Raw genomic sequence first — 288330 nt, 5'->3', positions numbered from 1 at the left:
GGCCTGTCATTGCAGCAGTGTTGCAAATTTGCCAAGAAGAGATAGCAGACAATAAACTACCTACTTGAGATGCATCCCCAAGATGGTATTTGTAAGAAAATCAGAGAGATGCAGCACAGTCCCCTCAAAGTAAGGCTCTGTCAGCCTCTCAAGCACTGCCAGATGTGGCAGCTGTCTCCAGAGAACTGGGGACCTCGTGACACAGGTCAGCTGGGGATGAGCAGAGAACTGGCCAGTGAGCCTGACCAGTGACTTCCCCTCGAGCTGGTATGAGACAATTGCAGAGCTGCTCCACATTGCTCTATGTGGACCTGGATTTAGCTATACATCAGAAGTTTCCTTGCCAGCCCTGACTCCTGCCCTGGTTTAGGACTCTTGACAGGTCTTCCCAGACAACACACTGAACAGCAAGACTGGCTTTCGCATAAAAAGACTACTGGGCAGGCAAATGGTGTCTACCTACAGTCAGAAAGAGGAGGCTGCAGACAATGCAGCTGGAGTTCAGTGGAGATATGCCAGCATATACCACTAAGCATCTAACCTATAAACCCCATTAGTAAGTTTAAGTAACTCTAAGAGGAAATGATGGGAGATTTACCATAGACCTCATCCTTTTTGGAGTTCTGTCAATATTCCTACTGGGCTGAGTCCGTCGCCCATGGCTGACACCACTGGCTGTACATCTTGGAAGCTTGTACCAGTAACAGCCACTAGCAAAAATTACTTTTCCATGATTATGTCTTTAACATTATGTGTCTTCGTAAGGTTCTCTTCTCTTTTCCCTCTTTCTCTTTGTATTTTTATTTTTTTTCTCCTTTGATTCTTTTCCAAATTTTCCCTGTTAGTTATTAACTAAGTGCCAACACACTGTGTATTTTGTAATCAGATTATCTGCTAATACCTGCCTAAAGCAGTCAACATTGATTAAAAGAAAGGATGGCCATTATGTTATTCTTAATACAAATGATTTAGGTCCTGAGGCTGAGATTGAATTAAGGGAGAAAGCAAATTAATGAGGGATTGAATTAAATTAGAAACATTTCATTGCAGTATTTCTTACATCTCCAAACTGCCAAAAGAAGACAGTGATATGGCTGCAAATTTATGTTATCCCATGAAAAGGTACGAAGAAGAGCTTGCTTTAACTGCATTTGGGAAGTGGGCCTGATCATGGATATAGTTAGATAAGTGCTCAAAACCTGCAGCTATTGTGAAAGGAGCTATAATGTAATCTCAAAATATTCTGAGTATTAGCCAGAAGGTCACTGCGAATTTCTCATTTCATACAATATAGGCGAGATTTCTGAAGCACTACCTGTCCCCCCACACTCTCCCACACACACATGTACAGGATGGCTACAGAGAATTGGAGACGTGGCTGCACCCAACCCCTGAACGCAAAGCTGCATGCCACAGTTTGGATACAGGCAAATTTAATACAGTCATCCAGTTATTAAGATTGGTTTTTTTAGTAATTTTATCTTTCTGTGCTTCCCAGAGCGTCTTAATGAGGGGTATGACATGAAAACACTTCACTGGTTTCTAATTTAGATGCATTTATTAGTTTTAAATAGCACAGGCAATGAAGATTTCAAGCTTGCTCTTTAGAGGGAGCAATCACTGGGCTCAGGACATTGCCTGGACTGAACTGAGTGCCTCGGTTTTAAAAGCGGTCTTTTGAATCCTACTTCTTATCCTACTAATCATCAGCAATCCCATTGCTATTCCTGCCCTGAATCTGCTTTCAGCACAGAAGTGTTTGTGCTGCACTGTGTTTCACTCATTTTAGTGAGATTCTAAACTGTTTTGGAGAACTGCTTTAACTGACTTCGATTGATTGTTTATTATCCCCCAATCATAAATGCTAAGTACACGGCTGAGATGGGGTTGTCTTTATTGCCATACTTTCACATAGAAATGTAGAAAATTAATTTTTTTATGATTTCAATCAATTTCCTTTGTACTTTGATGCAGTGATTGCAGAGAAAAGATTATTCCTTCCAGTGCGGTTAAATGTGAGAGCCTGCTTTACAAAAGCAAGCAAATCAAGAGCAAAATCTTGGCATCCTGAAGTTGTGACCTAATTCTATCCTTCACTGCATTGCCTCCTCTCTCCAAAACATCGTAAGTTCAAAACAGCTGCCCTTCTATAGAACAGTTCTCTCTACTCAAATAGGTCACTTAAAGAATAAAGGCCAGAACTGCACATAACCCTCTGAAACACAAACCAGCCACAGCCCTTACCCGAGCAGTGCGTGGCTGGGCTCTGGAATGCTTTACATGTCTGGCAAAGGCCTTCCTTGTGGTAAATGCAGCTGTGTTTTACATCAAAGATTGACTTTTCCCTGTTGATTTGAAAAATGAATTGCAATTAGTCAGGAAAAAGGCCCAAGTTCAGTGTGCAACTCACTGGACTGCAGCCTCAGAGAATCCCCCTGCATATGGCAGATCTCTGGTGTGGCAGTTTGCACGCACAAGGAGGCTTCATTTTGGGTGGAGACGGGCATTTTACAAAGGTGCATCTTCTGTCTGTGGAGGTCTGAATGTAGATTTTTTACATGTGGAGGTCTGAATGTAGAAATTAAGATAGCTCCGCTGAAGACCACAGAGCTATGCTGATTCAAGCCATCTCAGAGCCCTGTTTATGGCACGCAGATGAAAGATAGGACAGCAGCAGCTGTAACATGAGCTGAGTATGTCAGATAGTAAAACAGCATGGCCATGAACACAGGAACCCCTGGACAGTTTAGTGATTTAACTATAAAACCTCAGAAATTAGAAGCCCTTAAGAAAAAGGCAGCAGATCCCAGTAAAGCTATCCAATAGTGGGACCCACAGCTGGAGGTACCAAGGTTCAGCGGCTGGCCATCCTGCAGCCAGTTGCCTCAGCAACTATATCACACAAACTGAGGTGAGCAAAGGATCTGTGAACAGAAGGCTTCACATGCCGCACATCAGTATTGCATTGTCCCAGTATTCTGAACTGGGGCAGAATGGGAAAGGATAAGAAATGCAAGCTGAGCAGGCTGGCACTGCCTTCCTCACAGGGTCAGTAAACTGCATCTGTCCTCAACGCTCATCTGCCGCTTCCCATTAGGTGTGGGTAAAAGCAGATGCTTGTTACCCTCAAGAAAACAGAAACGGGATTCCTGTCCCTTTGTACCACTCAGGTTATTGGGAACATTAGTACTCCAACTGTCAACAAGAGAAAAAGAGAACAAAGATTTATTGGGCAAATCCAGCACGGTCAGGACTGTCCTTGTAAGTATGTTTCAAAGGGACTGTTTTATTACAGTTGGGAATGTCTAAATTCGATCTTTTGCCTCTGTCTTCACTGGGTTTTATTGTTGTTTTTTTAGCAAAATTAACCAATAACAGTAGCATAGCACGTTCTCCCTATTCCTTATTATAATGTATTTCAAAAGCCTATTCTAATGTACACTGTGTCTTTCACTACAGAGAAGTTCCCAAGGGACTAAACGAATAAAAAATGAAGGTGAAAACATGAGCTTTCAAATCATGAAATATAGATTTCATCAATGGCTAACACAGCTACTGACTTTGGTGTTTACAATGGGGTTCACCCCTTATTCAATTAAATCTTAGTATAAAGCTATATTTTAACATGCAGCAAGTTCTCTACCCTTCCAAAATATCCTCACAGCCGCCTTGCAGGCTTCACAGCCATGCAAGTTGACAACATGCCAGGCTGCTTCATCAGAAAGCAAAGGACTTTGGACACTGTGGGAAGGAGATTTTATACAATGCAGCAGCACTGGCAAATGTGCGAGCTCTGATCCTCATCCCTCCCTTACTGCTAAAACAGATACACCTGCCTGTTTCAGCAGAACAGGTCATCAGATAAGATGCTGACACTCAACTGTTTCTCACCTACAATATTGACTGATTTTGTAGCCAGCTCAGTCCACGGTGCCAAATTAAAAGACACTGTTCTCTAACGAATTAAGAAAACTGCTCCATGAAACAAATTAAATGAGCCTCAGTAACAGCATTTCATTTCTGCAGCATTTGTGTGACTACTGCTGGAGGAAGAACTTCATATGCTGTATTGAGACATAGACACACGATGTTTTTGCTAAGCCCATGGGCTGTTCTTCTGAAACAAAGGAGATCTGTTTTCTTCAGTGGTAAGGAAACTCATGTAAGTGATTCAGAGATCCACAGCTGCTGAGGTAATTGCCTGAGATGTGTGGGATATAGAGGATTTATGAGTTAAAAACATGATGTTCCAGTCAATTACCTTGGGTTTAAGATGAAATAGAACTGTACTGCAATCAATGGTACTATGGTGTAACACACTGGAGAATTAAGCTCTGAATCTTTTTACCTGCTCTTTGCTTACAGGAAAACTAAAACTTCTTGGAGTCTGTTTCTGTGACAAGATTGCTCAAAATCCATGTATCCACAAATAGTTAAGACACCCAAGGATGATGCATACAAATGGATAATCCAGTTCATTGATGGAAGTAAACACCAACCACCACTGCCCTACACCATCCACACCCTCCAGCAAAGTGGCCATCTAGACAGATTTCTCCTGTGTTTGTTCTGTAGCACAGTGAATGTGACATTATGTGCAACAGCTGCAGAACAGGGGACAGCCTGGGCCAGTGGGCAGCAGCAGTGAAAGGCACAGGCTGAATTGCTGTCACAGCCAGGCAGGAAGGCGGGCAGCCAAGAAAGGCAAGGTGCCAGATAATGATCTGTGTGCTTGCTGACTACTACCAAGACTGAGACTTCGCCTGGGGAGCCCTTCCCAGATAAAAGGAAAGCATGACTACATGGTAAGACATGAGGAGGAGGCCACAAGCAGCAACAAATCTTCCTGCTCCTCTGCACAAATAATGACAACAGCCAAAGCCTGGAAAATAGGAGTGAAAGCATATTTCTGTGTTTGTGAGGAAGTTGTGAGAACATAAGGAGCAGGTCTGCTGGGGCATATCAACTGATTCACTGTGGCAAGGTACATAAATCCCTGCTTTGGGATCCTGCTGTGCATAAGTCACCAGATGGTGCTGTACATACAGACTTGAATGTTCTTTATCTTAATGTGGGAACACGTATGGCCTTTGAGGAAATACATTGTTCTTGTTATTTTTGTGAAGCCTTTCCTTTAAAGTTTAATTTGCATCTTACTCTTTCCATCTCATGTTTTGATTGAGCTGTTTACTCAGAACAGTCTTGGGGTTGGGGTTTTTGAAAAGGAATTTACAAGCATGATGTTTGCAGCCAGGTCTGCAGAAAGTATGAGACAAATGCATAAGCTGCACTAAGAAAGCATTTTGTCATGTAATTTTTATACCATGTACTTTTTCTGCAATGGGAAATGCATATGTAAAGCCTGCAAATCTTCTGCCTCGCAGTGGATAAGTGACATCATCCATAAAACTGGTACCATGTAATAAACTGGTACCATGATGAGGACTAAATAATACTAATAAGGTAGTAGGCTTTTCAGGTTAAAATAACTACAGCATAGCAAGGCATTCTTATCTATTATTAATATAATGCCAACTGTATCCATCTCCTACTCATCTTCCCTCTGAAATGCTATAACCACCCTGCTTCAACTAAGCAATAATTTTAAGACACTCAGCAGAAATATTCAGAATATGGATTCCTCTTTTTCTCCTTCGCCACCCTTTCAAAAAGGATTAATCTCATTAAAATGTATATTAGAAGTCACGAGCACTACGGCTTTGAATATCAGGACAACAAATGCCTTGGCGCACGGATTGGACGGTCCCGTGAAGCGTTGGGAATGTCCGGTAGATGGCAGCAAACAGCACTCCAGGGAGCAGGAGCCCGCCGAGGCGAGCGGCTGCGGGCGGCTCCAGCAGCCCCAGTGCTGGCGATGACATGGGGTTTATCTGCTCCCCAGTATGAACCAAGCTCATTTATTTGATTCTTTGCAGGGAGGCAGCGAGAACAAAGCCACAGGAGACTTTCACAATGCTGCACTCAACCGATGGTAAAAATACAGAAGCACTTTGAACTAACTCGCCGTTTTCATTAAATTTGTAACGATCTGAATCATTTATTTCCCCAAATGAAGGCTATCACTATAGGTCCCGTTGCATAAATCAGGCAGGCCATTAAAAATAGTTTCAGGAGGAGAGCAATTTGGTATGAAATGAAGGTCAATCTCATTAGATCACTGTAGCAGGTATCCTAATAACATCCTGGCAGAAACGAGCTATCTCATTACAGAAGTTGTATTTTGTTTGAAATATTACATTGTCATTAAGTGAGCACTAAAACAGACATAATATTGGGTGACATAAATTATTCCCCTGAAAAATTGGCTGACACAGAGGTGCTAAGTCAATAATGAGGGTACAAAACAAAGCTTAACAACTTCTGTTTTCTCTAGCTGAATTCACCTACTTGATACCAGTTTGCTTTGTTCCTACTTCTGGATACTGAGCCACACTTGGCTTGCCAGAATTATGCAGAGGGATGATTCCAGACTGCAACTCAGCAAACTACAACTGGTAAGGAAGATGTTTCATTTTCTTTGTAACAGTTGAGGAGGGAGGACTAAGTCGCTGTTAGCTGGGAAACACAAAAATTTAGAAGGGAAAAGGGACATTTACAGAGTACAGAATTGAACATTGCTTTTAGAAATACAAAAGAAGGAGTTACTTTCCCTTTAATTATCCGCACTCATGTGGAAAGTACCAAGTGTGGTTTTACAGATACACTACTGGAACCACAGCTGAATATATGGATGTGTTTAAACACTGCCCTGGAGCTATGTCATGGCACTTAACACCTGGCAGGATTACGCTGAGCATCTACTCCAAGCTAATCGATGGTAACCATAAAGGTATCACCTGATCACTCCAAATGGGATAGGCAGAATAGCCAGGGAGATTGCTCAACAGGTACAAGAGTCCTGCTTTCCAGAAATTCCAGACCTCCTAGGTATCAACTAAAGACTCAAAATATACCTGTGAGGTACACCAACAGCCTCAGGAAATTGTGCAGAAACCAGAAGAGGAGGTTACATGAATTTCCCAGTACCAAGAAGTGAATCCAGGCAAGTTTCTCCATGCGTGGAGTATGTGCTTTAACTGCAATACCCCTCTTTCCTCCCAGTGTAATAGGATTGACCATTAGTAAACTGCGAAGATTGTTGTTAAATGGTGTGTGTACAAACACAGATGCTAAATCTTAGAGCAGCCCACAGTGGCTACAGATGGCACCAAGAGAACAGTTTGGTAGTGCTGTTTTGCAGCAGTAAAGGCAGCCCTGCTAACTAGTTTGTGCCTAGAGCTTGGGTTTTTTAGGGAGTTTGGGGGTGGGGTTTAAGAGTTATCAATTTCCCAAACAAGATAGAGAAATACCAGTTACAAGAATCACATATTTTAATGATATTTTCTTTAAAAGCACTTCACTGCAGGTTCTGCAATGACCTCTGACAACAGTACCTAGTGTCTGAGGCAGGGAGGCTGCACAACACCTTACAGAGACACCCAAGTCCCTCTGTTCCCCAAGCCATGCCCCCAGGGTGTACCACCACATAACCAAAATGAAGTCATCATACCCATCATGTAATGGGGAAACAGGGACATGCATGCTGCATGATGTGCCCATGCACTTCTACAAGCCAAAGTGTGAGGAAGCCTATTTATTTGATTTGGTTTTCTGCCTGTCACTGACTTACTTATCTCACTTATCTTACTTATCTTACTGATAAGACTTACTATCTTATCTTTACATCAGCTTTAAAATCTTCTGTTTTCTTTGTGAAACACTTTCTTAGTAGGTAAAAAACTTAAATAGCTAGGGTGAGAGAGTCATGAGTTGGATTGAAGTGAATGCTGTAAAAGAGAAAAGGCAAAACAGAGTATGTGCAAGGAACAGGCATGGCACAGTACAAAGAGCACAAAAGCTTACAGAAGATGACCTTAAGAGCTGAATTTTGAACAAAAATCAAGCAGCACATGACGATGGTTTATACAGTATCTGTTTACAGCATGTTAAATTCATAAAAGTGGAAATGATTTGACAGACTGTATGTATTTCATCATTCTTGAGAGACATGTGGCTTTAGTTAATAGCAATAACTGCACTGGAAATCTGTAAGAAATCATGTGCACCTTTGGCTGAGAGTTGCAGGGAACAGAAACAGTTTAGATTCAGGAGAGCTCATCTGGCCAAACCCCTAAGCTGCTCATTCAGGGTCCTCTATGCTTAATGGATTGAGAGGTATCCCTTAAGGATGTGGTCCATTTCATCTTAAATACGTTCTTTAGGATGGGATGAACCATCCTTTCATTTTCCACTGATTACAGAAGCAACCTGGGGAGGTAGCTTACATAGCCGGTCAAGGCTAGACAGAAACTGAGTATCAGGTAAGGTGAAACGCATTCCAGGTTCTTGGAAGGTGAAGTCTGAGAAGCATTTCTGCTGCCCACTGTTCATTTCTGCCTATGCATGCTGGGTTGTTGCACATTCTCTTGGGGAACGTTCAGTGAACAGACTGGGGAAAAATCCAGGTTAAAAATACAACTTTTTATTCCCCCGAGGTTTTTTTTTACCATAATCTGCTCCCGCCTCTTGGTCTCCATGGTTACTCAAATACTTATACTGGTAACTTTGTTATTGCCATGGGAAGAAGGGTTAGGGAGAAGGAAGAAGCTAGCAGAAGGCTGCTGAGGCTGACAGTGCTGCAGAAAGGGAAATCCCATCAAACTATGCTCTGAGATTTCACAAACCTTTCCTTTACAGCAGGTCTGATTTAAGAAGTTCCCATCCCCCAGTCACTGCAGCAGTGCCCAGCTGTTTGTGAGTAAAAAAGCATCACCCTCTCTTCAAATAGGTGCACTGGCCCAACCGGAAAGGGAGTGGGGCAGTGCGGGGCCAGGAGTGTACGCCCGCAGGTGTGGAGACAGAAGGGCTTTGTTGGTAGGCTCTGCTGCCAAAGGACAAGTCATGTTACACTGAAGCCATTTTCCAGGATATAGATCCTGAAAAATGCGTCAACTGGAGCTGGCAGAGAGCTCACACAGAAGATGTAATGATGGGGGAGTGTGGAGGGAGAAAGTGCTATTTGCGGTTTGGTGTAGAAGACTCCGAAGAACAGAATGGACAGTGCTGTGATTTCTCCCTTTTCCACATGAAATGGATGAACTACACAGATTCAGTTGCTCTCCAGCATCAGAGTGGACTTTCAGGCAAACCTACACCTACTTCTTAATAAAAACAACATTAATGTGCCTCTGGGAAGCTGCCAATAGCAGTGACACGTTTTCAAATGGAATTTTTTCATATCTTGCCTTTTCACTGTATTACTCCTTTGGATCTGTATGCAGAATCATTTCAGATCCTCACATCAGGCCTTTAGCTTCAAACTGTTTTCATGTGGTACTTCTTGAACCTGCAAGGTCTCCCTCCAGCATGCCAACACTTACCAGGACACCACAATGCCTGCTATCAAATGCATGTTAGAATACACCATGTTAGAGCACACAAACATCCTGCATGCTATCCAGTGTATTAGAGCAAGGATATATTATTACACAATTAGTTCATGAAAATTATATTTAAATGCAGTATATGTGTGTGTGTATGTCTTTATTATTGAAAATTATACTTCATGTAGGTCAAGTCAAATGATAGATGGTATAAAGAAAATATGCTAATCTCAACCTTCCTTTCCCCTCAGTTATGAACGGTGCTCCTAGTTCCTTCTATATCCCTTCTACATCCCTTCTACGGCAATAAAATGGACGTTGCTTCCAACACTTGATCCCTACCTGATGATCAATGATCATTTGATCATTACCATTGTACTCTCAGCGTACAAGTCCATCAGAAAGTGAAGAAATGCATGATGTGACTTCCATGAGATCATTTACTACCAGTGAAGGGCAGTTAATGGATTGCAAGTCATGACTGGCACTCCTGGGAGCTACAAAATCAGATGGATGGGAATCAAAGTGGTAAGAGACCTCTCCTGCTCCAGAACACTACAGACTCAATTTAACAATAGCTGCCCTCCCTACTTAACTGACAGTCCCAGTTTCCACCTATACTCACTGGTTTACAATACCAATGCAGGCTCTCATTTGCTAACTGTACTTCCAAATGATGAATGAAAAGATTGATCAGAAAAATGGTTGTCAAGTCACTTTACTATGCATCCTTCAATGTTCATGGACCTTTCCAATCTATTACACACTTCAAAGTATTGAAGAAGCTTATGATTACCTCCTCAGGAGCTGCTGAAAAGCATGAGATTCCTCTTTACTACCCAATTCATTGAAATGGAGTTAACTCATTTCTATTACATTTACTATTGTTTGTCCCAAGAGCAAGCACACAGTTTTACTTTCCTAATGCATGCCTGCAAATGGAAATTATCACTGCTGTGCTATTGTCTACAGCCCTGCCTAGATAAGTCATTTATAACAGTCTAGACTCAAACGCACCAACGCAAAATGCACTGTGCCCACAGAATTTAATTCCCAGTGTTTATGGAAAAAAAACAGAGAGTTGAATCAGGCATAATTAAACTGAAGGGCAAACTACATCATAATTGTATCTGCTGGCACACTTGCCTCTGCACTTCCAAGTCTGCAAAACAACTTCTCAAGCCACTTACCTTAACCAGCCATTCAGTGCAGTCTGTGCCATGATGGTGTCTTAGATTAAACACTAAAGATTGAGCCTCTGAGTCCACAAATGATGCAGCCAGTCTCTTGCTAGCACACTTGCATTCTGTATTTGAGAACTTGGAGCCACTCTTGCCCCACACCTGTCATTAGTGTTCTGATCCTCTCACTATCTCACAAGTGGAAGTGCAGGATATCCTTGCACACATTTCTGGTACACGCTTCTGAAAATACTGCTATGATGATACAAGCTGAATGTTGTGAAATGCTGGATAAACACTCTTTGAAGAATTTCAAAGAGGCTTAAACTGTATTAAAGACAAAAGCACATCTCAGCAGTCAAGCTACCTGTCCACATCAAGCAAAGCGGAGAAGATCTAAGCAGCAAAGCTTTGCTGGAGACAGTTTAGTCCAATTCAGTCAAGCCAGCTATTGAAATTGCAGCCAGTTTTCAAACTACTTGTTACAACCTGCTTCTAGCATGCCTTGCTCACCGCTCTCCTGGGAACTGCATTGCCTATCCTCAGTTCAGCAAGCCGTCCCTCCTCCTCTACCTGTGCAGGCAGAGAGCTAGAATTTCCTGCCTGCGTTCCCATGGAGGGAGGAGGGACAGTTTCTGACGGCATCTTACTGCTTGCCCCATCTTTTCCCTAAATGTCACTTGCTTGGTATGAGATGACAGCACAGGCTAGCACCTTGTTCCAGAGAGAGTGTGGATTTGAAGTTACAGGGATTGATAATACTCCAAACTTTTGCATGTGTTCTCCAAAGGACCAAGAGTATTTCACTGCACAAAAGCCTGACAAAAACCCCGATGAAAACCTCACACTGGCATCCAGTATCAGCCAGCTTTCTGTGCATGACAGCAGCAAGACAGCACTGCGAAGAAGAATGCCAAGCACTGTTATATTTACTTTTCTCCAGGAGCCATGCTGAGAGGAACACTTGGCATGTATCTTTTTCTTGGTGCTTGATGTTACTACCATGTGAGTCCAGACCACACAATCCTTCTGCCCACTCAAAAGACTGGCTGCAGTCTCTCCATTCCTCCTCTCTCCCTGACACCCTTTGCCACCCTCCCCATGAGCCCCTTTTGTTCCCAGCACATATAAACCTCCAACCCCACCACAGCCCCACACATAACAGCACATTTCTCCTCCCCAAGCATAAAGTCCTAGCCCTTTATTGCATCCTTTTCATCATTCTCAGTTATCAAAGCTAGATACAAAAAAGAAACCAAAGATTGTTTAGTGAACACCCATTGCTATGAATCTGCAACAAAATATGTGTTGTGGAAGTAGAGAAAATTAATACAGAAAATCAGAGCAGGCTGTTATGTTTGCTAAGTTCAATACTGAAATTGCATAACAGCGTTGTTGTACTAAAATCTTTCTTAGAGTTTTTAAATATCATCATTAACCCTTTTTTCTATCAAACTCCTCTTAGAAAGCCTTTTTTTCTATCAACTCATAGTGGCATTTTTGATAGTATAATCTATATACACTTAAAAATACCATATGTCACAGAATTGTAATATGTAAAGCACAAACAGCACATTAGAAAGCAGAAATTACAAGACATAATCACACCCTAAATGCCATAAATTGAATGGAAAACCACATTAATAGTGCAGACAACTTTGAACATATTTTCTGGGTACATAAATCCATTTTTGTGACAGAAAATGGCCTGATAACACTTTGAAGATTGGGAAGTTTCATCCATGAGCATATAAGGACTTGAAAGCTGAAAAAAAGACTTAGTATCTCCATGGCATCTAGGAACTGGGTCTGGATATAACTTCCCAAAACTGTAGGAGGGGAAAAAAAAACCCAACTTTGCTACCATGGAAACAGAGCAGGGGAATATAAGTGATTACTTGTCTGCCTTCACCAGACTGATTCCTAAAATGTTAAGACCCTCAATAACATGGGTAGTTTTATTTCTGCCCAACACATAAATCTGCTAGAAAAAAGGACAAGCTATTGAGCGAGCTCACCAAGCAGGGTAGAGCAGCTCAGGAATGACAGGTATTTCTAGGAAAAGCGGAGGATTAGAATGGAGAAAGAGAATAAAAGAAAGATCAAGAAGGAAGATACCATGATGCCAGGAGAAACAGGGAGGAGGGGTTTGGTTTGCTAGCAAGATAGCAAACAAGGCCTTCACAATGAAGGGCTGGATGCTGGCTGTGCTTAAAGAGAACCTTATGAATAGACAGGGCAGTGGATGGGTGTCACCTTGCCCTCGCTCCCAGAGCGCACATGCAGCCTCAGCAAAAGCACAGCTTGTGGAAACCATGCACATCTTCTGGTAATTCCTTCAGTTACTTTTCCTTTGCTCTTCACTGTCAAATCCCACCCTCTTTGGATGCATCTAAAGCGTTCTAACAATTACCAGCGCTTGTACTTTCCTCACTGTTTGCTGGGTTGTGCAACCAGAGCCATGCTCTTTTGCGTCACTGGAAGTGTTCCTTCTTCCTGCCAAATGTCCTGATTGTCAAATGCATGTCGTTCTCATTGCACATTTGCTCTCGCTGCCTGCCATGCCTGGTGCACAAATAAAACAGGTTCATTTTCTCCTTTCAAATCCATCAGCACACCCAGAGATCTCCTGACAGCCCAACACCTTCACACCCTCTGTGGGTAGCAGATCAGGCAGCTCGGCCAGTGAGATCCTCACTGCTGTCATTTCGGATGAGATGTCTTGTAGGCGGCTGCTCTTTCACAGGCTCACCTCAGCTTTCTCCCCCAGCATTTGTGCCCAACACCACCCTTCAGCCTCCTGAACTGCCATCAAGCCACTCAGTTGAGCAGGGTTTCTTTTTCGCCTCATGATCTCAATGTCTACCGGGGCTGCCATTAGCCGTGGTTCGGGAAGCTCTGAGGGCAGCAGGAGCGCTGACCACCACAGGCTAAGCTCAATGTGTACCGGGGCTGCCACTAGCCGTGGCTCGGGAAGCTCTGAGGGCAGCAGGAGCGTCGACCAGCCCGGGCTAAGCGGCCACGGAGGCTGAGGAACCCTCTCCTGAGGCAAGCTCCCGACACCGCTCGCGGCCCTCCCCTCAGCGCCTCACGCAAGGCCCGCGCAGCGGTCCCTTTAAGAGGGAGCGGTTCGCCATCTTAGGTTCCTCCGCCCCCCTCCCGCCACGTGACGCGAGCGGCCGCCATCTTAGGCTGCCCGCGCCGCCGCCTGGGCTCGGCTGGGTCACGTGGGGCGGGGCCGGTGGCGGAGCGGAGCGGCGGGGAGCGGCGCGGCGCGGCCGGAGGCTGAGGGGCGGCGGGCGCCATGGGGCAGTGCGGCATCACCTCCTCCAAAACCGTCCTGGTCTTCCTCAACCTTATCTTCTGGGTGAGCCCGCGGGGCGGCTGGGGAGGGTCAGGGGCTCCGGGCGCGGGGTTTGTCTCTTCCTCAGCCGTGGGGGGGGGGGGCCCGGGCCGGCCGTGGCGTCAGACCCGGCCCTGAGGGCGCTGTGGGCCTGGGCCGCGCCGCTTCGCTGCTGTCCGGTTCTCGTTCACGTACGGCACAAGCTGGGAGCCCCCCCCTCTCCACCTCGCCATTTCCCTTCTTATTTAGAAGCTTTGTGTTTAACAAGCGTCCTGTGCCCCTTTGCGGGGCCCCCCGTTTCAGCGGTGGGCGCACTGCCTTCCCTCGCAGTCCACACATCCCCCCTCCCCCCCCCGCCGAGTTCGGAGGTGGATGGGGCTGAATCTGTTGTCTCAGTCGTCTGGCAATAAAGGTTTAACGGGCATTAGAGATCTTGAGGCAGAGACGCTTGTGTACTTGAATACAGATTGAGTTACGTTATTGAGATTTTCAGGTCTCTGAAAGTTTAATTTTTGTAGTGTTGTTGTGGCCATCTAGGTTTTGGCCACCAACTTCAAGGACGTCTGTCCCAGATATGTAGCAGTAAGTGTGGATCGCTGTTTTCTTCCTCATATTTTTAACACAAAGTAAGGAGATGATGCAGTATTCAAGGCCAGGTTGGACAGAGCCTTGGGCAACATGGTCTAGTGTGAGGTGTCCCTGCCTTTGGCAGGAGGTTGAAACTAGATGATCTTAAGGTCCTTTCCAACCCTAACCGTTCTGTGATTCTATGATGTATAACTTAATAGCCCAAAACCGAGTCTTACATTCCACTTCTTCCAGTAATCGCAGCTGCACTGGAGTATTTATGGGTCGCTTAAACCTCCCACAACAACAGTCATGCTGACAGTAAGACAGAAGCTTACCTGGGTTGGTGGATCAGGAGGTTGCTGTAAATGACCTTTCTCAGGATGGTCACACAGGCTGTAGCTTGGCGTTATATTCACTGTAATAATTGGGCTGTCAGAAGGACATAACTCTAAATAAATTAAATAATATTCAGTAGACTTTGAGAATTCATTTTCTTCATTTAGCTACTGCATTTCTCATCGTCTGATCCTAGCTCCAGGAACAGAAGGTCTCTTGTCCCAGCTGTTCAAAGATTTCAGCTTTGAAAAAGTAATAGTGGGTGACAAGATATTAGAACATAAGAACGTAGCTATATATAGCTACTTCATTTAGTACTGAAAGCCACATGAAATCTAACAAGTGTTACAGGATGAAAGTTCTTGTCTAAATTTTTACGAAGGAATATCTCTCATGGGTGCTTAACAATTAATTGTGGTCAGGGAAAACGCATATCTGCGTAGTCTCACCAGCATTTGTCTATACAGCTGTTCAGAGATGAGCAGTAAATGTGAGGCATATTCGACTCTAAGTGGTGTATTATTAGGAGGCTGTAATTTTGACTGAGCTGTACAGGCTCCATGCTTTATCTTTGAAGTATGAGGTAGTTACATCAACCTTTTAGTACAGCTTCTCGTTTGGAATCTGCTTTGTTGGGTGTGGCTTTTTGTTACATGCAAAGCTGCAAATGCCATTAAAAAAGCTGTTTAATAGTTGCTACGTCATGCTTAAAGTTTTTGACTAGACAAATAGTTGTTTTGAGTTGCATTATTAATGGCATCTTGAAGTAGGTTTTTCTTTAGTTGCTGATAGAAACTAGGCTCTGTTCTGAATAAATGAACACAAATTCTGTATGCACTTTCTCCCCCACTCCAAAAGCTTAGTGGTAGTTTTCATAATTTATATGTTTGAAAGGTATTTTTTGCTGTTTGCTGCATTAGTAATTTAGTAGCATGTTGAAGTTTACAGCTATTCAGCTTAAGCAGTGGTGGGTACAAAGTTATTTTGTGTAATGCTGAATTCACTTCACAATTTTTGAAGACTTTTCTTGAGACAAACTTGACTGAATTTAAAATGGACAGATTATATTTAGATAGAATGTACTTTGTGTTAAATTAAAATGTCTCCAATTTTGTATTCTGTCAACCATTCTCCAGCCTGAGAAGTCAACTTGTGCTGATAGCTTTTTGGCAGGGAGGTAAGTGGGTTGCTTGTGCTGGAACAACCTCACGGCTCATCAGCTGCATGTGGAATGAGGCAGCTTTCTGAAAGTGAGAATTGCAAAAATCAGCATTTTTCTTCTCTTTAGCAAGCTGTAGCATAAAATAGGAAATCTACATACTTTCATCAAAAGTAGTACATCTTCATTTTTAGATGGCAAGAGACAGAAGAATTTCAACTCTTGATCTAGCACATTTCATTTGCTGGCTGAGTTGACTGTGTATTTAATAATTTGGTGCCTATCTACTTGAAGATGTAATTGCTTCTGTGGTGTTACAGGAATCTTTTGGTTGTGATTCGTATGAACTTCCAGCTTTGAAACTTCCAGATTTCCACCAAGACTTAGCAATAGATAAGTGCCTATAATTGGTCAAGTAAATATGAAACCTCCTTTAATTGTTTTTATAAATGAAATGTCTCTATTTGGTATCATACGTAAGTATCAGGTATTATGATCATTGGATCTTCATGGTCAACTGTAGTAATAGCAGGTTGCTTCTGCATAGTTTGCTATTGAAAGCTCTGCAAGAGTGGCTGGTCAGAGTGATTTATAACTTTTGTGACACTCCCACTTCTTCCCATGGATCTCATATTTGTAGGAGGATGTGGATGTTCAGAGTGCTTTGGTAGCTGTCTTATGCAAGATGTTCAGAAAATTGTTGCTTCGACTGCTGAAGAAAGGCAGATGTTTTTGTTATGCTCTGTAATCTAGGATGTCACTTCTTTATTTCTTTCAAGCCTTCTGAAAAAGGCAGATCAGCTGAGGCTTGCTCACAGGTCATACACAGCCATACCCACTCATTTATCATCTGTGACTGCTGACTTTAACAACCTATACTCCATTCAGTTTGTCAGTGACTCTACAAGTCCATCTCCTTTTGAGAAGTCCCATGCTACTTAATATATATTCTAGTTGACACTATAAAAAAGTCATCTTGTTTCTTTTCACAAATCTGCATAGTTTTGTGAAAACTTTTTTCACATCTGGTTCAATTCTTGTACATTCCTAAATATTAATTACTACTACAGGACTTTATCTTTTTTTAACTAAGAAGATGGGCTGTGGAAACCACCTTCCCCTTGCAGCAGGACAGGTGCTGGCTTATCAGATGGAAAGCTGGATGGGCTTTACTCACCTTTCCAAGATTTTGTTGTTGTACTCTGACAGTTCAGCTAAGTTGTGTTTGCAGGGGTGTCAGGCATCAAGTATGTCTATTGTAGACACATGTATTGCCTTAAAAACAAAGTTCTACAGGAGAACAGCATCATGAGTTGTAGTCATCAAGAGCAGCATAACATAGCTCTTGCATGAAACATGCATTTGAATGTTGGATAATTTGGCAGAGAGTCCTTAAGCTCTAAGGTACTGCACAGAAACGCATTGACGAGAAGCATCAGTTAAAACTTGCCCTTTGAAAGATGAGAGGAATACAGATCAGGTTAATACATTTCTTAGTGTTTTGTTATGAATTAATTTTGGAGCAGGTATGATAAATGGCAAAGAAAAAGCAAACCTTCAGTTGACCTTTACCTGGTCTTAAGTTTGCACAAGATCTATCTGGTCAACTAGTGACTTCATTTTCATTTAGATGGACCTAAGTCCCTTTCTTTAAGGAAGGGTATTGCACAGGAGGTAATTGTGATGTGAAAGACAATACAACTTTAAGAAAATTAAATTATTAAATTGAATTATGAAACTTCTAGTACATATATTCTCTGAAATATTTTTGGTTGTGTGGAAATCCCAACATTGATCGATCTGTCAGAAGATCTAGGATGTGGTATGGGTTTTCTTCAGTGGGGAAATATAAGAATTATTGGTCTGACAGCAGAACATTAAACTATAGTCTTTTTAGAAAAAAGTCAGAATAGTTGACAATAAGAAACACTTTTGATATCTTGAGAATGAAATGCTGAATATGAGCAATTACAAATAATTCAGTTGAAAGCAGTTTTGAAGAAATGAGATGACAGAAATGCTAGGGAAATGTTTTCAGGCTTATGGTTAGGATATAAGATAGAGGATAAAATATTCAGAGATGCTTGTAGTCTTGCTTCAGAAAAGGGAGTCTGTATTTTGCATTCCTGAAGAATGTGTCCTGACAGCCTGCTTGGCTAAAGCAGTACCTAATACCCTGTGCTTGCTGTGAGGTTTTTTCTTCACCTCTGTGTCCTTATCCTTGAGGAAATGAATGAACTCTGCTTCCATAATACTTTCAACTCAGTAGTTGCAAACTAATTTTTTAAGTTGCTCTTGCAATTATTTAACTGACTTGGAATTATTAATTTTACAATTCATTTGACTAAGCTATTCTAAAACCTTTGGTATGGTGGTTGAGAGAAATCTTAAGGCTACAGTTGTGTAAAGCAGGAATCCTTTCTACAATCCTGTGCTCGCTTTACAATTTATGCATGCTCACCGCAGTACAGCAATCCGTAGTGGGGGAAATTAGTACTATCTGTGCTATCCTTAAAATGGGCTGTTGCTATCAACGTGCGTGTAGTGTGGTTTGGGTTTTTGGTAGAAAAGAAGAGAGAAAATGCAACAATGGGAAAATTAATTAAAATTGAACGGTAGAAAGTAAAAGTAGAGCTGACTACTTCCCCTTACATACAGGAATAAGCCAGGCAATTTTTCTGTTTTACTGGGAGCTTGAGAATTGTTTCAGATCTGACCTTTAAAAAATGGGATAATGAAGAAACTTTCTGAGAGTTTTTTAGTCATCAAAGACTCTAATTGACAAATGATCCCAGAGGCTACCTGTCAGGAGTAGCCTTTTATGTCTTGAAGGACAGTTACTTCTCTGTGAAAATTGAATGTTTTGTGCTTCGGTAGTGAAGTGAGCGTATTGGCAGGATTGTGTTATGGTTTGGAATCCTTGCATTGTAGAAACTATTTTCCATAAAGAAATAAGGATTTAAAACTCAATGTTGTGCCTCTGAGCATTTTGGGTTTATTTTTTTTGCACTATTTGGACATGAACTTTCAAGTAGCAAACACAGGCCAGGCCCAGATTTTTATGAGGTCTTTGATTTGCTCTTAAGTAACATGCTACTGTCATTTATGTTTCTTTACAGGATGAGTTTCAAGTCTCTGCCTGGGCTTTTACAGGATTTTCTGCATCTGGTCTTGTGATTAAAAGTAGAGCTAATGCCTAATAGAAGCAAAACCAACTTGGAAAGCTAAATGTGATATCTTTGAGTAGTGTATGGAAATTGAAATGCAGCTTTACCTGGTGAAACTTCCTAGCATGGATTAATCATTTGTGTCCTTGTGCAGGCCTCTACAGTCTGGAAACAGTGGAGCACCAGGCCAAGTTTACAGCCCTGGTGACTAAGTAGGTGTAAAAGACAATCTGGTGCACTGCCTTTTGCAATTAGTGATACTTAAAATATGTAATGTCAAATGCAAATGAAGCCTAGCTCAGCCTTTTGGTTTAGCTGCAAAAACATTTGAATTTGAGGGGTTTATGCGTAGGGTTACAGGATTGAATTTGCCTAGTATAGGCAAATCAGTCTGGCTTATTTGAATTTTACATGGCTTTGTTTTATAAGCCTTTAAACTATTTCTCACTATGTTACAACATTGAATGGAATAGCTACTTTTCTTCTCCCAAAGGATTTTTTTAAGACAGTTAATAGCTCAGTATTCCAGCTGAGTTATTATCGATGAGAACAAAGTAGAAGAGTGTCAGGAAACCATTGGGTTCTCAGGTGGATGGGCATTAATTTAAGCAAGTAGAGAAAATAATGTGTGTGTGTATTTGTTTCAGAGGGAAGTAGAGAGTGAGAGACAAGAGTAGCAAAGTGCTGAAAAGAATGTAAAATAAGCAGCAGAGATGGGGCCTTTGAAGTTAAAACTGAGGAACTAGATTTTTAAGGACAGAAAGCTAAAAGAAAAACTTGAGGTAGCAGATCAGGAAATCTCTTCATCTGACGGTAATTAGGCTATGAATACTCTAGTGTTGGAGAGAACTGAAACTGTCAAAGAAATAGAGTAGAAGTCAAATAATGAAGAAGTAGTGTGAAAAAACCCACTTTTTAGGATACTGTTTGAGGAAGGCCAAAAACTGGGTGGCAAACCACTATACCTTCTTATAGGTAGGAAACATTCAAGCATGGGTATGAGTGGAGAAAAGTAACTGTTAAGAAGAATGAAACTGATCTAACTGTAGACCCCCAAAAATCTCTCCTGGAATGTTTTTGGTTGGTTGGGGTGGTTTTTTTAATAAAAAAGCTTGCAGCAGGCTAGAAAGGCAGTGAAAACGAAGATACGCTGGTGTTTAACACAAGGAAAGCAATACACAGATTGGGAAGAATATCCTAGGACAGAATCCAAGCAGAAAAGGTGAGGGACTGTTAGCCAAAATTTTAGCTTTCAAACTGCTGCGATGTGTTAGCATTACAGAAAACAGGAAGAGAGTTTTTGGTGTGTGTTTCAGCCACTTGGGTTAAAAAAAACCAAATGGAAAAAACCCAAGCAAACAAAAAACCCCCACAACAACAACAAAAACCAAAACAGTTTCAAGGTGCATCTAAACAGTGTGTAGCCTTGCCTGCCTCAGTGCGTTTGAAAGCTGAAAGCTGTCATTGTGAAATAGGCATGGGTTTAAGAGGCTGTGTTATACCAGCTCAAAGATGGGGGGGGGTTGAATTTTACTTGTAAAAAAATACCATTTCCTATAGCGCATTGAGTGATGTTTATCACTGCAGGTATCATTGTGGCATTAGAGCTTTCATCTTTCCCTTCAGTTCTTTGCATACTTTTTTGGCTTTTAATAACTCCTAGAGGCCTATGCCACAGCAGTAATACCAAGCTGTTCCTGAACTACAAGAGATCTGTGCATTTTTTAAATTCTCCCCTGATGAGAAGGATGTCTGATTGTTCAAGCCTTTTGCAACAAACTGTCTTCATTGACTGTACTTGTCTTGTCATCTTTTTAAAGGTTAATTTAATCTAAAACAAGAATGTGCCACTTCAGGTTCACTACTACAAGTTGCATGCAGACAACTCTAAAAAGGATGTGTGAATGCTGAATAACCAGTCATCTCCCTGGAGCACACATGTGACCTGGCACAGGTTCAGGAGCTGCTGCCGACTCTATTCAGAGCCTTGAGCAGATTAAGTTTGAGAATTCTTCCTTCAAGCCTTGTTTGTCAAAGACTTACTTAAACTGTGCGCAGTTCATATATTTAGCTTCCATTCAATGTTAGGAAATGCATGACTGCAAATGTGGTAGCTTTTTATTCAAATGTCTTTGACTTGAGTGAGTTCAGACTTCTGCAGATTCCCTGTTCACTCTGCAGGATAATAACATTGAGGGGGTTTTTTTATCATTATTTTTTAATTATCCTTGTGGTACAGATTTCAGTTTCTCCAGCTGATTGCCCTTTTGGGAAGGAGATTGTTTAAGCACATGGTATTGTTTTGGGGGTTTTGTTTTTCTTCTTGTGGGTTTGGTTTGTTTGGGTTTTTTTAAAGCACACATTCATTTTGTTCTTGGGTTGCAACAGATAATGTGCATAACGGACTGCAGGCTACTCTGGTCCCATCAGATGAACACGTATTAGCTGTTAGCACAGTAAATGGCCTCATCTTCTGGTTTAGTTTCTTCCTAAGTGAATCCTGATACACTCCTAAGAGTATTCAGTCCTGCAAACCAGAAGGTAGTAAGTGAAATTTATCAGATGCGCAAAAAGGATTCCTTCAAAATCACTTTCCTAATCCCAGCTGAAATGCTGATTTAGAGACCTCCTCCCTTCCTGGTTTAAAGTAGGCTGAAGAAAATATTAAGCATCTTGCAGTTGCAATGTGAAAGGAAAAGGGAAGGCATTTGAAACTTGTTTTCTTGTAAACAAACAGGGTAGTGTTGCTGTTTTCATTGTTCTGTAATAGACTAGGTAATGTGCCTGGTCAAAAATAGTGCTAGACTGTGATACTCAGGAAAGGAGTTTTAATCTTCACAGCTTTTAGACCTTCTGAAAGCTCCAGCAGGTACCTCTGCTTTCAAGACCTTGTTGAAGAGATTCCAAGGAAGAGTAATTTTTGAGGGTATGATAACCTCAAGTAGAGGCAATCTTCAACTTCCTCATGATTCTAGTGCAAGGTTTATAGACATAGGAATGCACACTGCTGTTCCCAGGATTCTGTAGCCTCTTCCATAGAGCCACCAGTTCCACAGTTCATTCTTCAGAAGCAAAACCGAAGGCCAAATGCTGTCATGGCTGGTTAGTCATTCTAGTACCGTGTGTGGAGAGGATTTAGTGAAGTCTTCAGAATAGGCTGCTTTAATCTGGGAAGTCTAAAGAAAAATCTGCCTTTCCAGCTAATTCTTTTAACAGGCACAGAGCGTGGCTTTTCTTAGTTTCTGAGATGATACTTAATCTCTGTACTTGTCAGACTCTGCTCTTCCGGTATTATGCCAGACAAGCCAAGTTCTGTAAAATGTATATGCTGCTTAAAGTAGGGAAGGAAAGCTAACACCTGTAGACAGGGGGTTTTTTTTAAAGGTTAAACTTTTTATGTTTCAAATAGATTCTTTAAATATAATGTGCTCATGCAGTTTATGGACCAGATTTTGCTTAGAGAAAAAGGGAGCCACTTAATTTTCACACAGCAGAGGAGGACAAAAGGGTTCACAAATGGTTCTGATTTCACTTTTGTGGTATATTTTCTAAAGTGCCTAGTGCCAGCCACAGCTGTGGGGTTTTTTATCTGCCACCTTGCAGTATAGCATGCTTCTGACAGGCATGAGAGCTCTTAGAAATGAGAGATTACATCACTGTCCTGTCATTCACGCGGTTCATTGCTAGGCAACAGTTAATGTAATTCCATTGTTCAGTGACACTACTTTGAATCTTTGCTTTGTGTACAGACATTGTATGTCTGCATTTTGCCATGTTGTACCTAACGTGGCAGGATTTCTGTAGTTGGATTAGCATTTCAACATCTTTTGTGCAAAGGGCCGATTTTGTAATAGCTTGTTCACTTCAGATAATCTTGTCTGGGGAAGATGTCTTGCTGTTGGTCTTTGACTGTTACTGAATTTTCAGCGTCTCTACTGTTGTATCTACATAGCACCTTTTATTGGATGAATGCGAGCTTCCTGGATGCTTTTAAGATTCCTGCAGAGTACACACTTACCTTCACTGCACAAAGAGAGGTGAAATAACATTGCTCAAATCCATGCAGAACTGATGATGCTTTTGAGCTGGCTCTTAATACCTTTGTCTTTGACATAGTGGTTCTGTAACAGAGTGTTGTGGGAAATACTCCATATATAAAGTATTATTCTAGTAGTGTTTATGCAGTATTGTTTTATGGGAAGTAGTTGCAGTAATACTGCAGTATATCTAGTACATAGTAGCAAGCAATGCTGAAATAGTAGGTACCAGTCATCTTACAGCTTGTCTTGTTCTGTGCCACACTGAACAGGATGCCCAGGGCTGAGGAAACTCCATCCTTAGATTTTTGGAGACTTTAGACAAAGCCTAGAGAAACCTGGTCTGAATTCATTGTAGACCCTGCTTTGAGCAGGAGATTGAACTATATCATCCCCGGAAGTCCCTCCTGGGCCTTAATTACTCATTGGTTTTTTGATTCTACAATAGCATAAGCCGGTCTTGTGGTATTGTAGCAATTGGAACCAGCTATGTGCATGTCTGCCTGCCCTCTTCTTTGCAACACAAGAATAGGATGTTTGTAAAGCAAAAATTGAGAAGGCCCTTTGAAATAAATATCTGTTAGCTGGCTCCTCAAACAACAACTGCCTGTCCTTTGCTAGGTGTGCTCAGCTTAAAGTTCATCAAGGTATCGATGTGTTGGGATAGCTCGGGGGGGGGGGGGGGGGGCGGATAAGGTCACATTGGATTGATGAGTGCTTTGTCTTAATGTTCTAAATCTATATAGTGGCTGCTCCATCCTAAAGGTCTTATTTGCAGTAACTTTAAGTGGGGGTTTTTGGTATCTTTGTTTAATAAAGACCATTTTGTACAACGATTCTTCTGAAAACATGTCTTTTAAAAGTTCTGTGGTATGTGTGTCTGGGTATTTGGTTCTGTCTTTTAATAACTAGTGTTTCATATTTGTTCTGACCTGCTTTGTTGATTAGAATTAATTTCTACAGTGCTGTGAACGCCTCAGAAAAGCTGTTGTTCCTAGCAGTTTATCTTTCTTTAGCAGAGGTTGAAGTTTGCAATGTGTGTGCTGTTCTAACATTACTACATAGGTAGTAATTAGCGAAATGGAAGAATAAGTGCAGGTAAATAATAGCAGGTAAAATTAACTGCATACATGTACTGAAAGGCTGTGGAATAGCAAATGACTTGCTGCTTGGGTGGATTGGAGTCCTGTTCTCAAAAGTATGAGACAGTTTGTGAATGTTAGACTATGTAGAAAGCTTAGTTCACGGCATGGGAAGGAAGTATTTGAGAGTAGGAGGCAAGATTTTGGTGTTCATAGCATGCTTACCCTCATTTCTTGATGATGTGCCTCAACAGACTTCCATAGCATAGTCAAAACTAAATCTGCCCAGATAAAATGTAGTTTGAAAACTACTGGTTGGCCTTTGTTTGAGATGTTCCTAGTAAGCATATGCTATAACTTAGCAAAGATGTCTAAACTTAAAAAATAAAAGTAATAAATTCTGAGGAAGACTGCTTTATGGAGTTTGATAAAACACTTGTACACCAGCCTTGCTGAAAGGAGGGTTTGGTATTCAAAGGAACTTAGTGTATTATTGTCTGTTGTAGGCAGCAGCAGGCATACTGTGCTACGTGGGAGCCTATGTGTTCATCACATACGATGACTATGATCACTTCTTTGAAGATGTCTACACACTGATTCCAGCAGTTATCATCATAGCTGTGGGAACACTTCTTTTTATTATTGGACTTATTGGCTGCTGTGCCACAATTCGAGAAAGTCGCTGTGGACTTGCTACGGTAAGCTGCAGAGGTTTTGCGTGATGGTCTTCGCTTGTATATTTTGCTGCCTTTCCTTTTAATGGGCTTCTAAAATACGGGTTTCTTAAGCTTGTTCTAATTTTATGGCCTTAAATGTATGCTCTTTATATTTTATGAACATCTTATTTTGATTTTCTGTTCCAAATAATGGTGTGAAATTAGCCAGTCCTGGCAGGAGAAGGCTCCTCGGTTGTACCTTTTTTAGAACTGTGGTTATCTCATTAAAAAACAAGCATGTAAAGCTGTATAATTAAGTCGTAATAGTTTTTAAATCTCATCTTTATCTGTTCTGGTTGAAAAGCTGAACTTGGACAGAGAGAAAGGTGATCCAGGAGCCTTCTTGTTTTCAGTATTTTGTCAAGGTTAACTAAGGGTTGTTATGATGCCTAAATATTTTCCTTTATGGCTCAATATGGACATTTTATTTGTGGTATTTGATGCTATGTGTTTCCAAGAATTTTAACTGTAATCTCAGCTTGAGAATTAGGTAGAAGAGAGGCCAGTATTTAAACTGTCCCCACGTTTTGTTTGGTTTTATCTTTGTTGGATGCTGTGTGGACTTCTTTAACAGTTTATTTTAAAGATGTTCTTAAATATGCCAAGAGAAATGTATAGCTTGCTGGCTCTGCCTGTTGTTACAGGGCTTTATGTCAAGAAACAGTCCCTTAGTCCATCTACCACTCTTAGTAACAGCCTGGGGAGCTGCTTTGTTGTGGCATTCATATTTATCTTACAGAAAGAAGATTGAAAAGAAACACTTGATTAAAGCACTCCAATATGGTGTTTTCAGTCCTAATGATCAGCACTTGCCTGGCTGGGCAGCTTATTATTCCTTGGTGAAGCTATGAACGCTAGAGTTCCTTGATGCAGATAGTTCTGGGCTCATTTGGTCAAATTAATTGCCTGCTTTGTTATCTGTTAAATCAAAACCTTACCTGAAAAATTACTTTAAGTAGCAAAATCTATACTGAGACTTTCAGAGAGTAAATGGGTAAAATTATTTGCACACTCTTGATTGTATTTTGCAGTTTGTGATCATCCTGCTCTTGGTGTTTATCACTGAAGTGGTGGTTGTGGTCCTTGGATACATTTACAGAGCAAAGGTAATAACTTCCCAATTTCAGCAAGTGTTTTGTTGTGAAACTGTGACCAAAATACAGAGGTGTTGACTTTACTGTATTTGGGTCTGTAGAACTGTTAATAGGTATTTGTTAAGGGAATAAAACCAAATCTCTACGTGGGTTAATTTGAGATGTCAGTATCTTAAAATTTAGAACATCAATATTCTTCAAAGTAAAGCAGAACGTTTTCCTGTAGGCAAAAAACCACCTGGAATGTATCATTAACAGTTGAACAGTAGAGGAGGGTCATGGTGACTTGGTTGAGTACATTTTCATTTTCCAGATAGTCTTCTAATTTATTTATGCTTTGACTTTGTGAATGATTTAGGTTACACAATATTTGAACATAGAGCATGTTGTTTTGATATGCAATAACTTAAATGTTGTCTTATGTTTTGGTATACAAACTAACACTGCATAATAATAAAATCAAATAGATTGAATGTGTTAATGTATACTGTCTAGCTTTATACAGGTTGTTGACAGGAGTTATGGCTAAAGAAATGATTACTGCTCTGCTGTTTGTTCAACGGAAGTTAATAAACAGAGCCAGAAAAATGATACTAATTGTGTTTCTACCAGCACAGTATGGGGCAGAAATATACCATGAGGTATTAGAGATACCACAATGTAGCTTGTCAAACTTTCTAACTTGCACAGTTTCACTGGCTTTTGTTATATCTACATCTAAATTTTGCTCAAAAAATAGGAGAAAAGGCATTTTTAGCAGTGACATATAGTATGATCGCAGTATAGAACACTGCACTGATAGCTTAATAGCAAGCTGGACTACAACACCATTAACCTTTCTTTGGCCTTTTGCATTTATATAAACCACACAGGTCTTACTAGTTCAGTATTCTGTCCTCCTTGCTTTCTCCTGCTATTGTGGAAGAACCGGTGAGACAAACATGAAGTAAAAATCTAGAGTGTTTGCTTGGTTTACAAAGGAAGGCTGCCTTGAGTAAGCAGCGCGTAAGAGGACCTTGAGCTAAGCATTGTAGTTCTAGCTTAGTAGCAGGTAGAATGGGCTGTTTCAACAGAAATGCTCTATTGGAGGTGCTTAAATTCAGGATATGTTTTTGTCATGGTCTGCATCTGGTTTCTGGAATCTTGTGCAGTGCACTGAGAAGATCGTTTGGGACTCCAAAGCTTGTGGTGGAAGTAGTCCTTAGAAGCAACTGAGGAAAGCAGTAAAATTCCTGGAGAATGGGAAATATGTCAAGTTCTTACACATTAACTTGAATGGTTGCCCTGTGCTCCAGTCCTTGCAGAGGTGGACTGTATTACACTATAGTTGTTGCTCAGGAATTTCCATGGATCTGATTTGGATTAAGCTGTGGTCATCTTACACTCTTCTGTGTTTGGTCTTTAAGTGGCTTGCTCTTTTCAGTGAACAGCATTCAAAGCAGATAGAAGCAGATGCATTAGATCTTTCTTTCCTAGCCCGTCTGAAATTGCATGCTTGAAACACTTGAAACTTGGATTGGTCCCAGCTTACATGTTCCTGTTGCCTCTCACTTTTGTTTTGCTACCATCCAGTTTCACAGCTGTAGATCAGAGCTTGGGGGAAGAGAGGTTATAGTCTCTTTTTGGTGGCAGCATGGTATTATATTAAGTCATTTTGTGGGAGTCAGTATTTGAAAACCAAATCTTAAATCTTTTGAAAGTTCAGGCAGGTTTTGTTAGTAAAAAGGCAGTGTTCTATTACCCTGCAGTACTTAGCATCTTAAACTGTTGTTTCAGAGTGCAACAGGAGTGTGAGAAATAACCTAAATTTATTACCAGTGAACTGGGAAGTGAAATTTGCATATATTTCTGATTATTTTTGGTAGGATAAATAAGGCAGCTCTGTGCTTTGCTAATTTTGTTCTGTTGGTTTTACATGTGTGGCTTTTGTTGTTGGCTTCCTTGGTTGTTGGTTTCATTATTTTAAAGGCACCTGAATCATGTTGGGATTACTTCAGTGTTAACTGTACAAATTTCCCGACAATGCTTTACGAACAAAAGGAAACATCAAGTCAGAGCAGTTGCTCATGAAAACTGTTGGTACTGAGTGGGACTGAATATAATGTCTCAAGAAAGCGGCATTGTGCCCTTGAAAATCAATGACTGATCTTGAAATCGCTTGGTTTTTCAACATGCCTCTGTAAACCTGTACACGTGGATGCCATTCAGACTCCTGTTCCTTCAGAACACTGTGGAGCATGCCCAGGTCATATTGTGATAAACTGACCTGTTGCAGAATCTGCTAACATTGACCCTTATTGGTAAAAGTAAGGCTTTTTGTAAGTGGCAGTAGGGATTAAACAGGCTGTCATTTGGTTGAGGTTTAATGGCTTTTTGTCCCCTGCATGGAGTAGTTGACTCCTCATTTTTCATCAGACCTGCCAGGTAGCTCAAGCTAGTGGCTTCTGTTTGCATTGTATGTAATTTGCATGAGTTTCAGGCGTAAGGTTGCCCTAATTGAACCATAAGCCAAATGATATACAAGGAAGCACGGAAATAAATGATTTAAAAACCTATATGACAAATTGAACAGCTGTTTTGTTGTATAAATTGGAGTTGTAAATCACATTAGTTAAATCATCCAACAATTGATTTTAAGCTGGTCTGAAACAAGTTGCCTGTGCAGGCTAAATTGACTCTTATTCCTATCTATCTTGATACAGATTTACTTGTAAAGATAACCAGCATTTTTGGGTGGTGGGGAATGAAGCTTGTGCTATTGCTGTAGAAAATTCTTCCAGTAAAGCATTTAAGGGAATGATGTGTTGGCAAGACCCTCCTGCTGTAACTTGCAAATCTAAAGAATCTGCATGCTTAGTTAATGCTCAGCCTCAAGATTACATTCCTTGCACATAATTCCTGTTGAATGTGATAGGAAAAAAAAATCAATTCAGAGGCTGTCTTACTATTGCACAAATGTTTCACTACACCAAACTTCCTGTGCATTTAAATAAGTTTACAGTGAAACATATTATTAAATGGTTCTAGTCAGATTTCCTCCAAAATGGGCATCGTAAAGACACCTTTTGGGGGGATAAGTGATGATTCTTGGGTGGCATCCATTTCTAACACATGTACTTGACAGCATCTTTAGCAACTTGACTCATCTGCAGTAGCTTTAGGAGCTATTCCAGTAACTGTTGCTATGAACGACACAGCCATCAACGTTTCTCAGGAGGTGCGGGGGGACTGGGACTGAGCAGAGAGCTTGGTAGAATAGTCAGCCAGAAGACCTCATCTTTGGGAATTTACTTGTGCTTCAGTCAGACTGGTATGACTTAGGTGTATCCTTGTGGTTCCAAAGGGAATGAGATAGCACTGGTTGTTATACTGGGTTTGGTTTGGAACTTTGGAGGAGTAGGAGGAAGTGGAAGGGTGAATGAATGCATGCTGTGGTGGAGAACCCTTACGTTCATGGAATGTCTGCCACAGTGTCCTAACAAAAGCAGTTTCTGTTGAGGTATGTGGCAAAGCTGCTTTGTCTGAAGTCTTGTGGCAGATAGCTGCTTGGGTGGTTGTCTTACTCATTTGCTGCAAACAAACAACATCTTGGCAAAAGTCAAGTTAGGATTTTAGGAAGCTCTACCACCCACATATGCTGATTTCAGGTGATAGGGAGTTACCTCGGTTTCCTGCATTGCCATAATTAGCAGTGAAATGACTTTAGCCTACTTCTTCAGTACTACTTCTGTTGGTGTGCTAATGCAGATGCTTTCCTCCTACTTCACAGGTAGAGGATGAAGTTGATCACAGCATTCGGAAAGTATACAATGGATACAATGGGACGAACCCTGATGCAGCCAGTCGTGCTATTGACTATGTACAGAGGCAGGTGAGATGGCAAGACTCATGGCAACCTTGTAATCTTTCTTGTCCTTAAAACACAAATGCTGTGGTGCTGTGGTACTTGGATAGCAGTTATTCTGACAAGTCTAGGAAACAGCTCATTGGTCAATAAATAGCTGAACTTGGTTAAAATTAGTAGAATTCTGACACTGTTGATGCAGAGCTCCATTTTGTGTGATTGGCTGTGAGTCAGTGTTTGGATTAAAATATTTAGTACTTGCATATTTTTCTGCAGTGGGACATGATCTTAATAGACTTGTATATTCTTAATATTGAATTATTGTATATGCTTGGATAATCTGAATATTCTTGGTGTTGCAATTGGAATTGCTGTCTCATCCCACTTCTTGACTGATAAACCCATTGGCTCTTTCCCTGTGTGATCTTCCAGTTGCGCTGCTGTGGGATCCACAACTACTCAGACTGGGAGAATACTGTCTGGTTCAAGCAAACAAAAAATAACAGCGTGCCGCTTAGCTGCTGCAAAGCAGCCCTCAGCAATTGCACTGGCAGCTTGACCCGCCCGATGGACCTTTATTCTGAGGTAAGACACTCAACGTATGAACTTATTAGCCACATGCTTTTGCTGACAGTCAATTTTCTTTTCAGTGGGAGCATGAAGTTTTGGGACTATTTGCTTTAACAGGAAATAAACATGGTTTCTAGGGGAAAAATAAAACCTCCTTTTCTTCATCATCCTTAGTGATACGTGAATTAATGACTTGGTTTAGTGTGTGGGTTATCTTTCTGCCCTGTTTGATGCTTTGGGAGCCTTTTTGGGGGGGGGGGGGGGGGGTCTATATGTGGTTACCACATGGATATATAAGAATTCTACTTATTTCAGGGGTGTGAGGCTCTGGTTGTAAAGAAGCTTCAGGAGATCATGATGTATGTCATCTGGGCAGCGCTAGCATTTGCTGCTATTCAGGTAAGAGAATATTCTTTATCTGTAAACTTTTTCTCTACTGCTGTCCAGGTTATTACAGGTATGCACAGGATGATGGCAGCTCTAGTCCCTGCTGGGTTTGGGGGGTAAATGGACATCAGTCAACAGGATCTAAGCATTTTAACAGAGCTTTTCAACCATGCATGGTCGAAAACTACTGCTATGTGGATGTATATTCTGTTAGATTTTGTGGTAGCTGAACAGTCAATGGTATGTGCAGTTATCTACTAGAGAGTAAGTGGTAAGTTATTTCTTAAAAACTAATTATCTAAGTATTAAGTATAACGAATGTGCTCTCATGATATTTAACACTTGAACAATTTGCATACTGTTGAATTTCTAACTTTAACACAGTTCAGACTTCATGCCATTTTAGAAGTACATCAGCTTAACTGTGCTTCATGGCATACAGATAGTGTCAAGACCACCCAGGAGATACACCAGGGCTTTTGATAGCATGTTCAACAGAGCTTTGCCTTGCATCTTAAAGATTTCTTGGGTTCTGGACTTCAGCAAAAAAGGGTGTTCAGAACTGGAGATGCTGCCTGCTTAAAATTGAGCAGCGGCTGTCTCCCAGGTAAACCTTGTTACAGTTACCTGGTTGTAAAAAACCAAGGCAATAGACTAATGTGTATGTCAGTATTTATTTAGATTATTTAAACCAAACCAAAACAAAAAACCAAACCTAGGGCTGTCTTCTAAACACATCTGTAAAACTGGAATTTTGAATGCTACTTGATTTGGCAGGCTTAGTGCATTATTTATATGATTTTCAGCCTGTGCCAGTGTTACGGCCTTTGAGAAATGTAGCACATATGCTGAATCCCAGAGACTTCAAAACTAATTCCAAAGTTACTTTTGTGCCCTTCACAGTATTTGAATTCAGCAAACATTGTACCTGTTGAGTCAAGGGGTTTAGGCACTTCTGTTTTCAAAAGCAGCTTTTGAGCTGGGTTGTGTGTTTGAAGGTAAAGAATCTTTTGCAAACAGTCATGTGAAAATATGGTTGAATTTCTGTTTCAAGATATACTCATAGGTAACACCATGTACAGCTGAACTGTGCAGAACCAGATTACTTTAGGTATGGAACTTTAAATTTGGTGCTCAGGCTTCTGAAGGAATGAAGGAAGGTGTTTTCTCTTTAATTACCATTCTTAAAACTTTGACTGTTAAAACAGTATTTAGTCGTCTTGAACACTGAAATGTATTTGTGTAATGTAAATAAAAGTATTTACCACAACCATGGCTACTGTGGCAGATTTTTATGTAGGAAATAAGTGTATGTTATGAGGTTGGGTAAGCTGAATCCCAAGAGGAGGCATTATTCCTAGTTTTGGAGTTTGCAGATTGATTAGCAGGTACATCCCAAAATGCAGCACAGTCACAATCCTCCACTGGCAATTTGTGGGATTGGGCCACAAATGCTGTGGCTGCTTGTATCTGTCTGTTATTCCTGGCTCATCCATTCTAGGCAAGTATCTTAGTTGTATCCCTTCTGCTGTGAGTGCTCTTTGTCTCCATGTGTCAACAATCAAGCTATTGGCAGAACATACATAATTTCTAAATAGTCCATCAAGAAAATCAAGAGCATCAGAGAAATGTCTTTGCTAGTGCTGCAGTACAGCATTTTGCAATGTTTTTGCTTAAAGGTAGAACAAGCTACATGATACCTGTTTAGAAAATGAATTCAGGTAAGTATAGAATACAGGGTGTTGGGAATACCCTTGAAGTTCCTGTCTAGTAATACTCACTGAGTAGTAATCACATTTAAGTCTTCCAGAAATCTTTGCTCCACATTTCAAATGGTTGTAAATTCACGTGTTTTTAAAACATTGGTTTCAGTCAAGGTGGTACTAAACAGTATTCCAATTCTTCTGTTATTCATCTCCTGAAATGTAAGACCTAAGTTGTGACACCCACTTGTTTGTAATACAAGATTTAAGTATGTTCTTAGCCTGATTCTTAGCAAAACAGCTTGTGTGCTAATTGAACTGGAGGTGAGAATGGACACTTCAGCAAATGGCCTGTAACCTACATGGTCATGGCTTGTAAACTTGAAGGAATAATGATGTTTTTCTTACCTTTTGGTGAGTTTTACTACTTTTCCTAGACTCATTGCATAGAGTCTGCTCTGAACTGATGGTTATTTCATGTTATGCAAGAAGGCTATCCAAAGTTCATCACTTCTCATAGCTTACAGTCAACAAATTCAGCCTTCAGTATGTTCTTTCCAATGGAAAGACTGAGAAGAGCAGAATTTTTGCAAGGCTTGGGATTTGTGACAACTTCGTCTTTTCTGCACAGAAGTGATTTTTTTATATATGCTCATGGCTCAGTTACCATGGGAATCTTCCAGCATCCAATAATTCCCTGGTCTCAACCACAGTGGCAGCACGGAACTATTAATAAATAGGAGGCAAACTAAAGGGAGTAAAGGCATTGCAGTGCAGTGGAGGTGCTGCTGGATTATCTTCAGAGTTCATTCTTAAAGATAGTGTTTGTAGTTAGTCATCATTTCCAAGATCCTGACCCTGCCCAATGTATATCCAGCAAGTGAGGGTTGGTTTTGTACCAAAACCAGCAGATTGGTTTTGTAAGAGATTGGATCTAGTTACTGCTAGCAGGCAAATTGTATAAAATAGTAACACTTTTAATTAAAAAAACCCTCAACAAGCCTGACTGTGGGAGATGTCTGAACTCTTCAAGTTGAAGGTAGGGTTGTGCATGGATCCTTCCTCAGCACAGACTTCTAAAATACTTTCGTTCACAATATTAAATAGCAACTGAAGAGAAACAGAATCAAATGCCTTAGAAAAGGTTTTAGAGGTGTGAGCATGTTTTTGAAGATTATTTCTACAGAGAAAGTTGAAATATGGGAGTTATTTCTGTGACACTTTGAATTCTAGGAATATGCTCAGTGGCCTCCTAAAGGATACAAATGGTTTAAATAGTAACTGAAAAGTTGATCACATGAGCTTTTGTTATAGTACCTGATGGTTTCAGATCTTACACAACTGTATAAATTGAACGTCTTGAGTCATTGAACAGGATTATCTTGTGTGGATAATTGTAAATGTGAACAAATGAATTGGGTAGAATGGATTATAGCAAAAGACTTAATGATGTTTCTTTCCAGCACACTCTTCATTTTGTCCTTGTTTTGAACGGGGAAAAAGCTGTGTTCTTGTACTTGCAGGCCATGAGCCTTCTTCAGAGTTCTGTAGCCACTGGCAACTACCAAAACCTCTCCCTTTCATAAGTCTAACTTAAGTTTGGGGGTTTTCTAATTGTGGATGTTGCCTCCTCACTTAGAAGGGCTGAATCCATGAAGAGGACATGTAATTCTGTGTTCTCTCTTCCTCCAACATGACTATAATAACCTGAGCTAGTTGAAGATGTCCCTGCTCATTGCAGGAGGGTTGAACTAGATGACCTTTAAAGGCTCTTTCCAACCCAAACCTTTCTGTGATAACATCTTTGGGAGTTAGTCTGAGCTGGAACCACCCCAGTACCGATGGAAAGTGAAGAAAGGTACGGATGTTTGCCAGCAGGCCAAAGTGCCACACTCTAGGTTACCCTCCATACACTTCTTTGAATTTGAGCTGGTTTCTGCTATAGATCCAAAGCAGATAATGCATTCCAGACAAAGAATTTTATTAATCTTTACAGCTTGTTCCTTTCCAGGAAATTAAAAGCTCGTATGAGAATTTCATCATGCCTCTTTTTAATTGCTGCTTATTTAGACTCAGAGTTCTGAAATTGTTCAGTCTTTCAGCAGACTTAGCTACTGTGTTGCATGTACCATCATTTAGTTTTAAAGCATGTTACACATGTGATGTTTGCATCAGACTTGATTTTAAAAAGTAATTCTCCTTGTGTGTCCCAGTGCTGTTTTTTCACTGGGTTTTTGCTGTTTCAGTGAAGAAGCTTTTACACTTGGTTGTCTGCTCAGCCATTTCATTTTTATTTGCTTTCTGTTCAGGGGGGGTTTGGGGTGAGTTTTTTGGGGGGTGCTTTTAGAAACTTACCTGCTGGGTGATGCTATATAATCCAGAGCTATGACAGAAGCCTCTTGAAGTATTTGCATCTGTGAATAAACTTCTATCCATATAACCAAATCAGGACAATCTCTTACTTTACTAGAAGTAGTTACAGTCTTATTCTACCTTCAGTAAATATGCAACTTCTGAAGAATATCATGCCCTACATCCCTGCTTACATTCATTTGATTTAAGCCTTGTAAATATGTACAGGCTGATCATACCCTAAATTCCTGACAAACTTGTCAGCAGAATCACGGTACTGTGAATTTTAACAGCAAGAATATGTCTTCAAAGTGAATAATTCACATTGGACTTAAGCTTTCTAATCTGACATTAAGAGGCTGAGCATTTGAAAGATTTCAGTCATGAAATAGATTCATAAAGCTAAAGTTCTGCTCTTTCTCGTCGTAGCAATTAGAGGCTAATGCCTTTGAATTTCACTTTGATTTTTTTTAGACCAAATAGAGTATCTAAAAATCTGTAGCTTTCATTAAAAAAAAAGTCATTTCTTCTGAGTTATGGAGGCAGAATGCAAATGGCTGACCAAAAAAACTTTGTTAAAGACTTCAAGACAATCTTGCAAGAAAACCAGGCTGGAGTTTGTGGCCCTCGCTTTTCACAGCAGGGTGTGAAGCTCGCTCAGAACAACGCATTTGTTGCCATTTACCTTCTGGATGTTTACAGTCTCGCAGTGCATGCTCACAGTTTCTGTGCTGAGGTTAAATCTCTTGAAGTACCTTCTTTGCACTCAGCTTGTTTTCTTTTTTCTGTTTTTCTCCATAGCTTCTGGGCATGTTGTGTGCCTGTATAGTACTATGTAGGAGGAGTCGGGATCCTGCCTACGAGCTTCTCATCACTGGCGGAACCTATGCCTAGAAGAGAATGCGAACACGCAGTTCAATCTTATCTCACTCATGTGGAAGGTGAACGGGCCAGTCTACTGCAATAGCTTTCTTGCCCTAAGCTTAGTCAGAGCACACCTTTCACAGATGAGACAGCTGTACTGTACACTGGTGATGGGCAAAACAACTCAGCTTTACACACCCATATAATTACCTGTGACTTTCACTGTTTTAGCCAGCTATTCATGTATCTAAATGTTTTAGTATACTAGTAAACTTTCTAATTTCAGAACCATTTGCAAGTTTGGTGTAATTTGGTTGATATGAAAGTCAAAGGATGTGTGCCTACTTTGGTAGATTACCTCTAAGCATTGACTGGCTGATTCTTGCATATAGAGAGGGTGTCTTAAAACCTTTGCTACATGGAACTTTTTCAGCCAAAGTTGTACAAAGGAAGCCAGCTGTATTTAATTGGAAAAAAAAAAAGGTTTGAATCTTGCCCCTCACCAGTGTCACTTTTTAAAAAACACTCAAGTCCAGTACACTTTTATATAAATAAAAAGAAAAAAAAAAAAGACTAATCAAACCCCAGAACTTTAGGATCATGTGACTGCAGTTTTGACCTTCTGAGAACAAATCTTTCAGACATTAGTGGTTTAAAATACAAGCTGGCTTTTCAGGAGTATAATGTATGCACTACTGTTCTATAATGAAATATTTCCTTTTTCTATGAAGAGCGGTTTTATGTGTTGAGTGAACTGTTAGACTGTAGATCTTAAACTGGTTTGGAAACAATGTAGCCATGTAGAGTAGAAAGTAGTATGTGAAAGTGATCTCAACTGTAAATAGTAAACCTGATTAAATAAATCTCTGTATATCCTCCCTATAAACATGTCTTGTTTTTCTGTTTAAGATTCCAGTGTATCTGTTCAAATGGAGTCCTGGTGTGCTAGAAGCATAAGCTTTTGTGCAAAAGCACCAGATTTGAGGTGCTTCATTTAAATAGGACTGTATTTAAGGTTTGGTGGAAGCTTGATTGTATCATATTTGTTCTTTTTATTTGAAACAGTACCAGAGAAACACAGCACAACAAACTTGGTTGAACTTGGTGGAAAGTTAACATCTTGAGAATACAATTAAGAAAGAATCTGTTGCCTCTCAACAGTGGGGAATGAGTAGACCTACTATAACTGCTGTCAATTGTGCATTAATGTGTCTTACGTTATTCAGATGCTTAGTCACTGCTCTGCTTTCCATGGCTTCAGTTGCCTCAGTCTCTGTAGATGCCAGGAATGTTCAGCATTTCTACCAGTAGTTTATGTGCTTTATCATGCAAAATAGACATGCTCAGCCAAACGGATACCAACATAATGTTCTCAAATACCCAAAGCAGCATTGCTCAGGAAAAGAGAATTCTCTAATGTGTATATTCTGTTGTTAAGGCAGACGTATCTTGGGTGGAATTTAAGTTTCTCAGAGTCGTTACACTGCTGTAGAAGTATACTTTTGGAATTCTGCATTAATTTGTAAAGGTGAGTTTCAAATGATAGGCTTTTGAGGCTTAGGTTTTCATTCTTACCATGGTATGTGGCTTAATAATCTGAAAGGCCTGCAGGCCTCTAGTTTAAATTTCCCAGATGTGGTAGCAAGCCTGCTAACAGAATCTACTGTAAGAAGCATTCACAAATTTAAGGATTATCTTGATCATGTTGTATTGCAGATTGTAGATATGCTTGGTAGGATCCCTAATTAGATGAAGCTGATCAGGGCAGGTTTTAAACAGACTTCTATGCTGCACAAAACAAAGCTAAGGATGCTTCAAAAAGTTGTCAGCTCTCACTATGAGGCAGAAAGCAGCTTCACAGTCACCAGCCTGAACATACCTCTTTGAAGTGAGGATAGTTGTGGAAAGATTACACTGCATGTACTTGTTAATGTCACCAGAAGCCATGGATCTGAAGTAGAGATGGCTTGATGGGGTAGCACCAAGTACTTGCATGTAGATCAGGGAAATCTCTGCTTTAGAAAATGCAGATAATTCATGCTGCAATTTGGAAACTTCTGAATCTACTTAATGTTTTACAGCGCTTTTGCATAAAACACAATCTGAACAAAGCCCAGTCGAACTTCTAACTGTTGTGAATTACTGTTTCTAGGAACAAGTGGCCTTCTGGCATTGGATGATGTCAGCTGGGTCTTGGGTGTGTGAATAGTTATGGTCATGTGCTTTTAAAACTAAAAAAGGCAACAGAAAAAACTTGCAAGTGTCTAATACAATGCATTTGGTATGGTGCACTGAAGTTGGGAACAAGTGGAATAGTAGTCAGACATGAATACTGCTGTAGTATGAGCTGACTGGTTTTACTTCTTATGGTCTTTGAATCATAGAATCGCAGAATCAACTGGATTGGAAAAGACCTTTAAGATCATCCAGTCCAACCGTTGCCCAGCACTGCCAAGGCCACCACTAACGCATGGCACTGAGGCCTCGGCTACACGATGTGTGAACACTTGCAGGGCTGGTGACTCCAGCACTGCCCTGGGCAGCCTGTTCCAATGCCTGAGCACCCTTTGGGGAAGGAATTGTTCCTCATCTCCATCTAAACCTGCCCTGGTGCAGTTTGAGGCCGTTTCCTCTTGTCCTGTCCCTTGTTCCTTGGGAGCAGAGACCAGCCCCCTCCTGGCTCCATCCTCCTGTCAGGCAGTTGCAGAGAGCGATGAGGTCCCCCCTGAGCCTTCTCTTCTCCAGACTAAACCCCCCAGGTCCCTCAGCCATTCCTCATCACACTTGTGCTCCAGGCCCTGCACCAGCACCTCAATGTCTCTCTTGTAGTGAGGGGCCCAGAACTGACACAGGATTCGAGTGATGCTGTACTGTAAATGTGTTTGGGCTGTTGTGTGCTAATTACTTCAGACAGTGGGATTCATACTCAAATAAGGAGGCATGCTGAAGTTCTCGTGTAGGGATTGAGGTAATGCTGCCACTGCACCTTCTGTCTACTTCCAGTTATGTAGACTAACTGAATTTTGAAGGTGTGTAGAAGCCAGCCAGCTTTAAATATTTGTTACTTGGTTCTGTATACTTGAGCTTGGTCAATACTGAATATTACCCTAGTACTAAAAGCCTTGGACAGGCTATAAGTCCATCTTGCTTAGAATTCCAGAACTGCAAACTGATCTGGCAGGCTTCTGAAATTCAGTCTTTGGTTCTAACGTTGTCCTGGGTTCAGCTGTAGCAGTCATTTTTCTCCTTCTTAGTAGCTGGTGCAGTGCTGTGGTTTTGACTTTCAGCCTGGGAACAACACTGATAACACCAATGTTTGTACAAATGTGTGTAACTCTGGAGAAGAATTCCTTAATCTTGAGTCCTGTGGAAAAGGAGACAGTTTAATTAAAGGCAAATGACAAATGTGAGGCTTATCTATCTGTAGTTCACGTATCTGTGTCCTGTTGAAAGCTTTAAACAATGAAAGCAAACCAGGTTGTTCTGTTTGTCAGGGGGGTGCTGTTACCGTGCATTATAGATTGTAAAGATGTGGGTGTAGTGTGTTGCACCCATTCAAGGCAGTGCTGTTCAGTATACCTGCTTCAAGGGAACGTTGTGGCTTATTTGGCTTTTAACTTTGCCTGTAATAGAACAGCACTGTATTTGGATGAATATGCAGAACTTACTCCATTTTAAGTATATTAAAATACTAGTATTAAGATGAGTCGTCTTATGCTGAGTTTCTTGCTGCCCATGTGAGGACTATTTCTTGGTTTTAGCTAAAGATCCTCATTTCTCCTAGAACTAAAGTTTATGCATTTCCAAAAAACCTGTTCTGTGTCTGAGAAGAGCTTCTTGACTCGTTTTCTGGCTGAATTCCCATGTATTCTGGATCCAGGCTGCCCACTGCTGTTAATAAACTCTGCTCTTAGCAAACTATTCATGTGCTAAATCAAATGAGAGCAGAAGACTAGATTTCTGTCCTGTGGGTGAAAGTGAGTGCTCTTACAAACGGCTTCTCTTTTTTGAGCTGGTGAAGCCATATGCCCTTCTGCTTCACTCCTTGCTGAACAGTCTGAGCAAGGTTTGTGCCCCAGCTTTTCCTTCACCTGAGTCAGAAGGTCTGCCTCACTGTGAGATTTGGGGTTTCAAGTCTAGAGGGGTTTTCGCTGTTGAGCAAGCAATCATGTTAGTATTAAAGAACAGTGAAAAAGTCTGAACAGTGTGGGCCTGTCTGTCAGGTAATACTCTGATAATCAGGTTTTCTGTTTTACGTTGGGTTTCCTTCCTCTTAGAGAAGTTATACCACAATGAAAACCAGGTTCCTGTGAACATTCAAAGCAATGTTTTCCAGTATGGGCTTCATTGACAACACAAAAAAAGAAGAAAAAGCTAAGAACTTGGGTGCGAGCAAGATGGAGTTTTCCTTTCCTCTAGTACAGTTGCAGTTGCTAGCTGTTTTCTGGCTGTTACTGTTGAACCCTATTCAGCATACGAGTTTAATCTGCACTGTCGTATAGAGTTACCTCCACTAGCTAGTTTGAGATCAGCTCAAGCAGCAAAGGTAATTGAGCCGTGGCAGCATGCAGGTTACTAGGAGCTACTTAATACTGCTGAGAAAAAGAAGGATAAATTAGCCTGTGCTAGATTAAAGCTGGGAGTACCACAGGCTCATTGCTTCCAGTACCAGCTAGCTTGGTTTGCTTAGTGGTGCTGGAGTTTGCAGTGTAGGCTCTATCCAAGCTGTGTGTTAATTTGACTTGCTCCATATCTGGTCTGCACTATGATCCTTTGCCTTTCTCACTGCCCCTCTTCCTGTGTTTCCTAGCTAGTTCATGCACTTGAAACTTAGCTTTGAACATGATTCTTATTAACACTTTCAACATGAATTCTTAATATTCTCCAGCTTTAGCATCTTTAACTGCCTTTTTCTTCTGTCACAGAATCCACATGTATTAACTGTTTAGAGGGTCAGCATTCTAGCACAGGGATTATTAAGTTTCTTCCCTTCCTCTTTGTGGAAATCTTCCACGTATTTGAAGAACATACATTCTGTGACTGAAAAAAATGGTGGATTTCCATTGCAGCAAGTGAAATAAAGTTGATACGTCAGGAAATGCTTTTTCTTACTGAAAGAATGAATAAGCTTTTGATTGCATTAGACAGGAATGTTTGTGTCACTGTAGTTTGGCCTTTCTGTATGTTCCTATCTCCCAGTGCTTTTTAGGGGACAGGGAATGACTTACTTTCATTCTAGCTCTTTTTTTTCCCTTGTCTCCTCTGTCTGTTATTTTTAGTTCCTGTTGGATTTCCTCCTGTCTGCCTTGTAGCTGGGCATAAGGCAATCCTTGGAAACAAAATGTCACATTTTTCATTTTCAGATGTAACTGATTGCACCCAAGAGGTTTCTTTTGTGTATTTAACTTTTTTCAGCATGCAATATGTAGGATGTTCTTATTCCCCTACTTAATCTGATGCAGCTTGTGTTCTGTCATGCAAAGTCTACCAAAATTCAGCTCTATTACAGTAGGAACTTACAGCATAAGAAATGCAGAACCAATAAATAATCTGTTGATAGGCTTGATAGGAGCTCTGTAGGACTGATTATGCTGTAGTGTATTGATTACATCTTCATGTTTCACTATGCTGTTGAGTGCTGATAATGCTATCTATGAAGTCTAGCCGCCACTTCTCAGCAGTTACTATTTTCACTGTTACTTCAGTCACTGAAGTTAGTACCAGTAACACCAGGAGGGAGAAAGGTTTGTGTTTTTATTTAAGGGGGTGGCTGGATCCGTTCTGTGTTGCTTGACAGTACTTTGATTTCCAACTTCAAACAGCTAGCAGTACGTGTGCTCTGCCCTAGCTGCACAGCTGAAGTGGCTGCTCATCCAAACCACCTGGGTCTGCTGCCTTCTGCTGAAGAGGTAAAGCAGGTCTCAGTACAGACTGTGCAGGAAATTACTCAAAGAGTGATTGAACATTGCGTATGCTACGTGGAGCACACAAGCATGTAGCTTGCCTGCAGCAGTAGGCCTGGCGTGATCCAGAGCTTTTTAACACATGGGATTAGAATTGCCTTAAGGGTGTTTTTTAATTGAGCTTTGTTTCTTCTTGCTACTATTAAAATGACTTTAAAATGCATTGCAGTGCAAGTCTGGTGCTTTACTGACTTTCAGCAACCTAATAGGAGGCTCATGAGAATTCAGGAATCTCACTCAGACTGCAGTCTGGGAAGGTATGATCAGGTGTGTGTTTGTCATGCTAAACACAGGGAAAATGGTCCTACAAGCTCAATGTAATGAAGTTAGTTTAAAAAAATCTGTCTTGATAGCAAGAAGAGGACAGCTCATGAGATTTTTCAGTAGTTGGAAGAGACAAGATTTGAGATAAGCACTTGTCATAATAGTGGTGGTGATAGCCTTCACAATAAGGTGTTAGTGGATCTTGTAACTGACTTAATCTTAGGCTTGAGATAAATCCCACTGAAATGCAATAGAAGTCTAAGTGCAGTGGATCCTAGGTTTTCTTGTGCACTGTATCCTGTAGCATAAGCACACACTTGGATGAATGCAGTGTTTAGCAGACTGCCACCTGAGCCGCTACGTTGTCAATTTTTCGCTTTTTGGTGTCACCTTCACTGATTGGAGCAGCTGCCCATTCTACAGACAAGAAACCTAATTCCACATCCTTTTTCAAAGCTCATTTTGCTAATCTTTTGCTTGCTGATACCTGCACCTTCTCATAGCTGATATGTTTCCTCTGGAGCTGAATTGAGTAGAAGGAATGGTCTTAGGGGGTCAGCATCTCTTAAACATGATGTATGCTTGGCTTGTTGCTAAAAGGGAAGAGAATGAACTGACATCTACACTACATCTAAACTGGTGCTAGCACAAAGCTTCCACTGTCTGCCAAACTGCTAAACTGGCTGCAGTGACCTATAAAGTTGCAGCAATATTTGTGGTTGCTCTAGGCCATGCATGGCTGTTTTGGTGATAAGCTGCTGGCGCTCTTATCCTGTCTTGCATATCATTCTCATAGTGCTGAAGCACACTAGAAATGATGTTTCACTTCTGTTGTAGGGCTGTCTTTCTTGGATTTGCTGTTTGTCCGTCTTAGGTTTGGTGATAGTATTCAGTAGTGGGACGGATTAGAGAGCAAAATAAGTAGCAGTTACCAGGATTGTTGCTGCTGCTGCTTTGTTGGAAGTCTTGATAGGATCTGTGTCAGTTCTGCCTATAAAAAAAAAAGTACCAAGGTAGCCCTGCAACAAGTCACGTTTCCTTCTCTATAGCATATCACAAGGATTAGTGCTCAAAACTCATACTGAATCACAGGCTACTTGTTAATAGATGGAGGAGGAAGTGCTAAGAAAGCACATCTGTACAGCTGCTCCTCAGCCATGTGTTACACCCCAGGCAGGTCTAAGGGCTGGCTGGGGTAGAGGTAAGCATCAGATGTAGATTTTGCCCACCTCTCAATGGCAGTTGCCTTCATGATACAGGTTTTGTTTTCATGATACATATTTAGCCCAGACACACACCTTTGACTTAGTCCTTGCTGTGGCTGCAATAGTCTTGCTGGATCTATGCCTGGCAGCAGCTGTTGCTTCCCTCCACCTCCAAGACTCCAGGGTTGTTGTTCAGCTGTATTTTGTGTGGTGTATTTACACTGCAGATGAACATCGAATACAGTTTACCCATAACCTGAAAGCATGGACAGATTTTGTAGACCAAACTTGGACATGAACTTTAACTACACAAATGAGAGATTATCAGAGCTCAAGGCTGGAGACCTAACTGAGACTCATTTAGTTATCACTTCTTGGTGCTATGCAATACTTTTTGCTCTCACCTGCTTCTCTCGCCCCTGAATGAGCATGCTTCACCTCAGAACTTCAGAGTTAAAACATCTGACCTCTTTGCCAGAGGGAAGCCTGTAAACATGGGTTACTACTGGTAACTGGTGAGCCACAGCAGTGTGGGACTGTGGAGCTGATCCTGCTGACACTTCAGAGGGCAGACAGCTTTGCTTTCATCTTGGATGTGTGGTGCTTCAGGCAGCAGCTCCTTTCACCAAATGGCTCCTGCCCCCTTTCAAATAACTTTAGCTTTTTCCAGCATAACAGTGGTGGCAGACCTTCGCTAGCATCAGGCTGTGACTGAAGAACTGGAGTTCATTTTCTTCATGGTTAAATAAAATGCTTGAACAAGCACTGGGGGGCTTGGGAGCACCTAGAATGCTTTGCATGCAAAAGCAGTCTGTTTTGCAGGCCAAAGTAGGAATCTGTCTAGAAAACTGCTTATGAACAGAGTTGTGAAATTTTTCTCCCACCTGGACAGAGGAAGCAGTGAGATATGAAATGAAGTCATGCTTGGCACTGAATGAGGCTGCCAGCAAATGAAGCCAACAGAGGTGGTGTTCATACATTCTCAACTAAGAGGAGGGAAGGTCCTCTTTGGCAAAGACTGCAGTGTGTAGTTCTGTGCCGGGCCTCTACCAAACACCTCAGAGGCAACAGGCAAGACTTTATTTCCTTGTACATAGTGTAGAAGAGCCAGACACTCTTGGCATTTCCAAGACTTGGAGAATGCCCTGTGCTTGTAAGCATGCCTGTTGCTAATAGTCTGCAAAATGCTCTTGTGCTATGAATGCAATGTCCATTTAAAAGCAGAAAACCACATTTTAGCCTAGCAGTGTTACTATACATGGGTGGGAAACAAAGATGTCAGCATGGAGAAATGGTGCAGACTCTGCAAACATAAGTTAACTTTAGGGCCTACGCTGATAAAAGCTGTGGTTAAAAAGGTGGCAAAGGACACTGCAGAGCAGGGAGGATATATTTCCCCAGATCCCTTCTATCCCTAGAATAAGGGCTTCTCTTTAGTTTTGAATCCCTCCGTGGCTGCTGAACTGAGCAGTGACCGTAGTAAAACCTTCAGCTGCCACTTAGCAGAACAAAGTCACTGTCGCTCATGTCTCCCTTCCCCACAAGGGGTTCAGAAACAAGAAGGGCTGTGCAGCCCTTCTCTAAGGACAAAGCATTTCTCACGTCTATCAGTGCATTGAAAGCTTTCCCATTCATACCGATGTTAACATTCTTATCCTGGGAAGGTTAAAGTTCACCAGTTTCCCAAGAAGCTCCTCCATGGACTGCTTTTGGCTTATAATTTCAGAACAATCCTTCTCTGGATGCAGCTGTTGAGCATTTGTGCCCTTGAGAAGTGGAAGGGAATGTACTCAACTGCCCCACACGCTAGCTGCATTGAGTGTGAGTGTTCTCTCATGTCAAAGTCCCCTCCCCGAGAGCCATCCTGTTCTAGTACAAAACAAGCAACCGTACTGTGTACACAATGCAATTTGTCCTTTTGTACAAGATCTTCCATTCCAAATATTGATCCGACCACCACCCAATGCTGCCGTGATTAGACTGAGTCTGGAACTGAAGAATCACAGAGAGCCAGAAGGATTTTTCAGCTGATGATGCCAAAGTGCTTTACAAATTCCCCATGATGAATGGGGAAGTATGAGGTGTGACTTCTCCAAAGTCATACCTTTGGTTCATGAAGCCAGTCACTGTTTCATTAAAGGGTTTATCCTGGGCTCCTTGAACAATCTAAGCATGGAATCCCACACTCAGGACATTTCATTCAAATTTAGGCTGGAATTTCTTTAGCTGTACTGTGTGGCTATTTTCCCTGGGGCAGGGGTGCCTCAAATGCCAGGATTTCAGTCAAAGAGGATTTCAGTCAAAGCACTGCTGATGCAGTTCTAGTTCATTCAGTATTGCACCAGTTAACACACTGGTTACTTCTCTGTATGTCTGCCCTTGATTTGGGGGATTAGTTGAATTACGGTAAAGGCAGCAAAGCTCGGATTATATGTCCTGGTTTATGTAATCTGTACTACAGTGGCTCTTTTAGATCTGCTGAGTAAAATTCCTTCTGATTTCAGAGAACCTCTTAGTGTAGCTGTTTCCCCTTCACCACCACACACACACATTCTTCCCCAGTTGTTTTTGTACCCTCCTTACCCTCAAGATGATATGGGGACACACCTGGCTATGAACTAGTAAGTCCAATTCTGTTCGCCTGGTGCTTTTGGACGATTTTGTCTTTCCTCTTAGAAATATCATGAACGTTGAGTCTGATTTCTCCTGATTTTGCTGGGAGGTCTCATTTCTATTAGAGCTTTGCATCTAAAAGCAAGATTTAGTCTGTGCTTTCAGTCAGAATACACCACCACAGTTAAATCTGCCTTTTGGGCCCTTGTGTCAGACAGCAGTGCTGCAGCCACGCGGCACACAGCAGTGATAGGCTGTAAATGTGCTCTTAATGTTGCACCAAGCAGCTTTGTGTCAGATCAGGTGTCAGCTGCCCTTTAGCAGCTGGTAGAAGTACCCTGTACCATGTGCACTGGCTAATTTGATGGAAATACTATCTGGCCATTCTAGAAACAGATCAAATTAGTACTGTGAATGGGCCAGGAGTGCACAAATCTGGAGATAACTGTGGCTCTGAGCTTCCCTCACCCAAAATGTAAGCTACCCACTGAAATTAGGGAATTGCTAACGAATAATAAGTAATGACTAACAGTTTGACTAAAACTTCTTTGCCCTCTCTGCTTTCTCGCAGTAGATGGGGTGTTGTCATGTTGTTAATAACCCAGCCACAGGCAGAATGCTAATTCCTGTTCCTCTTCCAAAATCTAATTACTCCACACAAGTATCATTTACAAAAAACAATCCATCAGCCCCTGCAGGCCCCTGGCAGCTGTTTGCTTTCCAGAAGCCCAATGTGACCTAGCATCAGCCCTTGATCTCCTTCCTCTTCCTGGGGAGCAAAACCCCAGCTATTCTCTCTCCTTTAACCTCAACTACAGAGAGCATGCCCAGCACATCACAGCTGCACTATAGAAACACCTGTGATGGATACTGTCATTAATTTAGGAAGCTGGTGAATGGTAGTGACTGATCCTAATCCAGGTTTTTAGGTTTATTTTTTAACAGCCAACTCTGCTTTACTTCATGGGCTTGAGCACTTGATTGTGCCCATAACCCTGTGGCACCAAGGAAACATGAAGCCCAAGCTAAGGGCACCTTCCTGTTCTATTTGCTCACTAGTAATTGAGGATGCATAAAGTATTGGTAGCTGTGTGGCTGGTAACTGCCCTTGCTTTCAGTGCCCCAGCCCTTGCAAGTCAGAGAACAGAGCAAGGGAAAAGAGATGGTATTGAGCAGCAGAGGCTGCTCTTCAGGCCTTTGCAGTTTGTCCTGTACTGTGCAGGGTTGTTGCTAGTTCACATTGAAGGTTAACGGTGACCATTCTGTGCAGTAGGGGACTGATGTAGAGTCCCCTGGGTTCTCTGAGCCTGCACAGTTAAGCCAGCTAGCAATGGTACAGCCAAGAGGTTACATAGTTCCAGAGAAAAAGGTGTATTTGTTATCCACCAGTGTTTGGGTTAAATGTTTCTTAATGCCCAACCAGGCTCCAAACTGATGTTGGCTTGTAATGAATGTCCTCTTGGCATCCATGTGCTTCCACTTAACTGCATTCAGTAATCAGTAAGGTCTGAGCTGCAACTGGGAACCTTTGCCTAGAAAATTACCTCTGGAAAGGATACTCGGACCTCAAATGCACCTCTTGAAGAAAGAAGATGCAAAGGAATCCCAGGTAAGACTTGCTATTGTTTATGTCTTGTGTATATGATCTGTCAACACTTTGGCTGAAGTATGTCCGGGTTGTTTGTAATGCAGAGTTCAAGCCAGGGTCCTCAAGGAGGTGGCAAGCACTTCAAACCTTGAACAGCCACCATGCTCCTGCTGTTGCTGACTGCTCAGCTGTAAAGGGGTTGATTTCTTCCTTTTAGGTGACTGGTTGTAACAAATGCTAGAAGGGAGCTTGCTGTCTGTAGCAATGGACCTGTGAGCTTGGCAGGAGGTCTGTTCTTTGTGGTAAAGCACTGTTTGCGTTGGCTGTACTCTAGCTGGGTCTCCTGGATCTTGCTGTTTCTGGTCTGATACTACCTTGACCAAGTTTTACTACTGGCTCACAGGCTTTTAATGCCATATACAGCAGCTGAAATGTGTTCTGGGCCTCATGCTGCTCTTGTAGACATTTCCTAATTACATATGGTTGTCCTTGGTTAAATGTTGTTTTTAAAAAGGTTTTCCTGTTCTGCTTAATATGGTAAAAGAGAATAATACACGTATCTGAGTCTGGTTTAAGGGTAGTGTTGGGCAGGATTGCCTACTTCCAGCCTTTGAATTCTTGTTGCGGTTAAAGAAATAATAGAACAGATTACCACTACACTTTTCCATATCAGTCTCATGGTCATGTTCCTCCAATCCAAAATCCATCTCAAAGAACAGCAGGTGTCAACCCCAGTCCCTTTCTATTCTGTTATCGTTCATGAGGGAAATGAGTCCAAATCTTTCTTGCCACTCGTGTTTAATAGAGAGATGATGCCTGGTCTGGGAAGAGCTTCTTGTGTGTGATCCCACCCAGAGGCAGAGCACTGGCAGTGTCAGTTAAAAGGTAATTTGCTTGTTGTGAATGTGCTCTGAAATAAGAGTTAACTTGACAAACACACAACTTTGTTTACTGCTGTTGTTTTCTTCTTGCATATTGACCGGCACCACCTTGCCAAAAGATGGTCGTCACAATCAAAGTGGAGGCTCACCAGAAATGTTATCCAAAAAGAATTTCAACCAAAAATGTTAGACTTTAGCTTAAGAATGCCTCCCATTCCCATTTCAGATTTCCATCTTAGCTGAAAATTAAATGATTACTTGAAGGGATCAGTTTTGTTGCCCAAGGGTTACCAAGCTGGAGAAGAAACATTGAAGGCAACATTATTAGGGCAGTAACCTATATTTGACCTTCCTGCTTTTCCTACTGACGGGGAGGGTGGGTGACACCTAAAATGTGGGTGTGCTCGGTGGGTGTGGGTATTTCTTGGTATCTCTGTTCTATTTCTGACAAGTGCTGCCACACTGATAGGGCAAACTGCCTAGATATGGCTTGGTAATTACTTATCAGCCAAATTCTGCAGTGTAAGGCAGAGGAATAATGAGAAAATATTGCTGCTGCTCTTCCTGAACAGTGTAGAGTTAGCATGTGGGACCCAAATGCTATGATACTGGGTAGATTTTGAAGAATCTATAGCCTTTTGCACTTAGGACAGTATTTACTTGACAGGAGAGATGGGTAGAAAGGAAACCAGTTTCCTGAGTTTAACAGCAAAAAAAAAAAGAAAGGATTTGATGGGGTAGAAGCAGCAGGCACCATTCCACTAAATGTCTGTTGGGGATGCAGACCATATGGTGCATGTTAGCAAAGATGATCTGTAACAGGATTTCAGGGTAACCAGAACTGGGCATTGCAGTGGCTTGTGTGAGGCTGTCAGGGCCCCCAGAGTCTTAGCAAAACCTGTGTGTCATACATAAATTAGAGGAGATGCATCTCATCACCTGCAAAATATCTACCTAAATTTATTTCAGAATTCATTGGTTTATTATAGTTCTCTTTGTGGAAGGCCGAGTGTTGAAGAAACCCATGTATTAAATCTCTTGTGCTTTAAGTTTCCTCTCATGCTGTACATAAGGAGCGATGTTGTAGCTCTCTCTGACAGCAGCATTTACGCTGCGGTGGCCTGGTTGCAGGTTATTGTGGTCCATCTTTTCATCACTGTTCAATTCAGACGTGGTCACAGAAATCTGTCATTAACATCTTCAGCCTGAAAGGAGCACTACTGTTCATATATCCTAGTGCCTTAAATGCCATTCAAATTCCTGCAGTTCCTCTGAGCCTCTGCTAATGTGAGGTACTAAGAGCCCTTCAGCACTGATGCCTGATGACTTGGGGAAGTGTGGGAAGGACAAGTGTGCCTGTGCAAAGGACTGCAGGGAACTAAAGAAAATGGGCCTGCAGCAACTTGAATTCCATTCTTGAAACAAGAAATTAGAATAAGGTACTGCAAGTGCCTCTGACCTTCACTCTGTTTCATTTAAGGAATAATTGCACTGACCATTATGGCTTTTTCTTCTGTGTAGAGTTCTCTTTGTTTTTCCTGCTGTGTCTTAGCCAACAGTTCCTCCCTGCTCCGTGCCTTTTGGGTAGCAATTTGGTTAATTTTCATTGCCTTGGTTCAGTTTTAAGACCTGAAACCTTGGCAAACAAGGTCATTCTGCCCCAGAAACAGTGTGCTCTGCTTCAGATTAAATCTTTTATTTTAGTTTTTATTCTAACCATCTCAGAATACTGGAAAAGAAGGAGTGGCAGAAACTGCCTGTTGATCCCTTGGGAAGTACAGTGGCAGCTGGAAACGTTCTTAAATACTAAAATAAAAAGACTGATAGAGCTGAAGTCTGTGCAAGACAGTTAACCTGTGCAGTGCGACTTCTCTGAAGAGGGCTTGTTGAAGAACTAGCACATTAAAAGTGCCTGGAAAGGAACCAGGACATGTCTGCGCCACCAGTCCCAAAGGCTGTAGATAGAGAAGCCGAAGCAGAAGCATGAGCCAGGTGGACAGAGGTGTTGAAAGGAGAATGCATGGATGACATGGGTATGCAGATTGCATGAGGAGGTGACTGGTACTTCTCCCTGGCGCTCAGAGGAGAGGGATCAGGCCAGTGCAGCACTGCTGGAGGCTCTGCTTATTTGTTGGTTTTCTTGCTCTTCTTTTAAACTTGAAAACTCCCAGGGAAGTGTCAGGGAAACCATCCAACCAAGGCAAAAGCAAGCCTTGGGCTCATGATCTGCCCTTATTTTGCTGCCCCAGAATCCGGTGCAAAGCAGCAGCATGGATAGTATGGATTTCATTGTATTAGGAGATGGCCGTGATGGGGAGTGTCTTGTGTTTTGTTAGTACTGATGTGTATGGCCTGTGCAGTGAGAGGAAGGGATCCCTGGCAGAGAACGTGGCTGCTGTGACCGTGAGGGTGGCTCACAGGCTGGCTGGAGGTGGCCCTCCATCCGGGAGAGGTAGCACTTGCTTCCTGGGTCTTTTTCCTTTAGTGCAGTTCAGTTCTGGGCAGGATTATCCTCCCAGGTTCACGAAGCTTTGCCACACTGATGGCAGCACAGTGTGCTGAGGGGAGGAAGAGCTGTGGTAAGGAACAAAAGTCCTAATTGGTTTTTGCAGACAGTGTAGGCCAGGAGGCACTGGGATGGGGCAGGAGGAAGGAAGAGGAAAGCATGGTCAGTTGGTTATTATTTCTGACTGGTAATTGTAGAAGACAGTATTATGGGTTGCCCTTGGTCAGCTGGAGCAGACCTTGTGTGCTCTTTGTTTTCAGTAATAGAGTATTTTTGAAGTCTGAGGACTGGGGCTTCTTGTCATCAAAGCTTTTCCAGGTAAGACCCTGGCACAAAGCCTCGCTGTCCATTCCGTTCTGCTGTCCACCAGCCATCCTCATGTTCTTCAATGACAACTACAATGTCTCCTTCGCTGATGTCCAGCTCATCCATGTTCTGAAAAGAGACCGAGAAAGGCAATGTGGTTAGCCTGAGAGCACAGGAGGGACCAAGCATGTATCTGGTTGTTTGGGTTTGGGTTTTTTTACCCTGCCTTTCATCAAAAGTCTGCCAGTGCCCTTCTGGTTGGGAAAGAGCCTGAACTACCAGGCAGTGAGGGGATTAAGCACTTACTAAGGTGGCTGTTTCCTTACTATCCTCAAATTTCCCCAGCCTCCGTGATGTGTCCTCCTGAGCAACTTGACTGTCGTATCATTGGGGAAGGCTGGAAGGGGTTAAATACGACTGTCCTAAACCAGCTAACCGTGACCCTTCTGTAGTCTGCAGGTGTTGCTAAATAAAACAGTGCACAGCTTAATTCCCAAGGGAGATGATAACAGTGTCTCTACTAATCCAGGCCTTAAGTAGGTCTCTCTGTTCTTTTAATACAGAACAGCAGTGACTAGAGGAGGTCCAGCGACTTTTCCTGAGATAAGTAACTTTTATCTCCAAGCCCAATGGAGAAAGCTGTTGCTGAGCTCTCCAGCAGCTATCCGTCCCTTTAGTGGGGCTGTCCTATTTTCCATAGGAAACCACTTTGCTACCCGCAGTGTAGTAAAATAGAAAACAGAGCAAGAGAGGCTTCCAGATACATTTGACACATCAGCTAAATCTAAATTTAATGTACCTGAGTAGGTAAGAACCGGCTCAAAAAGTGAGAGGCCTCCATATACAATATACTAAAAGTAGTAACAGGCACTTTTCTCAGCAGGGAAAATCTGTGTGTGTCATATTTTTAAGGCAACTCCTGGAGTAAGGATGTGACAGAGAGATGCAGCAGTCTCCTCAGGGGAGATACTTTCAGCTGTGCTTGCATGACATTTCAGGCATATAGTAAAAGAATGTTTAAAACAAAGCAAAACAAAGAATATATCATAAAGGGTGTCAGAGTGCTGCTGTACCCAAGAGAAAGCTCTCCTTTCCAGCCCTTTCACTGTTTTCATAATTCATCTGGCTGCCTGTTTTGTCACATGCCAGCATTTCTTCAATATTGGCTATTGATGGCAGGTCCCTTAGAGTGAAGGTCGCCCTGAAGACTTCCGGCTGCTGCTCCTTCTGCTGATCTAAAGCCAATAAAATGAACCTTTAAACTGACACGTAATTAAACTGTCAAAGTCCCATTAGGGGAGGCTAATGATTTAACAGGAGTCCAAGAGGTTCTGGAGTCCATCTGAATAAGAAAATATTCATAACCAGTCCATTTATAACCTTTTACTATGTCTAGATAGGTCTGGAGCCAGTGCAAGTTCAATATCCCCATTAAGGATGCAGGTTGTTCTTTATAACAGTCTTTTGGTACATGGACCACATCCATTATGATTCTGCAAACTGCAACATGGACGTGCAGGGAAAGAGTGTCCTTTACGGGGATTCACTCCTCTCCAGCATGGAGAGCCAGTGTGTTAAACTGGAGCAGGACTCTCCAGGTGATAAATGAGATTAAATGGAGTAGAGTTCCTAGATGAGCATCTCTCGCATATTCTTGCATGAGGAATCTGTAGCCATTTTCCCTGGAAAACATTTCACAAGAGATGGAAGTTCTGAATGCACGGTACTGCATACTTAGCCATCATCCCCTAAAAAAATCACATTTTCCTTGTGTTTGTGGCCTTCTGTATCTCTGGGAGGAGGTTGTAACAGCTTAGCGCTAATTTAGGAGTGATTACACTAATGTGTAATCAAAAAATCTTATTGTTTCATCTTGAGGCAGCATCATCTAGCGATGTGTGCCAGGAACTGGCAGTTGGGCTTCCTGGCTTTGGCGTGTGACCTTGACCGATAATTCTCTAAGTGTCCCTGGCTGCAAAGTGAAGATAACACCTCCTGCACAGAATCAACACTTTCAAGATGTTCCACATCAGATCAACATCATCTATTTTAAATCTGATGCTATGAAATACTCATTTTGAAGCCTTTGATTACCTGGGCTGTGTAGTCATAAAGTACTCTGTAGTCCTGTGATGCCATGATTCTCGCTTGCTGATTTTCAAAAATGGATGCATAGACCCTGTCTGTATTCTCTGCTAGAGGGGAAAAAAAAAGACCAAAATAAAATGCACCCACAGAAACAAAGAGTTCAGTTGCTTATAAATGCATGGGATCATATGCAAGAGTTCACAAATACAAGAGTGTCTGCTCTCTCTCTGTCTAGAGATGTACATGTATAGAAAAGCTGCTGTGAACTGTATGTAAAGTCCTACACACAAACTGTGTCCCATTGATTAGATGACAGTACACCCTTTGGATTTAGTGGGAGGTCGGACGCTAGCTTTAGCCTCATCCAGGTTGGGAAAATGTTTATCCTGCAGAAGCACAAGGTCCAGAGAGGGAAACGCTGTGATTAAAGTGGTTTAAAATGGTTGCAACTGGTGGGATCAGATTTTGGCAGTTCAGTGACTCACACAGGGCTTTTCTTTTTCCCTTGAGAAAAATGGAAACCGCTGTGCCAATGGGTCACCAAACATTTGCTGTTAGTTTACATAGCTCCCAGATAGCTGTTTGTCACTGACGTCACTTTCTTGGCAGATGCTGTTTTAATCCAGCTTGTCATAATTAGGGCAACCTCTTATTTCCTCCCAGCATCTGCCTGGGAGCTTCCCCTGCCATTGAGGGGAGCAGAGTTTTCCCACAGAGACTCCTTGGTGGGATGGCAACGCTCTGACAGCACACAGAGCAGCCAAGGTGCTTGTACCTTCCCCCTGTCAATCCTCAGATTAGTTGTCCTGCTCCAGGGAGCACTGTCAGCTCCTGGACTTTCCAGATGTTGAAAGACAAGCATGGGAGCAGTTGAAAAAGCTGAACACAGAGGCTGTTCGCCGTTCCTGAGGGACTTGCCCAGGGAACGCTCTCCCCGCCTGTCCCTAGTCTAAGGGAATTCAGAAGGAGTGACTACCTCAACTGCTCAACACAGCATTGCTCTGCATGTGCAGGTCCAGCTGGTGTTTGGTAGCACTGGAGAGTCTCCCCTGGCTGAGCACCAAATGCAACAAGTCAAGATAGTCTGAGCTTCATTTCCAGGTGCCCAAGCAGGCAGGCCCGACAAGGGACATTGATGTGGGGCGTTTGAAAAACTGTTCTAAACCAGCTTTTTGTTTTCTTTAGGCAAGAATCACAGTTAAAATGGCTTTGGTTTAAATTGAACCATTCAAAATGGCATCAACTGTTACTTTCTGTGTAGTCAAAATACTATGTTTTAAATGTCATCTGTTAAATGCCTGGTTGCAGTGGTTACAATAAGACAGTGTAATTGTGAAACAAGATGGATATTTGCATTCATAAGGCGTGAACCTGGTCTGTTAAAAACTATGGATTCTCTTGTGCTTTTTAGATCTATATATTCTACTTTACATCTATATATTCTACTTTAGGAGAAACCTATTGCCTAAGATGGATTGTGGTGTTCTGAATGTACAGTTCCCCTTTGCCTAGACAGTGGTTTTGAAGATTATAGGGATTATTTGGCACTTTGAAATGGGGAATTTGTTTAATATACATCCAAGCTAAATTCAGTTCCAGACTTCTCTTACTCTTGACTGCTAACATGAATATCGGCTGTGCCATTTCTGCTCCACGTCAAAGCTTGATTTAGCAATGTGATCTAAAACAAACACATCTGGTAAACTTATTTCCTGAAGAGGCATACCAAAAGGAGGGGCTGAAGGAGTGGCACTTTCCATGTTGTGTTTGCTGCTTCCATGCAGTAGTCCAGAAAATCTGCAGAACCAAGAGAAACCAGTGACAAAATGAGTGAAGAGGACTGGGTATGAGCATTCCTTCATCTCAGCTGTCTGACTCAACCTTCCCTCCATCTGCTGCAGCACTGGGTAGATGTCACCTCTTCCTGTGGCTGTCTATTTTCATTTTTGCTGCAGATAAATTTATCTTCAGTTAAAAATACACTTTAAAAATGCAGCAGAATACTGAACCATCAGCCATCGCTGAAATGCGTCAGATAGTATTTTATTGTTGATCCAAAGGCTCCAAAGTGCAAAACTCCAATTATTTCACAACATTAATATAGTGAGAATTATCAGTTGTTTAGAAGAGATTACCATTTTTAAGGAAAACTCTGGTACAAGTTAAAATCCAAACAGCCTTTCTAAAAACTGAGTTTAAAGAGGGGAAAAAAAAAAAGAGAATTATTTATTTTTAATCTATCTCTAGTTCTATGTCACTGTTGGGTACTAAGTGAGGAAGTGGGTTAGGATTCTCAAGCGTAGGTAGAAATAGCATTGCATGCTGAAGATATGTTTGAGGGGTCTGATTTTTCAGCTGGTAAATGCTCAATGTTAATGGAAAATGTATATCCAAGCTCAACAGTTTCTGCAAAACTCAGGCTGAGCCTCTCTTGGCTACTTGCCCATGCAGAGCAGTTGTATTCTGCACAGCAGTACAATTGTCTTCTGTGACTGTACAGGATGCAGCATTAGAACTCATTGTTATAGAAGATCCGGTTTCCAGCTGTAAAACAGAGCATTGTATATAAACCTTATCAGCTCCCTAACAAGGCTGAACCACGCTTTAAATGGGACATTACAGCCTGCTTCTTGTCTTTGCTGTGTAATAAGCCTTGTCAAAATATAAAGCTCTTCTACTTTAAATACGATACCATTCCCACTGTGAATTAGTCATTTTGGTATAAAATATTTAAACCAATAGATCTACCATGCTCTTCTGCTGATATAACTGCATCCATCTGACAGCATTTATCAGCATAAATGGATCGGAAAAAGAAAAATTGCCTCCCTAATCATCACAGTTACTCCACTCAGTGCTTTTCCCTTTGGTCTAGCTACAGAGAGCAGCTCTTTTGTTCTGCTCAGCTGGGCGGTGCAGTAAGCCAGGAGGTATTGCCGAAAAAGACAGCTCTCCCCAGCCCTTGCTCCCAGCAAGATTCACCTTTGCCCTCCCTTGAACAAAGTGGTTTTGTTGCTATGTGCCATGACTCACTAGGAAAGAGGAAGTAAGTGACTGCTATCTGTTGCTGGCCAGCTAATTGTTTTATGAACACATCACCCGATTCTCTTCCCACTAGGCCATGGCAAAATTACTCTGACTCTGGCTTTAATAAGTTTTACTTCTTCTGTCAAGTTATATTTACTGATATGTAGCTGCCTCTTACCACAGCGAAGGAAGTAATAGCTTTGCAGGTCCTATCTCCTGTCATCATACATTGCTGTTCATACAGAGAAATACCTGTTCTGGGAACTCACCTCTTCATCATCCCGCAAGACTGGGTTGGACTGCCGTTGCTTCTGTTTGGTTCTTTGCTGTAGTAGTTCTCATATCCTATTGCATCTGCAACAGAGCAATAAAAATGAGATGTACGCATGGGCGGAACTTTCTTTATCCCCCCCCCCGAATGCAACCCACAGTTGCAACCATCAGTGGCTGCTGGAGCAAACTGCAGTACAGCACCTATCTGCACTAGCCTGTAATGTGGCTGGAGTACCTCAGGGGGACCTGGGGACTTCAAGTGATTGTAAGCAGATATGTCTGTGGTAGAAAGGCATGCTTGATATGAGACAAGCACAGTAAAGGTCCTGAAGAACCATTCTAATAGCTGTGGCTAACCCTAATGCAGAAGGCAGTTTCCTCCATGACTGTTTCTTCTGTTGCCTTGAAGCTCAGGATTTAAGGGAGCAGAGCATGGTGACTGTGAGCCTGGGACCATGTTCATGAGACACTTGGCTGCAGTGTGTTTTGTTTCTCTTTCTTTCTCAATGTACTGAGGCAGGAATTTTTGTCAGAGCTGGGAGATTTCTGAATATTCTTGCCAGCAGCAGTAATGAGCAATTTTCTGGTCTGTGCTTGATCTTGAGTGTCTCTACCTTTCATATTTCCCCTGTCAGCCTCCTGGGAGCTGATTTGCTATTTACCCAGAGATGTTTGGATTTTGTTCTTAAACACAGTTATGTTACAGTTCCTTCACTCTCCCCTATGGTGGTGTTAAGGATGAAATTGAGACTGTTTCCAAGTCTAGCTTTACAGATGAAATAGTTACACATGGATCTATTTCTTTTTCATCTCACAGCTCCCAGTGTGGTTGCTTAGAGTTGCTGGCCACATGCCCTTTCTGCCTTCTCTGTGTTAAAGCCAAACAAACATGAGTGAAGTCTCTGATACTGTATTATCTCAGTTCTGATACCAGCCAATTAAGACTTTTGGCATTGAACTTGGGCTAAAGGTTGTGTTGACATTCTCACATTGGGTCAGCCAAGATCATAAGCAGAGCAGGCACGTACAACTAGTCAGCGTGAAGAATCCCTGCAAATAAGACTGAGGGTAATTAGGGAGCTTTCTGAGCACTTCCAGGGTCTCCTCTTGCCCTTCTAGATTGTTACCTTGGTAGTTCCTACTCTATAATGATTGTAAGATGAGGTAGAAGAGGGGAATGAGCAATCGCATCAGGAAATTGAAAGACTGATGAAGGTCTGCTACACAATGCAAACCACACGTGGGCTTTCTCCTGCATTCTGCAAATAATAAAACAGAGCAACAGCTCACCATGTGCTGCTGTGCAAACTCATTAGCCGGAGCTGTGGAGATTTGAGGACGTTACTTAGAGAACATGTCACCTTCTAGGTGGCAAAAATAATAAAGCAACCCAAAAAGCCCAACAAAAATCCCCCAAACCCAACAAAAAAGCAAGGCAGTTCTCTCTTTGCCTTATAGAAAGCTCTCAAGGGTTTTTCCCACCTATTTCTTATTAGAAATGAGTCCTGACATAGCCAAGAGCTGTTTGCAGAAAATTGCCTAGGCAACTGGAGAATGAGAAATCTCACATAGGAAAAAAAGCCAACTAGCTGAGAATTACAGATTTCTTAGTATACAGAAGTTGTTTCACACTGTTGCAAGGCACAGTGCTCCCTTCTGCTCGTGCAAATGTAGTTTTTCCTTGGTAAATGCTCCTGTTTCAGTGAATTTAAATCCCCTATGTGAAGAAGAATAAACTATAGCAGCAAAATGGCATCCAGTGCACCAGTATCAATATATTCAGTTAAAATATTTCCCCCAGTCCCAATTCTTAATCGTTGCAGGTGTAATGATGGAAAAGGCTCAGTGCTCAGTTAGTGGCAGCATCCACCTCTGCTGAAGAAGTTCCTGGGGTGCAATTGCTGCCAGCTCCAAGCTCTGTGATGAAATCAAAGGGGTGTAAGCTACTCCTGTATGAGATAACTATCCCCTGGGACAGGGGTGTCAAACACGCTGCTGATGTTTGTACTTATACAGCTCCTGGCATGCAAGGGTTTTATCAGTATAAAATTTTCTTATGCCTGCATAGCTTATTCCCCTCTCTGAATGGGAGTAAGCTCTGTTAATACTGCTGAGGGATTTCCTGTTTGACCTAGCATGTTAGAGCAGATAGTGGAAGTGAACCAGTATCTGTGCACAGATTAAAAACAAGGGAGGAAGAGATCTTTTCAGCATAGATATGTGTCATCAACCAATGAAGAGATGAAATGGGGCTGTTCCTCTCCTTTTACAAAGTCTGTGAATCTTTGTTTACTGCAGTAGCTGCACAGAAGTGCAAGCACCACTCAGTCTGTAAATACCTTGTATTGCTTGTTGAAGTAAGAGGCTGTGGTTTGTATTTGGCCATGTGAAACATTAGATAGCCTCCTTCTGGTGGCGTGTTTGGAGAACTACCCTGGAGCTCTTAGCTCTTGCTGTCTCAATCTCCATTTCAGCCCAGAGGTTTGGATCATTGGAGTCAATGAAAAGGCTGCTTTGGCTTGAATGGACAGTTTGTGAGCCTTGCATTGCTTCTGCATGCTGGGGCAAAGCCAATTTCATTCAACATTTCCCCCAACTAGAGTCTTGCCTTTATACAAACAACTTCCTGAGGGGACAAAAGATGTTACTCCCCATTGGGCAGGTGGAACAAAACAGAATAGAAAGTCTGGTCTTCTCTGTGCTGCAAATGAAGAGGCAGCATCTCTGTCAAGGTACCATCAACACCATGGTACAGTTACATGCTAAGTGGGCTCTGACTTGTCACCACTGCAGGAAATTGAGGTTGCCATCTCTGCAAGGCAGTTTGCCACCTCCTTAGCGGCGTTGGCTCAGCTGTACTGTGAAATGAGCCTGGTTGCAAAGCCAAAACAACTTCTTTTTTATTTTCTTTCCATTTTGGAGGGTTATTTTTAAGTGGCTCATCCGTCTATGCCACTTCCCATGGCACGCAAGGAGCGGTGGCAGCACGGTGAGGAGGAAGTGAGCCACGGGCGGGTGGGAATGAATAGCGGGAGCAGAAGCTCCAAAGGACGTGTACTGCACAACTGCAGCTTCAGCCTCCCGGGTGACTCATCAGATGAGACCAATAGAAATAATTACCTGGAGGTTGTGTTCCTGTCATTTTAGTCTTGATGAAGTAGTCTATGTCTGACTCTACAACGCAGTTCTCCAAGCTTAACCGAACCTCTTCATACAGCTACAAAACAGAATGCAAGAGTTGAACTAATTTGTAACATTTCACATTGAATTAATGATTAATGCTCTTCAAAATGTTTTCCCCTCAAGAGACACTTTATACTTGGTACATGTCAGACCTGAATGGATCTTCGGCCTGTCCCCCATACAAACATTCTTGTAAACACAATTGTTTATTTGTGCTCTGGATATTCTTTTAAGAGAGGAGGCCGAAGGCAGTCCAAGGCTTTTCAATGCGAGGAAGAAATTAATAGCAGGAAACAACCATCTGAAGTCAAAACTAGTATATTCTTTGTCTTCCAATTTTGAGACCATGACTGGATGCCTTTCTGACAGTTGTGCCTCAGCCCAAATATACTCAACTGAGCATTCTGGTAGCTGGAAGCATACCCAACAAACTGAGGGGAGGAGACGTGTAAGTTTCTATATCCAGGCATATATCTGGTTTATATCTGGAAGGGAACAAGCTAGATTGAGAATACTCCCCCCTCATTGAAATTGCACAACAGCCAGTTTGCTGTCAACAGGCACAGGGAAGGGCAAGCTGCTGCTGTGCTGTTAGAGCACCCTTGTTCCTCCTCTTCCTCCTCTGCATGTAAAGGCACTTGGCAGGTGCCCCTACCTCATCATCCTTCACACACTGCATGGAGAGCTGGTTGCAGTGAACCCACAGCGAGTTGCGGAGGATGGCGATGCGGTCGCACTCCTGGAGCTGGAACACCTAAAGCCAAAGAGGAGATGTGATGTAGCCTCATGGTAGCTAGTTATTTGCATCGCAGGCAGTGACAGGGTCAAGTTGGTAAGTTCTGAAGGACCCTTTGTAAAGGATGTCTGTGCAGCTACTGGAGAAGCCGCATCCTCTTGTTTGTGCTCAAGAAGTTGTTTTAATGGATTGCACCAAATTCAAGTTATGTATTACAAAAACAAAGCAGGGGAGAGGAATCAGGATCTGGATTTGACTGCCAAGAATTTCAGAGTTGGGGTCCTGTCTGCTCTGAAATCTTGATGTTTAACAGATCAGTAGAGTACTGGTATGAAAAGGTTGTATTTATGTTAGAGGCAGAGCCAAAACTATCCATCTCTGCCTTTTAAATGTCTTTCCATACTTTTCTCTTTTGAAACTATGTGAGACTCTCTGGAGTTGCCTCTGTTTGTTTCTAAGGTTATTTTCATGGTAAAGGGAAGACATTTTTCTTTCTTCAGAGTTTAGTCCCTTCCTTCATCTGACTGATTTTTCTCCTGTTGTTGCACAGCTTGGGAAGAATGAAGGGGGAAGAGAGAGAAGTGTGAACTGAGTTGGGGGAAGAGACAGAGCAACTCTTTCTTGAAAAACTTAGATCAGGGTGGTTTGATTTATTTTTTTTTTTTAAGTTATACTTCTATAAGTGGAACATAAATTTTTGGTTTTCTATGAGGTGTGAAAAGCTCAGATGCTTCCAGCCATCTGTTTCCATCTCCATTTGCTAGTAATTATGTCCAGAACACCACAAACATATACAGTATTCAGCAGAACATTTAGTTGGGTATGCTGCCTGCCATGTAATATCTTACCATCTTAAAACTAAACAGCAAAAAAGGAGTCCATCTGGGGAATAAGCTGGCCTTGGGATCAGTTTCTGAGAGAAAACAGAAAAAGCTTTTACAGAGAACCTGAAGGGTGGAGAATGAGTATTTCAAGATCCATTCTGAATACAAAAAGACTATCCCTGCAGGGGCTGCTGAAATAGCTCAAGAGCTGACTGGGAATTTTCCAGGTAAATGATGTCCTGTCAGGAAATGCAGCTCAGCAAAGAGGGAAGTGCAGTGACTCTGGCCTTGTCAGGTCCTTAGTAAAGTAGAGCTGAGTGTTGTGTTAGACACATCCCTCGTGCCCCATCGGCTTGTGCGACAGACTGACAGTGAACCTGGGCATCTTGTGCCATGGAATATGGCACTGCCTTGTGATGAAGGCCGTCCCAGTGCTGCCACTTGCTAGCCAAGAATTCGGGCTATGGGTGTGCAGCGCTCAGCTAGAGACCTAAGCACTTCAGCACTTCTACATTCTCCGCTATGCAGCCAGAAGTTTGGGATCTTAAGTTGCTTTTTGTGCTAGTTACTAGTTTTAAATGCCTCAAAAAATCTCTCAGTTCTTGTACCTACAAGCACTTCTAAAAGATGTCCAAGATGCCCTTCCTTTATGAATGAGTTCAGCAGCAGGAAGGCCACAAGCTCTGTGGGCTCTTCAGAATTTAGCCATGTGGGAGAACTGAAGTGTGTTTGGTTGTGGAACACTTCACTTGTTTGTTGTTTTTTTAAGAAGGGGGAAAATGTGCATCTTGAGAAAACTAAGGCTTGGCATAATTTCTATGGAAAGTCTGCTGTGGCAGCCATGGGACTTTCCAGCCCTCCCAGATAGGGAATATTTAAGAGGAAGCAGAGAACTGACAAGCTATGCTCCTGGCATTTTATTTTATCTGCCTGCAACAAGTAAACATAGCAAAATCATACTTCAGCAGATGGGCAAATGTACTTGAAGGATTAAATGACCAAATATGTGGCTGATTTGGATGTCAACCAGTTCCTGTAAATTGTTGTGCAAAGCTTACTAGCCAAGCACAGATCTCCTCACCCATCCTCAGCATTACGGGAACAGAGACTTCACCACCACCTTTCAGTTGAAAGATTAGTCCATGGCAAAGGGCAAATATTCTTGCAGGTGAATATAAAGTGCTGTGCAAGATCAAGATTCTGAAGGGAATCTTTTGTTTGTTAATTTTTCATTAATTAATTCTTCTTGTTTCCATTTTGAAATTCACTTTTAAAACTAAAAATGAATTTTCCTGTCTACATTTCTCTTCACTTTCTACTGAAACTACATTTTGTCACAAAACAGTTACTTGAGAAACAACTTTGTCTTGGCTGTGATGGATCATTGCTAAAGCTGCTGTAGTCTTATGTTTAGTTTTGGGTGAAAACTGGCACCAATAGATTGTACCAGGTCATATATTGCTCCACTTCTCACACCTCTGCACTGATTCCCCTCCTTTGTATTTACATACATGTGCTGGAGCAAGCAAGGAGAGTGTAAGCAGGACAGCAGCTATGTCTAAATCAATTCTAGCTTTTGCAGTATTTTTGCAAAGACTGAGACTCACATAGAGCAAACAGCAAAGCCCTTGGGGCAAAATCTCAGGTCTAAGCCTGATACCTGCAAGTAGGATAAAATGAAGAGCACACAAATATATCGCTGCAAAAGTCAATGTTTACCTGGCAGGTTTTGATATGTTCCTGTTCCCACTCTGTCCTGACCATATCCAGCTGCTCAATGTTCTGTTTGTACACATTCTCTGTGAACACACACGCACATAATAGAAATCCAACAGTTAGGGAAAAAAATGATATAGCCTTTTTCTTTTTCTTCCTATTGGGACTTTGCTGTGGTTCTTGCACTTTAGGCCTGTGGTTTGCTAGAGTATCACAAGAATGTGTGAACTTAAAACTGGTGGGCCACAGGGTATTTGGGAGGTTCTTCTTTGCAACTTTATACTAGAGTGAGGAGGATTCTCTCTGTGTGGTTTACAGATCATCTGTAAACTTGACAGTGGGGATAATGCAAATTGGAGATGAAGAGCCTCAGTGCTTGAGGATTGAGCATCCTTCGGCTCTCTGTGTGCTGAGCCAGCCGGGTAAGACATGTGCTTTAGTGTGAGCTTTTACATGAGCAGTGAGGGACAGGTCTGAACGCATGAACCAGCTCAGGTGACTGCTGGCCTGTCCTTCTGGACATACGCTGTGTGCCTAGCTGGAGAATTGCTGCCATACTCATGCACAGGGAACCTGGGGACTGTGTATTTGGTTTGGGCTGGCCGAGGGCAATTTGAATATCATTCTTTTGCGCTTTCAAACTTGCTTCAAGGGAGTTTTTCTTTCTTGGGCAATGTCCCTAAAGGAGGTTTTCTTTGGATTCTAATGACAGCAGGAGACTCGCGTTTCCACAAAGGAAAGGGAATGGAGGGGACTGTCAGGTTGCCATTCTTTAGAAGCGTCTTCATTAATCTTTGGGTGTAGGTGACTTTGGGAAACCTGACTTCAAACAGAGCCAGCCTGGATGCTTTGGATGGTGCTCTATCAAAATCAGCATGCTGGCAGAACTTTGCTGAGAGAAATCTTAGTTCAGTTGCAAATAGAGCATCACCTGCTTCATTTGCTGCGTCTCTGCATTGCTTGGCTTTGTTCTGACTCTGAAACAGGAAAAGAAACACCCCAAATTAGTTTCTGACCATATGTTTTGCTTCTGGCCCAGTTTTTTTTCTGCCTGCTCCCTTTCCCCTTCTCAAACTTGCAAACGCTGTCCTGACTTTATGCACAGTTCTGTTGAATGTGTGCTATGGAGAGGCAGGGACCAGAATTTCACAGATGCCACTATAGGTCTGCTGACTTCAAGGGAAATATGGCAATTTACATCTTTCCATGCAGACATCCCTCCCACAGGAGCTCAGTGCCAGCGTGATCCAGCCTGAATCTTGTGTCTGCTGGCTGAGTTGGTTTTTCTCAAGTATTTGATGTGCTTTCTAATAGATACTTACAAGCAGAAATCAGTGCCAGCTGAAATTCTTTATCTTCCAAAGCTACTTATTTAATACAGATGAAAAGAATACAGCCTTTAAAATACTTTGCAAATACCAAAGTATTTCCTGAAACAACTCAGAAGCCTAAAAGTAAAATTCACACTAAGTAGAACTTTTCTTCTTTAAAACCCTGCAGCTTTCAACAAACAGGAATACAGCTATTATTGACAGCTCTGTACTCCCAGCTCTTTCTGCACAGATGGTGATGACAGTACATTAACACACGGCTCTAGACATCAGCGTAATACATTCTTCCATTCTGCCCTTCAAGACAAGGCTCAGGTAGGGGTTCTTATGACCATATTCCTCATCACAGCTGGTTGGAAAACGTGTGGTAAGCTGGGAACATAAGCTTCACTCTTATCTGCTTCCTGGCCCAAACTGTTTGCGAGTGCTGCGCAGAATTAAACAGCTGACATGTTTCTTGTGGGATGCCTCTGCACATTTCAAATGTGCTGGCATGTGTGTGGCAGCCATGGCAAGGAACCACCCTGGGATCCTTCCGCATCACAGGAGCGAGGTCAGGTTTTGATGCCATTGAAGCTGTTAAGTGTTCTGGTGTAATTTCAGTAGGGCCAGGATTTCATCCCCTCTCTACAGCTAAGCTGGAGGGGTTCGTTCATCAAAGACTAGCAAATGCTGGAAATAAAATGTAAAATTGTGATGCTGTTTTTAGAGCCTCCATCCCCCTGCTCCTTGAGATGATTTTTGATCCTTTTTGCTTACACTGCACTGATTTTTATCGAGCCAAAGGGAGTTCATTTATTTTGTTTTCTCCATCTGTTCCGCTGTAAAATGTTCCCATTAAAAGTTAGTGAATTGTCAGCTACAAGTATCAAGACGATGCAATGAAGGACTGCAGTGCCTTAATTTCCAGTGATTTATTTTTGAGTTTGTAAATTTCATCGAAATTAAACTAACCATAAGGAGAAAAATGTTGAGGAAAAATATGCATTTTAATGTAAGATCCTCTGCCTACTAAATGTAAGCAGCTAAAAGGCAAATCCAACCGCATGACACACTTCTACTTGTTCCTTTTTTATTAGAATTTCCAAGAAAAATCTCCTTCAATTTCCCTTCAGGATTCATAGAGCAACTGGATCATAGCCTGGGATAAATTAATTGGATAACTTAGTCCCTCCCCAGCCTTTTTAAAAACCCTTGGCCTATCACAAAACAAGATTGGGGTTAGCGAAGCTTGTGAAGGAAGACCTCCTTGGGAAGGGGCTTCGTTTCCATTGTGATTCAAAGGGCTAATTAGAAGGGAAGGCAGCCCACAGAATGGGTGGTTCAATAGGATTCTCTTGTACCTTGAAAAGAGAAACCCCCCAGTTTTCCTCTAAATAGCACTGTCCTGTAAGGTACCTTTTCTGTTTGCTTCTGGTTGCCTAAAGCACTTGTCCGTTCAAAGGACTGCTCGGCCTCAACCGCCTCCTTGCACTTCTGTTCGTAGGTCTTCTTCGACTGTATGGAAATGAAATCAAATGTGAGGGTCTGGGTTAGGGGCTGTCTCCAGAGTGATGTTCTAGGCATTTTCTGGTTTGCAGTCTGAGGGAGAAAATCAATGCCAAAGTCGAGGCAACAGAAAAATAGAAGTGAAGAACTGGCCTAGGAATTGGGTCTTTTTTCCTGCAGCCCTGCAATGGTTTGATTTATACAGTTGCAGCCAGCTCCTCGCAGGGGTGCTCATGAATACACAGGCAGCTCTAGCACCATCGGTGCATCAGGCGTCTGTCTGAGCTACAGTGCAGAGCCAAACTTAGGAGCACACATTCACATGGTGCTAGTGGGGATGGACTGTCATTTCTACAGTGTGACTTGGAGCATCAGGTGCTGAAGTCAGCGCGTTGCCTTGCCCAGTGCTCCAAGCTATGAGACAGAGCCACCACCCCATAGTCTTGGAAGCAAAAGAAATCCTTATTTACACAAGAAGACATCCGTGTCTTAGAGATTCACTTAGAACAACTGTGTTTAAATTAAAATTGTTAGTACCGTTCCAGCTGTAGCACTGACAGGTCTGCAACTACTTTTCTTTAGAGGCAATTGCCCATTGGAAACCAAACCCAGCTGCTTGCAGTTCCAGTTGGAGAGGTTTCCTCCTGTTTACAAGACTCCCTCACTGTTTTTAAAATTATATTTACACAGATTGAAAAATTCCATGTGCTTCTGTAAGAATCCTTGTCTAGAAAGAATGAAATCCTGTGTGACCTGGTGCATTGTTCATTCCACATTGACCTTCTGAATACTTATTTTGGAGACTCTTCAGTGGGTGCAGCAGAGAAGATTAGCTTTCTCCTTGGAGCAGGAATCACATCCTCTCTCACTCATACACTCTTGCACACTCACACATTCTTGACCTTTCTTTATTTATAGGTACATGTCATAGAGAATTTACCCTGTCTCAAACCAGAGCCCATTTGCATTGAGAAACCTGCACAAAACCTCCTTGCTTACCTCCATTGTTTTCTTATAATGGGACAATTTGCTCTTTTGCATGTGCTCCATTGCAGACTCGTACTGTAAGAAACACACAGAACTCAGCATTTCTCACTTCAGACTTTTCCCCCCCTCTTTTAGTGGCAGGATTAAGAAAGCCATTGTCAGGGCTTTATAGGAGCCACGTGCATATGAGGTAAATGACTTCGCTCTGCTTTTACTCAGGACAGTTTCTAAGTGATACAGGAGCATCAAAGTGCCAGGTAAAAAAAATAATCCCAGATAATTCTGCTTCAGTGGTTGCCATTAATAGCAGAGAGGATGGAGATCTTCATTTTCTCTGCCTCCTCCCCCTCCTTTTATTTTCTTAAGGAGATTAAAGAGTGTAGCCCTCAGTCACAGTGCCCATCAGCTCTGCCAGCAGAGTTCCTTTGCTGGTGCAAGAGCTTGATCCCACATCTTTGCAGACCAAACCACTGTCTCACCCACATAAGCAAGGGTACTTGTTCATTTTAAACACAAACAATCCCTGTGTAATTCATATTCCATTGCTTCTGGCAAAGTTATGCGCAATGCAATTTGATTTCCATACTGTTGTCTGGTCAGTTGTCCCTGAAGGACAGTGCTGAATTCTCTTTCATGGCTTTAGTTGTGACATGCCCAGCCTTATGTGGCAGTGAGATATGCTCCTACTTGGCAGGGTATGGGTTTCTTCAGTAGGACTTTTGGTCCTTTATATTCTGCTCAAGGAAAACTCTCTGCAGGGCTACTCAGAGGCTTGCTTCATTGGGCTAAAGAGCACAGTCCTGAGAGCAGCTCAGTGAAACACAAATCACAGGATTTTGGGAGGTTACCAAAAATGGTGACTGTCCTGCCTAATGTTGACTCCCTCACAGCCACATGCTGGACAGAGAAAAAAACTTCCCTAAGATTCCAAAGCAGTTTTTTCCAGGTCTCTATAGCTGTTTCCAGTTGTTAGCGTTTTCAACAGGAGAAAGAACCTCTTTCTTTGGAAATCCTATGGCAAAGTGGTGGGGATACAAATGGTGATGAACTAGGTGCTTGCTGTCTGTCTTTACATGCCTTATCTGCTTCATCAGATCGCAGCGGACCTCCAATCTCAGCAGCAGCACTGGTTTTACCTGCTTGAATTTTCGGAGTCCCTTGTTATTCCAAGTTCCTGTGTGTCAGGGTTGTAGACACAAGATTTTTATGCTACTGGATATTGGTCATGTGCATTTTCATTTGTTTAGAATTAGCGAAGAACTGAATATTTTATTTTACTCCTTCGTCAGTACTTTCAATGTTAAGTGACTGTCCCGTCTTTGTCTTCAACCCCATGGAACCAGAGAAGGTGTTAAGTGACCACTGTTGTCTCTATTGGGAGCTACTTTTTCAAGGGAGTTAGAGCTTGATAAGGTCATAGGGGATTAAATATTTGTTATACAACATCAACTAGATGCTGTTTATTCCACAAATTTGTTGTAATTGAGCATATTGGTGAATATGCAACTGGTGTCGCATTCAGCGCGATAGTAATTTGCTTTTATGTTTTTAAATGTTTGTATTACCCCTTTATTTTAGTGCTTGTTGGAGATGATGCAGGATCATACCAAAGAAACCCAATTAGCAAGGGTATAAAAAAGAGCAAAGGAGCAATTAAGGTCTTACAGGAATAATGATAGTATCTGCAGTTACACCCGGGAGAGTAAAAGTGACTAAAGCCTCTGTCTCCTGAGTTCAGAGCACTACTTCATTTCCAGCTGGGAACAGAAAGAGATTTTCTGCCACAGGCTGGTGTATGGAGCGAGCAGGGCACACTGGACATGTTTCATCATCTTGTGCAGTATTCCCAGTCTCTGACTGGAAACAGGCCATCAGCATGGACTACTGACCCAATCTGTTTTGACATTTCTCTAGTTCCTCACCTTTTTTCTTTGTTCCTTCTGTCTTTCTCGGAACTCCTCTATTCCTTTCAGTTCATCCTTCAGCATTACTGCTAGCTGGATGTGAGAGTTTCCAACACTTTCAATTTCTAAAGCAAATCAGAATTCATACACAGTCAGTGGACAGGGCTTTAAATATGAAGTCACGTTTTTCAGGAGATATTTCTGGGATGTGGCTACCGCATGACTTGTTGTGTACAAAGCAGCCTTAACAAAAGGCTTCCCTGTCTTTCTGCATGCACTGACATTGCCGAGGGCTCCCACAATCTCAGTAAGGCTTACTGCAGGTCCTCTCAGGGCTGCACAATGCATGGGCAACACTCCTTGCTGCAGAAGAGGAGCACCCACTGGGAGCAGCCTTGGCAAGTGAAGAGCCGGCTGCGTTTCCTCAGAGCCCTGTTTACCCCAGGCACCTTCTGGGGCTGGAGGTCAGATGTTGTGGGGCAGAGGGAGGGCAGGAGCTCTGACCGCCCCCATCACCCCCTGTGTCTGCCTTCCCTCCACTACACTGCTGGATTGTCACTGCTCCTATTGCCAGTTGCACCCAGCCTCATACACGTGTCATTAGACGAGGCTGCAAGCTGAGAATTCCCCAGGGTCGGCAGGGATTGATTGAATGTCAGAGCACCTGCCTGATGCTGTTTGAAGTGGCCAATAACTTCTCTCCATTTGTCGGCATTGGTGCCCCTGAAATGGAACCCCACCATTTCCAGCAGTATTGAGCTCCACCACCCAGGCTCTAAAAATACCTTCATTCACCAGCTGCCTTTCAAAGGGTGTTTTTATCTAAGCAGCAGGTGCCGGTAGCGCGGTCGCTGTGATGGTGCTGCATTTTCTGTGTGTGAAAGGGTTTTGTTCAGCCTTGGGCACATTTAGAGAGCGTGCTGGTTTGAGGCTGAGGGCTTGCAGCAGAGGGAACAGAGCTGATATCTTGTGACCTCATCAGACAAAACTAACTTGAGGAACAAGCCATTTTCTTTGCCATCAGAGAGTGGATTGAGTGCTCAGCCTTGGAGGACTCCCAGTGAGTCCTTTCCCTCCACTCTCCACACTACAGACTGGGATAGAAAAGCTGGAAATAGAGGGTGGAAGAGGATAAAAGACCCCAGAGGGGGTGAGCACACTGGGTGCCTGTCTTACCCAGGTCAGAAAGGAAGCTGTAAATACTTACGTTGCTTGAGCCTCTCAAATGCTGCTTTCAGTGTGCTGTGAGGTAGAAACAAGTGCACTTTATTAGTATAGGCTTCTAAGGATTGTGAATCTAGAGAAAAAGCTTTCCCTCAGAATAGGGGATAAAACTCTTAATAGTCTTGTAATAAAAGTTGACCACGCTAACAAGCACAACAGCATCAATCTATTCCCATCAGGAAATGCAATAAAATGCTCCATGAAGCAAGGAATTGCTCTACCCCTCATGTGCACCCTCTGTTTTTTAACCCTGCTCTGTTTGTGCCTGTGAACGTTAACAGGCGTTTCTCTATTCTTCCACCTTGCCAATGGATACGAGTCGACTCCATGAAATAAAGACGGTCAAGGGGAATTGGGTTTTGGAGAACTAGTCTGAAGGGTAGAGCGAAACCAGCTCCACCCTGTGTGTTGAATGCGGCACCAGCAAATTTCTCCTCCCCGGTCACCCTGGAAGCTAGAGCAGCTCTGCTCTGCAGCATGCTCCGTACCGTGCTTCCCGAGCACCCCCGTGTGGCACAGCTCGCTCCCCTTTAACACGCTCTCAAACGGTGCAGAGAACCTAGGGAAGCTTTGGAACCCCGATGCTCCCGGGGATTTTCGACATCCCAGAGGCACGGCAGGAATAAACCATGCCGGGAAGTCAGGCTTCGGTGCTGGGCTGTGAAGTATAGCATGGAGATGAGCAAAAAGAGATGTGATGCTGCTCGTCCAGATGGACCTACATAAATAAGTGGTCCTACAATGTAGAGTCGCAGAAGGGCATGAAAGGGTAACAACAGATTGCTTGATGTCCTGGTTTTTTCACAATCCAGGGTCCATTTTAAGAAGGCACCAGAGATACCAGAGAGAAGTGGTGGGAAAGAGCATAGTCTGTAAAAGCATTTTCAACTTAGACCTCCTCTAGCTCCAAGTCTGCAGGCTGGCAGGGCATTTGTATACACAGAAGCCAGGGCTGTGGTGTGAGCTGGAGGTTTTTCAGAGTTAGAAAGCGTATCTTCAAGCCCCAGAGTGTTCCCTGGAGGAAACAGGTCTGGGATCTCCATGGAGCCCTGGTCTACCCCAGGCGGGCGCCCAGGGGAAGCACCTGTTAATGAAGCCCCTGAAGTCTCCCTGGCTGAAGCCTGGCTACTAGGAGAGCCCAGAAGAGGATGCATGTCACTTCCCAGCCATGTGCAGCTGCAGATGGGTAGGGAAATTCTGTATCTCTTGGGCTGTTTCAGGCGTCTTAAGAGACACATGAAGGATCCTAATTGCCCTGTGTTAATTTAGGCTGGACATCTGTTTCCTAATCAAAGCTTGCTCTCCCAGTAGCAGGGCTGCCTTGCCAGGCATAACTAAAATGCACAGGCCTGGGCCTGTCCTCAGTGATACTGCTTTGCAGTCCACTGCCAAATCTACATTGGTAGAAATATAAGGAAAAGACTTTCTGGCAGAGAAGATGAGTATTGAGCTAACTGATTGATTCTTTTAGCTTTCAACTAGATTGGTTGAGGTGAATCTCCTGAGACAAGTCAGGGAAAACATGCTGGATCAAGTGTTTTTCAGTATTGTCCTAATAATACTTCAACATTTTGAAGGTTCATTTTAGAGGAAAAAAACCAAACCAAACCTGGTATGAAATATTGATGGAAACAAAATTTTCACAACACAAGGGAAACACGGAGTATTCTGTCCAGCTAAGCTAGATAAAAGCTTGCAATTAAAAGACAGGTTGAATATGAGCAGCAGGGAGAGCTTTTTCTCACCCAAAAGCTCTAATGGATTATTTTGAAAAATTAAATACATTCAAGGGACTAATAATCGCTTTTTTAGTGTGGATTTTCCAATAGGAGGTGGGGAATGTGCCAACAACTTCGTGCCTGAAATAGTTAAATACTGCCATTTAAAAAGCAGAGGACAGGTGCAAACTGCACATGCTGTTTGCATGCTGTGTTGATCTCTTGTGCCCAAAGATTGCTTTTTTCCACTTATTGGTGGTGATTCAGGTAATGCAAAGACTGGCAGAATTGCTGTGGTGGATACTGAAACCAGCACTTTCTCAGTACAGATCAAGAACAAAAGCAACTTCCTGCTTTTTTGGTTTCCAGGCATCTGAACTACCAGAGTCGCTCATGATCCTAAGCCATACATGAAGCTTTTCTCCTTTTGCTGGCTCTATGACCTGGAGAGAGACCAGTTTGCCCCCCTGCATGGTCTCTAATGGTCTTTCCAGAAAGCTCTGGCCTTTTGCTCCTTGTACAGAAGATTTGTCCAGCCAATTCCCTAGCCGCTGACTGGGGCAAGGCCACGGTCCATAAGTAGATTGAAAAGACTTTAGCCATTTCCTTCCTTATTTCTGTAATAATCTTCTAAAATCATTGGCTCGGATCCCTCATCCTTATGGGGCTCAAGGGAGTACCAAATATGTCATTGTGCAAAGTGATGTGTGAGAGAGAAAAAATAAATCCAGTTTTGATCCATGGATCCATCAGGTATTCCCTTAGGACTTTGAGCTGCAGCAGCAGCGTTATAGATTAGCTCCTCATTGCTGCTAGGGGCTCTGATTAGAACAGTGAAATACAGCATTCCAGTGCTTTGGAGGGTTTAATGGAAGCAACTCGTATAGCCGACATCCGAGTGAGTTTTAATTGTGGCTGTGCTGGTTTGTATGTACAGTGTCTACTACCCATTTCTCTTGGGTGCATCTGACTTTCTAATGGGATTGATAAAGGCTTTATTCTGAAGCATCCAAAGTGAGGGCATCTCACTTTCCTGGACGCTCTGAGAGAGTTCTATCCTCCCTACCTGGAGCCCTCTGCAGATGTCTCCTTGAAAACAGGGCTGGACACAGATTTACTGTGCGTGTTTGCTAAAGGACTCCCCCTTGGACATCTAAAGATTGGATTTGTCAAAATGAATTTTTGGCAGAAACACGATTGACCCTGAATCCGGAGTAAAGGGAACAGATAGAGCCTGTGCAACAGCAGCTCTGCAGCAACTTCGGGTGATCTTTGCCATCTAGTGGCTGAAATAGTTTTAACCGTGTTCTGGAATACCTACCCTGGCTGTTGCCGCCTTGTACTGTGCTCTCCTGCTACTCCACTACAGCGGAATTGAGCTGCTCTTGTAAAAGCTGCACTTCCCAGTGCTTGTTTTTTCAATTGGAGAAGGAGAAGGACAATAGCGGAGCTTTTAGAGGGACAGGGAAACCAAGGGCAAAAGCTCATTACAATGAAGCTCACCCACTGTTTAGCATTCTTGCTCTGTAGATTGCAAAATACTTTCCAAAATGAACTTACCCAAATTTACCCAGCACACCGAAGCTGGGAAGGCAACCCTGTGTCTCTAGGGCACTGACTACTGGTCCCTGTGGCTCTCCTCGAACAGAATAAACATTTACACAGAATGCATGATTTGAGAGCTTGGTTTGATTTCTCTCCCAGCAGAGCCTGTCCCCTGCTTTCAAGGCAGCAAATGCTTCCTGTATTTGAGCAGAGCTGCTTTGTTTGGCACTCACCCACCATCACACTCCACGTATGAGGAGCAGTGCATCTGATCATAATCCTTTTCACTCACACACTGTGCAGAATTAGGTTATGCTTGGTTCAGGAGGGCGATTCAATTGGAACAGCATGGGATGCCTGCACTTCAAAGTGGACTTGTCCTGGCTGCTCTCTGTGTTTGCTTTGTCTCTCTTTGGTTTTGGACCTTGTCTTTGCTAGAGAACTGGGCTGTTGCTGGAAAGCAGGCCTACGTGACATGAGCACCACCAGGAAATGTACTGCAGGTAGGGCTCTGGTACCTTCACAGTCATGCAAAGCTGGTTTTGTGGCACCAGAGGTGTAAGTAGCAGAGCTGTGTCAGTGGCAGTGCAGGTCACAGGCTCACTCACCACCTACATGGTTGCACCACACCTTTTTGTTTTCAGCTTTAGGCTTGACGTTTTGGGCATTCTTTTTTATACACTTGCCTTTAGAGACTGGTTTGAGTAATTCAGAGAGTCCCTTAATATCTCGTACACAGGAAGGTAAAACGGGCCCTTCTAACCGGAAAACCACAGGTCTTTTTTAATTTTCTTTCTACCTTTTTTTAGTGAATAGGAGTCTCAAATAACCTCACCCCACTTTCTAGTGGGTTTCAATTTGAACAGCAATGTGACCTACAATGTTCTGTTCTTATTGTAATTGTTAAAAACACTCTTTCTGAAATGGAGAGAATTCTTCTCCACATGAACCCTACAGACCAGTTCCCAGCAGACCTCTTCACCCTCTGTCTCCAGTAACTTAGATCCTGATAACATGGTTATGAAACCAACCCAATGTCAGTCTCCTCTGACGCCATGGTTAACATCTGTCCTCCTGCCACACAAGGAAGACCCGATGTAGTTTTACCAACATTTCTCTGGGTACAGCCCAATGACAGCAGCAAAGTGTGGGGAACCCAAGGTCAGAAGGATCTGGTCTCAAATAATTTGCTCTTGCAACTCTGTCTGCATTGCAAAAAAGAAAAGGAGGAGGTGGTGGTGTCCTCTCTGAACAGGGAGGCAACTGAGTCACAACCAGGCAACAGCAGAATTGTATCTAACATTGCTTAGCAGGGATGTGGTGAAAACATCAAAGACTTAATTTAGCCAGGATGTTTTCTTCTTGTTCTCAGAAAAGCTATAAACAGAAAGGCAAAACCGCTCAGTGGTGCAACTGGAAAGATTTCTGCACAGGTCCCAGCTGGGGTGTGATGTTGAAGCCACCTGTAGTGCAGAAAATGCGTGAGCAGCTCCCATTGTCTGAGCAGGGCATCCGAGTTTGTGTCTGTCTATAATTCACACTAGCAAGGCACTGGCTAGCATGAGCAGTCATATCCAGGAGGCTGCACTGTGCACCAGGCTGGGCTTACTGTCAGCTTGGGTGTAACATGTCTGTCATGAAAGCAGCAACAAATGTGGAGGGTTGCTCTAGTGCTGTGGTGTGTCTGCACCTTGTTTTGCTCCTGGTGCTTGGATGTTTTCAGATATGGGTCAGAAATGGAACAGCCCCAGACTGAATGGGGGATGTATCACCTCTTCCAGGGCTGGTTATTGGGAGCACAGACACAACACCTCAAACTTTGCTGGGGCAGAGGGGCAAACAGGATGACATCTCCGTGTACCTTCTCTTCCCTATAGATCTGTGCCCAAAGACTACAAATCAGACCCCTTGTGACTCCAGAATGACCTATGCCATTCAAATCAAAGGATAAACCAATCCAAACAACTTTTGTACCTTTGACAGAAAAGTAAACTTCCTCATGTCTCTTGGAAAGAGAGCAGCACTGCTCAAAAATGCCTATCCCCATCACCAGAGAGCTTACCTAGGCTGGACTTAGTAAGAACTGAGCAGGGCCTTAGCTCTTTCAGACTATGTGTTTGGGTTCATTTCCACAGAGTCCTGAAAGTTCAAAGCACACGTTTATATGCCTGTGCAGGTTCAGAACATTTGAGTGGAGAATAACAAATCATGGAAGGATGTGACCTTCCCAAATGCCTTTTAACTTCAGTTCACAAATGCCTGCTTTGTGTGAATAATACAGAGGATTCTGTATATTAAGTGACAGTTGCCCTATATTGATACACAGGAAGCAGCAATTGGCATTTCGTTACAGATGCCCTCACCTCACACTCACCGAAATATTCTATTTCAGGCATTGCAGAGAAGGGCAGAGCAGACACAGGCTTAATGGAGCAACCCTTTCCCAAGGCCTGAAGGAGATGGCAGTGGAAAAGAGGGAAGGAAAACAGTAGGAAATCATATACATGAGAAGAGACAGGCAGAGCAAATGACAAAAATAGCTGTTGTCAGAATAGGCAGAATTTAACCAGCGACTGTTTACATCAGTTATTGTACAAAAGAACAGAGTTCCCAGAGGCTCTATTTCAACTGAAGCTGGGGAGGTATCTGAAAACTGGGCTCTGTTTTCATGTTGTGCTGCTGAAGAGCTGCCCGAAGCTACTGCATGGAAATTCCCAGTCACCTTGCAGCCGGAAAGGTGTTTCCTCTTAAAGACTTGAGGTTTGCTGAGAATCATCTATAGTGTGTGGAGACATCACTACTGTGTGCACTACTAGCAAACACTTGCAAACTTGATCTCAAATACCAAGTTTCTGTACATCCTCTCACATGTGTGCAACAAAGAATATGAAGAGTACAAACCAACACTGCAGTTTGAACTTAGAATCATAGAATCATAGAATCCCAGACTGGTTTGGGTTGGAAAGGACCTTAAGATCATCCAGTTCCAACACTCTACCATGGGCAGAGATGCCTCACACTAGAGCATGTCACTAAAGCCCCTGTGTCCAACCTGGCCTTGAACACTGCCAAGCATGGGGCAGCCACAGCTTCCCTGGGCACCCTGTGCCAGCGCCTCAGCACCCTCACAGGGAAGAACTTCTGCCTTATATCTAACCTGAACTTCCCCTGTTTCAGTTTAAACCCATCACCCCTTGTCTTATCACTACAGTCCCTGATGAAGAGTCCCTCTCCAGCATCCCTGTAGGCCCACTTCAGTTTATTCAGGAGATACGTCCTCATATGCTTGCCCTGTTAATCTACTCCTCCCATGGGCTCTAGTGTTCCAGAGAGAATATTAGGCTGAAGGGCTTTTGGTCTGAGCCTCTGTGACCCTCTTGCAGTCTTGCACTTAGGTTCAACTTGTGTGCATCCTTCTGTACACTAGAATGAACTTGCCAAGACCTATAGCAACGGCTCAGCGTGATCTGTGTCATGGCTTGGAAAGAGGATATCTCTCTCTTCCCTATAGGAAGTAGTTTCTACCAGCTGCAGTGCTTAAGGCAAGGGCAAGCAGCCTGAATTCGCTTGAATCAGTCTGGACTATTGAACGATTGTGCCCTGTGGCAATTAGGCAGCACTTAAAAGGAACTTCTGTTTTTTGAGCTGGAAGCTGGAGTGTTTGTTTGCTAAGCCCATGGCAACCAGCACCAGCTTCTTTTAGAAACCCAGTCCTTGCTTTCTTCTTCTTGTTGTTTTGTTTTGTTTCTTAAATAAAAGATAACATATAATTTTTCTACACCTGTAGGCTCACCATGGCCATTTCCAATACTGGTTTGAAAAGGAACAGTGAGGACCTTGCTGAAGCCAGTTGCACCTCCAGTAGCAGTGCTAAAAACTCAGCCCCTGCTAGCCCTCAGGTCAAAGTGATTCCTCGTATTTCTCATGCTGAGGAGTCTGCAGGCGGAGACACAACACCGTCCTCTTTTCCCAGGTCGTGATGTTATATTACTGCTGATACTCAGTAGTGAAGTGTCCTAGAACAGTCTTGGCTTGTCTCTGCCAAGCACAAGCACCCCCAGGGGTCAGATCTCCAGCAGAGGAGCTGTAAGGATGCTGAGTGAACAAGCTCTAGACAACATACAGGATGGAAACCTGATGGCTGCTGTCACCTAGATTTTTCTCAAAGCAATGGAGAGTGGTCCCACAGTTGCTGTTACATTTCAGCAAGCCTTCCCTACTGTCGTGCTGTGAGGCAGCAGCGTATTTTTTCATCTGTGTCTTTCAGTGAAGAATAATGGGCAGTTGGATCTATTTGTACCTTTAGCTGAGTTCAGCAATTTGCTCCAGCTGAAGCAACAGCCTGGGAGAGAAGGGAATCTTCTCTTTGATTCATGGTGGAGAAGGGAATATTTTTTTCTCTACATTTTTTAATTTCCAAGGTTTGAGATTGGAAGAACCAGGCAGCCATCGGGGATTGTGTTTCTGGAGTTGGAAAGAGCTGCTCACACTGGTACTGGGAGGACACGAGCACATGAGATGGGCTGCCCATGACATGGAGCAGTGCCACCACATCCAGTTGGGCAGATCTGGCATTGGCTCAGGGGGGTGGGTTTGCCAAAAGGCCGCTGCATGGGGACTGCTGCTCAGTCCGCTTCCTGCCACCTCTCTCCCCTGCTCTGCCTTCCATAGCAGCTACAGAGCATCACTTGGACCTGGTGGAGTGATGGGAGGTTTCTGCAGCCAATTCATTCATTTCAGAAGTTGTGCTAAACAGAAATAACTGGCCTTGCAGTTGTTTCTCTTAAGGCCTTCTGGGTATTTTCTGGTACTGGAAGTTTTTAGGTGGTTGTTGCAGATGGATTTTCTATGTTCTTTTTATCGACTTTTTGAAAGGGTATGGGAGACTTTCCTGCTATTGAGAACTACTGGAGTGTGAAATAATTTCCCAGGAGAAGTGACAGAAAGCCTTAGTATCTGAAATGTTTAAAAGATGACTGAAATTAAGACTACAGGATAATAATTTTGCACTAGCAAGAAAATGAGTGATCTAAAATCAGTCATTCCTGCTCCTCTGCAATACAGAGCATGGAATCAGTCATTCCTGCTGCTCTGCGATACAGAGCATGGAATCAGTCATTCCTGCTCCTCTGCAATACAGAGCATGCCTCAGGAAGCAATGTGAAATGTTCTGCAAAAAACATAGTCAAATGTCAAATGCAATTGCCCAGTGCAAGTTTTAGGTATAAACGCCTGCACACACCTTCACGAGACTTTATTTGAGAAACACTGCTCCCAAAAGCTGCATTTAAAGATGTGCACAGCCCCATTCAGCCTGTCAGTCACTTATAATACTATTAGGACTCTGTGCTAGTAGGGAGTACTGTAAAGAGGCAGCACTTGGAATAACGCGCATAGTTAGTAGCATAGTCCTTTCAAGCTTTTCTTATTATAGGTAGTGCAGAGGTTCCCTCCCCCTGGTCTCCCTGAAGGACTGTCCTTGGGAGCAGAACTGCTGCCAGCAATCAATGCCACACAAGCAAACAGAAGCTTCACACTATGTCACAAATTTTAAGGCATTAAACCCAAATATTTCATTTTCGTGAGTTGTTCCAGCCCTTGAAGAGACCCCAGTTTTCTCTGATTTTGAAGTGCCCTTCACTGCCCATCTGTGTAACTCCTTAAACAACCGGAGAATGCTGAATGACAGAAAGCAAAGTGACCCCTTTCTGCTTCAGCACAGAGACAGTGAGGCATTTGCTCTGATAAAAATATCAGCACAAAGCTAGTCACTACCCAGAGCAGGCGTGGGTTTATGGAAACAAAGTAAATCAGCTCTGCAGCATGCTTTGTTGGTATATTCAGCCTTCGCTTTCTGTGTCAAGCTATAAAATTGCTGGCCCAAGTCCAAACTTACCCCAACTTGAGGGGAACTTGGATCCGTATCCCAACTCTGGGACTTGGCTCTGCCACTAAATCAAGCTCTTATAATCTCTTAGGAACAGTCAGACCCATGAATTACCCACCAAGTCACAGAAGGGCAGCCAAAGCTGGCTATTTCTGAACAAGTTTGCTCTGCCTGCCTTGCATTGCCAGTTAACCAAAGGATCCACCTGGATTCCTTAGTCCTGGAAATCTTGGCCTTTGCTTTGGGAAGAAGCCACACATCATTCATCTGATATTTTAATTTCAAAATAATTTTTCTTCTCCTTCCTTTCCTCTGATCAGGTCAGTGAATTGAGACACCAGGAGATGGTAGAAGTCATCTCCAGCAGCCTTTGCTAGGAGCCTTGCTGCACCTTACTGCATCACTTGGAAGCAGGGGAAAGGCAGGGGGCACTGGGGGAGAAGAGGTTTGCATGTTCTCTGGAGTGAGCCTCCGTGCTCTCTGCACTACCAGGCGCTTGGGTTAAAGCAAGTTTCCCTGTCAGCCTGGATGTGCCACCACCAAATGGATAGCAAGTGCTACGGGGATTGCCTGGCACTTCCATGCCATGGCGGTGCAAGAGTTTGAGGTTAAGCTTTCCCATAAGATATGAGCAGGAAAGCACCGTCACACTGAGTGTGGTGAATTGACGTAAAAAGGAGACTGCAGTTAAGAAGTGAGATATGGGATGGATGGGGGTAGCAGGCCCCAGGGATCAATAGAGCTGTTCTGTGTTTGACTGAGGTCTTCTCTTTCAGACTTGTCTTCTGTGACCCCAAATCTTCATCCTCTGCCACCTTATTACTGTATTATTACTTGTTACAATAATGATGGAATGTCTCATTATTGCTGCTACCATCAATAATAGCAGCAGTTTATCAGCAGTGGTTATTAAGTTAAATTCCATGCCAACATATATCTTCCCCTCACAACACAATTTATATGTGATCTAAGATTGTAGTAGTAGAAGACAGAGAAAAATATATGTCATTTGAGTGTATTTCAGTGGTTTATTGATTTGTTTCAAATTAAGTCCCTTCAAAGGGGTTCAAAGTTTGGAATCCTAAACTGAGCCTTTTTTCTGCTGCAAAAACTGATTTTTGGTGTCATTACACTTTGCATTTGTTCTGTCACAGTTTCTCTGTGTCCACCAGCTTCCCAGAATCGCCAAGCCACCACCCTAAACACTTCACAACCTTTTCCTTTTCCTTTCTCCCCCATTGCTTAGTTTGGGTTTGGAAGCATTGTTAGGAATCCTGAACTGAAAAAAATTCTCAGTGAAGACCTATTGGCAATTCTCAAATAGAGACTTTGTGAATCCTGCTTTGAAGGACTATGGTGTTTCCCCCTTTTTTCTGTATGCTGTGAAGTGCTGTGTAACACACTGAAGTGAGCAGCTTATGACCCCATTCATAGGCAAAACACAGGAGTCTGATATTGTTTCCAAAATGCTTTTGTTTGTGCTAATAAGAAAAGAATTCCTTACTTGATTTCCGTTTGTCCTCCTGCTTTTCGGGCGATTTGAATCAGCTCTTTCCCATATCTCTCTTCTGCTTGTGCTCTGTTAAGAGAAAAACTTAACTCAATTTCTCTCAGTGGTGCCAGGATCACATTCACACAAACCTTGTAATTGCATTTGAGGTACAGAACGTGAGAAATGCGATTTCTTTGCTTTCCCTATCTCCTCAATCCTCGTGCTATTATTTACTTCTCAAATATTTGGGGTGAGCTATTTCTAGAAGAAATGAGGGAAAACGAAGCCCATCTCCATGGCTTTGATTAACATGGAGTGCTACATACAACTCTGTCCCCAAAACGTTGAATTCCATTAGAATAAGAGGGGTGCAGAAGTGTAGTGAGGATGCTGTTTCGCGAAATAAGCCAAAAAGAAGAGAGCTGACTTGACCCATCAAAAAGAAGGCTGAGAGGGGAGGGATGTGTAAGTTCCAAAGGATCCATTTAGGGAGGGGAGGGACGTGTAGGTTCCAAAGGATCCATTTGGGAAGGGGAGATATGTGTAAGTTCCAAAGGATCCATTTGAGAGGTTGTGAATAGACGGGAGCAGGGAGTAGCAGGAACATTTCTAACTGTTAGAAACATAAGGCGCAGCTTGAAAGAGCTGCGGTGGAGGCAGAGGGGGAAGGTGAGGCTGTGATAGTTTTATGGAGGGGTCAGTATGATGCGATGTCTCACCTAATGAGGAACTGTAACTGGTGACTCAGGGAAGTGGTTCTGTTCTACGGGTAATAAAGAAATACAAATCTTTCTTTGCTGTTTCCCACTCCCCCAGCTCTGGAAGAAATTTCTGTTCTCTGTTATTGCTTTTCTCCTGGGTGCAAGACCAGGGTGGAACTAAGTTTTCAGTCTTTGAGTAGCTGCTAAAATCTATTGAATGAACAATGAACAGATAGCCCGGTGCTAGGATTTGGGGGGGGGGAGGTTGTTAAGGGTAAGTCCACTTCTCAAAGGGGGTTTCAAAGCATTTCAAACAGTTCTGAGTCTAAAACTTGGCATCTTAGAGAAACACGCTCTTTGTTCAGAGAAGGCATTTCGATGTCGGTGCGAGGCCATGCAACCCCGCTGCCTTGTTCTTCCACCCATCCTCCCACTTGGTCATGCTGTGCTCTATTATTGCTATTTGCTGAGTTCCAGTGGTTTGGGGGCAGGTTTCTCAGTTTTCAACACGGCAGCTGCAGGACACGTTTCTGTTTGAGAACACACAATCACACATTCGACTGTTCCTCTGCGCCTGATGGCAGGGAGCACCTTGTGTTGTAGCCAGCTCTGCCAGCGGCTCTGGTGCAATTTCCCTGGTTTGCAACCATCTTCCGTGGTTGCAACCATCTTCCTGACTTGTGGCAGGCTCATCCTGGGGACTTCCCCCCAGCACAAGGGATCTGTCAGGCTGGTGGAGTAGCAGTGCTGGTCGTACAGCAGCCTACGGTCACTATAGCACAGAGTGGAGGCTATTCTTGGCCTCTGTCTGTGGCTCCCATGTGTCTAACACTGCATGTGCAGCTAGTCATCCTGTGCTAGAAATTGCTGAGTTTTAGTGAGCTGTTCCTATGTTACTGCTTTGGGATTCCTTCTACAAGAATGGGGTGCAAAGTATAGTGACAGGCCACACAGAAGTACCACTTTATTTTCACTTTAGATGAATGAAATTTCATTGAAATGGAAATATACCCCAGAGACACAATGCTTCAGGAGTAAAATAGATCAATTTTCTTCTGATTTTGATAACAAGAAACACACATGGCAGAGACTTTGCTTAGTGCCAGTGGATGTGCAGCAATTAGAATAACCGCAGTGCTACAGTCCCACTCGGCTTGCTTGGTGCACAGTATAGCACAGGGAAAAAGCATGGCCAGCTCTTAAGCCAGTCCCAGCTCCTGCAAAACCCTTGGGTCATGAAACCTCAGGCATGGGACTAGACTAGCCCAGGGTCAGAGGAGCTTGACAGGGGGCTGGTACCATCATTTCTCATCTTGGTGCTGCCTTTCCTACCTTCCAGTACTCTTGCGCACAGCTTCTAGGTTTCCCTGCCCATGAATGACATGAGGACAAGCTGAAGCAAACATCCTGCAGGAATAAACTGGAAATGATACCTTCTTTCTGCAATTCAATGCCCGCTATCTTTTCTCCTTTTCCTCTTACCCCAGCATGCACACACACAAGCACACGCACGTTTGCACACGCACTGGAATGTTTTGGGGGTGTGCAAAAGTTCATGGAAACATTAGTTCTTGTGGCTTTCAGATCTGCAAGATGACTGTACATGTATTTTTTCTTCTTTGTGGAAAGTCCTTTGTGCCTCCATCATAAGCCAGGAAGAACCTTATCCTGTAACTTACAGAACCCTCTAGAATGTTTTGTTAAAAAGCACAGGCATATGTAGCATCAGATATGTGCTGCCATGCAGAGCCTTTCTGAAGCCTGCAGTGTAGTTCTGATCTCAATAAGTTATGAGTCACAAAGGAGCTGTTTTAAACAGTTGAAGCTAAGCTACCATAGGACAGATGTGTCTTCAGGACTGTGTGACATAAAATAGGCTTCCACTGGTGGTCAAGAAAAGCAATTCAAGTAGCTTCAGATTTTGATGGGAGACTCTTCACGCTCTGTGAAATAGTCAACTTTCAGTTTGACAGGTCACATCCCCTTGAAAGTCCCTGTGTTTGAAAAGTAGCCTTCAGAAAACCAACCTACAACCAGATGGGGACAGCATGGGAAGAAAAAGCAGGCTGTGACTGAGGCAGGCTGAGCAATATTCATAAGGAGACAGTTCTGAGATGAACTGCTGAATATATAATCCGTATTGTGTGGTCTTCCTACAGGTCATGCGTATGTATGTGCCCCATGCTACCTGTTGGAACTGTTAAAGCCCAGCCACTTCAAAACAGAACCACATTTATTTTTCTAAGTAAGAAGTACAAAAATGAATGGCAAAGGAGTCAGAGCAGCTGTGTAATATGTATTTTCTCACCCACAAAAGTGCCAGCTGCCCACAGCTGCTGTTGAGAGGCACCCGAGCAGCATGTAAAGGATGGACATAAACTACAAGGATGTTATTTAAAGCCTGGTACGGTTGGTGAATGATGCAGGCTGTCTTGGGAAAGGCTTCTGTTAGCGTCTTATATAGGCTTGTATTTGAAAAATGGTCCATTTTTGGTAGCTCCAGAAAACTGAAACAGTGCCTATGGCAACAGTGTGTTCAAAGAGAAAGAAAAATATGCAAGTCATTTGCTCCCTGCAAAAGGGGAAACTTGGTGCTACTTGGGGATGTGTGTGCTACTGTGTGATTCTGGACCAATAAGACCTGGATCCTAATGGAGCTCTGGATTTCTGACTTTTTCAACCTTCTCAAGTCTTTGGGATCCCTGTTTGCTATCTACATCACAAGGCTCGGGCTGAAACCACTCAGGTTTTCCTATATAAACTAGTATCACTGCCAAGTTTGGAATCAGCCTGCTATTCCTTTCCAAATGCCAAGCAGGACAGAAAACAGAGACTGTTCAGACGTTTTTCACTCTGATTTTCTTACCTCTGCTTGAGCAAATCCTCCACATCTTTGCACATCCTCCTCCCATCCAACAGCCGCTGTACAAGCACCTCGTAGCCAGTGTGGAGGGTGAACTCCTTGCACTAAAGATGAAAGATGAAGAGTTGAGCTCATTCGTGCAGTCAGTTTGCAGATTTACCAGACACCTACTGCAAATGGAGCAAATTGGAAAATCCCAATGGATTTAGATTTGCTCAGAGCAATGATAACTGGGGCATGGCTAAGGGCACAGGTAGGGATGAGGTTTCTCCAAAGTGAAAATCTGCAAAAGTTTTTATTAAACCAAGTTTGGTTTTTAATACTGAAATAGCGAAGTGGGTTGTACATTTTGCTGTGTGGAAAGCAGCACTTGCTGTCTTTTTGTGGAAATCATGTTTAGCTTTGGGTGTGGGTTCTTTGCAGAGCAGAGATGTATTAGTAGCTCTTAAGGGCAACAGCTCCTCTTACCATATGTTTTCTGAAAAGAATGGTCAGAGTCAGCCCACTGGCACAGGACTCTCAGTAAGACAGTGACCTGCTGTGGAGGTGTGAGTGGAGAAGAGAAGGATGAATATCAATACACAGGGTGGTGGCTGAGCCACCCAGTCACTGGTGGGGTGTTTTAATGGGAGGATTCAAAAAAGTCAGAATCTGGAGAGCTTAGCAATGTGGATGATGGATCTGCAGGAAATCGGAAGTCTTGTATTTCTGAGATGCTTGCCCGTGAGTGCTGCTTCCCTTGCTTTTGCATTCACCACTCATCTCCTGTGCAATAGGTGGGATTTGCTTGTGCCTTTGGGTCCTTTTGCAGCCTGTCCTGCTCCATGACCCCACATAGCAACTGGAGCCAGCCAAGGTGATCTGTGGTTTCCAACCAGCCACACCAGACAGGCAAGGTTACTGAGCTGGGTGGTGTTTGCTGCCCCAAAGCCAGGGCTCGTATCTCCTCCCAAGGCCACATTCCCGTGCTGTGCTCTAGGACTGCGATCCCTCCCCATCACACAGGTCCATGCATCAGGCTTGTCCCTGCCCATGTGATCTATCAGAGCACACTCCAGTGCATCTCAGACAAAAACATCTGAGTAATGAGAAGAAAAACAATTAGTCTTGCACTTCTTTCATTGTTTTCCCAACTTCCAGATTGCACTGCAGCAATGGTAAATCAGAGCCACAGCAAAGCCAGTGGTGCCGAGGAAACAGTGGGAGCCCAGGAAGGGAAGGGGATAAAGTTGCAACATGTTCTGAGTGTGGCACTGGGAGAGGATTTCTGTGTTCTACTCCTGGTCCTCCCACTATCTCACAACAGGATCAGGACAAGCCATTTTTACTTTGAGAGCCCCAGTTAACCAGTACATAGTGATAATGTTACTGAAACTGTAGTGAGGAATGTTATCTGAGCTTTATGTTAGAGCATTATGGTAAAATCATGGACTGTGTAACCATAAAGAGAATGAATATGTTCCTTCCCTCAAGCAGTTTATGTACAATATAAGTGCTTATATATGAACTGAATACAGTTTATACATCCATCCACTGTCCCCTAAGCGGTTATCATTTAATAAATGCACTAGTTTATTGCTTTCCACCATGACTGTGAAGAAAAGAGCTGTTCAAGTTTTGGGACTTGGGAAGGATCCTTTGTCAAGCAGCAGCTGGACACTTTTGTTTGTGGCTTTGCTTCCTTGTTGCTGGGACTGAGAGGAATAGGACAAGCTCTGGGGACAGATGGCAGTGGCTGATGGCAGCCTCAGTACTGCTCACCCAGGCCCCAGGGCTTCTATAGAGATTTGAAGCCCTGGGCTGCTTCAAGAGCCAGGATCAATTTCTGCAGAACATCTTTGTAAACCTGGAGGTTGTAGTAACATTTCCAGTGCTACCATTCTTGAAAGCAGTAATTCCTTCTTCCCTAATGGACACACTTATCACAAGCAATGGAGAGAAAGGAAAGACAGTAGGATAATGGTTCACAAGAGACATAGACAAATGCCTCTACCAGCAAAGCGTCTGCACTGCAGAGCCAGACAAGATAATAATGTAGATAAAAGAATACAGAAAGAGTGCAATGGATCCGCTGTTACCGTTGTTGCCAATGCAGGAAAATAATAAGATGCCACATGCTCATCTGATGCATATGATCATCCCTTAAGAAACAGGATCTCAAAACCAAAATGACAGTTTTCCTAATGTTTCCAAGGGCATGTTACACACACATCCCAGGGAGGAATCCTGCTGTGAAATAAATGAAAAGAAGCAAGGGTTTCCCATTCATTGAGCAAAGCAGGAAAGGTTCTTGACAATACCCTGGCAATGGGCACGTCAGTTCCCCCCTCTCCCTTTTTCTTTCTTTGAGGCCATCCCAATGGCACAAGGCATTGCTGCTGTAAAACACCCTCATAGATTGCTTCCTCTGCCTGGCAGAAACCGCTCTGGTCACATTCTCCACAACCATCTCACAGCCCAAACATTTGGATGGTGTATTTCCAGATGCAATTCACTACATCCCATAGCTGTGCACACAGCTTCCTTGTCCCAGAAACACTGCGCAGAGGTAAGTGAAATATATGGGCTTGTATCACCCCGGCAGTCAGGCATACTGCCATGAGCAACAACCGAGAGGATAAGCACACTGTAAAGTTACTCTGCCATTTCTGTTCAACATCGCTCTTTGTTTAGTAAATGCTAAAACTCACTTGCAGCACATCTAACAAAACACTCTCACAGTCTGCGTTAGAGGATCCTTTGTAAGCTATGCTGCCCTGGGTAGCACAGCAGTGCAGTCTTCTTGGAGCTCTGCAAACAGGCTTACCTCCAGGATGTGCACCGGCTTTTTCACTGGCACTAATGCAAAGGGAACAGGTTACTGCTGCTCCCCGCTGCCCATGACAGATTCTCTTCTGCATCTTTTTGCCTTCCTGCTTCCTGACTTCAATGAATTTAGAAATGCAAAAGCCAGATTTCACTTATTGTAACTATAGGATTATTTTAGCCCTTTAATGTACATAGAAAGATGCTTGTTTGAATGTGAAATCTGTAATAGCACTTGCTCACTCCTAGATTGCAGACTTTCTACCAAGCAGGAGATGGGAGTAGTGTTCTCACTGTTCATTCTGTTCCCTTGTGTGCACATGTGCATGCCAAGTGCAAACAGGCAGTGCCTTACTCAACAGTTTTGCTTTATCTGTTGCCTGCTGACACAAGTAAGACTTGAACTTGTTAAAAATGGAGTCACTGCAGCCACATCTAAATGAGAGCTGAAATCTCTGATGGAGACATCGGTTCCTGCTTGTTAGATGCATCTGGGTTTTGTCCCTATGGCTGACCCCTGTAAAAGGATTTGGCTCCAGCCAGGTCTAAAAAGGACTTTGTACCACAGGCACTCATTTAATCTTCCTTCATTTTGGGGGGATCCATCTCAAATTTCCTTTATTGTCCTCACTATGTGTTCCTGAAGAACGTGTAAGCCCTATCTCAGAAACCACAGCACCTGCACCCTAAACCAGGACTGCCTCAGCCTCCCAAGCAGCAGATCTGGCTGTGGTCTAACATGTGCAACTGGCACCTCACAGGCTACAGCAAGGAGGGAGAGGAAACACAGACAGTTGACAGCCCAGGATTAGATAAGTTTAAGCTGTTCTGGTCACTCGCCCTGTGACATTGCTTCTTAATTCCCAACCACAGTGCAGCCATAAATCATTTAGGCCTCAGTTTACTTACACTAACATTTCCCTTTTATTGCAACAACTTTTTTTGTTCTTTTTCCATGTGTTGTACAACTGCATCCTCTCTTCACCTCTCCTTGAACCCAAACAAACCTCCTGCGTCCTTTCTGAGATACTGGTTCTTCATTCCATCGATTTCCATGTGTTCTTATAGTACCTGTTCAAGGTTGAATAAGTCCCTGCTGGACAAGGATGATACTCTACTATTCCAGAGAAGGCTAACTGATGCTTTGTACCATGGCATTAATGTCTGCTGCCTAAGAAACACTTCTGGTCCATCAGAGGATTGTATTTGCCTTCTTCCACTATCAAACCATACCAGTGGCACCTAACCGAGCTACAATCTATTGATGTATCTCAATTTTCTCCTCTCCTGCAATTTTACTTACTGAGGTCCCAGAGGGTATTGGACCTTTTTGCTACTGATTCTTACTCACACTTTGCACTTTGAAACTTTAATTTCATCTGCTTTCTGTTACCCCAGGCTTGAAGGTCATCGGATACCTCCTGTACAATATTTCATCCTACCTATTTGTTTCAACAACAGCTATTTCCAGCCCATTCTTAATGTCTTATGCCAGTACTCCAATGAATATATTGAATGAAATTAACCCTGAGACCAGCTCTCGAGATCCCTTTCTCCAGCTTGGGCATTTCCATTTCAGCACAAGCCACCAGCATCTCATCCAGAGCAGTGTTTTTGCCCACTTTACTGTTATGCTTTGTCTGTCCGGTCCTGTTTTGTTTTTCTTCTCTAGTTTCTTAAGTATTTCCTCTATAGCACCATAACAGACCCCACATTTCCTTTGTCAGGACAGTCAAGACAGCAAGATTGTGTCACGTTGAACAACTATCTACCCTTGCTAAGCTGTCTTGCCTTTATTCTATTTTCCATTTACCATTAGGCTGTTAAAACTGCAGTTTTGGTCACCTCTCAGCTGGGACTTCATGATGATTAGAAGAACTAACAAGGAGTAAAAGAACTATTTTACTTTTTATTAGAAATTAGAAAAATGCTTTAGTTAGGTAATAAATGTGTTCATTAAATGTGTGAAACATCATTTGCTTACAGCGAAAACAAGGTAGTTGCTTGGAATGAGATGATTTGAATCACCACTGCTCATTTGTTTCATTGCCAAGAAAGTGATTCCGCTTAGTCAAAGCGTGTGCGGTTGTGAAAGAGGATTTACTCATTGTTATTTTAATAAAAAAGATTAGTTCATCTGCGTTGTCCAACAGACCTATAATCACTTGTAAGCAAGTGCTTGACAAAGGGATTTCAGTGTTGCAGGCAGATTTGTATTGTCCTGAGATTCTTCCATGGGGAAAATCACAGCTGATACAGAGGCAGCATCTCTTCTCCTCTTCTCGTTTACTAAGGTTGCTTCCCTCGAGTGCAGTGAGCAACACTGTTCCTCCAGAGATGAAAGAAATGTGAAAGGGAGTATATGACTGAAACCCACAAATTTTATGCTCTAGTTTAACCAGAATAGCTTTTCCTTGAACACTTTAAAGGAGGCATGGAAGACTGCAAGCAGAGGTGTTGACAGTAAGCACACTGGGATACGCTTTCTTCTTTCCCATTTCTTTCTTCCTCTGGGGCTTAATGCTGCTGCTCCCTCACAGTAGCACTTTTCTACAGCGATGGGTGCCTTGGGACTGTGCCATCCCATCTGGCAGAAGTTTCTCCATAGGCAATCACACAGGTAAACATCGGGAGTTAATTGTGGGAGAGATTATGCGCTGCAGCCATGAGGGAGAGGCTCTGAGGATTTTGGTTTCCAAGGCTGCAAGTGGGAAGACCGATGGTGTCAGTTCCCTGCCCAGAGGGTAGAAAGTTCAGGATGAAGATAGCTGGGAGGTGACAGTTTCTTCTTTCCTCCTGGTGGCACAAAGCTGAGTAACCTCGTGCCAGGTCTTGTGTCTTTAGCTGAGAATCAGCTTTACAGCACATCCCTTCTCTGAGCCTTGTGCTGCGGGTGCTAAGAGAGTACTGCAAGGCTTTTTGAAGAGCAAGTAGCTATGGTTTGAAGTCACAAGGGTACTACTGCAATAATAGCAAGTAGGAAAGACTAAAATGCTTTACTGGATGCTGAGGCAGGGTTTTGGTAAATAGCTATTACAGTGGACTGAACCGAAGGAGAATACCCAGGCTTGTATGCGGAGCATGTGCTAAACTGTACATTCTTGCATGTCCAACTACTAATATTCAGAAAGTGACAAGAATTGATCAAGTCCTTGCAGCTGTGCTGTAGGAAGTGTGAGCTCTTCTGTTGTGGCTGGTTTTCCTGGAGCATTTCTAACACCATTTGGAGACCCAGAACCCTTTTTAGAGGTTATTTCCATACCACAATTCATACCTCTACCTGCTCCTGCAGGATAAGCTGGCTTGTCAGCAGCTTAGCATCTCCCTCAGGGAAGTGCTTTGCACAGAAGCCGTAGGTCCTGTTTGGTAAGTGCCACTGCAGCTCCACCTCAGCTTCTGCAGCGTTCAGGGGAGCTGCAGTCCTGGCTGTCAGCAAAATAAGTTCTCTTCCCCAGCACCTCCAGCTGCAAAGCCTTGCTCTTTGCAAGGAACTAGGTCCTAGGTGGTACACAGGGAGAGTAACCCCAGGATACAGCATGGCAATACCACCACCCTGATGGAGAAATAGGGCTGGAAGAGAAATAACTACATAGCAGACACTGGGTGCATTGTTTGGTATGTGGCAGGATGGTGCTGAGCTCCCATGATGGTAAGGATAGTATCAAAATCTGCATGTTGACTGGTTTGCACATCTAAGGTGGGCCTGCCTGCAAGTGGTAGTGGTACAAGCACCAGCAGTTACAGCACAGCTACCGTTTCAGCCTGATGACCCGTCGTTTAGGAATTAGTTGAAATGTATTATCTGCAACTATTCAAAAGTATTTCCAAGTCTGAAAATATTTAGCTCTGAAAGTGCATTCCTTGGCTTTGTTCTTAATGGTATTTGCCCAAGGGTTTTATCAGAAGTATTATCAAGATGGGGTTTGGACTGAAAATGATAAATGTTGCACACTCACCTATATAAAGTCTTCATACAGATTTTCAGAAGAGAAGAAAAAGAAAATGACACCAAATCTGTTAGGGGTATCTGTGGAATTTTTTGAAAATCAAACTTTTTTTGTACCACAGCTTATCCGTGTAGTTATGGGAAACTCCTGACAATTTTAGTAAAACAAAAGCTCAAGATTCCTTTTTCCAGGTTCAAACATTAACTAAGTACTGGAGTGAGGAGAAGGTTTAAGGAGAACGGGGGACAGTGAGTTTTGAACAAGCACCATTCTGCCAACACCTTTTTCAACTGTCAGAAAGAAATCCTTTCTATCCACAATTGCATCACTCATGATATCTCAGTCCTGGATTGTGAGTAAGTTGTACCGACTCAGTTATATCAATGAACTATATCACTGCACTATACCACTGTGTACTGGCACTGCTTAAAAAGAGTGTTTCTAGATCTTGATCTCTTGATCTGCTAGTCTCCTTGTCAAGAGCTCTGTCAAAGGCTTAGTATTTACTGGTGAGCAGCAAACAGATCTAATAGCCAACAGTCAAATATGATTTATAATCTCAAAGTATATTTGACTGGGCTGGATGTTTTCTATCATGTCCTGGTCTTTCATTGTAATTGAATCACTTTATGGTTGGGGTTTTTTTTTTTCCCCAGGATACTTTAGGTTTTCCCAGTATCTCTATGCATATATTCACATGATAGCAAGCGTTTTTAGGAAGTTTATTGCTCTCTTTCTGCTGCACTCAAGCTATCCTGACATAAATAACAAAACAAAATGGGATAGCAGCCACTGATTTGTGTATCTGCAGTGTTGCAGCAGAAGCCTCTAACCTTCTCTAACAGTCTCTTCTGACCTATCCTTGGTGTGAGATGAGTCCTTCTGATGTGATAACAAAGTGGTTAATGAGTTTAAAAGTGTATGTCCATGTTGCATACGGCTGTACTGTGTGAGAGCTCCTTTTACTGGCCAGAACTGGTTGGGATGTACAGGAATGCTGTGATTGCTTGTGCTTTCCAACACTGAACTGACAACAGAATTTATGCAAGAGTATATGGCTTTTCCACATAAGCAGAAAAAAGCAGGGAAGGGCAGGTGGGTTGGGACTGGCTGTAAATTCACTCTTTGCACACTAGAAACATAGATGGTTGCTAAGGATGTAGGTGGCTCTCTTGGGACTTCTTGTGATAATTCTGGGAGTTGACTCCGGCATTTTCAACACGAGGCTTAGTTTGCAGTTTCACTGCAGCCCGGTACCGAAATCTGCGAAGCAGTACTTTTCCTGGGGAGCAAGCAGGATTTACTGCCAGCCATAGCATAGATGTGAACCTTGCATGGGACCTTCAAAAATCATTGGCATTTGTAGCATTCCAATGGCTGAGCTGCTAGATTGCTGCCTTGAGCTTCCCCCTGTAATGAGGTACGGTAGAGAACTTCAAATGAAAGCAGAGATTCTCATCAGGCTTCAGTTCTCCAGCAGCTAGGATATTCAGAACTAAAGTGCAATTGAGATTTCACAAACTCCATGGTTCAATTGCAAAATTGGTGGCATTGAGCAAAGCCGGCAGCTTCCCAGTGGTGGTTTGCTCTCTATGATATTTTGGGTTTTCTCTGAGAAGGAAATGGTTGGTTCAGAGTTCTGCTAACAAGATGAATTTGCTCCTCAGCTTCCTGAGCCTTCATCCTCCTCCTTGGCATCCTGGACTGCTCATGCGTTGTGTATCAGGCATTCTTATAGTCACAGCATGATATTTGGCTCTCTTCAGTTTTAATCACCCCATGATTTATGTATAGCTACAAAGGGATGGCTGCACAAAAGCTTTCTTAACTTCTGCAGGTGGTTTGTTGGCTGGCAGACTAATGGCACACAGGGAACAGACTTGCAAAGTCTCGATTCCAGCCTAATAAAAGAACTCTGCTTGTGCTTATTACCTCCATTTTAGCTTCCCTTCTAATAATTTGGTTAAATAACATTCTTAGAATGCACAATGCTTCCTAGGGAAGAAAAGCTGTAGCTTAATTTTTGGTCTCTTTGTAAAGAGTGCAAGCGTTCTGTTTTTCTTTGCAGAGCAGTGTTTTTATATATCACAAAATCCAAGCTTTAGCCAGAGGGACTGAAGGATGTGACAGTGGTCTTTGAACTTTCAGCTTCTTTCAAACATTACATGGAAGAAGCTTTACCTTTTGGAAGGCAGAAGCAGAGCTCTGGAGACATGCCACAGTTTCACCTCCTTTCCACTGCCCATCTGCCTGTCTCTCATAATGTCTCAATTCAGGAACCTTCCACAAAGGGCACAAGCAAAGTCAGGGAATGGAAACCTCATGCCACCTTTTTCACAAGAACACGTTTTTCATACTGAGAAGAGCATCATCTGTCATTTATTGTTTTATTCCAAGTGCCTTGTATTGTAAAGCAGCCAGGGAAAATAATGCACCTTCCCTTGAATTGCACATATTCTTCCAGGTTGAGATCATGCTTTTATTTGCCCATTCCCACTAGTTTTCACTAACTTCAGCCTTGGCCTGAAGTTCCTGAAGGTGGGGGTCTTGGGATGTTCCTGCATCTTCAGGATGTGGCATGCTCCTACTGCTTCTGCACCAGGAAAAGGAGAAAGGGGCCAGCAGCCAGATGTGCATCACAATAAGGAGTGTGACAAAAAGCTAGGAATCCATTCAGAAAATTCAGATATAACAAACTTCCAGAACAACCTTTGTGATGAGAATGGTGAGAAATGGGACAGGAGGAAGGAAAATCCCTCACTAGTTTTAAATCAGAGCTTGATGTGGCTGTATGACACAGGTCTGAGGTGGCGGCATCCTTTTTCTCAGTGCGGTGACTTCAGACAACAGCTAAATCCATAAAGTAAGGTGGCGTCTTCCTGGGAGCCAACAGAGAGGCCCAGTGTGAGCATCAGCAACTGCCTTTCCTAAGGCACGGCACTGCTTTGCCATGGTGCCTTCTGGAGTCTCATAGATAAATGTGTCAATAGTGAAATCGCATGTTGCTTCAGTCTCTTCTTGAAACGTACGAACTACACAAGAGAAACTGGAAGTAAAATAAGGAGAAACAGAATCTGAAAAGTACGGGGTACTTCTGTTTCATGCAAAATTATGGTTAGAGTTTATTTTTGTTTCTATTCCTCTTTAGTTCATCCGCTTCCAAGTCTCTTCTCTTTTATAAGAGAGCTCCTCTCCTTCTGCAAGCACTGTGGGCTCACGCTCAGACATGTGAGTGAGGCAACGTGAAACAACCCTGACTTTCCCAGGCACAGAGGCAATTGTTCAGCAGGTCATATAGAGCCTCTGGAACCAGCCCTGCTCCGTTGGTACATTAGTTCATTAAACCCCATGTGTCTTGCTACTCCCTGTCTTAGAAACCTTAGAATTGTTTCCTGTTAGTCCTGAAAAAGGCACTAAACACACCATTCTGCTGCACCCGTGCTCTCTGCTTCCCCTAGGAGAAGAGCCAGGCATTTTATTAGTGGTCTTTCCTGGCACGTAGGGAAGGGGAAAGCGTCAGGAAATCTTGCCGGACTCTTGCAGTACAAGGGGAATGAATTAAACCTTCAGTTCATTTCTTAGTAAGCTACAGATTACCATTTCCATTTTACAAGAAATCCTCACCACCTAAATAATGATTGTCAACATATCCTGTTACTCAATATGATGCAAGATATTCTTACACTCTGTTAGCATGGTGTAGCACAGGGTCCTGGGCAACTGTGCAATCCAACAGGACAAAATCAACTTCCAGCTTTTAGAATCTTAAAAGGGGGGGAGGGAAGTGGTCATGTAAGTAAAGTGAAGCAGTTTGTCCAGTGGAACAACTGCGCCACTATTGCATTGCCTTCTGGGAAGCATTTCTCTGTCTTTGCTCCCACTTGCATAAATGTCTTTCCTGCCTTATACCAAAATAAGTAAAACTGGATTATTTCTGGGGCTTTATGAAATGCTGAATCAGGGAGGTATTTAGCTGGATGTACCCTCTCTCTCCTGCAAGCTCCTAGGCTATAGGAAATGGACAAGATCTACATAAGCGGGTGCACACTAAGGGATCGCACCAGCATAGCTATTTTGGAACCATTTGAGCTGTTAAAACTGTTGCATCAGCCCGACTGTCACGCACAAGGTGTCTGTTCACTCGAAACTGCCTTGTCTTTTTACCAGCAAGAATAAAATCCTTGTTCCATTGCGAAGAGCCTCAGCATTATCTGCTTTAGGAATGTTGTATGTTCCCATGAGCTGCTCTTGTACAAAATGAACTGCTATCACTTCTAGAGCAGGGTGGGAAATAGTTTTCCTGCCCTACAAATTTAGGTGAGATTTTAAACGTCCACATTTCACCACAACAGCAAAACAACAAAAAGAGACATTCACACTGATATGAAGAAGAAACTTGCTCTGAATGAGGCAGATCTGATTGAGACATCCCATTGCCTAAGCTGGCACACTATTCACCATCTGCTGTCTGTATAGGGAAGAGGAATTTCATCTTAATCTCCCCTTTCTTGAGCTGTTTTATTTGTATGAATCTAGTGGAGCAAAGGGAAGGCATGCCGGGACTCCAGGCTGTTGTAGGGTAGACTGTGGGCCATGAAGGCTCCAGTTCCTGCTCCAGACTAGGACTCCCCCTGCAGAGCTCCCCCAGAGGGCTGGTTTTTGAGTTTGGTCTCCTCTTTCGTTAGAAATTTCACTTCAAACCTTCATCTCCATAGTAAGCCTTCACCAGATGGGAACTTTGTCTTCAAAACCTAGCTTTACCTTCCAAAACAGCTCCCCTACTTCCAGTAAAACTGTGCTGCTGAGCTCCTATTCACTTTTCTGCTTTGCCGCCACCCTTTATTTCTTATTTTTCTTTCCTTTTAGGAATTAATTTGTCCTGCACAAATCGCGAGCAGCACCAAATGGCATTTTGGTGTGAAAAGTTGTTACTTTAAAGAAAAAAAAAGAAAGTTTGTGGTTTTCTATTTAGTAGCTCTGAATGGATGCTGGTATCTCTCAGCTGGCCCAGCTGGTCAGTTTGCACTTAATTCTCAAGACTAAGAGTAAATAACTGATGCCTTTCACTTCAACCAAAACTGAAGTTGCATCGGGAGTGTTTTACCAGGAGCTGTGGAACTTTCCAGCTCCTCAGTCTTGTTCAGTGATGTTTTCCCACCACTTTGGAGATGTACTAAACTCCAGCTACAGTCAGGGAGCAATTCTTTGGGGAACCGAAAAGCTGTTGGGATCTAGATGCATATTTTCAACATACTTTTTTTCCTTAACCTTGATAACCTGAGCAGTGCTGAATGATCCCCATGCGGAGCTATGCCCTACAGCCCTCACCTCATCCCTGCCTCAAATCCCCACATTCCTCCTGAACAACACAGGGAACTTTGGAGGTTATTGAACTGTGGCTGCTGAGAAAAGTTTTATTACAAACCTTAGATTAAACAGGAGATGAAACAGGTGTTTTCTGTGCCACCTGCCCGCCAGAACCTACTTTGCTGCAGCAATGCATGAAAACAGAAACAGAAAAAAGGTCTTTTTGAGCTCAAAAGAGCTGAATAATAATACTGAAAAATCTGTTCATGAAGCAGCCTCATTTGCCTTCCCCACAGGCATGCAATGGGTGGAACTGGGTTGAAATTCAGAGCGGCGCAAGGTCAGTGTCCCCAGTCAGTCAACTTTGCAGAAACAGAAGTGGTGCAAGTCCATGCTGCTGCCCTGTGGGAGTGCAGGCCTTGTGGGAGGAAAGGGATGGGCCATGAATCACCCACCCCGCAGGAAAAACCCATGTTGAAATGAGATTCACAGTGAGACTCCGAGCTTTACCCTGGAGAGTCTGTGCTGGGAGGAGAGGCAGGGAGCTGGGATGGCTCAGCCTGCAGGAGAGCTGGCTCAAGGTGACTAAATACCCAGTGGAGGGAGTAGGGGAGATGGAGCCAGGACTTGTCAGTGGTACCCAGTGACAGGGCAAGAGGCACATCTCTGACCTTTGCATCAAGTGCTGTTACACAGCCACAGGACCTGTTCAAAGCCATGTGTGACAAATAGTTGTTTAACTCCAGGTGGCGTTCACTAGAATTGTCTGTGTATGTGAAGGTGAATCGAGAGTTGATGGCTCACCTATCCCATATTTAAAATGCAGACTCATGGCACAGTTACAGTTGGCATAAACAAGAACCCTCTGTTTCTCTGAACCCAAGCAAACCCCATTTCTGCAGAGCAGGACAGACCAAAAAGAACAGCTATAACTGCGTTAAAAATGTTAACAGAACTGCCACAGTGACTTCATCAATCCACCAATTTAAGCAGTCACAGCCCCTAGATAAGGCACTCACCTGCATATGGTCATTGGGAATTTTAATAAAACCTAATTACATAGCTAATTATTTCAATCAGTGGCCTAAAATGAGCTTTCCATAAACCCATTAATCTACCTGGTCTGGGAAGCCTTCTGCAGCCTCAGGACCAGCCCACTGTGTTTAAACCTCCCCCAGATACTCCTCCTTCTCATAAGGAAGATGCTCAGCCTGGTGTGCCACATGCAGGACATAACTGAGCAGATAACCAGAAGCTGCAAACATAAAACTCTAGTCCTTCCATTTGAGCTCATCACCAAGGAAATGAACCACCCTGAATGTGCTGTAGTTGGCTCCTGACATTCCCTCCTAGTGCTGTTTCAGGAATACAGGAGGTGGAAGTAGACATTGACCTGTTTGTCTCACTATCGATACCTGTGCTGGGAGCGTTAACTCATTTGAGGTTCATTTGAGCTGTTGTGCTCTGCTCAGAAGGGATTTGTGAAGCACCAGTGTTTCCACAGCCGTGACAGCTAATTGGGTTTTCTACTTGTGAGATTGCACCCCCTTCACCAGTGCTTCTCATTGCCCCAGTGAACAAGGAACCCTCTCAGTTCAGCTGAGGGAATGTGGGAAGAAATCACATAAGAAAGAAGAAGAGAGCAGCCTCTTCTATGGAGATGAAGCTGACCCAGCAAACACAGACATCCGCTGGGCAATTGGGTCAACTTTTCTGAGTTGGTTCCCCCTCTATTCCCCATTTCACAGTTTGTGGAGTTCAGAGGGATGCAGTATGTACTGACAGCAGATCCTGGCCTGCCTGCGTGCCAGTGAGTGCTGAGATTGTTTGTTTTAATTTGCCTTGTGTCAGTGGATACAGATGCAACTCATGCAATCCCATTCGAATGAGGCTCGGTGTGGAACGGCTTGCAAAGCTGAGGTGCCAGGGTGAAAGGTTTGGCAGCCATGTCTTTCCCTGCCTGATCCCAGCCCTGCTTTGGGTGCTGGGGGCTGGCAGGAGCCCTCACTAGCCCCTCTTCCTCCTCCTGACAAACCTGCCCTGTCTTACTTCCTTCTGCTTCAGAACAAGGGGCCCTGTGAAACTTAATCTCTACAGGAAAGCAGCTCCTGGTACAAAAAGACTTCCTTTTCTGAGTAAACCAGTTGATATTCTATTTCTTCTGTACATCACCTAGGGAGTCTATAAAATAGTTTTACTGTGACTTTTACCATCATCTCTGCACTCTTGTACCACAGTTAAGTCTCATTAGAAGTTAAATTATTTATGAAAATAATTACATCTTTTCCTGGCATATATAATAGACCGTTGCGTGAAAAGGCACAGTTGAGAGGTTCACCTACAAAGTCAACTTTGCATTGAACCTGATGTAGAATATAGCCTGAAGTCAAAACAAGAAAGATGAAGCAAGCATCTATGTAACAGGCTCTTTATCTTAAGCACTTCCATGTCTCCCAGTGCTGTAGCATCCGACCACAGGTACTGCATTGGCAGGAAGGTGCTAAGGAGAAGTCCAGAGCAGGGCAGGGAGGCAAATCTTGCTATCTCATGTTCAAGGCCTGCATCATGTTTGCTGGCCCATATCTCCAGCTTACTCACTCTTTTAAATTTAAGCTCTGAGAATGCACAAGCCCTGAGCTCATCCCACAGCTGAGAACAGAGAGCACTTCACACACCTAATTCCAAGCACCTTAGGAGCCCGTAACACATTTTCAGAATTGACTTGGCCACTTGAGTTTGATTCAAAGCTGCCCAAGGGAATAGATTTCCTCCCATTCCACTCTGGGCCCTTTGGAGCCTGCCCCAAAACCAAACACCTCCTTTGGAAGTCTTCCTCATTCCCCCTTCCCAGGTGGGTAAGGCCAGTAAGCACCTACCTACTTCTTGGCTAGAAATAGCTGCATTTCACAAGGTTGCAAGTCGAGTGTTGAGCAGCATGTTGGAGAAAAGCAAAATAGAAGGAATAGAACAGAAGGAAAAGGCAGTGACAAGAATTTCAGAGGAAAAGCAAATGATAAGCACAGGAACATAGAATGAGAACAAGAGAGAGACTCAATCCCTGTGACAAAGAGAAAGACTTTCTTGGTTAGTGGGTTTTTGTAACAAAAAAAAATCAGTTGCTCGGCTCTCTGCCTATTAACATAACCCTGTTAACATGAAACTCAGCAGACGTTCTCCCTATTAACATGGGAATGTGCCTACCTGGCTGATAGGGTGCTGGAGAAGACAGGTAACATCTGTTACATTTGTGCAGCAGCCCAGCAGAATATGAATCCATTAGCACCTGCCCCGCACTGGCTATCAAAACTGATTTGTGTTTGCATCTCACTAATGTTTTCCAAAAGAGATTATCAGAGGGTAGGAAACTTGTGCCGAGAAGCATGTTTTGGTGGAGGCTTTGAGCACATTTGACTTAAACCATCACAGGGTGTGTGGAGGATATAAAAGTAGAAGTTGAAATTAAGAAATATACTGGTTTGAGCCCAGGCCATGCTACACAGCAAGTGTGAAAGCTTTAGTGGAGGGCTATGATTAAGTCATGGCTACATTTAATAGGGGAAAAGAGAGATTAAAACTTATACCTGTTATGAGGAACAATTCGCATTTTCCTGGAATGCAGCACACTGTTCTTAGGAAGTTTGAGGGACTTTGGGGAGGAATGAATGGGGCTCTTCCTCTGCTGGCTGGGAAGATCTGCTGCTTTTAGGGTTTCTTTAGGTATTTCACATTGCTATAGATAACTGAAGAAACTAGATGATCTTAAAGTCCTTTCCAACCCTAACTATTCTATGATGGTAAGAGCAGGGAGTTCTTGCTCTGGTGTACCTCGTAAGGGGGGGCAGCAGTGTCCTCAGACAGGTCTTAGAGATCAGGGATCTGTACTGAGCAATCTACTGTGGTGCCGATATGCTTTCTGGGTTTTAATCATAAAGACAGCTTCTACTCATGGTACAAATCAAACAGAGGAGATAGATAGATAACTGCTCACTGAAGCAAACCACGCAAATATGTTTCCCTCTCACTAATGGGCATAACAGAACCTTATGAATGCAAAAATAATTGCTGATCTTGTGATTCGGGGGGCAAGCTGCCTGCCTCTGCCACATTGTGCAATATCCTGTAAGTTTTCATTTTAAAAGACTTATTATTGCATAGCTAAAACTGCCATCCTGCAACCGGATATATTCCTGCCCTCTTAATCAAGCTTGGTGAGACAATGCTCTCAGCCAAACAATATTAAAGACAAAGATGCTTTCCTTTAAGGAAGGTGTTAGCTTGAAAGCTAAGCAAGGATTAGAGTCATGGTAACATGACAAAGCAGAGGAGAGAAGTCAAGGGAAGAGGAGCCACAAAGAACTGGCCTGGCCAGATTGCCAACTGGTGCTCATCACCCCAGCCCTGCTCCAGTCCCTGTAGTACACATCATTTATTCTCACTGAAGTTCAAGATCTTGAAAGGGAAATATACCAAATGTGGCAGTTCTAAGAGTCAGAGGGCACATATCCAAAGGGAGTCCAGAGCTGCAGCTCCCAGGCTAGCACTGGCTTGTGGTCACGTCCTGCCCTGTGTGCTGCACTGTGCAATCAGTAGCTGTGCAGCAGAGGAGGTGCGGAGCATCTCGTGCGGATGTGGTTGGGCACAGTGAGGGTTAACGCAAAATGAATTTGTGTATTTCCTCATTGCATTTGATGTAACTGTTCAAATGTGGGTGGGGAGGGCTTCCTGGAGGTGCCGAGAGGAAGGGGGTTCACCAAAATGTGTTCCTGCTTCTGCCCTGCTGCCAAGAGAGGGTTTACCCTGAAGGGTGGGTGGAGAGAAAGAGAACACAAGCAGCAAATACACTGTAAAGGGACTGTTCTACTTGGCCTGATAGGAAAATGGCAGGAAGAATTCATATACCTTCATGTCTTTCTTTAAGTCAATCCCTCATGCTGGAAAAATGACTGCCCAGACAAGGGACAACCACAAAACATCCTGTTTACCCAACTCTGCAATGTTAGAACTTTGATGATGCTTTTTCTTTCTTCCTTAAAACCCCCACGCCAGAGGCAATTCCAAGAGAACTTTGGATTGCCCTGGAGAGAAAAATGACGAGGGTCTTTTTACCTTGTAACTGCAGAGAAGGAGCTTGAAAACAAGACACAAAAAGGTTCTTCAACCAGAAGTCAAATAAGAATGGAGGGTATCTACATGGCTTAGTACCCGCTGCTAGTTGGGACTGTTGGGCTTGGCTCTCGAATGTCACTGCTAGTTCTTCCTCCCAGTGCTCTGTCCGAGCCCTGGGCACCTCTACACCCCGTGCATGCCCTTCTGCACCTAGAAGCGGGCACGGGCTGCAGAGGTGGCTGAGCAGCAGCATTTGCACACAGTCAGAGCAGCAAGAGAATCCAGCCTGGCACTAGTAACAGTTCACCTGCACTGGGGAGCCACTCCTGAAGCTGGGACACTGCCCCCAGAGACACACAAACCCTTCCAGAAGCAGTTTCTGGACCTAGCTCAGGAACCGGGAATGCCAGTCGTTTCATGTGGACTGGATGTATTCTTACAATGCAGCCTTCTGCCGAGGAGCTAGCACTTGGACTACCAAACAGTACGTTTTTGTTTGGAGTCAAATTCGGGCTTTTACTAAACTAAATTTAAAACACAGAACAGGATTAAATGGGTTTTGAACTATATATAGAACCAAACTGTATTTTGAGAGACTTTTAAATGCAGATATATTGAATGTAGGAAATACTCACTTACCCAAAATGCATCTTTAAACTGCAGCTGTGTCATTATTACTGCTCTGTGGAGGGCGAGGAATCCTTCAGTGAGTTCTCTCTTGGGCGAGAGCAGCAGCAGCCACAGCTCCAAGCCCTGTTGCTTTACCCCAGCCAAAGCAGAGAGTGAAGCACATCCGCAGACCTGTCTCTTCTGAAGTCAGGCTGGTGAAAACAGCATTGGGCAGTTTCAGGCAGCTCCACGTAATGAACTATGGCTGGGACGGGACAGAGGGGAAAAAAGCTCTGGCTCACACAGAGAGACATGCACGCACTCAGCACTCTAACCCCAAACCTGTTTCTCTGCTGGTAAACAGTTAATATTGAAATGAGGAAGCAAGGAGATGTCAAGTGATGTCAGGCTGCTCCTTGCCGTGTGTGCGAGTGAGTGGCTTGCAAACTAGAAACCAAAAAAAGAAGTAAAATTCAGCTATATGGTCTGATCAGCTACAGGAGAGAGAGCAATTGAAATGCGAAGGAAACCAGCACAATACAGAGATAAGCTGTGGAGGAAATTAGCACCAAACTATCATAGAATGCTGTGGTCTTACAAAGAAAAAGATGTAAATGAAGCCTATGAGCCACATTTCTCCTGTGGTTAGAGGGGCCCATGTCTTTGCACACGGGAAGTATAGCTCAATGTTGCATTTTTGCAACTGAAAAGGCTTTTCAAGACTCTGGTTAAATGAAGAACACTGAAGTGTGCAGGTGTCTGCACGCTTTTAGATACCTGTACGTCTATATAGAGAACATTCCTCATTTGCATGCCCTCATGTAAATGTTACTATGAATAACCAAAAGATGTGAAATTTAGAAGTAAAATCCAAACTCTTGAAAAAAGAATTGTGATAAGAGAGCTGAGAGTTTATTGGCACCGGGCCCTGAAGTGAAGCTTCACAGACATTGTCCGGGTTACCAGTAGTCCCTCCATGAGCAATCGGTAGCTGTGCTTCAGAGTTTCCTTCCTTGTGGACTGAAGAAGGCAGGGAACACGCAGAGACTTTGAGAGGGAAAATGGAGAGTGCAAGCAGAGGGCAGAAGGGAGAGTTTGCAGGGCCAGAGGTGTGAAACTGCTTTGATTGTCACAAGCAGCAGGAAAAAAAGCATCATCGCAAGAGAGGGGGAGCAGGAGAAACGTGAGGATTCTCTTGCAGAGGGTGCTGGGGGAGGAGGGAAGCTTCCTTCCGTAGGGAAAATTCCCTGAAACATGTATTCTGAGGGCATGGGCGCTACTCATAACACTTGATCTGTAAGCAGGAAAAGAATATTTTAAAGAATATTTTATCTCAGTCTTTCTAAAACTAAATGTTTCCTTTTACTGTTTCAAACCATCAGCTGTTTTGATAGCTTTGCTCCTGTTGGGTTTCATAACAATGTCTGGAGGGCACTTTGGCCCTCCAAAATGATATGCTACCTTCTCATTAGTTTTAGTTTGGTCTCCAACCAAAAAGCCAGTTATTTGTTGGACTCTCATGCTGGGCTCTGTGCCTGTCTCACCCAGCAGCACTGGGGTAGGACAGTCACCTCCCTTGGAAGCAGCCTCTCATACACCATCAGCTTTGTGTTCTGGGGGAGTTCATCTCTTACTGTTGGCTGGAGAAGAGCCTAAACCATGCTCCTAGTTCAGGTATTCTCATGAGCTGTCAGAAATGAGCTGATGTTAGCCCAGCCCCTGGCTCTGGTGAAGCAGAGCTGTTGGGCAGATTCTTGATCTGGAGCCGTCACCAGCATGGCTGGGTTACATCCAGAGGGTGCTGTGCCTTGCAGGGGCAGTCAGGCTCTGCAGGGCTTTGGAAAAGGGAGGAAAATACCTCAGTTTTGCAGCTGAAGAAATTGAAACCTGTAGCAAACAGTCAGGGTAAATATGTCTGTGCGAGAGGTGCAGGCCTGGGATGGGGTTTGTGGGATGCTGACGAGGTGCGAGTGATGCACAGAATTCATAACCCTACATGCTCATTTCCCCACCTCTGCTTGCTAAATAGCTCTCTGCTGAGCCGCGGGTGCACCTCCCTGCTGCACTGGCCGTGACTGGGGTCAGGAAAACTGGGATAGGATTATTTTCCTTTTCTCCCATAAGCCAAAGCACCCAATCATACCTAAATGTCTTGGAGTGGGCATTTACTAAGTTTCTATTGAGCTGGCCTGCTGCAACTGCTGGTTCGTAGCATGCAATTACTTGTTTTAAGCTTGAATCGATTAGCAGAGCTTGAAATAGCACCCAGAAATAGAAGTTCCCAAGAACTCTCTGTCTTAAAAGATACACCAACCTCCTGAGTGATCCAGAAACTCATCTTTGTCCCTTTCCCCACCAAATGTATCAGGATAGTCTTGTGAGTCTTTTGTAAAATTCTCATGAGGAATGCTGCACTTGGAGAAGAAATCTTCCTAAAGCCATCCTCTAAATAGGAACAAGCCAGCACAGTGTTCAGTTCTTAGGTGTCGTGGTTGGGTTCGTGTTTTGGTGTGAGTGGCCTGAGTTGTAGGAAGGCTGGAAGGCTGTGGGACACTGCGGGGCGCGGGCAAGGGGAGCAAACCCAAGGAGCCTTGGCTGCTGCCTGCTGGAATGCCTCTGCTGAAACCACCTTAATTTCATGAAATTTTCCCCTACAATATAGTTATATTGCTACTTTTATGGCAAGGAGAAGTATTTCCTGTGGGCAAGAGGTTTAGATTACTGGCTTTGTAAGGGGGAATGGGATGAAGGTGGCAATAAGAAGTGATCAGCCACTTGGTTGGTTGGTTATTGCCAGGCTGGATGCTTTGGAGCCTTTCATCTCCCCTTCCTCCCCCTTTTAACGTGGCTTTTCATCTAAGCTTTGTGCACAGCTCCACTCAGAAATTCAGAGGTGTCAGTGACATGGCTGGAGTGGAACGTGCTTCCACGACAGCCACTGCAGGTCCCTTCCCATCACTGCTCTGAAAGGTTACAAGTCAGGTTTGCTCTCTCCTAAGGCCAAGAATCAGTCTCCAGGACAGAGTATTGGTGGTTTTTTCCAATGATCATATTGTTTGGCAGGAGAATGCACCATTTGAGTCTGCTCTGGAGTGGAAAGTGATGAAAAGTCTGGGTTTTTTAAAAATCATGTTAAAATTCGATGTGCATCACAATGAAAGTTTAATGTTCTTTTTATTAACTATATACTGCTTTGAGCAAAGGTTTTTATTAGGGATTTGGGTGGCAGGTTTGGACCTGACAGAAGTTAAAATACAAAAACAGCACCTACAAGCAGGGTTGTGTTCATCCAGGGCTTTAAGCGAGACATTCTTCACAGTTAGTGCTTCTGATTTTGGGAAGTAGACAGTAAACCTTTGAGTCTACACAGAAACAGGATGAGGGAGTCTATGAAAAGTATTAAGGCAGTATATAAAGAGATGCATCTAAATGCAGATAATTCAGGTATTAGGTTGTATTTTTCAAACCTCCTCAGGTATATTGTGGTCCCTTGGAATCATTGCGAAATGGAAATGGAGAACAGAAGGCACGTGTAGAGTCCTTCAAAGCCTCTGTAACAATTACATCTAAGAGCTATGGCTTCACAATTCTTGCTGTAGTACAGCTTTGTTCCAAATTAAAACAGCCCAGCCCCTGGTGTCTAACTGAGTCCTAAAGCCCAAAGACACCAGCAGCAATGAAACCACTTCCAGGGGAAAACCACTGCTCAAGTAGACAAGCCTTGTAGCTGGTTTGCTGCACCTCCATTTCCATGCAAATGGCCACCTGAATTTCAATGTGAGTATGTTAGGGGCTTTCAAATGATCCACCATTGTGCCAATTTAAACACTCTGAAATCACCTGTCCTTCTGTGAGAAGCCAGCCTCTGTTCCTATGGAAACAGAAACAGCAGCCTCCGAGCATCCGCCTGGACCAGTTACTGCTCCTCTGAACCCATCTACAGCCGCTGGCTGAAAGCTGGTTCAACGTTCTTCAGACCCTGTGATACCGGTTCTGAAACACCCTCCCTTTGCTTCTCTTAGAAGGAGCTATTTGAACATCCTCCCAAAAGCACTGTTCCACAGTGCAAGGCAGTCCTGCTGGCATTTTGCTTCAGCAGAATTCACAACTCACATCAAGATTAATTGCATAGACGATGCTCTTCTCTAGCGTTTTATAGAAGCTTCCAAGCGAAAGGCTTTCACTGAAAGCTAGACCCAGTGCCTGATTTACGCAAGAGAAAGATAATCACAGTCTTTGCCATAATTATGAAGAACATGAATAGATATCCCCTAAAATCATCATGATACTCTGTATATCCTAAAATTACTGTTCCTATCACAGAAATGCGGGGTCATTTTGTGCTTGGTACGTGTTCGAACCTGGTTAGTTCCCATCCTTACCCCTGAAGGTGTTTCAAAGACAAAAATAGGAGAAGAGAAACTGCGGGCAAGCGCAACATCACAGGAGGCTTGATTAACACGAGCAATATTTGGTAGCTCTTTGGAGAGAAGTAGATCCGCTTTGTGAGAGGGAAAATGAAAAGATTTGGATGTCTATCTCCCCTTCTTGTCATAACTTTAGGTACCTGCAGAAAGATGGCTCTTATTTCTCTGACATCTTTTGCATGTTTTACCAATGTTCTGGCTTTCTCCATCCCATCAGTTCAAAGGAAATCACTACTCATTTGCAAGTACTGCATATTCATTAGCCAAGCAGGCAACGCTTGCAGTGCTGAAGAGGTTTCCGCTTCTCAGAAAGGACTCTGAATACTACAGTGCTGGAAAGCAAGCAGGCTTCAGGTTCACAGAAACATTACACAGAAGTTCAGGATATGCTTTGCAAAGAAATGCTCTTGCCTGATAGAGCTTGCAGGGGGTATGCACACAGGCAACGGCTGCTCAGGGGGGCATTCTGGGTAGAGCAAAAGCAGCAAAGACACTGCTATTCTGGTGAAAAATCATGGCAGTTTACTGGATCTCAACTCATTGGACCTTTGTCCAAAACATATCATCTCCATCAGGTCTGCATCCACACTAAATGTCCCTGCTTTTGTAGTACAGTGAATTGTTTAGCACCATGGGAGGCAACAGCTTAGATTCCTTCAGCATGTTTTAGCACGTATTCTGCATATTTGTTCACATAGAAACATCAGCAATTGTTTTCTAATCTTTCTTCAGAGTGGAAATGCAAAATGAGCAAATCAGCAGTGAACATCTGAGAGATCTTTCCAAAAGTCTTTAAAAAGCAAAACTTTTCTAGATAAATTATGTGCATGTTTATTATTGTAAACAGTCTGAACTGTTACAGTGCAGTTGTTTTAATTTGGGTTTGCTCAGCCTGGAGAAGAGAAGGCTCCAGGGAGACCTTAGAGCACCTCCCAGTGCCTAAAGGGGCTACAGGAAACCTGGAGAGGGGCTTTGGACAAGAGTCTGTAGGGACAGGACAAGGGGCATGGCTTTAACCTGCCAGAGGAGAGACTGAGATGAGCTCTGAGGCAGAAGCTCTTCCCTGTGAGGGTGCTGAGGCACTGGCACAGGGTGCCCAGAGAAGCTGTGGCTGCCCCATCCCTGGCAGTGTTCAAGGCCAGGTTGGACACAGGGGCTTGGAGCAACCTGCTCTAGTGGAAGGTGTCCCTGCCCGTGGCAGGGGGTTGGAGCTGGATGAGCTTTAAGGTCCCTTTAACCCAAACTGGGCTGGGATTCTGTGATCTCAGAATCCCCTTTTGAGGAATGAGACTGTTCAATTAAACTGCAACTTCTACCCGTGGTGGTTCTTAGAGCGTGGTTCAGGATATGGTCAGCTGGAACACCTCAAAATGGCCAGTCTGAAAAAAAACCCCAAAAAGATCAAACTCAGAATTGAAACTGTAGCTTTGAATTACAGGAAGAACAAAAGGATAGATGGTGACAGTTAAATGGCACATTTTCTTTGCCAATACACTGCAGTCTAAGGTGAAGAGGCAACCTCCTCCAGCACATTGTACTGATGGTCTCTGGCCTGTTCCATCTGATCTCGCTTTGTAAACAGCACCTGCAGAATATTCCCAATTCAAATACTAAATCTGGTTAAAGCACTTTAAGCTTCTCCAGTTCCTGCCATGGGCAGGGATGTCTCTCACTAGACCAGGTTGCCCAAGGCTCTGTCCAACCTGGCCTTGAACACTGCCAGGGATGGGGCAGCCACAGCTTCTCTGGGCACCCTGTGCCAGCGCCTCAGCACCCTCACAGGGAAGAGCTTCTTCCTTATGGCTAATCTCAGTCTCCCCTCTGGCAGGTTAAAGCATGGTCTCCGTCTAATAACCACTCAGATTTCTCAGAGAGAGACTGAGCATTCTTTTTGGCAAGGTAACCTCATTCTCTGCCTCAGCATGAGTTACGCCTAATTCAGGAGCAGTCCCCAGCTCTGTGTGGATATGCATTAGGATGATTCTTGGACTACATCTGAGTGAGAGAGACTTTCAGAGGAACAAACACTAGCTAAACTCAATGAAGAGATCAAAATCCCTCTCCTTGTTCCAAAATCCTCCCATTTATAAAAGCAAGGATCTAGCAAAATTTGATTTCTAAAAACATTGCATGTATAACTGTCAGGTGAACAGGGCAAAGGGAGAATTAACAGGGCAGCGAGGAGGTGAAGAATCAATGTTAGGGAGCTCAGATTTGCAGTTTTCCAGAACATACATTTAGTAACTACAAAAACACATCCTACCAAAAGCACAGCTTGTCCTAAGCGAAGCGGTGGGTGACAGAACAAGCAAAACTGCAGTGCTGGTATAAACAGACCCCACTTCTTAGGGGTGCACAACAAAGGAGGCAACAGTCACAAGTTCCAGCAAGGGAAACTCTGACTAGGTGAGAATGTCTCAGTAGTTGTGGTTAAGCAGTGAAACGGGCCCAGAGAGGTGGTGGAGATAGTCAGAGCCTATGAAGGTCCTGGGCAATGCAATCCATCTTTGAAGTTATCCCCACTTGGAGCACGAGATTAAAGCAGGGACTTGTCTTGCACAGATCAGGAGGCAAAAATAATCCTGTTTGAAGTGATCCTACCTCAACCATTTGGCAACGTGTGCTGATTTTTCTGTATATTGCAAGTTCCTTTGAGCACGCAGCATTGCCAACTACAAGCTGCTCTTTCCTCTGCCTGAAAAAAAATGGAGCTTGCTAGAAGTAACAAGAAAAACATCTCAGAAGGTGAACACTGATCTCAATGCTGGTTTTAAGTTAGCAATTATTCTTGTTGTATTATGTATATTATATATATACATATAAATATACCTTCTCTATACAGAGGGTAGTGAAGTGCTTTGTGCCCTTCTCACAAGAAGAAAAGTGACATTACAGGGTAATTCCACACAAATTGGTCCTTAAAGCAGCATCTTTTGTGTGCATAAAGGCTGCTCACATGGATGTGTACCAACGTCTCTGAATGGAGGCGTAAGGAAATACTTAATCATGGAGAATGTGATTTTACCAGCCCCGCTGGTCTCTCAAAGCAAAAAGGAAAAGTTGAAAAAACAATCCACAAGGAATCCACTATAAATAAAGAAAAAGTTGAATTGTTTTGAGAAAGCCACCAATACACCTTTCTTCTGATAGTAATGACAGTGGGAAACCAAGACTGAGCAGCGTTAAACCTCAGGCAAAAGCGCTTACCTGGCTCGAGTGGGATTCAGCTGACGGCTATTTCTGGCATTTCAGGTTTGCAAAGACCCACAAATGCTTTTGCCAGTTCCATGTTCCTGTTTCTAGCTATTGAGGTAGGAGGATGGAGCAAAATATCCCAGTCCGTTTTCTCAAGAGGCGAATGATTACAGTGCTAAATGAGACTAACCAGTGAGTTTGTCTGAACTGTGTAAATTAATCATAGAATCACAGATCTTAAGGTCCTTTCCAACCCAAACCATTCTGTGATTCTATGACTCTGAGCTCTGGACCATACACATGCTGTATTCTACTAGTCCTGCTGTACCTCTTCTTCTTCTTGGTTTATGCACATCACCACAATCCAGCAAATGGCTTGGAGTCGAGTCAAAGAGCCCAGGGCAGTAGCACCCTCCCAAAGGCTTCTTCTCCTTGTTTTGGAAGTTGAACTTTCAAGTTGATGACAACATTTTTAATACTGAGTGCGCAGCTGAATCTGTCATCAAGACTTGTTTCAAAGTGCCACAAGGAACGATGATGAGTGGGCAACTTTGGGTGTATTTTAAACCAACAAAGAAGACAAACACTGCTTTAATATTCCTGGGCCTGCTGGATTTAATTAGACCTTACTTGTTTTAAGATCAGATCCCACTACCACCATGGCAATAGTTGTACTCACATTCCCAGGAACTGCAGTAAACAAATCTGGGTAGGAAAAACAACCCCAACCACTAAAACTTGAAAAGCCTTTTGAATTTCTATCACATATCTTAAAAAATACAGCAAAAGCCTATGGAGTTTCGTTCTGACTCAAAAATGGTAGCCTTGTAATGGCAAGACCTCAACACCTACGTCAGAAGGAATTTCCTGCTTGTTCTGAGAATAATGAAGAGATGGTGTATTGGGAAAAAAGCAAGGCAGAACTAGTTACTTTTACTCACTGAAAAGCGAGTTGGGAGGAAGTATAACTTTAGTCAAGAAGAACACTGCAGGAGCATTACAGGAACTGGTTACCTAGGAATTAAAAACACCTAACGTGCTCAGTGCGAGCTGTGCTGCCAGGCTCTGTCTGTGTTTAGAACACTCAGCTCATTTCTGTGACTACCTAGGAGATAAAAAGCAAATCTCTGTTCTTGCCTAAATTGAAGCTGTCGTGCCATTAACCTTTCAGACTATCTCAATAATCACATAATGGGACTGTACTCACTTTTATGAATGGTAATTGTGGAGCTTTCAACCAAAGTCAACTTTAGAGGTTACTGCTAGAAATATGCAATCCTTGATGCTTTCGAGTGCCATATATTGCAAATGAAAACAAAACCAATTGCTTTTGCAAACTTGCCCAGAAAATGCTAAATGCACACGTTGCTTGTTTTGAATATTCTTTAGCATCTGGAGGAGATGATGTGTCTTTGGTTTATAAAAGCTCAGTATGTTGCCATTGTATATTACATACATACATTGTTCACGTTTCAAGGAGTTGCTTTGGGTGACCCACAGGAATAAATGGACAAATCACAGAAAGAATATTTTAAGTTTTAATCCAACAAACGGAGAGAGTTTTAACACTGTAAAATACCACTGTATTGCTAAGGCTGTAAATTGTACATCAAAACCAATTAATGTCTATAGATGTAAAAATAGCAAGTTTTATGATACAATAAAACACAGTATAGAAACCACTGAAAATTAAGTAGAATCCTCTTAAAACAATTGAGGCATTAATCTACGTGTTTCTCCAAAGGTATTAAGTAAAACACAGTTAATACTGACTCTAAAGATCCTCCCATCTTCCCCACTCCCCGCCCCAATTAAACTGGTTAGAAAACATAGTAGTCACTCAGTTACTGGTTTGCATCCTTTCAGAATCATTTAGAGTCTCCATTTCTTTCAAGTACAGTAGAACAACTCTTCACAACACAAGACTACCCCTGAAGTAACTTATTTCCCAACGCTGTAGAATTCTGCAAGTAAGTATTTCAGATGAATGCTGAAGGCTAGAAGAGGCCCAAAGAAGTCTGCAGGAGGGCAATTAAATTTTGAATGCAAATTATTTACACAAACATTAGTGTACTGTAATTACAGCGTAAAACTTGCAACATAGCTGATGGGTGCTTTTAACAAAAGCTCCAAATGAAACAAAGGGAAGAAAAACAGATTACAAAATAAATACTCTACAGTTCTTCGTGGTAGAAACGTTCATCATGAAGCTGCCTGCCATAATCCGTTGCTTCGCTGTTAAGAAACAAATCTTGGTTCTTAAGAATTTCTGCTTCAGAAAGCTTTTTATCATCATTCAAATCCATTTCTTCAATAAGGTGAAGAGCCTTTAAAATAAATGGAATACCATGTGCACAGTTAATAGAGGTGAGCACTTACAAATAACGCTTTCGGAATGGCTTTGTCCAAGTCCTGCCACACCACCATTACTTGGAACAAGCTAGACAAGGGTTTGCATGCAGAACAGAGCCTTTCTTTCCTCCGTTTGTTTCCCTTTGCCTCTTTTGATTTAAGGTGAAGCTGTGGGCACACTTGCTTTCAGCTCTGGAGGTGTCTGCTGTGCTGAGCCATCTTTTATATCTCCTGAACCCGTGGAGCCCCACTTTCCCATCACACGTGCATACAGAGATCTGCAGCTGGATATTCTCTATTTATGATTTGCAAAAAATGCCCCACCGCTATAATCCATGATGGAATTTTAACTGGGAAGTATTTGATGGCTACCTTCAACAGTGGACAAGCTAAGCCAACTATGCACAGGAACTTCAGCTTTGGGTAGCAAAAAAGGGGACTAGTTTAGCAGTAAAACAAAAAAGCCCAATTCCAGAATAATTTACTTGTAGCTTATTGACAAGTATTACATAGCTCAAAGCTAACAAGCCAGGACAGCAGCTATTGCACCTATTATTTCTGAGAAATAGAGTTGTCCTAGCATTACGTGGGATTAATTTAATTTGCCAGACATCTACGAATACAAGGATTTAGAGAATCCTTCTGTTCCTACATTTTCTGATTGGTTTGGCTCAATGTAAGTGCTGAGTGACTTTTTTAAAACATTAAATATTACTTACATTTAAGCTGACTACATCACCAAAAAGCACTGAAGAAAATAACAGGGACAAACGTCAGCCAAGCAGATTCTAAAAGCACTCTGCATGGCGAAAGCTAAAAGATTATTAAGACAAACATCCTGGTAAACACATAGCCATTCCTGGAAATGGAATGTATAATCATTTTTCTATTTTTATGTTATTTAGCTACCAGGTTTCTCAAATCATTTTGAAATGCCAAAATGGCACTGCAATATTCAGCTTATGATTTAAATCAATGCTGCCTTCTCTTTATGATAGGTGACTTCACTAAGCCCTTATATTAACTGAAGGGAGGAAGAAAAAGCACATTACAGAAACGAAAAAGACAGACTTCTTGCAGAACCAAGCTATTCCTACAGCACAGCCTTGCTGTAAGCTAACATCTGAATGAATAGGGAACTGGTAAAAGAAACCCCAAAATAACCAAGCAAACCAACACAGGCATGACCAGACTCAACACCAGACAGAATTCATGTCGTTATAACAGTGTGGTTTCTGTGAAGTAAGAACCAAGCACCCTCAAGAGTCAGATGTTAAAAAAAGCAAAGGCTTAAGATCCCCATTAACAAAAATACCACCAGAGCACTCGAACAGCTTAACCTCCTGCAAGGTCAGGCACGGGAGAGCCCGCGCCGCTGCTCGCCACACGGCTTTTTCTGTCACCAAGAGCTGAGACCTCAGCAAGGAGATGGGCCAACACAGCACATGGGCTATGCTGTGCGACATCAAGTGTCTCCTTGTCTCTACCAGGCATGGGAAGACCTATTGTTTCTGCCATTCTAACACTAATATCCCCCAGTGCAAAGGAAAGAGACTCGGACAAATTCAGATTAAAAGTTACTAGGGGAAAGGTAGAAACCTCCTCTACTGCAGTCAGCGACTGGGAAGTCTGCTCATTAAAATAGGTTGTTCTGGAACACTCAGTGCTTCTACTGCCTGCTATGACAAAATAAAGACAGCTAAAATGAGAATCCACTTCAACCTATTATGGCATTCTACCCCTGATTAAACCATTTTCATCATCATCATCAAAGTTTGCGTTACGGCATCTTGAATCACAGAATACTTCCATTTTCTTGTACTTATGAAATACAAGTTTTTAGTTCTACAAATTATGGCGATTTATCCAGTTTGAAGAATCACAATCAATTTTTGTTTTCAAAATGATGCTGTCAGTATGTAACAGCTGCTTTTAGTTGTGTATCTCATCAGATTTACCTACAACTACCACAAAATAAGACTAAAATACCGTACCCTTAAGTCAAACCAGATAAGCTGTTTAAAACAGGTAGAAAAGTACTTTGTTAATTTACATTCGTATAATTAATAGGAACTTCAAATTTGCCTAATGCACTTAAAGGACCTGCATTCTTTGTCAGATTGAAAGAAAGTTAAAAATATGTACAAAGATGTACCTAAGCATTCTTTTTCAGCTATTAAGACATGATAAATCTAAATGCATCTATCATTTTGTGGCGATACATTCATAATTCTCCTGCATTAATTAAAATCTAAACAGCAGTCAAAACACGTACCTCCTCTTGGGCAATACCCTGATTATTAGGTACTATCCAAGACAACAGCTCTTGAGGGTCGAGTTTTCCATCATTATCCTTGTCGTAGTCATTCACAAACCGATCCTTCTCCACAAGTATCCATTCTGGATCTTCCCTTGCAGCTAGTAAGACACATTTGTCAAGTTTAAAGCCACTCTGTACCTCAAAGCAGATGTTTTCACTTTTTCTCATAGCAAATTCGGTTAATCTCACAAAACAGAAAAGTGATTTCAGGAAATAAAGCCAAGCCTTACAGACCAGTCCCAAGAGATTAAATAAATGCAACTGTCTGCATCTGAAAAAAATACTTGTATACAATAAAAAAGAGTTTAAAGCTAAGGCAATATTAACACTGTAAATTTACAATTGAACTGAGCAGATATTAAAGTCAAGGTTTACCATAAACTGAACCCTCTATCTTAGTATCTCCACATTTACCCAGCTTGATAATGGAGAAAGCATCCTTTACATTGAATGTGCTCCCAAGGAGATGGTTTCCTACATATTGTGACATCTGATGCATCAGAAGGAAGAAGTTCAGGTGGATGACAGAGATACCTTACATCTGCAGTATTTACCCTGACTGAGTTAAGATTACTCTCTCCCATGAACACGCAGCCATCGCGTTGCAGATGCCATGCTGAGAGTATCACACAGCAGCAATGTGAGCAGTACCACAGGCCTCAGACATTGGTCATCTTGGCTCATAACAGATGGAGGAAAGTAGGAAAAAGCTTTAAATCAACAAGTGTCCCAAGAAGTTGGTGGATAGTGTTTGGCAGGATTTTGTGGCATTATGAAATTCTAAGGCCATACAAAGTTTTTAACAACATTCTACTGCCTGTTCTCCTGCTTTAATGTCAAGAGAAGTCCACCTGTGACAGTTAACAGGAGGCAAAGCTCTTTACTAGCTCAGGCTCAAAGCAATACTGCAGGCTTTCAAATTAGTTCACTGTCTCATTTTTGTTTGTTTCCTAAAATACCTGGAAAATACCCAAAGCAATTTCATTCACTGTTGTTCTTTATTTGTATACTTGGTTTATACTTACCCTATGCATTGGTATTGCATCCTGCAATCTAGCCAGCAATCTTAAACTTGTCTCTAACTCTTTGAGAAATTTAGAAGTAGTTCATCAAACTGATAACCATTGTAGACAAGCAAGAACAGGTATTAAGACTTATGAAAATCCAAAGTAGTTGTCATCACAAGCAGATAAATAACAGTTCAAATGTAATTAGGTTTCTGTTATAAAAGAACAAAAAGAGTGAAGTCTGTCTCCTTCCTAACATCTACTTTTGCAAGTCGATTATCCCTTAATGTCACAATTCACCATACACTGTTGCCCAAAGCCACAAGACAGTTATGAAACCAGACCCACCATGTAGTTTATTAAGTCATTTTAAAGTGCACTGCAGGAACACTGTCTGCAGACGAGATGGCTGTTTGGAGAAGAGTTCAAGTAGTTTCTACAGTTACAGTCGATTCTGAATTCTTGCTAAAATGTGCTAATGACAAAGCTGTCACCTTCTCTCTTACTGCAAGGGCCCTAACAACCATTTCACTCCTTTCCAACAACTTGAAAAGCTTTTTTCAAGTCAAAGCAGGAAAAAGGATAAAAGAAGTCTAGCTGCATCAGAGATCTATTATTTTTACTGGCTCTGGCAAATAAAGACAGTTACAAAAGGCGAAATGCCAAGGTTCACTGGAGTGAACAGAAACTGACTATTCCCCTATTTCTCCATATCCTCATGTGGCTTAAACATTTTCCCCAGCTAGAATGTTAGTCCACACTCAGGAACTAGCACTCCTTAGGACCAAGCAGACTTTCCACATGCTTAAAGCTACTGGTCTTTTTGGAACTGGAGGAGTTATTTGCCCTATCTTGTAGCAAATCAAATACAACATAGAAAATATGTATCTCTTAGCAATATAGGTAAACTATTGATTAACACTAGCTAAGTGTCCTTTTTCTTGTTAAAGAAGGAATAGATCAAGTTTAAGGAAGGGCAAGAGTGAGGAAAAAAGTGAAAGCAGAGAGGCTTTTGGTATCTGGTCCAGGGAACGGGCTCCTTACGCTTCCCCTCCACCTCTCTAAAACACAGCTTCAATCCTCCTGAAGCAAGGCTCACAGCTGCCTTCTTAAGCTGATAAAGACCAGGGAAGTTTAACCTTACATTCCTGCTGGCTGGTTTCACAGACATGTTCAGTTAGCAAAACCATGTCTTACTGCAGCTGCATACCTAGTGATGAGGAATGTGCTTTCAGTTACACGAAGTAACTTGCAAGGAAAGGAGTGGAATGGGCTATATGCAAACTACTGCCAAACACATACAGGGCACAGCGAAATAATGAGCCGCTGTGCCCAGTTTCAGGAAACTGAATTATTCTAAAAGACAGGATAATGTTACTCAGAATCTACAGGTGGAGACACAAAAAGCTGAAAATAAAGGTGCATGCAATTCACCCCATTCCAAAAGCTTTTGTTAGTTCCTTCTTTCATGCCCCCCCTGCCTTTTTCCTTACTTGGGTCTCTTCTGTAATCACCAAGGAATTCTTCCAGGCTAACAAATCCGTCACCATCTTTATCATGTTCTTCTAAAGCCTCCTGAATGACAAAGTCCTTTTGTATACATAAAAAAAGCAAAATAATCAATTTGTGGAAAATTAGCAACTTGTAATCAAGAGAAACAGCAATAAATAATTTTGGAGCAGTAAGGTGTTCTTTAAAGACTCCCTCATGTCAAATCTGCTTTTCTGTTTTCCACAGACTAGTCCAGTAATTGGTTCCTGTGCACCAAGGCAGATGTGTTCCGAAGAGTTTAGGCTGCCAGGTTTTATGAAAATCAGATCTGAAAGGTGTACACAGAGTGGGAGTCCTTCAGCATAATTCAAAACTACAGAAATAGCTGAGAAAGATGAATTTGTACAGAGCTGTGTCATCTCATTTCGCTTTTCATGTGATGTATTCACTAATTTGCATTTTTCCTTTGCAAAGAAATCTTTCCTGTGAATCTCCTTGCTCGAACTGAACTCTGAACTAGATATGAGACTTCCCACTCAAGCCCCAGCTCCTGACCTCCAGCACTGGATCCACCACACATTAGCTGAGTGTTAATTTGGTCTGTAAAAGCCATACACGTAACTGCTCAAAAGCACACTTCCTGGAGTGCCGGGGCTGAGCGTTTGCATTACAAAGATGTTGCATCTAAAGACACAGGCTGATAAAGATACTCCCCTGAACCTTACCGTCATATACTCCACTTCTTCAGGATGTTCAAAAGCAACAAATTCATCCACATTTAGATCAGGAACATCATCTCTGTTAGCTTGTTCAAAACGCTTTTTCTCCTTTAAATGAAGCTTAGAAAATAGATTTAGTTAGAGTACTTAATGAAAAGGAAAAACAACATCATAGTAGCTGGCCGTGAGCTCATTAGAATATTAATTGCTTCACATTATCTACTCGTGTTCTACTGATGTTATATTTTCACTAAAAAGAGCTCATCCAGAGCAACAAGAACTGCACTATTAACTGAAGTAGTTTTATTCTAAGAACTGCATAAAAACTTCCTTTTTTCCAATTTAAGGAGGCATTTAAAACACACTCTTAGCCAGGGCTTCGAAAACACAAATGGGAGATAATGAAAAGACCACGAATTCTTGTCATTATATCTGCTTCCTTTTCTAAAAGTCACCAATTCCCAAACTAACGTAGTGGCGTACAATGATTATCATTAATGGTAGCCATTGCAAATTCCAGAATTTACATTTTAAAGGACACTTAACCTTCTGGATCTATATCTCATTTATATCAAGGGCTGTTTGTAGTTCTAAGAAGGTCCTGAAATATCATATATGTAAAATGTCTTTTCTGAAGCCATTTTAAGTGCTGAAGGATTAGACAGCTTCCTTTAACACAGGACTGTTGTCCATTACATCTCAATATATTTCAAAGCAAGTCACTTCTCTAACCCATTTTAATTTGAGATATCAGCACACTCTTTAAAACTAAATAATATCCACAAATAACCATTTGAAATCGTACTTCCTAGTTTATAGCCTATTTATTGAAATTTCTCTCAAAATTAGGCTAACCTGAGTAATACAGAGCATAAGATGTAACAAAGTATAACTGTAAGATCTTAACTATTCTACAAAATAATTAAACGTACTCCACAAGAAAAGGTGTCCTTAGCTGGGAGTTTAAATAGGAAGGCAATTCAGAAGGGCTCACTGTAGGAACTACTGAACTGCAACATCAACTTTAGCTATTGAGGGAGAGTCTGGTTTTCGGTGTGTTTTTCTGAGCAGTGATGGACAAGGCTGCCACCTTCTGGTAAATTCATATGTTTACTTGAAGTCAACTCTAAATCAATACCATGCTCTATAACCTTTCCATCTTGCTCAGAGCAGGATCACTGATTTCCGAATGTAAGGAAAAGGCTGAAGCTGCCTGACATGTGATGCTTGTACAAATCTGCTGATTTTGCTCTTTACAATATATGTTGAAGAAATCAGCAAGCATGAAAACCTAGGAGGCAAAGTATAGTGTGAGTAGGAGTTCTAGCTCAGCACAGGCATCTTTCATTGCAGTATCTCAAACATGGGATCAATATTTTGACGGGTAGTTCCATCTGAAGTCTTGTTTTATTTATAAGCTATGTAATTATTCTGTAAAGTGACCTCCAAAGCTTTACAGATTGTTTCCTCAGTGTGCAAAATCCCTGGTCCATCGTCTGTTTTAGTTTCACTTCTGCCAACATCCTGTATTATCTACTAACTACTTTAACTAAAAGCAGGCAAAGCAATCCTTACAGGGAAAAACCAACCAACCAACCAAAACACCCCCCCCCAACAAACCAAAAACTCCAAAACCAAACCAAAACTCAGGCCAGAATAGTCTAAAACTCGCTTATTCCCTTTCTGGGAAATATTTCCATGTGCATATAAATGTGTAACTTGAAAGGAAACAAGTTTTGCTATGTGGTGATTCTTGGTGAACCTTTCCTCCTTGCCTCTCTCTTTCCACTCTTAAGTATCTGCTCTCACAGATGAGATTAATCCATATACATCCAGTTTTAGTGATCAGTTTGAATTCAATGTCCAAATATCAATGTCTGAATTGCTATTGCTTTCTTTGTAGGTCTCTAATGGGCAGAAAGCATTAAAGCAGACAATACTGACGCCTCACACTGGCTACTTGAGAAATAACTGAAAAAGTGGGTAGAACAGTGCAATAAAGGGGGTTAAGGAATACAAGGGTTCATTGACCTCCAACACCAGTTGTAGTGGCCCCTGCTGAAGGCAGGACACTGGTGAGGCTACAGACCCAACCTGCTAGGTTGCCATCTTGTTTTAAGAAGATGGCTGGAGACTGTTGCTCTGTGATAAGACTGTCAACAGACTTACACTCCACTCAGCTAGCAAAATATACTCAGGAGGTACAATTTCATTCTATCTTCATTTTGTTGGTAGCAGCTTTAATACTCCATTACTCTCCTTTAATTACTCCCCTATCTCAGATGGATGAAAGCGTTAAAACAATGTGCCAGCTGCTGCGGTTTCTCTACCCATCTTGTTCTATCACAATAAACAAACATCGCTGCTTTTTACCAGCAGCTTATAGAAACTGATGCTGAAACATTTTACCTGTCGAAATGATTCTTCTTCCTGATCCTCCAGGACAGAGTTCTCATCAAAATCAATTTCACGATCGTACATGTGCATATTATACTCCTTCCACGAAAGTAATCCATCACCATCTTTGTCATAGTCGTTGAAGTGTTGCTTAGCTTCTTGTGTAACATAATGTTTAAAAGACTGCTGTATCCAGGAGCTCAGCTCATCTGTGAAAATCATTAAAAAATAATAAAATGTAAAAGATCAAGAATCATCTGCACTATAAAAACTGTAAAAGATACCACAGGTCTGTTCAGTCTGGAATATACTCTGCAAATCAGAAGTAAGCATATAGGGAAGAGGTTATTTAAAGCAAAACTATCTGTTTATGCTATGGCTTTCTTTTCCAAGTTAACTGAATGAGAGAATAGATCACAGCTTCATTTTTCTTTGGTGGTACCATTTCCCCATCGATACCCTTAGGCTGGAGTTACATGGTGGCTTTAATACGGCCTGTATAGGTGCTGCCAGAAAAAGTGTGATACACCTGGGGAATGGCAGGAAAAAATGCTTACAGATAGTGTTCATAGAGCTGCATGGCAGAGCCAATCACCAAAAACTTCTCTTAGTTTTCAGCTGAGAAATTGCCCTTACTGAGCTCACTGGGACCTGGACAAGGGAAGCAGCCTGTCCCTTCCAGTGCCTGCTGACAGAAATGTCAGCTTGCAATTACAACTTGGCCAAGCCTTTCAAATCTGAAGTCAACTGTTGCTCCTTTCATCTTTTAATCATTTTTTTGTCTTCAGAGCTTTATGAAAATGATGCTGAATATGGTTTAAACAGACAGCTCTAAACATGACTTGGTACCCCAAAAAGACATTGTTCCCATCAGTCTTGGGTTTCTTCTGAAAAATCCACCAACTGCCATAAAACTAAATTCACTGCTGTGGCCTTCATTACCCTTTACTTGGGGCTGAAATCAAGCCTTTTGTATTCTGGAAACGCCTTTAAGCTACTTGTTTTTATAGAAATGTGGCGAAAAGAAATAAAGCTTAATATACAGATGAATTCACACAAATACATCAAAGTTACTTCCTTTAAAGAAGATGGGGAGAACATACTTTCTCAGGTACCTGGAAGGGGAAGACCACTTCCTCAGCATTGCAAAATGATATAGCTAAATCAACTCAACTGCAATGCTGCTCTGAAGAGTCCTGATGACTACTAAAATATCCTACAGAATTCTACTTAAGAAAAACCTTACAGCATTTTTTAGATACCAAAATATCTTATTCTATCCTTCTTGACAGAAGCGTCAAAGGAGTTTCAATACAGCTTTACGAGGTTTATTTAAATGTCTTTGAAAAGCAGCAAGAAATTTTTAAAAATATACTCTGAATATTGAATTTGAATTACCAAAGGAACCCACTTTCTAACAGATTCTGTGAATTGATTGAATGTGCAGAGGCGTGCATGCCATGGTTTGTGCTGAAGCTTGTGCACAACACCAGCACTGCTTTACAAGAACCTGCAACACGCCTTCTCAAAGATGGGCAACATCTAATTTATAGCATGGTTTTATTCCCAGCGTTTAAGGCATGAGGCACAACCATCTGAACATGTCATGTCCAGTGCCATTAATCAGAAGTACTTAATGCTCTGACATTAGAGAAGCAGTATTCATTTATCACATCTTCTGTCACTGTTAGCCTCCAAGCAGAGGCACCACCAGTAAGGAAAATTTCTCCAGGAATGTTTTGCAACACACTGAGAAATAAATGAGCTGAAAAAGCTTCAATACTATAAACTTCTTAGTGTAAAAACGCATTCCACTGTGAGTTTTCCTTTGGGAAGTGAAGGGAAGGCAAGTTTCCATTGGACTTGATAAGGATGGAGTATGGGTGGGATTTCTACACTTTAAATAGACCTCTTCCCTTATAGCCTTCCCTTTGTGAACTGCCTGTTGCTTGTTACAGGGATAAGCCAGCCCACTGAAGTTATATACTACCTCACCTCTACCCAGTCAGAGGCTGGAACACTGAAATAAGAGTTTCAGCATATGAAGTGAAAGACATTCAAGAGATGTAGTTGATCCTGTCTTTAAAACTGTGTTTTATCCTCTCACCTAGAAAGCTTCCTGCATGTTTAATACCATGTTAATGAAATATCACTGTTCTAGTGTTTGTACAAGGATTTTACTTGCTTTCTGTGCGTGAACTTGAGAGACTTTGGATTTTTGTCAAAATCACAGCAAAACAACAAAAATACACTTTCATAGTGAGGTTTTAAATTAAAAAAAAGCATCATAATGATGTACTGAAAAGAAGGGCCTGAGTTTACTGTGGAGTTCACAAGTTTGGCTGATAAAAACCTGTCTGAGACATTTGATACTATATTGTGATGAATGTATGATCACTCAGTGTCAGTTAGTGTCACCAGGTATTGAAACACATGTATGTAGACCTATGCCTGCAGTGCCCTTTCTTTGCCTCTTAAACTTGCTCCGAGTGGCACAACCAGAATTTCAAGCACAGAAATCCACTTGATTCAAAGTGGCTTCAGACATGCAAGGAGCATGTACGAGCACAAAGCTGGTTCTTGCAACTTGGTATTGCGCTCTGAGCCATGCTCACTCATGCCTGTGCGATCTCCTGGGCTTCTTTCACTGCCTAAAAGAGAAGCCTTAGGGACTGAGACACCCTCTGTGTATGTATCTGTATATACGTCCTCTGCTGGTGTTCCTAACGCACTGAGCTAGAGGGTTGTTAGGTGTTTCACGGGGGTTCTCCACAGCGTAACTGTCACCGGCTGTGTCACGGGCAGAGCGTGTCTTTTCCTCCTGAAGGCACCGGGCCAGACCTGGGGCACGGACAAAGCCCGGTCCTGGCCCGGTTAAACCCCGCCATGTGCCACCCGTGGCCGCCGTTACCCTTGGTGAGGAGGCCGTCCGCATCCGAGTCGATCTTCTTCACAATGGCCCTCAGCCGCCGCTGCTGCTCTTCCGGGCTGAGCCGCGCGTACTCCTCCGCCTCGTCCTGCGGCAGAGGAACCGCGCGTCACCGCGGGCCCTTCCCGCCCCGGCGGCCCGCCCCGCGGCCTCCTGGGCCCGCTCCCGCCTCCCGCCCGCCCGCGGGCCGGGCCCCCACCTGTCCGCCGAGCAGCGCCTCCCGGTCGTAGTCGGCGCGGTGCTGTTCGTGCGCCGCGGCCAGGGCCAGGCCCAGCGCCAGCAGCACCGGCCACCGCCGCATCTCGCCCGCCGAGAACGGGACCCGCGGCGAGGGGCGGGGAGAGGGGCCGCGGAGGGCGGGCCCCGGGTGCCGCCTGAGCGACACACAGCGGGAACGTGCCGCTCGGTAAGGACGGGAGAGTTCATCTTCCCCTCTGTCCCGAGCCTATGTGCTGTATCAGGGGAACACACCAACCGCTATACCAAGACACACGGATCATTTTCCAGCTTCAGGGCATCAGTGAAGCCTGGCAGACCGAAGTGACTGCCACCAGGGCTTCAGACAAGCATCGACAAACCCCGGCACGAGGGAGGATTCGCAGGAACGAGCAGCGTAAAAGCTTTATACCAAAAAGGAACGCACGTTTCTCTTGCTTGAGGCCCCAACTCACAAATAGCACTTCTAAGGCAAAGCTGAAGGGAAGCAATGCTTCGTGAGAGTTAGCAAGGTAGATCAATACAAATGTTCCTAACTGTTCAGCACACATAATAGAAAAGAAAGCAGTAAAATAAATTTAGCCTCATTGACCACGCAGACAAACTAAAAATACATCAAGTAAATGAGCAGGGGCCTCCCCAGGAGCCGTCATGTGAAATTGGGATTGCTCTGATCTCGAGCCCACCGAGGTCAAATTAATCAGCCCTACAGGATTAACTGAGATTTACGTGAGACTGCTGTTAGATTTGTTATTCCTCCTTCCAGTATTCATGTATTTCTGGAACTCCTCTTTTAAACAGCAAGAAGGGAGATCACCCCACCTGGATTTCCAGAAATACAATTGTTGCCAGCTTTAGGCAGAGCCCTCAATTAATGGAGGTTGTCTGCTTGGCTGTCCTGCCTCTTCTGTGGCGATAGCAATGTTCTGCTGCCCGGTTAACCTCAGATTCTATTAACTGTGAAGAGCTACAACAATTCATTTTGAAGATCTGAGGGTAAAATATTGCAATAAATCAGTAAATGTGTTATTGCAATTTCCTGCCCTAATAAGAAATGTCTTTCTATTAAAAAATCTAATACTAAAGTCTAATATTTTTATTGGTTTAAATGTCAAATTTCCCATCAGTATGTATATAAATCACATGCACAAAATGTGAATGAAGTCGTACTATTTGAGCATGTGTAGACAAAGCAATCCAATAAGCAATCAAAACAGAAATAAGATTTGACTCATTGTCCTGGGTTCAGCTATAGCAGTCATTTTTCTCCTGCTTAGTAGCTGGTGCAGTGCTGTGTTTTTTAACTTTCAGCCTGGGAACAACGCTGATAACACCGATGTTTTTAGTTGTTGCTAAGTAATGTTTATTCCAACCAAGGACTTTCTCAGTCTCATGCTTTGCCAGGGAGGAGGGAAAGCCGGGAGGAAGCAGAGACAGGACACCTGACCCAAACTAGCCAAAGGGGTATTCCATACCACAGCACGTCATGCCCAGTATATAAACCGGGGGGAGTTACCCGGAAGGCCCAGATCACTGCTCGGGTCGGGCTGGGTATCGGTCGGCGGGTGGTGAGCAATTGTATCCTCTCCCCTTGTTATTTCACTAATCGTTATTATCATTGGTGGTAGCAGTAGTGGTTTTGTGTTATACCTTAGTTGCGGGACTGCTCTTATCTCAACCCGTGGGAGTTACATTCTTCCCATTCTCCTCCCCATCCCTCCGGGAGCGGGGGGAGGAAGAAGGGGGGGGGGGGGAGTGAGCGAGCGGCTGTGTGGTTCTGAGTTACCGGCTGGGCTCAAACCACGACACTCATTCCTGAAATAGCACTGAAAATGCTTTGTCTTCTTTATCTAATGCATTACCAACACCGCGAAAGCCCCCTTTGCTGCATACCTCAAGGGTTGACAAGTGCATCAGATTATACATTTCAGTGCCTAAACAACTGTAATAGCTTCCAAATGACAAATTCAATGTAGATGTGCAGAGAGCAAGTTTATTAACAATACGTTCATATGCCAAGATGACTGAAGAGAGGAGGAAGAGGAAATACAAATAACTGGGACAATAAATCCAGCAAAACCAAAAGATCATTATAACCTGCACATTAGGAAAAAAATCAGAAGCTCGGCAAAGGAGAAAGCATAGGAAATCATCTTCTTCTCTTGGTGGTTAGCCTGTGTCAAAACACAATCCAAACACTTCCCAGCACACAATTAATCAGTCATATAGTAAAATTCAAGATCATGGATGCAGGGGAAAAAAAAAACCCAACAAACAAAGGCTGTCATGTTTGTTCAGTATTTTTAACTGAGTGGACAGCAAATGCATCACTATTGTAACTTGTAAGTAAGAAGAGAGTATGAGTGAAGCTATTTTTAAATCAGAATACAAGTCATACTACATAAAAACTTCTTTATGTGCTGAACTTCCTGACTTTCCCGAAAAATCCTCCCTTCCCTCACCAAAGACTGTATGACAAATTGCATACAGCCTTTCACACATCTCTTTGGAGCTGTTCTTTCAGTCACAAAGGAGTCAATGTTAGAAGGTCATGTTCAATACGACTTCTTCTCCATGAGATCTGCAAATGTAAATCTGTTCCCGGGAAACTGTCAGCATGAAAGCAGTTGTCCAGCAACACAAACAGCAGTTTCTTAACACTTATTTCTAGCAAGTGAAGTTATCTTTCTGGTCTTTACTACAATTTTTTGACATTTCTACATACTAGTTTTATAAATCACTGCCCGACTTGAATAACCCTTTATTTTCTTTAATGCATGTCATTTATACACTTTAAGAATAAATGGACTTACAGTAGTTTTACTTAGATAGGCTTCTATTTTGACATACTCTCCTAATTTTGCTTTTATCACATGTAAACATTGTAAGCCTCATACATAACAGTTAAGTGCATCTAAGACCTACATGCAAAGATTTATCCTTCCTTCTTCAATTCTAGAAGTTGTTGGATTTTGGAATGTGGATTTAAGTAAGGGAAAAAACTTACAATTGGGTTCAAATACCCTGTGTTTAGGTTTCAAAGTGGCAGTAACCAAATACGACTTTCTGAGTCTTCTAATGAAGTGTTTCATAACACCTTGCACAAAGTATCCTGAAGTATTTTAGACTCTGCAGACATTACAGACCTGTTTTTCTACTTCTTTGCATTTAGTGCAGTTATTAATATCTGAGGAAATACGTTATGAAGTGACACTTCTCTGATGTGGTATCTGATTTGGTATCAAACCAGAACAGCAGGATTTGATGCAAGGCCCAGGACCGCAGTGCTCAGCTCAGCCGCACACCAAGGAGGCACTTGTGGAAACTCAGGCAACTGCCTCATGAACAATGAACAAGTGACAGTACCAGGGGTTTGGATGGGCCCTTTGCATGGCCCCCTTTGGATGGGCCCCCCCAGGGGCCACCTGGCTCTGCTCTGCTCTCAACCATAGTGAAGTACCTGTCATTTCTGAGACGTTTGCACTGCTGACGTTGCACTGCAGACTTCAGCTGAAGCACATAGCATCTCTGAAGCCATCTATTGCAATCTTTGTGTTTTTAGTGTTTTAGAGATGGCAACCTAAACTGTCCTGGTTACAGTTCAGACCTCTTCCCGTCATTCCTGTAACACTGTGAGGGAAACATATTATTCTTTCTCCTCACAACCACGCTTCAACACTCCTACCACATCCCCTTTTTGTTTTCTTTGGCTGAATAGGTTTAACTTGCCCAGTATTTCCTCACAAATCATGTTTTTCAGGCCTCCGATCCCATGGAAAGGGCTGTTCTCTCCATGTGAGACCAATCTTTCTCCAAGGACAGTGCCCAAGCCGGACGCAATATGTTAAGCCCCACGATCAGGTCCTGTTTTGCTATTTGCCTGCACAGACACCCAGAGCATTGTACACAGTAACTTCCTGGCTCGCACACAGCCGATGTTCCACCTTTTCCCATCTCCCCACTGGTGGGGAAAGGGCTGGATGCCGAGGTGCTGACCGCCATCGCCTCAGCGGTCCCGTCAGCCCGAAGTGCCGGCAGCTCAGGGCTGTCCCCAGGGCAGCCCCAAGCGGCGGGCACCGCCTGGGGAGCCGTAGGCGCCTCCGGTACCCGCTCCGTTGTCCGCTCCAGCCCGGCGCTGCAGGCGGGCAAGGTGCGGGCGATGCGCTCCCCGGTGCGGGCGGCGCATGCGCGGCTCTCGGGGCCGGGCTGCGGCGGGGGGGGTTGGCAGGAGCGCGGCGGCGGGCGGCCGCTGGCGGCGGGATGCGATGACATCACCGCGGCGGGACGCGCGCGGGCGGGACGGCGCGGCGCGGCGGAGAGCGTGAGTGGCCGCTCCACGCGCCCCGGCACGGGGGAGGGGCGGCGGCGGCGGGGCAGGGCGGCGCGGGGCGCGGCGGCGGGACAAGATGGCGGCGGGCCAGCCCTCCCCCTCCTCCGCCCCAAGGAGACCCCGGGGTGGGGGCTGCGGGCCCTCGGCTTGCCCGCCCGGCCCTGCCCCGCCGCTGGGTGGCTGGTGGCGGAGAGCGGGACTGGCGGGCGCGGGTTGGGCCTTGCCGTGTGGGGGATCTTGGCCGGGCGCCTCAGGCTCGCTGCGAAGGGGCTGGTCCCGCCCGAATAAGTGTTCCCCCGTCAGTGCTGCACAGGCCCGCGGTCTGTGAGGAAACTTGGAGCTGCGCGGTCTGAGGAGAGTCCGCACCTTGTACACTTCGCTTTTACTTGGAGGCCACCTCCAGGAGTGTGGCGTTAAAGTTGTGTGTATGGAAGGGAGAGCACGCATTCTGAGAAACCCCCTAGTAAACTTAAACCCACCATGAGGTGTAAAAGCATTTGCATTTGGGAAACTACTAGTCATGTTCCTATCTTAAACCGATGGTCTTCCTTTCCTTGTCAGATTGAAAATCACGGTTAGAAAAGCTGACAGTGCAGTAGGTTTTGCAGCACATTCGGGGCAAGGGCTCTTTTCTCTACACGTTTTGCTAAATGCAGATTCTCATTTCTAGATTATTTCCAAATCCACTGCAGTACTGGGGAAATACTTGCGGCATCAGACTTTTTCCCTCACATTATCAGGGAAATACTGGGGCCATCAGGTTTTTTCCCTCAAATTATTAGGGAAATAGTGGGGCCCTCAGGGTTTTTTCCTCAAATATGTCGATTTGATGAGCTTTTGTTGCACTTTGATTATAACCCCGTCAGTACAGTGAGCAAAAGCACAGTCTTCTAAGATACCTCAGTGTTTGAAGGCTTCTCAGGCCGGGCCTATCCTGATGTCTGAAGCGATGCTGAAATAGTCTTTGTTTTAAAAAACTCGGCTTCCTTCTACCAGTTGCAGAATGTTTTTAAGTTTTCACAAGGTCAGTTGGTTGTCTTAAAGCATACGAACAAGTGCAAATCTGAATGCCTGTTTGATAACTGTATAGGTTTTGGCTATTTACTTTTAGAAAAATCAGCAATGTATGAGGAGTGTGAGGTGTAATACGAGAACAAGTGAACATCCCACTTAAAGCAGTATCATTAATGATAAAGACCCACAAAATATGATTTTGGGTCTGGTTAGAGGTTAATCTTGTTCTGTTACTTAAGTTCTGATAGCTTAGAAGTGTATTTTCTGGTTAGTGTCTGATTCTTCAGAAAGGTAAGAACTGTTGCAGGGGAGTGTTTGAACTCTAACCAGTTGGCTGGAATTTATTTCAACTTTGTAGCCGAGGGTTTAATTTTGTTTCAGAATTGTTCTCTCTCATCTGGAAATTCTTGATAAACCTATAAATATTTAGTGCCACGCACTTCTACATTTCTGGCAGTTGTTCTGTAGTTCAAACCTGGATAAAAGTACTTGCTTTCTGAGAGTCAACTTCTACAGGAACCCTCACATCTTTTTTTTTTTTAATTGAGAACAGAAGTTTTCCATTTTACTTTGCTTCAGCTCTACTTATCTAATACTGATTTCTTAATATGTCTCTGATTCATTTTTCTTTTTGAACTAATAATCAACTTGCCTGGTCCTAGATTAGATTATTCTGCTTGCCTTTCACTATTCTATGCCCATGCAATGATTTGTTTCTAAGTTTTAATGTTCTTTGTACTGTTTACTATCTTACTACATATACATTTACATTTTTCTGTAGGATCATTCTGTTTTCTTCTTGGGCCTTTGGCTACTTTTAATAAGGAGCCATGAAAACACTTTACAAATACCATAATCTTCTGAAAACCTTACTGTGTTTATCTGATTTCCATGACATAAATGCTGCTAAAAAGCTTAATTTTAGGGGTGGTTTAAGTGAAAATAATTAATTGCATTTATTTTGACACAGGTATGAAAATTCAATGGGGTCATCCAAAAATCTAATAAATGAGCCTGTTGATGTGGAGGAAGGCTATAACATGATGGTAAGACAAAAATCTGCTGTTTAAGGCTAAACAAATTTCTGGGCACTCCTTTTGCCTAACAGATAATTGTATCAAGAGCACTTTGAAGAAGGTGACTTCTTTGGATAGGTAAGTGGCAAATATGAGGTTTTCAGGTTGAGGAAGTGGTCAAAACCCCTATGTATCAGTCTCACTTCACTCATACGAGGAAGAGTATTAAAGCTTGCTCTTGTCAAATGAAAAGACTTATGTTGATACCCACTATAGTCTTTGGCACAATAGTTTATGCTTCTCTGTGGCTGTATACTTCATTATTGTTGACTGTCCTGTTAAGACTTCCTTTAAGGGTTTGAAGTTTTCTTTTGACTGCTAAGTTACAGAGACTAGAGCTTTCAGGCTCTAGTTTCATGATACAAAGTACTTGTAAATGTCATGTTGAGATGCTTGTGCTTTCCTTACAAAGACTTTACAAGTCTTTCTGGCTTGTAAAAAACCAAAAAGTAATTTAAAAAGTCAGTTTGGTGTGGACTAATGCAAAGTTTTACATTTATGTGGGAGTAGTGATCTCCAGAAATAAGGGTGGAAAACAGCATCTTGGCAGCAGCTGTGCATAAAGGAACCTTGGGATTGTAGAAGGTCATATGTGCAACAGGAGAAATTTTGCTTATACATTAGGAGGAGTTGGGTCTGCTCTGACCAGAGGAATGGGGGCTTGAGGACTGGACTAGACCTGTGGAGGTCCCTTCCAGGCTTTGTTGTTCTGTGACTGTGTAAGTCGTGCTACCTTACATGTGATATGTCATGATACATGTTATGGTTGTATCATAAGTGATGCACAGGTAATACGATATTGCAAAAAAACACCCCATGCATAATTTTGAGATTATTAAATGGGAGTATCATCTTTAAGATGTGAATAACCTGTCCACAGTGTTCCACTCTGATAAAGTCTTCACTGAAGTATTTATATCTGCTTTTGGACATTGTATTTCAAAGACAGATGGGAATCAGTTGGCGACAATCTGGAAGAGAAAACTGTAAGTGCTCAGATTCAGAAAACTTGAAATCTGAGACGAGGGAAACACGAGAAGAAAGATTAACGGAGTGGGGACAGTAAGCCTGGAAGATAGGAAGGCCAGTGAAGGGTGCAATGGAACATAAGAACTTGAAAAACACGAAAGAAAAAAGACTTGAGTGATTTCCAAGTCCTCTGTGTATGGCAAGACTGCGTGGGCTTATGCTGTAGGAAAGCCTTAGTTAAAATTACATAGATTGTGCTGAGTGAACACTGGCTGCTGGGGGAGGATTTGAATGAAAAGATGCAATACATAAGGAAAGATGTATTCATTTACTTATTTCATTTTTAGCAGTTGGGGATGCCATAGATCAGCTTTATTTCCAGCTAAGGTGTCTGGGTCTGTTTTGAAAATTCGAGAATAAATTGATGCAAAAAGCAGCCTGAACTTTCTTCTTCTGGTTTCAGAGAGACACATTTCAGGGGCGATTAAGTTAAAATGATTTGACTGTATTCTCAAGTAAGCTACCACAAGTATTTACATTGGGAGTTTATACTGTAGTTTAAAGGGATTTTAAACAGTTATGTGACAGTCATGGATGTTTAAATCTTAGATCGATGATGGAAAGTGTATCATTAAGCAACAAGTGATTAAAAACCCAAACCAAACTTGATTCAGCAGAAATGGTCACTCTTACTAAAAATTCCTATTGAAACAGGCAATTAATTATAGAGAATAAGGATAGACTAGAACCAATGTAGCACAAAACCTGTTTTTTTACGTGCCTTGCTTGGGTTTCTTTGGGCCAAAAAATACGTAATTTGCTTTATTTATTTCATCAGGTTTTCCAAAAGTTCACTTATGTAGCAGTGCTGTTTTTCCTTTGTTTTCCTTATGTTACATGGTGATATCTCAGGGTAGGTCTGTGGAGCACTAGATGGCACACTGTGGCTTTGAAACATGCAATTGAGGACATCTGGAGGAGAGAAACCCAAGTTAAACACTATTAGATAAGCACTGAAGTAAAAGCAGTTTCTCATTTGCATTTTCTCTCACCTTAATGGATTATAAGCCACTGCTCTGCTATATTCATTTTTACTGCATTTTCCATCTAAAGATGTGCTATAAAACAAAGTGGTTGCAGGCTTGGGCCATATGATGGTAGGAATGAAAAGAGGAAAAAGGCTTTTACTGATTAGTGCTGTAGAAAATCAGTGTGCTGGTGCCTAAAATAATATTTAGATTTATGTAACTTCTTTGTGGTTAAGATTGTCAGTGTTTAAAGAGAACTTGGTCAGCAGTTTTGTGCTATCATGGTACATGAATTTATCATTACAGTATATAGTTTGGCTTTGTTTCAGGTTATTTTCGGAGGAATAACTTGATAGGCTGTAAAGAGGCAAGATGTTATCTAATTGACATCTGCCAGTGGATACAAGTATTTCTTAATATATTTGGTTTCAAATGTCTTTTGATAGTGTATTTTGCAAGTGCAAAGAAGCATGTTCATTAGGTAAATGAAACTCATCCTCAGGGTCTCTCTCTCTTTGAACAGCTGCAGCTTTCTCGTAGTAACAGCTAAATTTAGTAGACAGAAAGTACTCTTTAGGTTCTTGTCTTTTCAGTGAAAGGGAGGTGGGTTTTTTTATGCATGTTTCAGGTGGTTTTAATAAACCTCGTGCCTTTCTCCAGGCTCTCCCAGTCAGCCAACACATGTATTTTGTTCTCGTGCAGCTTTTATCTTGAATAATTAGTTCTAATTAACACAAAGGATTGAAAACATTTGTGATGTCTACTGTGATGCCCCCAGTGAAGCAACATTGACAATCAGTTAAATGAAGGTTAAAAATATGTGGTGTAGACATACTGAGGGCTGTGCAGAAAAATGGTCGTGAAAATGAGTATGTGCACCTGGTTTGGATATTTGAGGAGTACTCAGTACCTGCGCACCCCACTTTGGATGGTTTAACCACGTATTGGGTGAAAGTAACATAAATAACCAAAACTTTGTATATATATTTTTCTCATCCCTGTGTTCCTTGTTTTCAGGCTTCTTTCCAACGCTCTAATAGCCATGACAAAGTCAGAAAAATAGTGGCAGAAGAGGGACGTACAGCAAGGAACCTAATTGCATGGAGTGTTCCACTGGAAAGCAAAGAAGATGATGGTATGTATTCAGCAGTCTTCTGCCAGCTTTTTCCACTTCCACCCCTTTGTCCACTGGAGTTGCTCGTCTGGAAACATGTTTCTTACATAGGATTTCTTTATTAAAAACCCAAGTGGTTGTATTTAGTGTACATAGTATAATTTTAAAGCTTTTTTCCAAATCCACCATGCACTTGACAGGTCACTTTATAAAACTTTCACAGTGACAGATTAAAAACTGGTTTTATTTTGTCTTTAAAGAACATCTAGGACTGTTTGCTTTTGCTGATACCATCAAGATACTTGTGCAATATAATAATGTTGTCTTAAACTGATCTCTTGTAATTTGGGAATTCAGAAATGCAGGGGTGGCTTAGAACAATCCAATAAATTGTTCTCTACACTCTAAAACAAGTTTAGAAGTTTCTTTTGGTATCACTTCAGTCTTTGGTAAACATCTGTGAAGAATCTTTAGGGAAGGGGATATGTGGGGACAGTTTTCCATAATGCAAGTCCTCAGAACAGTTTTGTTACTGTGGTGATAGTCTCTTGTGGTATAATGACTTCAGGAGCTAGGAATTGACTGATTTTTATACTGCTCAAGCTGTTCCAGATGTCAGAATGCAGCTTTTGAGAACTTCATCTCAAGTATTTTTGTAGCTCATGTGTCCTGTGCAGGTGCTGCTGCTTTTGAGGCTTAGGCAGGAGTGTCTGAAAGGAAATTGGTTTTTTAGCTGTGAAGGTGGTTGAACACTGGAACAAGTTTCCTAGAGAAACTGGGGGCAGTCTTCGTCCTTGGAGATGCCTGACTGTACATAGTCCTGGGCAGCCTGCTCTAGCTGACCCTGCTTTCAGCAGGGAGGTCAGACTAGCTGATCTCTCTAGAGGTTCCTTCCAACCTCAGCTGTTCTGTGATTCTGCCAGTGAAAAAGATATTTCTGTAAAAAGTAATGTCTAAGTTACCAGGTAATTAACCCTATGTCTGTAGCAAGCTGACACAAAGTTTAAACTGGCTTCGGCTTGCTTTATGCATTGAGGTGTATTTGTGATTTTTTTCTTTTTAAAGCTGGGAAGTCTAAAGTCACAGAAGACAGTGAGTTGCTTGAAACCCTGTGTGGATGTTTGTCCGTGGACATTTGTATAGGTTTCATTAAGGAAGTTGCATTCAGTTCAGAAGGCATAGCTGTACCTCTTTTGAACAGTGACAACAGAATGACAGTTAACTTAGTTTGTCAGCTAAGCATCCTAAACATTTACAAACTTAGGCTTCAGGTTCTGACCCTTTTACTGCAACGTTGTCCTGGCTATCTGAGTACGTTTTGTGTAGCAGCATTTTTAGTGCCACTAACTGGTCAGCAGAAAAACGTGCACTCTGAATCTTTGTTAGCTACATGGAGGAAGAGAAAATGGAAATAATTTAAGACTTGAGCATAATGTGACCACGTAGAATGCATTGCTTCCAGCTGGATCATATGCAACAGCTACTCAGCTTAGTATCATGGATATGTGTTCTTTTCAAGAGGCAATGTTCTTGTGGAAGCTTCATTTCCATCTGTCTCCAGAAGATGCATTTATCTATTTGCTGGGCTCACATCTGCCTGTGTTCCTGAGTATGTTAGATCCAGTGATACGATTGGACTAGGGATATGTGTCATTTAAGCAGAACAGAATTGGGGGCCCAAAGTATTTCCGGGTTCTGAATTACACTTTTGGGGAAGGAGGTAATAGGAGTATATGCAAAAGGAACATGGGGTGTATTTCTAACAGTTTTTAGCTACCTGTGAATTGATTCAATTTCTCTTTAAAGAGTCCTGTTATTTTTTAATACTACCTCACCTGTCATGTTCTTTTAGAAACTTTCAAGTAAGACTTCTTCCTTAAAACTGAGTGAGTTGTAGATGAATGTTTGTGCTAGCATTTTCTTCCAAAACAAAATGAATGTAGAAGTTTATTTTTAGCCTTCATTAAGTAGCTGTTACATGTGATAACTAAAATCCAAGTAGCTATATTCATTTTCTTCTTTTGGTTGTAGCAGTATCGTGGCAATTTTTAAACATTTTATCACTGGTGCTTTCTTTTTAAAATCCCTTCATTAAATTGTAGGCTGATGTTTTTGCACAATACAAAGGATTGACTGATAATCGCCTGATGGAAAATTTCCCCGTGGAAAGGAGCTTGTGGCTAATGAAAGTCTGGCAGAGCCAAATCCTTTATCTCTTGACCCTTGTCTTGGCATAGAGGGTATATATGTTGGTGTCAGTGAGCTCTGATTCATTTTATGCTGATCTTTCAGTATGGATTTTGTCCCTGAGGAATGATACAGCAATATTACGAATTAGAACAGTTCCAACTTGAGAGGTTGTGTAAATCAGGCCAAAGGTTCAGGTTGCCTGGAGCCCATCCTGCAGCTCTTCTGTACAGAGCAGAATGTAGTCTTTGGGCAGTTTCTTCTGCTCGTAATGTTCTGAGGCAGTGCTTTGGCAGTAACAGGCTGTGAATTAACATTTCGTATTAGATGCTGTTCTTCATTAGGAGATTTGCTTTTTTCCCTGCAGAAATAGTGAGGGTATGGACATTTGCTGTTACTGGTGGTTGTGTTATAGAGGGCTGACAAATTAAAAATCAAATGGATCGTTTTTTTCAGTTTGTATCCTTTGGTTTTCTATGTCCTTTAAAAATGGTGTGCTTTGTGTGCTTATTTTCTTCTTACCCATTCAACTGTTCCTCTGAAAGTTGTGTGTATTTTATATAGAGGATATGGGTAAAAGAGCAATAATGAAAATAATTATAGCCAAACCCGTCTAATTAATAGAAATATATATAGTTCCTGTCAATAAGAAATATTTCCTTAGAAAGGAGAGATTTCTGGAATGATAGGTGGCACTTCTGTTACATATTTTGGAGCATCATGCACCCTTGTTGTGTCAGATCTGAAATTCTAGTTATGAATACAGATCAATGACATGAGAAAATCCAAAATGTGGTAACTGTTAACACATTTCAACTATTGAAATGAAAATCCTCCTCCACAGAATTCAGTAACATGCAGCAGATTTGGTTGGGTAACTAATGAGCAGTGCAGTTCACTTTGTGTCCTAGAAGGCGAGTCTTAAAACTGTGAAAAATTCACTGGTCTGATACTCTGTCTCCAGAGTTAAATTTGCATTCCAACCTATGGCCACCAATCACTTGGTGCAGTCACTTGGGTCTTGCCCCCCTTGGAAAGCTGTGATCATTCTAATAGAGGGTTTCAGAATTTTTTCCTTTGTGATTATTTTATATGCCTAGCATGGAATTTGAGGCACTGCGTGCAGATAAGCACTACATGCAGATTTTGTCACAAAACCTAGGATACAATACTAGCAAAGCACAGACATTGCAGAGGCTTGACATTAAATGTTAATACAATGTAAGGAACCTTTGGAACTTTAAGAGATCTGTAAAAAAATCGGACAATCTTGTATTTGTAACCATTCCCTTCTTATTCCCTATTTGTTTAAAATCATTTGGGCTCTCGCTATACAGAATTCATTTGTAGATTAAGCATTTCAGGGTGAGGAAACATATTTTATTGGTGAGGGGTATCTGACACTCTTTGGGGAACCTGCAGTATAATCCACTGCTTTAGCAAGAGCCTGATGGACTCACTAGGTTAATGATTTAGTAATTTTCATCACCTTTTGCAGTAGGTGATGAAAGTCATGAAACTTGGCTCCCTTTGGCCACGTAAGGAAGCTGCAATTGTCATGACTGAAAACATGGTGTGTCAGCCCTAGCAACATCGGATCTGATTGTAACTGGTGGGATACAACATGAAGGGAAGGGTATTCTTTAAAGCTCCTAAGTTTCAAACCTTGAGTTTCACTGAAATGAATGGGGATCTAGTCTGGTGCTGGTAGGTGAATATAGGCCATTATATTCCAGGTGAGACAGTGACAGTGATTTGCAGAAGTAATTTTGTGCAAAACATATTGCTGTAATTCAATCAGGAGGCAGAAAAACATGGAGAATTTTGGTTATATCCATGCTCGAAAGCGCTTATTTCTCCGTATCTTTTGCATTAGCCAGTTAGAATCTACTAGCTCTGTACAAACCTTTAAAAGATATAGTTTATAATAATATTAGAAATTTCAATATGCTTCCTTAGTTAAGGGGTCACAAATAATCAGTCTCATCTGGTTGCTTCCTCCAGACAGATGCCTCTGCCTTACTTTAAATGAGGTGCAGGCAGCCAGGTCTTATGCAAGCCTTGATTTTGTCAAAATATTTCTAAAGATGGACAACTGCACCAGCTGGGCTGGCAAGATGGATTCTGGAGTATAGACGGGTTGTAGGCAGCAGTGGCACTGTAGTGTAGACTGACTGTCTTACAGGTTTTATAGATCACGTGGAAGAAGAGAGGTGACAGAGTGGATCTCTCACACTGTAAGAACTGGAGGAAAACAACAGAATGCTTACCCAGTTATGTCCTCAGGTTCACTCAAGGAGAAGAAAAGAAATACAGTTGAAAATGGTTGTCGTTCCTGCTGAAGGTCTGACGATGAAACAACAAACGCAGTTGATTGCTGCCACAGTGAGAACAGAAATGGGGGCTCCTCTGAATTACAACATTTAAAGGCAGTTCTTACATACCAGTACAACTACCCAGAAGAGAGAGATGAGAGGGGTGGTTTTTGAGATTGCTACTATAAAAGATAGCTTTTGAAAACAGTTTATCAGGGTGGGTTGGTTTTTTTTTTTTTTGGATGTATTAGCACCTCAGCTTTTTGTGACAGGAAGTCTTCACAAATCATAAACCCTGTGTGCTTCATATTTAATTCCCAGACAGAGAGGAAATGGACTTCTAGTGTAATATACGACTGTAGCTCCCTGAGTGCTGCAAAACTTTGCTACTTTATATATTTCACGTTGGCAACTTAATAGGTAATGAGATAATCATCTTTGCCTCTATTGTTCTTTCCTTCAAATTCAGTAAATTCCTACCACGTATTGCCCTTCATCTGTCACTGAGCTCTTCCACATCTCATAGCAGCACTCGTACTGTATAGTTACCTACCAGTAGTCACTGCACATACGCATAACCATTGAGGAGTGCTCTTGCCTTGTCACTATTTGTGAATATAAAAAGATAAAAGCACAAAGGAAGATTTCTTCCAATAACCAGGGGCACTCACGAGTAGAAAAAGAATAATAAAGCTTGGAAATTTGGCTGCTGCTGAAATACAAACCTTTGAGGCCAATACATCTAAAAAAATGAGTCCTTGTCACACACTATTTGCTTTCAAGTTTGCAAAACCTGGTATCTACATAAGTTTTGTTTTCTCTGAATGTCTGCCTTAGGTAGGAAGTGCCTGAAGACTTTCGTTTGTCTTCACAAGGGACTTGTTCAGATATTTTGCAGTTCTTAGATGATACATTAGTATCCTGGGTTTTGTAGAATCTAAAGAGATTGCAACTTTTCTATGTGTTCATCTGCCCTTTTTTATTTTAACATGGCCGTCTTTGCATGTAAGCCTTTTCACTGTGCGAGTTCTGAGTGCTGCTGCACTCCAGATCTTGTCTTTGCAGAATCTAAATCATGTCAGAAGAGAGACTTTGGTGATTGAAGTCTTTCAGTTATCCTAAATCTGACATGGAACTGATCCATAGCTTAAGCTTTTTAGTGAATAGGAAGTTTATATACATGCAGTAGCTGAACCAATTTTTTTCCCTGAATGCTGCTAAATTGAGTTCAGTATATTAATTTGTACCTGTTGTTTTGGCTAATGCAGCATTTCAGAAATGAATTACCAAGCAAATAATTTTGAATTTGTTTTCAAATTAAAAGCCTTGTTCCCTGGAATAGCCAGTGATGCAAACCAGCTGTACAAACCAGCTGTACCGCTGCTTGATTAAGACAGGTTTACAGCTGCTTTACATAACCAGCGCAGTGTAAAACAGCTGGATTGTGTTAGGGAATTTGGCCTAAGAACTGTTAAAAACTCAACTGGACAATTCTGAAATTCAAGAATGATCTCCATGGTCTAGGAAGGAACTATATTCAACTAATGCATTTATTTGCTTGGCTTCATCCAGCTAAATAATCTTGAAACCTTTACTTAGATGCAATCTGTGCTAGAGAGCTCTTGCCATAGTTAGTATTTTGCCTTAACCTGCTTACATATTTGGTAATTGGATCCTGTGATTTTCACGTGCAAGTTAGATACTAAGTTGGAGGATTGAAACTTAGAATAAAAAACTTATTTTTTTTATATAGATAATATATATGTATATTTTAAATTACCCCTGAGCAAATCTCAAAGATTAAATGCAAACATATCGGGTAGGTCTAGGCTAACACAAATTTATCTATGCAAAGATAACTCTTAATCACTTAAGAAATTGCCACCATGACAGCACTGAGACCTGACATCATCCTTTATGACTGTGGGAATTTCAACTGATTTTGGAAGCACAGATGCTGAAGTCACTCCATATAAGCAGTGGAGGGAGACAGGTACATTTGAGAAGGCATTTCAGATCTTAAGGGGGCTGACTCATGCTCAGTGAATGTTTTTCTCTCTTTGGCTACCTAAATGTAGATGAACTAAATCCGTTCCTAAGTTCTGGTTTTCCCCATTTTCAAAGCCATTCAAGAGCAGGCTTTTTTTTAAGTCTGTATAGAAAACTAGTGTCATATTTGACATGTAGATTGTAATGATACAGTTTTCAGAGGCACTGAGCACTTAAAGGCAAATTTTCTTTCTTTAATGAAGTCTTGCCTTTCTTTGTAATTTTGTTAATTTTCTCTGTGTTTTCTGGCATTTTCCCCATTCTGAACTGTGACAAATATTTGGAATATATAATTTTACAAACCTCTTAACTCATAAATTGTGCTCTTATCAGTACATTGCAGGATGAGATCTGTGCAGTTTAGAATGCAATATCTAATTACAGTCGTTGTTGTTGATCCAAACAATTGCTTCTCCCACAGGAAAGTCAAAATGGCAAGCTGGTGGAAAGACAAAGAGGGTGACTCAAGGCACACACAAGGCTGCAAAACAGGTATCTGCTCATTTGTAGTGAGGTTTACTGCGTAAAAATGTTTTGTGATATCACTGATACATTGTTGGCTAAATAATACATAAAACTGCACATACATTGTGTTTTTAAAGCATACGAATTTCAAATTCAAGTATTTAGAAGTTAAAAAATGCCAGAATTTTGGTTTATCTTCCTTAGCCTTTACTTACGGCACTTCCTAACCTGTGGAAGTGCGACTGTTTTCTGTTGTGGGAGAGAATTTCAAGTTCAATAAGGGCAGTGTCATGGGGCGAAGTGCTTATTTGGTGTTTTCAGCCAAATAGGCGTGCTTCAGAATGCTTGGGAATATCTTGTGCAGAGGATGGACAGTCTGTCTCTGTTAAGGAGTCGTATCCCCGTATGAGTGGCTAAGCTGGACGCACAGCATCAACAGATACGTAACATTGAGGTGGCATAACAGTACTTTCAAGTAGGCACATAGTGATTCCTGTCTGTGCCAGCATTCGTGAAGACAGTTGGATGTTCTCCCTCTGCTCCCATCACATTTAGCATATTGGCAGTCCTCTGCATCTGTGCAGCAAAGCAGTACTAGATCAGTTAGTCTGTATATTAACACTAAAAATTGAAACAGATTTGTTGTAGGTAAAGCTGTTAAATTATGAGTTAAACCAGCATGAGGGCACTTTCAGACTGGTTGTAGGTAGGAGCAACTTGATTCATTGGCACAGCACTTAACACTGGGTTGAATTGAGCTTTCAATGTTAACAATATGGTGACTGGAAATCTTTGTACAAGTAGTAGTCTAAAGTGTGAAAGCTTCCTTTTGTAACTCATTTGATACTTGCTGACATCTCCTCTGCAAGGCAGCCACAACATGTCAAGCAAAGGGCTGGCCACATCAGCATTGCCCCAGTGTTAGTGCTAATATAATAGAATGAGGGATTAAAAACAATCATCATATGTAGTACCTTGGTAATAGAATTTAACTGTGATGGAATATTGCTGGTGTGATTATTAGTAAAATGTTATTTTCGTATCTGGATGCATAATACTTGTCAGAATAAGTAACACAGAACATTTAATTAGAAAATGTAACTTTCCAGTGTGCTGAGAGGCAGAATATCTTGTACTATTGTACAGTGTGAATGTTGGGTTATAAATGCCAAAGAAACAAATCTAGTTTTACATAGCTGCTGCCTATATTTAAGATCAGAAAGTGTGTTTTAAAACCTCAGGTCAGTGGAATGATGTAGGCTTCTTCAGTGAAAAGTTTCTGGTTGACAAAAATCTGAGTACGTTGAAAAAACGTGTGTTGCACAGAAACCCAACCCCTTTCCCTACTTGTGTTTGTTGTTTTCCATTTTCTCTTGTTTTCGCAGAGCACTACCGTAGACTGTAAATTAACAGCAGCAGCAGCTGGAGATAAAAACTTTGACAAAAGCCCAACAAAAACAAGACAGCCTCGAAAAGTTGATCTGCGAGCTCGATACTGGGCATTTCTCTTTGACAACCTCAGGCGGGCAGTTGATGAAATCTATGTTACATGTGAATCGGATCAGAGTGTAGTAGAATGCAAGGTAAGTCTTCAGCTTTTCTTTGCTGGTGTCACATGGCTCTTACAGTGTGTTTTTATACTTACAAAAATCCAAACAAGGAATTAGAGCTTCAGAAACGTGTTACTTTGTGATTTGTATTTATTAAAGGCTTGTAAATAGGGAAAGAGATGGCATATTTGTTCTGATTTAAGAAGATACTTCCAACTTGGGCAGTGGCTAATTTTTGAAGTGTATAAAACGTACATAGTGTTATTAGATCTCAGTATTTTTATGAAATTCTGCTTGTTGAGTTCTGATTTTGTTAATTTTCTGACTAAACATTTATTTTTTCCCTGTAATGTTCTTTGCTGTAGGTGGCACTGTTGTGATTCAGCCTTTTTCACATTCGTTTGCTGCCTTTTAAGTGGCTTTCCTATACATTGCTCCCTTTCTGTAGCAATAGTTTTCACTCTTCTAATTCCCTTTTAATGTTAAGAAAGTGTTTGGTGGTTGAGCGTGAGCAGTGCCTGGTTGGGATGTCACTGTAAGTTGTGCTGCCTTTGAATAAGCTGTGTTTGTAATAGCTGGTGCATCTCTTAGCTTTTATGATGGTTTTCTAGTAGATCTGTAGAAAGACCACTGTCGCTGAATTCAAATCACTCATTTTTTGGAAATGGAATTTATCACAATTAAGAGAAGGCAGAAGAATATGTTAAAAAAACAATGTGAAATTCATAACTTCTGTTTTCATGTTAAACATGGCTGAAAACTCGACACATTCTGGAAATGATTATCTAATCACTGTAAAAAATTACCTGTATCAATTTAAGTCAACTTTTTAATCATATGCATCTAGTTCTCTGCTGTAATCAGACACGGCCAAATTGACTTTTAGATTAGCATACGAATACAGTTCATTGAAAGCAGGTTTGAGAACTGAACAGTAGCTAGAGGCTTCCAAATTGCTGGTTGGTCTAACACAATTTAACATGTTGTTCCTGAACTGTCTTCCTGCTCAGGAAACTTCTCTGGAGAGTGTTTTGGTTTAAGAAAGTCAGTCAGCCTTGTATTGTAATTAGATTAGCATTTTAAACTCTGGTGGCTGGAAGAACAGAAGTGTATTTGTATCATTGTCACATATTTTTGGGCTTAGATATCATTCAGCATTTTAATCGTGCTACTCGATCTGTTCTTGGATGGAGATACTGCATAGCCTAAGTGGAAGTCTTCGTTTTAGTACATGTTTGACAATGGTGTATGTAGCTGTGTGTATCTCCTTACTTGTGTGCAAAACAGAGGTGGAGAAAACAAAAAATAAGTGAACAGAGAAGTCCAATGTCATGTGTTATAAAACTTCTGTAACATTCACATTGCTTTTAGCTTTTAAAAGATCTCAGCACAAAAAGTGCCTTACCTGAGTAGCTGGAATAGGCGTTTGTGCTGTGCTCTTTTTCTTTTAAAAGTTACTGTTAAATGATGATTATTAGACTTTTGATAAATTACTAAACTTTCTGTTAATCTATGAAGTATAAAGCTGTTGTATCGTGCAAATTATTTTTACTAATGATGTTTCGCTTCTGTTGATTGTCATTCTTTATTTTGGGGTGGTTATTGTTGACAGGTACAGTCTGGTTTCTACCAAAGGTGAAGCTGTCAATGTGTTCTGTGAAATGACAGCAGAGTATCTTAACTGCTGTCTTTAAGTGAGTGCTTTACATAACTCTTAATAGATTGGCATATAACATTTGCGGTACTACATACATAGGCTTCAGCCTAGGGAGTGACCAACCTTGTCATTAACATGGAGGTATGTTTTAATTTTGGATGGAACATTAGTGATAATGAACAGCAGATCCTTGTGGAAACTGCGTGTCTTCCTCATTCTGATCCTGAAAAGCCAGTGCTTGCTGTTGTCCATTAGCTGAAATATCTCATTTCAGTGCAGCTTTCATATTATGGAATATACAGAAAGTGCTTACTGTGGTACCTCAACCTTTTAGTTCACAAATTAAAATAATGATCTAGTCTCAGAGTTCAGTTGGCAAATGGGATTCATTAAGAAGCACTCACGTGACATTGTTCCAAGAATTCATATAGCTTAGTGGAAGGTCTGTGTCCTACCTTAAAAATAGTTTATCCCAGTCTTTAGCTTAATCATTACAATTTGGCCGTATGTGACTCAGTTCAGGTAAATAATCAGCATTTGCTCATCTAAAACAGTTGTTTTAGTGCCTTGGCTTTGGTAGTCGTACAGACGTTGTTGCCTTGTTACTTCCAAGCAGCAAGTTTCATACTTTATATTGACAGTTCTGGTTGTGCCTGGTCAGATCTTGCAAGATCCCTGGTCATGCATTTTTCTTGCTATTTGAAAATGTTAAAGCAATGAACAGAATCCTGGATTCCCTGTTTCGTGTCAGCTTGGGTGTCCAGTGTTGAGGGAAACATGTGTGCAGCAAAGTTCTGCGTTATTCCAGGGACAGCTCCAGCCAGTTGAATGTGCAGGACTGGGAGGATGCAGAGTGCTTTAGTGACTCTAATTGAAGCATATGTAAGTAATGGTATAATATTAGGCATAATATGAATTCTGTGTGGTCTGATGAGGTATCTCCCTCACTCTGCTATCATAGGTAGAATAGCGATAATGTAGCTACGGCATGGCAAAATATGGAAAGCTTCATTGGCAGGAAAAGGATGTCTGTCATGTATAATGCCTTTATTAGGATTTTGGACTTAGAAGGCCAGGTTTAATGCAGTCATACCAGGAGTGTTGTTGATCCTGTGTAGCCATGAGTTTCTGTCATCCCTGCCAGAACTTTTAATATCAGTGGTCCAATTTAACATAGTCATTATAGATTTCATGAGAGTAGGTGACTAGCTTGAAAGAGGACATCCTGTTAAGGTTCACATTGCAGAAAAAGCTGCCACTCAGTGTTCATTAGACACTCAGAGAGAGAATAAGAGAACATGAATGCAGCAATTGAGGGAAGAGGGATTGTGTGGGGGGTTGGTTTCTGTTTTGTTGGGTGTTTTTATGGTGTTTGTTGTGGGGTGTTTTTCTTCCTCTTGGGCAGGTTCATTCTTAACACTTTTTCCATTTTTATGTATTACAGTACTGGTCATCTGAATAATTGTAAGGTGAAAATTCTGTTCGTTACAAGTTAAAGCTCATCTACAAATGGGAATGGGTTACCTTCACTTCTATGTTCTTTTCTGCAACTTTTTCTTACTACATAGAAAAGTATGTAGTGGTTAAAATGTTACAAGAGATGCTAACAGAAACATCAGCTCGGTTGAAAATGGGTTAATGTGTTTTTGCTATACCTGTAGAAGTGGGAGATTTTGATAAATGAGAATTCCATATTGACACATTTACTTTTCAAACTCATTTGACAGAATATCTTGGTAGTTCTTTTTATGAAGTACCATTTTTATTTTTACTGCTGGATGCATGTAGGAAACAATATTAAGTAAGGAACCAGAGTGGTTAAACTGTTAACCTTTCCTTCTCTGGTGTTTAAGTGGGATTTTGAAAAAATCATAAATCCATGTTATCAAAAGCTTCCTTAATTTCGACTTCTGAAGTAATACCTCCTCAAACCTATTGTTTTGCTCAAATGGGCACATGCTGTTCTGTTTAAACTTTTTAATTGTATGAAGATTGTCTTACAAGACGACCTGTGTAAGAATGAAATCCGACAACTTCTGGCATTTAAAACCTTCCAATTAACCTGCTATAAAAATGTTGTGTTTTTTCTTAGTTTGTACCTTTTGCTGTCTTGTATTCTTACAAGTTGGTATAGTTTTATTGATCACATTGTCACTGAAGATAATGTTTGATGCTTCCCAAATCGGAAAGGGCTCTAGTGGCTGGTTGTGGTTGAAACTGCAGACGAAAGGGTTGTGGTAAAGATACAAACAGTGGAAATGTGTGTAAGAGGATCAGTGGTTGAGTTTATTTTCTTTCAGCTTTGGGCATTGCTGAAGTTAGTATTTTGCTATTGATCTGGAATTGAGAACTCTCAAGTCATGTATAGAGATCTATAGATAATGCTTTGATACTTTGCATGTAAAGGTATAAGGAACATGGTTGAATTATTTCTAAAATAAAGAGTTCTCAAGTTTACGCATCATCATTTACTGTACATAAATCAGTTTGTGCAGTAGTCATAGAGATTAGGTGTGTTCTAATAGATTTGTCTATAACCTTCAACATTTCAAAGTGCAAATTGTGTGGCTATTCTGTACATTAGTTCAGTTTCTGTGTGTCTGATGTTCATATGAATATTTTATTACCTAGTATTTTCTAGGTTTGGGTGGTGAGCTTAGACAGAAAAGAAAGAATAATCCCTTTAAATCTCTTTCTCTATTCTAAAAGGAACTAAGCCCCAGATTATTTGTAGATGGAGAAAGGCAGATTCTGTAGTCAATTTTGGCCAGTGGAATTTTGATTAATTGAACAGAGAAGAGAGAAGACACATTTGTCTTCTGCTGCTTTCTTTTATGGTCTTCAGGTGCCTCAGCAACTGAGTTTGTTTATATGTATGTGTGTGTGTCTGTATAAAAAAGAAACAGTACACCACACATTTATATAAAACTCTCATTGGTAGAATTTGAGCAACTAGATCCAGCAGCTAAGGATACAGTAAGCCTTGGAGAATCTCAGGCTGCTTTAATTGTTGGGCTTTTATCCTCCTAGGATGAATTCATGGCTTCAACTGTTTTTTTTCTTCAACAAAGCTGAATTTTATTATGTAAAAATGTGGTTCTCCATTCTTTTTAAGGTGCTGTTTAGTGTTACTTAATGCTTGTACAAACTTTAGTCTTTCTCCTAGCATTATTTATTAGTGTATTCTGTAAGGTTTTGGTAAGGGTACTTTAGCTCCTTGTTTCTAAAGCTTACGGGTATATTCATAAATCAGTCTCCCCTGAGCATAGTTCAGTGAAAACAGTTTCATTCTGCTTGAGATTCTTCTTTCCTCTTATGAAATGGAGAATTCAACAATGAAGTTCTGTTGCTCTGATTCTCCCAGACAGCACAAGCCACTCTAAAAAGGTGGGTAAAGCCTTTCCCTTAAAAGATTTGTCATGTTGCATGATGTTATTATGTGAAAACCAGCTGAAACAACTTTAGTTGAGGCCTTCCGATCAAGGTGATATCTGAGAGAGTATGAATTGATTGAAGGCCTCCCAGAAGGAGAGGGGAGCTTATTTCATTAGAGTCTCTTGCTGAGAACATCTTGTGAGGGCTGTTCTTGGTTCCGGGCATGCCAATTCTAATGAATTCGGTCTATGTGTGCAGACTGAGACCTGTGGTCATCCAGGCTGATTACTGGCTTTTAAGACAGCCAAGAAAATAAAACCATTTCTAAATGTGTTGGAGCTGGAGGTAGAAACCCCAAGATTTTCCTAATGTCAGTGAAAAGGAAATCAGCAATAATTCAGTATAATGGGCAAGTTGATCTGGACAGGATCTTGATACTGTTTCCACTGATAAGAGCCAATTGAACTCTGTCCATTTTACTTTTTTTGCAGGATAAGTTTGCATTTTGTTTAAAAGCATCTTTTGCTTTTTACACCTAAATTCTTGTCATTGCTAATCATTTCTCCACTAGAGTCTTCTGTTAAGTGTATTTCTACCAATTTTCTAACCATTTTCAGCATTAACTTAGTATGTTGTTGTACTGATGTCTTCATTCTTCGAAACCCTAGAACATTTCCAGTTAGAAGGAGAATTTCAGCATGGAATGAACTCTGTTCTGTATGATAGAATTGATTTTCTTTTTCTTCTGTAAACCCAAGGTGATTACAAGTTTCTCTGTAAGCTTGAGCGGATCATGTTCGTATTAGAACACGTACAGTTCTTTTTCCGTGTTTCGCACAAGACAGTCTTTCAGATCAGTAGGGTTTTATGGAATATATATTCAAATTGTTTCAATAAAAACTTATAAAAAATACATGTCTTCTGTTGCTGGAATTGGAGATCTTTAGGAAGAGGATGTTTATGTCTCTTTCTAAATGAATTGACATTTACATTTTCATTGTTGTCATCTTACGCAGATAAGTCAACAGTGAAGGACAGGCTGGATAATCCTATATATATATTTATATACACACACACATATATATCTATTTTATGTATATTTATATACATATATTTATATACACATACACACATCTAAGAGGCCATGTGTTCCTGCAGCTTTACTGTCTCTAGTTTGCTGCTTAGTGGCTTCTGCAGAGCTAGGGTGAGATTGTTTAACAAGGCACACCAGTTGGGAGAATTATAAGTTACTGGTAAATGATTCTGGTTTTCTCCTCTGCATTGTTTTAGAGTCTTTGTTTGTCTGTTTGTTTGTTTGTTCTAAATAATATCTACCATGTACTGAAGTTGGTATAATGAGAGTCCTTTGGCTAGAGGAGCTGCTTCCTCTCATCCCTCCCCAAAGATGTAAGAACTGCTTTGGCAATCATTTTTGTTTAACCTTACCCCGGAGTTGGCTTTAAGTGTTTGTAATTCAATTATATGAAAAAGGCTACAAGGAATTTTTGGAAGCAGTTTTGGTGTCAAAGAACTGAAACATCCGGTTAACCATAAAAATATAATTTTGAAGGAAGAAGGCAGGAACTTAGGTTGCCTGCTATAAATGTGCTCCAGTACAATAGAAAATTGAGTGTATTTTGATGAATACATAATCTAAAATATTTGCTGTAGATATAATGAACCAATATAAACCGTGCATAGTTTGTAAAATAAACCACACCTTTTTAGCCTTAAGAATAATCCAAAGTACAGATGTGGTGACTGAGTTAATTTCTCTGACACACGTTCTACTATTTTGAATTGTAGTAACCTTAAAATCCTACACTCTTCCATGCTTCCCTGTTTTCCTTCTCCTTGTTTGAGACTGGGAGAAAAAGTGGCAAAGACAATGCTTCAGTCGTTATAGGATTTCCAAACATAGTGAACTTCTGTTCTTAGGGATTTTAATAGGCCTGTGTAGGACCTAAGTCAAGATTGTCCTGGTTCAGGAATACAGGATTATTCTGATGTAGCTACTCTGTATATTAGAGATCCTTGCTGACTGCAAAGTCATTAATATGATCACCCCATTGAAGAGATGAGGAGGACAACTTTAAGATAAATACATAGAAACCGAAGTAATGACTCAGAGCTGGAGGAAAGAAGGAAAAGCACAAAAAGAGCTTTTTGATGTGCAGGACTGTTGATCAGAGACGTGAACAGCGTGCAGAAAGAAACAGGAGCCGTATTGTGAGTGTTTTTAGGTTTATGTCACCGATTTTCCTGTAAGTGTTGTTTTTTAACAGTATTGCTTTCTTCTTTAGCTTGAACTGGCTCTTTAAAAATCGTATGGGATGGATATGACCTTGAAAAATAATGGGATTTAAAATTGTTTTGACTCTAGTGCAGCCGTAGTCTACCCCATAAAGGTTCCCTTTTGTCAGCACCTTCTCAAGTGGTACAAGTTTCCACTGCTTCAGCACCACAGGGTATATCTGCTACACTCGGTACCGTAGGTGAGCTAGAGAGCTGTATTGATGTCCAGGACCCCAGAGCCCTGCACGCCAGTATTGTGTGTCAGGAGGACAAAGGGATGGCGCCAACCGTCCTGCTCTACGCGCCAGTAACTAGAATTAATTACAAACCAATCGAATCCGTTGCAGCCAATTGGTAAACTAATTGGTAATTTTAGCTGTACATCTATATGTAGTTATCTGGATGCCTGTAACGGCGCTTTCAGAGCCACTTTTGTTCTGCTTCATCCTGCTTGACAAAATGGCCCTCATAGCTTTAGGGAGAAAGATGTGCATCAGTGAATATGGGGCCGCTCCAGCTGCTTGTCTTGTTTGTATTCCCTTGTTCATAAAACATGACTCGGGTTACAGCTGCATGGTTCTGCTCTGATCATTTCTGATAATGTGTAGCTAAACATTCCTTAAAATAGGTTAAGCCATTTACTATATTTTTTTCCTGCACCAGCTAACTTCAGGAATATAACTCATAGTCAGATTTACTCTCTTTTTTTTGGTGGGGAATATCCCAGTGGCAGACTTGAAAAGTAAATGATTCAGAATTAAATTTTGCTTTCTGTGCTCTTATTGTTAGTAACGGTCGGCACAACTTAGTATGGGCTAACCTAAATGGACATGAATTGAATTAGAAAGCTGAAATTTTATTAGTGAAACGGAAAAGAAGAACTGGCTAAAATGCTCGACTTGTTCATTTCTTGTAGCAGCCTTTATTTAAGAATTATTTGGGTGCTGTAAACCAACTGCCTGGTAAGAAAGATTTTTGTTAGCTTTTTTTGTGGAGTATTTCAAAACAAAGAGCAACTTTTACATCAGCAGTGCTATTCTGTTTGATTTCCCTTGTGTTTGACTTCTAGTGACTGTTCCCTTAGAACAGCCACCATATGCTCCATGTCTGTCAGACGTACTAGTTAAAAGGACACTTAGTGAAAACTGAAGCTGAATTTCAAACTTGCATTTGTGTTAAACAAAATGAATAATCATCCATAGAGTTTCATATGAAAAAGCATTTTCATACCTTAGAGGTCATTTTTCTATTAAAAGGACAATTAAAAGTAAAGATGAATAGGACATGATTGTACAAAAATGTGCATTCATTATCTGCACTGTAGTAGAGTGTTTTAACTGTTTTTCAGTGTTTAAAGTTTTACTGTTAAAATCTATAGTTCTACACAGAAGAACCAATACATTTGCCTTTGTAATTGTTCCCAAAACATTTCTAAGTAAGTAATTATTTGCTTTGAGCAGAAAATTTCTCCTAATGCCAGCAGGAATGACTTCGACATAGTAAAGAGTTTGCAAGACAGCAACACTTTGTCATTTGTGGTTTTCCTTATACCATAAAATTATGTCTGTATTTTAAACTCTGCATGTGAAGCTGATGTAAGTTTTTATAGAAATCAAATGTCATTTATGGATTTTTATTATTTTCAGCATGTTGTCATCACAGCGTACAATACACATTTTTCTTGTCTTTCAAAGAGTAGTTATGAAAGCTTCTGTGTGTGATTGATGTGATCTCAAACCGTCTCTGTTAGAAACACATTCATGTGCTTCATTGGGTGATAATCAGCTCTGCTGAGAAAGTGCCTTATGCCACATTCAGTAAATTATTTTTGAGTTTATAGGTGGAATATAAATGATTTCCTAACTTCTTACATGGTAAAGAATTGCTCCTTTCTCTACCACTGGCAGCAAGTAACTGTGTTTTGCTTAGGGAACAAAGCTAAGAGTTTAATTGCTCTGCTTTGCTGTGAACAAATGGCAGTAGGCAGTATTGTCTGAGTGAAGGCTGCAGGATCCCAGCTTTCCTTTTAATTTTCTATTGTTTATGCATGTAATCAGACTTTACTATAGTTACTGCACGTGTACATTTGACCAAACTGGAAATTGGTAGATGCAGTCAATAATTTCTGAAAGTTAAGGATATTTTTACCAGAAACAACTCTTTTAGTTTCCTACTGTTCAGCCACTGGCATTCTGTCTATGAATCCTTCCTGATGTAGTGTGAAGTCAAGTTAATTTTATATGTCTTCCCATAACAGTTAATTTTGTTAGCGACCAACACACAGTTTACAGAATTCTAACTACTTAATCAAGATTTTGCACTGTTTTGAATAAAACTCCAGCTCACCCACATCATTTCTCTCAGTGTATGTTTAATCCTCCCCAGGAAATATGGGATGGACCAGATTGCTCTTAAGATGCCTCCCAGTTGTGTCATTTTATGATAACATGTAAATCTTTCAAGCCATGAAATGTGTTCCTACAGCTTTCAGTGATTATTCATGTAAAAATGCAGAAATACTTGGGGAACCCTGTAGAGTTGAGAAGTCATTTTTAAATGGTAAAACATTGATTGGTTTGTAATGGTGAAGAAGTATAACCTGAGTATTGGAGTTCTAAGGTCTGGCAATGTAATTACTACATTAATAGATTACAGTATGCAGTTAGTGACTTGTTTCACTTGTTAAGGTGTGCTAATCATAGAAGAGAATATAGACTTTACCATTTGCCTTGGTTTCTTTCTCAGCAAGTTTATGTCAAACATGATTTTATTAACCAAGTGTAATGCTCTGATCTGTCTCTTTTTGCCTCTCAAAATATCACTCTCAGAGTCCTTTTGATCAAAAAGTGCTTTATTAGTACAGTAGTGCTGATAATCTCACATGACAGCAGAATGTCTGTCACTAACCTGTACTTACACAAGCAGGCATCGTTTGAAAATCATGTGCACTTGAAAGTCCATAGGCACAGGATATGCTTTGCTGAACTTCAGAGGTGTAAGAACCATGTTTTTTCTAATGCAGGGATCCCAGGATTCTCCAAAAGGAATTCTCTCCATCTGATGCAGTTGCCTTTGTGTAACCTTGTGTATTTCTGCTTCATAAACAAGTTAATCATGACACTTTTAGTCTCCCACAGGTCTGTCAGGTTTTACAGGCAGTTTTGCTTATTTGATGAAGTACGTCCAGCATATTTTAAAAGACAACTCTGACAAAAAAACCCTGAAACTGTGATTCTTAAGAATTATTTTCTTGCAAAATTTTGCTCTTTTGTCCTTAGACATTGGTGCGTGCAGAGATGTTGGAAAATGTGCATGTTTTTGATAGGATAAATGTTTTAATGGTTGATCACATAAAAATCTGAACTATCTGGGCTTTTTTGTTTTCAGAGGTTTTCTTTGGTTTTCTTCTTTATGAGAACGCTACAGACCAACAAACTTCCTACTTCATTTTCAGTTTCTTTATTGAGGTGGAGGGATTGGGGTTTTTAAATACTCAGGTTGATGTAATGGTTGCTTTTCAGGAAGTCCTGATGATGCTTGATAACTATGTAAGGGACTTCAAAGCATTGATTGACTGGATACAGCTACAGGAGAAGTTAGAAAAAGCTGATGCTCAAAGCAGGTAATCAGATCGATATGTATTTTTTAATCTACATCCAAATACTATCTCATGGTAAACTTTATTTTGTAGCAGAGATTCAGCAAATAGAACCAATTTTTGGGTTTACTCTGGGGCCTCAGGGAGGTTTCATTTTGAACAGGATTTGTGTGAGAACACAGAGGGGATTTTATCTTCCCTGTTAGTGTTACCAGTGAGCAACTGTGCTGGAAATGGTAAAGGGTTTGGAAGTACAGGATCAGAAAGGTAAACCTGATGATGTCCTTACATTTGTGCCTAGTGTTCAGTTTATGCCTTGATGCCTAAGTTTTACCTTTGAGATATAAATGAGAAGTAGGGTTTTGCTGGTATAATTTGTGCCTGTAGGAGATGTGAGACCTGTAGTACCTGTGAGTGATAAACTCTAGTTCTTCCATTTTGCTTTGTTAAGTAGTGAGCTCAGATGCTCATCACCTAGGTAGAGACAAAAAGTAGACCAAATGTGACAGAATGGTTTTATTAGTTGATTATGGGTTGTTACAATCCTGCTAGTAGTACTGGAGCACGTTAAAAAATACTTTATGTAAGTGCTTTTCTGAATCTGTCTTTACCAGCACTGGGTTCTACAAGTTTGGGGTTGTTTTTAATTGCCGGTTGTCATTTTCATGTATCAGATAGCTTCAGAATCAGGACTTGAAAATAAAACATCTTCAATGAGCTGCATAATGAAAATGCTTCCCTGGCTTCCACCTGGCTTTTCACCTTTTTATCTGTTCAGATAAAAACATTTTATGTTGATTTAACCTGTTCAGTTACCTTTGCAAGTACATATGTATTAGTAAATGTTATTGCTGGCAAAGTTTGGTACGTCAGTAGTATAGTAGAAGTGGATGGTGATATATTTGGTTAGTTCTAAAGTTTTTGATGTACTGGAGGTATTTGATAGAGGGATAGTTATTGTAAATTTTATTTTGAAACTTTTCTTCCCTGCACTTGCAGACCTACTTCATTAGCCTGGGAAGTAAAGAAGATGTCTCCAGGACGCCATGTGATTCCAAGTCCATCAACAGACAGAATCAGTGTGACATCAAATGCACGAAGAAGTTTAAATTTTGGGTATGAAACCAGATCCTAAGTTTATTAAAGCTAAAAGAAAGATTCCTTTGAAGTAGAGTTCATGAACACACATTTTCTATAGTAATCAATGTATTGGTTGCTGTTTATTAAATCATATATGCAATTATTTGCATTCATGAAAGAAAAGCACAGGGTCTGTAAAGGAATCCTATCAAGGACTTAATTTTTTACTTAGTTACATATTTAATTACTGGTCATTCCAAAGACCTGAAGTTAAAATACAATTAGTGTGTTCTATGTTGTCTATTCAGTACTCTTCATACTGCAAAACAAAGGTCAAAATATGTGTAATTGGCATTTTAAAACTGGCAGTGTGTGCAATGCGAGTGGCCAGCTGAGTGTGCAAAAGTAAATATAGGTCAAAAAGGGTGAGTGTAAAGTGACACTATCAGGATTCTGAGGAATAGCGAAACTGATACTAGTTAAAATATAGTGCATATTATATACTGTAATAAAGAATCTTTTACATGTTAAAATGTTTGAAAGCAGTTCAACACAAATGTGCATGAACAGCAGTTCTGAGCAGCACTGTCTGGTGCTGCTTCAGTCCTGGAGAGCACATACATGTTCATTTTACATCCTTCTCAGGGTGTGTTTTTTAGTTTATTCTGGGTTGTTGGGATCTCAATCACACACTATTTGGTTTCATAAGTAGTTAAAATGTCCTCATTAGAGATCTAATATTAGAACATCTGGTCAGTACCTCTAAGTGTTGAGCTCTCTCCAATTTTGAATATGAAATATTTCTGCAAAAACACTGCAAAGTGTGTTTGGTGGAAAAATTGGTCCAACAGTGGTACTCTCCTTGCAGATGTATGTATTGATACCTGCCTGACGACGTTTGAGAGGTGGCTGCTTAAATGCATGATGCTTGGCACTATGGAAATTTTTGACAGAATGCTAGAAATTACTAGGAAAGGAATGGAGGACATAAGAGCAGGTGGTGGTGTACCACTGCAGAAATTCATCGTGAATGACTTGTGCCTTTGGTCATCTTTATCTCTTCCCAAAAGCAGTGTAGAAAAAGTAGGAAAAGTACAGAAACTGGAAACGGGAACAATCAGAAGTATCAACAGTATTGATGCAAAAAGAATAGAATTTGGAGAAGGGATAACAAGAAGGTTAGGATAAATAAAATCACTTACAGAGAAGATGAGTAGGAAAATGTCCATTATTTTTCATTAAAAGGAATTGGGAGGACTAGTTGCAGTGATCAAACACCAAGCTTAAAATGGTAGAAGTGTTTTCCAAGACTTCGTATGCAGAATTTGTTATCATGCAATGCTTTGGATCCCAAAAGCATAAATGACTTCAGAAATCATATCACAAAGATAAAGTCTATTTTTGATTATTAAACACACCTTTGTTACCACAACACCTTTTCAGTGTGAATTGCTGCAGCCTGAGGGTATATCAAAGGAAATGTCGTTCCGTACTGCACATTCGGATAGTCTCTGTGCTCAGCTGGATGGAACTATCAGAGTAAGGGGTTTGGCCTTTCTTCCTGGTTTCCTCACATGAAATGATACTGCATCCCATAGGATCAATGAGGATTATTAAAAACCAACCAACCAGCCATGTTGTTATAATTTATGGACTTATTCCTCATAGTTTGGTTTTTTTTTGGTGACAGACTTGATAAAAATGGCAGATAATGACAAATTGACATCTCACTGGGCTTAAAATAAGTGCACAGTCTGGTTGTGTGGGGTTTTCTACACATCTGTTTGAAACTTGCAAGATCTCTATTTTATCCTTGGTTTGCTTTAGCTAATGAGGCAGCTGGGTTTGGTGGACTCTTTTAATCAGTGTTGTGAAGCTTGGAAAAGAAATCAGTTGTATGATTGCAGATAAAGTTACTTGTGTTACAGAAGAGAATTCAACGTTTCTTGAACATTGAGTGCTTCCTTAGTGTTACCATTTTCCAATTTAAAAAAGTTTGCTTGAATTCACTTTAATAAAACTGGGCAGGTTTTTGCTCTAAGGCAACTTGTTATAGAAAGCAAATGAATGGAAAAACCCTGCAGTTCTGTCCATCCAGAAATTCAGAGTTTGGGTGGTCAGTGTTATTTGGACCTTTCAGAAAGTTAATAGAATGTCCTTCCAGAAATTTAGTTTTGCTGAGTAGGTAATAGAAAATAAATCTATCCGTTTATTTTACCTTGGACCAGAGTATGTGGTGGATTTGTGTGATCTACAGTTACAGTTAAACCTGCACTTTTTTGGACACCCTGCCCATGTCCTTTGTTAAACTCCTTGTAAAGTAATGATTGTAGCCTATGAACTGAGGCTGGACCCAGGAAGATGCAAGAGAAGAGCTGTTACGTTTGGCTGTACATACTCACTGTATCTTTATTTCTGGAATTGTAAAATTCCCTACCAGAGGATGCTTCCTGTGGGAGCTCTGTGTCCAGCCCCAGAGTGCTGAATGTTTCTTCAGTCATTAGACATTTTAAAAAATTTAATCTGAGAATTTAGCTTCTTGTTAATTTACTTTCATTGGCTACTGAGTAGAAGGAGTCTCACTTGGAGATTTTTCTCCTGGTGCAGCACTGTTTTCTGTCTTTCCTGTGACAGGGAATATGTAATGGGCTATCAAAATAGTTACCTAATAGAAATAACCCCCCCACCACCACTCCAGCTGCTGATTCAGTGCTGCATCCTTGTTTCTGTGGTGAGTTTTACTTTTTTCATGAGTTGAATTTATAGGGATTTTGCTGTTAAGAAATCTACTGAAGCTTTAATATTCAAGAACTACTTTTAAAACTGGAAAGGGAAAAGGAGACAGGTTTGTGAAGAGTTACTGTAATAAGCTTTCCTTCTTGTTTTAAAATAGGTTCCAGTCTTTGGAACTAGCTCTCAGACTGCCTCATTGAACACCAAGATGAGGGAGAAAGTGTCCTGATAAAGTTCTCTAACAAACCATTCTGTTCTTTGTTTAGCCACTAAAAAGAGCTCTGACTTCCATTTAGGAACCCTGCAGTGACCATTTCTGCCACCCGCCTGGCTCCTGGTGTAAGTTGGGCTGATAAGGTAAAAGCCAATCATGGAACTAAAGCTGCCAGTCCTGAGCTAGCAACAGCACAAACCTGTGTGCCACCTCCTGCACAGAAGTCCTCGCGGAAAAATGGCAAGTCTCTTTAAGTGGCTAATGTTATATTTACCGTGTGGTGTAAAGTCAGTTTCGAGTGTGATTACTTATTTTCAAACCAAAAGTAAGTCTAATTTTGCAAAATAAAATGTTTAAAGAAAGTATTGAGATAATAGATTAATGCAGCTGTACATTGTAGTAGTTATGTTAGAGACAAAGTTGTGTTTTCATGTGCTTGGAACATTCCACTGTATTTCCTCTAACTAGATTTGATCTCTTAAAATACCAGTGCATAACACCCTGAGAAACAGAAGGTCATTGGTCACAAACTGACAGTCTCACTGGCTACAATTTGGAATGGTTTAACAATATAAAGAATAATACATGCCCAGGACTCTAAAAGAGCTCAAGATAGTTTTATGTGCCCAGGGAGACAGTGTTATTAGAACTGTGATGAAGTAACAACTGCTGTTTTTTTCTTTGAAGGCAAGAGTTACCACATTCACTTGCAGTTGGTTCTCTAAAGATTCTCCTTGGAGAATACTTGATGCTGGTTCTTTTGTTCTGGAAGTGATTTGTTTATTTGTAGACATAAAAACTTTACCATTTGCTTTATAGTTTCTTTGCACACACCGTAAGCCTAAGATTGCCTTCAGAGAAGCAGTTCTGCCATTTATTTTTTTCATGTGTGGTTCCAGATGACTTTCTGCAAAACCAGCAGGCGGGATGGAGAAATGGGTGTTCTGAAAGAAATGAAAAGGAAATGTTCATAATTTGGGTTTTTTTTAAAGAAAAATTACTGGAAGAGCATGGATTAACTTAAGATAGTTGTACATTCAGCCTAGCAGTAGTAGAAGACATGTATAGTGGTTTGCAAGCTCGTATATTCTGGAACTAAAATACCTTGTCCAAATGCCTTCCAGTTTAACACAAGTGAGTTCAATAGCATGTGAATTCTTATGGTTAGCAAAGAACAATCAAAACCATACTCTGAAAACAGTTGTTTGAATGAGAATTGATTGCTGCTGTTTTCCTGAAGGAATATCTTGCTGTATATAGTTGCAGTGAGCTGGTTAGAGAACAGTAGCAGTTTGGCTCAGTTTTCAACACTGTGACAGAAGGTGTAATTCCACTTCTAAGTTTTGCCAGTAGTTGAAGCCATTCATAATGAAACCCTTTTCTGTTGGTTATCATTCATATTGATAAGTGTCAGAATTCAAGCTGTTGTTAAAATACCTTTATAAGGGGTTCTTGTGCATATGGAGGATTTTATTAGCTACACAGGGAATAAAACTGATCTGCCTTTCCATATGAATAACATATTCTTAAGAGGCTAAAAGCAAAACAAAATATCTTACCCTTATGTTAGTTTTAGGCATTTAAAGGGCTGAAGAGTCAATGTTGTGCTGTGTTTTATTGCCCATTACCTGCAGCTGATGAGCTCCAAAGAGAGTGTCCTGTAATACTGGCTTGTCAGTGTTCAGTAATTTTCAAAATCAAATGTACTGTACAATTCAGACTTGAAACATTTCATTTTAAGAAATAACAGTCCTTCTAGAGGCTTTGTTTGTTCTTAACAATCCCTTATCTCTGACATTAACATCTGGAGAATTTCAGTGATTTTTCTCCTGGCTGAATTGCAATGTTTTTAACAAACCAAATTCTCTTTAGGAGCACGCTAGTCTTTGCATGGAGGGTGGAATCACTTTGGTAAAATCAAATTGACATCACTGATTGGAGCACAAGAGAATCTGTGAAGTTTACGCAAAGGGAGTCAGTCACAAAGGCTCTTCACATGCATTATTGAAGCAGATATGAGGCTTGTGTATCATCCGCTGTGCCTGTTCCCCAGCTAATGCACTCCCAGCTGCTAGGTACATTCAGGCATTGTAAGTGGGAGGAGTCCTCCTGCCACCCTCTGATGCTCTCTTGGCCACCCTGAAGCCCAGCTGGGGCTGGCAGTGGCAAGATTTCCTTAAAACACGTGTTCTCCAGTGATTTCCAACAGTGTTATCATTAGGTCTCAGAATGGTTTTGTGAAGTAGACCAGTGGTGTGATCCTGTATCTGTTTCATGGTTGATGGGATTTCCACATTTATCTGAATGAGTCCTTAGGGAGAGAGAAGATTTTTCTTTTTTTTTTTTTTTCCTCCCTGGATGCATAATTAAATTAGTTTAAATCATCTTACCTCACTTCCATAATTAACCTCTATTGTTTAAAAGAAATATAATTGTGTCTTTCATGCTTGGGTGCTTTCTACAATATGAAACAGTCTGGTCTTACTGTCTGACTAGTTTGTGGCAAGAGAAGAGATTGGTTTAGAAACAGTAGTACACACAGGCAACAGTAGCCATTAAAAGTAGCCTGTCAGTTAACATCTCTAGTTAAAGTCTTGTCTATTATCTCACCATGTCTTGTTATAGTTTGTAAATTTAGCACTTCTTGCACCACCACACTTTGTCTGGGGGTTTCTTTATTTTACTGTTCTGGTTTTCATGTCTTCTGCCCTGTAACTGTGTTTTAGCTGAGTTCATGTTTCTAGATTTGCTTCCAGATTCTCGAGCAGTGATGGATTTCCAAAGTGCCTCTCAGATACAGTAATAGTACTTCAGATATAAAAAAAATAATAAATGGGGCTGAAGTTCAGTAATGAGTGGGAAGGTCAGATAGGCTTTGATGGTGTATTACTTGCAAATAGTTTTAAGAAGGAACATGCATCTCCTGAGGTAGAACTTTTGAGAGTTTTCAACATTCTTGCTTAGATTTATTTTCTTGATGTTGCATATTGAGGCAGTTGTGAGGCTGCTTGGCCAGTTCTTCCACATGGAGTAACTCTGAAAGAACAAGGCCCTGGTGGCTGTGAGGGCCTCCAGGTAACAGATGGCTTTGTCACTTCCATGTAATACAAGAGCAAGCAGGGATGGGGAGCTTCAGATGAAACTAGAGAATGATCAAGGTAGTCAAATGAATTATTCATTAACAAAACTCTGGGAGTAATCAAACCCAGCATGTGATACTTAGCATGTGGAGGTGGCTACTGGGCTGTATGAAAAGAATTCCAGACTTAGGGAAAAAAGTGAAGGAAAGAAGGAAGGGTGGTGCCCTACTGAGTAGGGCACCTTTGCTTCAGGTTAGATGTGATCTAATGCTAATAAATGTATTAGCTTTGCAAACCTTTTGTTAAAAATGTGCCTTCAAATTACTTAGTATTAAACTGATAAGTGAATTAAAATGGAAAAGTAACTTCTTGTGCAGTCGTCAGATGGCATCAAACTGTTAAACTGCTTCCAAATAATTCAACAGTCTCAATGCTTGCTTTCATTAAAACCTGGGTTGTATTTAAAGAATCCACTGACCAATAGTCTTTCAAACACAAGTTCTTCTGTGCTGTTAAAATAATTGGATGAGTCTTGAGTAATAATTCTGAATCTGACAGTGGACAACTACAAGTTAAAAATCGGACATGTATGGCTTTTACTGAAGGATTCATTCTATCATAATTGTGATTATGGCTTTTCTGTGCTCTGAATAATTTTATTCTGATTAATTCTGTCATTTTAGGCTACTAAAAACTGAGGCATCAACAGGCAAGTCAGGCGAGAATTGTTTGGTTGGGGGTATTTTTGGTAGAACTAACTTAAGTAGATTTTAGTAACATATTGAAGGTACTAGTACAACTGTTATTAAGGTATAAGTAAGATGAATATAGCTTATTATCTAGATAATAATAATAGTAAAATTATCTTTAGGTAGTAGATACCACTAAAGGGTATCTCCTGATCTTTTTCAATGTAGGAAAGATGCCTTCTGTAGGAGCTGACTTTGATTTTCAGAACAAGCAGAAGTGAAATCCTGCAACAATCTTGTTTGACAAGCAAAAGGAGTCGCCATCCCCGAGTCTGCTGCACTGAGCAGTGGCGGGGTTTCGGCTGAGTTCAGCAGCCTTCTGGATAGTCTCTTCATTGTCTGTATGTTACGTGCCAGGGACATTTCTTGGCCAAATCTTATCATAAGCTATATACAGCAAAACCTTTGTGGTCTTACTAATTAGGAAAGTCACTGGGGTAGGAGCAGCTGTGATACACAAGGGGCCTAAGCAGTCCTTGTCCCATGTAATGCAGGGCCGTGACTTACACGGGCTGTGTGCCTGGGGCTTTCTGCAGTAAATCTGTTTGTGATTCTTGCAGAATTAAAACCCTATTCCCTGGAGTACTGTTGAAGATAAAATTGTCTCTGAGAGGGTAATGACATGTTCTGATCACTTGATCCTGTATGTAACAGTAATTTTTCCATATAAAGAGGAAGAAATGAAAAGAAAGCCGAAGTGCTTACAGGGGAAAGTCAAATGAGGAAAGTCTGTAGTAAAGCAAAAAATATAATCTATATCTTTTTGACTTCCTTTCCCTTCTAATCAGTGGTACATACTGAAGCATGTGCCAGTACATGGAGGGGGAATGAACACAAAAGGGCTATTTTCAGAGGTGTGCTCTCTCTGGTTGCCATCAGTAATCTAAAGAGATCAGCTATAGTCAGTCACACAAAGACCTGAAATTTTGTTTACTTTAAAATACACAGTGAATTTTCTAGAGTAAAGCAGTAACAATAAAATATCATTATCTTTTTGCATCTGTTCTATTATCAGTATTCAGCTTTGTGAGCAATTATATAGTTATGTCAAAACAAGCTGCTCAGTTAAGATAAATTTCAGAACAGTCCCGTTGACTTCACTGGTTACTCATGATTTACACCAGGCACTGGTGTAGGCTGCTGAGATGTTAAAAGAACCCAGTAGTTAAATGAGCACTTGATGTTTGTAAAATGCTGGATACCAAGGGTGGCAAAGTATGAAAGTGCCATTAGTTCTGATTTAGGCTAATTTCCAGTTTCCCGGTTACTGCTGATCTTGAACATCAGTTCAAGTCCACCTACAGGTACTGTAGGTACAACAGTTTCATCTTTGGCCTAAAATATTCTTCATTTTTGTTGGCAGTCCTCTGAATGTGCCTCTGCAGTGCTTTGTAGAATTCAAAGGATCTAGCACTTGTAGTGAAGGTGTGGGTACCAGAATTTCTGTACACTTGCTTTAGAGTTGCCAGAACTGCCCTGGAGGGAAATTTAAAAAGACTTGAGCATTTTTGACCATGAATATTAATATTAAGACAGGTCCTTTTTATGTCCTGTAACTTGCTTTAAATTAAACATACATGTTCTGAAAGGAAGAAGAAAATATTTTGTTCTCTCATGTCCCTTTGGGTGTGTTTACCTGCATTGAGATGTTATTGGCAATCCATAATGATGGGTCACTTCTTGTAACTTAACCATCATGTGTCCCTACTGGAAGCAGGTGGTATTTTTAGAGAGCATAACACTTATATATTCTATTTTTGAAATAATTTCGTATTTTGCTTTAAAAAGATCTCTAGAAATGCAAGTTTTAAGCCAGCCTTTACGTTGGCAATGTGCAATTCATCATAATACGCAAATCACTCAGTTTTCTCACCACCCTTGGGCATTTCAGATGACATTTTTTGACAGCAAGTAGACTCGTATTTATTCCTATCCATGTTTATGTTAAACTTTAATGTCATTTTTATGTTAAACTTTCAATGTTTGAGCTCTGATGTTTATGCTTGAGCTACAGAACCATCTTTGTTAGTAAAAGCCTAAAAAATACTCAGAGAATGAATTCCGTTACACAAGTTCTGTTCTATTCCATTTTTTTCCCCTCTGTAAAGCAACCAATTTAGTGTTGGGGTGTTTTTAATTATTTTTACCTGGAGGAGTAGAGAATCTCCCATACCTTTCTCTTCCTTTTATGTGAATGATCCTAAGGATAGCTTAAACCCAAAGTATATTGGAAAGTATCATGTATAGTTATATCTTGAGCTTCTTGCAAGAATTTTGTTCAGCAAATAGATTCACGTGAGCTTGCCTTTCACACTTGTGAGTTGTACAGTCAGGTCTCAAAAGAATCACAGTCATTTCAAGATGTCTAGGAAAGTATGTGCTGCTCTTAATTGCTGGCCACAAAATGCTGTATATGGAGAAGGGAGTTCCCCTTGGTAGTCTAGAAATCTGGTCAAGCTTAAGACATGGTACTTTAGGCAGACAAATGTAACTTGGAAGGCTTTTCAGGTATGTCCCAAGATTAGGTGTCAGAAGTGTTGATCAGCAAGTTGTATTTAACAGCTATTTAGTCATCAAAGTAAATTGAAGAAAACTACTATTCTATTTTGTCCTTCAATTTGCAGTTCCACTGTAGCACTGTTTTGCTGTTTATTTTCTGAAAGCTGATACTGACTAATGCGTTTTTATTATGAGGATGAAACAAATGGGAAAAGTAAATATCTGGAAGCATAGTAAGCCATATCCTGGACAATACTTTGCACTTAAGATGTACAGTGACATCTGTACTTGCAGACATTTACACTTTCATAAAAGACCTGTAACGTCTGTGTTGCTACAAAGAAGAACGAGAGAGTGGTTGCTTTCGTGTGCTTCACCATCTCATGAAATTGGCATGAAAAGCTGAAGTACATGTTGCCATCTTCATGTGGTTTTGTGTATGAGTAGCTTAGCTTCTTGAGGTAACAGAACTGGTTCCATGAATAGAGTTGTTCAGTGTTTGTGAAGCTGGTAACAATCCTTGAAGTAAATAGCCTTGCTGAAGAATATTTCATTGATTTTTGTTGGTATTGATTTTTGAAGAGAACATTTTTATCCCACAACTTGTGTAATACTGTAATAAAATACTTGTTTATAATACTTCTGTTTCTAAGTCTCCCTCTCTTAGAACGAGGTGTTTTGTTTTTTCTGTAGATCGAAAGGATGCAGAGGGCTGGGAAACAGTTCAGCGTGGAAGGCCTGTTCGATCTCGATCCACAGCGTTGGCTGCAAAAGCTCCCGTAGCTGCAGAATCACCAAAGTCCAAAGGTGACAGTGACAAAGAAAATGTCATTTCACCACCATCAGAGAATAAACGTGGTAGTTCACTCACTGACAGCAGCGCATCCAAAAGCACAGAGCTTGTACAGAAGGATCCTTTACATCAGTCTGAAGGTCCCCTTACTGAAAGGACCCAGGTCAGTACAATTTTGAACTATTTTCTAAGTTTAAATATTGCAACTTTTTCTTTAGAGCATTTTCCAGAGGTAGTGTTGTCTAGAGCTTTTATTCACTAACCAGATTGGAAAAGGATTTAAAAGTAATGGTTATTTTGTATTTATGGAAACACATTAAGATGTTGGCACGAGTTGGCAAGTTAAAAGTCAAGGAGGTGACCCATATAGTTTAGAATGCTGTGGGCAGGTCTCCCATGTTTTTCAAAAACTCAGCATTAGGCACATTTCATATATAGATTTCCAGTAGAAAGATCCAATTTTTGCAAGGCTCTGAGGAACTGCAGGGGTGACTTGGGTCACACACTGCAAGGTTGCCAGGTATTTTGTTAAAATCCTTTTGACTTCAGCGACTTGAAGAATCAGTATGTTACATTGGGGTAATCTTGCAAATGCCTCTTGTTTCAGTTCACAGCACACGCCTCGGAAGACAGCGGGAGCACTGGCACACCGCTGCAAGAAGATTCCTTACAAGTAGTTTCTGAGATGCCTCCAGTTCTCACAAATACTGACTGTACTTCAGAAACTCTGCAGATAAATGAAGCTTCCTCCGTGATCACTGATACTATAGACTGGCATCAAACAGAAAAAGCTAAAGCTGAAACTGAAATGGATCCCTCAGATATTTCAAATGTGAGTGCTGCCAGATTGGTAAGAAATCTTATAAGATCTCTGAATAAATAATAAATGTAAGCCTTAATTTTCTCGTTCTGTGTTGCACAGTGTTTATTGCTAGCCTGCTGTAGAAATTGTGAAAAGTCTATAAGGTACTTACTATAGGAAGAATAACTTGCTGCACAAATATTTTTTGTGATAGGATTTAATCCCAGCAAAGTTTCTGAATTTAAACAAGATGTAAATGTGTTATTTGGAATAAAGAAATCTGCACTCTCGTGACTTTTTTTACATGTAATTTGCCATAGTTCTTAAAATTTCCTTGCACTATGCACCATTTTAAGTCAGACTCATAAAATTCTTATTCCAGTTTTGCTAATTATTCAAACTGGAATCACATGGGATATCGAAATTCTGTTAGAGACAAAGGTAGACCTCTGCCTTTTAAGACTAGCTGAACTGCTTTCTTGGGTCTTCCTATACAACTAACAATTTGGATGAATGCCATTCTTAAGCAACAACTGCGAAGTCAATATTCTGTTTGTATGTGGCTTCCCAAAAAGAATTCTACAGCTTTCAAGGTGTGTCTGCTTTACTGGGATTCTGTCAGTGGAGGATTGCAGTAATGCTATGTAAAATCCAGGTTATACTTTCAGGCTGTGTTTTGCTCTGGGTTTTTCTTCTGAAACTAGATTAAGACTGATTTGCAGAAGTTTTCCTGTAAATTGCTTTCTCTTTAACATCTTTTAAAAACTGGACTCCTGCTAAGTCATTTCCAGGTCAAGTATCTGTTTGTTTTTTGAGCTGATTTCCAGCATCTCACCCACTAACATAATTTCAGATTCTCAATTATTAACAGTTCAGGATGCTGACAGTTTGGTGGGATCTCTGTCTCCTGTGAGCATTTAACTACTCTTTATTAGGTTGCTTGAAACACCGATTTGTGTGTTGTGGCACATTGATAGCGGAGTGGAAATGAACTGATTGATACTGGATATTTGAGAAGGGAAAGGCAGCATACTCACGCTTACATTCTTGACTAACTATCTTGTCATTTGTGTTGAAAAACAATTATAGCCTGAGATTCTGTTGTATTAATCATGGTAAAGTTTCCAGATACAGTTCATCTGCAGATCCATTTTCATCTTTAAATGATTCTCTGAAGCATTATCCCTTTTCTAGAGATAACAGCAGAGCATGCCATTAATGCTTCAGAGTACGCATTGCTTACTCCCTGAGACTAGGTATTTAAAAGAATAATTAGAGAAGAACTGTCTTTGTTGCTTTTGATGACAGCTCTTGTGTACTGTGTTTTGGAATTATGTGAGTGATAATTGATTTCATAACTGTTTCATGTAACTATTAAATGAGTTAATACTTAACTCATAAATAGTTAAAACGAACAGTTTTAGTGGGGTTTATATTTTAGTTACCTTCATAAAATACAGCTTTAAAGGAACTACATGTAATTAGAAGTTGAGTAAAATATAATGCGTATTAACTATATGGAAACCACTTTTTGTGCCTGCTGCTGATTTGAGGAGGTTTTTTTCTGGTTTCATGTTTCCTACAGTCCATGGCAGAAGTCCTTGCTAAGAAAGAAGAGTTAGCAGATCGCCTGGAAAAGGCAAATGAAGAAGCCATTGCCAGTGCTATTGCAGAAGAAGAGCAATTAACTAGAGAGATTGAAGCAGAGGAAAACAATGACATTAATATTGAGACTGACAATGACAGCGATTTCTCTGTGAGTGTTCAGTTTATTTCAGAGCACCCAGTCTCAAGCTGTCTTTGATGTCAGCGGAATATGTGCATAGAATTTATGAGTTTTGGGTTTTGCATGAATGTTACCTCTTTTACATGCAAATAAGGTAAACAGTGTTATGTAATAATTACACCATACTGCCTATTCAGTCTTACTAAACTGAGCAGCACAGTGCTGCGGAGTGATATAAAGTCGTCTGCTCTTGCAGTCATTGTCCTGCTGCTTACTTCTGTGTGCAAAACTGGGGGAGCTGGGACTTGCTATTTTCATTGCTACCACACAGGAGCTACTCTGGGTGAAGTGGAAGTCTCTATTTCTGCTGTCAGAAACAACCTCTCTCTTGGAGAAGTCTAGTTCAGCTTGGAAACATTGCTGAGTATGGCTGAGTTGGCACTGTTTGTTAATGTGTGTACACCTGCAAATGAAAGTTTATGTTTTTACTGTCTGGATTGCATTATATTTCAGGCTAGTATGGGCAATGGAAGCATATCTTTCTGTGGTATGTCTATGGACTGGAATGATGTTCTGGCAGATTATGAAGGTAAATTTTCATAGATTACTGTGCTTACATTGAAATGACAGCCAATTTTATTCAGGGCTAGTTAAGATCCCCCTAACATGTAAATATTATTCCAAGTTATGTTATTTTTTAATGTTATTTCCTTAGGAAAGATGGACTTGTGTGTTCAACCTATCTCTGCGTGTCTTTGTTCTTCAGCTCTCTTCCCCTATCTCTATTGGAATTCTAAGATTTGTTACCTGGTTTTGTTTAACATTTGGATAAAAGCATAATAAAATCATTAGCATTGAAATGCACAGAGATTAGAGATGCTTTAGTCTGTGTTTGCACTTTATCTGTGCTCAAGAGAACCCATTTGAGAGAGAACTACAAGAGGAACTAAGCCTCATTAATTGCACTTCTTCCAGAAAAGTGTGTTTAAATGAGGTGTTTGTTTTCTTATGTACAGCTCGTGAATCATGGCGCCAGAGTAATTCTTGGGGAGACAGAGTGGAAGAAGAGCCTGCACGTCCACCTGGACATGGAATACACATGCACGAGAAACTGTCGTCACCGTCACGCAAAAGGTTTTGGAGTTGTTACCTACCTGTTTTTGTTAGCCAGTGAAAATAAGCAACCAAACTCATGGCTGCATGAAACTGCCCATAAATCTACTTTCTTTACGGGGGTGGGTGGAAAGGGTTATAGAAATCAGTCTGTTGTTTTCATAATGAACTGTGTTGGTGCTATGTTGTCCTGTAAATAAAGATTTCAAGACTGGAAGAACAGTATTTACGTTTAGGGGAAATAATTGCCCTCCAGCAGTCTGTTTGTTTTCTCCTATTAAAAACAACACAGAAATGATTGCAGTGCTGTCAGTTAATGTTGTCTCATTTTTGCTCTGCTTTGCTTTTTATTAAAAGAACAATAGCAGAATCCAAAAAGAAACATGAAGAGAAACAAATGAAAGCTCAACAGCTGAGAGAAAAGTTACGTGAAGAAAAGACACTGAAACTTCAGAAACTAATGGAGAGGGTAAGCTTTCTGTAGTACAAAGGAGCTGACCTGCTGTCTTTCAGAAAAGCTTTTTTTTTCCCTAATGTAATCTAGAAATGTTAGAGATTAGTGGTAAAATGAAATTTTTGTCTGAGTTCATACAGTTTTCACAGGTGACTTGTGCATCACAGATACTAGAGAAAGCCTGATTTGCAATCATGAACTGTGTGAGAGCATTGCTAACATGACGTACTATACCAACTCAGATTCGGGGAAGACATAATAAAAGGCCTGTATCCAGCCTAAATGATAAAACTCACCAAATTCAAGCAATAAGCAAATCATTGTACTTTGGGTTAACCTTAATGCAGGTCTCGTATAGGGCATCAAAATGTTTTATTACTGTAAATAAAGCTTCAAATATTAGAAAATTCAGGCCTTATTTTCAGTTACTGTGTTAGTAATGAATGTACTCATTCTATATAGGAGAAGGAGGTACGGAAATGGAAAGAAGAGTTATTAGATCAAAGACGTAGGATGATGGAGGAGAAATTACTCCATGCGGAATTTAAACGTGAAGTGCAGCTACAGGCAATTGTGAAAAAAGCACAAGAGGAAGAAGCTAAGGTAAGTTATTTTGGTTGAAAGGAGAACTGTTCAATAGTTATGCTTGTATATGTTTTGTACCTCGTGAGCAGGTTGTGAAGGATGGTACAAGTAAGATATGAACATGTGTGAACAGTGAAGCAGATAACTGCCAATCTCTAAAATGGACAATTTTTCTATAACACAAATTTCAACCGGCTGTTATTAGACATCTCGGTGGTTTGGAGTGGAAGAAAAGATGGGTTGCAATAAAACTGCTGATAGTTGTCTTGCTGCTTTTGTTCCTCACAGAGAGTGTGGAAGCATTTCTGGAGATAACTAGTCCTCCTGGAAGGAGTAGATCTGATTATCAGTTCTCTGCTTTCCAGTATGTAGAATGAGAAGTGAGGAGAGCTCATTGATATTCTCCTTTGCTAAACATCCATTCTAGATCCAGCATTCTGTGTCCTTAAACAACAGCTCCATTGCTGTGTTTTGTACCACTAAAATTGTTAAGCAGTTGGAAATAAATAGAAACCTATGGGAATATCCCTTTGATCAGTTGGGGTCAGCTGTCCTGGCTGTGTCCACTCCCAAATTCTTGTGCACTCCCAGCCTACTCACTAATGGGGCAGGTGAGGACCAGAAAAGGCCTTGACTCTGTGTTATGAAAACATCCCTGTGTTATCAACAGTCTTTGCAGCTCAAATCCAAATCATAGCCCATACTAGTTATTGCAAAGAAAATGAACTCCATTGCAGCCAAAACCAGCACAACATAAATGCAATATTTTATTTTTAAAGACTTTTTCCCAAGTAAAGCTACATGCATCTCCTTAAAACTAAGGTGTTGCATTATCTCAGCTGTGTTTGATGTAGCATCCCATGAGCATGTATCCCAGCTGTGACTGATGTAGCTGTTCATCTGTGTTATTTAAGATAAGCACAACAAAACTGATTTAGCATTTTTATTAAGTTGCCATTTCTGTCTCTGGGATTAAAATGATTCCTAGGTTACCTAATTGAGTCTAACATACCTTCATTATTATTTCATTACACCAGTGTGACTTCTCTAATCATATTAACTAAATCACACTTGCCATGATTCTCCAACTAAGCAGATGTTTTAAGTATTGTGTGTGGTTAAATGTGTAAGATCTGCTGCCACTTGAGGTTCTTGTGTTCTGGAAATAAAGGTTAATTGGGCCAGAAGGCTTTAAAGAAATACCTGAAGACTAGTATAGCTGAAGATCATGGTAACTGTTGCTGCCCAATTGGTTATATAAATTCCCAGTGCTTACTTGTTTACTGAACTGTGGAATCAGTTCTGTAAATGGATTCTAGTCAGTAAACACAGCAACAAATATTATCCTACCATCCTTTTACATGATCTGTTGTTGTCTACCATGTGTCTTCTCTTTACTCATTTCTTTTGTGGATTCAGAGCGAGCATGAACTCTTGAGTACAGCATATAATTTCTGTTTCAATCATAAACCAATAAGTAGGGTTTATAGCTGATAAGTTTTTACGATTTTCCTCAATGCCTTTTGATCTAAAATGTTGATTTTTATTAAAGCAAAGTTAATTGAGTTTGTTTTTCCTCATCCATAGAAGTTTCTCGAGCATTCATATTTAAAAGCCTAAAGTTGAAAAGAATTTTGTTCAGTGGTCTTGTAGTGAGGACAAAGTATTGATTACCTTCATGAACCCAAGTAGTGGAAATGCATCTTTGATATTTTTAGTGTACACATTAAAGTACTCAAATTAGCCTTTTCATATTATTTCTTTTGTATTCTTGTCCATTGCACTGTCCTGTGGTTGAAAAAAATAGTATATATGTTTGTGAAATAGCCTATACTGATAAGAAAGAGCAAGACAATGAGCAGCTTCTTTTTTCTTATACACAGTATGTATAGTTTCACTTTTTAGTCAGTAAGTACCCATATATTTAAAGTTAGATCAAAAGACCTGTCGGATTCTACTAGCACTTACAAATGTTACTGATTTATCCAGCTGGGTCTTTTTTGTGAAGGAGAGAATAGACTAATGAAGTCTCATTGCTGAGAAGATTGGGAAGATTTTCCTGGTATTTAGCCAAAGTTTTTTGGTTTTCTGGTACAATTCAATTTCTCGTGTTCATATTCCATGGGCTTTCCTGTTTAAAACAAATCAAAAAGAAACCCAAACAAAACAACCAAAAAACCCCCAACAAAACCCCAGAGCCTTATTTTCAACTTGGTAGTTTTCCAACCCATTCTGGACAAGTGTCCCACCAGTTTAATTATCAAATGGATCATTAACACATGGATGAAATTCCCTAAGAATGAAACTTTTCAACTTCGCAGATCTTTTCTGACACTTTCTGATGACTTGCAGGTAAATGAAATTGCATTTATAAACACCTTGGAAGCTCAGAACAAACGTCATGATGTGTTGAATAAACTAAAAGAATATGAACAACGTTTAAATGAATTACAAGAGGAGCGTCAACGAAGACAAGAGGAAAAACAAGCACGTGATGAAGCAGTTCAGGTACGATATATCTATAGTTGCAGGGGAACAATTAGATATGGATTTGTTTTTAATTTTAGCTATGCAGTCTTTGCTTTCTATCTTAACCTCCTTTGTTCTTACTTTCTGGCATTGGAAAAGTATAATATGTTCCTCCTTTATAATGTTTCAGCAGTAAGAGGGAGAAAGGCAAGTCTGGAAGCGTCTATAGCAGAGGTGTTAAAAGTGCTGGATAGATGATTCATGCCTGTCTTAACCTTCTTTTTTAAAAATATTTGTTACTCCATTATAAGAAAAGCTTTATATTTTGGTAACTCTTAAAACTTTGAGAGGAAACAGAAAAATACTCCTTGTCATATGCCTACATCATTTCAGTACTGAATTTTCCCAGTCTCATGCATCCACTTTTTTAGCACTGTTCTCTATGTTAGAATCTAAACCATCAGTTTTCTTCCTATGTAAACTCTTCCTCCCTCTCTATACATGCGTCAGATCACCACAACCGTAGATCACTTGTGAATCCAGCCAGAGCTCAGAATTTAGCAGCTAATTCTATCTCGTTGTTGAAAAATGGGGCATGTTACTGACTTCAGTGGCTCAGAAGCTGTTTTTGCAGCAGACGGTACTCCAAAAGTCCTGGATGAAACTATTTTTGAGAGAATATATGATGAAAAATGTCTGGCTTTCCAAGGGGTGACCGTGTTATCAGTGAAAAGTGCCTTTCCAGGTTGCTTATGAAAAAGCTGATCTAATAAAAGAGCAGTTCTTACTCCATCATGAAAGCAAGATAAAATTCTACAAGCAGGTGTTAAAATACAGTTTCCTTTGATTCTTTTTTGGGTTTTTTCCTAAAAGAAAAGTTAGAGTTTCCTTTTCTCTGACTAGGAGCGCAAAAGAGCCCTCGAAGCAGAACGGCAGGCCCGAGTTGAGGAGCTGCTGATGAAGAGGAAAGAACAAGAAGCACGGATTGAGCAGCAGAGACAAGAGAAAGAAAAAGCACGAGAAGATGCAGCACGGGAGAGGGCCAGGTAGCTTTGCAATAATTTTGTTGGTTATCCTTTCCAGCAAGCTGCAGCAAACAACAGTTAACAACAGCACCTTCTGAGCTCTTCAGGCGTAGTATTCAAAAAGTAACATTCATAAATATTCTTGATGAATAGTTTTAAAGAAGAAATTGGGTGAGTAATCATAAATTCTGTAATAGATTTTTGTATTCCTTAGGTGCATGCGCTATATAACATGCAAAGCTGCATTTTATTATGTTCATCTTAATTTTATTGCGAACAAGACCTTTAGATAATTTGCCTTTTTCATAGCTTAGTTTTCGAAGAAAGGAAGATTAATGGCCCTGGGTTCCCTATTTCCTCCATTCTCCAGTAACTTTTGGACTTACTGGCATCAATTTGAGTTCACCTTTTTGCAGACACCAGAGATTACCTTTGTGAAGCACAAAGCCGGGAAATCGGGCTTCATTAATTCTGTTGCCTACCAACTACTTGGTTTATGGTTTTGCCCATAATCAAAAGTTCATGAAGGGGTTTTCATATGGGCTCTTCTCTCTTTCTTTTGAGCCAACCATGAAGGTGTAGGGAGAATGAACGTTGGGTGGCATTGCAGTGTGTGAGGAAGGTTAACTTTCAAGTCTGATTCAGGAAAACTGCTGTCTGATTATCGTTTCATTTGCCAAATTCTATTTGTATTCACCTTCTATTATTCCCTCTTCCCCTATGGTTCCTCTGCCACAAGCATTCTCTAGAATCTAAATAGAAGTTACATTTGTCTGATGACAAGAAGTGCTCACTAATGGTTCTTTAACCATTTTTATTGTCACAGCTTGTTTCCTTCAAAGTTGTCATGGAGAGGTTTGGCTTTTTTCTCCATGTAAAATATTCAGAAATGTATTGATCATCTTCCAAAGTCATGAGTAATTCTAGTTTGATATCATAGAGAGATTCTATTTTTGATTAGATGTTTAATGAATTGCGGATAGGATCTATGGCCTTGCCCAGGATGTCATGGACCTTTCCTCAGTGTGTTGAGCTAAAGTCACAATGAGATAGAGTGAGCTGGGAGGGATCCTTCAGTATCTTTTCGTCCTTCACAGGCACTTGAAGAAGATTAGGACTAACGCGGAATTTTGGTTATGCTATTTAGGGAGGATAGACACCGCATGTGTAAGGCTTCTAGATCCTTCTGAAATTTGAGGAAACCCTCACAGCAAGCAAATGGGAGATAATTGTCCCATTGACAGCTTTGCCTTCTGAAGTCTTCTGTGGTTAGAACTTCTCTAAAGGCTCAAGGCATGTAATTATTTGCTCTTTTTGTTTAATCAGTTTTAAATCTGCTACTTGCCTTTGTTGCACCCCATTTATATTTCATTATGACATGTGAAGAACAGCAGTTTCAATTTGCCTTCTAGTAGTACTGTCTTTCATAGAATATAGAATGGTTTGGGTTGGAAAGGACCTTAAGATCATCTAGTTCCAACTGCACTGCCATGGGCTGGGACACCTTCCACTAGACCAGGTTGCTCCACGCCACATCCAACCTTGAACACTGCCAGGGGTGGAGCATTTACCACCACTTTGGGCAACCTGTTCCAGTGCCTCACCACTCTCACAATAAAGAACTTTTTCCTTATACCTGATCTTCCCCTGTGTAGGCTTGAACCCATTACCTCTTGTCCTATCACTACAATCCCTGAGGAGGAGGTCAAATTTCCTCTATATTTGCCCTTACGGCACTCAGTTTTCAAATGCTTTGTACTTGCTATTGCAGTACCATGCTTCATTTTCTTTGCCAGATGCTGATTACACAACAGAGCTTTGGCCTGTTTTGGTGGAACCTCCCGGTATCATTCGGTGTTTTGTTTTGTTGCTTTTTTCCCCCTGCTGCTAGGATTTGTCTCTTATCCTGAAGATTTAGTACTTGCTGGAATCAGTAATTTTTGGAATATCTGCTTAAACTTTCTTCAGTATAAGCTTTGCCATGTGCATCTGGTGGTGATTAAAGCATCTGTATGAAAGGAATAGTGTACCTAAAACTGACTTTAAAAGCCTCCCTGCCCTTATGGTACATTAACTTGATTCCAGCATGGTTTTAGATGTAATTTCAGAGTATTTTATATTCCAGAGAGTTGAAATCCATAATATGGAAAATTTTTTCTTGTCTATGGAAATCATAAAACTGTGCAGTGTAACCTGATCATGTAAAAAGCATGCGTCTCAGAAGGCTTGTGCAGGGGTATTGGTGATGCTCTATCAATCACAACTTCAGAATTTTGTTTCAAATATTATTAACCCAAAGTATGCAATGATATTAATTTATTATAGTTTAGAGGATTAAACAAAGACGTATAAACGCATACTGAAAGAAATAGCTAAAATAAGCTTTGGGTTTGGGTCGTGTGTTGTGATTTGTTTGAGCTCATGGTGTGAGTCAGGAACTCTTTAAAACAAAAACACAGACTGTAGTTCAGTCTTTCTTTATGTACCTCAGGGGAGATAGCACATAAAGTACCTACAGCTTCTCGTCCATCATCTCTTCCTCGCCCCCCTTCATGCCGATGGTGATTGGAAGAGTTCACTTATCCTTTCTGAAAGGACAACTGTGTGTAGTGTTTATTATTAGACTTGCTTCCTCCCCATCTTCTTTCCTATCTGCCTTTATGTTTTCTGTGGCTTTTTGTTTGAAAATGTTACTTTATCCCAGCCTCCTGCCTTTACAGAACTGACTTTGGTTTTTTCTGTCAGTTTTCTGTTTAAAAAATCCAAACAGAGCTCTACGTAACCCAAAAAGCACTGCAGTTTGGCTAATACTCTTTATGTCGGCTTTTCTAGTTTTGTCACTCAATAACTTTAATTTTAGGATGTCTTTTAAAAAAGTGGCTAATGGCTTTGAATAACTTCTTCATTGCTCAGTTTTACTCAAAGCTTTCATTACTTCTTTTGGCCTTTCACAGATGCCCAATTCTTGGCTTGCTGATCACTGTTATCTGCAGGTCTCTCCTTAATAGGGTGATGCTTAGGGAATTCACAGGCTCTTACTGACATCCAGATGCACGACAGCTGTGCTTTGGCCCTGTGCTGGGGAGGGGATGGAGAGTTGCTGAAAGTGAGGAGGACAACTCGAGTTTGAGGCATGATTCACTTTTTGGAAGAGGGGTGCAGGGCAGACAGATTCAGTGAGCAAAATACATCCTGACTGCAACGATGTAGAGAAGGTGACAGTAAGATAAATGCCTAATCTTTTGCTATCCTTTGGTATGTTGAACATTTAGAATTGCAATATTTTAGAGCATCAGTTTATCACTGATGACTGTATCATTTGATGTTGGTCAAAGTTTTATCTATGAGTTTATATATTCAAACTTCCACTGATCAACATTTTTATAAAACAAACTGCCCTCGTTGCTGCCTGGTTTTTCCTTGATTTGCCATTGTTCTCCTCCCTCTTGGTTCACTGACTCTAGCCATTGGCTGAAGAATGCTCGTGGTGGCAGGGTATCACATTCGTCACTATTCTGTAGTGTTATGTTGACTATCACTGTTCTGGTTTGGGCTGAGGTATGATCCAGGTTTTGCTACAAAGGTGCAAGTGTCTACCTTTATAAAATCATCAAAATTAAAGCATTGCATCTCTCTAAGTAAGCTGCTTTTTGTTGTCTTTCTCTTCTACTGAGCCATCTTCAGCTTAATTCTTTTGGGTGCTTGTTCTCCCAATTATGTGTTCTATTTCACACATAAATTAGTCAGTATTATGCACATTATAACAAGTTTTCCCCATACTATCCTTTGGTTAGAGATCGAGAAGAGAGGTTGGCGGCTCTTACTGCAGCTCAACAAGAAGCCATGGAAGAGCTACAGAAGAAGATTCAACTGAAGGTATAAAAGGATAAGAGCTGAACTTGTATTCTGACTAGAGTGTTTCATTAAGAACAAAATCAGGAATGTTAAATACAACAAAAAGATTTAGAGATGGATTTGCTGTAAAACAGAATTGGCACTGATTGATTTTTAAGTCGTAGTGTCTGACGTGGTGACTTTTAATGCCTTTCAGAAATAAAAAATAGTTTCCATTTAACAGAAGTGCATCCTAACTGTATATTTGGTAATTCCTAATATTTCTTTGTACAGTTTAATTCCATTCACTGTAATTCAATGTGTTTTCTTTGTTGCTTTGATTATTTTCCATTCAGCATGATGAAAGTATCAGAAGGCACATGGAACAAATTGAACAAAGGAAAGAGAAAGCAGCTGAATTAAGTAGTGGAAGACATGCTAATACTGATTATGCACCAAAACTTACACCATATGAACGAAAAAAACAGTGCTCATTATGCAATGTGATGGTAAGTTGGGTAGAGGGGAGGAATACTGTCAGAAATGCAAGGCCAACCTAAGCCCTGAAGCTACAAGTTATGCTTCACTCACAAATGAGAGTGTTGCACACCCACTGTGTCCCCGCTCTGCTCTTGTAAAGTGCACCTTGTTTTGAATTCTTGTGTCTGTAAATCAAGTGGTTTAGGGAAGATTTGAAAGAACTGTAGAGTTGAAGATTGACTGGAGAGTGTGGACAGTACTTGGTTATTAGCTGTCTCTTCTAAGAAAAGCAAGAATTTGAGAGCATCAAATTAAGCAAAGCACTTAACTACCATCAAATGAAGGTAACTAAACACTAGATTTAAAGTAAAAAATGTGGTCTTTACGTAGAAGGTAGCTGAGCTTGTGAACACCTTGTTAAAAGAACCTGTGGATATTAGAGTTTAGTTCAGGGGATGACTGGGCAAGTTTCATTGTACTGAAATTTGCTGACGGTTACTAGATACAGAGAAACAACATCAAGCTCAAGAAGTTCTTGAGCTGAATTTGATTGGAGGCTTAGAAGTGCCAAATGGGAGAACCAATGTTTGCTTTGTCTCCTCTTTTCCTTTGGTATCTTATTTTTTAGTCACTGTTAGAAGCAAAGTACTTTGCCAGGCAGACCTCTGATGTCAACAGGGTATCTCTTCTTGTGTCCACCATTCCGTATGTCGCAGGAATGGTGGAGAAGAGGAAGCCATATAGTCACTGAGTAGGAAGCAGGGAGATCTTTTACTCTGAAGTCCTGCGTAATACTGTTATTTATAGATTTATGAATTATTGAGGGAAAAATTACTGTTAAGTCGTTGTCATTACAGATTTCATCAGAGGTGTACCTTTTTAGCCACATTAAAGGGAAGAAACACCAACAAGCTGTGCGAGAGAACAGTAGTATACAAGGGCGAGAGCTTTCAGATGAAGAAGTGGTAAGTTTTATAGTATTTTTTTTTCTATATTATTTCCTGTTTTAAATGCCATCCAGCTCAGTAGCCTAAGAAAGTCTTGAAAATTCTTATAAAGGAATTGAACAAGAGTATTTGTGTTAGCATGGGAATAATAGTGCCTTTTTGAATAGAGACTACCAATGAAAAGGAATGAAATAAACAGTGGATTCAAATACTTCAAGCAATTGCCATTTAAAATAGATTGTGAATAAAATGTCACATGTTGCTTTTCTGTTAATCCAAAGGCATTTTTCATCTCACTATGTCTTTTCATCATAAAAATCTCATGTCTTGCCTTACTTTGTTGTTGTTGTTCCTTCCTATTGTTTAAAATATCTTAGTCCTTTTTAGGTAATCAGATGTGCTATCCTCTGCTTCGAGGTCACTCACTTGTGCTGAAATTTGCAGTGCTAAATTACTTTCAAATGTAAGATTGGAAATGCTTTACAAGTATTAGCATTGCTAGAAAGAGCAATAATTAGTTTTTCAGTAGCTTCTTCAGAAGAATTGGCATTTCGAGTGATTTTTAGGAAGCATTGAGGACATTTTATAGTAAATCAAGAAATGATGCTGTTTTGAAGAAAAGACTTGTGAATGGTTGTCTGATTTGATTTCTTGGTGTTGCTGCCTGAATTGAACTACAGTATTAAGCCAAGGCCTTTTCTGTAAGACAAATTCTAAGTCAGCCTTTGAGTTCTGTTTTATCCAAAACATTTATGAATGCCCCTGCATTATAACTGTCAGATGTTAGGAAGAAATACTGTGCAAGCTGGTTCTCCAGAGATGATTCAGATTTAACTTCACTGTGTTCAAAAATGTTTCCAGCCAAGCTGATTCAAATGACACTGCTCAGGACTTTTGATTTTTGGCTGTCTCCTCCTCTCCTTTGTAGCTGAAAACTAGTAACATCTTTCTTTTTCCTTTTTGAAAAGCTTTGGAAAATTAAGTCTCTGAGGTACTGAAATCCACAGAGGAGGTTATCACTGGAAAAACGGGGAAAAAAATTGGGAGAGATACAGTAGTCTGGAGGAATAAATTTTTGCTGAGTTGCAGTTTGCCTCCCCCTTCCTAGCTGTAATGAAAGTACATAAACTGTCTTTTCAGTTTCTTTTTTCCTCTTTGACGGTGCTTAGTGGAGTTGTGTGGGTTTGGATTTGGTTTTAAGATGCCAGGTTTACCTAATCGGATGTATGAGGCTTCACACTGCATCCGTTTTCCTAGAAATAGAAGCTGAGAGATTTCCCTCAAATAAATACGAAGGAAAGCAGAGAACTACATTTTCCTTTGAGTGGGTTTTATACACTCTTCACAACATCTAATTTGATAGGTTAACAATTCCAGCTTCCAGAAAAAAGGATCACATTAGAACTCCTACATCTGTGCCCAGCTGGTGAAAAAGAAGTTCCACTAGAGGGCACAGATATCTCGATTTTTGTGCTTAAATCTAGTGTTAGTCAGCAAAATATTTTGATGTGAACTTAAGACCAAGACTAAGGTTTAAGGTATGGAGTTTCCTGAATGCATATTTAGTGCAGGAGCAAAAGGAGAGAACAGTTCTAACTGAATAAACAGCTTGATAATTATAAGAGCAGACTTAAATATCCTTAATCAAGATGGTGCGTAGTATTTGGCATACTGGCAACATACAGATGCTTCCAGTGTTAGATATTTAATGTATTATTTATAGCTATATTTTCATTAGCCTGAATACACAATTCGGAACTGTACTATTGTAATCTGAAATTTCCTTGGCCTGAGGCCCTCTCTGCTTTGTTTGTTGTTTGGATTGGGTGTTTTTTTCCCCAAAGAGCAGCAATAAGATACACATGCTAAAGATATGGTCATTGTAAAGTAGAAAAGCAGTTTTATTTACCAGAGCAATCTGCTTTGTGTACCTCATTCTTAACGCCAAACGGTGCCTCCCCACCACTAAAGCATTCAGTAACTTTAGATGAGTTTTGAAATACCTGAGAAAAACTTCCCAATGTATTATATAGAAGTAAAACCATATTCCAGGGAAGCATTACAATACTCACAGTTACTCATCAGCGTTTTCAGTTTTTTAGTCAATGAAGGTATCTGTCGTGAGAACGCACTTGTACTACTTAAAGTTATTACTTGTCATCTGTGATGTCTTTAGATTATATACATCTTGTCTGTGACCCTTCTGCTTTGACATAAAAGATTTATATCACCTTTGACCTAATAAAATTTCACCTTTAACCTTGTGCACTTGACACCTCAGATAGCTTACTCTTGATCTTTGACTCATTTTGTGTGAAGCCTGTGAAGTATAATAGGCAGCTGCCTGGAAAGAAAGCTTTTTAAAAAATTGTAATCTGACCATAGAATTTCTTTATTATTATCTAAGAAATCACAGAAAGACTTGAAATATTTTTATTTTGACCGTAGTGGTATCCCAAAAGGTAAGATTTAAGTATCTCCTTAAGAATTTGAAAACTGATTTGAGTAAGTGATTCTATAATATGTCTTCACACCATAAGGATTGTTGTTGCTTCATTTGACTGTAAGCAAGAAGTTAAAAGCTGTACGGAATGATCGTTGACACTGATTTCTCTGGGCCATGTGGATGCTGGTGTTTGATCTTGCTAGATATAAAAAGAAATTATTATAATCTAGTTTTTATCCCTTTGCTGTATAAGTATATAGATGCTGTAGATGCTTATAGCATCTATAGGCTCTGTAATTTTACATTTTCAGATATAAAAGTAGGCTCTAGGAGCAGTTTTCTATTGTTCTGGAATTAAGCATATACTATGCTTAAGTCCAGCATATATTGTGCGAGAGCTGACAGCTAGTGTTAGATAATCAATAAGATTAATTCACTTGTAGATGCTGTGTATTTGGTGAAGCTCACAAAGAAAATAGTTTCGTTAAGAGTGAAGATACTAAAAATGGAAAAGCATGAAGTTATTTCTGAGATTGGATGACAGCTTTGCTTCATCTCAGCTTTTTGGATTTCTTCATTTGGATTTTCTTCATCCAGCTGAAAAGGATGGAGATTTCTCTTAAAGCAAAAGTCAGTTGATTTTGAAACAGTGTTTATAATGTAGAAGCAAATGAAGTTCTATTCACATTTTTTACGTCCTTCGTCCATGTAGATGGCAGAACTCTTCCAGCAGGGTAGGCTTCAGGCTAGAAGTTGTTTTGCCTGTATTATTTTTCTGAAACTTGTAATGCTATCACTGTCCCATTATCTTTAGTGCAGTAACAATGCTCCATCTACATTTCCTCTCTCTGCTTAAATGCATGTCTTCTTCCGTCAAACTTCCAGCTTTTGCCTTCTTTTCACATTACTATTTTCTATGCTATTGATTTCCCGTCCCCTCTCTTAATAATCATATTCCTTTCAGTGCAGCAGCAGATGTAAACAACATACGCAATTTGGTGCCATTGGCTTCACTGGAATCAAATAGTATGTTGGAAATTGGAACTAACAGTTTTGTTGAATCAAAGCCAGTGTGACACAAAGGGCTTCTGACACATAGGGAGTCACGGAGGAGGTGCCTGCTGAAAGCCCTAGGACAACACATAGTAATTTCATTAGGCTGAGGAGTCTCTGCAAGGATCTTGTACTCTATGCTGCCACCTGTAGTTCCTAGATTATTTATTCATGTTTCTGCCCTTCTGCTTTCCCATTTTTCTTTGCCTCTCATGCCTATGCTAGTTTGCTTTGAGGAATGCACCTAACATCAGTAATCCTTATAGCTTGCTTCCTTTGAACCATTGTCCTGTATCTCCTGTCATTTAAATACCATGGTCTAAAGGCACTTTTAGAGTATAAATCATGTAGTTCCATGCAATCTATTAATGTGTCTATTAAGTGAAAAGTACTTCTAAAAACCATTTGAAGCAGATAACGTGGCAGGAGTTTGGCTAATTTATATAAGGTGTGTGCTAGAATTTTATGTATTCCAAAGCAGAATGGAGGAATATTAATGAACCTTTGTTTGCATATGTGAAAAATGTGCACTTTTTTAGCAAGGAAGAAAATGGACTCTATTGTCATGATATAAATGAAACAAAGGACTTCCTAGAGGAGTGTTTAGACCAAAGGAAAATATAATCCCATGATGGAGCAGAGGTGGTTGTTTTCTGAAGACTGACAGCATTAAAACTTGAGGATTTATAGAAGGACATGGTTGAGCCCACCTGCATTGCTTTTACAAACACCCCAGCTAGCCAGTGACTAAAGCCTGCTCTCTGCTGTGGGTTGTCAAGTTGGCTGGGGTTGCAGTGCAAGCCTTTTCCAGCACAGGTCTGTCCAGATCGTAGCAGGGTCTGATTTACAATGTGCATAACTGTGCTGGCGGGTTCCCCTGGTAGCGGCACTGCTGCGCTGGCAGGATTGTGCTTTTGCCAGGATGTGGTGAGGGACTGCCTGAGAAAGCAGAGTTGTGCTGGTACATGGAAGGTTTATAGCTAGCACAACACACAAGCAAAGTTGATGTTCATGTGAGTTTGAATTTCTGAAAGCTTTCTAGGGGCAAGGGGGTGTTATTCTTTAAGAAATCGAGCTGTTTTCTGAAAGTTGTGTGCTGCTTCCATGATTTCTTACAGAGGAAGTTACTGAGGGGAGGAGATGTGGGAGTGTTTTCATGTCTGACCTTTGCTCTTTTTCTTCTATATTTTCAAGGAGCTTGCTTGGCTAGAGACATGGTGATGCCTGGACTTTTTTTTAATGATTATTTTTAATTCACAGTGTTTTCATTAGAATTATATATAACAATTGTTTTATTGCTTCAGCCTCAGCAGTACTGAAAAAAACCAAAAAGTTTTTTCCCTTCAGAATCAGAATGTTTTCAAGTGCATCTATTTAAATGAAGAATAGTGTCCTCTGAACTCCTTTGGTAACCTATCTGAAAGATGTGATTAAGCTAAATGAAAAGTAACAACACAAAAGGTGAACAGCTTTTTTTCATTTCATCCAATAGAGGAGTTTAAGGTATGCCTGGCTGCTTGGACAGATTCTCTGTATTCTTCCCAGGCTACCTGACCTTGCTCCCACCCTCTGTAGGCTTCCTTTTTGTGTCTGAGTTTGTCCAGGAGCTCCTTGTTCATCCATGCAGGCCTCCTGGCATTTTTGCCTGACTTCCTCTTTGTTGGGATGCATCACTCTGGAGCTTGGAGGAGGTGATCCTTGAATCTTAACAGTTTTCTTGGGCCCCTCTTCTTTCCAGGGCTTTATCACCCCATGGTATTCCACCAGACAGATCCCTGAAGAGGTCCAAATCTGCTTTCCTGAAGTCCAAGTGTGTTTTTAGCCATCTGCATTCTGAGTTTCACTCAAAATAATGAAAGTCCTTAGGATTCAATTTAAGCTTTTCTCTTGTGTTTTATTACTCAAGGATCTGGATTAAGGCATTCCTGTGGGTTTGGTTTTTTTGCAGCTAGCAACTCTGTGTGCCTCAAGTGTGCAGGCTTGGTCTTATTCTGGTGTTTGCACTCCAGTCTCATTTGGACAGTCAGTTATGACCATTACTGTACAAGGAGATGGTCTTGACTTAGCTCTGCTGGCATATAATACTCAGGTAGTTTCTGGGTAATAGAGTGGTGCATATGGTTTGGTCATCTGTTGAATCATATTCCTGTTTGTTTTATCCAGAGTTAGAGAATATAGACTTCATTGTAAAATCATTTTTTTCCTGGTGTCTGATCATTAGTTTTCCAACAGTAGCTCATTTTTCTTCCCTGTTGTTCAGTGGAAGCAATCTGTAAATCACCTAAAAACAAGAACTCCCCAACCTAGTAAAGGTTTCAATTGAGTTTGCTTTTTGCTTTACTCAATTTTCTTTTTTTTCCCTCTGAGGAAGGGAGGATATTTTTAGAGAGGGGCTGTGTGTTGCTGCACATGGAATGGAATGGAACTAGGCCAAGCATCTGTGGTCCGTTTTTGTTTATAGATGTTCAGTATCTGTTGGATACCTGTGGTCCTTTTCAGCACAGGAACTTTGGCCTTCTAATACTGCTGTGAATACATTTGTCCTACAAGAAGCTGTCATGAATGATCGTGTAATTATAAAGTTTAATCCATGGTGCAGTTTGCAGAAGGTCTCTCAGAACTCTATACATCAGTTCTAGTTTTTAGCACTTTGTGCAGCAGTAGCTTCTTACCTGTAATATATTATAAAGTGTTGTTTTTCTTGGCAAAAATGTACATGATTAATTGTTTATTGGCTGTGTCTTTAATTGTGATAGATCATTGCCAACAGCTGCACCCTTCTTCCCTTTGGCTTGGCTATCCTGAATATTCATAGCCAGTAAGAAAAACTGCTGCTGGCAGGGCCAACTGCACTCTCATTTCCACCTTCCTCGTGCTTGCCCTTGCAGCCAAATGATAATGTCAGTGCCTTCCAGCTTGCTTCCCTAATCTGCAGAGTGATGCTTTCCATGTCCATTATGCACAGTTCTCATTCTCCTGCAAGAAACAGTTTGCCTTTGCCTTCTTTCCCACATTTTGGAGTGACAAGTGGGAAAGGGAATGATATTAGGAATCTCCAGAAGTATCTGGACTTACTATCCAGGATATTATTTGCTATTTATCTTTGTGGCAGGCTGTCGTATCATTGAATTTATGGACAAGGAAGGTCACTAAAAGTGAAGTCAGTATTAGCAGTAAAAGTAGTATGTACCTTGGACATGCTAAAAAGCAGTATTAGTCCCTCATTTAAAAAATCTAATCTTAATTAAATGAAAGAAGTGAAGGTAAAACTACTTTTACAATGAAAGGTCAGTCTTCAGTTTTGCATGAATAATAAAAGTTTTTTTAATGCTCTACGCTCATCTTCTGAAGTACAGTCTAGCATAGAAATGTGAATAATTAAAATCTTGATTTTGCTAAAGTAATATTTGAATATCCATTTCTTTATTTCTATAACCTGTTTTTTCACATATGAAACACAATAACTCTGTTACTGGTAACAGGTAAATACTTTCCTTATTTTGAATCTTGTGTGTGTTTTGGAGTGGATCATCACTTGTGGTATGATAAAAGTATTCGATCACAAACATTTGAACTCTTTAGGATCAAGCATTAATGACTCTGTTTTGAATCCTCTCCATATTTTAGAGTGGATCATCACTTGTGGGACTGTAACAGTGTTTGATCACAAACATTTAATCTCTTTATGATTAAGCATTAATGACTGTGTTTCAAGCTGTCATTGGTTATAATGTTGAAAATTGAATTCTGCATTTGATATAACTCATAGTCAGCTTCAGCATCTGTTTTCCATATTAAATATTGTCCTCGGCTGTGAGGGAAAAAATCAAATACTGAGGAGGTTTGTTGAAACATGTAATAAAATCATGAACAAATATTCCTGTGGTAACATGATTTAGAATTGAACCTTAAAAACGTCTTCAGAATTTGGCAAATCCATCCCTAAGTGATTATATACAAGTAAGAAACTGTTAGTCCTGACATTGGTAATAAATACTGAAGACATTTTTTTAGTTATTTTCTGCAGTTACAGGATATTGTTCATTTTGAAACAGGTAAAGATGTTAATCCAAAAGATGTATGTAGGCTTCAGCATAGTTACCCATTGATTTGCTAGAATATATTCCTTATGTACCTTACGGTTAGACAAAATACTCAGTTTGCTATTAAGTTTTTTTATTAAAATGGTAAATGAATGACAGCAATTATTATGTGATTTAAGCTGCTACAAGTATTTCTTTATGATATTCCTCATGTTTATTGTAGGAAGGCAAGGAAAAACAAGTGTTTGGAGGTTCTGAAGATCAAATTTAGATAAATAGCTAGAGTGAGATATTTTTCAAGTTGCCTTGGTCTGCAGAACTGGGTTAGAAAACTTATAAGAATGCCTTTTCTTTCCAAAGTTGGGGATTCAAGGTTGGAAAGAATACAAAAATAATAAGAATAACCAGTCTTACGGTATTCTGGCTCTCCTGCTTCAGTTCTGGCCAGAATCCAGAAATACAGAAGGGAATGAAAATGAAAAATAATAGAGAAAAAACCCCATAAACTTTTCAGATTCCAAGAAGGTCGTTTTTGGCTCAGTTGTTTGGGTCCAGTGGCCTGCAAGGTTTTCCACTTAGATAAATTGGCTAGTTGCTACAGAACCGAAACACAGCTAATGGAGCCCGTGTCGCACTCTGTATAAAACAGACTGAACATTGGAAAGGTCAGGCCTCTGCATGCCTGCTGCTAGTCAGTGGGATTTCACTCCAGGGCTGCTTTGTGGTAGCACAGGACCTTCTGGAGCTTCTAGAAAGCAGCAGAAAACACTTGATATACTGGGTGATGATCCTGGCCACCCCTGCCAGCGACTGACTGGCTGCAGACCGGAGGATTTTCAGAGCCTCCCTTCCCGGGCTGTTACCACTATGGATTAGGAGGAATATTGTTCTTCGTGAGAGCCAGCAAGGAGCAACAGGAGCATGAGAGAACAAAGGATCTTAAGTCAGGACTGCCCTACAGCAACAAATGCCACGCTGTGATTTTCTTCCCAGCTTGAGCAAATACAGATGCTCTGCTGCAGTATTGTCCTACCTATGGATTCTTGCTGCAGGCAGAATCCATAAAAAGGCAATGCTTACTTAAAAAGAAGGGAAAGGGAAATAAGTATTTGTGTTATGCTCACTCCTAATTTTAGAATGAGGAAGTTTTTTTAGGAAGAATTCTGTTTGGCACGCTTTCCATCAGGATTTAATAAAGTTACTATAAATATTTGCTGAGTAGGGAATGAGTAGTAGCTTATACGTAATGCAGAGAGCCAAAAGTGTCACAATCAAAGAGATCGGGGAGGAGAAGAATTTTACAGTTGTGTTCTGATTTGAGAAATACTTACATAGCCAACATTCCATCTGTCAGGATCACACGTGGATGTTGTTGCAGTGATCAGGACATGAAATGGGGAGAGCTAGTCAGGAGTACTAGTATTGTGGATGGGTATTGTATGAAGAGGGTGTCAGGAAATTTATTTTCCAGCTGTTGTATTTTGTAGAGATTACCAAGGTTCAGAATCCAGCTTATGGTATGGTTTTCCTCATCCAAACTGAAATGGACAGTACTCAACTGTGTAGCATTTCAGCATTTTGGAGTATTTGCTACACTTTTCATGGAAAAATTTTGCAAATATATTTGTTCTGGAGTCTGAAAAATTTCCTTTATTTCAGAGAATATGGATAATACTTCTGTAATGTATTATAATGTAAACAGGTCATGTAAGAAAAAGGGGTGTCATTCATGCATAGAGAAAAACTTGGTTCTAAGAAGTGCTTAGTCATCTGAAATTGTGAACTTCAAGATACAAAATGAACTGGCTAGTTTTTCTCTTTCAGGCAGTTGGATGGGACTAGGCAGTAACCAGCTAGAATGTGACTTCATGGGTGCCCTTCATAGTTTTAGCTTTAATGGTTTTGGCAACTCGATTTCTCATGTAGTTTGTAGACAAGGCCCATCTGTTGTGTTTGGAAAGTTTCAGGATTCTCAGTGACTGAAAGTCAGAACAGTTGAGATGGAGGGAGCAGAGAAGAAAAGCAAAGGCACTTTTGGTAAATAATCTAATCTCTGTCATGTCTGCTTTGTGGTGGCTGCAGCTTTACATGTGCATTTAATGTTAGTTTTTATCACCTTGCTTGTAAATGAAGTATTGAAACATTTACAGGAAACTTATTTTGGTTGTTTTAAAAATGGCATCAGTGTTATATAGAAATTCTTAGAGGTCTGTACAGCTATGTCAAATAACAACACGTGTCCATATAGAATGCCATTAAATAGCAAATTGTATACATTTACCAGGTTACTTTTATGTTTCATAAGCTTTTTCAGCTAGAGACAGTCTCCCTCTGGGAAACAGGTAAAATAACCTTTAGTTTTGGTGAATGCATGTAGAGAGAAATAGCGGGAGTATTTCTACTCTAATGCATAACTGAGCCATCACCATACGAGTACATATAGAGGAATATATACAGATGATCATGAAGAAATCAGCATTCAATTCCTGTTCCCGTATTTTGCAGCTGCACATCACAGCACGAGACAGGCTGGATCGTGTGTCTTCTGCCATCGTCCCGAAAGCTGATACCTTATTTTGTGACATAGTCATAGTTGATCTCAGCTGTGCAACTTAGAGGATGAGTTATCAAGTGTGAAAAATGATGGCAGAAATCTGATACTTAATGACCATCATGGCTGGTTCTGTTTTAATCCTGAGATACAAAATACTCTGTTAGGACAGATCAGCAAAACCATTATATTGTACTTAAGTCTTTAAAACAAAGCTTTAGGGACATCGCACAGCTAAAACTGACATTGCTGGTGTAGAAACTGAAACTGCAATGAACATTTTTGGTAGGTGTGAATATAGATCTTAATAACAGAATACAGATCTTAATACAGATCTTAATCTTTTTCATTAGAAAAGAGCCTTTATTAATAATGTTTTTCATTTATAATGGCCTAAATTCTCCAAAGATGCAGTGGCTCACTAATATCTGAGGGTTTGGGGTCAGAATGTGCTCAACGTAGCAAAGAATCAATGTGAAGAAATGCTCCTTCACACTGTCATGAAGACAAACCCAGAACTACTCTATGGAAAGCATAAATTAGTCTCAGAAATTCTTACTTCATTTAGAATATATTTCTCTCAAAATAATAGTGAATAAATGCTTTCAGGAAGAAGTGACTGGATTACCCGGTTGTTCTGCATTACCTTTATTAGAAAGGAAAAACCCCTGAAATTGAATAGTTTCATTATTGCCTAAATAAAAGCATTCAGAAGATGTCAAAAGTTTGCTTGCTACACACTGCACTGGCTTCACTTACTTTCATACACTTATGGCAATTACTTTTATGGTATGTTAACCCGTGCAACCCGTTGCACAGGTCACATGAGTCATGAATTTGGTTATTGAAAGAATTGGACATACTGTACTTGAGTGTGACTCAGTGGATTTAAACACCGTTGTTTTCTCAGATAACTGGAAGGAGCTTACTAAAACATGGGAATCGATATTTCTAGCCTGCTCTGAAGCATAGTCTGGCAGGAGCTCTCTTCACATGTCAGTTGTCATTCGATACCAAGCTATTAGTTATACTTGTTTCACACCTGAACGGTGTCGATCTGCCCACTGCGATAATCCCACGCTTTGATCTGTGCCTTCAAAAAGTGATTGTTTTTGTGACACAAGGTATTATTACTTTACAAGTAAGGTAGTCTTGCTTTAATGAGCTGCGTGTATGAAGTCTGATATTAATCCAAACTGCCACACGTGAAAGCTGAGAACTCTGAGAAACATCGTTCACGGAGGTGCCTGAGTTCATGTGAACAGAGTGGTTTGTAACCATCCTGCATGCTGTTGACAGCGAGAGCTCTTTCGGCCCTCACAGGGTGATAAATGAGTGTGCTTGTTGAACCCTGTAGTTCTCTTCAAGTCATCTGCTAAGCCATGAATGGCTGCTCAGGGGGACACAAGGCTTCGTGTCACTTCTCACAGGCAGAAGTCTGATACCATGTTTGCTTGTTGCAGTGCAGCAGGAGGGCTGCAGGCTGATCGTGCCTGGATGGAGATGTTCTGCCGCTTCTGTAAGGCCGCGGCCATTTCCAAGTGCGTTGTTACCTTCATTTTGCTGTGCTGTCACTTTGAAGGATGTAGGAAATGGTTTGAAGATCTGATGAACCAAAAAACCAGTTTCACAGTTGAACAAAGATGTAGAGCTATAGTAATAGTCATTGTTAGTTTTACATGTTACAAGTGCTTATCTTGCTCATAAGACATGAGGTAAATTACAGTGCTAAGGTAGTTCAGTTTGGAAAGCAAGGATGTACCTATGAAATTCCGCTGAAGTAATTAATATATTTTGTTTAATAACTGAGCATCCACACAGGTTAAGTACACTGAAGCTTGGTAGCAAAGCAGGAGCAGTGTCAGTGTATTCTGAGGAAGTTCTTTCTTTTCTTAACATTGGAATACTCAAACTCATCAGTTCCCTGTGTAGTTTCAGCCTTACGAGCAGGTTTCTGTTTTCAAAAAGAGAGGTTAAGGGAAAAGCTATTTTTAAATGGGTGTTGAGGGATACCTCTCTAAGGAGACAAAAATGAACTGGGGTTTCTTAACCTGCACTGGGATGGTTTATGTTCTGTGCTGCTACCAATTGGTTAAGAAGTAACTCATCAAGAACTGGTTTGCTAGTCTTCTACTACTGAGTCATGCTCAAAGGTGACAACATTTCAAGATACCTTAAGATAAGTTCTCCTTTAAGCACTTCATGCTGAAATTACAAGAGTAATATTAAAAGGGAGGGGGGCAATGCTTACAAAAGCTGTAAGAATTATGTTACATATGGAGATAGCGATATCCATGGTTTGATCACTTGGACAATGCATTGAGGAAAAACTGTTTGGCTGTACTGGGGGTTATACAGGGTCAGCAGTGTAGCAAAGCTAAAGTCAGTGTTACATTTAGAATTTGCTTAATTATTATGCTTGATTTCTTATGTCCAGTACTCAGTATTCATTTTGCATTTATATAATTTAAAATGGAAATTTCAATTGCTATTTTGACCAAATATATATTGCTGGGTTGGATCATGCAGCGATGCTTTACAAAAACTAAATGGTCTTTTTCCAGGAAATTTCACAGAGATTTATTTTGTTTTCAACAGGCATAATATTTTCCTGAATCAGTGAAAGAAAATATAGTTTGTTTTCTGGAAAATATTGTCTATAAATTTTTTAACACTTCACTTTTTACTTTGCATTGTAAGGATCCTTTATGGAAAAGGAAGGAATAACCGCAACTGATAGTGGCACTGATCATTTTCAAGTAAAAACTGTCTTACAAAGCAGTGGTTACCTATAGGTCATCATATGTTCAGCACTGGTTGGTTTTTGAGGGGGTGGGGTTGTTTGCACATTGTTTCTGGATAGTCCACTGGTCATTGGAATTGTTACAGGCACCTACATGTCTGTTCATGGACAGCATGGGTCAACCAAAATTGAGAACAGCTTTAGGAAAATAGCTCTGTTGGTTATTTGTCTCTAATTGATAAATATGTAGACCTTGAACTGTATCGGGGTGGTCTATAAATGTGAAAGTTCTTCTGAGGAAATAGGGAAGTTCTCGTTACATTTTTTTTGAATCTTGAAACAAAGCATTTATTTACAATCACATGCTGTAATCACATTCCCTTTTCTTGCATGCCATTATGTCAAAACCAAACTATTTCATAATTAAAGTGTTTCTTCTGTGGACAGCTGAGATTTTACCAATATTTTACTTAAATGCAAATTGGTTAGTATGAGAGGAGAAGTAATATTCCCATCAATAAATGGTACCATTGAAGTAGTGAATAGTTTCCATATATTTTAATAAAAAGTTAAGATAGGTTTAGATTTACATGAAGAGTTAAAATCACAAACCAGGGTTAGTTCATTTAATGTAATGAGTTATGTTGGTAGGGCAGGGCATTGGCTTCATGTAACTGTAAACGGCAGCTTGGAGAAGAGGAGAGTATGTCAACTTGGAGTTCATACTTTTTAAGTAATAGTTTCTTGCAAATGAGGGACAATATTCTTCTTCTCTCACTAATTATTCTCCCTAATTCCAAAATACCCATTATGTGTTCTCTACAGTGTGAAATAATCTCTTACCCAAAATCTATTTTAAAGTTTTTCATCATTTTCTTACCCTTTTGTTAAATACTCACCACTGTTGTTTCCTGGGAAGGTGATCTGTGACCTCAATCACATACTTTAAGATCAAATATTATTTCAATTTTTTCTGCAGGAGCACCTTTCATTAAAGAAATACATTGTGGATATTGTGATAGAGAGTTCTGTTCCTGTGGAACCATTAAAAGATGGAGAGGAGAAACAAAAGACTAAAAAGAAAGCCAAGAAGCTAAAGGCACGGATGAACTCCAGGTAGTACAAATTTCTGTTGAATTTATTTTTTGTTTGCATTTTGCTCTAAACTTTACCTTTTGTCCTTTAGTATGAGTGCCGTGGAAAGCTGAAAAAAATGTAAAATTATTTGCTTTGGGAGCGTCTTGAAAATAACACTGATGAGCCTAATTTATGGCCACTTTCTCTGATTGAGAAAGAAAACTGAATATCGATCTAGAGCCCTTGGTTTCACCTGTTAAGAGCTTTTCTCATAATTGAATGCCAGTGCCCTGCCAAAACTGTAGCCTCTTCTAGCATACAATAGCATGTTTAAATTTGTGTAAACCATGCCTATTTTTCTTTCTAGCTATTGATTTTTAAATGAAGTATCAAAGAAAATCAATAGTAATCAACAAATAGAAGGCAGCCTGCTGTAGTGTCAAACCCAGGACTAAATTTAATCATTTTTTGTTGCCTGTCACAACAAAAAGAAAGTTAAAAATATCTTAAAATGGAAAGTGAGTTGTCAGACCTGCAATTTGTTATTAGTCTAAAAAGTGACATCTGCAAATCAGTATGATATGCAGGACATCATTATATCATGAACCGGCAGTGTCAGTCTTTATAGCTGAATAGTCCCCAGCTGAGGTTAATACTTAACTGAATATTATAACATATTTTTGCAAAGAAAATCCTTCTCAGAAGGTAAGAATCATTGTTACTTATGTTCTCTGACTGTTTTTAAGCAAGAAGGGTTACAAATAAGAGAAAAGCACCTGAATGGATTTTTAGAGCTACAGTAAAAACGGGATATTTTATTGACTCGTAACAGTGCTAATAACAACATGTTAGTCTTCAAAACCACAATACCTTGACAATGTATTACTCTTTCTGATTGTTTTCCTCTTTGGATGAGCAAATCCACTATCTGAGTACCCCATTAGAACACACTGTTGAAACTGGATAACATATTCTTCCGGTTTCTGATTGCTCGAGATAAAGAGTTATTCATATTACCTGTTGATTTAATGCAGATATTGGGTCCAACTTTAATTCTTTCTCAACAGCTGCTTCTCTTGAATTTGGTCAAAGATTTGTCAGAGCTAGGAATAGAAGCTCAAATAATAATTTATTGGCACTGATAGTTAAAACTTTTCAGAACATTTTTCATTCTCATGTGTCGGGCTGCTGGGTGAGTCAGCATATTCGTCATCAAGAATTGTAGTTAAAACAGCAATAAAGGGGCATCATTTTACAAAGGTGATAGACTGTTGAAAAATACCGTGAAGGTTTCAAAATCTAAGAGGAGTTATATCGGTGAGACATGAAATTCATGTTCAGTAAGCTTGGGTTTAGTTTTAAAGGGTGACTAAACTTTCAATGGCATTACTGTCCTAGAAGATAACGGAGAGTTAAATTGAAGATTTCACCATGAGTTTTCTCATGTTAACACAAAAGAATTACTAATGAAAGTGTACAGCAGCAGTATGAAGCAAAGGTTCTTCCATGGAATTTCAAACAAAAACTGGATGGGGGGGTTGGCGGAATCCATTTTGCAAATTAATTTTAGCCATGCAAGTCTTGCCAGTCTTCTACAGTTACTAAAATTGACACTTGAGTAACAGTAGTAGCCATATGCCTGGATCCTGCATGTAAGCTTGTTACTGGTGAGGTGAGCAGGTTTTCCATGTTCAGAAAATGAAAGAGGATTATCTTAAGTTATGCGGCTAAAGCAATAAAAGCAATAACCTCAGAGTTACAATATGAAATACTAAATTAAGTAATTTAGATAACATCTACTGTGTTTCTGCCCAGCAGCTTGGACAGTGCTACCACCAGATGGTGGGGAGTTTACTGCTCAAAATCCATTCAGGACTGAAGTGGAATATATAGTTAAAGTACTTAATTTATTTTGGATGATTTGAAGGTGAAGAGTATTTGATGTTGATTAGTCACATAGTTTCCCAGATGTTGGCATATTATCTGCAAACCATGGTTTAGTACATACTTGCAACTATTCCCTTCTCTAGAAAAAGAAATAGTTATATAACAAACTCCCTTATACCTCAAGACTTGAAATGATATGTTCATTTCAGTTTCTAGGAAGCTGTGAAACTTGAAAAAAACATAACTAACTGCATCCAAATAGGTTCCTGTTGCTCTCCTGGGTTTCTAAATCTTAAATCACTATTACAATATCAAAGCAATGAAGGGCAAAGGTGAATGAGGGGACAAATTGTGATCAATGGGTTATTAGATATGTTGAGAAGTTTTGTTAGTCTTATTAATTATATTTATAACCCTTGGCCATTAAACTGGTGCTATAGTAACGACTGATATATAGCTAAGTAAATTATCTCAGGCTAACATGGATGTGCTGCTAGCAGAAGAATACTTTGGTACCCATGTGGCAAAAGAAGGCTTGATGAAAGCTAACCTCAAGCAATAGAGGGATAGTTACCAGCTAGGAAGTATATACACTTGAGATGTGCTGTGCAATGGATTTATAGCACTCCCGTCATGTTCATTTAATAACAAATATTTTAGGTGATTATTCATGTTTGACTGACTTGTCTGTACAAAACTCAAAGCTGAAATGTGTTGTTTCTGGCTAAAAGGCAGGAAGGAAGGCACAAGGTTAATAAAGGAATCTCACCTTCATGTTTAATACTAAATTCAGTTGTGATTAATAGCTTTATTAATGATCCACAAATCAGAGCTAGTGGTAACGTAACAATATTTGCATGTAGCATAAGTTGTATAGGTTAAGCAAGCCAAAGGGAAATTTGAGTAGCTTTGGAAAACTTGATCCACTTAGGTGAACAGAAATACAAAGAATCGTTTAGTATGCGTATGTGAGAGAAATAATAGGATTTAAGTCTTTAAACTGTTTTCTTTACAGCACAGCAATAAACACATTTCCACTGGAAGCCATTGTCAAAATCTTAGATTTGAAAAAACAAACTGGACATTTGTAAAGTTGATAAGAATGTCAACTGACAGCAGTTAATATGCAGAATACCTTGAAGTTTAATAGCAGACACCATTTTTGTGCATGAAAGTTTCCTTGGGGGGCAGCCTTTTTTTCTACTCGTGTCCTGAGGGGGTTTTGGCACTTTGCTCTGGAACTTGTTACAGGTGCTCTTGGTAGAGACATAGAGATCCCGAACCATATCACTGATGTAGCCCAGTGTGCTAGTTCAGTGTCCTTCAGGTGTGTGTACAGGTTTTTGTGCAGAATTTTCCAAGCCATGAAGGATGTTGTCCCTTGTTCATCTGAGAACACAACCTCAAGAGGCTTGAGCAGCGGATCTCCCCACATTCTCCAGAGACCATGTTGCGTCTGTGAAATCTTCATTTCAGAATCGTAATGGAAAGAGCAATTTTAAGGGATCAAATGTTTTTAACAGTTAAATGCTTTTAGTGCCTGGTGGATGCTGCTTCATCACGGGGCTCTGTCTCTAAGAACCGAATTTTTCTGCATCAGTGTAGTGTCTGGATTCATCTTCTTTTGTGTGCGTATGTTGTTAAGAAAAGGTTATGGCATTACCACTGTGAATCCTGTTTTGGTGGATGAGCTGGTCGTGATTTTCACCTGTTGGCACAGGCTGGCTGGAATCAAACCAAGCAGTGAAAAAAAGTCTTGTCTCCCTCTTCCTGCTTTTTGGCATAAGGCCAGCGTAAATAATACTTTTAGGGGGCTAAAGAGTTTTGTGTTTCTGTTTCCAGCAGTAAAACAGTCATTTGTGGAGGTATTGTGCTGTATGCTTAGGAAGATTCTTTATGTTACAATACAATCATTAGTTACATGAAAAATGCTCCTGTGCCTGTAAATATAACAAATCGTTTATGTTAATTATAATCTCTTTGATGCATGATTTCTGTTCTGCACTGCATGTCTAAATTACTAATACTTTGATCAATCAGAGGAATGCAGTAATTTTATAATAAGCAGTAGGTTACTTCAGTTGTTTATATCACTTGTACCATTTTCTGCCATTTGGGAAGTCAACTTAAATACAGCATTTGTGCACTAATGTTATTCTGAAGTAATAAGGTTAGTCATAAATCATTAGTGGCCAATAGTTAAGCATTAGTATGGATTATGACAGGGCAGAATTGACAGAAATGCTGTGGTTTAGTATGAAATAAGAAAACCCCAAAGGTTAGAATTACCTCTCTGGTACTAATACTGTACTCTTTAGACAATAGTCGATAATAATGAATGTTTTCTCCTCCAGGGCAAAGGAATATGAGAGTTTGGTGGAAGCAAAAAATGCTGTCTCTGATTCCCCATTTAAAGCCAAGTAAGCATTTAACTTTATATATTTTAGACATAGCCATTTTTCCCCTGTCTGCAGCAGAAGTGCTTCTGGAATTTCCAGTGCAGCAGGCATGGTAAGGTTCCCACTCAATACGGGGCATGCTGCTGTCTTGAATTACAGGTACGTTTCTAATACAAAAGGTCAGACCTTACAAATGCATTTTTTTCTGAAGACACTGTATATCTTAAACCATGAAAGATGCAACGGTGAAGAGAACATATGCTCATCCTTTTCTTACCTGGAAACAAGCAGGTGTCAGCTTTGTACTTCCAAGACTGAGGGCGAAAATTTGGCACTGGAATTCGGGGACTGAAAATCTTTGTTTGGCCTCCAGTTAGTCACAAACAAAGGTTCATACGGTGAAAGCACAGATATTTTAATGCACAGATGTGTTAAGCTGGCACTGAGTTTTTTAAAGAATAGACCAGTTTGTTACCTAGGATAAGGCACAGATGAAAACAGTTGCATGGTAATATTAAAACAAGACCTATTATTACTGAAAAATTCCTCTTTCCTAGTTTGAAAATTGCTTATCTTTTGCTTTCTGATTCCACTGAACCTGTCTGGCAAAAGATGCAGTATATTTGGATTTCCAAAAAGCTTTTGATAAGGTCTATCACCAAAGATTTTAAAAGAAACTGTATAGCTGTAGCGTAAGTGGAAACCAGTTAAAAAAATTGAAAAGAAGTGGAGTATATGATCTGTCCTTGCAGAATGGGGAGGTTACCTGTAGATTTCTGCAGTCCTACAGTGTTCAACATACTCACAAGTTGCTTGGAAAAAGAGGATAAGCAGTGAGGTAACACAGTTTGATGATGATGCAGAGATATTCAGGATAGTAGAGGCAAGAGCTGATACTGAATGATAATTTTGAAGAGAGTGACTCAGCAGTAGAATGACAGACAGGTGAAATCCAGTGTATATTAAGGGCTACACAGTGGAGAGGGAGGGCATACCTCAAACATTATCTTCACATAGAAAGTGTGGGCTTTGAACTTGCAGAAGTGATAGGTACTTCCAAGAGAATACAGTTCAGTACTTTCAGCAGTTAAAGGATATCTATTTTTTAAATTCTTTAGAAAGGAGCAAAAACAGAACAAAGGATGTCTTTATGCCTGGGTCATCTATGTCTTTTGAATACTATGTGCAGTTCTGGTTCTTCGTCTCATAAAGGATATGCTAGAATTGTTAAAGGTTCAGATAAGGCAGGAAAGGAAATTGGTAATGATGTCTAGTATAACCTCTGTATCAGGGATTAAGTAAACTAGTACTTCTCTTTCTGGAGAAAAGTGTGATAATGGGAGGAATTTTTAATGGAGATATGTTACGGAGATCTACAAGGTCATAAATGACATGGAAAAGATGGATGTCGATTGTTTGCTGTCCCTCCTGGTACCAGAATGAGGGAGCGCAGAATGAACATGGGCACAGGTTCAAAAGAAACCAAAGGCAGTGGTTCTTAATGCAGTACAGTGAGATGTATGGAACTCACTGACCAAAACCACACAGATGCTAACAGTTCACCTGCAGTTCTAGGAAACTGCATCCAGCCCAAGAGATTCCTAAGGTGAAAATGGACAAAGCAGCAGATTAGTAAAGAGGATTATGCTTGCCCTGTTCTGAATTTTCCTGAGAAATCCATTTATAGTCTGCTGTTCAACAGGCAGATGGTTTGCTTTTCTGCTTGTGCTCATGAAGTCTGTAGCAGGTGAGTTAAGAGGCTGTAGTGTCTCAACAGCTGGATTAGAAACCTTCATTCTAAAATTATGGTGACTTCTAGATGGGGGATATTTGTCTTCAGACTGAGGTAATAACTTGTACGTTATTTGTATGTTTTGTGGTTGTTCCCGTCACTTATAAATTGCGGATATACTTGAGAGCATTTTTTAGAAGTTGCTGTTGAATTAAGATGTTCAGGTCCTTGCTGTTCTCCCTCCTTGGTTGTGATACAGTATCTTTTACATGGTCTTTTCAACAGTTTGAAAAACTGCTACTGAATCTTAGTCTGTATTTTAAGATAATAAAAATCCATCACAGAGGTTTGACATCAGAGGGTGAAACCTCTCCACCAGATGGCACACCTGCATAAACACGCTGCGGAGAAGGTTCTGTTCTTGGCTTCAGTTCTCACTTCAATTTTTAAGATTAATTTCGTGGCAGATTCAGACGACTTCTAGATTTGTAGCTTCTGTGTTTTGCTTTCCTTTGCTACCGGAGTATGAAAAATGAGGGTCTAGTTGTCAGAAAGTAGAAATGTGTGTGCTTGAGTGACTCTGAAACCACTGGTAAGTTGTAGTGCTTCCACTTTAGTTTCTTTCTGACTTCTGGTTATCAGGGATGTGAAGTGGTCACTTGTGTTTCAATTGCAATGCAACAGAAACTCAGATTTTTTTGTTTTTTTATTTTTAATTATTTTTTTTTTAATCTCTTGACTGATGCTGAATTTGAAGTTTTCATTTCTTTTTACTTAACAAAATTTTTTGGGCAGAATCTTCTGTTTCATCTGCTATCTTATTTTCTTCATTATTGCCTCTGTTAGGGCTGTACCCTTTTAGATGTGAACTAGCGTGATGGCCACCGTGTAGCTCACTTTCATCACAGATCTTCTGGGAGATTTCTTTTGCAGTTTTCATGTAGAACCCTAGTGCTCTAGCAGATGCTTACATCTAAATGTTTAAAGCATAGTCAGATATCATAGTTATTGTTATTTCCAAAATCACACACCTTTTTACATGAGGGCTCAAAATGGAAGAAGGACAGGGAAGGGTAGTTTTATCTCTTTCTGTAAGGGAAAGGTGGGAGGGCAAGATATTTCATGAGGCAAGAGGTTTAGCCCAGACCATATCTGTTTACATCAAAAAACACATTCCTAACACAGGAAAAATTAATAGAGCACCTTTTTAACAGAACTGCATACAGGATCCTGCTTAACCAGGAACAGTAGGAAGAAGAAGCAGCTGAAAGAAGCAAACAGTAGTAGATCTCCACTGAAATACTATTATGTTGAGAAGCTGTGAAAATAGACTATTGCCTTTATAGCCATAACACAGTGTACTGTACCATGGGCTAATATGAAGTACTGCCGTACCTTGCTAACCAAAAGAGCAAACCCTTGGTAGTCCTGGGAATCTGGAAAGCTCTCAGGAGCTGTAAAGTTATTGAGAAAAGTCATATCACAGAATGAAAGGGTTAAAAACTTAGAGTGTGAAATGTGTTCTCTGTGTCAAAACAAACAGAAGTCCTTTCTGTTTATCCCAAAGAAGGAGTTTAAATTGGAATAGAAGGATACTCATGAATACAAAATACTTTTTAAGTTAGTGGGCTGTGGAATTTAAAAATGAGAAGTTTTGTGGGTTTGTTCTTGGGTTTGGGTTTTTCCCCCCCCCCCCATTTAAAACGTGACACAATTGGTAGGTTTATTTATTTGCTTAACTGAAGCAAATATGTTTTAGAATGAAATAGTTAATAGCTTTCTTTTATGCCTCCTTGCTTATGCCACATTTCTTTACTCACTCCCCCCCAAAGTGTGTCTTCTAAACAACTAAAACCATTTATGGAATGCAATTTCTTATCTGATTTTAGTTCTTAGTCATGTTGTCAGTTGTTACAGAAGAAAGACAGAACCCAGAATTACTCTTTGGCAGGTAAAAAGCCTTTTTAGATCACCTTTAAGATTAAGCCACCTCAGTATTATGAGACCACTGGTTTCCTGCTGCAGCTGATAGATTGTTTCAGTAGTTCTTATTATTTTAAGGTTTGAAGATTTATAAAACCTTTTGCATTAAGGAAGCACTGATCCAAGAGCTTTCCAAGCTTTACATTGGTAATACACTAATAGGAATAAGCAGACAGGGTTTATCCTGCTTTGATAGACGTGGTATGTGTACCTTTTTCAGTTTCAGAGTGCTGCATCTGATTTCTGAGTGGGATTGTAAACAGTTCGAAGTAGTTTTTTAAAAACAAGAGTTTTAGGTGATGTCTGGAACAGATTTCTTTTTTTTAGTATCTGTTAAAGAAATTGTGTCCCTTAAGGGTAGAATAATTCCAAATACTGCCTTATTTGGTAGGGGTTTCACTCTGTGAACTATTTCATGTGGCAAGAGGGACTTCCAAGGAAAAGGGCCATGGACATTCTCACCTGGTAGCAACAGTTGCTCCTGGCCTCTGTCCACTTTTCATCAACTGGTTGGTTACTGGTAGCACTGAGGTAATCTGTTAAATGCTGGTGGACTCTCGATGGGTTTGTACTATTAATCAGTATTCTCTGGGAACTGATCTCAGTGTCATTTTTTAGTGTCCAGTCTGTTAAGTTGGCCTGTCAAAAGGTGTGTTGGTAATGGCTCTTGTGTGCATTAGAGCACATTTTTAAAAGGGGAGGAAAATGTTTTCACAAAGTTAGAGTGTTATTTACATCTATGTAGTATCTTTTTATCCAAAGGTCATATATTTCAGTGTTAAAACAGTCTGCAGGAGGCAAAGTGTAGTTGTCATCCTTTAATACAAGCAGGGAAACTATGGGAATAAATTAACCCCCTAGTCTAAAACCTTAGCCAGTCTCCCCTCATGCAAGAAGGGATTGGGGTTTTTTTCCACAGATGTATATTTTTTTACTTACCCTTTTTATAAACTATGTAAAGCGATATCAGATAGTATGGAAATGGGAACCACTATTATCCTGAAATGGGAACCACTGTTATCCTGAAAAAGGACTGTAGCACAAAAAGAGGAGAGTTAGGAAATGAAAAATTATATCCTGTAAGAGTCTGCTGGAGAGAAGATGGGAATGTGGTGTGGGGTTTGTTCTTGCAGAGCCTTAAAGCTAACTGCATGTAACAGTACAGTTTTTTCTTATTTTCCTTATGGTATATCAGTGCCTTTCCAAGATAAACTTAACCTTGTAGGTTTTCTTGGTGTAATAGGCTAGAGTCCAGCTAAGCCAGTTATAAGATATTATACCAAAATACTGTTTACTGGAAAAAACACTGAAGCTCGAAGTATTTGTGCAAAATTCAGTTTCCAAACAGCTGATGAACTATAGGAGAGCTGGAGTGTAAATAAAACAAAACTCAGTTAAACTTTAAAAACAGATCAATCCCTGCTTCATGATTGGGTGAACAGTAGGTTTCATCTGCACAGAATTGCAGATACAGGGATTCAATTAAATAAATTCAGAATTTGTCATCATTTTTCAGACAGCTTCCATTTCCAAAGCTAAAGGTGTGTGAAGCTGCAGATGTTTAATGTCTATAGCAGTGTTTGGGACTGTGTCAAGATGCAGAATGGTGTTTTCCATTGCGTGGCTAGAGCAATGGGAGTGTGCCTCGTGTGCCACTGGGTACGTTTGTTTGGCTGTGGGGAGTCAGGCAGTACGGAATACTGCGGGAGCTGCACGTGGCATTAAGGGGATACAGCATAACTCCGGTTCGGGCTGGGCAGGAACTGCCACAGACTTCCCCAGTTCTCCCCAGGCACAGGCTGCTTGGGGAAGAATCAGGGCTGTGTGTCCAGCTGGCATCTGGCCGCCCTCGGCAGGAACGTGCGGGAGGAGAAACCGCTCCTTCCGTACAGGAACTGCACAGAATCCAGCACTCTGCCCTCTCGGACTAATCCTTCCTTCCATACATTCGGTGTACAGCCAGGAAATCATGGATTTTAATGTGGAAGTGCTGAAATACATCGATGTTACTATTTCAAGGCTTTTTTCTCTAGAGATGAAATGTGGGCTATAAATATGAACAGATCTTTTTCCCTTAGCCTATAAAATATATTAAACCAGCTAAAAATATTGAGCCCACACAAAAAAGAAAACCTTACTTCAGATGATACTTGGTTTTAATTTTGTTTATGTATTTGCTATATAAACCTTTAATATGAATATTCCTCACTTTCCCATTGGCAGTGCAGCCACATCAGATAAAGTATTTGTATTTGCTGAACATACTATTTATTTAAGTTGACATTATGGTGACGTTCTAAAACCAGTCAGCGCCTTATGTCCTTTCTGATATTTCTTTTGCATTCTGAAGTATCTGTTTGTGGCAATACTAAAATCTTAATTAATGACATGTAAATAACTTCAGATAAAAAGACATTAACTTTCCCTTTGCCCAGTACGTTTCCAGTTATTTATCATTCCCTGTATGGTGGAGTAAGCATTGGAGGAATACAAATTGGGGGACAGAAGGAAGATTAACTAATTATCTTGAAATGTTCGGATTTGGACTCAACAGTATTTCCACATAGTCGCTGGATCAGGTGTTGATACCATGCTGTATTAATCTACAGTGCATACAAAGAGTGTGCAAGGAGTACAATATGTACAAAGAGTTTTCTCTTTCCAAATTGTTGGTAGCAATGATAGATTCTATATCCAAGAACAAGTCATCTTGCATAGATTTCCAGTGCTTTGAAACAGTCAGAAAGTTATTCTTACGTCTCTGACACTGCCAAGAAGTCAGTATAAAGGATATTAAATTAAAATGATTTCTCCAGGGTTCACTCGGTGGGAGGAGGGACTTTTTACTTCCCTTCCCCTTGTGATCACATAGCAAATGTTACCTTTTTTTTTGGCAGAGGACCAACATGCAGCGGGATAAGGGGATGTAAGAGGTAATTTTTAATGTGGCAGAACCAAAAATTTATTCTTCTTGTTTCTTACTGTGTGATGCTGAACACACCTTTAGAAACGTTGAATTTTGGTAAAAGTGTCCAGACGGGCTTTCAGAAGAAATGGAGAGCTGGAGCTTTTCCTGGAGAGGGAAGTTGTTGTACAGCATTTTTAACTGAGGACAGAATCCGAACGGGAGTTTTAACTTACGTAGCATCTTTATAGACTGAAGAGAAAAAAGGGAATTTGTCAACAGAAGTAACAATGTAATATGGTTATTTTCTATTTGAGTAGTGTTTTGATAAACCTTACACATTTTGTATTCTGATGCCTGATTGTAGATTAGGAAAGTCCCTTTCTTTATCCCTGTGGTTAATCCTAGTTGAATTCCATTCCTCTGATGTTAAATGAAGCCAAATGGAAACCCGTCTTGCTGTCTTCTATCAGATGAAGTTACAATACGGTGTGGTGGGGTTTTTTTCAGTGCTTTATATATGCTTTAATCATGGAATTTGAGTAGATGTTTCAAAGAGAGGCTCTTTTTTGCTTAATGTGCTAGGATATTGCCGAGGCAGTCACCATTGTAAATGACATTCTATGAAGATACCTGAGATATTCTGCTTCTAGATCATCTGTCTGGACTGCAGCAATTTGACTTTCCAGTGGTGCTGCAATCTACTCCTTACGCTCAGCAGAGTTAGTGGTCATCTGTTTTACTGTCCAAGTCCTCCAGTTATTTGTGTTTTGGCTTTTCATTTTGTTTCCCATTTTAGCTCGTGGCTTTCTGAATTAGACAGAGGTTTCCTCCAACCTCATTGCCCACAGAGGAAATAGCAATGCAGAAAATCTCATCAGGACATAATCTCCCTTTATTTTTCTTGTCATAGAATAATTCTGGCTGAATATCAGTGGATTCAGCTGACCAGATGATAAGAGGTTCAAGACTCAAAATTCTGCAAATTATTTTTATTTGTACTTTAAAAACGTATATGTTTTTTCAGAGTCTCTTGAAAGCTTTTAACAAATCTCTTAATTTTTAAAAAGAAGAGGTGTAGGGTACCTGTTCCTTGTAATTCAGTGGAAACTCTCTATTCTTGCCCCAAATGAGTATTCTGATCTTTGTATTTTTTTAGTACATGTGACTATTGTGGTATATTCCCCAGACATTCCATCCTTTCTCTTCTCTCAGAGTAGTTGATGTAATTTTCTCTTTGCCATTACTGCGTGGTCACTTTGTGAATGCTTCCTGGCCCTTTTACATTGATCATCTCCTGTTTTATGGTAAGCATTAATATCCTTCCCCCCTCTCTTCCTTCCGGTAGAGCTGTGTTTGCTTCTAGTCACAACAGTATTTTTCCCACTCATCCTGATCAATTACCAGCTTCGTCCCACTTCCAGTAGAAATTGAAATGATCAAACCCCAAAGGTCTACCAAACACTGAGCCTGTCATTAAGAGCAGCCAGTAGCAGATATTAAGGCAATGACTGACAAATACTTCCTTGCTACTTCTCTCAGTCTCCAGTTAAGGGACTTCAGCATTTTAATCATCTGCCTTAGTGCATCTACAGATGTAGAAGTCTACATCTTCCCATTCAAGGGAATGGGAAGTTGTAGTTACTATCTTCCCATTCAAGGTAAAGAAGGATAAACTATGAGTGTGTTTGGACTGCTTTATTTTATACTTCAGGATGAGCTGAATGATGCCTTGGAACTGTGTATTTCTCCTTGCTGCCTAGCAGGAGAGCATAGGTGAATAGCTCAGAGGTAGATGTGTAAAACTAAAATGAATCCTAACCCACGTGTGACTATATCACTCCCACCTCTGCATTTTGGCTTCATTACTGACCTTTGTTAATTAAATGCCCTTTCTGAGGTAGTCTGCAAAGCCGCTACCTTTCACTCATTCAAATAACCCTGAAGAGCCATTTCTTTTATGATGCCTATAAGAAATTAGCCAGGTAGTCTGCTGTTCTTTTTCCCTTACTCATCTCAAGAGTGAACTACTCAGCTAAGTAGGAGGAAGGGTTGAGTGATGGAAGAAAAGTAGGATAAAACCATGTTGAAAATGAAGATGGCAGAAACTAGCAGGATGAACTGTGGAGGGAGAATAGGGAAATGAACTGTACTGAACAACAGAAACAAACATGTTGCTAATAAAGAAGCATCTTCATGGCTGTGCTGTTCACACTATTTCTGTGCCATTTCCCTGAAAAAGTAGATACTGAAATATCAGACACTTCAAGCTGACTGTATCTCCTTGTTATATTGCATATTTTACATGTTGTTTAGTATTGATGAATTTAATACTTCCACTCAGATTTTTGTGATTGCTTTATTGACATTCATTTAGCAGTGTTTGATTACAAAGATGAAAGTGCACGTTATCAGGAGAGTTTTTGCTTTAACTGCTCTTTGTTTTCTGTTTAATATTGAAGGTTACAACGATTAGCAAAAGACCTTGTAAAGCACCTCCAAATGCAGGATAGCTGTGCGCTGGGGAACAACAAGGTTCCTGCTCTGGACAGGACTTTAGGAGAGATCTCTCGTATTCTGGAAAAACAGGTATTGTAATTATTACGATATAACTTATGATTAACCTGAACCATGTTGCCCTCAAATGTCACCAGTTTGGATTTGGGAATGTGTTGGGATGTGTTGATAAATACATGACCTCGGCGTAACAAGCACTGTCTGCTATTACACTTTTCTGTGGTGACTGAAGCAGTGGATGCTTTTCTGTTTACACATCAGTGCTGAAAACATGCTTGAATGATGCTGGATTATCTGGGTAATGACTTCATTAGGAAAGTAGTGGAACCCATTATTATCATTAGGGTTGTTTTTAACCTGGGCCTTTTCAGTCCAATTTATAGTGCATACCCACAAACAGCTTTTACAAGGGGCCCACACAATTAGCAGAGAACAGAGGGAAGAATTGGAGCAGCTTTGCTGTCACAGCCAGCATATTGTGGTGTTATGGCTGAGCCTTGAAGGAGCACAAATCTGTTGAGTTTTCCCTGAGTACAACTAAGCTGGTAGGTCTGTAGGATGAGGTTATTATGTGCATGTGTATGGGATATTTCTATGTTTTGAGCTTTTTAAAAGTACTGTGTTTGTAGAGCATGTCTTGGTTCATGGTAAATGTTGGATTTTTTTAATTGATAGCATAGCATTTGCATCTTTTTTACTGTTTCATCATGGTCAGTATGCTGCCAGAGTGCTTTGTGTCTTGTAATGGGGTTTTATGCTCCATTAGGACCGCAGTATTTGAGTTTTCAGATGGAACATTATGCTTCTTTCTCTCTTTAACCATTAGAAAATCCTTCTCTTTTGTATCTGTAATCATGAAAATGAGTTCTCAAGAGAAACCAAATTAATGAAATCTGAGGAGAGGGTTGCATCATTGTGGTTCCGAGTTGGTCTCTGTGAAGATGAGTGCTCTGCTCTCCACAGCTCAGTCAATATGGAACATAATTGCTAATAGCATGTGCTTTTAAATACTGAACGCTGCCTGGGATGCATATTCAGACATGTATTCTGTTAGAAACTTTGAGCTGCTGATCAAGTTTAATAGTGTTTTTAAAAGAGTGATGACATTTTCCAATCTTTGCGGTGTGTGTTTGTTAATAATTGAAAAATTCATTATTTATTTCAAAATACAGAAATAATGTTGTTGGATGAAGCCAATAAAAAGGTGCATTTATTTTGAATGTTATCTAAGTAATTATTGGAAACTGGTTTGGGAAAGTGGTGTTGCATCCAGCCTCTCAGCAGTAGATATTTTCTGAAATTTTCTTTTTAAATGAGACGTGAATTGCAGCTAAATGTTAATCATTGATTGTTCATAACATTTTACTGCTTGTGGAGTCTGCGGTGAGGAATGAAAAGATAAATTTGATAGTATTAATAGACATGCATTATTTTGTTGTTGATTTGGAGTTTTACCCCCAAAACATTACTCAGCCAGTAGTGAAGTATTATTATATCCGAGTGTCCTAATCAATAAGGTCAGAAAAGATTGATTTCAATAGCTGTCACTGTGTTTACGGCACAGATCATACATAGTCATTTATAGAAGTGGATAGTAATTCTCTTGTTAACTTGGGAGTCAGGAAATCAGCAGACACATCTTACATGTCAATGGGCGGTGAAAAGAATCTTGATGGTGTCAGTCATCGGCTGGGAGGAGGAGACTGACACTGTTAATTGAATTTCCCTGGAGAGCATAAAAATATACCATAATGTGGAGGGAGGAATGAGGGAGTGGGAACCACACAAGCTGTCAGTGTGTGTGAGCTGATAACATTGATTTACCCTTGCTAATGGCCTGGGTTGAATAAAGAATTGCCCTGAGGGAGGACAGAGTTCACTACAATAGATCCTTGCCACTTACTAGAAATTCTTCAGGCTCAGGAGAAGTCGGGCAAAAGTATTAGAAAATAAAATTGATCCAAAAAACCCTCTTTTCTTTTGTTAGTAGTTTACACTGACAGAAAAATGTATTTATACAGTCTCACTGGAAAATAAAGATTTGTTTTACAATCCATGAAATAAAATGCTGAGCTGCTGTTGGTAACAGTAAATAAGGAAAATAAATACCATTAAATTTCCCAACAAGAAGGAAGGGTTATTCAGCTCATTAGAAATTCCATGACTGTGCTAAAACAGCATTAAAGAGTAGGGGCGTATTATTTCCGCAGATTTCAATCATAAAAAAGCCACAAAGGAAAGATGGGCAGCCCTGTCTCACTGAGGTTTAGATAGAATAGAACAGATAGAATCAAATCAGACTGACATTCCTTATTGGACTTAATCTGTTGCGTTTCATGATAATGAATGAGGCTTTTTCTCACTTCTGAGCTTCTTTTATAATGTGAGAACGTTCTAGGATGAGGTATGCTTGCATGATTATTGAGGTCAGACTTGCTTTTGTTTGGCACGTCTTCCTGCTCTGCTGGACATAAGAAGTGTGCACTTGGGCCTGAGTCGTTTCACCAGTATAGCAAGAAGAGTTTGTTTAATGTAAACTACAAGGTTTTTGTGTATCTTCTAGATACTCAAATTTGAGAGATCTGTCTCTCAGGCAGAGATAGCTCTTAACCACTGTATTTTTTGAAGTCTTGTCTGTTTGCTGTAGCACCTTACCCACTTCTCAATGAACACAGAATTCATAGGCTGCTGCCGGTTCCCCATCCAGCACAGCAAAATCCACAACTTTCACTTTGAATCCAATGCATGATTTGAGTGCTAATAAATGAAAGAGGAGTTGCTCTGCTTTCCTTCAAGTGGTTGTTAGATCTCCAGACACTTCTTGATCTGTCCACGTTGGCTTACCTTGGATGAAGTTCTACAACCACTAGGGCTATTGGTGGTTCAATAGGGCTATTGAACCATCTGCCAGACCGGTATTTGCAAGTAAGCAAGTTGAAGTGCAGGTTTTGAGGATCTAATGTGGAGTATGGCCATTAACTGCATACAGCATGTAGTTCACGTGCATTTTAATTAAATAAACATAAAAGGTACTATAAAGCTATAAATCACAATGTCGTTCCAGTTTAAATAAATTTGTACCCCTCAGGTCATGTGTCCTTGCTTCTGCTAGTAACATCAAGCAGGAGGCACAAATCCTGATGGCGTGCCGTCCTCAAGGTGTACCTACAGCATGGACTGCTCAGGTGCTTGTTTGGGTGAGCTCTGGATGGCTGGAAGGCAGTCCTTGGGTTTTGTGCAGTCTCTCATCCTTTCTGGCAGAAGTCCCAGCAAGAAGAGATAGTCACTTTCACCTCTACTTTGTTTAAAAGTATATTAAAACACCCAAACACACACAGAGACATAACAGCAAAATGCATACATATGTTATCAGAAAGGCCTGGCCTGGTGTTGGCAGATAGTCATATGGGACCCTTCAAGCTCTTAGTAAGATTGATAACATTCAGTTTAAGATCTCCCATGAATGGGCCTTTGATGCTAAAAGAAGAACTCGTGTATCCTCTTAAAGAAGGCAGTGCTGATGTTTGAAACTGCAGGGCTAAAGCAGTTTTTCTGCCGCTGTTCTTTTGTTTTTATACACATTCATTCTTTGATGGACTAATTTTACACATCCATCGCTGAGGGCAGCAGTGTGTTTCAGCTGTGCAAGGAATTCCGGATTAACTGCTCAGGTTTGACTGGAGCACTCATACAGAAATATCCTGTGATAGAAACTTCCAGAAAACCGGTATATTTAAAGCTGCCTATCCTATTAACATGACTACAGGTACAGTTTTAAGTTGCTGTTGTTTACATTATTTCTTTCCCTCCATGTGTAGAGGTGAGATTTACTAATTAAAATCCTGAAATCATTTTCTACTGCACAGACATTAGACATCACGCTGGCTGAAGCCTATACATGTCTGAGGCTGTGAACCTGACTTGAGTCAGAGGTTACTGTCTCTCAGGTGGTCATCCTTAGACTTGCTGACACAACATTGCTTCCCTAAAGTTCTTCCAAAAATTTCATTTTCAGAGTTTTTTTTGGGGGGATCAAGGTTTTAAAAGTCCTTTGCCCATGTGATTTGACAGAAGATCTTACAGATACACTTCTGAAGAGAGGGCTGCAGCCATAGGGGAAAGTTCTGTAAATGTCCAGCCTAAGCAAATCTGAAAGCTGAAGCTCCCTGTCCAACATAAGGCACAGAGCCCTAACAAACAAGATTCCACTGGTTCTCGTGTTCATAAAACATGCTATAATTTTCTAAATTTTTGAGAGTAGCTGTGTCATTAACCTCCTTCACACTCCCTAGGTGCTGTAAAAATCCCAGCAAATAATAGTGAGCGCAAATTCGAGTTGTTAAAATGTAGAAGTAAAATGGATCCAGAAGATTAGGAGGCTTTTACTAATTGGGACACAGTGCTTGTAGTAACGTACCAGCTCTCTCCATACAGTTCTAAAAGTAGCTGCTTTTCAATAGGATGAGTTTCAAGATACTTATTTTTATTACTAATTCAGGATAGTATCCTTACTCAAAACAGATTTCAGGGGAAAAAAAATATACTTCCTTAGAAAAGGTGTAGTTTTGTAACTGAAAAATGTGTGAATCTGAGCTGTTGACAGCAATGTTTTAATACGATGCTTATGACCTCTGAAACATGCTCTCTCTGTGACCATTAATGGTTTGTTTTGTGTTGGGCAATGTTTTTGGTTTTGTGATTTTGAGATAGATTTTTCTGCCTCCTGCTTCAGCAGTCCTGATGTCAGTTATTTACATTGCAGTAAAATGTTTGTCGTAGCTTTCAAATACATGGGGACTGCAGACAGACAGTGTTTATCCCATTGTGTAGACTGTCAGAAATGGCTGGCTTTAACAACACAGGCGGGCCTGGTATTTATATTTTATTCTTTAAACTGTCAGGCCCATTGGGTATGGTGACCATAGCCAGTGTGAAGATTAATAGGCCAGTTTTGGAAGGCACTCTGAGTTGCCTGGCCAGCTCTTCCTGATTCTGTGCCCCCCCCAACTCTGAATCATCAGAAACCAAAACAATAAAATTACAAACTGTTGAAGAACTAAGGTATGGAACAAAAGCAACGTTAAATGGAATATGGGCAAGCTTTTGTACTGTTCGTGACAAATTTCTTCAAAAGTCTCTGGAGAGATTTAAAATTGCCCTGCGTGTGTGTAAATAAATATGTATGACATATATATGCAGACAAAATACAGTTTAGAAGCAGATACTCTATGCTGTAAATAGTTAGTGTTGTTACTTACGTAAGAATACAGTGGGAACTGTGATTCCCAAACTCTTACACTTTTATTTTTGATGCTGCCAGAATTTGTGAAGCTGGGTAGCTGCATGTTTCTTAGTGTAGCAGAATAGTGGAGCCATCAAAGAGAGAATTGAAAGACACTGAATATAGAGGCTGGATTTCATTTTCCAGAATTACAGGATCCTGGACCAACTGAAAGGCAATAATGTATCTTTAAGCTTTCCTTACCTTGCTGTTGGTTGTATTTGAACTGGATGTGGCATTATTGCTGCACATAGTCGTTGTTGCTTTGAATGAGTATTAGACAAGATACTGTAATTTGATATCAAACTTTTGAAGGAAGTTTGAATTCTTAAGCTAAGCAGGAGTAACGTAAATAGGTAGTGTATTTTATGCTAGATTATGCCACTGGAAAAATCAGACTGGCTTTAAAGTACACAGGCCATAGCATGAGGTTTTATTTTATAATTGAAGAAAACTGTCAAATGTGAGTTAGAAGCAGCAAATTGTAAACCTAAAATTTGGCTGAAAACAACTGATCCAAGCTTGGCTTGGTTCTATTAATCAGCTATGCTCTTTAGAGGCAAGGATGGTCAGTACCTCTGAAGAAAGCAGGAGTGTTGGCAGGCGGAGCAATGAGTCAGTAATCTTTTCAAAATGAAGACTTCTTGTCTTTGGAGCATTGAAGGGTCAGCTGAGAATAAGACAGTGGCAAAAATCCCTGGTCCTAAAAAAAACCTGTGATGATTTCCTCCCCCTCCCAAATTATCTTGGTTGGCTTTTATATAGGAAAAGGAGGAGATAGAGAGAGGAAGACAGCAATAGATGAGTTGGAAATGGAATAGATTCCTCATTTCAATAGCAGAGCATTTCTGTAGGTAAGCTACAGTCCCTCCCTAGTTAAAGTTAAGTGTTAAAGATAACTACTCCTCTAGAAGAAACGCAGCATAAAGCCTGATACATGGGTTCATCAAGAGCTGGAGAAACCACAGGAGGTGTCAGCTTATTTGTCACTCTCTTACTACATCAGAAAAAGCATCATAGGGTATTATATATCAAAAAGAGAGGAAATTACTGGTTTAGTGATTTTACCTAAGTCATAGACTAGTGGCTTTACCCAAAATATAGCTGTATTGTCTGTATTTTATGATCTTATGTATATACTTGCATACACATCCAGGCATATTATCTATTATTTAACACACACAACCAATTATATGGCCTCACAGCCGATTCATTTCTCAGTCTGATTGAGGCTTTAAAAAGTTAATTAATATTTCTGTTTAAGCATTATTATAGTAATGAAAAGCTTGGTCAAGATGCTAAAACTTTATAGGCATGTTTGTGATCAAGAGCTGTTTGTGTTTTGCTTGACAGTGATTTCTGTGGTGCAGCCCATTTCTGTTTTCTTGTTTACTCAGTATCTCCCATTCCTCCACTAGAGGACACTACTGGCAGAAACAACAGCTTGTCCTTTCCATCCATAGAACTAATCAATCGATTTAGAAGTAACATTTTCTTTTTGGAGGAAAAATGCTTCATAAGATTTTAATTTGGGTAATACTGATGTGACTTCTAAGGCCAAAGGTATTACCTACTAAATTAGTTTGCATGTTAATTGTCAAAGTTCTGTGTTTAGTTCTGGCTATGTTCAAAACAGGCATTAAAATGTTGTTGATTTTTGCATTGAACAAACAGGCTGCCGTGTTGTTCAGTTTGAGTGTTCCTGTTGGAGCATGCCTTCATCTTTGTGACATCAGGTTCAGCCAATTCTGTGGCACTTCACGTGCCAGTGTGCTCTGAATTCACACAGCTTTTTATCCTACTGAGCTTCTTACAGCAGCAGGTCTCCTGGTTTGGGTGCATTAGGATATTTACATAGGTAACAAGCATATATCCTGTCAAGACTTAAAATGTGCAATCATACGTAGTGCTCTATAGGAAAAAATAGAAGTACACATATGCACAGTATTCATTAAAAGGAAACAAAACAAGGTAGGCCACCTGCCCACCGTTCAGCAGGCACATTTATGAGGTGCTGTGGTCTGTGCTGTCTGCATGTCCTGCTCCTCTGCAGTGCAGCTCGGGGCGGCCCGTCTCCAGTGCTGGAGCAGGAGCTGAGCTTGCCTGCGGTGGCAGCAGTGTCCCAGGACCAGGGCTGGGCTGACCTCTGGCAGCAGCTGGCAAGGCAGATTCATAGCTCTGGATGAAGGCCCCAAGCCCCACATCAGTCCTGTGCACTTTCCACCTCCACCCTCACAACACCCTGTGGAGTCCTTGCTGCTGTCACGCTGTAACCTACTGCCTTTCCCTTATATCTGTGATATGTGCCTTTTGGCTCTTAGCCAGGGGAGGATTTTGATAGATAGCATGCAGGTTTACACTGAAAAGCTGCCTTTTATATTGGGCATTGGGCATTTTATGGCCAAAGTGTATAAAAAATAAACATGCACTTGCTGTCTTAACTGTGCTTTCATCTTTATGGTTTCTGTTCTTTATGAAAGTAACCGCTACTTTTAATTTTTATAGATTTCCAGAAGTTCTAACTTTAAGGTTCATTTCAGCTAAATATACAATGTATTTCTATACAAAGAGTGGATTAATTTTTCAACTTTGAATACTCCTGCAGTAGCCAGTTCCAGAGCTACAGTCATGAGAAGGAGGTTGAGCAACGTTGAAAGCCTGGAGTGTGCGGTATTGTACTGTATCTACCATCTTGATTGCATATGGTCCAAGCTGCTACTGTTAGTAGAAACATCAGCCAATCTGATCAACTACAGCAGCAGATCTGACACTAGCACAGTGGCAGTGAGTTCAAAGAGCAGGCAGGGGGCAAACACAGGAGGAGCTCTTTGGACAGCATTTCCTACCCAAACAGCCTTTCCCTGTCACTGCCAGGAAGAAGTCAGTAGGTCACATGGGTGTTATGTATTGTATGGTGGACGGGGCAGGTTTATATCATCAATAATTCGTTAGCCCAGAGTTTCTATAATCTCTGGATTAACCTTTTTCTCAAGATGAACATGTTAGTAAAGGTCAGCCACAGAATATTTTTTAACTCGTTTGCTGGAAATGGTATTAAAAGGCAAGCTCAGTTCACAGATAAGCTCTGCAGTGTGCTTATTCCAAGATTATTCAGAGGTTAATGTACTGTGCACAGTGGAGGTAGTTGATTTCTGGTTCTCTGGGATGCAGTTAAGTGTTGTTAGCTTCCAGTGCACTTACGCTGTACTGCTTATGGCTTTTTGCTTTCAGATCAAGCTTTTTTTCCTTCTACATCAGTTTGGAACTAATACATCATATCAGAATGGGTATAATGGAGATATATGTATATACACACACACTCCAAGTATGCATAGTTTCTTCACTAAGCATTTACAAGACAAGAGATACATTTTAATACCATTAGAGTACAGGCAGTGATTTCTCAGTGATGAAAAAATGCCCTACAGAGGCACATTTCTGCTAATGAGCAGGTGCCAGTTTAGAGATCATGATGAAGTAATGATAATTACAGTTTCTAAAGAAATTTAGTTTTTATTTCATTTAGTCTGCTGGTGTATCTGTACATGTATTTTCTTGAAAGTATTTTTAACATTTGACATCTGATTTGAGCCATCACTTCGACTTGAGAACATATCACTTAGAGGTCTTTGTTGTGTGTTCTCACGTTTGCAGTCCTTCACAACCCCACATTATTCCTCAGCCTTGCAGTCCTGTAGATGGGGTGATCCAAGAGGTCACAAGATCCAAGAGCGTACCCAAGGCAATCAGTGTGAAAGCTGGGATTAGAATTCACATGCTTTTGACTGCACTACAGGTCTTTAAACAACCATCGCTCCCTCTCTTTATGTCTCCTCCCACATAATTCTAATAGCTTTAGGTTTGCTTTCTTGCACTGGTTTTCATAGTTGAGGTTCAGCTGAAATCGGTGCTGCTTTCTAGGGGCTGAATGCTTTCAGTAGTGAAGTGACATCCATAGGGGTGTAAGATTCAGCATTGAAAGAGATCTGTAACTTTCCTACTCACCGGACAATTTCTTGTCCAACAAACTGCTGAGAGAGAACAGGACAAGATCATGTAATTGCGCTTTTTAGGTACTTGTTTAGGAACTTCTGTTCACGAGATTATTCAGAAGAAGTCAAGATGGCCTTAGCTAATGGAGCCATCCATCTATGGAGATCTAGGAGCAGTTGTTCTCGGTGTTAGAGACGTAAACCTTTATCCTTGCTTTCCTCCTTTAATCGATGCACTTACTAGATGCCCTATTATTTATAAATAGAATAAACATATATCTTTAATAAGCACAAATGCTGCAATGCTCAGTGCTGTCTTTTGCAATATCTATAAGGACAATTCTTATTTTTCCAAGCAGTATTGGCTGTTTCCTGTTACGCTACTTAGCATGAATGAAAGCAGCTAAACAGGTAACATGGAATTCAGTAGTTTACCTGTCTTGTCTTTACGGCTTTCACTGACTCTTGAAACTTCACAAGCAGGATTGTGAGGGTCCTGTCCTTGTCATAGGAAGTGTTGAGTGCCTCTCTGTGATTTTACTGTTGAACTGAAGAGAGTCTGCAGAACTTGATCCTGTCATTAGGTTCATCTTACTTGACAATACAGTGATCCAGTAAGGAGCCCTATCCAGTATGGCTTACCTTACAATATGGGCAGAAGTTTGGAAACAGAAGAATGAATCAAGTATATGGTGTGCATAGACAGAACCAAAATTTAGGAGCACAGGACATATCGTGTTTGCAGGACAGGCTTAGGAGTCAATTTCTTGGGACTGGTATTGTCCCTACGCCTGGACCACTTTGAAGTTGTTTGTCAGTAATGTACTTTCAGAGAGTATAATAGTAAATACCTCTTCTCTTTTTATTTCCCATTTAATTAAAAAATAAAGTAAGCCTCATTTTTATTGTTGCATTTGAGCCACTTCCTTTTTCACCCTTTCTTTTTGTTTTACTTAGATATTTGTCTTCCTTTCTATTAAATCTAAGATATGGCTTAATCTGCACGGGAGTGTACAAGTACTAAACATCATGCAGGGAGTGAAACACCTTCTGCAAGATAAGGCCCCTTTACCTTCCTGCCATCTCAGGTGCTAGGTAATAACCATCCACTCCTACATGAAGCCGTGGAGATCAGTCTGTATGGAGTGTAAACACAGAAACCAGAGGAACTGTCTTATCTTGAAGGCTTCAGAATCATATTTAAGGCTTCAGAATTTGCACTTTGCTTTGCAGGATAAGGTGGAAGGAGCACATCTCAAGGCCTCCTTTCTATGGCCTTTCATAGTGCTACCTGAAGAGCTTGGGGCTTTAACACGTCAGCAAATGCAGGAGGGAGGAGGTACACATGTACACATGTTGTACCAAATGTGTTTGTTTGGTACAAACACATGATAGATATGTCCGTAATGGGAATGAATACCTCCCCTCCATGGTATGCAAATACTTCTGAGCCACTTCCAGCTCATGTTTTAATCCTGAACTAGCTTCCCATTGAGATTCAGTGCTTGAAATTCTATTGTGGGTGAAGTCACTCATGTTTGAAAACCATTTTGAGATTTTCAGATGGAATGGGCTTAACAACAGCCCATTAATACTGATTTCACTAGAGAGAAGTATTACAGGGAACAAAAGTGCCTATTTTAGTAGAAAATATTATTTTGGTGTACTCTACAGTGATTTTCACTGTATAAAGTTTTATGTCTGGAGGACTAATCAAAGAGTGTAGGTTTTCTACCATCACGAATGTATCTGTGGTTTGTACGTGCATGGTGAAATACTTGTGTATTTAAAGGGGGAGGAGGGAAACAACAAGGAAGAGCCAGCTCAAGATTCAGTTGTCTGGTTTGTTTTTCTAAGGTAGCTTTGAACTGCATTTCTTAGCCCCTGGCGTTTTAGATAGAATCTTCAAACACTAGATAAAAGGAAAGAAGAAAATACTGAAGGTGGATTTTAACTAGATTTTACTAATTAGTTATTTCTTCCTTCAGTGAACAGTTCAACAAGTGTAGAATGGAGTTGCACAAGTTCAGCATGTTCTTTCAGAAACAGAAATCAGAATGTTTCAAAGTGTTGGGATTTCCTTCAGAAATATTTTCTTCTGAACAGTTTTAGTTCCTGAGGTCTGTTCAGACAGGTTCTCCAGGTCAGCTTCTTATTCAGACATAGTAGGCAGGACTAGCAGAAAGTGTTCTTTTGACCAATGCAGGAGAATATTCTTTTTTAAATCTACATAGAAAGAGATTGGTCTTAGAAAGAAGGTTTACACTGGAGTATTTAAGTTCAAAAAGATTTCAGATGGTCAAAGTGTGGGGTGCTGAAGTTACAGAGAACAGAGACAGTAAAGTTGACATTAAATCATTTTAGCTGTTAAAGCTCTGCATTGTTTCTGATTCTGCTCTACTTATTAACCAATAATAATACTTTAACAGGAGAAATGTATGGAAGTGAGTACTTTGGTCCAGGACATTGGATTTCACCCAATAACTCCTGCACCAAATTAATAAATTATGATTTAACTAGGATCATATTTTTCTAGGAGATAATCAGGTTTGATTTAAAAACTTCAAATGATTGAGAGTCGACTATATCCTAAGTATATTATGCTCATCATTAATTACTCTTGGCATTAAAAAAATCATTATGTTCTTACCTGAACTCATCCAGGTTCAGCTTCCAAACATTAGCTGTTACTGTGCATTATCAGAAATCTTCCCAGTCAGGTACTTCCACACTGTGATCCCATCATAGTATTACTTTCCCCAGCATAAGCTAACCTGTACTTCTCTCCTGTCTCATGGTGAGGCATGTTTCTCTGCCCTTGTATCTTCTGGTTTACAAATCTTCCAGTTTACCAGATGTCCTGTGTGATGGGAAGCAGCAGCACATGACAGAGGTTTTGGTCTCACATCTGTCCTGGAATGTTGTACACAGAAACCAAAAGCTGTTATTAATTGACACTCACTTTATTTCACTCTGTGTTACTTTGTATTACCTACTGACTTGTATAAAGAAATCCTAGATGTTTTCTCCTGATTTGGTTTTATTTCAGGAGCATACAGTTTATATTAACTGCTTTAATGAGTTAAATGAAACCTAGCAAAGTAGCAGCACAGGTCATTTGGCTTTGTCACCTATTTCTTTGTTGACCACGTTAGGTATGATGAGACATATGTGTAAATTGCTTTGGTTTTTTTAGCCATGTGTATTTTTCTGTACCAAATGTCAGATAATGGGATTAAAACATTATTTTGAACTTTCTATTTAGTCTGCTAATTTTCAAATTTGCTAACAGTGTATCATTGGGTAAGTGGTGCTTCTGGAGGTGCCACAGATGCCAAACCTTGATAAAATCCACCCTATCTTGTTAACGAACACACAAACAGTTGTTCCCCATCTGCTGCCTCTGTCTGAAAGGTTAGGAAGCCCTTCCTTTCTGATCACAAAGGACATAATTATTGTCTGTAGAGGAGTCAAGTACAAAGACAGTTCATCCAGTCTGACCGCTACTACACTGCAGGCCACCAAAGATTAACAGCTGCTTCTCCTTTGATTAGGTTAGGTAATAACAGTTACTTTAGTTAATAATTGGATGGATTCCCAGGCCATGTAATTCAGGTTTAGGCTGTCATTTTTTGCTGGCATGTAGCTGAGCTGTATTATTGGAACAGAGCCTGTAATCCTATTAGTCAGTTGTCACTCAAGCTATAGGAGAGGAGAAAAGGGGAATTCAAATCCATTAAGGTGTTGTACCAGGTAGGTAAATAAGTCAGCCACTCTTCCCTGGTGTGCAGGGAGCTGTCTTGACTGTCATAATGAAAAAAAAATTTTAAAAAGATTGATTTTAAGTTTCTTGAAATGTTTAATTCATAATTAATATATAAAATGGTTAGACGGTTTGTTTAATTGATTGTTATTTCTGTTTCCCTTGTCACACATGCATTGGTGTACACACACTCTGCTAGTTACTTGATTCATGCACTCTTCTGCTGAAATTAGTTGCCTTGTGCTCTAAATGACAAGTTTATAATGGTCCAAAGATTAAAAATACATACTTCATATCACATCAGCTGTGTTGGCTTTCCTCCAGTACAAATAAGACCACTGTATTTCTCAATGGTAGACCTGAGAGGGATAAGGAAAACAAGACTCTCTCCATGTGCTGGCTTAAGTGCTACATCAGCTGTTCTGAGGACTAAGCCTCTGTTAGTGTTTTGCTAATGGTTAAGACACATCTAGGTGGCATCCCCAAGGCTTTTGTGCCTCCTCCTCTCTCTATTAAGAAGTGCATAGATGGTAGTAATAACCATTTTTGCCTACATGATTGTTTGTCCCTGCTTTCTTGCATGACCAGGTAACTTTAGTGCCTTGAAATCCTTCTGTACTTAGATATCAGACAGTCTAAAAATACTATTTGTAGTCGTGAGTTTCTGAAAATATGAATGAGGAAGCCAAATTCTTACACACTGTTTGAAAACCAGATGTTTATATATTTTCTTTTGTTCAAGAAATATGAATCCTGTTACTTTGATTGCCTTTGCTGAGTAACCTTGCCAATCTAAGTATGCAGCCACTCAACAGTTTCTGTGGTGAAATGATGAAATAGGTTTCAGAAACATCTAGCTAAGTAATTTGGGAGACTAAGTTAGATGTCTGGAGGATTCTTTCAAGCAGCCAAAATGTGCCCTGCTGGTTTATGCTCTTTTCAAATAGGGATGTAGTATTTACTCCCTGCAGAATCTGTCATTTTTCATTCTCATGTGGTACCTGATCTGCTCACTGCCTTGGCTGCTACCAGAGTAGAAGTTGTGGTTCCCTGAATGGGTCTTTCTTTCTGACACAGATTTAAATAGGGACCAATTTGAATAAGAATATTATGTGAGTAGGGGCTTTGAATAACTTACACGCCTCAATCTACCTCTTTTGAATTTCTGTTGTGTGGTACTATGTATCAGCTAATGTAAAGCTTTAGCACTACAGAACATTCAGTGAGTTTGTATTGTATTTTAAAGGATATAGCTTAATTTTGGAAAGGTAGCTAAATTGGATAAGATAACCTGCTCCCATATGTTTATAGTTTAAGAAATATTTCTTTAGATGAATATACAGATACTTCAAAATTTGAAGATTGTCTCAAGTAGGAATTAATTCAGGCATACTTTAAATTAATTTGGTATTATTTGGCTGCTATACTTCAGAGATAGAATGATAATACTTATCAATATTGGCGAGGTTTAATACTGTTCATTAATCATGGAATCATAGACTGGTTTGGGTTGGAAAGGACCTTAAGGTCATCCAGTTCCAACCCCCTGCCGTGGGCAGGGATGCCTCACACTAGGCCATGTTGCCAAAGGCTCTGTCCAACCTGGCCTTGAACACTGCCAGGGATGAAGCATTCTTTATACACAGCTCATCAATATGAAGTTTTGTAGTGTGGGTAGCTGAGGGATTGCCTGGGCACAGTTCCGTCTTTCACCGTTTCCTCTGGTACAGGTCACACAATGTTCGCTCTGAAAACATCAGTAATGCAATATTCAAGTGACTCTCTGGCCCTTTGTGGCTAGGGCACGTTTTCCCTTCAGTTCCCATGACCTCCGCTGACCCAAGTCCAAACTCAAGGTGCTGTGCCTGAACCTGGGATTCCTGATAGCAGGATGCTTGCCTGATGACCAAGGGCATTCACAAGCACCATATATGAGCAGTTACTATGGTAATCAACATTGCCTTTCAACAAACAGGTTAAAAGCTCTTGGATCTCTCCATCTTACAAGAATCCTTGGAGATAAATGCATTAAATATCATGCCAGAAGCAGTGTATTCATAATCCCTATGTGGCAGTTTTATAGTCCTTTTTAAGCACAGTGAACAAATACTGTGCTCATGCATCTTCCCCAGTTTTGCTGCTGGTTTGTTTCTTCCTTTATTGAAGGTTTTTCCCCCTCTCTCTTCTGTGCACAGTTAGGGATTTGTTTCCCTGATGGCTGTGCATCCAAATGCTGATTAATTTTTATGAGTAATCTAGAGAGGAGAATAATAGCACATAAGGCTAAATCCTGTGGAAATGGGAGAAATTACAAACTTGCTTCTGCTTCATAGAAAACTGTAGTAGTAAAAGATGTGAATATGTATATTGCAAAGTATACTTGTATTTTAGCAAAGTATTAGACAGAATTGAAACAGGCACTCTGAAAAGAGTCTGTCTATAAAAGGAGCGATGCTCCAGATCCGAGTGGAAGGAGAGCATGTAGGAAATCAAACAGCTTCAAAAGATTAATATTCTTTTTAAATGAAGATTTCCTCTCAGAAATAGGGAAACATTACAGCTTCTTTCAGTGTGGCTCTGGTGACTGATCTGGGGCGGGGGGAGGAAGTTCCTTTCTGGACACTTCATTACTAGGTATTTATGCAGAAAAGAGGAGTTCTGGAAAAAAAAACACAGATAAGAAGAGTTTCCATGAAAAAAATAAAAGGATGGGTTTAGCATTAATGAGTATACAGAGTTGAGAAACAAGCCAAGTAGGAAATTGTAGCAGTGTATGATTTCAAGAATGAAGTAATTACTGAGGGGAGAAACAAAACGAGTGCAATAAAATGGGATATAACTCAGAGTAATGGGATGAAATAGAGAAAGGGCATATTTGGTCTAAATGACAGGCAAGACTTCTTCGCCACAAGTGCTAATAGGTTGTGGCATAATCTCCCATGAGAAATAGGGAAAGTGAGAAGTGGGAAGTGCTTGGCACATTTAACGTTGGAGTAGCACTAACAAATATGCTGTAGCAAATAAATCAGCAGTGTCACATAAATGTCTTTCCCGTTGGTGTGCTGCAGTGCCAGCATGCCAATCACACACAAATCCTCATGCACATTTGTCTACACTGGTTATTATGTGTGTCTCTTGATTGCCAAGGAAAATACAGCCTTGAAAAAACAAAATATCTCTTTACACTTGTGAAGTTTTAAGCTGAAGTGAAAATCGATACGTTGGAAAGGCCCCGGGCTTGTGCTCTGCAGCACTGGTGGAGCAGGGGAGGAGAGGAGAACGTTGGAGAACTGTGGCCCTGAGCCAAGGTACTCCACTAATATGATCTGATTTGTGGCAGGGCTGTTTCTTTGCTGCTTGGCTGTCTTTTCCTTACGGGTCCATCAGGAGGTCAATGGAAAGCATCGCGGGGGTCAGTGCTTACTGCAGTTACCCCAGGCACACTGCAGCGTGGAACTTACATGTAGATGTTTGCTTGAAAGAAACATCATGGAGAGAAAGTTGCATGATTAAAAAAAAAAAAAAAAAAAAGGATATATACTTTTGGATTTACGTATTAATGTCTAATTCTCACAGGGAAAAATGTTTCCCTACTAAATCATATCTTGCTCCCTTTTATTTCCAGTTATTCAAAGAAAGATTTTACTGCCAGAGTCACTGGGAGTTTTTTCTGTTACACAACCTGTTATAATATAATACATTCTTTACAGACCAATAATGATTGTATTTATAAAGCACTTCCCATTTTTTCCCACATGCCAAGTGCCTGCAGCACTCGGGCGGGAGGGAAGGGAAGAAAGAAATTATTTCTTATTAACTAGAGTATCTTCATCATTGACAAAATCAAGTTGATTAAATACAAACTGCCAATAAAATTAGACAAAATGAGCAACTTGAAAGTAGAGAAGAAAAATATCTTACTTGCTTTATTTTAAACTGCAGGAGATGAAACCTATTTTGCAGGGAAGGAAAAGGGCATGAGTGAGTTCTAAAATACAGGACTTGCTCCAGCCAAAACTCAGTAATTTGCAAGCTGTAAATTCAACGATGGTATTTAAGTGTAAAATTCTGCTAAGTGGAAGTTCAGAGAGGGCACCTAGAATAAAGAGAGGTTGATTTAGAAAGCTGGGAACACGTATAAGACCAGCTGATATTGAGTCTTTCCATTTATAACCAACAACACAGCATAACAAAAGCAAAACAAACTAGATGCATCATACCTCAAAGCTAAAAATATTCATTCATTCTACTACATTTTGAATAAGCTTCAGGCAGTGGATTAGACAAAGGATCTGGGAGGGCAATAAGTCGGGAGTTGCCAAAGAACGAAACTACGCCAGTCATCTATGTACCATCTTCAGGCTTTACCTCTGTAGTTTCCCATAACTGAAGCACTACCAAAAATCACATCTAGAATTTTAACCTGATTCTTAAACTCTAAGCAGTTTGAGAAGACAGAACAGCTGACCAGCTAGTATCCTCAACAGCATCTGTCAGGCAACATTTCTGCCTTCCCAAGATTAAGGAGAAAACAAGACATCCATGATCTGACTGGTGGCACTGTCAGGCTCTTTTCTAGATCAGTGACTTGACTTGTGGGGGCCATGTTCTTGTGAAGTGTGTAACCAGGTGTCATCAACCAAAAGATGGTACTCATGTTTTAAAGGGATCTGCCCAAGCTATTTTATGCATACAGTGAACAAATCAAGGAACAAGCCTGGCGGCTGTCTCCTTTTGGAAGAGTTCAATAAAAAGAGGAAGTACACAGCCAGAGATTGTCTGTATTCTTTAAATCATATCCAAAACTATAAAGTATAGCTATAAAGATAACAGCAACAGATCAAGATTAACTTTATTAAAATCTCTATAAAGGTATGTCATTACAGAGAATATGGTATTCAACTGTATCAGCTATAGAGTATTTGATATGTATGCATAATCTTTGAATAAAACAGCACCTGAGAATTTCAGCTCCTGCTCTGAACAATACTCTTCCCTGTGCACTTGTGGTGAAATGCTCTTTTTCATAGGTGTTTAACATGATAAATCCATGTATTGAGAATTTTCTACATTGACTAAACTAAGGACAACTGTCTACCTGGCCTATCTTTTATGTAGGAATTTCTTTAATTGATGTTGGTTCTCTTCTGTGTGTGTATTTCTCTAGAACACAGCAGACCAAATAGCATTTCGAGCTGCGGGAGGACTGACTGCCCTTGAAAATGTTCTTCAAGCCGTGACTTCTCCCACCAATCTGAATGCAGTTTCACGGATTCCTTTTAAGTAAGTATGGTGGGTCCTTCATTTGCCACTTAGAATCACCAGCATGTTTCACATCTGCTGCTTCACTGCTACTCCTTCTCATAATCCAGTGTTCAACTTGAAACAAAAAAGTCATGCCATATTCTATGCTGCCACGGAAGGTGAAAGACAATTCCACTCAACCCCTGGTCTTCTAACTTGGTGGTTTGATTTCTAGCTATGATATATTTGAGCAGGGGCATCCCTCATTGTACAAAATGAGAACAGAGAGAAAACCCTATTAAACAGAAGAGGAGGTACATATCTTTTGAAGTTAGTCTGTAAAAATGTCTAGTGAGAAATGGGGGAATTTTTTGAAGGGTTGTAATTCACTGGAGTCTGAATGCTTTTAAAATGAAGCAGTTGTAAGCTACTCCTAGCTGAAAGGGCTTCTACAAACACGTAAGTCAAAATTCTTGTGGATTACAGAAATTCCTCTTTATAGCACATCAGAATAGAAGGATTTAAATGTCTAATCCCTAAAAAAAAGGTGGTGACTAAAGTGAATGCCTGTAAAAACTGATAACTCAAAAGCATGCTTTTTTCCCTAATCTCTAACTGAAATATTTATCCATTCAAAAACATATATGTGCTCTCAGAGCAGGGAGAAGCATGGTTTTAGTACAAGAGGAACCAAGCCCAGGATATCTTGCGTACCATTGTCATCATTTTTGTGCAGGTATATTTTAATATTGTAATAATTGGAATTTAAGCACTACATTGTGAGGGTATGGATTAAAACTGTCCATTAATATGTTATGGGGCAGGTGTGAAGTGCTAGAAAAGAGCGTCAAGGAAAAAGCTTGCTTTTAGTATCTTCACTTTGCTCTTCAAAGAGAATGAAACTCCACTTTCCTGCTGAGTCACGTAGAACACACTTGCTGCAAGTCCAGCCAGCTCCACTGGTGAGCAGTCCTGGACTGGTCCTGTGGGGAGCAGCTCAGCAGCAGCCTTTGGCCTCCTTAGCTGGCAGAGACTCTAATTTTGAGTTACCCTCATCAACGTGGGATCAACTTTGCAAGGGAAAGGGCTGCACTAAAACTTACGGCCACACAAAGTATGGTTTACATTTAGCTTTACATTCTTAGAGTCTGCATCTTTTATACACCTTCAGATTTTGTTCTTTCATTTTAGGAATAGTCTCACTTTGGCAGTCTTTGTTGAAGGGGTTTGGGAATATTGCATTTATGTCACTGAAAATACCGTGTTTGATGCTTGTTAGGCAATATGAAGATGTATTAGTTCTCAGAGGAACTTGTGTGCTGGTAAATAAAGCCCCATGTCAGCTGCATTTGTGTAACAGAAAAAACATGAGGAGATTTATCAGAGGTGCTTCTCTCTACACCACTTACTGATTATCCTGTACCTATTTCAGACCAGTATAACTGGTTTCTCAGATTCCTGAGCCTATTCATGACTGAATTATAAAAAGAATTTTTAAACCCTTGAAAAATTCCTTAGACCTTGTTTTATTAATGCAAGTTTTCAACTATCTGTATTTCCAAAAGATATTTCAAGGCAGGAAAGCGATTAATACAAACTATTCTGATAGCTTTATATGTTAAAAAAATCTACTGAAGAATTTCACTCCATTACTGAAATAAAGCGTTCATTCAACGTTACAGTAGATCATAGTCTCCAGTTTGTAGGCATTTGAAAGTACTGGAGTTTGGAAGGTATACATCAGGTTGCATGTAATTTAACACAGGATTTTGCTTTCTAAAGCTATCTGCTCTTGCAGGTTTTTCTGTAAGACTCTACCTGCTTGAGTCTAACTCAGAGTTTGCTGGAAGTGTCGCAGTGAACTTGGTGTTGCTGCATGTGATGCAAAACCTCCTCTATTGTAATTTTTGGGGTCGTCTTTCTGATAGAGAAGAACGTAATTTGTGCAGAGTCTGCAACTCAACTGTTGAGAGCAAGCAGCACTTCCAGGGGGTGGGACTTTGTATGAGCAGTTTGAAACAGGCAGGAACGTGGCTGGTTGAGAGGAACCATGTTAATGTGTATTAGTATGGTCTTGCCGAAAGTATTTAAGAAGGTCTTCTAATGTGTTGCTTTAGATACAGAATGTTTGAGAGAGTTTCAAAACCAAAGGATAATCATAGAATATATTTTATTCTTTAAATGAGGAAATATCTTCTGTGCAAATATGATTTACATCCTGACTTCTGAAAATTTTCATCTAGAGAAGTGGCAGTTTTCTCTGTTTAAAGATAGAGCAAAGGCCTATGGAAAGAAGCTGAATTAAGACCTGTCATTAATTGCCCTCGCTTTGCTAAAGGACACTGCTGTACTTAAGATTGTTTGTGTGCTTTTGCAATGTATAACCGTTTGTACTCATATTGGGAATTTATCCGTTGTTTTGTGACGAGGATAAGCTATTTACAAGTAGGTGAGGAGATTACATAGGCTATTACCTCCATCTCTCTTTCTCCAAAATCCTGGCAGTATGGTGCAGCTCAGAACTTTAATCCCATGTCTACAAGATAAAGCTTTATTATCAGAAGATTTAACAATATGCTTGTTGTTTTGGACTACTGTCCAGATTGGTAGCTAGACCAGCAGGACAGCAAATGCCATGAAAAAGATGTGACATTTAAGAGTCAGATGATACATTTGGTGTTGGGGCAATTTTTCTCTCCTTCAAATAAATCACTGAGAAAGGAAAAGAGAAAGCAGGGAATTATAGTAAGTTTTATTATTGGTGTTAACATACAAATTAGTGCCCAGCTGCATTATTTCTTAAAGTAGCATTTGTAATTTCCCTGAATTTCAAGAGCTTTCAGAGTCATATGGTATTTTTCTTATTCTTCTACAGAAAACCAAATAAGAGCTGCAGAGCGAAACATTATGGCTTAAAATCAAGACCAGAAAATGAGTGTCATCCCCTGCGTTGCCTTGCGTATTTGTTATGGGCAACTCACTCAGCCCTTTTGTGCCATAACATGTTACTGGCCTTTAGAATTATAACAAATCTGCTAACAAACGAGGTTTGTAGGGTTTGTTTAATTAACATTTGTGAAGTACTTCGAGTTCCTTGGGTTACCAGCATTTTTTAATAGAAATTAGCAGGAGTTGTATAGGGAACAAAGGAGCACTTTTGTTACAAGTTAAGACATGATTAAAGTTGGGTTTATTATAATGTATCTTCCCTACTCATACAATTTCTTGCATCATTTACTTAAAGCAAGTATTAAGGGGGTAAAAAAGCTTGAACCATAATTACACACATAAAAAGCAGAAAATAGTGCCCACGTAATATTATGGATGGGATTGATACAAATTACTTCTTTCAGTAAGAACTATTTTGAGCTGAGAACTGGTTTTATAGCTTGTTCTTTATAATTTTTACATGGTTTTATGAGCATACATTTGTTAAGCTGTGCTGTTACTATTCATTCATTCAGTTCTACAGCTAGTGTGGCCAGCAGGTTGACGGAGGGGATTCTCCCCCCCTGCTGCTCTGGGGAGGCCCCCCCTGCAGTCCTGATCCAGCTCTGGGGCAACAGCACAAGAGGGATGTGGAGCTGTTGGGGCGAGTCCAGAGGAGGCCCCGGAGCTGCTGCGAGGGCTGGAGCAGCTCTGCTCTGGAGCCAGGCTGAGAGAGCTGGGCTGGGGCAGCCTGGAGAAGAGAAGGCTCCTGAAGGGGAGACCTTAGAGCAGCTCCAGTGCCTAAAGGGGCTGCAGGAAACCTGGAGAGGGGCTTTGGACAAGGGCCTGTAGGGACAGGCCAAGGGGAATGGCTTTAACCTGCCAGAGGGGAGACTGGGGTGAGACGTTAGGAAGATAGACTGAGAAAATTGAGGCTGTTCAGTCTGGAGAAGAGAAGCTGCATGGAGACCTCAGAGCAGCCTTCCAGTATCCGAAGGGGGCCTAGAAGGAAGCCAGAGAGGGACTCTTCGTCAAGCACTGTAGTGATAGGACAAGGGGTAATGGGTTTAAACTTAAACAGGGAAAGTTCATGTTGGATATAAGGAAGAAGTTCTTTACTGTGAGGGTGGTGAGGCGCGGGCACAGGGTGCCCAGAGAAGTGGTAAATGCTCCATCCCTGGCAGTGTTCAAGCCCAGGTTGGACACAGGGGCTTGGGGCAACCTGGTCTAGTGGAAGGTGTCCCTGCCCATGGCAAGGGCTTGGAACTGGATCAGCTTTAAGGTCCCTTCCAACACAAACCATTCTAGGATTCTATGATTCTGTAGGATTGTTCACAAATTTTTTACGTAAAGTGCAAATCAGGCTTTCTTCTTTTCTTGTAAGGTTGTTATTCCCTCTAGAGAAACATCGTTGGAAACTAGCAATTGGTACAAGGGCATAAAGATACTCTAAAGAGAATGACCAGGGTGCAAGTTCAGCATCTGAAACCTGCAGCATGTCTCTTTCCATATATATATATTCTTGCTGCCTGTCTCAGAGCTGGATTTCAAGCTCTTGGAGCTTAAGAATAAAGCAGTGTTGCTCTCCCATGCGATATAGGAACAAGTTTTATTGTTGAAAGGAGCTCTGTGAAATGTTACGAAACTTTTGGATCGAGAACCGGATCTCACAATGAAACAATTGATAGGCCAGGAACTAGGGAGTCAGTGCTGCCTTGATTTTTGTAAAGCAAAAGTTGCACGCTCTCCCCTACATACCCTGGTGCACTGGGGTGGGCTAGTTTTGGGTGGTTGGATGCTGTTCTTGCCCTGGTATTTTGAATAAAAATTACAGTTGGTCAACTTGTTTATATCAGGCAAACTGAGGGAAGTGAAGATGTGCTAGCATAAAAGAAAATCATATACATACATATAAACTGTTGAGATCTAGCTTGAAAATGTTGACTAAAATGAATCCTCTTCCTATTTCTTTGGACTCATCTAAAATAAGTGCAACATACAGATGCATGTTTTTGTCTAGTTTAAAGACAGATTTATTTTTTGGATCAAAGTTTGTGTACCATAATGAGTGTTTTTATAATTGGATTTACTCTAGAGGAAAGCCTTACATCAGAGGGCAGACTTTACTATGTGGTTTGAGTATACATGCTGTCTAACAGAGCTCTAAAGCTGATTTGCGGGTGTGATACGAAGTTTAGAGCAACAGCAGTAACCAGTAAACAGCTGCTTTACGTGAGGCTCATACTTTACCAGTTCAACTGATTTGGATATCTCTCAAGATAAAACTTTTGGAATTAAGAGCTTCCGACACGAAAAGAAATGGTAAGAAAGGCATTGAGTTTTTCAGCCCTGAGAGTTTAAGTGGTGGTTAAATAAAGTTCTGGCTTGACATTCGCAGCACTATGCTTGTCTCAGAGGCCTTGTGCAGAAATGGTGACAGTTGACAGCTGTTGTTCCCTTAATAAGATTAAAGTAAAGAAATTAGTTGTGCTGTCTTTAATCTGCCATTTAACACTGCGAACCACCTGGGGACGACTTCTGTGCTGACACTTCCAATTCTGAATTAAACAAACCCCATGGAACTGAATTGTAGTTCCGAGTGCACCGTGATTAGAATGTATTCAGACAAACTGTAGTTGGCAAGCTCATGTTATCAATTAAAAGAACCCTCTTTCTTGTTGTGAAAATTTAATTTGACATCCATTTGCTTACACCACCTTTTCAAATGCATTATTTGAGTCTCTGAAAACGCAAGGACTTTTTCTGACGAGAGATTCAGTTGGGAAATACAAAAGCATGATGCATTATTACAGTGGAATTTGTTCTATATATAAAGTAGGAAGGTTTTGTGTTTTCAAATGTAAAATGAATGATCCTCTTAGGAATTAGGAATCCCATATATCAAAAACCGTTATTGCTGTGAATTAACTGAATCACCATAGAAACTTTGAAATGCTGTAAAAATTACAAGTTAACCTCCCGAGTTCGTATTTGACACTTTGGATAAATTACAATGTTTCTATTTAAATAGAACTAATCTTTATTTTAGAACAGCTGATAAAATGGCAGATGCTGATTTAACGCATCTACTTCTCACCTGAAAATAGAAACTACCAATACAGTTCCACATCTCTCCCTGTAAACACACCTACACAGAGGAATAATCTTCTATGAGAAGTAAAAGTAGGTGCCTAATGAAAATTATTTTCAGCATTACTGAGGAAGGTGAAATAAATACCTTTATAAAGCCAGGACAGGAAAAGAGAATCCTGCTGCAAAGCAGGTTTTAAGAAATGCCCATGAAGCATGCTCCTGAATTTTGTATAGGTGTTACCCTTGTAGGGTAAAAATTAGATGCAAGAGGGGAAAATTAACCTGCCTTTGGTCAATAAATAATGATTTCATATTGTTTTCATATCATGTGAACTGCAGATTGAAACTGATTTAAGTAGGCAGTAAAATGAATTACCAGTACAGTAAAATTTATGTAACTGGTAATATGGTGATACTCAGAATATTAACAAAGGAAAGGTATAAATGTTCTTTATGATTTTACAGATCAAACCAAGCAAGGTAAGGCTTCTTTTTTAAATGCAACATTATTTCTCCACAAGAAAAGACAATCTAGAAAGACAAATGAAAAAAAGGTTACCCTAAATTTTGTGGCCTCTGAGCATTACCAGCTTCTCTATGTTTGAACATACAGTGTATGTGTATAAGATGCTTCCGTTTCAACTCTGAGCTATGCTAAGTGATGAGAGGCCACAGCAAGCAGCACTACAGCCTGCCTTGTTGTGTAAATAACTCTGTTGTGGCAAAAAATATTCTAGGAAAAGACTAAAGCATAAAAATCAACTGTCTCTTTATAGTATGTTGAATTAGTCTGCTTGTTATGTTAAATATCAGCCTTGAGGATTTAGGTATGATAACTTGTTGTTTATTGCAGCCCCACTTTTGTATGGCCTTTTAACAGAGCTCTCAGTTTATTTTCTTCTGTGGAGCTTATTTGAACTTAGTCATGTTTTTTCAGATGTTAAAAAAAACCCCAACAAAGTAAAAGTTATTTTCCTTTTGGTTTACTTCAGACAAGCAACTTGAATTTCTAGCCATCTATCTTTATTACTGTATATATTTATGATGCATTTGTGTTGTGTGTCTGTGTGCATATTTGTCTGGTAACAGTAATAGCTTTTGTAGTGAGCAAAGTTCAATAAATGAATTTTGTGTTTATTCTGAAATGGTATTATCCGTGGTCAGGTTAATCTTCTCCATGAGTATATTCTATAGGACTGGTCACAGCTTCCCTGCAAATCCTGTTTGGAGAAGAACACTTTAATTGGAGCAGATGGAAATTGCTGTACATGATACAAAGAATAATTGGGCATGTTTTGTACATCCGGAGCTCTCTGTGGCTCGTTGTGCTTGTGATTTTCTGTTCTCACCATTGCAAACCTGTTCCCTCTTCTAGCCAGCCACAGGAGTAGGTCAGCTGACGCTATTGCGGTTGTACACTAACACGTAGAAGCTCTTTACGGTCATGGGTTCCAGCATGTCAGGAGGATTTTTTGGACAGGAATTTAATCTGATCAGTTTTACTTGCTCAGTACAAATTACTTGATCCTTTCCACTCCTTGCATTATTTCACAGACGCTACCCAATAGCCACTCTAAAGCTGGTCCCAGTATACTGTGAATTACTGCAAATTACTTCACACAGTTTGGTTTGGGGTTCTTTCTTGAGGTTTTGCTAGGAAAGGGACCTTACAGCCAAATTACATGTGTGATAGAAGTATAAGCTACAAGAAAATAATATTACCTATCCAAATTATGAAATTATCTGATATTCTGTGTAAGTTGTCTTACAAATTTTGAATACAGAAGAGTTCAACAGCCATACACTGCATGACTTTTGATAAGTATGGCTTTACTGCTTTGCAGTTATCAGTGATCTTAGATTTCATTTAAATTGCGAGTTCTGTCTGGAATGCCAAGTTTAAGAAAATGAATGGGAATTGCTGAAGGATGGTTTTATGATGTGCTTCCATTTATTTGCTCCTAATGTATCGTGGAAAAAAGTAAAATGCTTAGTTTTCTTTTTCTTCTGATTTTTAGGTCCCTCAGCAGTGCAGTGAATGTTTACAGCCTCACCTGCAGTAACTGTGCAGAAAACTGCACTTACGTTCTGTTTAGCAATAAGATCACATTTCTAATGGACCTGTTGATACACCAGTTTACGGTATGTAAAATAGCTATTTTAATTTAGACATTTTTGAATGCTTCACAAACATATTATTTAGACTGTAAGAACACCAGGAGATATATAAGAATAAAGGCTCAAAAACCAGGACTCTTGTTGTATTTGGTATCTCTCTGTATCTGCTATACTTCTATCCAAATGGATATACTTGCTTCTGCTAATAAATTCTGCAAAAGCACATGTACCAGGAACTCTAGTGAGCAGACAGTCTTCTCTCTTTAATGTTTTCTGAGATTTTCTTCTTTAATTAACCCTATAGTAATATTTAAAGTGTAGAATATTAGGAGTTACCCGTGCGTGTTTGGTTCTTACATGTTTCAGTATTGGGGATGTAAGTCAGGTCAGTACATTGCTGTAGTTTGATTTGCTGAAGTGCTTAAATAGCAGGACTCTTTAATGTGAAAGTTTTAATTTTCCAATGTTTCATTTAATTTGAAATGTCATTAAATATTTTATTTGAAAACTCATTTTTAATTCATAGTGACCTGCTTATCATAAGATATTTAGTCTTGGTTTTCTACTTATAAATTGTGTGTATGTATTTTCATGAGCCAAGCAGTTTGTTAATTGAAAAGTTATGTACATACTTTAAATAATTTAAATGACTGTTAGAATCAACAAGCCATAGGACTGTAGATGAACACTTTCAAAAGAAAGTCCAAACGTGCTTGACACAAAGAAAACACGAATGTAACCTGTGCCTTCTCCTCTAAGTAGCTGCCAGCTCATTGTTCTTCACCAGATCTTTCCAAGAGGATTTCAGGTATTAGATTTCAAATATACTTAGTGAAAGGTGCGTGTATTGTGCTGGGGCAGTCACTGCTGGGTACCCAGTGTGAGCCAGAGCACAGGCTCCGTGGGTAATTACACAGGAGATGAAATCCTTCAGCAGTTCCCAAGTGATGAGATTCATTCTGATGCCAGACACCTTCTCTTTTCTCAGTGTAGCACTGTGCAAACGCCCTGTGCTTTTCCTGAAGAAACACAGAGGGTATTTCTTGGGAAATGCTGGCCACCTACAGATCAGAGATACTGCATAAGAAAAATTTACTACGCTTAGAGCTGTTTCCAGTCTGTTGCCAAATGCTACTCCTAAACTGCAGCAAAACTGTAATTAAAGCTTAACGTTTCCCGTGATCCACAGTGGACTTTTCTTTCCTATGTATAAAGTCTCTTATGTTCTTTTCAGGCAGAACTGGCCCTTAAACTGGGATATCTTCATAGTTCTGTGAAGCACATATTTAAGTACAAAAAATAAATACAGTGCTGCTTTTCTAACCCTGATTTTTCTCTCTTGAAAATGTAATAAATCAGATCAAGTTTGAATTTTTCTTATTTACAAAAAAGAAATGGACAGATGGAGAGCACTTTTTTTGATTGGCTCAAGGTCTGGATACCCAAATATGAGAAGACACCCCTCGAAAGAATTTAACTGCCTTCAGTATTCCTAGTTTGGTGAGCTGTATGATGCTGCCTTTGCCTGTGTCGTGTGTATTTCCACTCACTGTTCGAAAATGAACCCCAAGTAATGCCAGGAGTAATGAATGAGAATGTATATTTGCAAGGTTTTACCAAATTGTTAAACAAGTATGCCAGTATTTGCTAGATGCTGAATACAGAAAGAATCCAGTTTTGAGCAACCTTTAAATATATTCTTGAATATAGCCAGTATGAACCTTATTTTCAACCAATTTAGTATGGCTTTAGTTTTGTTTTTAGTCATCAGTTGAATGCAATGTCAGCTTCATTGTTACTAAAAGTCAGAGCTGTACATTTTAAGAATAAAATTCAAAACTATCATTTCTCATTAGTGACCAAAAGTTCATTTTTCTTTAAATGAATGTAACATTTTTCTCCTCAAAATATAGCTTGAAGAATTATATAAAAACAAACATAGTTTTTCTGTAATGAAAGCTTGGGTACCAATGGGAAATGGTAGAATAACAAATGGGCTGTATTTCTTATTTTTTTGTGATGTCCAGCCTGCCCAAGTTAATTGTTAAGTAAGTGTCCCATTTAGACCTTCCTTTAGCTCATACCTGAAGAGACTGGTAGGAAACCTTCTGTAGACTTTATTTACCTGACATTTTTCCTTTCTTAGCCTCCTTAGCTCAGGTGGTGCCCAAGTCGGTGTCTCTGGAGGTCAGTAGTAGCGTGTTTCCTGATTTTGGTGATTAATGGATTGAACCTTCCCACCTACATCCTTAGAATGTCTTCTGCTTGAGCTGTAACCTCATTCACCTACATACAGCTATCTTTGCTCTTCTTTGTCTACTGTACCTGGAGGGTAATTGCAAAATAATGAGAATTTCTCTAATGGTATATTCTTAAAGGTTTCACACTGAGAGAAACAATTATCGCATGGAGCTGTAAGCATGTAAGGATAGGGCTTTCAGTTTATCTTGTTAGTCAAGTGGCAGCTGTCATGTACTTTTCCATGAAGGTGTATCAAAAAGCCACATATATAAATCATACATACTTGTGCCTGCAGTTGTCAATAATTCTATGGTAAACAGGTGAGGTTTTTGGTTTGGTGGGGTTTTTTGCTCTCTGTCCTTTTATGATTTCATGATAAGAAAAGCATGACAGTTTGTTTTCTAACTGTTGTGTTCTCAGATGCATCAAAGGGAAATTTCAAAAAGCTTTTGAGAATAACAAGCTGGGCAAGACCACCTTGTCCAGTAAAAACTGAGCAGATTTTGTTCATTTAGTCAGATCTTCCCCATCACAACATACCTGCTGTTACCAGTTAAAGCATAATGCAGATCAGTACTCATTAAGAATTAGAAATTGAGACATCTTTGTTGTTGTATTTTTTTGTTCACATAAATATGCAAAATTACATGAAGTCTTTCTTGCTTCATTTTGGAATTGCGTGCTAACAGAACAAATGCCTTTTTTAAAAGCAATCTTTAAATGCATAATACCTGAAAATTCTAAATGAAACTTCATTAGTGAATGTAAAAACATGTGAAATGAGCATTGCAATCTAAGTAGAGATCAAACAAATGTAGAGCTCAAAAGTGAGTTCCTGTTACTTTCTTCTTCTCCAAAATACAGTGCTTAAATCCACAGACTGTATTGTAGGTAGGTGGCCTATGACATTTTACTCATGAAGTGCAATCTCTTTGCTTGGGTTTAAGTTAATCTGGCTATCTAGTCCCAGGGAAGTAATTTTTCTCCTCCATTTCTTCACTGGTATGTGCTGCCATTTAATTTGGGTGCTGCAAAATGAGAGTCTCCATCCTATCACAGTTGCTAGTTTCTTAACCATTTGTGGTCAGTTCTTTAATCCTCTGTATGCGACAAGTAAGGTGGCTTCATGTTTGCACTGATTATGACAAGAACTGTGATATCAAAGGCACGTGTGCTTCTTGGCTGTCCTGAACCCTTTCAAATGACATGCCATCTCCATAGTGTTCAGCTGTTATGGCACTGATAGTCCTTCTAGCCCCTAATAACGAGACCATGTGGAGAGTTTCTGCCTCCCAGGTCACTAAGAGATCTAAAAAACCTTCTCTCCCTCCTGTTTTGATTCTAGTTGGAGACCTGACGACCAGCACCTAGAATATCAAGGTTGGCAAAAAGGTACCTGAGTCAGCTGTGTGGATCGGATCATTTCTAATGCAGTTCAGTCAGTACTGGCAATGAAAAAAGCCCAGAAACTTCATGGATTTTTATTTCTTTTTAATAATGTAACTTTTAAAAGACCAAAACCTAACATTTTGTTTGTTCACTTCAGTAGGAAGCCAGTGTATTAATCCTGTAGTAAGTCTTGCAAACAGGGCTGTGGTAGGAGAACTAATGACATGTTGAAGTATTTAGGGGTAGGGGATTTAAAAGGTGAAACCTTCATCTGTTCCATCTTAAGCCCATAGACTTCCTGGGCCATTTCCATTTCTTTAGTTCACTAGTTACTATGTAGAAAGTCTAACTTCATATAAGTAGTATTTTGAAAATATACATTTTCCAGAGTGTTTTTGGGGCAAGCCCAATAAGTGCAAAAAGCACAAAATAATTGTTGTTAATGGGAGAAGAATAGAACGAGTGACCAAATGAACAGAAATTGGGCCCTTCAATAGGTTTGAAGACTTTGCATTTAGGTTTAGCAGTTCTAGATTTAAAATTCCTCATGTCTGTGAAGGATTATGCTTTTTATGAGATAAATAAAAACATAAATATGTTTTCAGTGACAGAGCTCTACACTGCTAACTGGAAACTGGTGTGGGGTTTTTTGTTGACATGGAAAAAAAATGTGCTGTGATATGTGGAGGTACTTTTGAGTCAGAATGGAATAACATTTTCAGCTCTATTAAATGTATGCCTAAGTGCTTTACTGGATTGGGGCCATATTGTTCAGCATCTTACAGGATTAAGTCCTAGATGGTGGGCAGAGCTGAAGAGCTTATGGCAGCTCCATACAAGCAAGGGAATCCTGACACAAGGGGAATTCTCTGCTGGATGGCTTAACAGTTGTATGGAGACAGCACCAGAGCAGGGAAGCTGGTCAGAGCATTCTGGTTCAAGAACCCATTTAAAGAAAGAAGGAGTCTTGATTAGGCCCAGCATAGACAGTCATCATAAATGCACTGAGATGTTGGACGTGTAAAATAATTGAACAATATTTTTCCTGATTTTTCTTTGTGATTTAAAAATGTTTTATACCAATTACTTGACAAATCAGGGTGTGTAATGATAGCTGTAGTTTTGTGTCAGTTAAACTGTTAAATCTATTAAACCTTAGAAATAAAAATGCAGAATGTTTTAACACTTAGATCCAAAGCCCGTGTTCAACAAACACAATTTTTCTGAGTATCATTAACTCCTTGGGTAATCAACACAGAGAAATCGGGGCTTGAAAGCTTTCATAATTACACTATTAAATCTTAAGATTTCCTACCCCCTTGCCTGATATAATAATCAACAAGCAAAGTAAAACATCGCTTTTGCAAGCACTCCAATTAATTTTGAACATAAATCTCAACACACTTTCAGACCACCCCATTAATTACTCCTTCAGTAAAGGAGCCGATCTTTTGTCACTCATTTAAATGGGAAATATTAAAGATAGGAATTATTATAAGTTATATATAACATATATTTATTCTATATTATGATATATAAATTTTATATAGAATATATTATTATATGTAATAAGTTCAAATTTACCCATTTTTTGTATTTCCTCCTACCTCCTCTTTGACATACACAGTATAAAACGCACATTTATTCTCGCTTTATATTAATACACACAGGTACACTTTGCCTCAGAATCAGATGGGAAAAATCAGTTCTGCAATAAACGATTGTACTAAGAGCACCAGATCTATTTATTTTACAAATTAGGAAGAACAGTCTTATATTAAAGCATGAACTTTTGTAGCTAAGGGCTGTATACATAGAAAATATAGTTCTCCTGTGTGGATTCAAAAATAGACATCTGTTTATAGTACTGTTCATTACAGCAAATGGAAGGCTCTACTGCAAAATGTTGTTAAATCTTTTAAGAAATAAGTTACATATAATTTTTTATCTTAGGTAAAAAAGCAGTGAGGAGCATTTGGTACCAGTTTTTAAAACCTAGAGTTCCTGGTACAAAGTCATCACATTTCAATTGATTTATACATTGCAAAGCCTAATCCCTCTGTTTCAGCAGGCAATTAGGATCATTAGGCATGAATTATTTTAGTCAACAGAAGTTACTGGAGCAACATAATATTATTTTTTCCTATTGAACTCGAATAAGCAGCTAAAGGCTTCTCACTTGCTCACTTGGCTAGTCACCAGCAACAGACTATTACAATGAGTTTTAAGTACCAACACAAGGCTCAGAGCTAATGAATAATAAAGAAACATGCATGTTGTTCTTTGTCACCAAGTGTTACCGAATCCCTCCTGATACCTATACAGGGAGGAATGGTTTTCTGTGCCCTCACTGGTGTACACCAGCTATAAATGATTTTAACCTGGAATGAAAATAAAGCTTCAGGCAATATTGATCGCTAATTGCAGTGTTGAAAGGCTCAAGCTGTCTCATAAAAGCACCTCTGCAGGGGACTGTTGGTGTGTGGAGTCCAGCGGTGTGAAGCACAGGGAAGGTACCGAGGAGCCCGTGTTCTGATTGATGCATCTGTGTTGCCAACATTCTGCCTGTAAAACTGCAGGGCTTCCACACACGCACTTCACTTACTGCTTGATCATAGTAGGGCAGGATTTCAGCTGGTTTAAATTATCTTGTGCTGCAGAAATAAGCAAGTAAAATAACTGTTTTAAAAAACTTACACTCCATGACGATTTCCTTCCAGGTCTGTGTCCTGAGTGTAGATTTGTCTTCAGATTTGTGTGATGTACATCTCAACTTCACTGCCTTTTTTAGGAGTGGCTCTAGTTTAATGATGTAGAAAAATGGGATTCCCTTCCTCTGAGGTCTGTTCAGAAAGAACTGCATGTTGTGCTTCTGACATGATTGACAAGTGACTGAGATCTGATGGGCAAGTGCAGTGGTTATCAGGTGCTGTTTTATATTGAGATGTTCAGGGACATATTTTTCCTGCTGTTCTAAATAGTTAAAATATGAAGGTATCCACAAAAGTGCTCAGACTTCTTGCCTAATTAGAGATTTGTGGGTAGAAAGCATTTCCCATTGCATCTTTTAGACCTAATAATTCATGTCATTCTTTATGATGGTCCAGTATGTCAGGTTGTGCCCTAGAATTTGTGCAGTTTTTCTGTCTTCTCAGTTCCTTAGTTACTTTTTGGGTTGGTTTGTTTGGCTTTGGGGGTGGGGGTGGTGTTGGATTCTTCTCATCAGATTCAGTCAGGAGAGGCTGGAGTTCTTATATGCCTCCTTCTCTCCCTGGCAGAAATTTCTGTTTCAGCTGCCTTTTATTTTTTACAAAATCGGGACTCTTTGTTTTTACAGACTTTGGAAGATTTAGCAGTTCTCTTGCAGGCTTTGTCAGGTGTGAAGGGGAACTGTTGTAATTCATCTCTGGAGTCAGGGAAGGTTGCCCTCTTTCGCTGGCTTAAACCATCTGTGTATTACCCTCTTTGTGTACCTCGGCAGGTAATACAGGTTGTTCTGAATTCACTTATGCAGAAGCTTGTGACTCATCAAAAATCCTGTTTCTCCACATAGAACAGTCATACTAATGAAATACTCTGCTGCTATAAGGCTTCCTTCAGTTCTCGTACACGAAATGCTGCTTTGACTTGATTTAGTCTGTTTCAGCTTGTATTATCTGCATAAGGGGTATAGATCCTTTCTTGTACCTGAAATGTTTTAATGTCCATCAGCAGTGCTAGAATGTGTTACTTTACTTATGGTGTACTCATACGCAATTTTTCTAAGTGTTTCTCTACAAACTTTGATTATTTCTACTGAATCCTGGTTGTCTTTTTTGGTTTTGTTCTCTTTTTCTCTCAGGTTAGTGTGCCTGATGAGCATAATGCTACTTCAGGCAGAAGTGCAAATAAGCAGGTATTCGAAGATTTAACCACAGGACTTCTGAGGGTAACTGCTGTGATTTTCAGATGTCTAATCTCCAGATTCCCAGATGGGAACAATCACTCTACTGCTCTGAAGATACTACAGGAAGTGAAAAGTAAATCCTCACTAGTGGAAGCCTTCAACAGCAGAGTCCAAGACCTGATCAGGTTAAAAAAAATAAAATTAAACTTTTCTAAACCTTCTTTACTACAAAGGAAAAAATGCAATGATTTAAGAAAGGAACAAACTGCTTCAACTCTTAACTTAGTAAGAGCAGTTTGTTTGTGTAGTCAACCTGACTATTGAAGTTCTATAATCTCAAACAAAAATGTTCTTCAAAACACTGCAGACACAGAAATACAGAAAACCAGGAGTCTTTTAATTCTGGGCTTTTTTTGTGTGTCTTTCCCATCAGTTTCATCTCCTAATTACCTAGGAGCCAGCTTCCGCATTTTCAGTATTTTCTCTTAGTTCTCTACTCCAACTGTGTATGCCATTACGCAAGTGGTCTTGTGTATCATACATGCATTCATAGAAGTTTGCCATAAAATATATACTTCCTATTACGAAGATTACCCAATAATTCCTATAATCTGATTTCAACCTGTGTATAATATAGCTGTATTTTAATAGTTTTCTTTTGAAAGTATATTTCTTGAGCAGAACCTCAGTCAAAATTATCAGTGAGTTGTAACAGTTGAGTAAAAGAGAATACATTGATTCATTCATTTTTACTTGAAACATTCTAATTCTTTGGTAAAAACACTTGGACCTGAATATATTAATATATATATATAATTAGTGTATATTTAGTATATTGTATATAAATGTAGTACATATCCAACAATATATTCTGCTTGCTACAAGTGTATAGTTTTTCTAGTAAATTACGTAGACATCAGCCCTCTGAAGAAGTGAAATTCTTACTATATGCCACTGAAAATGTGTCCCAGTGAGCATCTTCAGACTTTTCAAAGTCTGGTGTGATGCTGATGGATACAAAACAGACAGCTGGAGGAGGAAAGCAAATAGTTGTCATAGATACCAGTGACCTCTCAAACTTTCTTGTTCTCAGGTAACCCGCCTTCTCCCCAAACAGGTTTTGATAGAGTGTGAAATTTCAGGATGTTGTATTCTCCCCATTTGTGAATGGGAGGGTGGGAGGTCTGCTTATTGATATTTGTGCTGAACAGACATCTGACACTGACTTGGCCAAGCACAGGCATACCCTTAAGATAAGAAGATACATGAGAATCCAGCTAGGTCCCTCACCTGAGGCACTTTAGGGGATCTGGTTATAAATGGAGAATGAAAGGCACGATGACAAGGTAATAGCGCAATTAGGAAAAAAAGAGAGAGGGCATTTTAAACTAGTCAAAAACAGACAAATTCTATTATTAATGAGAATCTTTCACCTCCAGGTCATTGTATCGTATGTCTTTGGGGAGTTGATTAAACGAGAGTTTTAGGAAGATGGGAGAAGAAAGAGGAAAGTTGAATATTTTTTTAGTTTCTATTTGGGGCTACTAGACCTGATGTATAAACAATTGTCTACATGCTGTCTCGGTATCAGTGGGGTAGCCAAATTATTTCAACTATGCTGCCATGGGTAAGAAGCCTGAGACATGGAGGCAATAGATTAGAGAGCTTTGACATTCCACTTGTCTGTATGCTGAGTTCCTCAAGAAAGGGAGTGCTCCATGCTCTTTCTCATTGTCTCCGGATGCCATTAACAAACAGTCCCAACAGACTGGAAGCTCTCATCCATTTCTTCCCTGCCAAAAGAGCAGCCACTTTGTATCCAGGTGAGGCTGTGAAGGAAGGGGGACAATGAAGACGTTTTGCAGGTGTCAGTCAAACCATAGGGATGTTCCTAGGCAAAAAGGAAGAGAATATTGATGAGAATGGTTGTGCCTTTTTGTGAGTTATCGTCTATCAGTATTAGCTGTATCTCATCTAGGTTTTCCTCTCCCCTCCTTTTTCACAGAGAGATTTCTCTGTGACTGTGATGTATCTAACAGCCAGCTCTGTTCCTGGAATTACTCTGCTAACACAGGAGAGCTCGCTTATCACCTGTATGATCAGGTGAATTGCTGAGATCAAAATCTGCAAGAAACCTAATGCTGGTAACCTTTATGTTGCTAAATAGAACAGACAAACTTACCCGAGCAACAAGTGTGCAATTAAGAACCTCTGTGTGTCTTTGGTTTTAACTGCTATACTTCAGCAGCTTTAATAATCCTTCATTCTGCAGTTAGACTTCTTGCTTTATATCCAGTGTATTTTTATTCTTAATTACTTTCATTGCTTCCAAAAGCTTTGTGTCAGCAGGGTGGACTCTGGCAGAAACTGTAGCTTCTAGCCCTGACGAGAGCTTAGTCTTAGAGCAACAGCACTGTCTGAAAACTGGGGAGGTTTTCTTCCCTAATCTTAAAAATCCCTGGTTTCCCAAAATCAGACTGCAAGATTGTGATTTCCATGTAATGGAATAGTTATTTTAATAAATACTTGCATACTTCCTGTGACAAGCACTATATAATCACTATTATTTATTGACTAGAATGAGTATTATTTGGTAATAGCCCATACTTAGTCGAGTCAGGATGGTTTTGGAACTATGGAAACATACTGCTAGTGGTGCTCCCATCTCAAGGAGCCTAGGCTCTAAGAGGCAATCCCCAGCAAATGAACTTGACAAGCAAGTACACAGAGTGGCATGTCTGTCAAGTCAGGTTATATCAGCAAAGTGACATGGAGAAAAATTATTGTGTACGCTGTTTAAGTGGAGTTGGTAATGTTCAAAGCATGAGAGAACCTGGTATGGAAAGAGAGATCTTGGTACGAGGACTAACAGCAAATTTTTGGGGTGTGTTTCTAAGCAATTCAAAGAAGCAGCATCAGCAGTGGTGATCTGACCTATTCTGATAATAAAGAAGGAAGTGCATCTTTCAGTTAAAATAAGCAACCGGAAGTCTCTGGCATGGTTTTCTGTGCACTGAGTTTTGGTTGAGCTCCTGAGGAGGCTTTCTGATCCCGATTCTCCTGTACTGATGGTAGAAGATTGTTACCTGCATGTTCTATTGGTCTCTTAATCGTTGCGTATATTTTAAAAATGAAAAAAGAAAAACCTACGGAACAGCAGGGTAGAAGTTGTTATGATACATGTATTGCAATAAAACATTGTCTGGGTAACATCATTGTCTTCTTGAATTAGCGTGTTCTACAAAGTTTATCTCTTCATGCTAAAAAGAAGTTGTGCTGTTGCAGAGCTATCAAGATTATTATAAATCATTTAACTATGGCAAAATTCCATTGTCCTTCTAGGAGGTATGGTAAAATAAACATTTACACTCATCTTTCTTGTAGAGTATAATACAGGTTGTCCTACAACAGACAGATCTCTTAACAAAAACCACTGATAGTTACAGAGAGCCAGATCTGAAGTTCGTGTAAGTTGAATTGTTTATTGAACGCTTTCAGAAAGAGTATAGAAGTAATCACAACCTGCATTTTGTATGGCTTGATAGTAGAGAAGCAGAAATTACTTCCTTTGCAAAGTTACCAAAAGTGGCTCAGGACTGGGTTTTTTAATACCATTTTTCCTCTGTTTCTAGTTACGTGGTGAACATAGGACTGATAGACAAGCTGTGTTGCTGTTTCCTCTCTGTTCAAGGCCCTGTTGATGAGAATCCCAAAATAGCAACTTTTCTACAGAGTGCCACAGCGGTGTTGCATGGAATATGTCAACTCTGTTTTGGTGTCAATGGAAGGTAGGTGCACTTGGTCTGTCCCCTCTGATCGTTCATCACACAACAGCCATTGTAACCCCGTGCCAACACCACGTTCATGGAAGTGAGCATTCCAGTGAGGCTGTTCTACAGAACCGTTTGTAGTCATGCAGTAATAACCAGTAAAGAAACAGTGCAGGAAATTCCCTCTGCTCACCCTTTCATCACAGAGTTGTAATTAGTTACCTGCACTGAGTCTTGATTCTTGTAAGTCATTTATCAGAATTGCAAACTTCATCTCCTTTACTTATTGTTAGAGGGTTTTATCATTGCTAAGTGTCTAGGACTTCAAGAGGTATTTTATTATCAGCTAAAATCAACTCTTAATTGATTTGTCTCTAGAGCAGCCTAATCCAGTTCCTGTTCCTTAAAATACCACTGTCAGTAAGGGAATTGTATTTTCTGTAAAGACAAGTATTACTAGATTTGTCAGGGGATTTTCTAATGCAAAATGTTAGTGTAACCTAACCAGGGTTGTGGGGAGTGAGCACAAGGTATGTGTCTGCCACCAAATCTGGACTTCTTTAATCTGCAGTGTGGGACAGCCTGACGCTCTGAGAGTCAAAATTTGAGAGCTTCAGGATGAACATACTAGAATCTACCACCATTGGATGTTACACATTTCAGGGAAAGACAAGGCTGACAGAACTTTACGATGAATACCTGAGGGGTAAAATACGATGCTATAGCTGAAAAAATGAAGTTAATAAAATGTAAAATAAGAAACAAAGCTGTAGGTAAGAGCTGCTGCTGGTAAGCTAGGGACACAGGCACATGGAAAAAGAACTGCATGAAATATGAGCCCAAAGAGACCATCCCAACTTACTGAAATTTCCCTTTCTGAAAGCTGCCAACTTGGCATTTTACATTCCAGGTCAGTGCTGCCAAAAGTCAAATGCTTACTAAAAAAAAAGAATTATAAAAAAGAATAAAAATCACCCTTCTCTTAGTGGAATAATAATTCTGGCTACAAGAGTGAGTAACATAATAATTGCAATTTCTGAAGCAGGCACATGCTTCACCCAAATAATAGAGATCTTTGCACCCCAAAATGATACAGCATTGTGCAAGTACTTCCTTCAAGAATATCGGTCCTTTGTAGCAGAAGAATAATTTTGGAGAGTTGAGTGGGTTTTCTGCACAGTTACACGAAGAAGTGTCTGATCTGAGTACCTGCATATACAGCAGCACTTTGGATTTTATCCAAAGGTGCTGATTGTTCTTGATTTCCAGCTTGGATTGTTCCTTTGAGCGTAGAAAGAAATGAGAGGAATGAACTTGGGAGATTTCAAAACTGTTGTCTTTCACTTCTAGATCAAAAGCTTTGGTGTAACTGATTAGAAGGGCAGTTTAAATTAAATGTCTTTCATCGCCTGGGCCCGCTCTCATTTAGGAAATGAATGCAGGGTGTAATTCTGTCGTGTTACAGAAGTCCTTGGAATTCAGGGTGATTCAAATCAAAAAAGGTATTGCCAAACACAGATTAAGGTGGCAGAAACAGAGCTCAAATTTATTGAATTCTTAAATATGTCACAATAGAGTAATACATGTCGTGTGATACATGACCTGCAGCACAGAAGACAGCCTCTCTTTGTGAGAAATACAGATGCCCCTTTATTCGTGGTAAATAGTAGTAAGAGGCAGTGATGCCTGTTCAGTCAGGATCCAGGATTTCTCGTTCTCCACCTCAGTTGATACATGCTTTAGCACCAAACAAACATAGAATCATAGAACATAGGAACATGCCGTAGTATGTTCCTCTGTACCTCAGAGTAACTTACTGCTCTGATAATAAAGTTGTTACTGAGAAGAAAAAAATCTGCTAAGTACTGCCAGTGCTCTGACACTGGAGCATGAAGAGAAGTTTTGCCAAAATAAGATCAGGCTTTCACCATTCTTGCAAAAGCAATTTTGAATTGTTCTTTTGATATATGCTCCTATATAGAATGTTTCCAGGTTGGGAACTTCTTTATGCTCCTCGATGGAGATTGTGGGGGGCACAAAGTTCATCTGTTTTTTTCTGATAGAATTGTTGCGGGCTGTTACTTGTCATCTAAAAAGTTGTCATTCCATTTTTATACACTGCTGTTTATACTGTGTGCAGATCTTGGCCTGCTGTGCTGCTGAGTGGCACAGTGGGAAGCTGATAGGACAGTATATGCTGGTGGCTAACACACCGGGACCACCTCAGGGCTCTCCAACCATCCGCAGTGCCTGCAACAATGAAATCCTTTATGAGCTAGAAATGGGCAGGCGCTGCGTGATCCTCCTCCTCTGCTCTCAGACAGCACCAGGCTGCTGTGAACTGGACTGCGACTGTAATCTGTGATATCCCCGGAGGGCCAGAAGTTAAACACTCTAACTCAGGTTTTAAACAAGAGATCCTGTCCTGTGGGTACAAATTATGTTAGGCCATTTCTGCAGCTCTGAAGTAGAGCTGTCAGCCTAGACTTTCCTGTCTTCCTCACAGGAACATTTCATTAAACTCCCAAATTTAGCAGGATGTTTCTAAACCAAGCTCTGAATTGATACCCAGTGCTTATCTGGACAGTTATTTCATGGAAAACAATTTTATAGGCAGGAAAGAGATCTCAAGTCAAGTACCTCCCTGCATGTACCTCTACATCAAGCAAGATGTCACATCATAGAATCACATTGTATCGTACATATATCTCAGCACTAAATATTAAATGAGGTCTATGACTGATATAATGTAGATGATAAAATTTTAAGATATAAACTGAGATATTTTCTTTATTCCCGTGGTAGATCTGGAAAAAAGTCCAAAATCATGGACTTAGATATAATAAAGGGAAGTCTTGCTAATGTAGAAACATAAATTGGAGGATTTTCAATTTTAGCATCATAAAAAGTTATTGAAAAGAGGGAATCCATTCTGAACATATGTTATAAACATATTATAAGGAAGAGATTTTCTTTTCATTAATGTTCAAGGTCTTTAAAAAGATTTAACTTTGATATTGATCTTCTCAAATAATCATTTTTTGTACTCGCTAATAAATGCTAGATTGATTCTTTTAATTGAAGTTTTGCTGTGGATGTAATAGCACATTTTCCAAACACCATGTAATATGTATAGAAGATTATTTGGTGAAAACATTAATGACTTTTAATGCCATGTGAACCTTGTTTTGATAGTTTTTATACCCTCATCTGTTACATAAAAGTATATGAGAGCTGAAAATAGAGTGTTGTCCCTTGTTGTATGTAGTGAGAAATCATAAAATGCTGAATATTGAGCTGTCTGTTTGCTGAGCAAAAGATGAACCTGACATTTGATACTTAGGTTTGAAGATTGCGGCCATGATAATGCTTAACTGTTTTTTGTTTACCATTAAGAGTAACAGTAGCCAGAATTGAAAACAGATATATATAACCTGAAATAAAGCAAAATATTAAATAGACTTTATACAGAATAATGGGGTTTATATAGCCATATAAATCTGCCTTGCAATTTGTATCCAATTCCAGATGTCCAGTAGCAATGTTCAGGATGAGAGCCTTGTTTTCCAGAGTTTATTATTCTAACTGAGCGATACAAGGCCTGTTTGGGGCCCTTGAGTCCTGAGTACACATATGAAGCATGCTTGGCTTGTAACCACAAGACAGAAAACAATGAGTGGGCACAGAATGCAAGGAGCATTAATAAAAATACAGCCATGCTGCCCCAGCTCACCCTTTCCTAATAGCAGGAGTGGAGAAGAAGTAAGAAACTATACAGCAAGTCCTTCATCAGCATAGCAAGAGTCTTGCTGATGTTCCTGTCTTCTCCTGTACTGCTCAGTGTTCATCAACTCTATATCCCTTTTTCCCCCTCTAGGTCTCAGGAACTAAGATTTCTGTCCAAGAAGTGTGGTTGTTACTCTGTGGAGGACTATTGTTAATGCCTTATTTTGCTTTTGCCATTTAGTATGAAGAAATTCATCTAACCACAGGGTTAATGCAAACAGCAGGAGGAAACTGTCAGTAGTGCAGTGTAAGGGTTAATCACTAAGGAAGAATGTTCTCCTGAAGAGCAGTACAGTAGACTAGCAATAACACAGACACAGGAGAAAAATGAGTTGTGTGGAAGGAGAATAATGCAAATAATGTAGCTCAAATGTCCCTCAAATTATGCAGCTTCTTGGGACAGCAACTTTTTCAGGATTTTGCTGTTTTCTTGATATGAGAAATGTTTGCAAGCTCCCTCCTTAATCTAAGAAAATACAATGTCGTAGCAGTACAGTAAGTAAATTGTTCCTGTTACGTGTTATCTCAAAACAGTGGTGGAATACATATAAATCTGTGTCAGCAGCTAATGTAGTTGTGGATTACAAGCTGCAGTGGCAGAAAGCTGCAGATATATAGGGTTTGATCCAGGAAAATAGTGGCTGTCATGTCACAGATATGCAAGGAAGTAGGCTGGTCTGTTTTCAGTTTTATTACAGTAATTAAGATAATGTCTGTTTTGGCTGCTGGATGAAGAATCAGATGCATGTCTGCCTGAATGCTGGCTGTGCTTCTCCCCTCTTCCAAGGGACAGCAGATCCAGCATCAAATCATCATTTTAATAATCTTTTCAATTTCCATCAGCTTGTCTTTTGAATGTTGTAACTCTTTAAGGACTGTTGGGAGCTCGGTAAACAAAGTAAAACTTGATCTTGAAGGTTTCCAGTCATCACTTTTACACAATCCCAGGATTCTGAGCTTGACAGTGGGAATTAGAACAAGGTCTGACAGGTGCTAAATACTTCTTTATACTCGTTTATAGTCATTTTATTATTATTTTGCCTCTTTATTTTGACATCTCTTCCTAGATAAAATAATTTAGAAGCAAAGGGTGCAGATGAGAGGTTTTAAATCCTAATAATAAAATAAGAAAAAACCCAACCAGATTATATTCTAAGCCTGTTGAAAACTCCTGTTTCCATTTGGCTCCATGTTTTTAATCAGGAGTATATATTTCAAATATACAAACATGCTAATGTATACCCTTAGAGAGGCTTGTCTACTTGTTAGCTCAGTTTTTAAAACAATATATTTTCAGATATAAACAGTTTGCTCATATTGAAGCTTGGAGAAATTATAGTTTTATACTCGTTCTGCAGAGTATGCTGTTTCTCATCAACGGGTATTGAGTTCCTATTTTTAATAAATAGTGGTGTATTTTAAGCAATGAAGTACCACTGTTCAGCATCTTTCTTTGCCTGTGATGGATATATCCTCATTTTAAAGTTCTTAAACTTTTTGTTGTAAGTCGTAAGCCCTTTACCCATTCCTGAGACTCCTTGGTGGCAGAAACTGAAAATCATAATGGCAACCCATAATGAAAATGCCCTGCATTTCAGGAAACTTTTCTTCTTAAGACCTGCAGGTTGTTTGAGCCTAATATAAATATTTGCCTGTTTTTCTGTGTTAAATAATGAGACTTAGTAAAGTTTGAAAGCCTATCTGTTTTCCTAGCTATATAAGCCAATGTAAAAACTCCAGTAAGTCTTGCTTCCCTTCGGTGATTCATTGAAGGGGTTTTGTCCATCCTGATTACTTTACTTTGGCAGCTGCTACAGACACGGAGAATAAGCTGCTTTCAATAGGAGAGCTAGAAGGAGGCACGTGTATAGAAATCTCCTCTCTTTACTTACGTAAAACCTGTGTTTCTTGCATTGTCGTTTGACGATATTAAGGGGTTTAATGAGTTTTTATTTCAGTCTGTGCCCTGAAAGAACTGAATTTTCACTGGGCTTTACCTTTGAGGTGGACTAGAAACCTGCTAAATGCATGAATGGCATCTGCTAAATGGATTTGGGGGTTGGACAACCTGACCTTTGAAGGTCCCTTCCAACCCAAACTATTCTATAATTCAATGAAATCCACTGTTGTACAGACTTGACCAGAATCACTGAAAGCAGCATATGCAAAGGTTCATGCTTTATTTTCCAACATCTCATACACAGTTTTCTCTACTTTAAAGCCCCCAACCAGTATGAATAACGTCTTTTACCTTTTTATTGTAAACATTTAGGCTTAAAGTGATTATAACTGACAGTTAAAACCAACAGGAGCCAGCGGCCTGTTCATATCCACATGAACTGTAATACAGGCAACATAAAAAACGTTTCTAACAGTTCCTTCAATTCACCAAACCCAGCAGACAGATATTTTTGTTTGTTTTTCTTTTTGTTGAACAGCTTTGTCCTGTGATATAACTTGGACATTCTTGGTCTCTTCTGTGAAAAAATAATGCTTGCATTTTGAGTTATTTTCCCATTGACTTTTTTATGTATATTTTGATTCATTCACTGCTCCAGAGCAGCACAAAATGGCAAAAGGATTTCTTCCAGCAATGTAAGCTTTTTCATATGGAATTGTTTAAAAATAATGATGGAGTGAGAGTTGAAAGCAAGCTAACTTTAACCTTTGGTAAAACTGGTCAATGTTCTCATTGCATGTAGTCACAGAAGAGTCTGTGAGATATCATACACAGTAATTAAGTTGGCGTTATCGTTTGACCATGAGCATGGGGTTTTTTTCCTCTTTTGTACTGTGGAAAAGCTAAGATGGAAATTAGGAAGTACTGGTTGGCAAAAGGATCTGTGCTCTCGTGGGATACTCTGAAAATAAAACATTCTAGTTACTTGAGTGTAGTGAAGTGATGGTGAGCACATTTTGGCTACTGCAAAATAAATAATTGGACATCAGAAGGTACTTTAAAGTGAGGAATACTAAAGAGTCCACAGACACTCAAAGCAAAGTTGTTAAAATGGTGGTCCCAGAGCTGTTAGCTCACTCTCTTGGTTCATTCCTTGCTTGCAGCCAGGCTCAACTGCTAACAGGACTTGGAACTGTGCAGCAGGAATCTGCACAAAGGCATGGCTGGCAAGGGCAGGTGATGGCTCAGGAAGTATCTGCTGACTCCATTCAAACACACTCACTTAAAGACCACAGAGCTTCAAAATGAAGATTTTGGGCACAGATTCCAGGTGTAGGAAAAGGAAAGTCATGCCGTAAATTGTTGTGCAGTGTGGCCCCACCAAGCACACTCAGAGCTCCAGTGTTTTTTCCAGGTTCTTATTCTTTACAGAGTAAATGTTGGGGTTGTTACGAGTGTTATGAACCATCAGATAAATGTTTGTGGTAGTTCTTTTGCAGTAGGTAAGTGGCATCAAAACATAATTTTAATAATCTTTTTTATTTCCTTCAGCTTGTCTTTTGAACATTACATGTATTTGGAGAGAATCCTATGCCTGTTGCCTTCCGAAGCACTGTCATGGCTGGATTTGTGGCACAATTTCTTTAAGGATTGGTGGGAGTTTGGTTGGCTCAGCTGCTCAGGGGTCCCTGCTCAGGGGCACAATGGCAGTCTGGTGTCAGAAAGACCCTGGTTGTCAGCCTTGCTCATGGTTTTAGCACCTACTCATGCTACCTTACAAGAACTGCATCCACAAGAAAACACATAGATGCTAGCTTTCAAGTTCGTGTGTTTCACGTAACTCTTCTTCCTTCTTCTCCTAAGATATTGAAGCTATATATAGCTGAAGTTAGCCCAGTACCCAGGCCTTCTCTGAGACATGGAGAATGCAGGTTCATTATCATGCTCTGCCTGTTTCTCTCTCTCCCTTTGGTCCAAGGAAGCAATGGTGTGCTGTTACAAATAGGAATTCTCATTCAGCCATTGCTTTTGGGTGAGGTTGTGCTTTTCTTACCTGCTTTTTTTTTTTGCCTCACTAGAAAAAGAGAAACACCAGAACAAGATGATGATGGCTAAAACATTATTTAACCTCCAGAGTAGTGACATCTTAGTTTTCCTTAGCAATGACTGTCCTGGATCATCTTCTGGATTATTAGTAATGTGAAAAAATACAGTACAAATCATGAGAGATTATGTGAAGTGCTTTTGAAAGTTTGGATGTGAGCATGGAAGGGGCATCATGAGATATTTGTCTGTCTGTCCTGATACCATAGATAGTCAAAAACCTCCATTATTTTACGTGCATACCCCAAAAATACCAAAGAAACATGGTTTCCATTTGCACAAGCTGTGTTGGTTTGTCTCGAGTGTTTCGTACTTATTTGTGCTTTGCTTTCCTACAGTCTCCCATAATAGAATCTGACTGAAATAAGCAGCAGTGTGTTTTGTGAACTGCTCAACCACTTCATTCTTAAATTCCTGCAGAACTATTTGATTAAGATCATCTGGTCCTAGTAACTTATTTTGCTACCTGGGTAGGCAGTTCATTCCAGTGCCTGCAGCCTGTCACTGAGGCAGTGAGAGGTTCCAGGGAGTTCTCCCACCTCCTCTGTCTGCTCTGGCAGGAAAGCAAGTTGGCTGTAGGCTACTGACCTGAGACAGTTTGCATGGAGCCCCTAAAGTGCCCCCAGGCTTCCAACTTCAAGCTGTTGAATTTCGGCATGCTCTCATGCTGGTATCCTGAACTGATTTTTGGGAGCAAAGACACTGGTATGTGGAGAAAGATACTTAAAGCTGCAGCTGGACTGCAAGTGGAGAGAGCATGAGACGGTGTCCACATTATTGGAAGTATTTTCTGGAAATGTTGTGGTTTCTTGACGCACTGGACAAGGTTTTTTCCTGTTTAACAGTTTACTGTTTTTCTAACATTTGGCTTACTAGAAGCACCGCTTCCCAGGCAAGTGTTCTCACTGAGTGCTGGTCTCCTCAGATGCCTTAATGTCTCTTTGACAGATCTTGGAGCATATTTGACACTACACGTCAGGACCCCACAGGACTAACGGCAGTTCTGCAGTCCACGGATCTGGTTGGAGTCCTGCATATGCTGTACTGTGTTCTTTTCCATGGGACAATTTCAGATCCAAACACAGCCAGCCCTAAAGACAGCTATGCAGCGAACACAGTCCAGGTTGCCATTCAGAGTTTACGTTTCTTCAATAGCTTTGCTGTTCTTGATCTGCCTGCCTTTCAGGTAAGATGATTTAAAACTTTAGCTTGGGGTGAAAATGTTTTGTCTTTGAGATCGTAGTTAAACTTAGGAGTTTTCACGATTAAATGTTTAGGTTTTCTTCATTCATAAAATGGGTAACTGTTGTTATTTCCAGCATATAGCTATGGCGAAGAGATTTAACCAAAAAGTGAAAAGCTAGAATATGTGAAATGCTGAGTCCAGTCCATTACTGCTTCTGTTAAAGAAAACCCCTCACTTTCAGCATAGTACTTTTTATATTTAATAAACCTCAAAAATGTAAAAAAAAAAAACTTGGTCAGACCCACAAAATAACAGTTTTTCTAATGTGAAAAGACTTGCTTATATTATAACCACAGATTATATTTGTTAGTGCTTTCAGCGGAATCTACATTTGTCAGTGCTTTTAGTGGCCACTTGCTTTAAGATTGTATCAGTGAAACTGAAAATCACTTGGTATAATATTAATATATGAATATAGATATAAATATAACCATATAGAAATATAAATGTAAATATTAAAAGTATAAATATAAATATGATGTTATTGACCAAAAATTGGAAATAAAACTTTTCATAATTCTTTATTCACCAAAAAAAATCCCAAAAGATCACATTTTAAGTCTGCAGAAGGTAAGTCTTTTCATACCTTCTTCTGTGAACAGATTCCTAGTGTAAATGAATCATTTTGTCATACAAAGAATATACAAATGCTAGTGTATTTGTCAGGTAAACTGGAAAAGCTGTTGTGTTGTTAGTATAAAATACCTGCCAAAAAGCATTGCTTTGCAAAACACGTTTAGCAGCATCAGTCTTACACAATGCATCAGAAGAGGATTCTGTTTCATTTACTATGTAATTTTTATAAGTTGTACCACACACTCCATCTGAAATGCATTAAACTCAGCAAGTGCTTTGCGTGAGTTTAGTGTAAGGTATAAGCCTCTTTGAGTTTGTATTCCTTGACTTTGATTTTTAGTACATTTAGTATCTCTAATAACAGCAACAAGCAGTTTGCATGTAGCGGTGTTCATCTGTATGGATGCAGTTGCAGGATCCAGTCCAGTCAGTGGTTTTTATTCAAAAGGGCACAGAAAGAGTATATTTATTGGCGTTTCATGTAAAAAAACTCATACACACACCATTAACTCCCATTTTGTTCTATAAATCAAGGCGTATCAAAGTAGTTCTCTTCTACAGCTTGTTCAGTACCTCTTGGTTTGAGACTGGATGTTTATTTGTTACTGTCAATATTACAGGTATATACCAGAGAGTAAGACTTGCACTGGGACAGTTACAGCTTGTAGGGAGCACTGGCTGAAGTGCTGCTCCCAAATACCTCAAGAAACCACTATTAATTTTTAAAATATAAGCTCCTACTTAGGCTGTATTTATCTCTCTATCAACTACCATTGTATCTGAGCATTTATAACAGACCATTAATTCCCAATTCCCATGATCTGCAATAACTTGTTCTGCATAAAATGATGCAGGATTGTGGGAGGTGTCCCTGCCCACAGCAGGGGGTTTGGAACTAGGTGATCTTAAGGTCCTTTCCAACCCAAACCAGTCTGTGATTCTATAAGATAGTAATTATTGCATAGGGTTGTTAGAAAACCAACCAGTGTGAATTATTTCATTTCATCAATGCAGGGCTCAGGAAGTATCCGCTGAGCTGTCGTTCTGAATTGCAGGCGCACTTGTGCAGCTATCCCTTTCAGTGTATTAATGTGATTTTTTTCTGTAATGTTAAAAAATCAACATAGACCTAAGGCAGTTTGCTGTCTCTTCTGACCTTGTGGGCCATATCAGGGCAGCAGAGGGGAAAAGCGTAGTTTATGTACCATCTGATTATTATCTACAAGGAATAGTTTTATCGCGTAATAGTAGGACTATAGAATAGGGGGGTTTTTGATTAACAGAAGAGGTCTGGTATTCTAGAGTTTGTATTAGCCCAGATGGCTCATGGGTATATATTTCATTTAATTTGACAGTCTAAACAATTGAAAGATGGTAGTGAGAAACAACGCAGGATTCTGAGCTGATATTAATTCTGGCTAAAAAGGAAGCATAGTTTCCTTGAAAAATTAGTTTAACTTTTATACACAAACTCAGGTGCCCCTTGACCTGTTGTTATCGGGGAAGGTTAAACCCGGAGTGCTAGGTCACAGCATGCGTGGACAGCACTAATTAAATAAGGGTGGACCTAAGAACGTGGTACTTCCACGATGTAAAGCAGTAAATGGGGGGTGTATTGTGCATTAAATTTTGAAAATACACTGACTTACTAGAACACTTGAGGTTCAAGATAGGAGCTACCTACAGCTGAGTCTCAGAATTGCCAAGGATTCTGCTTTTGCTGGCTAGATTGAGAGTATGCTGAAACTAAACTATACTACCCGTGGGATTTATGTATATGTACTTAATGCAGACTACAAGGTATAAAATCAAGAAAACTCTCAAATGAAAGATTTTCTCACAGGCCTGCATTGCTGTTTCATTAGAGCTGGTAGACTGTCATGCTCGTTCCTTGTGCTTTAGTTTTCCCCTTTGACCCTGTGTCGTTCTGTCTGTTTGACATGTTTATTAAATAGAGGCTGTAGGCTGCGCAGATAAAATCTAATTCTGAATCTCCACGTTACAGCAATTTGCCTACTTTTAAAAAGCATCCCAAGAAGCTTTGCAGCTGAGCATTCTCTCCTTTTGGATGTTTCTAACTTTTTTTTTTTTAATGTTTGAAAAGTCATTATTTGTTATTAATCTTTGTATTCCATTTAGAGCACGAGTTATTAATGAGAAGTGTGTTTTGCTCTTTTGCAGAAATGGAGATGGTTTGGTTTCTTTTGCTTATTACTAAGAAATATTACTAGCATTAAGTTTTACTGGACCATGTATGTCAAATTAAATGGTCAGCCTTCTGCCACACAGAATGTCAGCTAAGCAGAACCCAACTTTTCCTGTGTCCCTTTAAAATTTGAATTTATTCTGAATTTGGGGGCTTTTAATGTTACAGTCCACTTGTAAATGGTAAGTAATGAAAGGAAGGAGCTGGTTCTGTCCTCCTCCAAAGTCATCACAACAAAGAACATAGTGTGTACTTTGCAAAAACTAATAACCAGGTGTGATGGATGTACATGTCATTCACACAGTTTCTGTAACATGCTGCCTGATTGTAATTTCTGGTTTTTGACCTTTTTTCCAGTCTATTGTGGGTGCCGAAGGCCTGTCCCTTGCATTCCGGCATATTATCAGCTCTCTGCTGTGGTACTGTTCCCAGCATACCTGTGAAGGATTGCTCCACGAAGTCATTATTTGTGTGGGCTATTTCACTGTAAACAACACTGATAATCAGGTAAGGCAAATGGAAAATGGGATCAGAAGTTATCAAGAGCACATTTAGTCATGGATCCCTCAAGAAAACTAATCCCCTCAGCATTGTTTTTGAAGCGCTTGGGATTCCTGTGAGCACGAATACATGTGTTTGCAGAAGAGAAGCTCGGGTTGCATCTTAACACAAAAATGTTCATTTTATGTGGCCATAAGCAATCCCCATGTTTTTGTGCAGACAATAATGCTGATGTTGCATTGATTATAACTAGCCTTACTTGCTGTCAAGAAGATACACTTAGCAAAGAAAGTTGCTAAGTTAACTCAGCAAGTTAACTTCATGTCAACTTGATCAGATGGTTGTGGTACCCAAGTTTTAAACCTTTTTAAAGCCAACTAAGCTAGTCTGCCATGAAGACATGTCCTCAGATGCCAGTGTAGCTATCTCCCTGGTAGCCAGAGCGCTCATTTAAGTTTAAGCCATTCTTTTCCTTGAATCTTTTTAGTAGTAGACTGAATACTCTCTCGAACAAACAGTGGAAATCCTCCTTTACCTTCCTTGATTGTTCTTCACTTTTGTCAGTGAACTCTGACCTCTCATAGTAGCTTGTAAAATAACACAAAACTTCAAAAATACTTCAAATATTTTCATCTTAAAAACCTCCGAGTTTCCCCTGCTTATATGCAGCATCTCAGAGTGTATTGGGCAGGGCAGAAGTTGGCACTGGCTCTTTGAGTTTGTGGACCTGACTCTGGATGTGTAGAAACTGCATTATGGTGCCTACATCTTTGATATGGTTCAGTTGAATGCTGTATTTTGTGAAGTTACTCACCTTCATCTCTCTACAAAACCTGGTTCCTGGTTTGGTACAGCTTTTGGGGTAGGAGTTCAGGATGAGGAGCTTAGTGCTCTCAGTTGAGCTGATGAGCAGAAGAAAGAAGTGTTGCAGCTTGTCTGCAAAGGTTTAGAGAAAAGCTGTCCGATAACGTTCTTACAGTTGTTGACTATAGTTGGAACACTATAATATCTTAAAGTTGACAATGCTCAGAAGTGTTATTTAATCATATAGTGTCAGTCATGTTTCTGTGGCTTCGGCCACAGCCAGAGGGAGGATCCGGATCCTGCAGCCTTCCTACCCTGTGCAGCCAATTCCCCAAAAAAGCGGGCAACACTTTTTAATACAGCTGTTGAGAAAACCCATGTGATTTTGCTGCCGTTTTCTGATTCCCGCTGCCACACCACGAGTCGTGCTGGCAGCCAGAATTGCCAGCAAACAATGTTGTCTTTTCTCTGCAGTTTAAAATGTCTTTTCTGGCACATGAGTATAACCAGATGTGATTCGTTGCATGGAGGACTCGCAGCTCTAAACGTGCCAGGAATAGTGCAGCAGAGGGATTTCCTACCAGCAATGTCCATCAGTGTTCCCCGCAGTGCCTGGCGCTGCCCATGCCCTAGGGCGAAGGTCCGGCCATGGCGAGCCGGCACAGTGCCGCAGCAGCAGCTGGCTATGGTGGCTGCCGTCAGGCAGTTGAGAGGCCAGTGTGTGCAGAACACATTTGTCTGTGGGCATGCTTCCCCTCTGGCCGTGTTGCAGCATCTTGGAGTTTCCAGCTTGGGGCTGAGGTCATGTGCCATCAGTAATCTGCCCCGGACTGAGTTAGTTTTCAAGATTAAAAGGTAGCTCTGCAGCTCTGAGAGTCAAGTTTAGGTCTTTGGTTAAACAACCGTGGTATGTTAGTTCTTCCCGTGCACTAAAAGCAGTCTGCTCTGGTGCTTTGCTTTGATGGTACTATCTCAGGAGATGTCATGACCAGCTTTAAGTTTTTATCTAACATTCCTAATTAATAAGTTTTTAACTGAGGAAGTGGCATTTTGGTTCGTTGGGGGTTTTCTTTTGTTTAAAAAAACGTTTTGAAAAACTGAAGCATTCCTCATTCAGGTACTTGCAAAATGCAAGGAAGGATTTTTGGTAAAAAGAAGTGTTTGTCCTTTCACTGCTAGGCAGAGCGGTATGACTTGCTGACGGTCATTAATTTTAGGAGCTGTTAGTGTCATGACTTCCAATAAAGATGCGATGCCTTTCCTGGGGAGGGAAGTGCTTTCTACTCATTCAGTTATGGTTTAGTTTTTTATTATAAGCTTCCAGTTTTTTTCTTGGGTTGCTGATCATCATCAGCGTCCTACTGAAAATACAAAATTGGTCTCACAGTGAAGCTTTTCAACTGGGAGGCTTGAATGCTTGGTTAGAACAGCATATTAAAAATAGAAACACCAGACTTGAGCTAGGAAAACAGATTTCCATAGAGCCTGATAGCTCTTTTTGTTTAGTATTTAAACAAACTTTAAAGGAGTCAATAACTGACGTATTTCAAAGCAGATTCGCATTATTCTTGCAGTCAAATGTACATAGGTTTCAAAATGTTTATAGTTCAAGTAATTCTTTTCCTCTCTAAATTTGTATTCCTTATTACAAACCTTTGTGGGTTTTCATTCCTTTTGACCCTCAAAAAAGAAAAGAGCAAATAGTTGTTTGGAGTTTTCGGTGTGCCTTTTGTGATTGCTTTTCCTACCCACAGCAACAGAAATATCCAAAGTGGCATGCTGGAATAAAGGAAAAAAATACATTAATTACTAAAAAAAATTGCAGTTTTCCAGTTTGGAGAAGAGATAGATTTCTAAAAAGGTTATTTTACAGCCTGTCAACCTCAGTGTTGACCTTCTGTAGTAGCACTGTGATTTAAGTAAGTGAATTATTACCACTATACAGTCAAAATAATAAAAGGGCAATTTCCTAAATATTTCACATTCATAGAAGAAAATCTTCCAAGAGCATCAGATGCCAGTCATTTAATGTAAGAGAGATTTGTCCAGTTTTATTGCACTATCTGTAAAAGTCTGTAGATTTAGTTGAGTGGTGAATTAAAAAGGAGAGCTCTTTTCTCTCGCACAGCTTCGAGATTCGGATTTCACTGCAGTTTCCAGGAGCCCCAGATCAGAGGGGGCCTCACAGTGGGTCCTACAGAGGTAGTGGCTGGGGTCCCAGTTAGTGTTTTCAGGACGGTTGGCTTTTGGTCCAGGCCCAAGTGATTCTGTCAGAGCGATGAGGACAGTGGATTCCTAAGGAATGCATCCCGAAGTGTTTTGATAGTGCTTGCTCTGTTTACTTTAAAAAGACTATGATTTTGCTGACTCTGCCCACATATGATATATTGGTAATATTCCTTTCCTTTTTTTATGTTCTGTTTTGATATTCATAAAGCTTTTTCAGGGCAACTGCCATCACTGAAGAAATAAATCAGTTAGGAAACTAAAAATTTCAAAACTCAAAGAGTATTTCTTTAATATTTTAAATGCTTTAACATCATTAGTCAAGCCTAAACTGCACTGTCTGTTTTGTATCGGCACGTGAACTTCTGTTTACTACAGAGTTAGACAGCCTGTGTTTCACCAGACGGGATTCTGTAATCCTGCTGCAGCGGAGCTCGGCTTTATTGGGCATCTGCTTTGCATGAAGTATGATGAAGGAAACTGCATCTCTTTTTTTGGCCACCATTTAATCTACTAACATATGAAAACAGGTCCCATGATACTAAGGATAGACATGTAAAACTAAACTGCGTAATAAAAATAATGTCCAATCTTTCAGTGAGCCAACCCTACTATATCAGACTACAGGATTACACTTTCTAATTAAAATGTTCCTGTTAATTTAAAATATCCTGCTATTTCATTACGGTTTTATTCCCTTTCATTGTTTGATTTAATTATTATAATGAATATAATTAGCATGTGCTGTCAATTTGCTTCATTTGCATATTATATTGGATAATTGAATGTGGTCCTGTAATTAAATTAGCGTGAATGACAGGCGATTTGGCTTCTTTCACATTGCTGCTTTGGGAATAAAAATCTTTCCATATTCATTGCAGTTAGTGAGTATTTTTCATAGGAAAAGTCATCACAAATCAGCTCCTCAGGCTCAGGATCTTGTCTGACAGGCTCCAAAAGAAGTTGCATTGTTCATTTGTATTGCTGTGCATATATTTAAATAAAAATACCTTTTGTTCTATCAGTCTTTGACACACACCGAGTTTAGAGGGCTCTAGAAGAACCTCACTAACTCCAGGGATTTGTAGGATATGGAACTGTGTCCTTCAAACTTTTGAACTAAACCATATTATTACTAGATTGCAAAACAAAATCTCTGTGTAAGAGCTAGGGAGAAGTGTGTGCAGCTTTTAAAATACCAGTTACAAAATTAGGGTTAGTAGATCGAAGCAAAAAACTTCTCTTAGACTAATCAATGCAATTGGAAATATCTGGATGCACAAACCGTGTGTCCTTGAGGAAGGGATTTCATCCCAAAAGTTTGTTTTCCACTTGCATGTCTAACTTATTTCTCCGTCACTCTAAACCTTTTATCCCTAAACACTTGTGTCCATAAGAACGGTACGTTCTTCTTATTGTCAAGTTATAAAGAACTGAAATGTTAATATTTAATAATCCATATGGGGAAAATAGAAGCACAACCCCTAACTATTCTATGATTCTATGATTTAATAGTATTATTCACTATATAGATGTGGAACATGTATCACAAAACGTGTTTCAGGCACACCAGGTAGCTCCAGTTAAAGGCATAAAGAACAGTAAGATTATAGGATATTTTGGGAGAGGAATTTCTCCTGTCTTAAAAATATAAAGCATCACACAGCAGGATCACAGGTATAAACATAATGTTCAAAGAAATTAAACTGTGGTATGAGAGGCACAGTTCTGACAGGATCGTGACATTTATGACTTTTTCCCAGCACAAAGGAAGCTTGGTAGGTTGTCCCCAAGCATGGCTTCATCCTGGGATTGCCTTTTCCCTTTTTTGTTAAATAATTTGCTTAGAGTTACATTTTCTTACTTCTTAGGATTTTTCTCATGTGGCAGTTCTGTCATAGCAGTACACTTTAACCCACACTGTCTATCACATACATAGATATGTATATGACGTATATCCTAGCTGTAGTTATAAGTACTGCTAGGTTGTAAGGGACACTTAAAAAGTGACCTTGTATTAAAAGTTACCTTCTGTGGGGAAGTTATGTTGTGCTTTTGAAAGTGTTGGTGTGGACTGAGTTTCAGTACGCAGCCAGTCGCCTCTAGTGTTCGCGTGAAGAAAGAAAAGTACTTTTGATACGGGAAAAATGGTGAAAATCAGAAGTTGAAGCAACACTTGGAAGAATGGTTATAAAAATGTTATGTAAAGTTTCCATGTGGGTTGTTTACTAGAGGCCATCATTAAACTTTCATTATTTATGTTACTTTTGTGGCTGTGGAGTGCCTAGAACAATTTTGATCTGGTAGGTGGAGTCTTTGAAAATAGAACAGAGGAATAAAGATGCAGGAATTGGTAGTTACCATATAGTTAATGTCTATATAAGTGAATAGTATCTGAAAATACTTAATTCTGATTTTGTTCATTTCTTTGGAGAGGAGAGGTTTTTAGGAGTATGGATTTCATCTTGAGGTTGTGGGTTTAGTTCTTTAAACCTTTCAAAAAAGAAAACAAACCAAAAAGCCCACAATCTTTTAAAGCTTTATAGGTTTGAATGAAAAATATGCCTGGTAAATTTTGTGGAATAGCTGATTTCGGCAAGTGAGTGATTCATATGAAGTTATAGTCTTGACTACCATTTAGGAGCACTTAAGCTGGTGAACAAAAAAAAATCCCCTAAGGATTAAACTCGCCAAGTTAAAATGGAGTAAATTAAAGCCGACCTGTAACGTGTGCTTTTTCTCTATCAGCCTTCCATACTCAGACCGCATAAATTCACTTAAGTGAGCCAGTAGCCGTTGGTGAAAAGTGGGGATGCCTCTTAGGTAATTTGTCAGACACCTTTGTTGTTATTTGAGCTTAGAGAAGAAATGTTTCTTTTTTTAAGAATGATCTATGACAAAGCAAATGCAATCTGACAGAAGCATGTGGGACTGCATATTTCCCACGTCCCATCTTATTGTATTTCTAACATTCCAAAATGCATCCCATGATCTTTTATTTTTTCCTTTTCTTTTTTTGAGAGGGTGTGTGGAATATGAGCAAAGATGTAACATGAAATCAAGGGCATTTAGTTTCAGTTCGCGGTGGCTGGATGAATCCTGAAGGAGGGGAAGAGAGTGTATAGGAATTAATATGAGAAATAAATGTACTTGCATTTATCTTACTGTCTCAGTGTTAAACTGTAAACACAAAAGAATAAACTCAGCTCCCCATGTCATAAAAGCCAGCACTTTGAACAGTCTTAAAATACAGTCCGTAACTAAAGGTTAGGGATGAAGAGAGAGTGACTGGCTAATGCTGCCTCCAGTGAGCGACGTTCTAATCTTATTCCTGGGTCAGGAATAAAAACAGTTTGGTGGTCTCAGCTTAATCCCCAGTGGACCTTTGTCCACACTGAAAAAACACCACAGAGTTTGGCATAATCCTGCTTAATAAGCAGTTTCTTCTCAGCTAAGACCTGGGCCTGGAACACTATGGGTTTGGCTGGTGGAGCTCCTTTGGCGGAGATGGATGCAGAGGCTTGCCCAGTGCCTGCTCTTGCTCTGCTTATTCCCACCCAGCAGTTGGTCTCTCAGTCTCTCATTTTCATGAGAAACTTCACACAGAAATTTAAAACAAAGTCTAAAGCCTGCAAATATTTAATCGGGCCTTGCGAGCTATTGTCTGGCTTGTCTCATGTGTGAGGGAACTCCCTGTACTTCTCCCATAAACTAGAAGTTTTCCAAGGCTCTGCAGACCCACAGTGACTGTCCCCAACATCACTGACCCCATGCAGAGAGGATGCCAGCCTGCTCTGTGTTCACAGCTTTGGGCTCGGGCAGTTGACAGTTGTTTTCAAGCACTTGGATGCTGCTCTGAGGGTGGGAGCCTGCGAGAGGCCCAGAAAAGTCTCCCAGACCCATTTCACCATGTTCAGCTCAAGTAACACTTGATTGAAGTGATACTGAAACATAAAGACAAAACAAAATGCATTAAATCTTGCAAAGTGAGTACTATAGAAAATCTTGCTCATCTTCCTCACCCCTTAGTAGTAGGTAGATTATAGCACATTTTTTGTGGCAGAAAAGTATGTGTTCTTGCTCTCTGAAGCTCTTCCTCAGTCAGCTCTGTAATGTGTCCAATGACTCAAGGTTTCACAGTCTTTTTTTAGTGGATGATCAGATATTTTTGCAAACCCTTTATATTAATTGTGGAAGCCAGAAGACAAAATGTACCAGTAGTAAAAAATAATCTCAGACTGTATAGCTCAATTGCAAGTAGGGTTTTGGAAAGTGACAGAAAATGCTTGCTTTTGAAGAGAAAGAATGCTTTTTGTGTGGTTTAGACTGTAATATTTTAATTACTCACACCTTCTGGGGATTTGACTCAAACTAGCTGTGTTTCCAAGGCTGACGGCAGAAACCGCTGCTGATAGTCTGTTGGAACTTCTGTTGACTACGGTCTTGTTTCTTCTCTAGCCTTCAAATCAAGAGTTCTTCATTCAGATCGGTTGAGTTTCATCTGTGTAAATGAGTAGAGAATCATGCCCAAAGCAGCAGCTTAAATTTACAAGTGGTACATCATCGAAGATGAAGATTTACCTAAGTGTGAAGATGATTCTTTGAAAATAGTGCAGGGCTATGAGGGCTAATTCTAATAATTTCAATGTAATACTGAAGGATTTGAGACATGGCAGAATGGAGCTGTTTATTTGAGCTTGCAGAATATATGTATTTCTCAATACATTTGATGTATAATATTCTCATCTAGTTACGAATTATTAGGCCAACACTTGCACATGGAAATCTCCTGTGATGTTATTTTGGAGAATATGAGCTTACCATTTTCTAGAAGGCAGTGATACCCTTCAATGTAACAAGGTGCTTAAGGAAATGATGAACATTCAGCATGAGAGCAAGCTCACATGTTTAAACATTAATTTTTATGTTAGCATATTAAATGCTAAAATGCTGTCATTTTTAAAGTTAGACTTTTCCTTAATACATTTTCTAGCTCAGGCATTAGATTACTGTTCTATCCTCTACTCTGGGCATGTGTTAAATTCACAAATAGCCTCATTGCATATTAGAATAGTTTCCATTCTCCTTTCATTGCATTGTAATGGAGTTGATCTTTTACAATATCTGTTTAATATTATTTATTTATTGTTTAATCTATATGTACTTGAATTGTTACCTGATAATTAAGGTAACACGTTAATGCTCATTTTGGGGGACTTTTTTTATCCCAAGAGCTTTGTATAAAGAACTCCTTTATCTAGATTTCCCACTAGCAGCACTTTTGATAAATAGTTTTACATCTTTCCTGCTTTACATCACTGTGCTTGTATTTGCCATTGTCCTATCCTGAATGGTCAAATGGCACGGGATGATCACACAAAAACTGCTCCGATAACACAGAGCATCTCTGAGTCTGTGTGCCTAAACCATAGAGCTAGCTCTAAAAGGAAAATACACATAATGTGGTTTATAGGAAGACTGATGTTATTTCTGAACTCTTATCTCCTCTCTGAAAGCTTATATGTGATGTTAAGAAAAAATCCCACGAATTTTTGAAATAGACAAAATTCTTGTTTTTAAATTTGAATGAAGCATTCTAGAACTTTTTTTTTTTCTTTTTCGTGGAAATGTTGCTCTGATTCTGGATAAATGTTAGAAGGAATTTAGAACATTCCTTGCTCAGAGCCTTGCCAATAGTGAAGTTTGCAAAATGGAAAGAAAAGAGCTTGACCTTAAAACAGAAGAAGAGCCTAAGTGGTGACATATTCTGCTGATTGAATACTAGCAGTATGAGATCTGTTTATATAGAAGCAAAGAAATAATGCAGATCTAACTTTGAAGAGAAACTCTGCACTACTAATATAAAGACTTACTTCTTTTACAGAGTTATAAATAACCTAACATCAAACAAAAGGATTTAACTGTTTGATGGAATAGTGTAGTTACAGAGATTACATGCACAGTTCCTGTTCAATAAAGTTACTAGTTGTGTGTACAAATTAGAATTGACATTTATATAAATGATAAATAAATAGAAAAGAAACATTAATAGTTTCCATACCAACAGTACAGTGTTGAGAACCAAATGTTTATGATGGCCATGGTCAAGTTTGGAACTGTAGGTCAGACGAGATAATGAAAAAGGCAAGGAGTGCCCCTTAGAGAACCATTAGCTTTTTAGTCTGAGTTTTTCTAAGAAAATTGCATCTGAACATGAAATACATTAGCTTCATTTCATAAAAATAAAAGGAAATTCTGTTAAGAAGGATGTTTTTCTAGAAAGTTAATTCATCTCACAGTGATAATCATTGTGTTTGTTTCTAAGCACCTAAAGACCACACCATTTCATTAGCATTTTTCTCTCCAAGAGCTGGGGAAGGTTTCACTTCAGGAGGTTTTAATCTTTACAAAGTTTAATCTTTTCAACTCCATTTTCCTGTATTCACGTTAGCATAATTTTGTCCCAGTTTTCATTGGAGAAAAGAGCTACAACTTTGGTCAAAATCACTAAGAAGCGCCAGCCTGACTGTGGAGTACTAAGAACACAACATTGCCGTGCAGAGTTAGTCACGCAAGAGTGGTGCACTTAAATGACTTGTGGGGTTTTGTTCAAATCTTAATGTTTGGGATTTCTGTGGCTACAGATTTCAGTTCTCTCCTTAGCAATCTTTCTCCTTTCTCTGCTATCTTAAAGCAGCAAGAAGCAATTTTTCCTTTCTTCTGTTGATGAAAGAAGCTGATAGGCTGCAGAAAGCACCCATAAGTCACATTGTTTTCCTGCTGCAGTGTTGCCAAGCAGGCATCCCTCTGCTACTGGGGAGACCTGGCACCACATGTGCAGTTCCAGGTGCTCTGATGGCAGCTGAATGTTGCTGGACATCATCTCTACCTTCTTGGTTGGACATCCCCCTACCCCTACAGGTCTAGTTTGTGGTGGCTGTGCCCTTGCCATGCCATTGATACCAGCAATGCATTTGCTCCCAAAGTTTCTGCATTTTTATATTGCGTATTTTAACAGCATATACTGTGGCATAGTAAGATATACCTGTAAGATATAGCAAAAGGAATAGAAATAATAAGCACATCATATAATCAAGGTAACATCTAAAGACACTGATTTTTTAAACCTTCAGATGTTTTTGTATAGTTGATTTCTGGAAGGCTGGCAGGCAGAGCAACAAGTGGCTACTGGGAGAGATATGGGAGAGTGTCCAGGCTGCAGCGAGCTTTTCTGTTCTTTGTGGTGTGGAAAGCACACCTGTACACCTCTGTGGTCAAAAGTGTTACTGAGGACTTCAGGGAACTGTCAGCTTCACAAAAAATAAGCTTTTGCAAAATCATTGCCCTAAACGGTAATGGGAAATCTATGATAAAGGAAATCATGGGGCAACACAATAATATGAAAATGAGAACTCAAATAAGTTACAGGATCTGCTATGAAGAGTACCCAGGTACAGTGTTTCTGTTTGGTAACACTTGAACGATGTCTTCCAGGTATGTTGGTAAAAACTCTTCAGCAAGTCTCCCAGAAATGAAACAAAACTGGTGAAACAAAACAAAATTCAGCAACAGGTCCATGTTGCTGAGTTATCTGGAGCTGAGGGCTCTCATGTGTACCCTGTAAATCCCCAAGGGCCAGCAGCAGCTCTGTCCTCCAGCCCTGGGCTTAAAGCACCCTAGAACAAGGGGTTACTGTTGGCAGCCTTGCTTGCCAGGATGGACGTGGCAAATGTCTGGTAGCAAATGCTCCATCTTGTTTAGAGACTTCCTTTGATAGCCAGGGAAGCTGCTTTGGCCAGTTCAAAACATACCCTGTTTTGGGCATGGACTTGATAACCTGACCACTGTCTTAACTATTTGGAGGAGAACAGCTTCTTGCCAGGCTTAAACCAACTCATTTTTAACCTGGAATACTGGGAGGAGATTTTTTAAATTATTATTGGGGGGGTGGGGAGCAACCTTTGAGGGAATAATGAAATAGTTAAGTAGAATGGCAAATATTACTGTCATTTTAGACATGGTGAATGTCTTGTAGCTTTTTAAATGTATGGATAATTTTCAGTAAGTGATGATAATTGATTCATAATACTATAATTCGCTGGTCTAGCACAGTTTAGTTCACTGAGAACTTGGCTTTCCGAATTAGTTGAATACTCACTTTTCAGTTTTCTGTTTTGCCTTTGCATAGACCAAAAGCTTGCTGCTGGCTTTCTGTTCTTCCTGACCAGAAAATTAAGCAGCCTCTTGGAAAGATAATTCCAGTGTTTTTGTGGTATATTCAGACAGAAATAACTGACATGAATGATGCCTTTCCAGAGGCATCTGCATATGTCCAAGTGAAACAAGAAAACCTAAATCCATCACTAGGACTAGACTAAATATTGCTCTAAAAATCAGCACTCCCACTCCGCAGTAATCCTGGACTAACCTTATGTAGTACACAAGAAGTGAAAAAGTTCTTGGTCTGTCACTGAAGCTTTTTGGGATTCGGGGATTTTTTTTGTTACTTGTAATAAAATATCTGTCAATATTTAACATGAATGCATAGAACCATTGAAAACCAAGCTGTGATCGTAATTTTTAAATCTCTGGAAGGTTGCAATCAACATTTTAAATTCAATTAGTTCCTCTTTTTTTAAATGCTTTACATATGTAAAATGTGTATTAACTACAGTGTCACCAAAAATGCTACTCCATGGTTAAAAAAAATGCAGATCTTCACAAGGCAGTTTGATTGAACTGCTAGTTCTTGAAAAATTAGTAGCATGCATCTACATTACATGTCTAATTAGGGCATGAATATAGGAATATATGATTTATCAATTCACTTCAATTTGGCTAATGTTTGCTCAGTATTTGACATACAGTCATTCTTCAACTTCCTGGCTGACATTTTAGTTTTCACAATGAAAAATCCTGTTTCTTACTTACAAGATGCTCACAAACTCAGTTACCTGATCATGAAGATATAGTTTCAATGACTAGGGGATTCTTATTTTAATTTTCCTGTAAAATTAACCATTGACTTGGCAAGATTCTCCTCTGAACTGTTACCATTGCTCTGTCTTTCAAAAGACCTGGATCCTATTAGTAACAAAGCTTTTATTACCCTGCTTTGACAAAAATTCATACGTATGCATTTAAAAGTAATTATGGTTTTCATTCATGATAAAAGTAATATAGAGAAAGATCAAGTAAAAGACAAATATGTATATATGCAGTAGTAAATAGAATTACATTTACTTCCCCTTGCTGGTTCTCATGTGAAGGTCGCCCCTGTGTCCTGCCCTTGCAAGCAAGGGAGGGAGTTGTACTTCTGTGATTCTCAGTCCTGCAGGATCGTCAGAAAGTTCTTTTTGGGCCCTTGGAGCTACACAGAGAAGTTAAGTGAGCTGCAACATTCCCTTTGCTACCCAGAGAAAAACCATACCCAGGTTATTTGGCTCCACATAGTTAATTAGTTCCCTAGCAAAGACCTTGAGTCCTGGGAAGATCTCCTTTGCAAGGGGCCAGGAGGCAGTGGCAGGAGAAGGCTGCTGGAGCTGTCCTGGTGGCAATACAAGAACTGCAGAATGCAGGAGGGAATATCCTCCCAGCAATCACCTCAGGTCTGTAGCCAGACACCCTACCTAAGTGGCAGGAGAAGCCTTATCTCCCAGCAAAATGATGACTTCCCCTCACAACTTTATTACTGTTCCATACTACAAGGAGCTTTTAATTTTTTTGATTGATTGGCCTTTTTTATTGCTCAAGTGCTGTGTGGCATATTGCTGGCTTTTGTCACTGTAGTCTGTTTTGAAAGACTGACTTTTATACTGCTCAGACTTTCACAGCTAGAAGAATTGCAGCAAATGGCCACGCAGTGTTCTGCATAGTGAATATTGGCCCAGGTAAACTTGAGGAGGAAATGGATTCCATCTAGAGACTTCAGAAATCATGAATCACCCTTTCCTAAGCAGTAAACTTCAGAAATACCAATACAGCGGATCAGGATGGTTATTGCACTAGGGAGTGCAGAGTGCACTTTCCAAAGACTCACCGGGGAGCATGGATTGCCTGGTGGGGCAGAAGAGTGTGCCTGACCCTCTGGCAGTTGGAGATAAAGCAAATTAGCGGGACCTGCAGAAGGCAATAAACTGGTGGGAGCGACAGAAGATAACTGATAGGCAACCTCCAAACGTGTTGCTCAGTAAAAAGTACCCACAGGTCATCCCATTAGTCATCGTGCTGGACAGTCAGCTAGTGTGGGTTCAGCAGGCACAGCATGTGTGGTACAGGGAAGCGGGAAGTTCAGACAGAGACCAGGGAGGGAAAATTGTATTCTTACAGATGACTGTTAAAACTGGGTATTAGAGTGGCATGTACTGTGCAGCCTTGCTTAACCATCGGCTTATATTATAGAGGTTGCTTCAGTTCAGTGCAGAGAAGGATTTAAGGTGCTCTAGCCTCTCATGTTCAGCAGGCTCTTACGCTGAGAGCAGACGGTGCCATTGGCCAGTGCTTTCTGGTGTGCTAACCCTGAATCACACCCTCACACTCTGTAAGAGGGGCTTTGCCTCTGAAAGGTGTCAGGGTCTCAAGTTGGGCTGGTAGCACAAAGAAAAACTTCATTCATTCAGCATGAAATAGCATTTCAGAAAATGTATTTGCTGCATCTCTTACTTGTGCATAGTTTGGGTCTTCAGAGGAAGCAATATTTTTTAGTGAAATACAGAAAATATTAATGTGGGTTGCCTGCTCTGCACAAGTATATAAATAAATAAATAGATAAATCTTGTACCAACTTGATAGGTCTCAATTCAGAAAAAGAAAACCATAAGCAAATATTAATGGAACCTAGGCACATATCTGAAGTTAAGCAGGTGCTTAAATGCTGGACTGTACAGAAATGTGGTGATTTAATTAGGATCTTGTTACATTTGACAAGCATATCTGACTTCTAGGCTAGAGAGAGAGCAACAAGAAAAGCGAATTCTAGGTAAATGTGTCTGGATTCCAGTATGCGAGAGGAGGAGGAGCAAGCTTTCTGCACTGGATTTCAGTGAGGAGCTTGTATCTCATATTAGAGCATTTATGTAAGATGAATATTCCAGGCCTGCAAAACTCCCTGGGATCATTATGCCAAGTGACTGTTTAAAAATAAAACAAATGAAGAGAAGCTTTTTTGCCCCGTAAAGAAGTCATAGGCAAGGTTTTCATTTGTTTTCTTCATTGTTCATCTGTTAAATCAAGTGCTGGACTTCACTTTCTCCACCGGTTGACAGTGAAACAAGGGATATGTGCTCTGCTTGAGGTTTATTTGTTTGGGGTTTTTTCCAGTAAGGGGTGACTCATGATTTTTTTATTTATTTTTTTTCCAGAGTACATAATAGAGTGTATCAGGTTTAGTAGCTGCATTAGTACAATGAGCTGAAATCATTAAATTATTTCCACATGTGATAAATACCCTATTAAAACAGCCAGCAGCACTTGTGTATACCTTTCTAGCTGTAATGTTGGTAATATCAGAGTAGTAAAAATGTTGAAATGCAAAAGGTAATGAAATAATAATTCTATGGAAGCTATTTGGGTGTCTGCACTGTTTGTTTGGCAAGGGTTCACTAATTTTCCATGGCACTTTTAGAACAGGTAAAGGAAGTGAAGTGTGAAATGAAAAAGTCCCCCAAACTTCTTTTCCTCTCCCTGTTCATCAAGTGAGCAGTGGCCATTAAAAAGAAATTGAGAGTTCCGTTGTTCTCTCCCAGATCAGAAATACCAACTGTAGTTATTTTAGTACAGTTACAATTGATTTTAAGTACTGTTCTGATTATAGAATTTACCTTAGAAAAACACAGATTTATAAATAACCATTGTGGTTATTTAGAAATTCAATTCAGTGATTTTAAAATCCAGTCAGTAATCAGGAACTCGAAAGGCACCTCTTGCTTACAGGATGGTAGCCCTTAGCCAAGTTTAGAATCATCCAAATGCTTCAGTGATGTTTTGCTCAAAACGCTGCCTGAATGTATCCTTAATTTTCACGTGTTTGGCTGTCTTTTAAAAATTCCTCCTGCCTTTAAGGGCATTAAGACATTTCTACCAGTATTTTTAAGGTTTTCAATGTCTTTTTGGCTGGTGAACTGGGGGGAGGGAGGGAAGCAAACTATTACTTTGTTGATTTTGTTTTTAAACTGAACTGCATTATCAACTGAGTGTGTGCTCTGAAGGTATTGTTAAAAGTGCTTTGAAAACTTGTAAATCCCTGTAATTTATGTTCCTGTGGTCTCAACTGCTTCTTTCTGTCCTTCTGGTTTTAATTTGAATGCAGTCTTGTCTGGGTGTGTACCTGTAAAATTGTGTTTTTCCAAGTACAATTTACAGTCATGACCCGAAGTTTTACAGTGTTCTAACCTTATAGGAGCTTCCTCCTATGCCGAAAAGCCATCTTTGGGTCAAGCAGCTCTTTCATATTATAATTGTCTAATCAGGGTTACTTGGAACAGATCCGATTTTGGCATTTTTTAGTTTATCACAAAGACTTTATAAGAATATCAAGTAAATTGGAAAGGTTCCTTTGCAGGAGACAAGTAATAGCGTTGCCTTATTTCTTCAGATGTACACAGTTGTAAACTTAGCCTGCTTCATGACAACAGTCCCATTTATCTAAACAATTCTCCTTGTAGAGTCAATGGCACTGATAGAAACTGAGATAAGAAATACAGATGGGAGGATCTTTCTGAGTCTCTACTTACTGAAACTCCTTGCTGTGCAGCTTACAATCACCTTTTCTTTCTGGTGTCTGAGAATGCGGGGCAGACATCTACCATGAAACAGAATCCTCTCTAATTGCCAGAGAGCACACTAGTGAAGGATGATCGAGCTTCAGGAGGGTTGTTACAGTCCTGGTGATCTCTTTCTTGACTTCTTTTTTTTACCCCTTAAAGACATGCTTACTGTGCTTAAATGGCAGGGGTTGGGGATTGTTTCGTAGCTGTAACTCACAATAGTCTCTTTGCTATAATTCTTTGTCTTTTGAATGAAGGTATTATCTGTTTTATTGTAATCTGCAGATTAATCTCTTTCTCTTTTACTTACTGTGTGTTTGGGTGATATGGGAAAAAGAAGTTTCACAGCCTTATATTCTTTGTGTTCCTCTGCAATGAAAGTGATACATGCACACTACAACAGAAGTTACTTAGATTAAATGTTATAAACTTTATTTTTAGTATTTAGTCCTCAGCCATGCTCATTTTTTTAGCATGACTTCAGCACCCTTGGTGGTTAACAGGAAGAGAAGAACAGATCGATCACGTGCTTTAATTTTGTCCTGTTTGTCTTTTCAGATCATTGTACAGTCTGGCCGTCACCCCACAGTGCTGCAAAAACTATGCCAGTTGCCTTTCCAGTATTTCAGTGATCCTCGTTTAATCAAAGTGCTCTTCCCTTCACTAATAGCTGCGTGTTACAATAACCCTCAGAACAAGATCATCCTGGAGCAGGAGATGAGTTGTGTTTTACTCGCCACATTCATTCAGGTAGCTATTGCAGTCACGTAACAGCGGTGTGCAGGGTCACTGCAAGAGTTTTTCTCATCTTTGCTCTGTGTATGTAAATTATTTGACTTAAGTAAAACAAGTAAACAGCATTGAAGTACTTCTGAGATTCTCTGCAGCTCTTCAAACCACAGATTATGCCTGTACTTGAAGCATCTTGTAACACTAAAAGGTTACCGAGTAGTCCAGGTTCTCGCTATCCCATGCGATGTGCTGGGAAGGTTTAGTGTGGGTCCTGCTATTGCAAGGCGGTTCTTAAAATATTTATTTTTTAAAACCTACTGCACATATAGCATATCTGAAATCACTATATTAATGTGTTTACATACAAATGTACAGTTGTATACCGTGTACAATAGATTTACAGAGAGAACTGAACAGAAGTGTATATATTTTATGCAGAAAATACACAGAACATATGTTACCAGTCCAATCTTGCAGTCTTTATTTTTGACAGTAAGCCACTGAGGTCATGACGAATACTGTTTTGAATACGGCTTTACAGCATTTTTGTTCCCTTTGTCTCAGTTTATATGCTGTGCTTTATGTATCAGTTTTTATGTGTGCCTCATGTTTTCCATACATTTTATTGACTGTTTCCAATAAATAAATGCAGTTTTCGTAAGCACTCTACTATTAAAAAGTAATATGCTTTTAGGAGTATAGTAACTCTGTATCAGTTACCTGAAAGTTACTGTCGTTGAAACAGAATGTTTGTCAAAATCTTTTTCCTAATGCTTTCCAGCTAGTCCAAGGGTAGGCTACACAGATTTGGGAGAGAAGGCACAAGAAGTAAATATTTACTAGAAGTCTTTGTATAACATCAAACTTCTGAGTGCAGCTACTTTTTATCCTTTTAATACTAAAATAATTGCATAGCAGTTAAAAAAAAAGAAGTTTGGAAGTTAGTATTAAAAGAATTTGCCATATAGAAATGAACTTCTGGTTAAATCAAAGTTGTAATTCATCTTTGACTGTCTTAAAGTGAAACTACCGATTTCAGTGTACTAGGTGCAGTAGGAAAACAATAATTTGAGCATTACAAGTAAATGCAGCAAGTTTAGTTTGGTTTTTTTCAGCCAAAAAATGTGAAAGTGGAGTAGAGTGTTCCCTATAGAATAATTAAGGTTATTTTCCTTGATTTCTATGCTATAAGGGAGAGAATGGCATTTAAATCCCCAGTAGCTACAGCAAAGCGTTAAGTATATTTACAAGGATCAACGTTATTAATTTGATTTCCAATTAGAGGTATATCTCAGATGCCAAGTCCACATACAGTTCTTGCAGGCTTTAAAAAAAGGTGTTATATTAAAATAGGGAAGATCCTTGTGTGCTGTAAAGTGTCTTGTCTTTGCTGACTTCACTAGTACTTTAGTATTTTACCCATTTTAAAATCTAATCCCAAATGTTGCACGTGCACACGCATGGAGAACGATTCTGAAAGGAACCAGGGAATGCTCAAATCCCCCCAGACATGGAAGAGACTTCCCTCTGTACTTCTATTTCAACTCGCTGCTGTTTGTCAAGCAAATCTCTCATTTGCTTCAGTGAAAGGTTTGGGAAAGACGGTAAAATGTTTCCCTGTGACTAGAAAATGAGATTCTTCCTGTGCCAGGGAATGCAAAAAGAAGTCCCGTTTACGTAAAAGTTTGGTGGTGTGTACGAATATAACACTTAAATACAGTGTGTTGAATGTGTGCAGCGTAAATCAAAGGAAAATGATTGCTGGATTTTACAGTGACCCACGTTGTACCTCTCTACCAACAGATTTATTTCCATCATCTGAAGTTTGCATCATCCCTTTTATTTTTGTTACTTCTGTTTCTAGTTGTGCTGAAATAATGAAAAAACAATTAGGAGTATCCAGGGTTTGCTAAACTATATCTCTCGTGTCAAATAATACTGTCTGCTCAGTGAACACTTGAACAATAGATAGGATCCTAAAAGCCCTCTCTTTACTGGGGCAGCTGGCTTGTATAATCCTACCATGTTCCGAGCGAAGTCGGTGTCCTTGCTGACTCCAGAGGATGCAGCATCCCCTCCGATAGCAGCAGGGATCGCACGGTGCGCTGGGCAGAGATTAACCAGTTATGCCGCTGGCTGCAGCATTGGCCAGTGTTAATCACCTCTGTGGAAGAACATCACTTACTCTCTGGAGATCGGGACCCCCGTATCACTGGGAAGCACAGCCGATGAAATCAGGATAATTCAAGAATTTTCCAAGAGTGTATTTGGAGTTAGGAGCATAAATCTAAACCACCATTTGATTTAAAGAAACATCTATAGTAAATGTTTTCTTAAATTAAAGGTCATGATAATAACTATTTCCTAAGAAGATATTAAAACCTTGTTTTTTCTGTTGTGTATTAAAATGAGGGTTGGTTTTTGGTTTTTTTGGGGGGTAGGGGGTGTCGAGAAAAGGTATAAATAAGTGTATAAAACCCCACTGTATATGACAGAATTTAAGTGCTGGCAGTATTCTGTTATGAAATGTAGCATACAAGCCAAAGTTTGGTAATTTACAGATTTCACCAAGTATTAGTAGTTTTGAGTGACCGTGAAGGCTTAAAAATGCTGTTTGAATTCCTCGGATGTAAGATCTGAAAATCTGATGCCAATTTGTTCTTTTTTTTTGTTTCCTTCATAGGATTTTGCACAGAGTTCAGGCCAAATGGATAATCAGTTATCTCAGCAGAGGGGTATGTCTCCAATGAAATATGAAAGGGTAGCAACTGGGTAACAAAATGTGTAGATACTATATTTTAGTGTGATTAAAAATTTTTGACTCTGCATCATGAAGACATAGAGTAATTTACATAGAATAAATTGCAACATGATTTTACAGTTTTGGGAGAGGCTCCCTAACTTGCATTCTGATTTAAGCATGCATATCTTCCAGTCTGCTGCTTGTCGTATCAGGCATTCAGACTGCTAATCTTTATTAAATGCTATGTGGTATCATGTCTTAAAATGTGACACTGTACGTGCACATACTTAATTAGCTGTCACAAAGGCTACCTTCAGAAGTTTCAGGTTGCAGAAGCCACGCAGCCATTGCCAATACACTCAGAGAGCCAAAAATTGCTAAAACACTGTTCTGTAGTTACTCTGTAAAGTTTATCAGTTTGCAGAAGAGTTGTGATTTCCCACACACACGCACACACTTGTTGTAAATATTGTGTAAAATGCAGTTAACCTCTTTAGGCTGAACATTTGAAAGCTTCCCAGCTAAGATGGCTATTGCTTGTTAAACACGTCTGAAATTCAAGGGTCTTGGTGGGAATCTGGTCTTGAGTTGCCTGTATTTTGCATAAAGCGCATCACTCAGTCATTTCCCCTTAATAGCGAACAGAAATCCATCACCATTTTGGTGTACATTTGGCAGAAGATGAGCAGTTCTAGGTCTAAAGCATAAGCTTTGTGCTTAAAATAAATTACAAAATACAAAATTAATTTTATGGAAGTTTTTACTGTCCGCCTTACACAGCCTTGTGCAGTGTCAGCAGCACAAACTTTCCAGGATTGTGTTTGCATGAGAATCTGCTCAAAAAACCATCTAAAATCCAAGTGGAAAACTGCTTTTTATTTTCACTGTTCAAACTGGATGAGCTTTTAAACAAAGATGCCTATGTGGTGACATGTGAGTGTGATTTCTAAATATTCCCCAGTTGCAAAAAAGCTGGCTTAATGATAGTATAAGCAGGATTCTTTTTATCCATTATATCACTTGGAATGTGAACGCTGGTGTCCCCCAGAAAAACAAATGGGAACAGTAACACTGCTGGGAATAGAAAGTGAAAATCTCACTGTTGGGTGCCACGAAGGGTCGAACCCTGCGAAGCCCTGCACACATTGCTAGTCCTGTTCACATCACCAGCAGTACTCAAAGAGTAAAAGCTGCCTGTGTAATTGTGCTGGGAGCTTTGGGGGAATCAGGGAGCAAAACTCCTCCACAGCTCTTTGCGGAGAGAAGCTGCTAAGCAAAGGGAGCACCGCTGAGGCTGCCCAAACTTGAGTGAGGCTGAGTTGGTCCCCAGAGGATCCAGGAATATGAAGTGCATAAGGATGTATAATGTTGCCATGCATAAAGCAGAGAGCCTTGTCCGAAAGCTTAAAAATCTCAGCCTTTGGTCATCAGAACCCCCATTTTTAAAGCCAAACCTCAGTGTCCAGAGCTCCACAGAAGCTTCATTGCATGATCTAAGAAGTTTTTGGTAGGGAGAGAGGAGTAAATGACTTAAGAGTATCTTGAATTGTCTTGGTTCATTAATAAGTTCATTATTCTTGGTTTATTGCCATCTGATCTGAAGAGGGAATAACTTGGTAATTTTATGTTCTATCTTCAGCAGAGAAATTTTTCAATTCTCAAGATTATCTTGAGCTGTCCAACAGATTCCCCCGCCAGTCCTGGGAAGAAGCTCGGCAGTTCTTCTTGAAGAAATAAGTGTTGTATTTGGTTTTACAATCCCTAACATCATCATGCTGACCCGTTCCTGCTGACTCCCTTCTTTACAAGGCTATTCCGAAACATTTTTGATACTCTAAATACTTATGCTGTAGATACATAATTTGCACTATTTATATCATAAGTACTGTAGATACTTTCAAGTTCCGTTTTGTAATTTTGATAATTTGAGTTTATTTCGTTCACGTATGCGATGTCATGATTTGGGTGCTTTCTACCCTGTGATGTGGTGGTACTTGCACTGCGGAACTGCTGAAATAAGATTGCGAATAGAGAAAATATGTTCTATATATCTTGTAATAAAGTAACTTATTCTGTCTGTAGCGTGACTGCCGCGTTACCAATGTCGGTGTGTTTGAACTGCCATACAAGGCTTGGAGGGGGGAAAAAAAGGGGGGAAAAAGACTGCTAAGCTGTGTTTCCAGTTGATGAAACGGCTGCAGAGCTTGTCAGAGGTGGCTCTGAGGGGAGTTTGATCGTGATTTTGTGGTGATTCGGGCGAAGCCCCCGCAGCAGGGATCTGTTTTCCTAAGCCACACGCGTTCCTAACGCTTCTCCCGTTGTTAAACCCCGCGGCGTTCTCCCGGCGCTGCACAATTAAACGGTAAAAACGGCGCGTGCCTCGGCGGGGTTCGTTTCCCGCGTTCCCGCCTCAGGGCCCGGCGCGCGCGGCTCGGCTCTGAGGGGGCGCGAGACGCCCCGGGGCCCTGAGCGGCGGGGACGCGGCTCCCTCAAGGGCAGGCGCCCGGCGGGGCCCGGCCGCGCCGATCGTGGCCGCCTCACGGCCGCGGGGACCGGAACCGTCCCGTTTATCGTGGCCTCCTCGCCGGCCCCAGCGGCCAGGCCCGGTCCGGCCCGCACCTGAGCCGGTGGCTGCAAACCCGACCCGACCCGCCCGGCGAGGCCGCCGCGCCTGCCTGAGGCGCGAGCTCAGGTCCCCCGGCCGCCTCCGCGGAGCCGGTTTTACGGCCTGGGCGGCCCCGCTCCCGGATGACGGACGCTCCTTGCTCCAGACCAGGCCCGGGAGAGCGCGGAGAGCCGAAACCCGACCCGGCCGGAGACAGGTAACTGCGGGGGCCCTGTGGCGGGGCTGGGGGGGGGGGAGACCGTCTTCCCACCTGCCCCGGGCCCGGGGGGCCGCACCCCCGGCGGCAGCAGAGGCGCCCCCCACTGCGGCGGCCTTTTCGCCCCTCCCGCCAGCGCGTCCCCGGCAGCCGGGCTGCTCCGCGCGCCCCGACGGCAACTGCGGGTTGCCTCGCCCCGGGGGCCCGGCTCCCGCACACCCTCAGCCCCTCGGGGGTGGTGGAGCCGTCCGCTCCCCGGCGCCTTGCGGCCCGGGGTGCTCGGGTAGGGCCCAGCTCTCCCACCCTGCCGCCCCGAGGCTGCAGGCCCGGTTGCCCGAGGATGGGGCCGTGGGGGCTGTTCGTCGTGGTTTAAGGCTGCCCGGGCCTGCGGTCCCGCCGGGACCCGGCCCTGAGCGTATTTTCGCCGGGGTAACGGGGAGGGAACGGGAGCCGGGGCGGCCCCCGCCGCGCTCCCAGGTGATGCCAAAGGCAGATAAGGAGCCGCCGCCTGCGTCTAGACGGGGGGATGAATACACGCGAGGGGACGGCTCGGCTCGCCGCCGCCGCCCGCGGGAGCGCCCACAGCCGAGCCCCCGCCGCCCCCGGGGAGGAGGCGAGGCTGCCCCGCACCGCGGCAGGTGCGGGCACGACCCGGCCGAGCCCGGGGGCTGCTCCGAAAGGGAAACCTGCGCTCCGCCTCCCCGGCTATAAATAAGCAGGCCCGGGCGGGAAAGCCGATTAGAGCAGTGCGGTGAGGCCGTGCCGGCAAAGCCGGGGCTCCGCCCGTCCCGACTCGCACCCCGCTCCGCGCCCCGCTCTGCACCCCGACCTGGCCGGCAGCGCGGCTCAGCGAACAGGGAGCCCTTTCACCGCTCTTCTGCGCCTTTTTATTCGTTTCAATCCTTTCCCTTTCTTTTTTTCTCTTTTTTTATTAAGTCCAAAATATTTAATCCCACTATTCAACCGCTGACTCTGACAATAAATAACAATAACTTACTTTTGTTCGTTAAAGGCTCAAACAATCCGTCCTCCGTCCATTGATAATTTAACATTAGTACTGGTTTCCCCGTTAAAAAGTCTCGTTTCCGTGTCCCGTTTTTCCAGCGATCGTGCGGGGCCGGGCGCCGCTGCCCGGGAGAGGCATCGGCGTGAGATGAGGCTGGACGGCGCGGCTCCGCGGAGGGGAGGGCCAGGCCGGCTCCGCGGCCGCGGGAAGGAGCGGACGCCGGGGGAGTCTCTCCCCCGTTTTGTATTTCTCTTTTTCCTTTTCCCTTCCAAAAAGGGAAGAAAAGCCATCCCCGGCGGAAGCGGCGGGCGAGGTAGCCTGTCACCATGCCGGGCTTCAGCGGGGAAATCCGCGTTTCTTTGGGGAAAAGAAACATCGAAATCCGCAGGGAAAAAAATAAAAAACAAAAAACAAAACAACGAAATAACCAGGGCGGGGGCTCTCTCTCCGGTCTAGTGAAGGCAGCGAGGATCCCGGTGCTTTTTTGGCCGTCAGTAACACATTTTTTGTTTGTTTTTAAATAAGAATAATTAAAAAACAAAGGCGTTTGTCCGGCGCTCTGGGAGCGGCCCGGGGCCGGGTGTCTCATGCAGGGAGCGCAGGCATGCGGAAGTCCCGCGGCGGCGGGCGGCCGGGCCGCCTCACGTCTCGGCCGGGCTGGGCACCATGCTGTTGGGGGTGTCAGGGAGCTGGGAGGACAGCGAGGTCACGTCGCTGCCGGAGGAGGTGCCCAAGGAGCCAGACTCTGAGAAGGAGACCTGGGGGAGCAGCGGTGGTGAGAGCGCGGCGCGGGCCCCTCCGCGCCCCGTCCCCATCCCTCAGCACCCCTGCCCGCCCCCCGCGGCGCGGTGCGGCTCACCAGCTGCTGGAAAGCGGCGGGCTGCTCCAAGTCGCTCTGCAGGGCAAACTCGCTGAGCGCCTTCCAGGGCGGCTGGTAGGTCTGGACCTCCACGGCGCTGCCCTGAACGGCGCTCTCGTGGCGGATGGGGCTGCCGGCCACCAGCGGCGTCCCGGTGAGGCCCTGCAGGCTCTGCGGGCACACGGGGCTTCAGCGCGGCTGCCGCCAGCGCCCGCGGCCCGGGGCAACCCCCCCCACATCCCTCCCCGGCGGGGCGGGCGGGCGCTCACCGTCTTGTCGCTGTGCTGCTGCTGCTGGAGCTGCTTCATGAGGATGGACTTCTTCTTGTCCTTGCAGCGCTTGTTCTGGAACCAGACGCGGATGACGCGGGGGCTGAGCCCTGTCATCTCCACCAGCTGCTCCTTCATCAGGGCGTCGGGGCGCGGGTTGGCGGCGTAGCAGGTCCGCAGCGTGTGCAGCTGCTTCTCGTTCAGCACCGTCCGCACGCGGGTGGTCTTCTCCGTTGCCTTGTGCGCCGGCTGCCGCGGGGCGGGTGGCCGCCCGGGCACCGGCTCTACGGCGGGCAGGGAGGGAACGCACCGTCAGCACTGCCGCCCGCCTGCCGCAGCCCTCCCGTCCCCTCCCGTCCTGTCCCCCCTGCCCGCCCTGATGCGGAGCCGGTACCTGAGAGGTGTGCGGCGGCGGCGGGCGGCGGAAGCCCGGGGCTGCGCGGCCCGCGGGCGGCGGCGCCGTCGGGCAGAGGCCCGTGGTCGGCGCGGCAGAGCAGGTCTCGCTCCCGCAAGCAGAACTGGTCGCCGGGCAGGAGCTGTCGGCCGCAGGCTGCGCAGCGGAAGCACTCCAGGTGGTAGACGTGGTCGCGGGCGCGCATCACCAGGTCGCTGCTGCTGAAGGCCGCCCGGCACTGGGCACACTTGATGCCGAAGAGCCTGCGGGGGACGCGAGGCGCTGTCAGGGAACGCGGCTGCGCCATCGGGTGGCTTCGGGCGGTGCCGTGGGGACAGGCAGCGGCCGAGAGTCAAGTTTTCGTTTGAGGGAAATTTGGGGTCTTAAGAGGCTTTTGTGCTTTTTCAGGTTTTGGTTCGATTTATATATATATACATATATATATATATAACGAGCGTCGGTGCATTCGGGGTCACCTGCTGTAATCCCGCTTGCAGTAGGCCTTGCCGTCGCGCAGGAAGCATGTGCAAGTCTCGTCCAGGGGCTGCCCGCACTCGGCGCACTTCAGGCAGGCGACGTGCCACTCCAGGTCCGGCGACACCCGCAGCAGGAAGGGGTCCTGGATGCGGCCCCCGCAGCCCGCGCACAGGGCCAGCCCCGGCCGCCCTGCCGGGAGCGAGCAGGGCACGGTCAGGGGCAGCGACGAGCGAGAGCAGAAGCGCCAGGAATTAGGGAAACACACTTTTTTTTCTGTTTTAACTTTTGTTTTCTTTTTCTTTTCTTTTTTTTTTTTTTCCAAATAGGGAGAAAAAAAGACAGAAACATGGAGAGAAAGAAAGGACACATGAAACGAAAGAGCGAAAAAAGAGCCGAAAAAAGAAGAAACTTGATGGATGGAAATAAATGCAGAAAGACAGACATTAAAGTAGCATTTCAGAAAAGGAAATAAAAGCAGAGTCATTGAAACAAAAGCTGAGGAAAAACTGGAAGAAAGCAAGAAAAAGAAATGAAAACAGAATGACAGAAAGAGAAATAAAACCAGCAAAAAAACACAGAAAGAGACCGTTAAAACGGGAATGTGGACAAATGAAAACAAAAAGAGACAAGAAATCAAAGAAAGAGAAATAAACCTAGAAACAAAACAAAACCAGAAGAACCGAAAGAATAAGAAATAAATAAAAACGGAAAAACAAATTTTAAAACGAAAAAGACAAACCGAAACACGGAAAGAGAAAAAGAGACAAACGGTAACGCGGGCCGAGAAACAGGGAAGGAAAGAAAGAAAAAGCGGAGGGAAGAAGAGAAAGACACGGGAGCAGCAGAAAGACCCGAGATCAGCAGCGCGGACAGCTGAAGGGACAGGCATTAGGTAAAAAGCGGGAGCCAGCGTGGCCGGAGAGCGCGGGGCACGAACGGGAACAGCAGCACCGGAGATGCCACGGGCCGAGCCGGTAGCCGCCCGCGCCTGCCCCGGTGCCGCAGCCCTTCCCGGCGCTGTCACGGCGCCCGCGGGTCCGGGGCGGCACGGCGGCCGCCGGTCCGCCCGACGGCAGCGGCAGCGCGGCGCTCGGACCCGCAGCGTCCCGCGGCCGCTCCGCCGCGCCCTCCCGCCCCAGACCCGCGTTGCGTTGCGCGGCGCGCACTTACTTTTGGAGGGCTCCCCCATGGCGCCCGGGAGCGGCCGCGGGAGGAGGATGTCCACCATGCGGGCGGCCCCCTGCGCACCGGCAGCGATGCGCGATGCGGGATGCGGCGCCGCTGCTCCACCACTACCCGCGCCGCGCGGGGCGGGGGCCGCGCCCGCCCCCCCGGGCCCGCCCCGCCGGGCCGCGCCGTGATGTCAGCGCGCACCGGCCGCGGGGGGGGGGCGGTGCTGACCTCACCGCGCGGCCCCCAGAGGCGATTGGCGGCCGCGGGGAGGGCGCCCGCGGATTGGCCGTGGTGAACAATGGGCGCGCGGTGGCGCGCGGCGGGGCGCGGAGCGGTGCGGAGCGGCGCGGACTCTCCACGCCGCCCTGCGGGATCCCGGCCTGGCGTGGCCCGACGCCGGCTCGGACGGGGCGGGTAGCCCTGCGCGCCGCGGAAGAAGCTCCTCCGCGGGAGCGCTGGGTGCGCTCCTCAGCGCCCTGCACCCCTGGCAGGCGCGGTACCCACCCGGCCGCCGGCGGGACCCCTCGATCGCCTGGCGCTGTACCCGGCGCCGTGCGCCCCGGCCCTGTGCGCGGAGGGAACGGCTGCGCCGGCAGCCCGAGGCGATGGAGATTCATTTCAGTTTTCCTTCCTCCTGTCTTCCCTATTATTTTCCCTGACTTTTAATTCGTCCTTTATTTTCTCGTTCTTTTATTTCCCTTGTTCTGTTCTTTCCCCTCTCTTTCGCCCTCTATTTCGTTGTCCCTTATCCCTGCTTTTCGACGTGCCGCAGGCAGGTGCCCGCGGACGGGCGCTGCGGGACAGTGCCCGGCGTTGCGCGGAAGCGCACCCCCACGGCCGACGGGACGGGGGCTCCGCGGCGGCCGCCCGCTCAAAGCTGCGCGCCCGCGGAGCTATTCCCTCCTGGGGGGCGTGCGCGGGAGGGCCGCCCCGACGGACCCGAACGAGACCGCCGGCATTGTCGGGCGGCCGTCCCGGGCAGCAGCTGCGTGATGAGTTGAATTTACGGCAAAAAGTAGTATTTTACAGTATTTTCGTGAACCTGATCCCATGTTTCTCCTGCAGCTGAACCTCTCCCATTGTTTTTTTAACCCTTCTATTCATTTTTCCTCCTTTTTTCCCCCCAGTCTCTATGGGCTTCCTGTGCATTAGCAGAAAAATAGGGACAGCACTTAAGTGGCCTTTGGCTTGGTTTTAAATTCCCAGACTTCACAGCATAGCAGCACGAGTAGCTCAAAAGGTCCCGGAAAGCTTGTAAGTGCTGGAACTGACACTGCTGCTGTCCTGGGGCTTTGGTCCTTCCCCTCCTCTCCACACAATCACCTTTTGAATTTTACGCACAGAATTTGATAGACATAGGCCAACCTGTATGGCTTGGGAAGGATATGATGACTTTAAATTTGGCTTAGAAAGGGCGGGCTGTGCTCATTTTGCTCGGAGGAGGGAGGCAGGATGGGTTTTCCAGCTGAAGCATTTATTTTTTGTACAAGTCAAGCACCCTGTAGGTATGAAATCCCAGAAGCTGAGGAGGGGGAGAGGACAATTTGGCTAAGCAGCTGTTTGACTATTTGACCTGCTCTCCCCTGCCTGACCGCAGCCCCTGCTACGCCTTTGAGAACCCCAAATATCAAAAGCAAACATTTAAGTTTACACAACAGCCAAGGGAGTAAGCAGGAGGGCATTAGGGGTACCCACTTCAGAAGGGGCATGTGTCACCAGAGGATTTTGGCATCCCTGCCCGCCCCTGCATATGTGAAGGTGCAGAGGTGCGGTCTGGCAATGACAGCCTCAGGGCAGGGTGAGTCCACGTGTCCCCTGCCTGTGTGGCAGTGGCAGGGTGGCCGTAGCGCCTGTCGGGGTTTGTGGTCTGACTGCTGCCTGCTGTTAGCGTGGCTCGTTTGCCAACAGCAGAGCTGAGCTGGGAAGTGAGCGATGCAAAGGGAATTGGAAAAGTTTGGCTGTCTCTTCAGACTGGGGTGACCCCATGGGACGGGTGATGTGAACCTCCACAGCGCTGCCGTGGCCGTGGGGTGGCACAGGGCATCCTACCCATGCCTGGGTGCCTGGCAGGGAAGAGGGTGACTTCAGTCTGAGCTGGAATCCATGGAGTCCTGAGTGAGTCAGTATCTGCATGTGTTAACAATAAAATGCAAAAATAAAATGTCAGAGTGATAGGAGAATAAGACACGTCTAAGAAAATAGCAGCTTGGCAGGGACGCTCCAAGTTGCATCACCCTTTTCTCACTTGAGGGCAGGGTCCTCTCTGCTGTCCCAAACCTCTCACCAGCTTAGGAATAAAAAAGGTTACAGCCAAGTCAGCTAAGCTTCTCCAAACCGGTGCAAAGCCGTGCTGCAGGCACTCACCTGCAGGAGTACAGAGCAGTGCGCCGGCACCAGGCGGGTATGGTGGGGCTGGACTTGGTTTGTAACCAGGCAGGTAGGAACAGGATGGGCAGCACTGCACAGGCACTTCAGTAGAAAACACCAAAAAACGACTTGCCAGGGAAGTGCTGCAAGCCCTGAACCTCTATGTGATGTAGGAAAAACTTGAAAATGGCTACAGGTAATGGCAACAGACATAAAGCCAGCTCAATACTGCCACGATTTACAAACAGGTTAATCGTTGGTACCTTTGAGGGGGAGGAAAGGAAAGCATATTGTTAAACCGTAGAATAATTCAGCTCAGGAGGGAGCTCTGGAAAACTGCTTTCAGGTTGCTTGGAACTGCTGGAAGCATTTGCTGGTCAAAACCAAACAGAGTCTCTCCTGCCACACCAATTCCTCCTTGCTGTCCTCCTCCCAGCGTCCAGAGTTTTCAGTTGCTTTCAGGGCAATTCTGGTTGGGTTTGGTGTGAGAGCTGGCAGGGCTGCCTGGCCGTGGGGTGAGGGTGGCTAACAGCGTTCCCCTCTCTCTGCAGAGTAGCTCTCTGGGGTTTGCTCCCAAATAGAAATACAAGTTCCCTCTAGAAAGAGGAAAGGGTAACAATTTTTTTGTTTGCAGCAGCTTGCAAAGGCAGTAAAGGCTGATTCTTTCAGAGCCAGCCATGGATTAAGTCCATTATAAAATTAAAACAGATGGAATGCAATTTCACTTACATTATAAAAAAGGACAGGAACCATCTGCAATAAGATTTAGCATTGCAAAGCTATTGTTATCATGTTACCATTAAAACCTTTGATGAAGGGTTTTCTTTTCTTTCATAAACTTGTTCACATGAAACAAATGTTTTATTTATCCATCTTCCTAAGATAATCATATTTTATTTACAAAGATGACATCTCTCAAAAAACCAGCTCTTGGTTCTAACATAACATGTAAAAACAAAGAAATGTTGTAAAACTCCCAATGTCAAACCACTGGGTCTTGAATGGGGAGGATGCAGCAAAAGGAGAATTCCCTATCCATTTTTCCTCTAAAAACCATTTCCTTGTGTTTGGGGACAATGTTTGATACTGAAAATAGATAATTAATGAGATAATGGGATAGTGCATGTCACCTCCTGTCCAATGGGATTATCTGATGGCTAATTATGGACAGATTGTGATTAATGTGATTATGGATTGGATATTAATCTGATTCTGGCTTGATCTAGTTATGTTTTAGTCTGCTCCAAATGGTTAATTGGATCTGAGATAATAGAAATGCAGCTTGCACCAGATTTTGCCACATCAGTTGATGAAGTATCTTTTGATCTGGGTGGGTTGCGAACAATAAATTATTTACAGCTGTTGAGAAAATGACTCTTCCTTAGAATGTAGTCATTCATTTTATTTTTGAGAGCCTTTGAAAACAAAATCAATATCCTTTCTAAAAGGAGATGTTGACAAAAGAAAGGCACGTACATAACTCACAAACAAATGTGACGAAATTAAACAGTGGTTAACCCGGTGGCCTAATGTCTGGTGATGCATTTGAATTGCTATGTGGAGCTTTGGGCTCAATTCTTCTCAGACCAGCAGGGGTTGGGAGCATTGCAGGGGAAGAGGGCCCAGCTCTGGGGAAAGTGGTATTGCACAAGAGCTACCGCCAGCCCTGCTATTGATTAAGAATCAGCCATGGTAAAATGGCAAAGGGAGCCCTTGCCATTTTCTCCCCTCCGGATAGGAAGGATTCAGACAGTTCATAGGCGCAGAAAGGACTCATTGGCCCATCTCATCTGGCCTCCTTCACACCAGACCACGCAATTGGACCCAGTATTATTATTTTTCCCCTCACAGTGAGCCTGTTAATTTATGGTTGACCTCAGTCATGTCTCCCAGAGATGCATCTGGTCTTGATGTAGCCTGCCAGTGCGGGAGAGGCTGCCCCGCTCCCCATGAAGCCATCCTTCTTGTGAACTACTTTCACTGAAATGGCAAATCAAGTGTATATTTTAGATTCCACCCCAGCCACTGGATCTCATTATGCCATTTTCTGCGGGGTTAAAGGCAATGGCTAAGTTGTAGCATCTTAGACTTCATGACAGGGCAAGCGAGAGGTGCATTAGCCTTTGCCACCAGGAGGCATAAGCTGCAGGTAACTTCACCAGAAGGTACTCCTCTCCCAACAGGCTTTGCAATGAAGGTATCAAAAATCAAGCAGATCCCAAAACACTGAAAACAGAGGCATGTTGCAGCTGCTGGACTTACACTGACGTGTTACTCAGTGAGCTTAAACTGAAGAAAAAAGGAAAAAGCAACTTTCCCTGAAGTGCTTGCAGGCGTGGAAAGGGCCGTTCCCCTGGGGTGATTTCAGGCACTGCTGTCCCTGTCTCTGTTGCTTGGAACTGCTTGAGTGGGAATACAGTGGCCTCTGGATTCCTCTCCAGTAGTGTAACAGGCAGAAAAAGCAGCTACCTGTTTAAAAAATAATGCTGCTATAACCTGGCAGAGAGTTTTACACACATCTCCCATTAGTGATGAGGCACACCGTGTGCCAGAGGAGGGCTGCAGGCCACAGAATGCCCATTGCAGGTGCCTGCACTGGGAGGGGAGTAGAACTCTCTCTCCCTGCTAGCATCGCTTCCCTCATCCTCCACACAAGCCACTGCTATTCCTGAGCAGGACAAGCTGCCTTCCAAGGCAATCTGAGCCTTTGCTTCCAGGAGGTATGAGCATCCCTTTTCACCCATGACCTCAGCAGAAGGAGCTTCTTTAACTCCTCTGGTGATCTTGTTCTCTAGGAATAGGCTGCACATGTGATGTAATGTTGCTCCCTAACTCCCTCATTACTTGATTGGCATGTGTAAATGATTAGCAAGTGAGAGGAGTTTATAGGAAAGGGAAAACACCTACCTGGGGTGGTTTTATAGGCTTGGTATCAGTAGAATGGTTGTCCCTGCTATGGGGTGGTTTTGGGGGAGTTTTCTGTCCTCTACTTTGGAAGTAGGGCTTGTGGTATTGTTCCCTTTCAGAAGGCTGCTGTCAGTCATGGAAGACTAGCTGCTGCTCTGAGACATGGAGGTGAGTGGTTGTAAGGTGGTCTAGGCAGAGCATTAAGCATACTTGTTGTCATGTTTTATTATAAAGGAACTGAAGTGTGAGACATGTTGAGATGTATTTTTGTGCCAGCGGTGATGAGGATCAGAGAGCAGGACCCTGGGGAGAGGTGTCCCATACCGTGCAGAGGGTCCTAAATTTATGGCTGTGGGGGTGGACTGAGTTGCAGTTTCTTGAGGTGACTGAACCACTTGGGTCATGTGAGCTTGCAGTACTTGGGCATGTAGTATGTCAGCTGCAGAGATCTCCTGTTGCTGCTTCCAATGTGGGTTTTTGTCCTGTCCCTCCTTACTGCTGTCTGTGTGGTACCAGGGTGTGGGTCAGAGAGACCTGCTGAGCCGTAAGCAGGTTGCAGTTGCTTTAATGTTATTGGATTTTGACAGATTAGGAGGTGAATCTTTTCACGTATTGGGGAAGCTTCTCAAATGAAGGTCTTTTAATTTATCTGAGTCAGCTACCCCCAGGGTGATTGCATGAGGAGCAAGCTAAGGATGACCCATGTCAGAGGGGGTCATCATAGCAGTAATAAAAAATTCCTGCCTGTCACTAAATCCCTTACTCATGAAGCTGTATTAGCTGGATTTGATATGTTTTAATTAGGAATTATGTATTTTAAGGGAATGAAAATCTGATTCTACTGGAGACATGATTACATATTTGTAGTGGTTCTCATTTCAATTGGTTTTGTAGATAGACCAAAACAGGTACCTGCTCTTGCTTGCAACCATGTTTTCAAAAGTTTGAGTAATTTGTGTTATTGACTCTTTTTTTTCTCCCCTCCCCCAGTTGTGTGAAAAAATGTAATTCCCTTCCCAATGCAGAAATTGGGTCAGCAGGTCCTAATGAAATAATCCTGGATAACAATGCACCATACAAGGATCTGCTTCCACTAATTAATGAGTAATTTTTCTTTCAAAATACAGAGGTACCATCCTCTGCCTCCAGTGGACAGTGACTCCACCTTCAGCAGCACCCGTTTGTTGTATGTTTTACCATTTTTATTACTGTCATGCCCTAGGTGGGAAGGTCAAATATGGAAAAAAAGCTTTTTGCCACAGTTCAGCTAATATGGATCATGCTGATATAATCCCTACCTGATTACAATTATAAGCTCCTAAAACACTGGCCATAAGTGATGAAGACTTCCTTTGTGCTTGAGGGTATAATCCGCATCAAGCCAGTTTCAATAAGGATTATGGGCATCTGAAGTGTTGCTGAGGGTTTGAACCAAAATTATAAACAGAAAACATAGTAAAAAGCCTGTCATGTCTCCCAACTGATGACACTACACCTTGAAATCTGACCTAAAGGGTGGCGATGTCACTCTGATCATGAAAATACAATGTATGCTATTAAGCCAGATGCATATTGAAAGGATCTCTTTATTCCAAGCTATGATGCAATTAGGTCAATTTTGATAGTAGCTCACTTTCATTTTGGTCTGAGGCGTTAAAAAACCAAACTCAAATGAGAAGGGTTTGTTTGTTTTGGTGCTTTGGGGTTTTTAGGTGTATGTGTGGTGGTTCTTTTTATTAAAGATTTCATCCCCATGAGATGGATGTGCTGGAAGCTGGGTTTTTGAGCTGAAAATAGGATTATGAAATTGTGTGCCATGCTTTTAATGAGTAAAACACCTTAATTAAGAAGACATAATGGCCAAATTAAGAATGCCCAGGACGATGATCTTTTGCATCCTTATTTTGCTTTTGTTGTATTAACTAGGGTGCAGATAGGGATTTCTGTGCTGCATAAAACCTCACATTTCTGTAGAGTTATGCTGCACCTTAAGCATCTCTCAAATGGGTGGTAAATTATTTATCTTATTTATCCTCTCTTCAAACCTATGTCAGGGTCCTGTGATTTCAGCAAAATCATTCTTCCCCTTGTCTTTATGAAATGTTTGTTTGTTTGTTAGTTTTCTCATGGTCATTTGCTCGATCCAGGAGATGCAGGGGCAACCCCAGATGCTCATTCTGTTTTCTTCATTTCGGGGAGGGATGGCTGAAGGGTGGAGCCAGGCCTGGCCAGAAGTTAGAGCAGGCCTGGAACTATGTTAATCCATATAATCAGGCACAGGCCCTGAAGGAGGTTTGCTGCTTCCTTCAGCTCTTCCCTCCAGAGCCATCCCTCAGGGCTTGTGGAGTTTTGGGGCCAGAAAGCTGGAATATGCAGTACAGCTGCTCTTCTTCCATTGTAGTGGCATCTGAGACAAACTGTCCCCTCAGATGCTGGTGTTGCTGGGCCTGGTTAGCTTTTCTGTAAAGCAGTAGTACATTTTGGCATCTGATGTGAAAATCGTGGCAGAGTGTATTTTAGAGGCAATCCTGTGCCAAGGCTGTGGCGAAGCTGAGGAGCCTTTTTGATCAATTCTCCTTTTGCTTTTCTCTGGGGTGCCTCAGAAATGCAGAACGAATCACTGACATGCTGCAGATCACGACGTATTCTGGGAAGAGTGGTCCAATGGCCATAATTGTTCAGGATGGGTTGGGGTTTTATTTTTTCTCTAAACCACTTCAGCATGGGAAGGAAGAAACTGCATTCGTGGCTTGCTATCTACTGATTTCTGCAATGGGAAGTCAGTTGGGAATATCCACAACCCATGTGTGCTCGGGGCTCCTGGGCTGGCAGGCC

The 288330-nt window shown here is 41.0% G+C and overlaps 5 protein-coding genes across 14 annotated transcripts; 2 read left to right on the top strand and 3 right to left on the bottom strand.

Annotated features, from left to right (window-relative positions):
* Positions 1 to 13770: 13770 nt before the first annotated feature.
* Positions 13771 to 36734, top strand: TSPAN3 (tetraspanin 3). Its single transcript, XM_030497761.1, has 7 exons — positions 13771 to 13991; positions 24825 to 25016; positions 26066 to 26140; positions 29898 to 29999; positions 30405 to 30557; positions 30858 to 30941; positions 35786 to 36734. Exons 1-7 carry the CDS (start codon positions 13929 to 13931, stop codon positions 35876 to 35878), a joined length of 762 nt encoding a protein of 253 aa, XP_030353621.1. The 5' UTR covers positions 13771 to 13928; the 3' UTR covers positions 35879 to 36734.
* A 13166-nt stretch (positions 36735 to 49900) lies between these two features.
* On the bottom strand, positions 49901 to 102459 carry PSTPIP1 (proline-serine-threonine phosphatase interacting protein 1). Of its 4 annotated transcripts, none has more exons than XM_030497755.1 (15): positions 101966 to 102459; positions 84165 to 84265; positions 80610 to 80684; positions 69939 to 69973; positions 68750 to 68856; positions 66840 to 66902; positions 65751 to 65849; positions 63953 to 63998; positions 63025 to 63104; positions 60401 to 60499; positions 59683 to 59779; positions 56559 to 56643; positions 54989 to 55059; positions 53269 to 53369; positions 49901 to 51303 (listed from the first exon to the last, which is right to left on the bottom strand). In XM_030497755.1, exons 1-15 carry the CDS (start codon positions 101996 to 101998, stop codon positions 51172 to 51174), a joined length of 1224 nt encoding a protein of 407 aa, XP_030353615.1. In that variant the 5' UTR covers positions 101999 to 102459; the 3' UTR covers positions 49901 to 51171. The 4 variants fall into 4 exon arrangements, with proteins under 4 accessions (XP_030353615.1, XP_030353616.1, XP_030353617.1 ...); XM_030497756.1 differs by having other exon boundaries at positions 53269 to 53366; XM_030497757.1 differs by lacking the exon at positions 66840 to 66902.
* Positions 102460 to 111080: 8621 nt separating this feature from the next.
* On the bottom strand, positions 111081 to 123246 carry RCN2 (reticulocalbin 2). 2 transcript variants are annotated; one of them, XM_030496788.1, is made up of 7 exons: positions 122972 to 123246; positions 122755 to 122860; positions 119856 to 120052; positions 117453 to 117554; positions 116730 to 116826; positions 114185 to 114327; positions 111081 to 111884 (listed from the first exon to the last, which is right to left on the bottom strand). In XM_030496788.1, the coding sequence occupies exons 1-7, from the start codon at positions 123071 to 123073 to the stop codon at positions 111732 to 111734; spliced, it is 900 nt and encodes a 299-aa protein (XP_030352648.1). In that variant the 5' UTR covers positions 123074 to 123246; the 3' UTR covers positions 111081 to 111731. The 2 variants fall into 2 exon arrangements, with proteins under 2 accessions (XP_030352648.1, XP_030352647.1); XM_030496787.1 differs by having other exon boundaries at positions 117453 to 117566; positions 122972 to 123124.
* Positions 123247 to 127247: 4001 nt separating this feature from the next.
* Positions 127248 to 275308, top strand: SCAPER (S-phase cyclin A associated protein in the ER). Of its 6 annotated transcripts, none has more exons than XM_030496783.1 (32): positions 127248 to 127309; positions 129303 to 129378; positions 132423 to 132540; positions 139492 to 139562; positions 140921 to 141118; positions 151934 to 152034; positions 153010 to 153126; positions 156120 to 156277; positions 163059 to 163321; positions 163766 to 163990; positions 165546 to 165716; positions 166200 to 166275; positions 166703 to 166820; positions 167157 to 167268; positions 167716 to 167856; positions 170191 to 170346; positions 171211 to 171353; positions 175127 to 175208; positions 175523 to 175675; positions 176504 to 176611; positions 190409 to 190545; positions 194748 to 194813; positions 203875 to 204001; positions 222133 to 222248; positions 230249 to 230372; positions 237820 to 238049; positions 241497 to 241652; positions 250372 to 250609; positions 253809 to 253958; positions 270305 to 270496; positions 273162 to 273213; positions 274864 to 275308. In XM_030496783.1, exons 1-32 carry the CDS (start codon positions 127254 to 127256, stop codon positions 274956 to 274958), a joined length of 4326 nt encoding a protein of 1441 aa, XP_030352643.1. In that variant the 5' UTR covers positions 127248 to 127253; the 3' UTR covers positions 274959 to 275308. The 6 variants fall into 6 exon arrangements, with proteins under 6 accessions (XP_030352643.1, XP_030352642.1, XP_030352641.1 ...); XM_030496782.1 differs by having other exon boundaries at positions 274861 to 275308; XM_030496781.1 differs by having other exon boundaries at positions 163766 to 164008.
* A 2382-nt stretch (positions 275309 to 277690) lies between these two features.
* ISL2 (ISL LIM homeobox 2) lies at positions 277691 to 280276 on the bottom strand. The gene is made up of 6 exons (XM_030496779.1): positions 280219 to 280276; positions 279048 to 279237; positions 278572 to 278834; positions 278178 to 278461; positions 277909 to 278079; positions 277691 to 277807 (listed from the first exon to the last, which is right to left on the bottom strand). Exons 1-6 carry the CDS (start codon positions 280274 to 280276, stop codon positions 277691 to 277693), a joined length of 1083 nt encoding a protein of 360 aa, XP_030352639.1.
* Between the last annotated feature and the right edge of the window lie 8054 nt (positions 280277 to 288330).

This window comes from Strigops habroptila, chromosome 9 (genome assembly GCF_004027225.2).
Source record: "Strigops habroptila isolate Jane chromosome 9, bStrHab1.2.pri, whole genome shotgun sequence".
Classification (NCBI taxonomy): Eukaryota; Metazoa; Chordata; class Aves; order Psittaciformes; family Psittacidae; genus Strigops; species Strigops habroptila.
The sequence above is the reverse complement of the archived record's forward strand: the minus strand, read 5'-3'. Positions and strand labels throughout refer to the sequence as shown.

What these genes read in the sequence shown, in the direction of transcription:
- RCN2 (XM_030496787.1), bottom strand. Translation starts at nt 123,073, where the DNA reads ATGCGGCGGTGGCCGGTGCTGCTGGCGCTGGGCCTGGCCCTGGCCGCG. An exon ending in GGACGGCCTCCTCACCAAGG is followed by an intron (nt 120,053 to 122,754) that starts GTAACGGCGGCC and finishes TGATTTTCACAG; the next exon opens with ATGAGCTGAGCTCCTGGATA. An exon ending in TGATTACAGAAGAGACCCAA is followed by an intron (nt 114,328 to 116,729) that starts GTAAGGAAAAAG and finishes GTGTCTTACTAG; the next exon opens with CTGCAAGGGAAGATCCAGAA.
- ISL2 (XM_030496779.1), bottom strand. Translation starts at nt 280,276, where the DNA reads ATGGTGGACATCCTCCTCCCGCGGCCGCTCCCGGGCGCCATGGGGGAG. An exon ending in TGCAAGCGGGATTACAGCAG is followed by an intron (nt 278,835 to 279,047) that starts GTGACCCCGAAT and finishes CGTCCCCCGCAG; the next exon opens with GCTCTTCGGCATCAAGTGTG. An exon ending in AGCAGCACAGCGACAAGACG is followed by an intron (nt 278,080 to 278,177) that starts GTGAGCGCCCGC and finishes GTGTGCCCGCAG; the next exon opens with AGCCTGCAGGGCCTCACCGG.
- TSPAN3 (XM_030497761.1), top strand. Translation starts at nt 13,929, where the DNA reads ATGGGGCAGTGCGGCATCACCTCCTCCAAAACCGTCCTGGTCTTCCTC. An exon ending in TTGACTATGTACAGAGGCAG is followed by an intron (nt 30,000 to 30,404) that starts GTGAGATGGCAA and finishes GTGATCTTCCAG; the next exon opens with TTGCGCTGCTGTGGGATCCA. An exon ending in CGATGGACCTTTATTCTGAG is followed by an intron (nt 30,558 to 30,857) that starts GTAAGACACTCA and finishes TACTTATTTCAG; the next exon opens with GGGTGTGAGGCTCTGGTTGT.
- SCAPER (XM_030496780.1), top strand. Translation starts at nt 127,254, where the DNA reads ATGACATCACCGCGGCGGGACGCGCGCGGGCGGGACGGCGCGGCGCGG. An exon ending in CGAAGAAGTTTAAATTTTGG is followed by an intron (nt 153,127 to 156,119) that starts GTATGAAACCAG and finishes ACTTCCATTTAG; the next exon opens with GAACCCTGCAGTGACCATTT. An exon ending in GATTCCCCATTTAAAGCCAA is followed by an intron (nt 194,814 to 203,874) that starts GTAAGCATTTAA and finishes TTAATATTGAAG; the next exon opens with GTTACAACGATTAGCAAAAG.
- PSTPIP1 (XM_030497755.1), bottom strand. Translation starts at nt 101,998, where the DNA reads ATGACACAGCTGCAGTTTAAAGATGCATTTTGG. An exon ending in GAGGATTTGCTCAAGCAGAG is followed by an intron (nt 80,685 to 84,164) that starts GTAAGAAAATCA and finishes TTCTCTTAACAG; the next exon opens with AGCACAAGCAGAAGAGAGAT. An exon ending in TTTATGACTACACAGCCCAG is followed by an intron (nt 51,304 to 53,268) that starts GTAATCAAAGGC and finishes GTCTCTTTTCAG; the next exon opens with AACATGGATGAGCTGGACAT.